Source organism: Ceratotherium simum, chromosome 3 (assembly GCF_057802395.1).
Source record: "Ceratotherium simum simum isolate JZ-2026a chromosome 3, ASM5780239v1, whole genome shotgun sequence".
NCBI lineage: Eukaryota > Metazoa > Chordata > Mammalia > Perissodactyla > Rhinocerotidae > Ceratotherium > Ceratotherium simum.
In genome coordinates this window covers 78,257,428-78,501,220 of record NC_141902.1, presented here as the reverse complement: position 1 = coordinate 78,501,220, position 243,793 = coordinate 78,257,428, and the positions used below count along the sequence as shown (strand labels likewise).

General features: G+C 48.2%; 1 protein-coding gene across 7 annotated transcripts; it reads right to left on the bottom strand.

Annotated features, from left to right (window-relative positions):
• Window positions 1-446: 446 nt before the first annotated feature.
• On the bottom strand, window positions 447-230,744 carry APBA2 (amyloid beta precursor protein binding family A member 2). Of its 7 annotated transcripts, XM_087428829.1 has the most exons (15): window positions 230,144-230,307; window positions 189,942-190,048; window positions 116,978-117,031; window positions 107,831-107,937; window positions 69,146-70,151; window positions 49,260-49,340; window positions 48,140-48,176; window positions 28,499-28,644; window positions 24,548-24,634; window positions 19,931-20,116; window positions 15,895-16,074; window positions 14,386-14,598; window positions 12,650-12,769; window positions 3,775-3,915; window positions 447-1,105 (listed from the first exon to the last, which is right to left on the bottom strand). In XM_087428829.1, the coding sequence occupies exons 5-15, from the start codon at window positions 70,109-70,111 to the stop codon at window positions 1,034-1,036; spliced, it is 2,229 nt and encodes a 742-aa protein (XP_087284955.1). In that variant the 5' UTR covers window positions 70,112-70,151; window positions 107,831-107,937; window positions 116,978-117,031; window positions 189,942-190,048; window positions 230,144-230,307; the 3' UTR covers window positions 447-1,033. The 7 variants fall into 7 exon arrangements, with proteins under 7 accessions (XP_087284955.1, XP_087284954.1, XP_087284953.1 ...); XM_087428828.1 differs by lacking the exons at window positions 107,831-107,937; window positions 230,144-230,307 and adding an exon at window positions 230,701-230,744; XM_087428827.1 differs by lacking the exons at window positions 107,831-107,937; window positions 230,144-230,307 and adding an exon at window positions 230,578-230,704.
• Between the last annotated feature and the right edge of the window lie 13,049 nt (window positions 230,745-243,793).

Genomic DNA, 243,793 nt, shown 5'->3' with positions numbered 1-243,793 from the left:
AACTGAACTAGACTACATTTCATTTCATCTACACACACTCGAATACTGCTCACCGCGATGGCGCTGGCTCCCCAAGTGACCCGCGCCCACGACTGGCTGCCCCAGGAATGGCAGGGGTTGCGCTTTCTGATGTGGGTTTTGTTTTCTTTTGTGGGGGGAGCATGTGTGTGGGTGCATGTGCAGACCGAGGGCAATGCCCCCCTGCTCTCCCTGCCCCTGGGAGGAGGGCGAGCCCGCCCGCCCAGTGGGGAGGCCTTCCGGGATTGGCAGCCGCAGGGAGGGAGGAGTCCAGGGAAGCCCACAGAGACTCGGGAGAGGTGAGGACATGAGCAGCGGGTGTGGTGACTGGTGACAGGTTGTCGGGAAAACCCTAAAGTCTGAAGAACATCTTGTCAAAATAAAAGTCAAAACAGTGGCATTATCTAAATAAATATGGAGTTTCGCTGTTGAGGCCATCATCTTTTATTTAACTCAGGAACGTCGCCTTTCTTGTTAAATACAATCACATGTTCCCAAATTCAATAACAAGTCACATCCTGAGAGCTGGGCTGCCCACACTCCCGCCGAGGAGGCAGCAGCCAAATCAGCCGGTTCGGTGCTGTCGGGGTGCCCTCCCCCCGAAGAACCCCGACCCCCAGCCAAAGGGGCAGGAGGAGCCATCACTGCCACCCCACGAGCTCACTGTCCTCGAGGACTCCCTTCACAGCTGCCTCCAGAGGCACCCACGTCCGCCCTCCACGGCTTCAGGGAGCAAGACACACTCCACACCACAGAGGGACAAACAGACACACTGGGCAGTCGAAACGAGGAAATGCAGGATGCGGCAAAATACTCAACTGTTCTACAAAGACTGGTTCCTGTGACGCTCCTTTGATAAAGACATACCCCTTTTTGTCCAAAAAAGAGTAGGTGTTGAGGGCACGCCCTTTAGGGGAGCCAGTGTCCTTGGTGGGCTGTGGGGTCAGGGGTCAGGTCCTGGGTTGGGCCTCGGCTCCTGCAGGCCCGGGCGGGCTGGGCACTACAGGCTGGCGGCCTAGATGTACAGCGGGGTCTCCTGGCCCGTGAGGAGCCTGAACATGGCGGCGGGCATGGTCTTCATGTGGATCTGTCAACAAAAGCAGGGCTGAACCGGCTCTACCTCCCTCCTCCCCTCTCTCCTCCCCTCCTGCAATCAACTGAACACAAACATCCCTGCCCCACTGGCTGAGAAAATCCCTGGGGTTTTCTGTGTAAAATACCAGCTTTAGAGTGAAGGACGCAGAAGGACCTGCCTGTGGTGATTTGGAAGGCGTCTCCTCACTCTGACCTTTCCCACACGGTCACGTGCTAGTTTTCCCTTCTACTCAAGCCAACACCAGAGGGACGAAACATCAGACTTTTAACTGTGACTACAGTTTGCCCAGCCGGCTGGGGGCAGGCAGGGGGTGCCCAGGCCTCTGCAGAAACTGCCAGGTGTAGGCCTGGTGTCAGTGAGGAGGGGGTGAAGGCCACACAGTCCTTCCCATGGACCTGGAGGAAGCGAGTGTTCTGGGGCTGGGAACCTGCTCTCTGAGGCCCCCATCCTCTGGGGATCAGTTAGCAAATGAGCTTTCAGGGCCTGGCCTCACTCCCTGGCTCCAAGGGGGGCTGTGTACACAAGCAAGACACAAGACCGCTCCCCAGGGAGACTGGCCGTGTGGGGCACGCACCCCAAAATCCCTCAAGGGCACTGGCAGGAAGAAACTAAACCACTGGAGGCAAAGAGAGGGTGGGCTGTGCTTCTGCCGTCCCCTCAGCTCTGCTCTAGTAGGACCGCCAGGCTCAGGACGCTGCAGGTGGGCTGGCTCTGGGAGGTCTGGCTGGCATGGGCGCTGCTGGCCTCACCCTCTCGGTGCCCAGCGAGAGGTGGGCCAGGGGTGCAGCCGCCCCCCAGGTCTGCCCTTCCTCCAGCAAGCAGGTCTCAGGCCCTCGTCTGACCAACCCAGAAAGGCCAGTTTTGCAGACGTGTTTTCTTATTGTCACACATGCTCCCCACCCTCCCCCACCACCAGCATCTGTTCCATCAATTTAGATGCTACCTCCCTCATCCCCCCAGTATGCCTTTTCCCATCAGAAGATTCATTGTCTGCAATTCCTCAGTCTGAAACCCACCCCCAAGGCTCATCAGAACTTCAAGTCTTGTTTATCAGTGACCAGTTTTCCAAAGGTGCTCAGGGATGATGGAAAATGCAGGCAGACACTTGAATCTCCCAGCCCTGGCCAGGCAAGTGTGAGGTCCGGCGGCCGGCCTGAACACAGCCTCGGCCCGCTTTTGCACCTTTTTGAATATCAGTTCATCTCAGGTCTGAAAAGCTGGAAACCTCTCTCATCACCCCAGGCCCGACTCTTCCACCCGACTGATCCACCTGATTGATTTCTTCGTAGGTGTGACGCTGATCGCCCCACTGGGGCAGCCATTTCAAAGCATGTAATTAGGAAAATTGGATTTTCCTTTCTCTGAAGCCATTTGTAAAAGGAGGCTAATGGCGCCTACCTGGCCCCCTCTCCCTCCTGAGAGCCAGCCGTCTGCCACCACCAATCCAGGGGAAAACCGGCCTCCTCCCCAGCCCTGGTAGAGTCACAAAATCCTGAGCATGCTGATGTGACCCCAGGAAAGGATGTGATCTCAAGCCCCCTCGGGAAACACCATCCCACCCAGGGGCCAAGGCAGAGCCTGCCCCACCCCACAGGCTGCCAAGATGGAACCACGCCCTCTTCCCCGGCACTGCCACAGACTCTGAGCATGCTGCTGTCCCGTTCAAAATTCCCCAGGGCTCCCCACAGCCCTCGATCAAACCCAAGCTCCCAAGCCAGCACCTGCACCCTTCACAACTGTCCCCTCTGCCGACCCACCTCTTCAGCTCTGTCTCAGCCTCCCACACTTCTCCCAGGGAGACCCTCACCCCATTCACTCTGGCCCTTTCACACACCCTCACTCACCGTGACACACACTCACACGCACACACACACACTGGGTGTGGTCTCCTTCCCAGGCACACCACAGTGGCACTATAGTGTCACCCACTTAGCATCTTACTTCTCACCCGGAGTCCCCCTGTTCACCGTGAGCTCCCTGAGGAAACCTGTGCCCCTCCCCTCCATACCCTCGTCCATCCTCACGCTGGCATCGCACTGATGCCAGAAAGAACTAGAGAAGGAAGGTTAAAGCCAGCGAAGCAGGAAAGGGACAAGCAGCCACAGCTGGCCGGCTCTGTGGGCAGGAAGAAGCAGGCAGTGGGCAGAGGGACGGCCCCACTTCCGTGGGGGCCAGAGCCTCAGGCCCTGGCAGGGTGGGTCCTGCAGAGGGCGGGGCTCCCAAACTCAGCATGCAACATCCAATTCCAGAAACAGTGTCAGAGGACCTCTGTCCCCTCCCTTTGCCCGCCCGTGTGCTGCACAGTTAAATAGCTAGAACAGGACAGCCAAAAGCACGCCACCTGCCACTCTGCTCACCCTTGTCACGGGCACTCTCTGAGTGAGGGACACAGCCCGGCCAGATCAGCTGATGCCCAGGGCTGCCTGGAAAGGGGGTGGCTCGCAGATGTCAAGATGGGAGGACACCAACCAGCAGAACAAGCTTGAGGTCTGGGCAGGGACAGGCTCTCCTGAGAAGGGCGGGGACCAATGGCTTTCTCAAACACCTCATACACCCCCTCGGGTTAGACATTGGTCACGGAAATGTCTGGGCCCAGATGCCCCTAGACTCGGATGGTGGCTTCAGGAAAATGACAGGGCAGGGGATCAGCGTGGTCTTACCTCCCCGACAGAGTTGGACAGAGCCTGGACTATCTTCTCGTGGGCTGTGGCCACCACGCTCTGCCCGTTGATCTCGATGATGCGGTGGCCCACACGGACACCGCCTCGCTCCGCGATGCCCCCTCGCATGAGGCTGCAGATCTAAGCAGACACGTGTATCAGGTCAGCACGCAAGTTCCCGCCACACCTGCCAGGCACTCACTCCTGTCCCCAAGGATGGGAGAAGGGAAGTTAATCACGTAGAGGGAGAAGCCCCACATGACAAATGCTGCACATGCCATCTGCTGACTCACGAATGGGGAGGTTTATGATTTGGAATATGTTTTTTAAAAATGGCATGTGGGAGAACCATCAGGCTTCCCAGATCCCCCACAGTGCAACCTGCTCCCGCAGCCACCCCAGAGCCTTTGTTTCTGTGTCAGCGGAGTGTGAAGGGCTGGAGGAGTGCACAGGTAAAGCACATTCTGGAAGATTCTCTGCCAGCCACATTCTGCTCCTCTTTCAAGCGAAGACAGTCACCGTTCCCACCTCATGAGGAGGTGAAGATTTCACAAGCCAACAAATGGAAAGAGTTTGGGGAAATGACGATGAAGCCCCTAAGACTGTGAAATTCACTAAAGATCGAGGCATCAGAAATGTGTACCCCCACGCAGACAACAGGAGAACAGAGCTCAGGGCGAGAGCTGTCAGCTCATGGAGAGAAGGTGGGCAATCCGCTCCCCAACGGTTCCCGGGGGGCTCTGCCAGGCCCTGGGGAACCCACGAAAGGTGCAGGAATGAAAGCACCATGGTGGGAGGAATGCTGAAGTCCTGGAGAGGCAGCGGGGGAGGGATCTGAAAGGGCACCAGGCCTCTCCCCACCACGGCTGTGTCCAAGGACCCGGGTTAGTGATCTAGGAACAGCATGGGAGCAGAGGCAGGGGGTCCAACAGCAGCGCCCCTGGGGCTGAGGCTTCCTGAGAGAAAACACAGCCATCACTAGAAGGGTCTCTGTCCGCCCCACCTGTCACCCCAACCCCCGGCACCTCGGCCAGCATCGCCGGGACCCCAGAGCCCCTTCCTCTGCATTATCTCCGTGCCCTGGAAGGCTGCGCCCCACCAGGCCTGCTTGAGGATAAGAAAGATGGAGCCCCGAGCAGGCAGGGAGGCCCAGCTGGAGGGAGCCTGTCCCCCGAGTGCCCAGCGGCCCCCCGTGTCACCTAAAGGCCTCACTGAACTCACAGTGGGCTTCGTCCTTACAGTTTCCTCAGTCTGAAAACACTACCACATGGCTATTGTCTTGTTGAGGTTTTGATGACGTTTTAGGGGTCCTCATACTTGAAAAGGCAGGGAACCTCGACCCAGAGACAGGAAGGGGGATTCTGGTCAGCACTCTGAGAGGTCAAGGGTCGGCCTGCGGGCAGGAAGCACAGCTGCAGGTGGTGGAAGATTCCGGCAGAACAGCAGGCCCTTCTCCCTGACGCGCTGCTCTTTCCGCTCCATGGCAAGGCTCCAGTTATCCAAGAACCTCCTCTGCCCTCACCTCGGGGACTCCCGCCTGTGTCAGGGACACTTCTCATCCGGCCCCCAGCCGGGCCTGCTCGTGAGGCTTGGATCTCACTTCCGGGGCCACTGGGGGCCGACTCTCCCAGCCTCAGACAGGACCGCTCCACCCTGCCTGCCCCCACCTCCCCAGTTCTCTCCCTCAGGACCTGGAGTGGCATCTTGTTAAGGCTGAGATAGGCTTAAACGGCCACTGACCGTAGCCTGACGCTGGCAGCACCACAGGATTCCCACTGCCATTTGTTTTGTAAGATTTGCCTTGTCACAAACGCCACAGGCCTTTCCAGACCATGTGTGTGCGGATCCTGGCATGGTGCCCAGAGCACTCAGAGTCCTTCCCAGCGCTCAGGGTCCCTCTCTTTCTGGAAGGAGACATGCATGCAAACTGATGTCACAGCACAAGGCCACTGCTTCCCAGCACCTGGACTCCTGCAGCAGAGCTGGTCACAGTCCTGGAACCCAGGCACTCGGGCCAGGGTATGGGCAGAGAAACAGGCTGACCTGAGGCCATCTATTTTCCAGAAAGGGGGAGCACCCGTCTGTCAGGTGGAGGCCCTGCTCCCCTGACTGCCCAAACACTCCACACAGCGTTAAGGATGAACTTTTATTCTTTGTTTCCCCCAAATGATTTAAGGGCATTTTGTACCCAGTGTAACTGGCTTTGAAGATCCTGAACAAGGTGCTTCAGGATGGCCTGGCTCACTTCCCAGCCCGACCAAGTGTGAGGCTAGGTCCAGCTTGCTCCCGAAAGAAGCTGGGACACTCTGCAGAAGGTGCCTGACTAAATCGCTGGGGGCAGCTTCCTCCTTAGTCTTGGACATGTCAATGACTAGGTGCCTTGAGAAACTCATAGGTGGGTTTGGAAGCAATTGAGTTTCTCAAGGCACCTTTCCCAGTTGTTTCTTTTCCTTTTGTATGTTAAGGAGATGTAACCACCAGCCATCCTGAAACTGACCAAGTGAGAAACTCAAGGGAAATGTAAGCACCAACCATCCTGAAACTGACCAAACCTCACCACAAGAGCTATGCCCATGACCTTTGCCCTATTTTTAATGCAAAGATCTCTCCAGGAGGAGCTTAGGCCTCATTATGTGGAAGCATGTTCTCCAACTGAGCCTGTGCATCGAATACCCGCCTCTCCCTTTTGAATATTCATTCCCCAAACAAATAAAAGTTCCTGGGCCCGCCCCTTGGCTTAGCGGTTAAATGTGCGCGCTCCGCTACTGGCGGTCCGGGTTCGGATCCCAGGCACGCACCGGCACCGCTTCTCCGGCCATGCTGAGGCCGCGTCCCACATACAGCAACTAGAAAGATGTGCAGCTATGACATACAACTATCTGCTGGGGCTTTGGGGGAAAAATTAAAAAAAAAAAAAAACTTCCTGCTTCCCTTTGTTTGGGGACACCATGACTTTGGAAATGATTCCTCATGGCCACCTATTTGCTACAAATACACTTTACTTTGTGAGACAACTTCCACTGATGTAGAGTCTTATTTAACTCACCAGGAGGTAAGCCCACTTGGTTCAGTAACAGAGACTCGAGGAAAGAAGGTGAAGAGGGGAGAGGGAGAAAATGGCTTTGCATCTTGAGAGAGGGTTGCCAGGAGGATGGACTCAGACCCTGGTGGGTGACCTGGCTGGAATCTGGGGGGGCAGGCTGGCGGAGGGGGCAGAAGGGGAGCAGGAAGAGCTAAGGAGAGGGCCACGTGCACACACACAGGCCGCTGGCCTTCCTAAACGAGGCCCGCCCCACAGGAACCGGGGCCATAGAGTGTTCTAACTTCACAGGGTGCACTTGTCAGGAGGAAGGCTGATGCCTCCCAGCTGGAGACTTCCTGATTTCTTGAATGGTGTTGCGGGAAGAGAGAGGAGAGATCCATTTAGAAACAGTGTTAACTGGGTCATCCAGAGCCTGTCTGCAAACTAATGCATTGTACTTCATTGGGCGTAATGAAGCTGAAAATGGAAAGAGCACTTGTGCAAGACTAACTCAGATGTCGGCAAACTTTTCCAGAAGACTCCGGGGAACTTGGTGCGTGGCACACTGCTGTCAGTGGGCACAGTGGTCCCTGCAGTCTCAGTGAGGAGAGACTGGTTGGCTGGCCATGACGGAAGCTACTACCAGGGCCTCGTATGCACATTGTTGATTGGTTATCAACTCCCCGGGCCCTAGATACAGACACATCAGCCACTGTACTGGTCATAAATGCCACCAAATCCATGCGCACACTCACCCACTGATACCCTGACACTGCACAAGCATCTGATGATGAACAGTGGGCGTGTTCCCCATGATGGCCAGCCTCAGGCCCAATCCCCGCTCGGCCACTTCCCAGCTGGGAGCCTTGGGGCAGGGTACCTCACCTCCCTGTTCCTCAGTCCTCATCTGTGAAACAGGGACAGATAACACTGTTCCCTAACTGAACCAGCCTCACAGACACCAGCTCCACAGGGATGCCCTAGGTTGGTGGGAAGAACTTGCCCATGGGGTGGCCTTCATTTCCTGGTTCCTAGAACTGACCCCAGACAGATGGACTGGGGGTCTAGGAGCACCTGCAACAACGAAACCAGACAGACTGGAAAACAGAGGTCTCGCACACTGATGTTCACAGCAGCCACAAGGGGGAAACAACCCAAGTGTCCATCAATCGATAAATGGATAAACAAAACATGGTACACACCTACAGTGGAATGTTATTCAGCCTTAAAAGGGAAGGAAATCCTGACACCTGCTGCAACATGGATGAACCTTGAGGACATGCTAAGTGAAATAAGCCAGTCACAAAAGGACAAATCCTGTAGGATTCCACTCATATGAGGTCCCTAGAGTCATCAAATTCATAGACACGGAGTGGAATGGTGGTTGCCAGGGGCTGGGGGAGGAGGGAGTGGGGAGTTAGTGTTGAATCAGACAGAGTTTCAGTTTTGCAAGATGAAGAGTTCTTAAGATTGGCTGCACAACAATGTGAATGTATTTAACGCTACTAAACTGTACACTAAACTGTAATTGTATTTTACCACAATTTAAAAAAACAAAAACAAAACAAAATGAAATAGACGTCCTAGGAGTCAGGGCTTAAAGAAGAAGGGGTGGTGGTGGGAGAGGCAGATTCTATAACATAATACAGCTTCTTAGCCACATGGGCCCTCTTGTTCCGGAGAGAGGATGGGACACACTAAACTCCAGGATGAAGCCAGGTGGGGTCCGAGAGGCACAGGTGCACCCGCCCCAAATACATACCCATGCACAGACATACACATGCATGCACGCTCACACACGCACACACATACATGCACACACTGACTGCTGTGCAGAGGGCCCCTCCCTCTCCGTCTCACGTGACAGCACCCAGGTTTACCAAGACACCCCAGTGCTGGGACATATTTCATCTCACTGCTCACCCTGCACAGTAAGGCCTGCCACCTGCCACGGGAAATGTTTGTGCAGTAATCTGGCAGAAAACCACAGTGGGTCTGCGCAGGAGCTGACAAATGCCGTTTCCTAGCCAGGTGTCCTGCCACCACTCACCCATGGACACTATGTGTGCAGGCTGAGGGGTCGCCCCATGGCTGTCCCAGGCCAGCTCAAGCCAGGACTCCAGGCAGGGCCTGGTGAGGGTGGGAGCCTCCTGAGAGACTCACTGGGCACTAGGGACAAGCAGGCCCAGTGGTGATGAGAGAGGTGACACCTAGGGGAGGGCTCCACTGTTGCAGGCAGCAGAAGACCACACCACATGGGAGGGGACAGCTACCAGGCCAGGCCCCTCTGGCGAGGCTGGGCGGGCTGGAAGCCGAGGCCCAGGGCCCCTGGGGCCGCTGGTCCCAACCTGACCACGCTGTGAGGAGTGAGGGATGGCTCTTCTGTGCCCAGAGCAAACCCTTGGACAGGAGTAGCCAGCACCTCAGGCCTCCTGAATGTTCTCCCAAACTCACTCCTCCTGTGAGGCCCCAGCTGAGTGGAGAAGCCTGGGGCACTCATCAGCCACCAGAGACAACTAGACACAGCCCAGGTGGTGGGTGTGCCCTGGCCACAGGTGGTGATGCTGGTAGCTACCTAGTAGAGGTGCCTCTGAATGCCCTGGGGGCCAAGCCTGGACGGCCAGCCCCTACACCCCACACCTGTCTACGGGCATGGGCGTACTCACAAGGCAGGCGAGGACCCGGTCAGCATGGCTGGCCTGAAGGCCACCCATGCAGGGCCAGGTGGAGATGGGATTGATTTGTGCAGCTGCCTGCATCCAATTTCCTAGATCCCTGGGGAGACGTATCATGATAGGATAAAGCCACGCAGATTCACTGCTCTGTCTACAACCCTCCCTGGCACTCAGGGCAAGCTGCGATGTACCTGGGCGGAAGCCCCCGAGAGCCCCCACAGCCCCCAGCTCTCAGCCCCCAGCCACCCGCCTCTGGGCTGTGCTGCTCCTCGTCCACAGCAGTGCCCTGGGCCCCAAGCTTCACCCACACACCCTGGAAGTGGGACTCTGGACCAGTGGCAGAAGCACCAAGAAACGGATGACACTAGCCTCAGGGCCTGTCGGGTCCTGTGGACCCGGGTCCAACTGTGACCTGGCTGGGGGTCGGGGGGGTGGCCCTGGCAATGCTGTCTTCAGAATTGGGTATTATTTTCCCCCAGCTCCAGGCCCCAAAAAGCCTAGATCTGCTGCTACCCTGACCCTGCACCCCCCAAACCTTCTGAAAAGCCCCCCTGCCCTCCTCACTGCCCTCAGCCTCCTGGCCACTCACACGGCCCCAGCACGTCCACCGCCCCCTGCAGAGACCCTCTCCTGTACCTCCTTGGGGGAGCCCCCTTGTCACCCTGCCTTCTCCCCAGCTACCTCCCCTCCCCCGGTCTCTGAGAAGAAAGGCCTATGGCTTCACCTCAGGCTGCCCTGCACCTGTCCTCACTACTGCTTTCCCAGGCCCAGCATCCCCGTCCTTTCCTGCTCACCTTAATTTAGTCCCCACGAAACACAAACCAGAGCCCCTCCCCTTCCTTGTCTCTTCTCCTCCCCCCGCCCCTCCACGGTCCCAGATGGCCTCATTAACTGTGTGACCTGGAGCAAGTCACCAAACCTCTCTGTGCCCCAGCTTCTTCACCAGTCCCTGTGCTCTTCTTCTGGCTGTTGTGAGGATTAAAATGAGCTCACAGAGGAAAGTGTTGGGGATGGGGGGCATCAGGCCTGTCCTGGGCTCACAGGCCCCAAGAACAGGCAGCCCCCTCAGCCCCCACACAGGGGGCCTGGCCACGGCCATTTAGGGAAAGCCAGCCCTGACACAACACGCCGTCCTCCAGCAGGGCTCACTGTGGGATGGGGCTGCACCGAGTAGCATTCTACAGACAAAGACCATGCACCCGGGCTGGGCAGGGTACAGGGAGAGGATGGTGAGCTTGCCGGTGGCACGCAGAAGGTAGAGGCTGGGCCCCACACTCCGATCCAGTGCTGCAGGGCCCCTCATGGGGACTGCCAGGGTTACTGACAGCCCTCGCCCTCATCCACCTGCCCCCATGCCGAGGAGGGAGGCACTGCCGGAGCAGCACAACACCCAGACGAGCCCTGCGTGCTGGTTCAGGATGTCAGGCAGGTCAGAAGCCCCATGCCAGCCCTTTCCAGAGTGTGGATCCCTTGCCCGTCCACACAGCTCAGCAGCTGCAGGCAGGGACCCCAGTCGACTTCCTGCAGAGCTTCTAAATTAGCTGGGGTAGCTGCTTGCGCCCAGGATACATGTGTGTACAGAGTGGCCAGGCGGGGTAGGGCCAGGCCAGACCACCTGCTGGCCAGCTCCAGGGGCAGATGCACTGTCCCCAACAGAAGTCTCAAAGGGGATGCAGACAATCTGGCTGGGCACCTGTGCCTGGGTACAAGTGCCAAGGGGCCTTTCCCCTCTGCAGAAGTGGGCACAGGGTGCCCTCCTTGGACATCTCAGTGTTCTTTATGGATTTTCTCAGTTAATCTTCACAACCACCTTTTAAGGACAATCTAGAGAGATTAAGTGACTTGCCCAAGGTCACACAACTAGGAATGTATGGCCAGCACTGGCTAGATGGCCTCATACCCTTTCCCTCTTCCTCCTGGGGGCCAGCTGGACCACCTTCCCAGCCTGCCCTGTGTTTTATGGGGTGTGTGGCTGAGCTCTGTCCAGCCAGTGGGATGTGGCAGAAATGGCAAGGGCCACATCTATGTCTCTGTCTTCCTTCAGCTGCCAGCCAGACTCAGAGCGGCCAGTGGGGCCTCCAAAACCCAGGTGAGGGTGAGCCTGGACCTCGAGCGGCTCTGTGGAGCATGGCCCCCTCCCACACTGGACTGTGACATGACTGAGAACCCAACTCCTACTATGTCAAGATCTGGGGAATATTTGTCACAGCAGCAGTGTGCTCCAGCAGAAGCAACAAAAACGGGCCTGGAGCCCAAGCCCTGTGGCTCTTCCCAGCTCTCTGCACCTCTCCACGCTTCTGCACCAGACAGCAATGGGGAAGTTTTGTCTCATTTACAGCTGCCTTTCTAGAATGTTCTCACATGTGTTTTCTCTGTGGCTGTGAGTGGGTGCACACACCTTCCCCCTCACCTCACACCACCGCATAATCTCTTCCCTGGTTCTTTAATAACTAGGGCTAGCTTAAGCAATCTGGGAATGACTGGCCTCCCCTCTTCCATCCTCTATCCGTGGTCATGTCCTTGCCCACCAGGACCTTTGCAGGAGGAACAACCAAGGAAATGGAACTCACACGGGCCAAACGTGGGTTGAGGAGAAGGCAGGAACTCTGGGCTGAAGAGCTCTGGCCCAAGGAACAGGCACAGATGTCTGGGCAGACCAACACTCACGCAAGCCCAAAATCACCTCCTCCTGGAAGCCCTCCTCCCTCTCCAGTGCCTGGCACAGCACCTGACACAGGGCAGGTGCCTCACAAATGGCTCTGAATGGGTGAGTAAATGAGTGAATGAATGAACAAATGAGTGGACATCTGCTTGTTGAACATAGTAAGTCTGACACTGCCATTGGCTGTGTGCATCCAGACAGCAGTGGCTGTAAAAGCCTCCTGCCTCCAAAGTAGGTGCCCGCAGAGAACAGCCATCACAGGGACAAGGGTGCCTAGGGCAGGGCTTGAGGGACCCATTCCACGGCCACACTGGCCCTCTCTCCCTGCCCAGGCCTGCCCCAGGTGACGCTAAAAGCTCTGAATTTGGCTGCTGGCTGCTGTGCCCACTGGCTGGGGCTGCCTGACAGACAGAAGCGGTTCCAGCGGCAGGGGCAGAGAGCCGCCAGCCCAGCTCCCTGCACCCAGGCCCTACGCATGCGCAGGGGAGGAGGCGCAGGGCAAGAGAGTGGACTCACGATTCCGTTCTGCACGCTGAAGCCCAGCTGGTACTTGAGGTCAGGCCGCTTGATGAGGACCGTGGTAACCGGCGGACAGCTGACGATGTTGAGCTTCACCTGCGTCTGGTTCTTGAGACCCTGCAGAGTACGGGACGAGAGTCACAGGTGGGCCCAAGATGCCATCTGCATGCACACCCTCACAGGCCTGGGCCCAGAATGAGTTGACTGGCAGGGGGGAGCTCCGAGTGCAGGGGCACGAGCCCAAGGGAGACAGTTCCCTCTCAGCCTCAGTGTCCCCCTGTGAGGGGGTAAAGGCATCACCCTGACCCGTATGCAGGGCTCCTGGGTCTCCCAGGTTGGCGAGTGTGCCCCCGACCCAGGAAAAAACCAGCTGCTCCTGGAGCCAGTGGCCAGGCTCAGAGCACCACTGTGCACGACCCACAGGCTGGCCCCAAGGTCGTCCTCCACGGTGCTTCTCGGGAGGGGCCCTCACCACGCTGACTACAGGAGGAGAACTTTCTGTGTGGAAGGGCTGTGGAGACACCTTCCTCAAAACAAAACACCTTCCAATGACGGGCGCTTGTGCTTATGGCGGGGTGAGGACAGGGAGCAACCAGCTCAGTGAAAGTCTGTGAGCAGGAGGCTCTGGTGTCTGCACCGAGACAGGGCCAGCTGGAGCCAAGGGTGACCTCAGGCCCAAAGAGGACAGCGACGCCCCAGGCCATGGTTCTGGGGTTAGGTGGGGGTGGGGAGATAGGAGGAGGGGCTCAAGCCTCAATTTGGCTGCAGCTCAGCTTGCTCCTCTGGACACACACACACACGCACGCGCACACGCACAAGAACAGCCCAGTCAGAGCCCAGGTGAGGGAGTAGCTGGGAGTGGTAGCCCTCAGAGGGAGGGTCCTGGCCAACCAAGCCTCTGGTGCCGCTGACTGAGGCCTCTCCCATGCCTGTCTGTCTACACCTTCCCGTTACCTATTGGTTTAGCTGGGCCAGCTCCCAGAGCCTGCTCATGGAGCGTTCTGGCCTCGGGAATGCTCTTCATTTCTCAGGCTGACAGGCGCGGAGGGAAGCATGTCCTCCAGCACCAAAACCACAGCTGGGTGGAGAGGGGACAAGCCAGAGGGCTGAGGGCAGACCCTAGGCAGAGGGCCACAGGACTGCCCCCAACAGGCAGAGCCACTGCCTGGAGACCCTGGAGAGAGCAAAGGCCCCTCCTGGGGCAGCCCGTCTGATCTTTCTGCCCAGGGACTCTTACAGACCTGGAGCGGCCAGGTGTGAAGGCCTCTGGTCCCACCTGCTTGTGTCCCCTCTGCAAGACCCCCTCCAGGGACAGTCAGCTCAGCACCTCTCCAAGCTTCCAGCTCACAGGTCAGATGGTCAGAGCGGCCTCTCAGCTCTCAGGTCCATGTCGGCTGACCAACCCTCCCAGTCTTCCCAGGAAGTGGGACTCAGGGCTAACTGTGACAGTCCCAGGCAAACCAGGACAAATTGGTCACCCTACATCTACAGGTCCTCAGCCCTTGCCTGGGGTCAACGTGGCTCAGAACTGGGCTAAGTGAAACGAAAGGTCCCTCCTCACCCCCAGGGGTGGCCCAGGTCCTTCTCTGACTTCAGCATGTGGTAGAGTCTTCAGTTCATGGTCACTAGGTGGGAGTCTCTGACTCAGTTTCCTCGGGGGTCAAGTGGGGACTACAATGTGTGAGGAGAAAGGCAGAGCTGGTGACCACCGGGCAGGGGCCCAGGGCGCCCACCTTGATGATGCCCTGACAGGTGGCGAGGGGCAGCCCCACCAGGCTGGTGCCATTGATGGACATGATCTGGTCTCCGATGCTCAGCTTTCCTGAGCGGGCAGCCGGGCCGCCGTTCATCATGTTCGCCAGGATCACCGTGGGCAGGATGGAGCCCCAGCCTGACTCTACCACCACCACGCCCAGGATCTCGCCCTTGTGCTTCTCCAGCTGCAGCTGCAAGGAAATCAGCAGAATGAGAAGTGCCCCGATGGGTGCCAGGACTGGGGCCTCTGCTCAGCACCCACCGAAGGACCAGCACGCCCCTGAGCACAGTGGTGCCAGCCCTGTCCTTGGAAGCAAGGCCAGCCCGTCTTAGCTTGCTCACCTAGCCCTGGCCTCGTCCGGCTCTGGCTCCCAAGCCCGCCTGGAGCCCCTAACAATCCCAGGAACCAGGAACACAGACTTCCTCCCCTCCCATGCCCAGCATTGATTCCCCCAGCCCCAAGCACAGCCCATGTTCTGGCTCCTGCTTCCCTCACCCTCCCAAGCCAATGGAGGCCAGAGGAATGTTCTCAGACTCCAGGACTCAAACCCTGCCCCTGACCTTTGCTCTTTCTAGAAAAGTCCTTCTATTTTCTCTCTGCCTCGAGAGTTACTCTCAGAAAGCTGCCTATCATTCATTCAGCAAGAAGCCAGGATTGTTCACTCATTCCACAAGCAATCAGATTATTTACTCATTCATTACACAGTCAGGTCATTCATTCCTTCAATCACTCAACCAGCAGTCAGGATCATTCCTTCATTGGACAATCAATCAGAGTCATTCATTTGACAAACAGCCAGGATCATTCATTCATTCACTCATTTAACAGGCAGCCAGGGTCATGCCTTCATTCAACAAACAGTCAGCACCATTCACTCATTCAATTAATCAGGGTCATTCATTCAAAAGCAGCCAGGATCATTCATCCATTCACTCATTCACAAGAATCCAGGAATCATTCATTCATTCAACAAGCAGGGGGGGTACGGCCATCCCCAGGGCCTCTGTCTTAGGAGGACTTTCTGAGTACCCCTGAGCAGATCCAGTGGAACCTGCTAAGGCCCACACTACTGGCAGCTTCAGAAGTCCCCCGGGCCTAGCACACAGGTACCCTGTTTTAAAGCTGCCTCCCCACGCTTTTCAGGAACGTCTCCTGGGTGCTGAGCACCAGTGATGATAACAACAGCATTAAAAGGCACATTTTCAGGGTCATTAAGACGGACTGTAATCAGCTTCTTTGTTACAACACCCACACCTCATTCCACACACAAGTGCTCAGCTCCGAAGCAGGAGCACGACGTCCATCTCGGGCCGCCTTCAGTCTGCTGTGGAGACAGCGGCTGGTGTGAGCGCCCAGAAAGGCTTGTTCTCGCGTTCTCTCCCGTGAGCTGAGCTGGGGGGGGCGCTGGGCAGCTCCTCCCTGAGGCTGCCCGGCTCGGTCGCCCAGAGCGCGGCGTGGAGCGCGGGGCTGGCAGAAGGCGGCTCACCTCCTTGCAGTTCTCTGAGTTGGAGAAGTGGATGAGGTCGTCGTTGTACATCTCCTGGGTGTTGATGATGTCGCTGTACTCCTTCTGGCTCAGGTCTTCGGGGTTGATGCCGTTGGCCCGCAGGAACTCCTGGTAGGCCACGCTGAAGGCCTGGCCGATGGACTGGGCGATGAGCTGGGCCTGTGGGGAGGGAGCAGCCCACTAGAGACCCGCCTGCATGGAAGCATAGGCTCCACACGGCCCAGAGAGGAGGGGCTGCAGCAGGGCTGGGTGCAGGGAGCACACACAAGCCTGCAGGGGGGCCCTTGCTGGGCTTCAAAGAATGCGAGAGAACCTGTGGGCCCTTGTCTCCACCAACACCCCCCTGTGGGTCGCCACGGGGTGAACCTTTCTGCTGCCTTGCACGCGTCAGGGCCTGGTCCTGACTGCCTCCGCCTGAACTGCTTTAAGTCCCAGACGTTCCAGGACAAAGCACAGTTTCACATAAAGCCTGGGAAAATTATGAATTATTTGCTAAATATCGTATTTTTTGTTGTTTCCGTTGGTGACTGTACTGTATTTTCTTTCCACTTATCTTATTCCAAAAATAGACTTGAGGTGTGTCCTCTGGGGAGTGTCACAGAGGCTGGTATTTGTCTACCCGATATTCAGTTCTCCTCAGCAGAGCCCAGTGTCAAGTGGGGAGACAGGTGCCCAGCTGCTCTTGTGGGGAGCTGTGATGGTCCAGGCTGAGGCCAATGAGAAGCTTGAGACCTGGGGACACCAGCGCAGACCCCACAGAGCAAATTACTTCTTTCTACTTCAACGGAACCACTTCTGTGGACGTCACTGAATTTCTGACACTGCAGAGGCCTGGACACTGAAAAGTCACTAGTGGGCCTTGCCTGCCGCCTGCGGTGTGCAGACAGGGGATGGCGGGAGGCAAGCACTAAAGCCCTGAGCTCCTGGAACACGTCAGCCGTGCTCACAGCTGTGCAGAGAGCCCTTGGAGAGCAATGGGACTCGCGGTGATGTCTCAGCCCACAGCAGGGCCTCCTCCCGGAGCCCTGGGCTGCGGGAGCCCCACCTCTGGTCTACCCCTGCTGCCACCCACCTCTCTAACTGCCATCAAGGGGGACTCTGCATGGGCGCCCCCAGGAAACCTCAGGTCAACAAGACCCGAAAACAGGTGAAAATGAGGAATCGGGCCTAAATGCCTCAATCCCTTTCTTGCTCTACACATTGCACGATTTAAGTGCGGCAAATGAATACACCTATGTAAAAAAGGTGGGCTGGGCGAGATAACAGAGGCAGAGAACAGCGGGCTTTCCTTAAATAGGTACTAAGTCGAGATAGAACTGCCCTCTCCAACTGAGCCCTGAACAGTTTCCAGGATGGAGAAGCCGATGTTCACTCGGCAGGAACAAGCCCTGCCCGCTCCCAAGACCAGCATTTTGGGGTGCTGCTCGCAGCAGGCAGACCCAGCCAGAAGCACAGCGCCCAGGGACCGCCGGGTGGCGCCCAGGGACCAGAGGTGATGCCACAAGAGGAGCCCCTCTGCGGTGGGGAGCCCAGCAGTGGCAGTCCCCAGAGCGCTGGCCCAAGCTGGCAGCCAGGCCTCAGGAAAAGGCTGGCCTGAGGGTGGAGGGCAGGATAGGGGGGTGACTGGGAAGCCAGGACCTGCCCTGCCCTACTTGGGTCTTAGGGTCACCAGGATGCCCTCTGGGTCCATGGACACCTGACTGAGGTCCCCTAGCTGGGAAAGGTGGTCTGAGAGCATCATGCCCTTCACCCCTAGGCCGATAGCCTGGTGGGGCTGCCCTCGGCCCTTGGACTTCACCTTGGGTTCTGTCAGGACCCCCCACCCCGTGGGAGCTCCTGGGGATGGTGAGGTCATCCATGCCCGTGCTCCTTGGGGTGCAATCCGGGAGCCCCTGGTGTCTCCCCACATGCTGCAGGCTCCCACTTCCCCTCCCACGCTGCCTTCTGGCATCCCTCCTGCCTGGGCTGGGGGCAGGCTCCTGAGGACCCTCCCAGGGCTGGGGGGTACACCCTTGGAGCCCTGCAGACAAAGGACTCCCCTGCCCCCCAGCTCACAGCCAGGGCCTGTGGGTGTTCACTGCTGTGAGGCCAGGAGCCCCCCCCAGGCAGAGCAGTGGGGAGTATGCACGGGGCCCTCAGTGAGGGGATAGCACTGGCAGCTGGCACTCACAGGCAGCCTCCTGCAGGTGGGCGAAGAAGTGGAGGGAGGCACCGCCATGCCCCCAGCACTGCTTTGCCCCAACACTTTCACCTCTGCGGCTCATCCACCCTGGCCTCAGCCAGAGTGGAATGCGTCCACTTTACAGAGGGAAAACCGAGACTCAGAGAAGGCCACGGGCTCCTTAATGCCACCTTCCATTCTCTCCAGGTGTTGCACTCTGCTCTCACCAGACCCTCGGATCCTTACCCCAGCAGCCTATCTGGATGGAGCCACATCCGGGTCCTGCTCTCTGGGCAGCTGCTCAGTGTCCCTTCACACCCTACTGGGTGGGTCCTTCCTTCACTCCTTCAAGGACCACTAGGAGCCCCAGTGACCACCCCCAAACTTTGCTCACAGCCTTATCTCCCACTGAATTGAGAACTCCGAGGCCACAGCAGCACCCCTGCCCTGAAGACTCTGCCCACAACCATCTGCAAGGCTGGCACCTCGGAGACTCGTCCTCTCCCTGTTCCTTTGTGACTTCTGCACCAGCAGACTGTTCACCCTGTGCCAGCTGGCCCGCTTCTTGCCTCACCCGGCCCATCACTCACAGCCCATCCCCTCATGCCAGGTCTCTAAGACACCCTCAAGCCACACAAAAATGCCCATCCACGAGTCCACGGATATCTGTGAAAAGAATGTGTGTGTGCACTTTTGTTGTCAGTGCTGTCGAGTCAATTCTCACTCCTAGCCACCCTGTGTCCAGCAGAGCGGAACGCTGCCCACTTTGTGCCACCCACTCACCTTCCGGCGCTACATCAGACAATGCTCCACTGCTATTCACAGGGTTTTCATGGCCAATTTTTTCAGAAATGGGTGGCCAGGTCCTTCTTCCTAGTCTCTCTAGCCTGGAAGCTCCACTGAAACCTGTCCACCATGGGTGACCCCGCTGGTATTTGAAATAGCGGTGGCATAGTTTTCAGCATCACAGCAACACACAACCGCCACAGTGTGACAACTGACAGACGGTATATGCACTAGTTGGTCTGTATTTAAATTTCCTCTCTAATAAACATGCCATTGCTTCAGAGCACTTCTGGTTGACTTCATCAACTAGAGAGCCTGCCTTCAAATATGAAAATACTGGGACCATTCCCCACTGCTCCAGGTCCCTGAGACACCCGCAAGGCCATATGTGAATAAGAATGCCCTTTCCCAGTGTCCATGGAGAAGAGATAATTTTTAAAAATTCTACTTGGACAACAGCCACAAGAATGGGTCAGCAGCGGCTTTGCCAGTTGCCCTGAGTAAGATCTGCCTGCAGGGGGCAGCAGAGAGACCTGGGCCCAGCCTCTCTCTCACCAACCTCTTGGCCCTACTGCTCCCTTCTCGGTCCCTTCTTCCCAATTCCAGGATCAGAAAGATGCTCCTCCCATTGAAGGAAGGAGTCAAAGGGGTTACGGTCTCTTAGCGAGCCTGCAGGATTTTTTTCAGAATTATTTTTCAACTTGTGATGACGTGAAATGGCCATGAGCAAACACAAGCCAAACTTCAGGCGAGCTGTGCCTCCCTGGATGCAACCCTGACATTGAAATGTGCATTTTAACAACAGAAAGGTTAGTCAAGGACTATTTTATCTTAGGAGAAAAAAGATTTTGTTAAAGGAGTTCTTCAAATACACAGCTCTCCTCGTATATTTAACCACAGTTCAGTTTATAAAGAGCTCTTGAAGAACTTATTTCATATAGTGAAATAAACCTGGGTTCACTATCTCTGCAAACTCAGAGAGTGTCAGAAAAATCACCGATTCCATGGAAACATCAATGATGGCACCTGGGGCCATCAGGAGGCATGGCATGTCTGCGAGTTACTCACGTCCTCGGACTCGAACACGTGGCAGATCATCTTATACTGCTTCTTCCCCTCCTGGGCCCCGGGGGTGGTCTCGATGCAGTCTTGAGAGGCCGACCGGGGCATGCGGCGCCTGGCCATCAGCACCACGATGTTCCCAATGTCCGCAATGTAGGAGATGGTGCGCAAGGCGTGGTCCATCATGGTTTCCTGTCAGGAGAGCGACGAGGAGGTCCATGTTAGGGAGCATTACAGGGAACGAGCCACTAAAAAAGACTCGAGTTTGGAGTTTCTCAGCCTGACGTTTGGGGTCAGAACATTCTTTATTGTGAATGGCTATCCTATGTACTATAGGATGTTTAGCAGCACCCCTGGCCTCCACTCACTAGATGCCAGTAGCACCTCTCTCTTCCCAAGTCGTGACAACCAAAAATATTTCCAGCCATTGCCATATGTTCCCTGGGGGACAAAATCGCCTGTGGTTGAGAATCACTGCTCTAGTGAACAGAGCATTTTAGGGTGGCGATTCACGGTCAAGGGGAATCTGCCTTCACCTTAGCCCCACAGCTTCCAAAAAGACACTGGGTGGAGGCGTGACGCTGGGGAGGGGCTCTCAGTCCCTGCAGGAGGAGGAGCAGGGAGCCTGGCACATGGTGAAGCCCGTCTCCCCCTGATCAGAGGCCATCGTGGCTCTGGAGAAGGGTCCCCTCCCTGCAAGGTGTGTGCCTGGCCCAGACTTCCTGATGAGCAGAGGAGGATGGCTTCAAGACCAACATTTCCCCCGGATTAGTTCTTCTCAGGGAGCCCAACCAGGCCAGGCCTGGGTCAGGGAACACTGAGGCAACCCGCCCGACTCCAATCGATGGGTCTCCATGGCCATTCAATTCCCTCGGCCCCTGGCAGGCCCATTACTCTTGTCGGCTTTTGTTGTCTGACAGGAATCTCCACTGAGCATCCTGCCCATGACCCCTACCTAACAAGGCTGTGCACAAAGGCTCTGAGAAACTAATCACTTGGTCTTTTATGCCTTTGTCCTTTTTCCACAAAAGAAAATTGGGTGTTTTGTAACCTCTGAAGCACTTTTCTTCCTCACAGAATCCATTTTTGCAGTGGATACTGCTCCACATTTATCTTCCTGGAGCTGATTTGTTTTCTGGCCAAGGTTATAGGGGTGGTTAACTACCATGAGAGTCACCTTTCAGGAAGGGACACTGGAAAGGGAACAATTGGGAGTGGCTCTTCAGCATCTCCTGATTTCTGGCCACTGTTAGAAACACCCAAATCATTCCCCAGGTGTCAAAAATGTGCTTCTCCTCCAGTTCTGGCTCATATCCACAGCAGAGCCATCCTCCTCACAGACAGAGGCTGCCCACCAACATGGCTGCCCACCAACATGCCTGCCATCCTCTCTCCTGTCCCCACTGGCCACTTCAGCCTCCACAGTCTCTCTCATCTGTTCCCATCTCTTTAGCCCCTCTGCCAACATTTTTTATTTTTCAGTCAAACCAATTTCCTGCTGCAACTCTCTCTTTCAGTTTACCCTAAACAGTACCTAGAGCAAGCTTCCAAACTATTGATGGCTGCCCACGACCAGACAAGTCACCCCAAACACGTCAGCTGGGTGGCCAGACCCCAGCTTATAGCACCTTCCTGACCCAACTTCCCAGCACTTGTTCTCTTCACTCCTGCCCTGGCCCACAGAGACTCCCATGGTATCCAAGGCCCACCGGGGCCAGTGCTTGGTTAGTTCACCTTTCGCCATCCCACCCTCTCATCCCTGCTTGACCCTCCCTCTCCCAAGGCCAGCCCCGAGGGTTCCAGGTGGTTTACATGAGGGAAACCTTGCCGGCAGGTGTGGGCCCTGCTCTGGGCTTTCTCATTTCCCCTTCACGGGGTCCGGCAGGGGAGCTCTCCTCAGCCCCATCTGAAAGAGTAAATGGGGCTCAGAGATGTACAGGAACTTGTCTAAGGCCACAAGTTCAGAGGGATGGAGCCCAGTTTCCATCCCCAAGCCCACACTCCTGCCCCTGGGTTGCAGCGCCCTCTCAGGAGCAACAGAAAGAGGGCAGCTGTGCGGAGACGAGCAGAAGCAGCAGGCCTGGGGCCGTCCTCAGAAGGTCTGCCTGCAAGGGTGGCCCTCGGCTGGGGTCTGGGAACCTGGATCTCGGGGGGATTCCTGCCATCCTACCTGATAAGAGTGGCTCACTGTGCCTAAGCTGTTTGTGCAAACAGTGTACTCCAGGCTGAACACCTGTCTGCTTTCCAGGAGTCAGGAACTTTGGTGCCCGGCAGGCAGAGGGTGCCTGCGTGCCAACCCCCAATAAAAACCCTGGGCGCTGCTTCTCCGTGAGCTTCCCTGATGAGCCACATTTCACGTGTGCTGTCACAACTGGCTGCTGGGGGATTCTGCGTGTCCTGTGTGACTCCACTGGAGGCCTTCCTTTGCTGATTTTGCTCTGTATCCTTTCGCCATAATTAATCACAACCCTGAGGACGATGATACGCTGGCTCCTGTGAGGCCTCCTAGTGAATCATCGAACCTGGGGTGGTCTTGGGGACCCTGACATGTGGGCAGATGATGGATGGTAGCTAGAGGGGAGGAAGGGGGGATCCCGTCCAGTTTGCCCACAAAAGATCACGAAACAAAGTACAAGTCTGTGAAGTGTCTACACTAGAGGGGTCATCAGAGGTCAAAGGTGATTCCCTGAGTTCTCACCAGGTGAGAACCAAGTGCGAGGCTCCAAGGGGGGTGGGGCTGCAGGACACAAAGATGAGTGGGACAAGGCCCAGGCCTGGACATGGGGACAGACCGATGAGGAGGAAGGGGAACTGCAGGGCCCACGGTGGGATGTGCTGAGGGCCTGGATGGGGGGCAGGCAGCAGAGCGCTGGGGTCGGGAGTGGCCCACAGCAGAAGCCACATAATGGTACTACCCCAGGTCCAAGACACACCCTACTGCCTCCTCTGTCCCCAAACGTCAGGTCTTCCCGCCCATTGAGCCCTGAGGGGTCCTGACCCCAGTGCATCTGCTACCTGAGAGCTCTCCTTTGTTCCTCCCAGCAGCCCAGCAATATGGGCACTGTCTACATCCGAGGAGAGAGCAAATGAGAAAACATACTGACAGTGCTGGGAGCAGGATGGACACTATGGGACAAGGGTAAGTCTGGAAATGGGGACAGCTGAGGAGGACCCTATGGTGCTGGTCTCGAATAGGAGGTACAAGTATGAACTCATGGCTTTTAAAAACATACTGTCTAGCTCTGGTCATTGCACGGGCCCAGGAGCGATGACACCCTAGCAACAATGACCATAGCCAGCACCCAGATCTTCCTTTCTGTACGTCATTCCCCACTAAAAGGAACCACGCTCCTTAAAGAAACGGCTGAGTCAAGGTCTGGGGTGGGGGACGTACAAGGGGAGCTCAGAACATCTTACTGTCTCAGACAGTAAGGACGCCCTCAAGGCTGAAGGGAAGATGTCAAAACCACACAGGACCCAGTTTGAAGGTCCCTGGCCAAATCTAGGATAATTGGAACACCAAAAAAAATAACGATGGCAATAGACTATAACACAAGTTAAAAAAAAAAAAAAAGAATCCGTGAGTCCATGGTGAAAAGACAGAGACAGAGGTGGAAAGAAACAAAAGCTCTCTTCACAGAAGAACACCAGCTAATAAAAGTAGAAAGCGTGACATAATTAGAAAATCACCATTCTGCATTTCCAACGTTGTAACCAACTCAGGCAAGATGGTCACTGGCTGCCAACACCATCAGGTGACAGGGTGCTGGGGAATAGGGAACCTGCACATCCAGAGTGTCACCGCACAGATTACTTGCCAAAGGCAACGAAGCCAGGGACCGTTACTGGCATCTGGGCCCAGTAATGAGCTCAGTCCCCAGGGTGAGGGGGGCCCTTCCCCCTCTCTTTCCATGGCTGCTTCCTCTCACACAGCAAAGCGCAGGCAGAGAGCACTGCCGGGGCCTCCCCCAGCCCCTCCATCTAACCCCTGCCCCCGGCCTCCGCCCTCTCTCCGTCTCAGCTCACAGTCCTTTATATCTCATTCGGGTCCTTTCTCCTCAGGCAGCTGTTTCCTGTCTCCCCCACCAACAGCAGCCTCATGCAGTGATTCAGGCACAGAAAAGACGAGCAGAATCCCGGTCAGCCACGAGCTGGCCACAGCACATGGTTTACAGGTAGAGAATCTTAAGACACCTCCCCGCTGGAGTGCCACCACGCCAAGGGCCACCACGAGATTTCCGCCCTCCAGCTGGAGTTCCCAGGCCCAGCATATGGAGGTTTCAGGAAGGCTATTCTAGAATCCTGACTGGTGAGCACATAAACTTGCGCCTCCCCTTCCTTGCCCCTCACTTTGTCTCTATTTAATCCCAGCTGCAGCAGCACACGGTCTCACCAGCTCTGATCCTTCCCGGCCTGATGCTCCTCGGCCCCCACCGCCCACTCTGGATTCCACAACCACAACCCACTCAAGACCCAGGGTCCAGAGTAACCGTCCTCGGGGACAACCATTTCACCCCATCCTAGACGGAAAGTTCTACAGCCAGACCTTGTTCTCGAGGACCCTTGCTGTGGGAAGGGAGGAGTTCGTTACATGATTTTAAATAACCATCTTTAAATGCTTACCTGTGTGTCCGCATTTAACACCTTGATCCTCTGAGTGGAGATGAAGAGATCCACTTCGGTCAGAGTCTGGGCGTCCCCCTCAGAATTCTAAGAAAGGACAGTGGATACTGTTATAAATAAAAAAAGACAAACTTGAACAAAGGCCTGACAATTTGGCTAATAACCCTGAGCGTCCCTAGAGGGGAATGCTACTCCCTAAATGCTCCTGCATGGAGCAGCCATTGGAAATCTAAATGCATGCCGCCTTTGAGCGAATCTGTAGCTAAATGAGTTCTAAAGGCAGTTTGCACAGGGAATAGAGCAGGAGGGAGGAGACATTTCTGGAAGTCTGAGCACAGAGGGGGGCCGGATGCCTGGGGTCTTGTGTCACAGCATCCAAACTGCAGCCCCTCTGCTCCCGACAAAGCGGGCCTGCCTGCCAACCCTTATCAAATTCGGCAAAGGCACAGGTCTGTGGACTTGGGCTACATTTCTTGGATTTGGGATTCCAAGTATCCCCAGGAAAGGGGGAAGACATTTTCAAATAAATTGGATTAGAATGTCAGCATTTTCTCCTGATTTAAGAAGTCACAATCATGTCACTACCCCAGCAGCCTTGGTCCCAGTCTCCCAAAAACCCTAAGGGAAAGCAAGACCCCCACGGCACTGAGCGCTGCCCTGATAGTGCCATAGGAGAAGCTGGAAGAAGGCATTATCAATACCCTTGTTTTGTCATCTCCTGGAGTATGTTCAGCATATGGCCATTAGTTATGTGTACCTGGAATGTTCTAGAAGCCGAGTGAACTACTCAGGGTCTGCCCCAAACCAGGACAGTGTTTCATCAGTTTTTACATCTGTGGGAATCCTAATTACTACTACACTACAGTGGCAATGAAATACAAGTTCTTTTGTTTGCCCACTGAGGTAAACAATTCTTGGTGATCACTCAGGAGCCCACGGTGGTTTATCTTCCACTTCAAAAGAGCAGAAACTGGGATTTAATTCCTCACAAGAAAATCCGAAATCAAAAATCTCCCTGCTGATAATTCCTCAAGAATTCTGATTTGCAAAGTGGTCCTGTATTATAATGATAAATTTGTATTTTCACCCAGTTTTCAAGGGAAAAGGGCTTTTGGACCAGGGTGACACTGTTTTTAATTGATTATAAAGAAAAGAGAATCCAAAATAATGCAATTGAAAATAGTCTGCAGAACTGTGGAGGAACTACTTTTTCTCTGTTTTTAAACATCAGGTTATATTCTACATTCACGTGCTTTTAAAGGTTATATTCTAGGACTGTTGCTCAAAAGCCTCTTGCTAAAAAGTAGGTTGGGCCAGAAGTAAAACAGAAAAGTTGCAGGTGGTCCTTGGTTTTAGTGACAATTTTGGAAGGAATTTGAGCACCGTGACACACTTGATGGAGAAGAAGGGCATATGCGGAGCCGACTGGGCTCAAGCTGGGGGGTAAACGGATGAGGCAAAACCTGATCAATAAAATAAAGAGAAATGGGAAAGCTCACCCCATCATGCTTCCTGCTGGAAGGAAGGGGGTCGTCACTAGCATGGACCCTACAGAGGGACCCCTGACAATAGAGTGGGCACATCTGTGGATGGGGGGCCCTGACCCTGTAGTCATTGGTGATTCTCTGGGTGGGGGTGGCTGTCTGCTGGGGACGCCACTCACTCCTGGGCCCAGGCTCATGGAGCACCCTCCCATCATCATTTTCCTCACCAGCTGTGGGCAGACCAGAAAAGGGGTCGTCAGCAATGATCCTGAGCATCTCTCTGCCCAAAAAGAACGATAACCCTTCATGGATGTAATCAGCTGGCTTTGGCAGGCCGCTGAGGCAGTTCTGAGCTGGGTCTGCCTGCGCCCGACCCCTTCAGGCTCTCTGGACTGCAGACTCGAAGAGTAATGACTGCCCTGCTCCAGCTGCTGTGTGTGGGCAGCCCAGGGGTGCACTGGGTGGCTGCGGGCGACAGGCCCCTCTTCTTTGGGGGAAGGACACCCCAACTGCAGGTCTGCAAAGCTAGGCCCATTCTGCTTTGCCTGGAGACACCCAGCGGAAAGGTGGCTTGGGCAAACAGACATGTATAAGTTCCTTCCTCTCCTGAAGCCAAAGGAACCAAAGGAGATGCCACTCAGCAAAGGGCAAAGGTCCCAGCGAGAGAAGTTTCACTGTAAGGGAAGGGAGCCCCCATACAGGTCCTCGGGCCACAACACCACATAATGGTGTTCCAGGCAGGGATGGAGACAAATCTCTTGCTGTTTAAGCAACAAGCCAACGCCAAGCTGGTGCTCTCTGACACTGAGCATTTGATATTTCCTGTATCGGGAAGACAGTTAAAAAATCCCAGTATTTACTAAATGACCAGGTTTACAAACAAATGACTGAAGGTCAATCCGATTTTTAAAAGTCTTCCCAAGCTCCAGAAACTCTTTTCAACAGAGAAAGCATCTCCTAGGCAAAATGAACTTCTCATCAACCAGATTTAGTAGATTAAACTTAATGAGTCTTTAAATATCAGAACAATTTAATTAATTCTGTACAGGAGGCCTAGGCACTAAATGCATCACATGGTCATATCAAATGCCACATTTAAAAACATCTACGTGAACGAGTAACATCATGGCATTAATCAGGCCCTAGCACACAGAAACGCCAAAAAGAAAGATAAAAAAGGGCAGAGATTGAATTCTTCTGTAAGTGGGTAGTAGTTAAAAAAAAAAAGTGTCTGTGCTTTCATTCAAAAGTCTAGTATTTACCTACCAAGAGAAAAAACCATTTGCCACATTATTTGTGTTCCTAACGGAACCCCCTCGCCCCCCCGCACCACACAGGATGAGCCACAGAAATACAAGCAAACCCACAGCCCTACACACCGCTTTTTTCTTGATTTTAGCAGCCTTTTGCATCCTCTGAGCAGCATGTAAGAGAAAAGAAAAACAGATGGGTGCAAAGAGAAGGAAGGTGCGGCGCAGTTATTTCAATCTCGTGGTCGACACCCCCGGACTCAGACCTCGTGCCCAGGGGACAGGCGGGCGGCCACCACCTCAGCGAGCACACACGCTGATCAAGAGAAGCCCACATACGTCCCTGGAGCACTGGAAATTAGTGACAACCACCCAGGTCTATGGGGGCATCACTGAGGACGAGCGAGATGCAATCAGCCGGCAAAAGAGCGCCAGGCTCTAGGGCAGAGGAGCAGGCCTGGGGTCTGGGGCGGGAGAGCCAGGGGCCTTCACTAAGCAGTACCGGCAGGCAGGGCTGCGTGCTGGTCTTAGTTGCTTCCCTTCTCCTGACTACCATGGTGGGCTCCTGCCCAGCGTCCCTCTCCCTTTGTCAAATGGGGTCCGTGTACAGTTGAGGACAAGGAAGGGGGCTCACATCGTTTCTCACCCCGCAAAGGCTGGCAGGACCTGCAGAGCCTGTATTGCCCAGAGGGGCACCCCTCCCTCCTGACCCCATTAGCTTTGCTGACTTAGCCTCATGCTCCAGCCTGGCTGCACCCATTGTTCAAAACCAGGCGATCCAACGTGCACCTAGAGCTGCAAGTACGCCAGTGTTTTTCTTGAGGTCATGAATTTAAATAAAACATATGATTTCTTTTTCTCCCCTTCTGCAAGCACTCTGAACAGCGCTAAAGACACACATACTGTTGAACTGGGATTTAGGGTTTCATGCAAACGTTTCACGACTGGCATGCTTCGGAACCATCCTCTTTACAAAGTCGTGTTTCTGGGTGGCCCAGTGGCGGTTCCTCATTAAGGAGCTGGCTGCTTCTGTGCTGAGCCCAGCACTCTCCCATCCACGGCCAAAGTCTCCCTCCGCCTTGCCGGATGCCTCAGGCACTCCCACCCTCCACGCTGAGGGCTGTGGGGTCAGAGCTGGACACAGACCGCGAGTGCCGTGTCCCCTGCCGTACTCCAATGCTCCCCCAAGTGAACGGGGTGCTCCTCAGCCCACCTACCTTGACCCGGCTGACGGCCTCCTGCGCCTGCATCATTCTGATGTTTTTGGAAGGGTTCCGTTCTGAGAGCAGCTGGGTGGACCCCAGGTAGTTGGCAGCAAAGATGATCCCATCGATGAGGTCTTCTGGTTCACAGGGCCCTGGAACTGAAGGGGGCACAGTTAGAGTCTTCCTAGAGGACAAAGGGCCTGCATGCCTCTCCCAGCACAAGGAACATGGCAAGGAGGACGGGGACCAAGGAGAGGGGCTGAACCATCGCCCACCTGTCTGCAGCCAGCGGGGTGAGGTTGGCCTACTTCCCTCATTACTCCACAGTGCACCATGGAAGTAACTGCACAAAATCAACAGCCAGACCAGAAAACTCTGTAGAAACAGTGTCAGGAGGACAACTCCGGGATCCCAGGCAGCTGTCACTTAAGGTCCCCCCGCCTCTCCAAGGTGCTGTAATTCCAGAAGATGCCCTTTCCCAAACACGGCTGCACCACCACGCACCATGCATGGCCGCACCCCGGAGCCCTCTGGAACTCAGGACAACAATGGGAAACTGCCCACTTAGCCTCCAATTCTTCTCGGGCATTCTCCTCTGCTTCTGCGGCGCAGGGCTCCTGCCTGCCTGTTTGGCTCCTCCCATCCAACACACTTCGGGTCCATGCTGGGTAATGTGGTCGTTGTTCCACCTGCTGCCTCTAGACCAGTGATGCCAACAGAACTCTCTGCCACGGTTTGGAATGTTCTATCTCTGCACTGTCTAATATGGAACCACTAGCCACAGTGGCTTTTGAGCACTTGAACTATGGCTAGTGCAACTGAAGAACAGAATTTTAAAATTTTATGTAATTAATTTATTACAAATAGCCACATGTGGCTACTGGCCCCTGTACAGAACGGGCAGCTCTAGGTAGAAGCCAGCAAACCTTTTCTGTAAGGGGTTGGATGGAAAATATCTTAGGCTGTGTGGTCTCTGTGCCAGCAGTCACCTCTGCATTGGTAGCACAAAAGCAGGCACGGACAATATGTAAATGAGCGGGCATGGCTGCACTCTGGTAAAACTTCATACACACAATTGGGTGGCCGGGAGGATTTGGCCCCAGGTCCACAGTCTGTCAATCTTTAGGCCACCACCAGCCTTCCCCTCAGGCCCTCACCACCTTCTTCTTCAGTTCACTGTCTTCTTCCCCCTCACTGCTGACCTCCCAGCCAGACCCCCTCTTTCTCGGGGACCTTGGCCCTGGCTCTCAGGCTCCCCTTCCCCATTTCACCCTGGAAGACAACAGCCTTCAACCAGACCCTGTGAACTGCAATGGACTGAATTTGTGTGTCCCCAAATTCATATGTTGAAATCCTACTGCCAATGTGATGGTATAAGCAGGTGGGTCTTTTGGGAGGTGATTAGGTCATGAGGGTGGAGCCCTCAGGAATGGGATTAGTGCCTTAGAAAAGGGACCCCAGAGAGCAACCTTGCCCTCTTTCTGCTGTGTTGAGAACACAGAGAGACCATCTGCAACTCGGAAGAGGGCCCAGGCCCTCACCAGAACACGACCATGCTGGCTGGCAGCCTAATCTCAGACTTCCAGCCTCCAGAACTGTGAGAAAGAAATGTCTGTTGTTTATAAGCCACCCAGCCTGTGGTGCTTCCTTATAGCAGCCCAGACGAAGACATGGATCTACTACCCACAGACTATTCTCCACGTGGCCACGGGAGGGTCCTTCTGGACCAGAAACCTGATCATTTTTTCTCTCCTGCTCTAAACCTCTTGGAGCCTTCTACTGCTCTCAGGATGGACGCAGAAGTCACTGAGCCTCAAGACCCATGTTCCCCTCGGGAGGTACGTGAGTGTAGGGAGTAGGGAAAGTCTTACTGGCCTCTGTCATCACAACCACAGCAGACCCCCAGAGACGGGGTCCAGCTCCTGCTCGCGTCCCCACCCCAGGCTGCTCAGGCATTGTGGGCTCAGTGAGTGGCCGTGGTGAGCAGCTGTCACCCTGAGAAGTGAATGTGCAGCTTCCCTGCCAGTAGGCCGATAGTGGACTCAGGGCAAGTTTCCTAAACTACTCTCCTGAACTTGAGTTCTCCTTAAACCACAGGAGAGAATGACACACGGAGCTGAGAGGCTGGGAGGGATCCTGTGTGTTATGTGTTCACTTGAACAAACCTCAGCTCTGTGAACTTTAAGTTAAACCTCCAAAACTGGTCACAGTGTATGTCCAGCAGTCTAAAACTGTCAGCCCGAAGATCCGTCCCGGACTCACACATCACCTACACATGGGGAAACCACAGACACAGAAAAGCCACTAGTCTCCTTCACACCGGCACTTTATAACAAGTCACACAATTTCACAAAGTGCTTGAGAACAAGGTGAAGTATTCTGAAGTTTAAAAGAGACCTAATATTAGCAATAATGGGCCCTGGCAGGTCCCAACCTAGGAATGCCCAGGTCAGCTCCCTTCCTGGTGGCTCAGCTCTAGGGGTGCCCCTCCCATCATGGCACCACTGCACTGGGGGCCCCCTCCCTTTCTCCCCACTGACCCTGACAGCCTCCCCCAGCAGCCCCTAGAGGATACATCCGCTCCTCCTGCACGCTCAGCTGGCTTCCTCCAGTGATCTTTGACAACACTCGTGGAAGCCTCTACCAGACCCTCAGGAAACCAAGCCCAAGGCCCCACCTCCCAGCCTCCAAGTGCCCCCAGCCCTGTTTGCAGAAGCCACTGATGCCGCTGGGCCCTCCCCCACAGATGGACACTCCGGTGGCTCCCACAGCTGACTGGCAGAGACTTCACACATCTGAAGCCCCAGAGCCCTCACCCAGCCCCACCTCTGTCATCCATGTCTGGAGGAAAGAAGTATCTCCCACTACAGAACCAAGTAGGGGGGTCTCTTCTAGAGTCTTGGGTCCTGTGGGGGAGATGTGGGAAAGTGGGGCCGCTTTCCTTCAGTGACCATGTCAGGCCTGGGCCTAGAAGGAGAGAGCTGCCCCCTCAGCGTGGCCTCCCACCACCTCCGGGTCTATGGGAAAGCTCCACCCACACTGCCGAAATCAACATCGACACTGCTAGATGTGGAGGAGGCCTGCCTGGGAGAGCAGCGGTGGAAGTGGTGCTCAAAGTGCTCTGCAGCCTTGGGCGGGGGGATGCAAGGGTGGTGGCGGGGTTAGGGGCCAGGGCCCAGTGGAGGGCCTCAGGGGCACCCTAAGTTCGTGCAGGTCTGTAAGCTCACCCTTTCGGTGTTTAAAAAGGCAACCCAAGGAAAGCCAAGGACCCCTGGTGAATGTCAGATCACGGGTTTCTCATCCTGTTGTTACTGTCATCTTCCCCAAAGGTCAGGGCAAGCCTCTCTCCTCTCTGTTGTGGGACGGTGCCTTCTCATCCACCCCCGTCTTAGCCACATTCCTCCACAACCACCTACTCTGGCCTCCAAGTCGGCGCTGGCTCTGGTGGGAGAGAATAACCCCATCACAGGTACCCAGGTGGCAGGACCGCAGTCCCACAGGACTCTCAGAAAGCCCCTCCCAGCCCCGTGCACCTCACCAAAAGTCCATCACCGGTCAGCGAGCCCCGTCCCTGCCATATGCACACAAACATGTATGCACAAGCACACACATGCACGTACACACGTGCATGTTGGCACAGCCTCTCACGCAGGGGCAGCAGTTGTGGCTCTGGTCCTACAGGGCCACACCTTATAACTGGGCCTGTGCACCTACTGAAGGCTCATGATGAAACGCCTGACAGGGAGCCAGGCCTATGGATACAATGTGGCACTTTCTGGGGACAGAGCAGAAGTAACGATTTCCGTGGGTAGGTACTTTAAATTATCAAAGTCACAAAGCACCCGTATTACCACAAGCCCAAACACAGACTAGAGACAGAGATCAGTTTTGAAGACTGGGTTTCTCAGAGAACCTCCTAAGACAAGAAGAGGAGAGAGGCCCCACTTCTGATCCTGCGACTCCCCAGCCCCCTGACCCGGGGACCCACTTGCCCTGGCACCCAGGACGCAGCCAGGCAGGGGCAAGCCAGGCCCAGAGAAGGGCTCAGCAAATCATGTTATTGTCATGAGTACTGAAGGGAGCACTGGGTGGGCTGGGCAATGGGACTCACCCCCCCTCCCAATTCTGCAGCAGAAGGAAGGCACCCGCCCTCCCTTCCCGCTGGTCAACGTTGGGGGCCAGGCTGTGTCCTGGGGGCTGGGACAGTGAGGGAACCCAAGGCAGGGAGGTGCCCTCTCTCAGGACACCTATAGTCCTGTGAACAAAGCAAACTCAGACGCAAAGTATTTTCAGAGGGTGAGGACTAGTGCAGGAAGCAAACGTGGGGCAGAGTGACAGTGACGCCGTCTGGACTGATGACAGGAAAGGCTGCTCTCAGAGCAACAGGTGAACAGAGACTCTCACGACAGGAAGGGGGACACTTGACAAGGACGGTGTTCTACTACAGTGACACCCTCTCAGGTCTCAGACATCTAAAGGGAGGCGGGGAACTCTCTGGGGTCACAGGGGCCCAACCTGGGGATCCGAGGCCCAGGCTGAGTCTGACTCTTTCATCAACCCTGCCACAAGGCTTCGTGCCCTCGGGAGAGTCACTCAATATATATATTTATATATATATATTATTTTGCCTCAATTTCCTCACCAGCAAAATGAGGGGAAAATTCTTGATTTCTATCTCCACAGGGCTTTTGTAAGATAAGATTAATAGTATGAGGTTTATAAATGCTAAAAGCATATAAAATGCAAGGCATTAACTGATGAATTCTTAGTTTGTATTTGCATCTAGCTCAGAAGACGAGTCACAGCATGTGGATAAGGCAGGGCCTGGGCGCCAGATGAGGAAGCAGCAGTGACGACAGCAGGCGGTGTCCAAGGGCAGTCCATGCGCTCACTCGGCCTCACGGGCAGGCTGCATGAGAGGGCGCTGAGGCTGCGGGGGCAGAGGGACGCCACAGTCATGCTGATATTAAGTGACAGATCAGGGACCAGACCCAAAGTTGGTCACATCCCAGATGGCAGCCTCCACCGTCATCAACACCCGGAACCTCCTGGCTGCAGGTACAAAGTGGTTCAAACGTACCCGACGGGGCAGTGGGAGGGGGCAGGTCATTTAAAACACCTGAAGCTGAAGCCATTTGAGGAGGGAGGGAGGGAAGCAGAGAGGAAGACCCAGAGCGGCCCCAGCTGTGCTCAGAATCACGTGCAGAGCCCGAGGGGCCTGCAGAGTCCCCGACCCCACGAGATTCCCCTTCAGTGACCCCAGAGTGGGGTCCGGGAATCTGTGCTTCACCTACGCACTAGGTCACACTCACATGCCGCCAGTCCGGGAACACCTGATCTCCAGCAGACAAGAACTCTCCCTCCACCGTCACCTCAGGAGCAAAGCCTCTGAGAGACACAGGCCAGCACCTGTTTTCTCAGGCAGGGGCTGGCTCCTCACAAAGCCCCAGCTGACCCCTGCAGGGTTCCACACCGTGGTCAAGTCAGGCTGCTCCTTCCATCTCAGGTGCCTTGGTCCTTGCTCTGGAGATGACAAACCTTCTCCCACCTGGGCAGGGCTGGGGGCACCAAGGGGAGGGAGGGGATGGTGGTGGTGAGGGCTGCGGGGGTTGGGGGACACATGGAGTAGGATGTCCGTCCATCAACTGTCTGTACTGTGGGTGCACCGGGGTCTGTCACCAGCTACAGGAAGGCAGACGCCACTCCCGACAGAGAGAATGGCACCTTCTACTCACAGAGTGGCACCCTCTACCCCGCCCCTCAGGGCTATTGACTAAAGTAGTCTGTTTTCACTGTCTCACAACAGCTTGCCCTTGGGCCTCGTTCTGTCTAGTGAGCGTGCTTCTGAGGGTCCTCATTCACGGATGGTCACCTCACAGCGAGGCCTGAGTCACTCGCCCTCCATGCAGTGACCATTATTGACCAGCAGATGGCGTCACTTTGTTAAGCAGGAAAGTTGCGGGGCGGGGGTGGCTCTCAGCAGCCCTGGGGTAACCCACACCCTCAGCCAGTGCCCAGGGCCTGGTCCATGGCAAGTGTCCTCACGTCCTGCCTGTCAGGTGGCGGTTGCATGGCACCCCATGGGCTCCCATCCCTGGGGTGGCGGAGAGGTCTTCCCTTCTGAATGGACTCCCACCTTCCAATGGAGGCCACTGTCTTTGAACCCTCCCCTTGCCAGCTCCTCAGGATGACCTTGGTCAGTGACCAGACCTTTCTGAGGTTCACATTCCTGTTTCAATCCATGTCCCTGAGGAGATTTATTAAAGGCTGGCCCCATCTCCCCCACAGAGAGCCCCACGAAATCTGGGGTCCATCTGAGGGCACAGACTCCTGTGTGTGAAGAGTGCCCCATCCCAGGCAGTGGGGTCCACCACCCGCACCTGTGGAAGCCAGCTCCCTGGGAAGAGGCCAATGAAGGATCCAGGTCTTTGTTACACAGATGCCCGCCTCGGCCAGGGGGTTCCTGTCATTCTTGCTTTGCTCTTTTTCAAACAGGAAGCAATACCTGCCCGGTGACTCCAGCGTCCTGCCTGCCTGTCAGACCCACTCCCACTGGCACACAGACCAGGGAAGGAAGAAGCAGAGAAGAGTGGCCAATGGCGGGGGTGGGGGTGGGGCGGGGGGAGTGAGTTCAGCTTCACAGACACAGCTCTCAACTCCAAGCACGAAACGCAGAACCAAAAATCAAACAGCTTCATTCCAACACTAAAGCAGCTGGTCCTACACATTTGAATATGAATTGTTCTTATTTGGCTCAACTCTTGAACTAACTCTAAGCTGAGACCACCAGAGGGAGACAGAACAACAAAAGAATAAAGACAGAGGTTTAAAGGAGAGGCTGTCTCCCCAGAGAGTGTTTCTCCTTTTCATTTTCTTTTTATGACATATATTATGCTTACACAAGTGTCCGTGGAATGTGTCGGCACAGCTTGGACAGGAAGAATGAGGCACTCCAGCGTCCTCCCTGCTGGAGGCGGGAAGCTTCCGTTTGAAATACCCATTGGAGAGCCCAAGGCCTGCTGAGCTCTCTGAACAGAGAAGGGGTGGCAGGGCCCGCAGAGCCAGGCCTTGGAGGCCCTGTCCCTGCCACTTTCAGGGAAAATTATCCTGAAGGTGGGTGGTGGACAGAGGCTTCCAACCAGTGGCCCAGCCCCAGGTGGCCTCATTAACCATTGCCTGCTTCTCCCTCGGGTCTCAGAGGGGCGGCTGGGTAGAGCAGGAGCACTGGGTGGATGGGAGTGTGGGTGTGCCTCTGCAAGGCAGCGGAGTGAGGCACCCCCGAGACACCAGACTTCTGTGTAACAGGGTGTAGTTCCACTTGCTCCTCAACAACCCCACAAAGCAGACTTCAGTGTCCTCATTTTACAAGTAAGGACAGTCCACGTGGGCTCAAATGACTTTGCCTGAGATCATCATCACCTATTCAGGTACTAAGCATGTTTGAGCTCTCACGTAAGGAGCTGTGCTATGACAGAAAATACGGAGCTCACAGGCTGACGTCAGTCCCACAGTCACAAAACAAATGCATCAGGATGGCCCATGGTGAATGCCATGAAGCAAGGACACAGTGCTGGGGAAGGAGCAATGGGGGAGCCTGCCCTCGGGAGGAATCTGGGAGTAGCTGCCCTTTGAGCTGAGGTCTGAAGGATGAAAAGGAAACACCAAGCCATAAAGGGAAAGGAAGAGAGAGCTTTCCAGGGTGAGGCAAGAGCAGGTGCAAAGGCCCTGGGGTGGGAGGGAGTAGAGCACCTTAGAAGAGCTACAAAATGTGCCAACTGCCTGGGTGTGGAGCATAGGCCAGCAATTGGAACAAGTCAAGGCTGCAGAGAAAGTGCCAGCCAGATGTGAGGACACTGGGGCCACACCAAGGACCGTTGCTACAGGGCATTGGTCAGGGAAGTCACCTGACCACTCTGCCTTTAGAAACTAACTCTGGCTACAGAGAGGCAAACAGCAGAGAAGAAGAAGGGAGAGCAGCTGGGAAGCTACTGCAGCTGTCCCAGCAAGAGAGCAACGATAATGGTGGGGACCAGGGTGATGATGGGGATGAAGAGACAGCCGCAGCCTGGATTCATTCTGGAGGTTCAATCAACAGGACTGGACGGTGGACTGGAACACGAGGTAAGGGTGAGAAGGTCTGGAAAGCAGGCTGCAGGACTAGATAGACACAGCTGCCGCTCACGGAGGAAGGGACCCTGGGAGAGGCGTGGGCCTGGGGGTAGGGATTCTGGGCAAGTTCAGTTGCAGGAGCCTGGGAGTCTTCCACAAGAAGCTCAGGGGTCAGCTGGACTCAGGAGTCCTAGTAAACTGCGTGTTGTGTTCAGCGAAGCTGCAGACATGGGAGAAACATCAATGGAGAGAGCACCTCCTCCCTCTGGGGCGGGGGGCGCAGGACCCAGCTCTGCCGAGCTCTGACACTATGCCCAGGCAGTGGAAGGTGACCCAGCAACAAGGAGAAGAGGGCAGACACAGAGAGGATGGAAGGAGGCCAGGAAAAGAGGGCCTTCGAAAGGGAGGCGCACCCAGCTGTGCCCATGCTGGCGGGAGGATAAAGGAGCCCTCGTGTTTTTTGGGCACAGTGACAAGGAAGCCAGCAGTGACCTTGGAGAGCCACTTTGGAGGAGACTTGGCAGGAGCCAGCGAGCAGGTTGAGGAGTGTTGGGGAGGGTGGAGAATGAGGCAGCCATTCCCTAATTCTGGTTAAGAAGAAGAGGAAGGCGGAGTAGCAGCTGTGGACAGACGCAGGACAGGAGAGGCATGCTTAGAAGCCAGCGGAGGAGAGAGTGGAAGATCCAGGAGAGAAAAGACATCAGACTGGGTGAGGTTCCAAAGTGCAGAGGGGGACTTGTCCTCAACTGGGAGGAGGGGCCACAGCCCTGATGGGACAGGACAAGGAGGAGAGGCCAGGAGCAGGCAGAGGAGCGGTGAGGCCACACACAAGGCAAGCTGCCCACATCAGCGCAAGAGCTAGCCCCGGGAAGGCAGGTCTGGAATGGGTAGAGGAGGCAGGAGGGGACGTCAGAGTCGTGAAACTGGGCCTCAGGTCAGACCTTCTACCCACAACCCTGGGGCGTGGTCTCCGGGCCCTGGAAGAGCTCTGCCTGCCCCAAATGCCTCCCCTACCGCACCAGCCTGTCCCAGAGCCAGACACCGCAACACCGCCATGAGCTGTGCCTCCAAAGAGCCACTGTTAAAGGTGACCCTTGATATAAAAGAGAAGATGTTGTCTGAAAAACCAGACCCATGGGACATTCACCAGGGAGAGGCCATGCCTGAGTCTGCAGGACAGGCTGGGTAGTCACTGAAGGAAAGGATCGAGAGTCCCACAGTGTGGCACTTCAGACACCCAATGAGCAAGATAAAGTCACTGCTGCAGGGAAGAAGAGAGGTGACAACAGGAGTCAAGGGAGGAAGGTCAAAGCCAAGCTCAACAGGGTGCATAGATCTGCCCAAGACAGATCCTAGGCATAAGCTTGTACTTGGGAGAATCACTTCCCAGAAAAAGCAGAATGAATACAAAAACTGGCAAAAACAGGAAAAGGCATATGCCTGAGGCTGCTCACTGCAGTACTGTTGCTAACAGCAAAAAACTGGAAACCACTCAGATGTTCCTGCACAGGGACACCCAGCCGCATAGTGGGTGTCTCCTGAACAGCCTACAGTGTACCTCCAAACACTTCCCTGCATACGCGGAACTCTGGCATAATCTCCAGGATTCAGTATTACGTGGAAAAAGCAAAATGGAGAAAAAGGTGTCCAACTCATTACCATTTAAGCTTACAGTAAAAATATGTAAAATGTTAAAAATGGTTATCTACAGTGGGGAAAAAAGGACTGGGGGGAGAGGTAATAGGGAAAGAAACTAGATATCTTTGCAGATACCCTGCTTTGTATATTTGACTTCTGAACCATGTAAGTATTTTATATAATTACAAAGCAAAATTAAACAAAAACACAAATTCCTAAGAATTAAAAGAAAAATGAATTTATCCAGTTATGACATAATCACAAAGAGAAGAACTAGTCCGAGGGATTTTAAACCACAGTAATTTGATGGTACATCCTTCGTGGGCTATACTCTAAAGACAAAAGTCAACGCAAATAAATCCTGAACCGTATCTAGTCATATGTCCCTGGCGATGCTTGTCCTGTTATTCTGAGACTACTGTATGATTAGTGCAAAAGACAAATGTGGAATTATGTTCGTGTCCTTGAGAAGGGGGATTTGGGGCATACGAAAAAGAAGGTACAAATGTCAAAACCCTATAGTCCTGATGAAGTATCAGCATGAATCATGGTGCATTTTATCTTAAAAGTATACAGTATACTAGATATCTATATGTGTGCAAAACAACTTATCCCAAAACTTAGAGGCTTAAAACGACAAACATTTACTTTCTCAGTTTCTATGGGTTGGGAATGCAGGAGCGGCTCAGCTGGGAGCCTCTAGCTCAGGTCTCTCACAAGGCTGCAGTCATGGTGGCGATCGGAGCTGCAGCCTTCTTAAGGCCTGAATAGGAGAGGAACCACTTCCAAGTTCACTTATGAGGAACATCAGTTGGTCATCAGTCCTGTGCCATGTGAGCGTCTTGACAGGACCACTCACAACATGGCACCTTACTTCTCTCACAGCAAGCAAGAGAGAGCAAGAAAGAAGCCATAGCCTTTTTGTAACCTAACCTTGGAAGTGACACACCATCCCTTCTGACATATTCTATTCATTAGAAGCAAGTCAATAAGCCCAACCTACTCTGAAGGGAAGGGGATCACCCAAGGCCATGAACACCAAGAGGTGGGGCTCATTGGGGGCCGTCTCCCTACCACTTATATATATTTCCTACCCCTCTGGCCAAATCAGTAGCAATGACCACCACAGTGCCCAGATTATGGTCTCGAAATATGATTTCCCAGGGATCCTTGAAGAAATAACTTGTTCTAGTCCTGAAGCAAGAAATGTTTAAGATGAGCCTGGAATACCTAGTCATACCAGAAAGCAAGGAAGCTATCAGACAACTGGGGTCATACTGACAGGACTCAGGAACCAACCTAAAGAAGCTCCCACTGACCAAAGATGAGAAAACCTAAGCATCAATAAGGATGACATATACAATACACCGAAATACAGCAACTATGTTTCAACTCAAGAGTTCCTGATGGTAGTATATAAAACATCATTTGTTGGGACCAGCTGGTGGCATAGCAGTTAAGTGCGCATGCTCCGCTGAGGCAGCCCAGGGTTTGCAGATTCGGATCCTGGGCGTGCACTGATGCACCGCCTGTCAAAGTATGCGGTGGCGGCATCCCATGTAAAGTAGATGAAGATGGGCATGGATGTTAGCTCAGGGCTAATCTTCCTCACAAAAAAACCCAAAAAGCAAAAAAACCATCATTGGTTATCTCTAGAGGTTGTTAGGGGAACTCATTAATTTTAAAATTTTTAAATAAAGAGAAGGAATCAAGTATTTAACCTGCTTTTCCTATACAAACTGTACTCAAGGTAACCAAATTCATAATGAGGGAAAAATTCTCTGCATAGATTAACTCCAGCTAATCAATGAAGAAGGAATTAGAATACCACCATTTTGCAACCTCTAATCAATTAACGAATAGACAAAGACCATTAATGCCTGCTAATATTACAAAAAGAGAGACAACCAGACAGCATGTGGCTCCTGATGGAAGAACACAATACCTATGAAGATTTTTTTTGCCTGAAACAACCAAACTAAATCTGATCAAGCCTCTATATCTAAACACCCACCATTTTACAGGACTCAGAGGACAGAGGAACGTGTTAAACAACACCATGAGGATGAAACCTGCAAAATCCAGACTGTAGTGAACTCTATAGGCAAACAATGCAGATTCTTCCACAACATTAACAAACAAATTCTGAGAGAGATGGATGGAAAAACTATAAAATAAGAGACATAAGGGAAATCAGGAACTATATCACCCAATCTCAATGCATGGCCCTTATCTGGATCCCCATTCAGATAAGCACACTGTGAACTGGAGAAATGCAAACCCTGACTGGGGATTTCATGATATAAAGACACGACGGTTAATTTTAGTTGTGACAATAGCATTGCAATTACTTCTGAAAATGGAGTTCCTCTCTTTTAGAGATACATAGTTGAAACATTTAAAGATGATATGTGAGGTCTGAGATTTGCTTTAGAATAATCTGGGAGAGGGTAGGGGTGTAGGGGAAGTAACACTGGCCATGAGTGGGTAGACACTGAAGCTAGTGGTGGGCACGTGGAGTTCACTGTAGTACCTCTGTACTTCTGCGTACGTTTGGAATTTCTTATGATAAAATAATTAAACAGATGGATCGTTTAAAAAGGTGTTATTTTAAATAAGTGACTAAGCTATAACATTGCTCCTTGTATTCTTTTGTTGTTAGTGCTGTCAAGTCAGTTCTGACTCCTAGCAACCCTATGGACAGCAGGGCAGAACCCTGCCCGGTCATTTTGCACCATCCTCTCATCTTACAGTGCTATATCAGACAATGCTCCACTGCTATTCATAGAGTTTTCACGGCCAATTTTTTCGGAAGTGGGTGGGCAGATCCTTCTTCGTAGTCTGTGTTGCTCTGGAAGTTCCACTGAAACCTGTCCACCATGGGTGACTCTGCTGTATTTCAAGTACCAGTGGCATAGCTTTCAGCATCACAGCAACACCCAGCCACCACAGTATGACAACTGACACAGTGGTGTGGTTCCCTGGAAATAAACTCGGGCTGTGGTGGTGAGAGCGCTGGATCTTAACCTCTAGACCGCTAGGGCTGGCTTCCTTGTATTCTACCCAATCCAATTAGACAAGAGGAAAAAGTACGAAAAAACAAGAAAGGAAGCAGCAAAAATCATTCTTATTTGCAGATGGTATGACTATGCCAAGAAAAACCTAAGAAAACAACTAAAAATCTATTCAAAAAAATAAGAGAATTCATTAAGGCAGTGGTTTCAAATTTAATATACAAAAAAACCAACAGCTTTTTTTGTAACTATAAATAGCAACAAGTTAGAAAAAATAATGAAACAAAAACAATAAAAGGGACAAAGCATCAAGGAATAAACTAACAATGTGTGTATTCAATTTTTATGAGTAAAATTTTATTGATAAATAAGCTTGAATAAATGGAAAGATAAATCATTTTTTGGCTGGGAAGATTACTGTAAAGCTGACATTTTTCTGCTAAATAGATAAATTTAATGCATGCCAAATAAAAATACCAATAGGAATTTTTATTGTAACTCTAGATAAGCTGATTCTAAAGTTTCTATGGAAAATAAATATGGAAGAGGATCCAGGGAAGTTCTGAACAGGAATGACGGTGACAAGGGCAGGAACTAGCCCCCCAGGGAATAAAACGCCCAGTAAATCCCCAGGAAATGAACCCACCTGGTTCCGAACCTGAACCAACAAACCAGTGTAACAGATCCAGAAACATACCTAGAAGTAATGGCAATTTAGTTATGATAAAGGCAGCACTTCAAATCAGGGACAAAAAGATTCACTGGATAGTTTGGGCACAACTGGTTAGCTATTTGGAATAAAATGCTTAAAATATAACTTTTTCTATCCGCATACCAAAATAAATTCTAGATAAAGCAAATATTTAAATAATTTAAAATAAAATCATAGGGCCAGCCCCAGCAGGCTAGTGGTTAAGTTTGGCACACTCTGCTTGGCAGCCTGGGTTCGGTTCTCAGGCGCAGACCTCCACCACTCATCTGTCAGTGGCCATGCTGTGGTGGCGGCTCACATACAAAAAGAGGAAGATTGACAGCGGATGTTAGCTCAGGGTGAGTCTTCCTCAGCAAAAAAAATAAATAAATAAAAAATAAATCATAAAAGTTCTAGAAGGAAATTATTAAAAAATAATCTCAGGAGCATGAAGGTCATATTAATCTCAAAAACTCAGTAACCTCAAAAGAGAAAGATGAACACATCTGACTACATAAAATGTTCAGCAAAGTAAAAAATGCACAAAAAAGTCAAAAGATGACAGTAATCTGGGGAAAACTTTTACAATATAAACCAAAGGGCTAATTTCCTTTATATGTAAAGAACAGTACAAATCAATAAGAAAACCCAAAAATCCAACAGAGGAATGGGCAGCTTATAAACATATGAAAATGGTGTTTGGCCTCACTTCTGATGGAAGATATGCACGTGAAACCGACAAGACACCACTCTTCACCCAGCTGCCTGGGGCTAAGACCAAATGATTGGACAGCACACAGTGGTGGTAAACCAGCACTCATACAGAACCAAGGGCACTGCAACCCATCCACCTGTGGGAAAAGCAATCTGGCAATCTCTATCCAAGTCAGCCTGCTGCTGGCCAGTCACTCGGCTCTATCTAGGAACTGCTTCTGTAAAAGAACTCACATCTGAACACACAGACATATCCATGAGGCTGCTCTACCAAGAAATGAAAAAGCAAAGTGCAGACCCATACGGCCAATGCAATATCTATTTTAAGAAAAAAGGTCTATATATCACCTTGTATACGTCCAGGAAATTACTGGAAGGATTCACAAGAAACTTAACAGTGGCTTACCCTGCAGAGAGGGATTAGGACATCTCACACAGGCTTTGGCTGTTAGACTAGGAGAACAAAGCATGAGGAACAGAATACGATCTATCAGCATTTGTTATTTTGTACTGAAGCTGCCACTGTTGGTCTCCATTGCACGGAAGCAGCACCAATCTTTTAGATTTAATAAGCACATTTCTGGTTTTATAGAAAAGCTAGACTTTTACATATACTCGTTCAGAGGTGGGCGACCATCTGGCCCATGTGCACTCAGGCTGCTGCCAGCTTCCACGCCCTGCAAGATGGGACATCCTGGGGATGCTCACCATTCCTCACCACTCTAGCATTCCTCACCACTCTAGGATTCCTCACCACTCTAGGATTCCTCCCCACAGGGGAGGCGGTGAGTCCTCTGTGCAATGGGCCCTTCCACAAGGTTTACTCTGCAGTGTCAACCTTCCCAGTCTGAGAGGGTCCAAGAGCGTCAATAGAACCCCGAGCTTTTTCCCACAGCCTGTCATTGGGAGCTCTTCCCTCGGATGCTTCTGATGAGAGAGGGCTGTGACTCTGAGAGGGGCCAGTACTTGAACACCTGGAAGGTTCCCCTTCAGTAGACTCCCTGGAACCTGAACAGTACATCTTCTCTATGTGGAGGCTTTTGCTCCCCTGCTGCATGCTAAGGATTGCTCAGGCAGTACAGCATGGGTGCTATGAGCTCAGACTCCAGCCTGGGTTCCAACATGGTTCTGCCACTTTCCACCTGGTGACCTCGAGCAAATGACTCACGCTCTCTGAGCCTCAGTTTATTCATCTGTAACAGCACCTACCTCTTAGGGTTGTTAGGAGGATTACTGAGTTAGTATATTTAAGACATTAGAACCATGCCTTGCTCAGGGTAAGCAACTGATTAGGATGACCTGGCCTCGTTATCAGTGGTGGTGGTGTGTGAAGGTGTGTTAGGGAGGCAGGAAACCACCACGGCTAAAAGCTCATGCTGCAAAGTACCCAGACATGGGTCCAATTGCCAGCTCTGCCCGTCAGCAGCCATGTGACCTTGGATGAGTTACCTGAACCTCACTTTTCCTGACCTATAAAATGGGGAGAAGTACATGCCCCTCCTGCTGTGTCTGACCGGGTGACCTGAAGCAGATACACAGCGCACAGCACGGGGACTGGCACACACAAGCACCTAATAAATGTGAAGATGATCTGACTTTAATTGTTACTATTATTTTTCATTGTTATTAACAACTATTGGATGTGAAATAAGGCCGGAGCTGGGACTGAAGGCTGCCCCTCATTAAGACTCCCAAACGGGGGCCGGCCCCGTGGCTTAGCGGTTAAGTGCGCACGCTCCGCTACTGGCAGCCCGGGTTCGGATCCCGGGCGCACACCGACGCACCGCTTCTCCAACCATGCTGAGGCAGCGTCCCACGTACCGCAACTAGAAGGATGTGCAACTATGACATACAACTATCTACTGGGGTTTTGGGGGAAAAAAAAGGAGGAGGATTGGCAATGGATGTTAGCTCAGAGCCGGTCTTCCTCAGCAAAAAAGAGGATTAGCAAGGATGTTAGCTCAGGGCTGGTCTTCCTCACACACACACAAAAAAAGACTCCTGAAAGGTTTCCAGCAAGTGCAATTTCTCAGACCTGGACACGGTGGAAGGCCTGCTCCTCCATCACAGTCATACTGGGTCTTCTCAGTTCTTCAGACCTTCAATCACAGGACTGAACAAGCCCTGGGGGCTCCTCTGCACCTGAAATGCTCCACAGTACGGGGCGTATAGCAGACTCAATCCCCATTTCCAGACCTTCTCCCCTGCCTTCCTGGAAAGCCAACTACTGGATGCTACAGCCGACACTGAAGTTCAGGATGCCAGCCATGTGGCACAGCTCTAGCTGATGGGAGATAGGGAGAACTCTGTCGAGGAGGTCTTCAAGGTCTTTTAAAGTTTAACTAAACATTCTGACTCACGAGGTCTCCTAAGTTCAACTAGATACAGGCGGTTTCCTCAGAGGGAATAAGGCAAGAATCATAGTTTGCTGGCTGGATTCTTCTGTGAGAGTCCACACAGAAGTCTGTGCAGCATCCACACAGCATCCAGGAGCTAGCCTCTATTGCGAGGGTACGAAACACCCATCAAGGAGGGTGTGTGGATCCTGGTTTAAGAGCTTCATGTTCCCAGAAGCCAATATCTCTGACAATCACTACACGGGTATGGCTTCCAGGATCCCCTCAAGCGACGTGTCCAGTTACAAGAGTGCCCTCCATGGGAAGCCCAAAGCTCTGGCTCCCTGCAAGGATTATAGTTCTCACATCTAGACGCAGTCTATGATATTTACTATCTTGTGTGGACATCTGCCCTCTTCTCTCTTCCTGCCAGAACGGGAAGTGGTGTCTGGAGCTATACAGACACTGTGTGACGATGAGGTAACATGCCTGAGAAGGCCAAGAGGACGAGAAACGCTGATCATGACATCATGAAGCCACTGCACCAGCAGCCACTCTCCTCTAGACTTCTTTATCCAAGACACACACTTTCCTATTTGTACGAGCTCATGGTAGGTGGTATGGTGTTACTTACATCAAAATGCATTCCTAAATGATAAAGTGTCTAATTTGGGGATAGTTTTCTCACATTCATTACACTCTAGGGTTTTTCATCATTAGGACTATCTCTGCCTGTTGCTGAGTAAGATTCTTGGTCCATAAAGGCTTTGTTGAATATGAATTCTCTAATATTAAGGGAGCTGGCCCTGGTGGTCTAGTGGTTAAGATCCAGAGCTCTCACCACTGCGGAACCACACCACTTGTCTGTCAGCTGTCATTCTGCGGCAGCTGCGTGTTGCTGGGATGCTGAAAGCTGTCACCAGGATTTCAAACACCAGCAGGGTCACCCTTGGTGGACAGGTTTCAGCAGAGCTTCCAGATCCAGACAGACTAAGAAGAAGGACCTGGCCACCCACTTCTGAAAAAATTGGCCATGAGAACCCTATCAATAGCAGCAAAGCATTATCTGATATAGTGCTGGAAGGTGAGAGGACGGCGCAAAAAGACCAGACAGGGCTCTGCTCTGCTGCACACAGGAGTCGCTAGGAGTTAAAATTGACTCAAGGGCACTAACAACAATATTAAGGCATGTGCTTTTGCTTGAAGGTGTCTATATTTTCATAACAATCAAAGGGCTTCTGTCCAATAGGAAACTCTAAATTAAGGCTGTCCACACTGGTGTGAGCTGGTCACAAGCAGCTTTAGCCAGTCTGAATTGGTTTGAGGCCCCCAACATCGTTTTGATTTGATTTGGAACAGTCTGAGCTGGTACAGAGAAGTGAGTCTTCCAGAATGCTAGCAGCTGGAGGGACAGCTCAGGGCACCCAGGCATTAACACTGCCTCCTGATCCCTCTCCACCTGTCTCCCCCGCAGGTATGAGGCTGACTCAAGGGCCAGGGGAGGCTAATGTCCAAATCGCTTCCCTAGACAGTTTGAGGGAGTTCTGTCCAAATGACGCTGTGAAATGTTGACAAGTGAGCTTCTTGGATCCACAGGAGCCTACCTCACTGGAACAGTGTGACAGGCGCAGCCCCATCCTGGCATTCTGACCTCCAAGGAAAATGGTCCTGGATGTGCTGCATCTTCCCCTATTTATGAGATGCTGAGTCCCATAAATCAAGAACCTACTCAAACCCTACAGTGGGGGGATGCAGTGGGGGTACTCTCTTCCTGCCAATTGTTAGGTCCTGAAAAATCACAACTATCATCATAACCTGTTGTGACCTGATGAAAACCAGTTTGATTCAGTTTGAATTAGCTAAAACTTGCCTGAAACCACAGCGAAACTGCTGGGCAAAATCCATTTGAGCCTATTTGAATTGGTCAAATCTATTTGAATTATATAATATTGGTTCTGACAGTTCAAAAGTGGATTTTATCCAGTTTAAGCAATAGAGAGCCAAAATAATGCTGAAACAGTCAAAACTGGGTTGAGCCAGTGAACTCACTGTTAACCAGTTTGAATGGGGTTAGCCTGGTTCAAACTACTCCTTTGAAGGCGAATTTGGGGGCTTCAGCTTCCCAGGCTGGTGGCGTAGCGGTTAAGTTCTTGTGCTCTGCTGCGGCAGCCCAGGGTTCGTGGCTTCGGATCCCGGGCGCGGACAAACACACCGCTTGTCAAGCCGTGCTGTGGCGGCATCCCATATAAAGTAGAGGAAGATGGCCACAGATGTAAGCCCAGGGCCAATCTTCCTCAGCAAAGAGGAAGATTGGCAACGGAGTTAGCTCAGGACTAATCTTCCTCACATACACACACACAAAAAATCAGGGTAGGAAAGGTTTAACGTCTTTTATTTCTGAAGATTAATTTACCTTGCTTCCATAAATATTCATATAAATTAATTACTAGCTTATTGAAAGAATTAATAAAATTTACATGGTGTATTATAACATACTAGCAAGGGCAAGAAACACCCTTCTGCAAAGAGAAAGATCCTACCTAAGAAGCTCTTCACTGTGTTGTTGGAGGACCTCCTACAGGAGCCCCCTGAGGTTACCAGATGCACATAGACAATGCAAAGTTTGCTCCACCAACAGCCAAGCTGGCATGCTCCCCACACCAAAAAGTGATACAGAACAGAGCAATCAGGATTTTTTTACTGAATGTTGAATTGCAATATTAACCCCCTCAAAAAAGACAAGAGAGTGAAGGAAAATGAAGATTCTAAAAAAAGAATAACAGCCTGAATTTGGATGAAATTATATCCATGCTAATCAAAAGTTTTAGATCATAATTAGCTGCTTATACAGACACATTTCAGTCTATTAATTCAATCACCAGTGTCATGTGTGAGGCCGTTACTGAGGGTGTAATTAGATGGGATGGTCTACTGTTCCCTAATCAATTTCCCCCACCTCAGCCCTGAGATAGGCTTATACAGCATCAAATAATCAAATGCCCAAGCACCTCGCCTCGTTACAGCACCATCTTCACCTTGAAGGTGTGCTTTCTAAACACACTTTGCAGGAGGAAATCAAAAGTAAAAGAACCCTTTGCTTTGACATAAAAATGCAACTGCCCCCTGAGAGATAAAATTCAAAGTCACTTACCAGCCACAAAACTTGGAAATGACGCCACCTTCTTTGTCTGTTAGGAAATATGAAAAAATAAAACAATAGTTGTAAGCAGACAGCCCATAAGATCTAGGCTAAAATGAGTACCATAATGTGAAAAGTTCAACCCCATGATTGACTGGCGTTCCCATGAAGTCAGCTCAATGCAGCAATCCAGTCTCATTCAGGCACCATGATGTTTGGGAGGGGCACCTGTAGTCAATTCCCAAGGGAAAACTTGAGACACAAAAGCCCATCATCTAAAACCCAGGGACTCTCATATTAGCACGTCACTGCTAGAGGGAGCCTAGAGACCATACAACCCAGTGTTTCTCCAACGGTGGGCATGAGAATTCCCAGGGTACGTCTTTAAAAGCAAGATAAAGGAGACTGGACACCACTCCATGGATAGCCATAACTTTATTTCATCAAAGTTAGAGAATCTCATCCAGACTATGTTATCCAGAAAAGAGAAATAACTTGCTTATGGCCTCAATTTAATAACCTGCATCGTGGCAATGTTAATTTATATGGGATTGTTTTTTAAAACCATGGTGTTGGTTTAGTACAGTGATTCTAAACCAGGACTTCTGTCCCCAAGGAGACATTTGGCAATGTCTGTAGACATTTTTGGTTGTCACAACTGGGGTAAGGGGGTTGCTGCTGGCATCTAATGGGTAGAGGCCAGGGATGCTTCCAAACATCGAACAGTGCAAAGGACAGCCCTTCACAATAAAGAATTAACTGGCTCCAAATGTCAGTTGCGCCACTGTTGAGAAACCCTAATTTTGAACATGCTTGTGAGATAATGGGGTAGAATGAGTTTCTGTCAAATCAGGAGAGCACCAGTGACCCCCCACGCACCAAGAGCCACACATGAACACACCATGGTGTGGGGCTAAGTCAGCAGAGAAGGGTCTTTCCTGCCTCCTCCAGGACCAGCGGCCCTCATCTCCTCCTCCTACAGGGATACCCAACTTTGCTTGACCAGACTTCCTCCCCACCAGGCACTGGGTGGGAAGAGAACATTATGGAGAGGGTGAGCAAACCACAACAGGGTGGGCAGCTCCAACATTAGGACTCTGGGTCAACAACTCTCATCCTTGGAAAAAATTACCTCCGGGGTGTTGTTATTGTCAACGGGTCCATTGAGATCAGAGCGCTGCTGCTTCCGCGGCTGTTCCAAACCATTGCAAACCTGGAAACCAGAAAGTCAAAGATAAAGACGGTGTTTTCATATGTTAGAAAAATAAACCAAGATAAAAAACTGGAGATACAATACGATATAATTTTGTAAAACGCATGTGTATGCAGGTATGTATGTGTATATACAAATGTGTGTGTGTATATGTGTGTCTGCATATATATGGAATATGTGTGCATACAGATATAATTCAATTAAACTTTTCTGCAATTAACGTGTACTTTTTTTTTTTTTTTTTGTGAGGAGATCAGCCCTGTGCTAACATCCGCCAATCCTCCTCTTTTTTTGCTGAGGAAGACGGCCCTGGGCTAACATCTGTGCCCATCTTCCTCCACTTTATATGGGACGCCGCCACAGCATGGCTTGCTAAGCAGTGCGTCGGTGCGCGCCCGGGATCCGAACCAGCGAACCCCGGGCCGCCGCAGCGGAGCGCGCGCACTTAACCGCTTGCGCCACCGGGCCGGCCTCTAACGTGTACTTTTTATACTTCTAAAAGTTATTTGAATCATATTTTCTAACTTTATTATTTATTACTTTTTAATTGTGGTAAAACACATATAACATAAAATCTGCCATCTTAACCATTTTTATGTGTATAGTTCAATGGCATTAAGTACATTCACAGTGTCATGCAACCATCCGACCATCCATCTCCAGAACATATTTCATCTCGCAAAACTAAAACTTTGTATGCATTAAACAGTAACCCTCTATTCTCTCCTCCCCCTAGCCCCTGGCAACCACCATTCTACTTTCTATCTTTATCAATTTAACTACTCTAGGTATGTCATATAAGTGGAATCATTCAGGATTTGTGTGTGTGTGTGTGTGTATGTGTGTGTGTGTGTGTGTGTGAGACTGGCTTATTTCATTTAGCATAGTGCCCTCAAGGTTCATCCATGCTGTAGCATGCATAAAAATTTCCTTGCTTTTTACAGCTGAATAATATTCCATTGTATGTTTAGACCACATTTTGTTTATCCATTCATTTGTCAACGGACACTTGGGTTCCTTCCTCCTTTTGGCTATTGTCAATCATGCTGCTATGAACATGGGTGTACAAATATCTCTTAGAGACTCTGCTTTCAATTCTTTGGGTATATAACCAGAAGTAGAATTGCTGGATCATATGATAATTTTATTTTTAAATTTTTGAGGAACCATTATATTCTGTTCCACAGCAGCTGCACCATTTTACATTCCCACCAACGGTGTCCGAAGATTAAAATCATATTTATTAAATACATAAATTCTTAGTTGAGAATAAACACAAATCAGTTAATCTACTATTAGAAAAAATAAAATGCCCCAAAGACACATCATAAGTCTTCTCTTAAAGAAGACATGAAACCAAAATTCTTTCACTCCACTTAACAAAATTTAAAGTTTAGGTATATTTTCTCTATTTATTGCCTTGTAACATCCAGAAGAGAGAAGCCAGATCCACAGCACTGAAATCACTGTCCAAATCCCAAAGGGGGTTCTGGTAAACCAGCATGTTAAGTCAAATTCCAGAACCTTCTGGAAGTAAGTTATCAAGCAGTAACAATACAATGATGATGTCAACAATATTGATAAATTACATTTATAAATAAATAAGTTGATATTTATATTATAAAAATAAATATATATTAATTTACAGTATGTTTCCTTTTTTATAAATAAACGTTATATTATTTTACAACACCCTTTCCTGTACAGGATGGCTAGTCCCACTCCTGCTTTACAGCTGAGAGGACCGAGGTTCCAGGCATTGGCGCTAACAGCCAGGTTCCCACAGGCGTCGGTGGCATGGCAAGGTGTTGCTGCCAGTCCTCTTCCCTGTTCTGGACTGTCACTCAGTCTCTCTGGGGGGATTAGAGAAAAATTAGCAGACCTGGGCCCACCCTCCTGGCACTGAGGGGAACAGGAGTGCCACGCACCAAGCAGAACATGGACTCCTAGCTGTATTCCCTCTGTGACTACAAACACCACTGGGTTTCAGAGGCCACGGGGCTGAAAGGGGATGGCTCAGATGGGAGGTGGAAAAGTGGGGCTGGGCTTTAAGGATGGGGAAGATTTGTACACAGAGGAAGAAAGGAAGGCATCGCCACTCCTGAGAGAAATCAGAGCTTAAGCTGCAGAAAGAAATGAGGCCTTCCTGGAGTGGAGGGAGTACAGGGGCACAGCCGGAGCCTAGGTGGGTCAGATGTCTGGTTCGTCCCCACTTCCTTTGCTGGAAGCCGAGGACTATCCCACTCTGAGCCCCGTGAGCTCTCAGACCATGCAGGGGGGCCCTGATCTCACCCTACTGTCCTCCTATGTCTCAGGGTGGGGCTCTGGAGATCCAGCTTGTCTAGGACTGCTGGCTTTCTCCTCCATCCTTTGCAGCCTTCCTTCCCAGGAGCTGAACCCATCCTTCCCCAGACGAGAGGGCTCTGATCCACCCGGGGGCTCTACCCAAGAGGACCCCAAGCTGACCAAGCACAGCTGACAGTGCCCCTTCCTGCAGGGCTGAGACTGGCCTGGGGACCATTCCTGTATGGGTCCCACTCCTACATGGGTCCCACTGGAGCCAGATCTGTTCCCAAACTCCTAGCTAAGTCCTCCCTCTGCCCCACTGGCTCTGCATGTCCCGCTATGGCCGAGGTACCTCATGCAAAATCTCCCAAAGGGTGCAACATGGGATCTCACCTCAAATGCTATTTCCATCTGCCCCACATAAAACTCTAATTCGGGACATCCTCCCAGACAATACAGACCTTGACTATTTCAAGGTCCACTCAGAGTACATCAATCTAACCTGGTGACCTTCCCTCGGCTGAGTTCACAGACTTCATTTCCTGAAGGCCTGCACTGCCTTACTAGGAGCTGGACGGGCACTAGCAATCTCCAAAAACCCCAAAGAAGCAAACCAACCAACCAACAAATGAAAACGGGTCAACCATACCTGCCATAGACTGACGGTGTGTCCCTCCCAAAATTCATATGTTGAAACTTAACCCCCAAGGTGATGGTAACAGGAGATGGGGCCTTTGGCATGTAATCAGGATTAGATGAGGTCCTAACAGTGGAGCCCTCATGAATGGGATTACCCCCCTCATAAAAGAGACCCCAGAGAGCTCCCTCCCTGCTTCTGCCACGTGAGGACATGAAGAAAAGATGGCCATCTAGGAACCAGGAACCAGGAACTGGATCTACCAGCGCCTTGATCTTGGGCTTCTAGCCTGCAGAACTGTGAGAAATAAATTTCTGTTGTTTATAAGTCTATGGTATTTTTGTTATAGCAGCCCGAATGGACTAAGATAACACCTCTTCTACGAATGTTACAGCTTGGGGTGGAATTTAATTTTTCTGGCAGAGAGAGGACCATAGATACTGGGCAACAGACTCTCACCAGGGCGCCAGATATACCATGGGAAAAGGCAGCACCAGGCCTGCTGCTCGCCTTGTGCTGGGTGCCTTTGGCAAATCGAAGAGGTGTCCCCTCTGGGGGACGCAGCCCATGGGGTTAGGGCTTGACCAGCCAGGGCCTGTGACTCAGCTAGGCCGATGTCAGCACCCCCATGCCAGTCCATTGGGCACCCCGGGTGGGGCCACAGTATGTAGTGACCATGGACAACGAAAGGTCTCAGGTCCATTTAGGATGGCAACTTCTCCCCAAATCATCTACAGGCTTGACATCTGCATTTTCTCTAACTCCCCCCAATCACTCGTCACCATGACAACTGCATCTCACAATAAACAGCCAGGGTTGTTTTCAGAGGCAGGGGGTGGGTTGTGTGGCTTCTCCTCGGGAGAGCCCATCTGCTGCTCTAATTTTCATCTCGGGGGGTGGTGTGGGGACTTGGCAGCTCAGGACTCAGCATCTGAAATAACATGGTTAGAGGCCTGTGTGGATTTGGGGCTCCTGGCATCTTACATGAAGATGCTATTTAAATCCTCTGTGCCCTCCCCAAGGGACAGCAGCCAGGCACACCTCAAAGTAAGATGCTGGCCAGGGCTACCTCGGTCCTTCACAGCCGACAGGGAAGGCAGGGCCGTGTTCCTCACCAGGGAACTGTAGTGGGGCATTCTCGATGTCATCGGCTGGAACCTGCGTCAGCCATCCACCCGTAGAAGGTGGCGAGTGAAACGGGAAGTGAAATATGCTAATGTGGTGGGGAAACACCGCCCATCCCCCCAGCCCCTGCCCCCGCCCTGAGGACAGAACATGAACATGTGGCACAGACTGGTCATAACACGCCAGGACCAGGGACAGCTGTTCAGGGCAGAGATGACTGGCCTGTAACGAAGATATATTAATTTGAATCAATTGCTCTAATCAATATCTTGGCTCCAGTGGTAAAACTAAAGCTAGGATTTTTTAAAGTGTCAATTCTGATTTTGTCTGCTAGATGATACTGAAAATACAGCAATAATACCCACGTTACTTCAGATGAAATAACAGCAAAAACAAGGGCACACCCCACACACTCATGTCATCTGTAATAAAAGCCGAGTGTTTCCAAGCATTCTTCTGAATGACAAGTATGTTAGTGACACAAGGAGGAGCTCAAGTCGGGGACAGAGCATCAGCTGAAAGCCAGGCAAGCGACGATCTTCCCACTGGACTGTCCCAGCTCCCCTCACGTGTCATTCCGTGTCAGAGAAATCTCGGGGCCGAGGAAAGACTCAGTGAGGTGACAGCCTTCCCCGGGAACTGTTTCATCTTCCCAGTTTTCAAAGGCGTCTGTCATCCCTACTCATTGCCTATTCTAACACAGAGGGCGTCCTCCGTCCAACTCAGGAGGGGGCAGCCGGACGGCTACACAACAGGGTGCTCCACGTGGGGCCAAGCCGAGATCAGAAAGCAGCAGTGAGACCGAAGGTCAGACTCAGCCCCCGGACGTCTTCTTTCACAAACCCTTCAATCCGTCCCCTGACATATAGGTGGTGCATAAAAATGACCACATCGTTCTTTTTCTTCTGTTCCTCTTATGAGTCATGTCATTCCCATGATATTTACCTGGAGGAGCTTGGATAAAGTACTTATTCTCATAATAGTTACCCCCATGGGGGTGACCGGACCTAATCAAAGCCGATCTGTGGTCTAAAAGAATCCTGACAAGATCCGCTGGGGAAACCAGCCCATCAGCCTGTCTTTTAAAATCTCCAGGCGCGCCCGTGAACAGGAGCGGGCAGGAGAGTCCCTCCTGCGCTCCCCCTCCCCCATGTCCAGATACGTCATGAAACACACCTATACTAAAAACTTATTCCTGGTCTCTCTGAAATTCAAGTTTAACTGGGCCTCCTGTACCGTTATTTGCTAAATTTCGCAGCCCTATGGGGGGCTGGCAGGCTGCTCCCTCCACTGAAGCCCCACGTGGCACACTCTGGGCCTGGCTTTGTCCTCTGCATCTGGTCTGCTGAAATCTCCTCCACCATTAACCACTGGGACCTCTACCTTACCATCCACTCTTTTCACAGAGCCCTATAAAGGGCAGGCGGTGCCCGGGGTGCTCAGCCTAGCATTTCAGAGCAGAAGCATATGTTTCTCAACCGGCCTTTGTGTTTCAGCCCTTCAGTGAAGCACTGTCCACAGGCTGTGTCTACACAGCCAGTCCTGACCGAGTACCTGCTGTGTGTCCCGCATTGCACTGGACGGGAAGATGCAAGCAACAAAGGTCTCGACCCAGGACAGCTCCACGTCCGGTGCGGAGGCAGAACTCAGCAGTGCTGCTGGCCTCAGACCCTCTGTGGGGCGAGCCAGGGCATGAACAAATACGTGTGTGAGCAAAGGTGGTCCCTGCGCAATCAGGCCTGAGGGGCTGGAGAGGTGAGCCCAAAGGCCAAACCATCAAGGTTTCGGCACTGTTAAATCTTTTTAATCTAAGTGCAACCAGACTCTTGTGCACTGCTGGTGGAAATGTAAACTGTTCAACTGCTCTGGAAAACAGTCTGCAGTTCCTCAAAAAATTACACATTTGACCCACAATTCCACTCCTAGGTACAGACCCAAAGGAGTTGAAAACAGATGTTTACACAAAAACTTGTACACAAGGTTCATAGCAGCTTATTCACAATAGTCAAAAGGTAGAAACAACCCAAATGTCTGTCAACAGATAAATGGATAAACAACATGTGGTATATCCATTCAATGGAATATTATCCAGCCATAAAAAGGAATGAAGTCCTGATGCCTGCTATAACATAGGTGAACCCTGAAAACATTAGGCTAAGTGAAAGAAGCCAGACACAAAAGGTCACATAGTGTATGATTCCATTTAGATGAAACGTACAGAAACAAGCAAATCTATAAAGAGAAAGAGCAGATTTGCCATTGCCAGGGGCTGGCGGGGAGGGGAGAACAGGGACTGACTGCTTAATAAGTATGGGGTCTCCTTTTGGGGTGATGAAAATGTTCTGGAATGAAATAGTGGTGGTTCCACAAGTACTAAATGCCACTGAACTGTACACTCTAAAATGGTCAAAATGGTAAACTTTATGTTATGTGTATATCACTATAATTTAAAAATAATGGGAAAAAAATGACCAGAGCCCTCTAAGGTCTAAAATATGTTACCTCCGCCTATGACATGACTTAGCACTGGACACCTGCATGAAAGTCAGCCACCAGCTTGTGCAGGACTAACCCTCCCTCGACGGACATAAAGACCAGGGGAGACGGCAGCGGCATGACCACAGAGTCTTCTCTCCCCGTCACCTGCCTCACACCCCGGGATGTCACACACGGATTCATTTGTGGGAGAGGAGGAAGTTCCACCCTTAAAGCAAAGCATGCTTCACAACTGGGGAGTGCTCTGTCTGGTTTTGCTCAATTCTCAAAGAAGAAAAATCTACACTACCCCTTTCTAACACAAACCATGGCTGGTGGCCAGCCTGGCTGCTTCTCCCATAGGTTCTACAAACTTGCTGCACACACCTGCACATTTTCCACCCCGCTAATTTAGAGGTGAGCAGCCCTGTGTGAGCAGAGTTTAATGACAGCGACCCTCCAAGGCAGAAGAGCAGCCTCTGGGCGTTCTCCCGTGAGACCCTGACTGCTGCACACTCAGCCTAGCACCCCGCACACACCTTCTGAGAAAACTAGCTTGACGTCTGAAAAATGAATGAAACAAGGGCAAGTGAGGCAAGAGAAAACCAACGACCAATACTAAGCTAATATGAGAATTCTATTTCAATGGTTATTTCTATATTTAACTTCCACGCATCTATATAGGCCACCGTTTCCAGCACGGAGCTGCTATGGCCAGCTCGCAGCTCTCCCACTGAGAAGGAGTTCTGCGATTCACTCAATAGTATTCATTCTTTTTTTTTTTTTTGTGAGGAAGATCAGCCCTGAGCTAACATCCCTGCTAATCCTCCTCTTTTTGCTGAGGAAGACTGGCTCTGAGCTAACATCTATTGCCCCAAAGCCCCAGTAGGTAGTTGTACGTCATAGTTGCACATCCTTCTAGTTGCTGTATGTGGGACACGGCCTCAGCATGGCCGGAGAAGCAGTGCGTCGGTGCGCGCCCGGGATCTGAACCTGGGCCGCCAGTAGCGGAGCGCGCGCACTTAACCGCTAAGCCACGGGGCCGGCCCAATATTATTCATTCTAAATAATAACAAGTTTAGACTCAATGGAACTGTCTAAGGATGCAAACACTAAGTCCTATGATTCATAAATTGAAAAACAAGTTTAACCAGCTAATATGTAAAGAAGAGTCCAAGGATCCAGTTAGCTTCTTTAAATCTACCTCTTCAACTTTTGTGAATATACAAAATAGAATATATTTGGGTTTCCTAAACTAAGGATAAGGACAGAGAGCAGAATTAGCCGTTATTTCAATGGTATATGTGACAATACATTTTTATTTAAATATCAACAAAGTATGACCTCATCCATTTTACTATAAACCAGTAGCATGATCTATGTAAAGAGCCCAACAGTTTTAATAAGATGGTGTCCATGCCCTCTTTGGCCCCTTCCACTCCTGCCAAGGTGGGATCACGTCTGTTACTGGAAAGACCTAGAAGGAGAAAAGGGAAGATACTCTCTTCTCACTCAGGTCGTGGCTGTCCTACTCACGGCTCGTTTTAGTCCTGAATATCCTCCTGGAACCGCCTAGAGATGTGCAGACCTGCCACCTTGTGACCACACACCAGTGTCCACAGCCTCAGGTAGGTGTGGTCATCTCATGCCTACTGTGGCTACACCAAACTAGTTTTGATTAGCCCAAAACAATTTTGTTTGTTTGACACCGGTTACTCGGGTTCAAACTAGCTCAACTTGGTTTTAGATGGTTCCTATTGGCTCAGGGCAGTGAATGAGACAACAGCATTTTTTTAATTGTGGTAAATATACATAAAATAAAATTTGTCATTTTAACCATTTTTAAGTGGACAGTTAAATGGCATTAAGTGCATTCACAATGTTGCACAACCATCACCAGCATCTATCCAGAGATCTTTTCATCTTCCCCAATAGAAACTCTGTCCCCATTAAACACTAACTCCCCATTCCCCCTCCCCCTAGCCTTGGCAACCACCATCATCCTTTCTGCCTCTAAGAATCTGAGTGCCCTAGGTCCCTCATATAAATGGAATCATACAGGATTTGTCCTTTTGTGTCTAGCTTATTTCACTCAGCATAATGTCCTCAAGGTTCATCCATGTTATAGCATCTCTCAGACTGTCCCTCCTTTTTAAGGCCAAATAAAATTTCATTGTATGTAAAAGCCTTTCCTTTTGTACTTTATTACTATAACTGTGGCACAGAAATCAATCCTCTCACAAATACCAAAAATTTACCAGGCCATAATCCCTGAATATGGGCCAAACTGCCCATATTTTAGGTGACTTGGAATCCTTTGGGTTAATTCATTGTTTCATTCTTCTTGGGGTTGGAGATTAAATATTAATGAGATATTAGTCAAGAAAAACCTTGGGCAGTAATTCCTCTCCATGACATCTCCCATAATTTGCAAATTCAATGCAGCAAGAGGAGCCCTGACCCACCACTGTTCTTGTTTCTAGAGTGGATTTTGAGGACTGGTGAACGGCTGGATTATCCCTCTTTTCTGGAAGATCAACACTCATATTTCTAAAAGTGGCTATTGTGCTATCACTTACGTACTTGCCCATTGAATGAATGAATGAACGAACAACTGAATAAAGCAGGGAATAGATCACAGCAAGGAAGAGCTTCTATTTTCAATGACTAGAAAAGAAAGAAGAAGAAGGAGTGGCCAAAGGAACCCAGAATCACCCGAGAGACCCGGCTTGGGTGTGGGGTGGTCTGGGTCTGAGCCCGCCTGAGGAAGACACTTGGGTGGGCCAGTCTGCATCAGTGTGCATAAGAGTCAACAGCAAGCAGACCCAGAGGCACTGGGAGTGAAGGTCGGGAACAGAGGTCTCCCACCTGGCATCAGGGGTTGCTTTGAGGGGAAGCAGGAGACCCAAAGCCTGGGTGGGAAGTGTCAAGGCAGGGGTAGGGCTGCATCAGAAATGAGAGTGGGCAGGTCCTAGAGACAGAATCAGAGGCCCCTTTCATGTGTTTGGGCCAATTAAGAGGGCTGACCGAGGAGGGTGAATGGGCAGCCCCCTCAAACAGTAACATCCCTCCAACCTGACACTGTGCCCCAGCTGCTCTCCTGAGCAGCATCCCCACGTCCAAAGTCTAGCTCAAGATCACTGACCGGCATGGCCTGACTGCACCCAGAGCAGGACTGGGTGGCCAACCACGGGGCAGATTCAGCAGTGCATCAGCACCAGGACAGCATATGGCCATCTCAGTAGATGTCTCTTAAATGGGCGGGGACCAGACACAGGCCTGGACCTTGTGCTCGCTACTGAAACCGGAGGAGATGGGCAATGAGATTCTGTAAGGCCAGATCTAGACATCCTTCAGCTCCAACAGTTTGGGCCTTGGCTTGGTCTCAGGTAAAGAGAGACCAGCTTCTTTTCTGTGAAGGTTGAGGATAATCAGCTAACAGACCCGGGCTTGGTAAGTTCTGGAGCCCACCATCTATCCTGGGGACACCATTCTGTCCCATACCTCCTTTCTCAAGGTTTTCTGAGTTGTGCTTAGTTTTCCTGAGCCATCCATGGTAATAACTGTTGCAGGATTGGGAATTATTCTTCGTTAGCCTCCTATTACCATAGTCCCTTGTCTTTTTTACTAACTGATTAGCATTGGCCGTGATCTGAACACTTTGGGGTGAAAACCCCGTGACCGCCATCGCCACGCTGTCACGTCTCAGGCGAGTGCACCATCTGTGACATTACGCATCTCTGAGTCTCGTGTTCAGCAACGTGGCCTTTTTTCCTGAACAGAAGATGTTTCTAAAAATTCTTCCACGGAGCCCTGCACTTCCTAGGTAATGTCATGTGACTAACCAATTTTGTCAGCTAGATGTGTCTCGAGCCCCTGGAACATGTGAGGGACTAGTGGGAGGTGCTGCAGGATCCCGAGGACGGGAAATGCACATAGACCCACTCCCTGACTCAGTCCTGTACCCACCTCGCTCATTCATGGAAATCTGCCAGAGATGCACATCACTGGCAAATCAGTGCAATTCAGTTCAAGCTCCACACGTGGTGGGCATCCTCTCCCTGCTGGCACCTCCTCACACCCCTCCCTGCCTGTCCTTATAGACGCTGCCCATTGACCCCCTTCCATCCTCATACATGAACTTCTGCCCTTGCAACCCACCAGATCTGCTCAGGCGCCTCCCAGCAAGATCACCCCAACTGCCCTGCTGCATTTGGCCTTCCTGACATCCCTGCCCCTCAGCTCTCTCCTGGCTCCCCCTCCCTAGGGATGGCCCTTCTCTGTCCCTCTCTTATCACCATCCTCCCCAGGTCCTTTGCCTTCCACTTGTCCTCTTTCAGGGCTCTCGGTCCCATCACAATCCCAGCCCCCCGCTCCATGCTGAGGATGCACACGCACCTCCACATTCAGCCCCACCTGGTCGGCTGCCTTCCCAGGCCTCCCTCAAAGTCCCTGAGCTTCTCTGCCTATCACCCATGCTGGAGCCCATTCCAGGGATCCTGCGGAACTCGGAGGCTGGGCGGGTGCCTCTCCTGAGTGCCCACCCCACCTGCATGGTGGAGTTGCTGCGTGTCTGTCTCCCTCCAGAATGAGGTTCGCAATGCAGGCCTATGTCATTCTCATCTTTGCACCCCCAATGCCTGGCACATCGCAGGTGCCAGTTTGCATGGGTCCTGTGGCAGGAATGCAGACACCAGCCAGCCCAGCCCAGGAAACCAGGAGCTTCCCGGCAGGGGAGAGTGAGCTTTGAAGGAGAGTGGGAGTTATGTGCCGAAACCACAGGTGAAGGAGAGAGCTTTGGTCAACATTTGGAACTAGCGAGAGAGCAGGGGTCTGAAGCCCAGCTCATGTGCCCGGAAGCAGGGTTCTCAGTTAATTTCCCATTAGAAATTGGCTGTGAGAAAATCAGGACAGCCCTTGGAGATGTGTGGGTGTCACCCTGTCCCCCAAAATCAGGGACTCCAGAGGAGAAAGGGACTGAGGATGCCCTTAAGAGGGCATGTGAGAACCACCCCCCAAGGAATCCCTGCAGGGGAGAGGGCACATCTGAGGGAGGCCTGCAGAGAGAGATGAGCTTGAGGACCCCTCGGGAGCTGCCCCTACCCCACCTGTCACCTCCGCCCCACCAAGCCTCGCTCAGGCTGCACACATCTCACCCGGCTTCAGTGTGTCCCTGGCCAGTCCTGGTCCTTCTCTCATCCTGCCTCACAGTGTTGGCTTCGTCCCTCCCTTGATGTCACTTCAGAGGGCAGGGATGCCATATTGCTCCACTGGTGTCCCCAGTCCTGCCCAGCATGGCCCTGGACCCAAACTGTGTGCAGGGCCTCGCCCAACTGCCTGCCCTCAGTCCTGAAAGAGATTCCCACAGACTTAAAATCATCATCATCAGGGCATGTTCCATGTCCCTTACCATGGTCACAGGCAGTGATCCATATCAACCCTGCTCTCCACAGCCCCAGGAGATGGATGTTTGTCAGTGCAGGTAACACGTCCAGAATGTTCCAGAGCCAGGAGCTGCTGCAGCAGGCTGGGGTCCAGGCTTCCTGGCTCTGGTGTCTGTGCTCTCAACCACCGCACTCACTCTTTCTCCAAGGGCTGGGGTGGGGAAGGAACTTTCTATGTTACTATCAGTGGAAGGGCTTTACATGATTTTCCTGGACAATAAAAACAGTCTTTCAGAAACCCTGGCTTTAACTAGATTTTAAAAGCACTGAAGCTATCCCGGATTCCTGCTAAAGAAACTGCTCTGTGACAATAACAGCCACCTCTGGTCATACGTTGCCAAGAGGCTTCAAAAAAAATCAAACAAGGCAGTTGCGCTGACTCGGCAAATGGGCCCAGAGAAATCAAGTTTGGAAGCTCTGGCAGATCAAGTGAGGGGCTGACAATCCCAAGGCCATACCAGCCTGGATTTCGTTTTTCAGAGTGGTCCCAGGAATTAGTAACAGGTGCAGCGGTCACCTGTCATAGCACTGGGAGTGGAGGAGGCTGGGGAGGCTACACAGGAGCCCCCAGGAACCCTTCTGTGCAGCCTCCCCTTGTGCAAAGGGCAGGCGGGTCTGATGCCACAGGTGGGCGGGCAGAGGAGTGGGGGCCGCTGCAGCATCCAGGGCAGGGCTGCAGGAAGAGCCCAGCTGCACTCCACGGGAGCCCAGGGGTGGGTGACGACGTTCCCGACTGGGCCATTCCCCTGTGCCCCCTGCAAACCCCTGTCCTCAGCGCCTGCCTGCAGGCTCCTTCTCAGGCTCCATCCCACCTGTGGGCCATGTTCGGACAGGCTTCTCCCTCCCATGCACAGTGCAAGCGCAGTACCCTGTGCCCCTGCTGCCCTATGGCACACTGATGCTGGGCACCGGGGCACCAACAACCCCAGGACACTCCTCTCTCAGGGCCTCTCGGGGCCTCTCAGGGCCTGGTACCCTCTATGTAGAGCAGGGGCTCATACTCACCTCTGCCGACGCACGGGGCACCTGAGGAGGCACTAGGCGAGAGCCAGTGCTCACAAGTGCCACTGCTCCCTCCCATCAGGGCTGGCTGAGGTCACCCGAGCCCTTAGCATCCTCTCTCCCAATTTGGTGCCAGCATTCCTACTGCAATCTCGAAAGGTCCTTCACAAAGCAAGCCTAATTGAATGCCAAATCACAGCAGAGCATCTCTACAGGAGCAAAGGTGAACACCAGAACACCTGATGTGGCCTTGGGCCCTGCATCCTGCCTCACTTTAACTGTCGCGTTAAGTTGGCTATGATGCACTGACTTTTCTTTTTTTCTATCGTCAGTGGGCTCTCTCTAGAAAGCACTGGCTGGGCCAATGATAAACAGAAATCATGAAAACCCCAAATAATCAAAACATGCATTTGGTTTGCCATCCCAACGTGTGGAGCTGTTTGCATGGCTGTCACGTAAATCGGACGCCTTCAACCTGACAATCACCGAAGTCCTGATGTGCGCCCATCCACAGGGGGCACGGAGCAGGACTGGGAACGCCTGCAGCCCTAGAAATCTCCAACGTCTAAAGGAAGACATCTCTTAGAGGACAATTTCAGATACAGAACAGATATTTTTAGAGTACCTTGTCTCATGATAGATGTCACAAGATAGCACATAAAAATGGGGATGGGGGGCTCCAAAAGAATCAGTCCAGCCCTTGCCAAACCCAGGTGCACAACAGACCACCCAGAGACCACAAGCACCTGCCACCCCTGCCACCCCACAGACCTATGGAACCATGATCTTTGGTGCTAGACAAACATGCCCTTCCGGTGCCCCCCGGAGCGCGGAGGAGCAGCCCCCGGGAGAGCACTGACCAGCACACCTCTCTCCAAGGGAGGGCACTGATGACGCGCCAGGTCTCCAAAGCTCAACCCTGGCGCTGGGAGACCAGCCCAGCTCGGGTCTGCCCTCCACACTCACTGCCTCACTGCCAAATGGCAGAGGGCCACAAAGGTAGGTGTGGAAATGCCAGTTGAATCTGGATATTCAATATGAACCTGGCTGGATGCAACTCATGTGCTCTTCAAGCACTGCATGTAAAAATCCAATATTTCATGTCAACAAAGCTCAGCAGAATTAAGAAAAATGCCCCAGGAATAATCTCTACTTGACTTCTTTGATGTGTGGCCTGAGCCCTCATGAAGTCAGGACATTGGGATGATTTTACAGTGGAAGCCTCCTGTCCCCTGGTCACCTCACTGGTGCTGAGACACATGCACTGTGAACAACAGAGCACAAGCCCTTGAAATACCAAGTAAACAGATGACAGAGTAGAAGAGACCGTCACTATCTAGTAGGAATACTACCCAATTCACCCACGTTAACTCGTCCACCAGCAGGCAGATTCAAACACACCCGGCCACAGAACTCAGCATTACCTCCTCTAGGGGCCCTCTGAGGGGTGGTTAGTGCAGTGGTTAGAGGCATGAGTTTGGTGCACCACAGACTGTTTACCCTCTAAGCTGTGTAACCATGGGTGCAGTACTTATCCAGGGAAAGTCTCAACTGCTGCGTATGTAAATGAGAATAACCGAGTCTGCACCTCTTCGGATTGCTCTAGGATGCACCAAGATCATGCACACAGCACCGTGCTGGCAGCCACCACCACCACCACCGTCATCTCCCCCTTCACCCAGGGACTTTCCACAAGTGGCAAAACAAGAAACGTTAAATCCTCAGAAGTCAAGGGTCTCAAAGGTGACAACTTTCCCATCGTCATCATTTGAGGTTGATGTTCAATCATCCTGGGATTGAGCCATAAAAGGAGAGGCCACGGGAAGTCATGCGTTAGCTCTCCACCCCCCAGGATGTTTGGTATTTTCCTGATAGGCCTTGCATGGAGAGGAAAGGGCTTGAGGATCGAGACTGTCTGGGAAACACTGGCCAAGCAGGGCTGGACGTGTCTAGGGCAGCGAGTCTGAGGCTTCATGCGGCACACATGTGTGAATCTCCAAGCAGGGGAAAGCCTGGCAGCAAAGTTTCTCAAACTCATCCGCCAATCAACTACAGTCAACTCTCGTTGTTTGCAGTAGTTACATTCTATAAAGTTCCCATGAACACCGAGTGAGGGAATACTGAGCCACTGCTCCTAGGAGAAACACAGGGCGAGGATCCTCGCAGAATGAGCCTCTGGTCACGACGTTTTTGTCAACCGATCAATACATAACCTAGTTTTATGTGTGTTTCTATTTAAATGCACTTTATTTAATATGTACTGCTTACCAATAATTAATTATATACAGTATTTCTTTATAATAAAACCCTGCCTGAGAAGAGTTTAACATTTTCCTGACCACAGATAACAAGACTGTAATTTCTTTGGCTTTCAGCCTCGTAACAAGACCATCCACTACACTTTTTTATTGGTGGTCATCTCATGAATCCACAAATTTAGCTACTATTCCATCGCTTCATCACACATTATAGATATTCCTTTCCAGAGCAGCCTCATGTACAGACTGGCGAATTCTCTCTTCCTTTTTCTGGATGTATCCTACTGCTGACTCATTAACACTGAACTCATGGCCAACAGACTATAACTCTGTCTGAACGAAGCTTATCTAACACAACGTCTTTTCTCCATAAGGCCCATCGCAGCCTTCTTGCACTTGGAAATACCAGACAGTACTCTAGCACTGCACCTGGGGGTCATTTTATCACCAAGAGAAAGCACAAAAATGTGGCACTAAATAGACCATGAAAAGGACACTTGTTGACAATATGAGAGCTGAAACAAGAAGGCAGTGTGTCTCTGGCAAACTCAGCTGGGAACGAGCACATGGGTGACTCAAATTTTTCGGCTCTCTGCACATGTCCTCAAATAACTGCAAAGTGCCCTGAGTACTGATTTTAGGGTCACAAATAAATGTTAGCAAGTAGGAAAATACACAAATACAGAATTCATGAATAATGAGGAACAACTGTTTACAGAACATCTCTAAGAGGATGCTTTGGGAAATCCTGACAGGTAGTTTGTCTCTGATTTGAAAACTCTCAACGATGGAATTCTACAATGCCACATGGCAAAATATTTTTGCCTATATTTTCAAAATTTTCCTCAATAAACATGCATTGCTTTGAAATAACTTTCTTTTTTCTTTTCTTTTTTTTTTTTTTTACTAAAAATCACTCACACACAGATCTCTTCTGTTCCCCATGATCACATCCTGCAATCTGAGTCCATCTCCTTTGGGTTCTCTCACATCCTCCCCTCCCCCCCCATGCAGACCCCTTGCTCTCATCAAAGTGGCACAGATGGCAGGTCTACCTGCAAACTGGAGCCTTTTCAAAATACATGGCATCCTACAGCACTGGGGAGCTCCAAAGGGCACACATTCCATTTCCCATCGCACACAGCTATTCACCTTTCCTATCGGCCAGACTAAAGCAAAGCCCTCTGTGATATTCATCCACCCCAGTCTGGGAAGAAGGAACCATCCAATTAAATCTCTCTGTACCCAAAGGAGGTGGAAAGGTGACAGATTGGTCATCAATATCTTAAAAACACTGCAGAGACAATGGAAATGATACGAGCAAAATTCAAAAGAAAACATTGCAGCAAAAAGTAACATCTGTAGTATACAAAGTGCGCCTAGGAAATGCAAAAGCATCAAGACTCGGAAAGATAAAAGACATGAATCTAACATTAACAGAAGAGAAACAGTTAGACAAGATAATCATAGAGAGATGGTCAATATTCACGCCCAGCATGGGGATTTACCCTCTGGTAATAAACCGAGAGAAGGGAAACACAACTTATACAAAGACGTCTGGGCCAGTCTATGTATAAGAGAAAATGCCATCCACAACTGCATGCTCAATGGCAGGGTCTGTACAGACAAATAACAAATAAATTATGTGGCACATCACCTGAATGGAACATTCAAAGGCCAGCAAAAATAATCATGAAAATTTTATGGCAACACAGAGAAACATTTATAATACGTCAGATTGTAAAAGCTGGATCACAATATCACACCCAGATTACAATGACAGCTACATACCTTGTTTATGCTCAGTGCTAGAGTCTGAAAAGGAACACGGAAAAACAGAAAGAGCTCACCCACGAGGATGGCGGGGACCCTGGAGAATATTTTTTCCATATTCCTACTTCTAATTCTATTGTAATACTGTGATCCACACAACGACTAAATAAAATGCTATTAGGGCTTGCCTGGTGGTGCAGTGGTTAAGTTTGTGCCCTCCGCTTCGGTGGCCTGGGGTTCGTGGGATTGGATCCGGAGTGCAGACCTACACATCACTCATCAAGCCATACTGTGGAGGCATCCCACATACAAAATAGAGGATGACTAGCACAGATGTTAGCTCAGGGTCAATCTTCCTCAAACAAAAAGAGGAAGATCGGTAACGGATGTTAGCTCAGAGCCAATCTTTCCCATCAAAAAAAAAAAAACCCTATCTAGTACTCCTAAAAGTACCCACGACATAACTTTCTGAGCTTTAAAATGAGAAGAGAGGAAAGGGATGCCGTGCAATTTCTCCTCCAACAGAAGTCTTCCACAGCACGGCTTCTCAAACTTGAATGTGGCATCTTGTTGACATGCAAACTTGGATTCTGCGGTTCTGAGGGAGGCTTCCCAGTGGTACTGATGCTGCTGGGCCACAGACCACACTTTAGAAGGCAGGAGTCTAAAGCATCTAGGTGGCCAATATTGCCCATCTCTCCTTTATATTTTCTGATTTTTACTGCAGCCTTAACTCTAGGCTGTGCTACACTGACTGTGCGGACACACTGGGAACAGAAAGGCCAGCGTGGGACTCACAGGCACCCTCTGTACCCGTTTGAGGCCAGGCCTTTGTTGGTTCCTGCTGTCTGGCAGTCCCCGGGGTGGTTAGGGATTCCTTTGAGGAAGGCAGCTTGTGACTAGAAGCAAGGAATCATCAAATTTCCTAGTGTACGACCTTCTTTACACAATCTTGCTTTCAAGATGAGTCCTATCACTCGTGGCTCATTTTGGTTAAATTTCAAAGAGTTCCCCATCTAGAATGGGCCACTCGGGTCTACACGATGTGAGGACTCTGGCCATGTTCACCCAGACCTGGTAGAATCCTCAGGAGGAGCACCCAGATCCCATTTTCATCAGGGGCCCTCCTAGGCCCTGAGCTGAGAACTGCCAGGCTCTCCCCTTGATGGAATTAATTTGCAAATGAATGAGTGAATAATACCAAAAAAGCTATGCAATAATTAACCAGCTTAAATGAGCTTTTCCAGTGTTTTAGATAAAAGCATATGCTTCAAAGAGACACTCTGTTTAGGGAGAGAAGTGACCTGCTCTTGCATTCAATGCCACTTCTCTGAAGAACAGACCTCCTCCTAGGTCCTCAACAATGGCTCAGGATGTCCCTGACCTCCATCTGCCCTTTGAAACCACCACCCATTCATTCATCCCCACTCATTTATCCCCAGCCCTCCAACCCAAAGGTCTGCGGTTTTCACTCAAATTCGCAACTGGTTCAAGTGAAGCACAAAAACAGTAACACATCAGGTCTCACCCACTCCCCACCATGCTCTAACGATAATTTTCTCTTGACAAGAACTTTGTCAGGGAAGTCGTCTGTTACAACAGACGCAGTATGTCACCCGCCCTGTGCAGCCCACATCAATCCCAGCGGCGCCAGCGCCACTGTCGGGGGATGGGGTCCAGCTCTGCCAAGACTGCAGAGGGATAGTGGTGCGTTGGCCCAAAGCCCAGACCTTGGGTCCAGAACAGCCTGCCCCTGGGGGAAGCTCCTGTACATCCACTAGTGCAACAACAGTTTCTTTATATCCCAAAGGCCCCCGTGCACGCACAATTGCCATAAATGACAGGGACACCCTGAAAGTGAAGTCAACTTATGCTTAATAATCTTCAAAAAGAACAAAAGGCATCAAACGTCAGTTCCGGAACTCTAACTGCGAGTCAATATGACTTATTTCCCGAACACAAGCTCTTACTATATATGTATTTTTTAAACACAGAACTCTTCTGGAAAAAGAAATAATAATTACGGCTTTAAAAAACATCAAAGCAGTTCATTCTCATTTGTCCACAGAACTGGCCAAATAGAAGTTTCTTTATACAAGTCTCATAATCACATCTTTATATACTCACAGTGATTCTTTTCTGAAACGCTGCTTTTCAAATGTGTTTATTAGAATACACACTTACTTTGCTATAATTAAAAGAAAATATAATTATGCTTAAATCCACTGGCCTCATTAGCAGGCATTTCTTCTCCAAGACTTTGTCAAACCTTCAAATAATTATTTTCAAAATGGTTATTTACAGCTCATTGCCCATCATGCCAAGACTCCCGAGCTTCCAGAGAAGTGTCACCCGGATACAGTAGCCCCTGTGAATGCACTCGGGTCGCTGCCCCTCACCACCAGGCTGCCCCAACTACTGACCACAGCAGTACGCACCTGCCAGCACACCCATATCCTTACTGATGTCCTGCTGGCCTGAAGAAACCACCTGGGCGTAGGGGGCAACAGTCACATGGCCCACCCTGACCATGAGCAGATCCAGAGCACGCAGGGTAGGGACCCAACCTCTTCTGGGTGGGCGGTAGGGTCTTCTGGGAGCACTACTCGGCCATCAGCCCTCAACGAGACTTTCCTGGCATTTACTAATGCATGTGAGGGGTGAACTTGAGTGGCCAGAATGTCCACACGTGCCAGGTAACTGAACAGATGAAGCACTAAGCACGCATTTTGAACTGTGGGCTACTCCAGAACATCGTTTGCTCTCTGGGCCCCTCCACCCCCTTCCCTGGGGATGGAGTCCTACCTGCTCTTGGGGCCACTTTGGCCTCTCCTCTGGAGTCCTAGTCTTGGTCTTGAAGCCTCTTTGGGGGTCTCCGGGGTGCTTGGCCTCAGGAGGGAGGTTCAGCGACTTGGGCCTTCCCTCGTGTCTGCTGGGGCCGTGGCTGGCCTCGCCGGGTGGGCAGGCCTCTGTGGAGTCCCCAGGCCCCGGCTCAGGCCCCCGCACCAGTGCGTGCTCGGGGCTGGCCTCGCCCGCACTGGTGATGCTGGTCATACTCAAGCTCATCTTGATTTCAGCCACGATCTGGTCGATGTCCTCCTCCTGGTCCTCCAGGTCCCCATCCCCACGCCTCGGGCGATAGGGGGAAGTAGTGCCTGCGTTCCCGTTGGCCTCTGTGGGGTAGTAATCCTGGTAGCCCTCTTCACTGGGACAGTAGTGGATGCCTTCTTCCTGGTCCTGGGCCTCCAGGACGGAAGCCTCATCCTCCGGGATGGGGAGGTGGCCATCCTGGTAGTCCGGGCTGCCTTCGTCCCCATGGCCGTGCGGGTGCGGGCCTGCCGAGTCCGTCCACTCCTCCACCGCCTCCTGGCACTCGTCTGTCTCCAGGTGGCGCGTGCCATGGGCCGAGTACCCCTCCCCATTGCAGTCCATGCCCTCCAGGTAGCTGTCATCCTCGGGGCAGTAGCGGATGTAGTAAGTGATGCCCTCCTCCTCCTCAGGGAGGCCCTCATCGTAGTCCTCCTCCTCAGAGGTGTTGTTCACATAGTCGGAGCTGGAGTCCCCATCGGGGCTGTGATCGTGGCACCCCTGCTCTGCAGGCGTGGGGCTCTCCGGCCGCAGGGCAGCCAGCTCCAGGCCCTTGGGCATGTACTCCTCCAGGGGCAGCTCCACATCCTCACTTTCGGGCCCCTGGCCATGGGGGACAGGGCCCGGCCTCGCCCTGTGGTCCAGCATGCTGCTCACGGTACTCTGATGCTTCCGGTTGGCCATGGTGGATGCTCATGCGGCCATCATCACCAGGAGGCAGCCACTGTGGGGAAGAATGGTGGAGAGAACAGAGTCAGGACCCCACAAAGCACAGCCAACCAGAGAATCAGGCCACTGCAGGCTGTTGGTGGCGGGACTCGCTGGAGTGTTTCACCACCATGTTTTTTCAGAGCAATGTTAACGCACATCTGTTCAAATACTGTGACATCCCCACTCCAGCTGACTCATTTGTCAGGAACAATGGGCGCCCATGCCAAAGAGAATGGAGGACACGCCGGACCAGAGAAAAAGGAAGCAGAGGGGAGACACCAACAATTCACAGGATGCCTGCTTCTTTCCCCGAAACTCATGGGCTCATTCATGACTTCTTGAAAATGCTCACTCAGTTTAGGTAGCCTAGGTGAGCAAGACAAATGGTCATAAGATCAGGTTACTTGCTCTCAAAAAGAAAAAGAGAAGCTTTCATTCAGAAGACATAATGAAGACCAATGAGGAGGAATACTACATCTTCCAGGTCTCAATCCACTGATCCTCAAAAGCCATCTCAAGGCCCCCTCCCCTACGAGATAGTCCCACCCTCCCCAGCGCACAGAAGCCTCTCCTTCCTTCTCACTCCAAACCAAACAGCATTCACCGAGTGACCAAATTTGCCAGGAAAAGTCTAGGTCGAGCACCATACAGAGAAGCAGAATACGATCCCTAGTCTCACAGGCTCAAGGGGGTGAGGGCTCAGGAGGGGGCAGACCAGAGGGAGGACGGCACTGTCTGGCCATGGAGAGAAGACGCACACACAGGAGGGTGCAAAGGATGGGGCTGTCACTTGTGGGATGGTACCAGGGGTACTGCAAAGATCCTGCGTGTCAAAGGGGAGGTCCTGTATCCCACTGCCCAGGACTCTGCATTTTATCCCACAAACCATGCAGAGTCACTGGGCAATTTTCAGCAGGCACGTGACACACAGGATCTCTCTTTTAGCCCCATCTCTCTGGGCCCAGCATGGAGGAGATCCTGGGAGACAGAGGCTGGAGGAGGGGAGACCAGTGAAAAGACTATCCCAGTCCCCCAGGGGAAAGCGAGGGATAAAACCAGGAAAAGTGCATACGAGGTGTTCAAAGTTTGGTTAATGTTCTATTTCTTAAGCCAAGTGGTTACCCAAATGTTTGGTTTATTCTTTAAATTATACTTTTACATGACATATGCCTATTTTTCAGTTTGCATCATAGTTCATTTATTTTAAAACACTTAGTCTAGTAGTCCAGTTAAGATATGAGAGCCTGTACACTTAAAAATGGTTAAAATGGTAAATTTTATGTCATGTATATTTTACCACAATTTTAAAAAGAAGAAGAAAAAGAACAAGAGCTTAAACTAAAACAGTGGAAATGAGAGCGAAGCAACTCAGTGAGTATTTAGGTGGTAGAAGCAATGGGATCTGGAGTCAAATGGGAGTGGAGAGTGGAGATGGTCCCTGCCCAGGCTGTGAGCTTGCCTCGCTGTACCTTCTCTTTCCTCCACCTTGTCTCCCCAGGAATGTCATAAACTAAAGACCTTTGTATTCTGTATCCCCAGGAGCACCCAGCACAGCATTTTGCTTGCAGTGATACCTAAAACACATCCGGTTATGAGACTGGGTTTACCAGATGGCCACAGTCACAGCATTAGGAATATTCCCAAAAGAATGGAGGAGATAATTATTTCATCCAGTCCAGACACTCAGAGTGTGAGCACAATTACTGATTGAGCCACACGCTTCTGACATGTGAATTCACTCCAAGGAAGTTTCCCCTTGCAAGGGGCTGATGAATGACCATGTTTTGGAAGCACTGCTAGATGTTGAAAGATTCCTAACGCCTCCCCAGAGCGGCCCACACACTAGAAAGATGTCCCACACCAGGAATATCATCACTGAGATGGACCCTGTAGAGTGTGAATGTCCTCACAGTCACTCCATCCCCAGACCCTGAAACTGACGGGACAATTCCAGACATTTGTTCTCAGGTAGAGAGCAAGGTGTTCAGTGTGTACTAAAATACAGGTGACCAGAGGACGCATCAAGAGCACTGAGCTGCCTCACAGCCATTTGTCATTTTACAACAGATTTCTTACATTCACGGAATAGCCAACCACAAGGGTCATGCTACATGTTGTAAGACAGAGAGAAGGAAATTGGCAACCATATTCTTTTGGAGACAATTTCCAGTAACAGCATTTCCCAAAATGGTCCCTCAAAAGCATGTACTGAATGCAAGGGCTAACACGTGACCAGATACCTACGCCTTGAGAGTCAGGATGGTAGAAGGCAAATGGGGCTGGCAGTACTCACACATGAGCACACAGCTTCCATTCCTTGGGGAGTGGCACCATCTGTACAGCATCTCTGTATCTCCCCAGGCCTGACACTCGGCCGTGGACATGCTGGTACTCACATCTTTGTCAAAGAACAAACCCAGGTACCTAGTACCTCTTAACTTCAAATTCTACGTCATTTGGGAGATAAAATCTGTAGGCACACAGAAACATATGCACGCCCAGACCTACATAAAACACTCTCTAAGACAATATAAGACTCAAGGACTAAAGTATATACCAAGTTACAGTAACAGGAAACCATCCTGATCCTATTGATAAGTTATCTAAGTAATCTATAATTTAAGGCTATCCCAGGAAAAATCTCGGTGGAATATTAGGGAAACTGACCCAGTAATTCTTAAGAATCATTTGCAAGAACAAACATGAAAATGGAAGAACAAACATCTGAAAAGAGCTGGGAAGATCTAAAAATGAGAATAATGTGGGGGAACTTGCCTTACCAAGTATTTAAATATACTCTAAAGCCATAGTAATAAAAATGGCGTGGTACTGTCGCTGGGCAGATAGAAATGGTATAGACTAGAAAGTCAAGAAACAGATCTACATTTACGTAAGAATTTAGTCTATAACACGTAGAGTGACCAGCTATCCCAGTTTACTGGGACTGAGGAGTTTCCCAGGACACAGAACTTGAAGTGCTAAATCTGGGACGGTTGGTCACCGCATGTGCAAAAGAATATTCTATTCAGTGAGGGGCATTGGGATAGTTGGGTGAACGAGCGGTTCTCAAACTCTGCTGCATGCTGGAGTCACCTGGGGAATCTTTACAAGTACTGATGCCTGGCATTCCAAGTCCGTTGATATGAGGTATGACCTGGCATCAAGATTTTTAATGTGTAGCAAAGTTTGAAAACCACTGGACTAGCCTTTTGGGAGACACTAAGCTACTCCCTGCCTTATATATGTATACTTTTCAGAAGGGCTAAACCATTAAATGTAGAGAGTAAAACGTCCCAGATGGTGGCCAGACTTGCTTGCTTCAAGGGGAAATGTTTGACCCCTCCCATGGCAAATCTGGAACCCATGGAGCTGGGCGTGGGGTGCAGCTTACAGACCCAGGGAATGTCAGGGGGAGCACTTATTTCCTGTGACACCAGGAGGAATGGACATTTTCCCTTGAAGCAAGCAGATCTGGTTGAGGACAGTCCATCTCTGTCCATACTCCAAAGACAGAGGAGCCTCCCACATCTTGTCTCAACCATGAAGGCCAGATGGCCAACCCAACTGCTGCCAGCTCACTGGAAAGTCATCTCCCACTGTACCTTCTACTGCCCAGCAAAGAGAAATGTTTACACTCACAACATTGGGTCTTTTCACCCAAGCAATATCTCCCTATTTATTCAAGTCTTAGATAGTTCTCAACTGCATTATGGGTTTCTTTGTAGCTGTAGACATCTCCTATTAAGTTTATTCTTAAATATATTATTTTTTGTGACTGTTATGAGTGGACTTTCTCTCCCATTATATATTTACCTGACTACTGCTGGTACATAGAAAAAAATCTATACTGATCTTGTACCATTTCATTTTTAAATTCTAATAGTTTTTGGTTCGTAATTTTGTTCTTCTCTTTTCCAGCATTTTGTCATCTTGTCTGGCTTCCACTACAAAGTTACAGGACAGTGGCGCTAAGAGGCATCCTTGACTTATTCCCACTTGGAATGAAAACGCCTTTACTCTTGACCAAGGCTGGCCCCAGGGTGAGGCAGGTGCGGCACTCACCTTGGTTGCAAAGTTTAACAGTGCGCCAAAAGACACAGGAATCAAAACAGATGATATTTTAATATAACACAAAAAATTCAAAATTAATGCAAAAAATCCATCATGAACAAAATATCAAAATTTTAAATAAAGACAGGATCAGTCTTATGGAATTTTCCTTTTGCCTCGGGCTCCAATATGGCTTGGCTGGACACTGTGAATGATAATTTTTAAAAGTTTTCACCGTTAAATACAATGCTAGTTGTCAGTTTTTCTAGAATTTGCTAGTGCAGACCTTCTGATCTGGTTCCCTTTTCCATGGACACAAATGGAAAGGGACCTACAGCGGCCACCCAGGAAGGCAGCTGCATCTTTGAAGCGTCTGCAGAAATACATTTAACCCAAGAGGACACTTCTGGTATAAGAGAAAGAGCCCTCCTATTAAAGATGAAGACAGAAGGTCCTTGTTTAAACTCAGACCTCCATTTACTGTTAGGCCCTGGGCAAGATATTTAATGGAGGGATGGCCTTTCCCCCTTGGGAAATTAGAAATGACAGCAGCTGCCTGCAGGGCTTCAAGTGGGTTAAAGAGGAGAGTAACCCATGCAGGCCTCAACTCCATGAACATTTGTTTTTTCTACTACACAGAGGGAGTTGAAGAAAGGCTTAAATGAAATTTGAAAGGAGAGAATGCCTGATTAGGCGTATGTCTTAGATGAGGAACAGGAACTTGCCAATACAGGTGGAAGGGAGTGGCTGCTGTCAGGTGACAGAGACCCTGGCCGTGGACATAATGTGCACCTCTGCAATGGGACATGGGTGCATCTAGCTGGGACTGCAGAAAGCGGGGAGGTCTTGGGGAAAGCCAAGAGTTGCTCCCTCAACGCAGTGGTTCACTCACTTCAGAAGGCACAAGGCCTCCTGGGGAGTATGCAAGTTCAAAGGCCCAAGATTCCGGGTAGGTAGGCCAAAAGGAGGGCCTAGAGCTGCAAGTGATTGTGATGCCAGACGCCTTAGGATTGCATTTGAAACTCTGCTCTAAATAGACGCTTGGGGGTCCCCGGGGAGGTTTCACTCCCTATGGAATGGATTCAACCTCCTTGCCAAGAAATACAAGGCCCTTGCCTAGAAGCCTAGGCCCACCATTTTCCATGTCTTCCCCCCTATTCCGGTGGGTGGAGGGAGGGAGGACTCTCAGCCCTTTTTCAAGATCCAGCTCCTGGGTCACCTCTACTCCCTGCCAGCAGGACAAAGGTGGGCCATCTGGGCACACAAGGGCTGTTCAGAGAACAGCAGACACTTCCCAGACCAGGAGGGTGTGGTGAGGTCAAAGGGGAGCTGAGAAGGAAAGGTGGCAAAAATGTAGATGGAATGAAGCGGTTCTTTAAAAGAAACAGTTCTCCTGAGTTTATAACATCCACTTGAGTTCAATAAAGGTGCATCTGAAAGCACAAGGCACTAACACATTGCCTTTGCATCAAAGGAGTTTGCAGCGTGATGATGAAGGATTCCAGTTACAACACTTCAATTTACAAGTAGCTTTTTCAGGAAGCCCCTCAGCGCTTGAAAGGAGGTCCCACACAGCCACCGGATCCCACCTTCCCAGGCTGCAAGGCTCTGCCAGCTTGGGGGCAACCTCTCATGGATGATCTGCAATTACTTCAGTGCACACTCCTTCTGGGAATACAACTGTTATGTGGGACAGCTGTGCTGTAGGAGGGTGTGAGAGCTTCACTCCCAGCCTTGGGAGGGAGCCAGACACATGAATAATCTGGCACATCATTTGCTACACTGATGGGGGCAGATTTTTATACTCAGGGGGTAACTGCTATGGAGGGCACATTACTTCCAGGGCATAACGATTACAATCCGTTTTGCCATGTATTTTAATAGATAATATAGAGAAGAATGGACACCTGCTCATAGCTGTTCCACCCACAGACAGCCACTGTTAATTCGTGGTATATTTCTTTCCATTCCCTTTTCTATACATCTCCTTCACATGGCTGACATCTCACTATAAACACAGCACCATAAGCAGTAGAAACTCTCCATAAGTATTGTTTTAATGACTACATAATATTCCCTGGCCCAATAGACATAATCTAACTCTTCCCCTTTGGAAAACAGGGATTGTGTCATATTTTTGTATAATGAATAAAGTCCTGACGTTTCCCTAAGGATATGCTCTAGGGCTTTTTCCCCTTCCACGGCTTTTATCCAGGACCCTTTAAAATTTTCTTTCCACCTGAGGCCCACGTCCTCAGATGAGCCCCAAGAAGAGCGTGAACAGCAGAGAATTAACCACCCCTACAGTGAGGGCTGGGGGGCTTTGCATGCAAGCCTTCGAGCAAACATACAGAGGTCCTCTGCTTCTGATTAATCATATTAAAGATAAACCCTTCACAACACACCATCTGGAAAGCAATTCAAATGTACACAAGAAGCACAATTACCTGACAGGCATCCAAGAAAATGAGGCCCTGCATACAGACTCAATTAATTCTAGAACAGCACATAAATCAGGAGAAAATGCAGCCCCTGACTCGGTGCTCACCACCCTCCTCCTGAAACATGCTAATGAGATGCAGGAAATAAAGGCTTATTGTCAACAATAAAGAGCTCCAGTGTCCTCATTCCAAACCTCGTTTTTCTTCTGTATGAGAAAATAGCATTAGCCGGCTCTTAGAAGAGCTGATAATATAGCAGACCAAGATGAAACACAGCGATTCAATGGCCACCACAATGTAGGCTGGGTGAAAATGTTATCATGCAAATGAGATATGGGCTCAGCCAAATTGTCACTGTCCCCAATCTTGTTCCCCAGTGTGGTCTCACATGTCATGAAGATAATATTCTCTTGTTCCTTTCAAATATAATTTGGATGCTTTGACTACACACAATTTGGGTTTAAACAGTCCTGGAGTACACCTGTATAATGAGCTCACACATTCCAGACAAAAGTCAGTGAGTAAGTATCTCGCTACAAGATCACAGACAACCACGAGCACTGAAGGGAAGTTAAATTAATTTTCTGAAAACCAGGCTGATGTCGAACATTGCCACACAAGATCCTGCAACCCAGCTTAGGGTCACAGATGGATGTGCTTCTCTTTAAAAAGTGGCAGTAGGGGGCCGGCCTGGTGGTGTAGTGGTAAAGTTCACGTGCTCTGCTTTGGTGGCCCCGGGTTCACAGGTTTAGATCCCAGGCGCAGACATACGCACCGCTCATCAAGCCATGCTGTGGCAGGCAGCCCACATATAAAGTAGAGGAAGATGGGCACAGATGTCAGCCCAGGGCCAATATTCCTCAGCAAAAAGAGGAGGATTGGCAGCAGATGTTAGCTCAGGTCTAGTCTTCTTCACCAAAAAAAAAGAAAAAGAAAAAGAAAGAAATGGCAGTAAAAAGGGCAAAAATGTTGAGCACGCACCAAAACTTCAATAGCAGGATCCTAGTTAAGCCAATGTTAGCACATTCACAAGATAATTATGCAGCAATTAAAATATTTACAAAGAGTTTATCACATAACATGCGCTGGTATAATTTATTCACAACCAAATAAACAGAGAATAAACTGTGAAGAAATACATTAAAAATTCAGCAAGGGCTGCCTTTGAGTGATGGGACAATGGTATTTATTTCCCTTCTTTCTTCGTTTCTGAGTATGGTACTTCTCCAGATAAATACAGTCGGCCCTCCGTATCCGCGGGTTCCGCATCCGGGGATTCAACCAATCATATGATCCGCGCGGTTCCTTGAATCCGCAGATGTGGAACCCGCGGATACGGAGGGCTGACTAAAGGAGTTGAGCATCGGTATCAGTTTTGGTATCTGAAGGGGGTCCTGGCCCCAATTCTCTGCAGATACCGAGGGACACCTGCAATATATAAAAAGACAAGTGCCATGGAATGGAAGGCCTCTGCAGGTGACATTTCTATATAAAAAGGATGTAGATCTCAGCATCCCTTACAAGAGGCCTGGGATGGGAGCAGTGGCTGATTTGTTCCATCTGGCCTTTCAATATACCAGGATATCTGCCCCAGCAAATCCTCATCTCAAAATGAGCAAAAGGGTATGATCTGGCCCTTAAATACAATTTTTAAATGCTGTCAGTCCTTCAACAGCAAGTCTCCAGGAGCTGGTATTTTCAATATCCCACAATATAATCTACACCTGCTTCAGGGTTCATGCTGTAATGGACGGCAATACAGCAGCCTCATTTTGTTCTTATTAGTCACTCCTAACAACAGGAAGTTAATTCCCTCCAACAAGAACTGCTGGAAACTCTGGTGGCTTACCAAAGTCAGCCCCTGTTCCTACCTGCCTTCAGGGGGAAAGCAAGGGTCCAGATAAGAAGGCAATTAAACACAAAATGTTACTAGCACTGACCTTTTTCTCACCGCGCTTGAGAAAGAGGCACCACTTCTGCACTTGCCAAGGCCTTGTGCTAGAGGGACATTGCTAAACACCTCCTGTACCAGATCCAACCACAGAAACAAGAGACCGGTTGCCCTCAGAGAACAGCCACAAGACTAGAGGAACAAACGGATTCGTTACTGCTGGCTGTTTCACTATTTTCACATTTTTCTCGTCATTTCCAAGTGCATGCATCACTGTGGAGATTTAAAATAAACTATGTCCGTGTTATGGGCTGATTTGCGTGTCCCTCCAAACTTACAGGTTGAAGTCCTAACCCCCAGCACCTCAGAATGTGACCTTGTTTGGAAACAGGGTTGTTGCAGATGTAATTGGTTAAGATAAGGTCATTAGGGTGGGCCCTAATCCAATATGTCTTTCCATATAAATTTTAGAATCATCTTGTCAATATCTATTTTAAAAAATCCTGCTGGGAATTTGATTGGGAGTGCATCGAATCTATAAATCAATTTGGGGAGAATTAACATCTTAACTATACTGAATCTTCCAGTGCATAAATGTGATATATCTTTCCATTTACTTAGGTCTTCTCTGATTTCTCTTATCAGCATTCGTAGTTTCCAGCGTACAGATCTTGCATGTTTTGTTAGAATTATATATATTTCTTTTATTTTTTTGGTGCATTGTAAATGTTACTTTTTCCCTTACAATTGCTTTACTGATATAGCATAAAAATATAACTGATTATTGTACAGTGACCTTGCTAAATTCATTTATTAGTTCTAGGACCTTTTTATAGAGGCCATTGCGATTTTGCAGACAATGATGTAGTCTGCAAATAAGAGTTGGTTTCATGTATTCCTCTGTAATCTATACGCCTTTTATTTCTTTTCTTTGCATTACCACACTGGCTAGGACGTCCTGTATGATGCTGAATGGGAACGACAAGAGCCACAAGCCCTGGCCTTGTTCCCAATCTTAGGTGGAAAACATTCAGTCCTTCATCACCAGTATGATGTTAGCTGTAAATTTTTTTGTGATGAAAAAAAATTCTTCAGGTTGAAGATATTTCCATTCTTGTGTGCTAAGAGCTGCTTTTTCTTTTGGAATCATGAATGGATATTGAATTTTGTCAAATGCTTTTTCCACCCCTTTTGAGAGACTCGTGTGGTTTTTCTTCTTTATCTGTTAACATGGTGGAATGCACTGACTAATGTTTGAATTTTGAAGCAGCCTTACATTCCTAGGATAACCCTACTTGGTCACTATGTCCTTAGGTGCTACTGCTGGACTCACTTTGCTAACATATTGTTGAGGATTTTTTACTTCTAGGTTCAAGGGATATCGGTCTGTAATTTTACTGTTGTAATATCTTTATCTGCTTCTCATAGGAGAGTAATGCTGGTCTCATTAAGTCAATTTGGTAGTCGAGTATTCTTGCCTCTTCTATTTTCTGAAAAAGATTGTGCAGAATTGATATTATTTCTCTCTTACATGAATTCAGCAATGAAACCATCGGGACCTGGAATTTTCTTTTTTGGAAGGTTTTTAACCACAAATTTGACATCTTTAATAGATGAAGGAAAATTCTAGTTCTCTGTTTCTTTCTGAATGAGTTTTGGTAGTGATTTCTCTAAAGGAACTGGTCCATTGATTTGAGACCTTTCTTCTTTCCTAATATAAGCCTTTAATGCTATACGCTTCTCCTCAGCAATGTTTTGGCTGCATCTCACAAATTTTAATATACAGGCCTAGCTCAGAAATATTACAGGTTTGGTTGCAGACCACCGAAATAAAGCGTCACATGAATTTTTTGGTTTCCCAGTGCATATAAAAGTTATGTTTACACTATACTATAGTCTACTAAGTGTGTAATAGCATTATGTCTTAAAAATGTACATTCTTTAATTAAAAGATACTTTATTACTAAAAAATGCAAACTATCATCTGAGCCTTCAGCGAGTCATCATCTTTTTTCTGGGGAGGGTGTTGTAAAAAATGCAGTTATCTGTGAAGCACAATAAAGCAAAGCACAGTACAACAAGGTATGCCCGTATTACATTTTCATTTTCATTCAGTTAAAAATATTTAATTTCCCTTGAGACATCTTCTTTGACCCATGGGTTATTCAGAAGTATGTTGTTTAATTTCTAAATATTTGGGCATTTTTCCCAATATCTTTCTACCAGCAATTTCGATTAGCAATCTACAGTTTAAGTATATTATGGTCAAAGAACATAATTTGCAGGATTTCAATTCTTTTAAATTTGTTAAGGTTTGTTTTATGGCCTAGAATATGGCCTGTCTTTGGTGAAGTCTCCATGTGGACTTGAAAAACAAATGTGTATTTTGCTGTTATGGGTACAGTGTTCTATAAATGTCCACTAGGACATGCTAGCTGGTAGCGCTGATCAAGTTTTCCATATCTTTGTTGATTTTTGATCTACCTGTTCCATTAATTACTAAGAGGGTAGTGTCGAAGTCTCTAATTATGGATTGATCTATTCTTCTCTTTTCAGTTCTAGCAGTAATTGCTTTGTGTATCTAGGAGCTCTGTTGTTAGGAGCATATACATTTAGCATTCGTATGTCTTCTTGGTGAACCAAACCTTTTATCATGTGTAGTATCCCTCTTTATCCCTGGTAATTTTCTTTGTTCTAAGGTATAATTTCTCTGGTGTTAAAATAACTACTCCAGCTTTCTTTAATGTTTGAATGGTATATCTTTTCCATCCTTTTACTTTTAATCTCTCTGGGTCATTACATCTAAAGTAGATTCCTTGTAGAAAGCATATAGTTATGTCTTGTTTGTTCATCTAATCTGTTAATGTGTATTGTTTAATGGTGTGTTTAGGCCACTTACATTTAATGTATTTATGGATATGGTTGGATTTAGTCCACCCTTTTATTATTTTTCTGTTCATTTCCTTTGTTCCTTGTCCTGTTTCCCATTTCCTGCCTACTTTTGGATTGTTTGAATATTTATTTTAGTATTTCACTTATCTATTGTCCTTTTGGCTATATTTCATAGTATCATTTTTTTTAATGCTTGCTCTATGGATTATATTATGTATACCTAACTTTTCATGGTCTACTTTGAGTCAACACTTTACCACTTCAAGTAAAATGTAAGAAGCCTTACAACCATATAGGTCCCTTTATCCACACCATTTATAATTGTCTTGTGTATTACATCTACATACATTAACACACACACACACCTCTAGTCAACATCATAATGTTTGCTTGAAACACTAATATGTATATTGAAGAACTCAACAGGTAAAAAACAGTCTATTGACTCAGATATTTTATCATTTTGGTTGCTCTTCTCTCATTCCTGAAGTCCAAAGTCCCTTTGGTATCATTTCCCTTCATCCTGAAGAAATTCTTTAGCAATTCTTTTTTTTTTTTTTTTTTTTTTTTTTTAAATATTTTATTTATTTATTTTTTCCCTCCAAAGCCCCAGTAGATTGTTGTATGTCATAGCTGCACATCCTTCTAGTTCCTGCATGTGGGACGCGGCCTCAGCATGGCCGGAGAAGCGGTGCGTCCGTGCACGCCCGGGATCCGAACCCGGGCCGCCAGCAGCGGAGCCCGCGCACTTAACCGCTAAGCCATGGGGCCGGCCCTTTTAGCAATTCTTTTAAAGGAGATTGGCTGGCAACAAATCCTTTTTGTCTTCCTTCATCTGAGAGTGTCTTTATTTCACTTTCATTCCTAAAGGATTTATTTACTGAATACAGAATTCTGGGTTGATAGTGGTTTTTTTGTTTTGTTTTGCTATTTGGGTTTGTTTTTTAGAATGTTAAAGATGTTTCACTGTCTCTGGCCTCCATGGTTTCTGATGGGAAATCTACAGTCATTTGAATCATCATTCCTCTACACACAATGTGCCGTTTTTAATTTGGCTGCTTTCAAGACTTTTTCTTTATCTTCAGTTTTCAGCAGCTTGATTATGATATACTTGTGACTTTCTTTTGATTTATCCTGTTGAGATTTTTGAGCTTCTTAAATACATAAATTTATGTTTTTCACAAAAATGGGATGTTTTCAGGCATTATTTCGTCAAATATTTTTTGTGCAACAAGCTCTTTCTCCTCTCATTCAGAGATTCCAAAGATATAAATGTTAGAGCCTTTGATGTTGTTCTAAAAGTCACCAAGGCTTTGCTCATTTCCTAAAGTCGTTTTTCTCTTTGTTCTTCGGGATAATCTCTATTGATCTACTTAAAGTTCATGGATTCTTTCCTGTGTCATAGTCATTTTGCTTTTGAGCACATGCAGTGAAATTTTTATTTTGGAAATTATATTTTTCAGTTCTAAAATTTCTATTTTATTCTTTTTTATAGTTTATATTTCTCTTCTGAGAATTTATACCTTTCCACTCATTTCAAAAGTGTCCACCTTTACCTCCTCACCTTCTTTAGGAGGTGGTTTAATGCCAATTCAGTTTCAAAAGCCTCTGCTACGCTGTTGGGGTCTGCCCCCTCCCATGAGCCATTCAGGGATTGATCTGGGACCTGGGCTGTGATATATACTGTAGTTTAGTTCTAAAGCCTTTGCTATGGTTCTTTGGGTGTATCCAATGCACACAGTTGGTTCAGACACATAAATGGGGATCGCCTTTTCCAGCTCTCTCCCCTCCAAGGGTTCTTCTATACTCTCCTACTACCAGAGATCCCTTTTCCTGGTTCCTCTGGCCATAAAGTTGGGCTCTCTCAGAGTTTTAACCTACTACATTGTTTCATAGTTTCATGCAACTGTGACCCTTGCCAGGGGGAAAGCAGCAAGAGAAAGAAAAAGAGACAGAAAAAAAAGAGGGTTTCTCTCCATAATCTTCAGACAATAACTTATTCCTCTCTCCAGAGAGTGGGATTTTCTCTCAGGATTTTAGGTGCATGCCCCACTGCTGTCGCTCCGGGTCTGGCCTTGAGGCAGGGGAGCAGAGAAGAAAAGACAAAAACAAAACAAAACAAAACAGGGATTCCTCCTACTCTTCAGCAGGGAGGGTCCCTTTTCCTCATCCTTTGGCCAGAAAGACAGGTTTCTCACAGAATTTTTGCTGTCCCTGCCCACTGTGCCATCTCCCGAATCAGTTGGCACCCAGGTCAAAGGAGGAAAAAAAGCCCAACAAGAAACTCAACACCAATGTCATGGGCATTCAAGCTCTGCCCTCTCTCCCAATGGTGTTCCTTTTTATTCTGTCCTGAGGTTTTAGTCTGATCAGTGAAGGAGATGGGCTATAGTGGGATGACTCCATCTTGCCCAGCACCATATGTTCTCCACTGATCTGTTTATAGATTTTGAAAAATACATTAAGTAAAAACCTGCTTATTTTTATTTTGTTCAATTCATCAAACACATACTACTGGCAATCGACGTTCGGCTCAGCCTGCTACCATCAGCACTCTCAGCAGCAGAAGAGGCCATGCTACAGGCAACCTGACAACTTCTACCAGGCCCAGGGTCCTCGACCCCTGCTGCACGTTAGAATCAACCTGGGAAGCTTTCAAAAAATACCAATCCTGGGCCTCGTCCAACCCCATGAAGTCAGAATGTCTGGGTGGACCCTGACGTTAGTATTTGGAACTCCTTCGTGACTCTGATATACAGCCACGGCTGAGAACCACCGAATTGGACGTAATGAAAATATGGTCTATCGTTCTTCAGAGTAGACCCTATAAACCCTCAGGTTCACAGTCCCCAGACAGGAACCTCTGAGCTAGGAGAAGAAGGAGGAACTGAGAAGGAATGGGAGCTGCATGTTGCTGAAGGGTTGGCCATGCAGCCTCTCCTCCACCACTTGCCCCGGTAGGTATCTGAGGTTTTGCTGTGTGTAATAAGATGCCACCTTCTCTAATAACACATAAAACCTCCAGGGTCCTCTTGACCCTGGTCCCTCATAGCAATCTTCCCCTTGGGCCTCAGGGAAGCAATGCTGCCCCTAAGCACCGGCACAGACACACACAAACGGCTTCCCTTCCCTTAATACCCTGACACGCAGCTGAAATATGGCTATATGTTCAAAGGACACTTAAGGCAGGGATCTCCCACCTCCACTCCTGTCTTGATCAATAACAGTACAGTCATCTCCAAGTCCTTCTAGGAAATGCACGCAGAGAAGAAAGGGGCCCAGAAGGAAGTGAATGTGTGTCCCCCGAGGCCCCTATTCCAGATGGGGGACCCGGGCTTCCTTCCCCACACTGAACATAACACTTCAGCACTGTCTTGAGGGCTCTAATCTCGGCACTGGCATGTTCAACTGTCAAATTTCCAAAGTACATCTTGGCTGATTTGGTTCAGCATTGTATAAACAGGACCTAAAACCAACCCCTATCATGGAAAGATGAAAAGTCCTTTTCCAAAGCTAACCATCCAAGGGTGACCCATGGCTTAGATTCTCTCACCTCTGTACTCCTCCACAGCCGGCCCGTTAGTTCTCAGGCATCCCTCTGAGGCTTAGGCCACTTGGGGCCAGAAGGGAGTTTCCCAGGGGTGCTGGGAAGGGAAGGACCCAGAGAGGAGCTCTGTGGGGAGCTACAGCTCACCAACACCAAACGAAGAGGGGGATCCTCGAGTTCACAAAGTGGTAGCGGAGGTTGTTGTCAAAGCACCAAGCCAGCGATCACAGTCTCGGCAGCTCGCCTAGAGATGGCAGCTGCAGAATGGACCCAGCCCAGAACATAGGGAGCCAGGGTCCACAGGGAAGGACAGCCCCTCTCACAAGGAGAGTCAAGGGTCTCACCTGCTCTGGCACTGATTCCTCCACAGTCTCATCTAACTCTAGCAGGAAAGAACCAGGCCAAAGAGCTGCCTCTCCTGCCTGCCTCGGGCCCTCACCCACAAGGGACACCTGTAGACCCTCCTCTCCTACGAGGCCCCCACCCCAGTCCCAACAAACCCCCTGGAGGCACCGGTCCATGGTGATGGCCAACCTGTGATCGCACACAATCATTCATTCACATCATCCTCCCACCAACTCACCCCAGGCTGTCCGCCCAGCCCCTGGAACATTCCTTATCTTTCTGCAGATGGTGCCTACACACCACCGGGTGCATAAGCCAGGGGAGGCAGGGGCTGGGTTTCATGTCTAGGTGTCCCCAGTGCCGAGTCAGAGGGGCTCAGTGACAGCTCCTGAGAGGGTGTAAATGAAACCCAAAAGGCTGAACGGAAACTCCCAGAATGGATCAATCATAAGATACTCAATCACTGTCAAATGATTATCTTCTGAATAAAAGATCTCCCACGGGATTTCTTTAAGTAGGCAGCTTCTCTTGGCTTATTTTAAATGACTTGACTTTATTTATGTATAATTTGTTTTACAAATGTTTCCGCTGTGAGAAGTAGGGAACTCTGGGGTGTTTAGCAGGGGGTAAGGGGGTGCAAAAGAGAAGATGCAGGGTCACTTGCTGGGCCTGTGGCCACCCCTCCTCCTGAGGCACCTGTGGTCTCCACACCCTCAATCCCCCCACAGGTTCCTTAGCCCTGAGTGGGGAGGCCTCCTCATCCCTTGCTGGAGAAGAGTCGGCTCCATCCTATACCCCAGTTTTTGGGGTCCGGTGACAGGCAACTCACCAAATTTCTCCTGAGCTGCTGCCCACCAACCCTCGGCTCAGCTGGGTTGTTCTCCCTCCTGGCTGACGTCTGCAGGATGAGTCTGATCCTCCCTGCAGGATACTGGGCTGCCTTGTCTCCTAAGTACCATTTTCTTCCCCTAGAAAAGTCTGGCAAGGGGAGAAACTGTGGGTACTTGCAAATTAGGACCCTGACTGTGGCTTTTCCAGACAAAAACAAAAAAACAATGTCCAGACTGTGTGCAGGGCAGTCACGAGGCTGAAGCAAAGCAGGAATGTGTGGCTGGCAGGTGATGAGGAAATCTGAGGATGGGGGCTCCCCCTGCTGGGACTCAGAAGCGAGGAACCGGGTGGCCGCTGGCAATGACCTGGTACTTCTCCAGACTCAGGGAGTCCTCGCCTGCCCCAGAGGGTGCAGCCAGGGCCAGTGTCCGGTCACCAGCAGCCCTTGGCCTTCACCTCCAACTGGAGACAAAGACCCCTGGGTTGGGGAGCTCCAGGGCCGCGCTCAGCACCCTTGGTTGTCCATATTCAGTCCCAAGGCACTGGTCTTTCTGTCCCCTTAGGCCATCTCTGGCCTGCTTCGCATCCCAACAGCTCCTTTACACAATGGTCCTCACACTTCAGGGCATCAGGGTCACCCTGGAGGGCTTGTTAAAACTCAGAGTGCGGGGCCCCACCCCAGAGCTTCTAATTCAGGAGATCTGGCGTGGGGCTGAGAATGTGCATTTCTAGCAGGTACCTAGGTGAGGCTGATGCTGCTGGTCCGGGACCAAACGTGAAGCACCAAATTTGATGAGACACCAGAACCCCTGCCTACCCTCCAGCAGCCACGTCTTTGGAATTAATAACAAAAATCCCAGGATTAATTCCCCCGGAAAAGCAGATTAGCAGGTTCCAGATTTGAGAGAGACTAAAATGTAGTCATCACAGTATGCCCCCGAAGCCTCTCAAGACACTCCCCATTTCCACCACTCTCACTGAACATGGAAGAGAAAACAGGATTTCAAGGCCACACTCATTCCTTTCACTTACTTGGGCAGAGTCCTGAGTTCATAGGAACCCCTGCCTGAGATAATAGTTGACTTACCCTTTCCTGCCCAAACCTGGGCAAATACACCTGACTCTCTCCCAGGCTGCCGGTCAATCTATTTTTCAATACCTGATGGCTATTTACTAATTTATTCTAATGAGCCCTCAATTGCAACCCATTCACTGTTTACTGCTCTGCTGGCAAGCCCTCACAACTCTGCCTGTCTGGTTCAGGGGCTCCCACCAGTGTGGTAAGGACAGTGTCCCCATGTGATGAGGCCCAGCAATCCGAGCTGAGTCTGTCTGAGGCCCCATAATAGGCTGCGAGAGCACGATGGATGTCAGACACCGTCCTGGAAGTCAGGGTCTCCAGGACCAAGGTTTGCTGACCCCCCTCTCCAGAGCTGAATGCCCACTGCGACCCCCAGCAATCTGAGGCAGCAGACCACATGGGAACTTCTACATGTGTCCAGCAATTTCCATTAAAGTCCAATCCAGTCGTAAGGTCCAGTGTCCAAATGCAGCTGGCAGCTGGGCAGAGGCACCAGGGCAGGAAGGACCTCCTTGGGAGCCTGTGTGACACAAAGTGATCTTTATTCTGGCCAAACTTTCTATTCCATCACTGCAGTTTAAAAACGATGGCCAAGAATCCAAAGTTAAAACAGACCAAATGGTCCATTTCAGTGGTTCTCACAGCGTGGCCCCTGGGCCAGCAGCAACAGCATCACCTGGAAACTTGTCAGAGATGAAAACTCTTGAGCTCACCCCAGATGGACTGAAATTCGACGGGACCCAGCAATCTGTGATTTCACAAGCCCTCCAGGGTATTCTGATGCACACTCAAGTCTGAGAACCACCTCCCCTCATTATTATGAATTTGGACTTAACACTTCTATGCCCCAAGATGTCATAGGGAAGCCTGTAAAACTGGCGTTGGTTTTAAGCTTCATTCTTCAAGGTAAACAAATGACACGCACACATCCGTCTTAACACTTATTTTCATATAGTCTTCACTGGAGTGGTTGTGTCTGGCCTGAAATCTAAAGGAACTTCAAGGGCACTCTGTTAACTGCAACCTGTGGGCATGTAAGAAAGAATCTGGAAGATCCATGTCCCTGGTTCCTGGGAAGGAGCCTCTAAACACTTGGGATTTCTCTAGTGATAGGGGTGTCTTTGTCATGCAAGGAAGAAAGAGGGCGGGGAGAATGGATGTTAAGAGACGAGCCAGTGGTTCTGCTGCACACATCATGGTGAACTTGCAGGACAGCAAGGATGAGAGAAAATCCTAAAGCTTCAAAAGTCGGGGGTGCGGACTACATACAAAGAAGCAAGAACCAGATTATCAGACTTTTCTTCAGCAACACTGAATGCAAGAAGACAATGCGAGAATATCTCCAAAGTTCTGAAGAAAAGACATTTATAGCCAGCCAAACTATCATTCTCACGAGAGGTCAAGGTGTAGACATTTTCAGCCATGCAAACAAAAAAAGGATTCATGATTAAGGTACTGTTACCAAGAGGAAACACAAATACAAGAGGAGCAGTAATGACGGGGAGAGGAAAAGTGAAACTTATCTATAATCACCAATAACTGATGATGTAAAATATGTCAATAAGCTGGCATTCTAGAACTAAAATCAGAAATTACATCAGCACGGGAGGAGAGGGTGGGGAGCAAGCAGAGGGAAGTAAGACTACTCCAGTATTTTTGTTTTGTAAGAAAGGAGGACGTATTCATTAAATCTAGATGTCAACAGAAAAATATGTTTATCTTTGACTTATCTCTATAAAGGAACAGAATGAATAATTTCTAAACCATTAGAGGAAAACAAATGGAACGCAGAAAACTCAGTCCACTCAACAAAAGGTAGAAAAGAGGCAAAACAGAAGCAACAATAAAATATTAACAAACTCAAATGTCAAAAATAGTCTGAACATATCAGTGTTGCTGGATTAAACTCACCTTATTAAAGAGATTTTCAGATCAGACCACAAAAACAAAACCAAATTCAGTATGTGCTTGTTATGAGCTGGACTATGTGCCCCCAAAATTCGTATGTTGAGGTCTTAACCCCCAGCACCTCAGAATGTGACCTTATTTGGAGATAAGGCCTTTAAAGAGATGATGAAATCAAAATGAGGCCCTTAGGGTGGGTCTTAATCCAACTGACTGATGTCCTCATAAGAAGGTAAATTTGGACACACAGAGAGACACCAGGGGCGCACATGCACACAGGGATGAGCATGTGAAGAGACAGCAAGAGAACGGCCATGTGCAAGCCAAGGAGAGAGACCTCAGAAGAAAGCAACCCTGCTGGCTCCTTGACCTTGGACTTCCATCCTCCAGAATTGTGAGAAAACAAATGTCTATTGTTTAAGCCACCTATTCTGTGGTATTTTGTTATAGCAGCCCAAGGAAACTAATAGAACGCTCTTTATACTCTCTTCTAGTCCATCTGTTTGAAAAAGATGCATTTTCAGATTATTTTAGAAAATTCAACCATGATGTCTTAGTCCATTTGGGCTGCTATAATAAAAACACAATAGCCTGGGTGGCTTAGAAACAACAAACATTTATTTCTCACAGTTCTGGAGGCTGGGAAGTCCATGATCAAGGTACCCGCAGATTTGGTGTGTCGTGAGAACCCGCTTCCTGGTTCATGGACAGCTGTGTCCTCACATGGGGGAAGGACTGAGGGAGCTCACCGGGGTTTCTTTTATAAGGGCACTGATCCCATCATGGGGGCTCCACCCTCATGACCTAATCACTCCCCAAGGCCCCATCTCCTAATACTATCACATTGGGGGTCAGGATTTCAACACATGAATTTGAGGGGGACACATTCAGTCTATAGCATTGAGTTGTTTACAGTCTCTTGCATCACTACACCTAAAACAAAATGATACAAGACTGCTAAAAATAAAAGTGTACAAAAAGATATCCCAGACAAATGCTATCAAGAAGAAAGTAGGCATGACAATATTAATCAGACAAAATGACTGTAAACAGCAAAGTATGGGAAGCAACAAAAAAGAAAAATTCCTATTAATAAAAGAAACAATCCACCAAGAGCATCAAGTACCTTTATCAACATAACAACATTCCTTCAAAATATAAACACAGCAAATAATGAGAATAAAAGGTGAAATTAGTAGTCATGATCATATTGGGAGACTTTAATAGAAACCAAAATAACTAGACAAAAATAAGTAAGGATATAAAGATTTAAATAAAATCAACAAGCTTGAACAAAGAGACTTATTTATTTATTTATTATTTGTGTGTGTGTGTGAGGAAGATCAGCCCTAAGCTAACATGCACGCCAATCCTCCTCTTTTTGCTGAGGAAGACTGGCCCTGAGCTAACATCCACGCTGATCTTCCTCCACTTTATATGGGACGCCGCCACAGCATGGCCTGACAAGCGGTGCATCGGTGCGCGCAAGGGATCCGAACCCAGGCCACCAGCAGTGGAGCGCACGCACTTAACCACTACGCCACGGGGCCGGTCCCCAAAAGAGACTTATTTAGAACTTCGTACCCAACAAATAGAGAAAGCAGAGTTAAAACAAATAGAGAAAGCAGAGTTAAAACAAACAAACAAAAAATATACCGTGCTTTAATAAAAACTGACTATGTAGTATTAGGCCACAAAAGAAATCTTACATTCTATAGAGGAGAATTTGTAACGACTCCACTCACTGAATACAATGTGATAAAACTAGAAATTAATAACAAAAAGATTGTGTCAGTTACCAATTTACTGCCTCTTAACTCTGAACCTGTCCTTCAATGTGTGCTCTGTGATGGACAACAGAATCCCTTCAAGCATTTCTCCTGTAAAGTGAGCCCAGTGCTAAGCTTTCTCTGTAGAGGGCAGTGGAGGGAGGGACACTGCAGGAGGAAGAGGCTTCCTGCCATTTCCATCATGGTCCACAGGCCCAGAACAGGTTCCTTGGTGACCCTGTAGTCTTGGTCTACACAGAAACCAGAACCCCACAGAGCCAGCCACCTGCCGGACTCCCCAGCAGGCCAGGTGCAGCCTGGTCTCCCTCGGCAAGCACCTCGCACAGCCTGCCTGCAGCCACCTGTAGTCAGGAGGGTCACACACCAAGCAGTCACTATTCTGCAGGCTCTGCAGGCCTCCTGCCCTTGCTAGCATCTGAGCTACCACTGGACGCCCACACCTACCTGCTGGTCACCTGATCCCCGCCTGCGCTCTGGAGGGTGGCCTACGGTTACAACACAAGCCTCCCTGCTCTCTGGTGGCCTATCTACACCGTCTCCAACGTGGGTCCTTCCCTGGCTCCTCTCCCTCAGCGCTTGGGTGCCAGAGAGAGTTTCCTGGGTCTCACAGTTACTCTCTTATTGCACTTAACAATTCTTTATATAAGGCCTCCTTATTCAACCTACGGTATGGTTTCTATCTCCTGATTGGACCTAGACTGCTATAAAGATAGTTAAACAAACAACAACTCTACGCCTTAGGTTTGAAAAGTATTCAAAATGTAAATTATAAATGTTTAGAAATGAACAAAAAACTGGATATCATGACTATGGGATATGGCCAAATTAGTACTCATTAGAAAATATACACATTTACTAGAGAGTTGTTTTTTTTTTCTAAGTAGAAAAGAGGGTCAAAGTATGAAAAAAGCCTAAAGAAAGGAAAATTGAAATTTAAGATAAGAAGCTGAAATTAGTAAAATATAAGGTAAAAAATTTTAAACAATAAAGTTCATTAAAAGTTGGCTTAGTATAATAAGAATATACACAAAGGCAAACATGATCAAGAAAAAGAGAGAATGCACAAATAAACATTACAATTGAAAAGGGGTGCCATAATTACAGATGCAAAGAAGTTTTAAAATTATAAGGAAATACTTTCTAGAAATTTTTACTAATACATTTACAAATCTAACTGAATAAAAAGGAAGATTTTCTTAAAAATATAAATTACCACAACTGGCTCCATAAGTAGAAAACCTGAATAGCCATAGAAGATATTTTAAAATAAATAACAGGTGTAATTTAATAAAGGCACCAGCTCCAAATAAATTTATAAAGCAAGTTTTATTAAATTTTCAAGGAACAGATCCTTGTGATGTCAGATCCCAGAAAAAGATGGAAAGCTAAAGCAACTCATTTTATGAAAACAAAAACAATCCAATCTCCAATATGAACAGAGATGCAAAAACCCTAAATAAAACTTTAATGAATAGGTTCAGTATGAGTATCAAAAGACTAATACATTATGACCAACAATGGTTTATATCATAAAAGGGAAGATGGTTCAACCTCAGAAAACCTATCAAACCACTGAAATTGGCTATTACACCACCCTCTTATTCTGAAAATTACTAATTGAAGGGGAACAGTCAAGCATTTATCCTGTTTTAATAACAGAAATTATATTTCAGGGTGGTTTAATAGCTCCAGTTGATGGGAGAAATTTCTTCTTTACAGAAGAACGCCAGCTAATAAATGTAAATGGTATGAGAGAATTATGAAATCACCAATTTGTAACAATTAATGAATTAATGGATTCAGGCCAGGATCATCAATGGATAATGCAAGGTTCACTGAGTACCCAATACACATGGTACCAAGAGCTATTCATAGATCACTTGTAAGTCTCAAGAGGAATAAACCAGTTTACAATAGAGGGCTCAAGTGTCAGCATTTTAACCCAGTGATTAATCATAACTAGTCAGATCAACTACCAATAGTAATCGTATACTATGTACTATGTGCGAACTGTGAGATGTTGCAGGATGAAACATACAGGATCACTTATGAAGAATTCTTGCCACGAAATTTTAGTCTGAATATAAACATGCTTTGTAGATTGGATTTATCACTGAGCAAATACCCCTTCCTCCATGGGAGAAGCACACTCCCCCACTCCATTGATATTGGGCTTGGCAGTGTGACTTGCCAGTGGAATGTGGGTGAAGTGACAATGTGCAAGATCCAAGACCATGCCTTGAGGGCCATCTCATATTTCCACTCACTCCTCTCGAGTTCCTATGATCCACCACGAGCCATGCATGCCTTAGGCAGCCCCTGGGGCTGGGGCTGGTCTCAGAATAACCAGGCTGTCTGAGACTAGCCTGGGTCTCAGAATAAATACAGGCAAGGGAGAACCATCCCAGCAGACCTGCAAGGTGAATAAACTTGTGCTAGCTGCCCCACGGCCTGTTAATATGAAAAAAAATGCTCATTGTTATATGTCAGTGAGATTCTTTTGTTGTTGTTATGCAGCACAAACTGACTAATACACAAGTCTTTGGACCTAAACTCCACTTTACAAGAACCACAAGAGATGGAGGCAAAAGTTAAATGACATCACGAGAAAGCAATCAGACAAAGGCTGAAGTTGGGACTTGACACAGGACAACTGGTCCAGTTCAGTCTCTGCAATGGGTAAATGTAATGAAACAAAAGCATGGCGGAGTTAAAAGAGAAGACTTCAGAGACTTGACAAAGTGCTTTCTGGTCCTTGACTGGTTCCTGATACAGAGACCAGCTGTAGAAGGCATTTTGAGGATGACTGAAGAATGTTTAATATAGACTAGATATTAGATGATACTAAGGAATTAGTGTTGATTTTGTTGGTATGATAATGATATTGTGGAAATGCAGGAAGATGTGCTTAAAGTCATCTGAATTTTTATGAGCAAATAATGATGGCTATAATTTACTTTAAAATTTTCAGCAAAAAAGGAGGAGGGAGCAAATATGACAAAATGTCAACAGTAACAACTGAGCGAAGATAGCACTGGATATGTCTGTTCATTATACTTTTTCTCTTTTCCTCAGAATTACAAAATTTTTAGTTCAGTGAAAGGAGCATTGTGACAGTCAGCTAAAACTTACCACCACTACCATCACCTACTCCACAAATCGATCAATGCCAGACACCAAAATAACAGCTAAAGTGAAATTCCATATGATCATGCCAAAAAAAGAGCGTGATGAAATCCAATGACTCGTTCTTGACTAAAAGTCAACCTGAAAAAGTAGATCAAGAGGCAAACTTCCTTAACTTGATAAAGGATATCTATCAGCAAAATTCAGCAAACCTTTTATGGCAAAAGAACAAAAGCATTCCCTTTAAATTGAGGCACAAGATTAGGATATCTGCCATCACTGTCACTACTCAGTCTTGTCCTGGTAATCCTAGCTAGAGCTATTAACACCAGGAAAAGTCTTAAAGGTGTAAAGTTGAGAAGAAAGAATGCAAGAAGGAAGCATTTTTGCAAACGGTATGGCTATCTTTGTAGAAAACCAAGAGAAATCACCTGACAGATTATTAGAACTAAGAAGACAGTTTAGCAAGGTGATTAGGTCCAAGTTCAACATATAAAAATCAATGGCTTTCTTAAACATCAGCAATAAGCACTTAGAACTGTAATAGTGAAAAATGTTTCATATACAAAATAGCAACAAAACTATAAAACATCTAGGAAAAGCATATAACAAAAATGTACAAAACTTTGATTAAAAAACATGCTATATTCCTGGATGGAAACAAGCAATATTGTAAATATTTTAATTTGGTCCAAATCAATTTATAAAGTCAATGCAATTCCAACAGAACCTCCAAAAAGAATAATAAAATTCAGATGGCAGAGGAGACAATTGTAGAAGCATTACAGAAGAACAGTAAAGCATATAAAAATAAAACTATAGAAAATTTTTATTGGCATAGGAATACACAAATGAACCAAGAGGAGAGAACAGAGTCCAGAACAGCCCATGTATATGATAATTTAGTATACAATAAAGGTAACATTTCAAATCAGTGGAGGGGAAAATGGGCTATAATCATTGCAACCCATTTAGGAAAAGAGTTATATCCCTGCCTCACACCACTCACAAAAACAAATTCCAGATGGACTAACGATCTCAGGATAAAGGAGATGACTCTAAAATATTAGATGCTCAGTGTAGGGAAGGCCTTCTTAAATAAGACATAATGAAAAACCAGCAAGAAAAAGAGTAATAAATTTCCTACATCAAAATTTTAAAACAAAGAAGACAAATTAACAGACTGGAAGAAAATAGTGGAAGTATCTGAAATAAAGGATTAGTATCCAGGATGTATTAAAACCTTTTTTGATTGTACACCACACAACACCCAAACACTCACGCAAACACATTATCAGTATGAAAAGACAAATAACCCAATGGAAAACCAGAAGCAAAATAACAAAGGTGAATTGACCCAAGAGAAAATACAAATATTCTTGACCTCACACCTCATCAGGGAAATGACAAAATAATACCATGATCTTCCTCCCACCACATCAGCAAAATGATAATATCAGGAGCTAATGACACTATAGGGACAAAGTCACTCTGTAGCCACTTTGGAAGGGAGCCTGATGGTATCTATTACCTGCAAAATGCAGATGATACCAGCAATCCCACTTGCCATCCACTCTAGAGAAACATGAACCCACGAGCTTCACTGTTTGTAACAGCAAACATCAGAAAACAACCTAACGGTTCATCATAGAAGTGTATTCATTCAACAGTATCCAGAACACGCAGTCACTGGAAAAATGTAGCAGTCAAAACAAATGAGGTAGATTTCTTACGTAGTCCTGTTTGTATAGTCATGTACGTTCTCCAAAACACCATGCAGGGAAAAACTCACTGGTGGAACAATGCACACTCTGAGATAACTTCCATTTGTGTAAAAACCAAATACAGCCACAGACTTGCACAAATACACATATGCTTATGGAAGTGTGTAATGGCAGATCTGGAAGGAGACACACTATGCCCCTAAGAGTGGTTCTCTCTGGGGAGAGGAAGAGGGTTGCAGTTGCTGGTCAAGGGAACACTCAGCTTTATCTGTGATACCTGAATCCTGTTCAGGAATGGACATCAGTGTTGCATGGATCTTCAAAGGCTTTACAAAGAAAATACAAATAATTTCTGTCCATCTATAATACCCTTAGTCAAAAATACATCATCCCAAGCCAAAAGGAGATATAGAAGGCCACCTTCCTCCTTACAGAACTGGCAGTGTTAGACACAGCCCCTGCTCCCAGGGGAATGGGGAGGTAAAGGGAGAGAGGAGCATAAGGCAAGTAGAACCCCCAGGCCCTCCCACCAAGAGCCCAGCACCACTGTGAGTGACAGGCCAGCCTACAGAGTGCCCTGGTCTTCACTTTTTCATTTTCCCTTCCATCTTCATGCCTCATCCAGTCTCCAGACTCAAGAGCAAGCCTGAGCTCTCCTGCATGGGGGAAGTTACACCATAAACAGAGAGCAATATAATACACCAGACTGGCCTCCTGTGCTCCAGCCTAGGTAGTCCCAGCCCCCAACATGCATCACACGTTTACTCTCCTGCTAGGTGGGTACCATCTTGATCCCCTTTCCCAGTTGAAGAAGCCAAGGCTCCAAGAGGAGGCATGGCTGAGGCAAGTTCACAGGCCGTGAATGGTGGTGGTCCAGGCTCTGGCTACCTGTCTCGGGGAGCAGGGCTCAGATGGGGCACCGTTCCTCTACTGCTGGCCCCGTGTTTCCTATTCTCTCCTCCCTCTCAAACCGCAGCTTCTTCCTACTTATTGATATAGATATATTGATATTGATATACCATACCCTGCCACTCCTGGACTCTACTGTTCTCCCAGCGGTTGGGAGAGGGAAGGTGGCCTCACCAGAACCCAAGGGCCAAACTCTCTTGGCCTCAGTCAAGGCTTCCCTCACAGGTCCTGCTCCATCCCCCAGCTAGGGCCAGCTCATTGGCCACATCTACCTCCAGATCAACCCTCCTGGTTCCCACTCTTCATAGCTGAGCTTACCTGCTTCCTTCCCACATTTCCTGTCAGAGCTGTAAAGAGCCTCTGGCAGAAAAACTGCCTGTGCCCCCCTGGGATGTGAGCTTATCTTTCCTGCCCATAGGTCCCTGAAACTTAATTCGCTCAACTGTCGCTATAGGTATATACAATTCCTCCCACTCTGCAATTTTCCAAAGGTGCAGAAAGACAGAAAATCATATGGATGCAATCAGAGTCTCCCAGGCACCCAGTGCAGGTAACAGCACTAGAGTGGTTTCAGTGCGTGGTAATTACACCAACTCTCGAAAGAACCAGCACCGTCACCCAGGAGGTATCCTGAGCAGTGGTTCTCAGCTCTGGTTGCATATTAGAATTGTTGGGGACTTAAAATCAATGTCTCGATCTATATCTGTCTATCAATATCTCTGGATGTCAATTTATCAATACCTAGACCCCACTCCACGAGATCTTGACCCAACTGGCCTGGGACAGACCTCCCCAGACTTGTAGTTTTTAATGCCCCCCAGGTGATGCTAAGTGCAGCCACGTTGCAAACAGAGATTCCAACCCACTTCCAGTGCTTCACTCCTCGATGTAAATGAACAACCAAGGATCAGAGATTCCGGAGGAAGGCCTCACAGAGGAAGAAGAAAATCCAGATAAATGAGTGCAAGGAAATCAAAGGAAACAAAGAGAATGCAGGAAACAGGAGAAATTGTCTAAAATAAACAAAATAGTAATTAATATCTTCAAACAAATGTAAGACATTGCTTCCAAAACACAAGAACAGAGTGCTACCAAAAAGAAATGATGAAAGAATAGAAAGAGCTCTTAGAAATTAAAAGATACTCTAAAAATTTCATTATAGGAATTTAAAGATACAGTTAGAAAGATCTGAAGGAAGAACAGAAAGAAAATGAGATGAAGACAATGAAAGAAAAGAAGAGAGACTTACAGGATTAATTCAAGAGGTCCAACATCAGATAAGCGGTAATTCCGGAAAGAGAAAATAGAGAGAAGGAAATTATCAAAGAGAACACAAAAGGAAGTTTCTCAGAAGGGAACAGAGCTCTAGATGAACCTGGTCTAGTGTTCTGATTCTCTTCCCAGCACAGCCATTGAGACATGCCCGGTCAGGGAGCAAGAGCGTCAGACCCTCAGGTTTCCCTTTAGCATGCAGGCAAGGCACCATTTTGTGCAAACACACCCACTGAAATAATCCACCTCCAGGACCCAACCCTCCTTCCTCAAAAGCTCTGCTTGGCTGCCATCATTATTGTCTTCTCATAGTCTAAATTTACAAAGTCATTTACATTGGCTTTCTTGGAAAGACACATAAACATATTAATTGCCAGATTTATTTAATAAGCATAACATAATGAAAGGAACCTGTTAAAGTTTAAAGGAGGAAGGAGAAGGAATAGGAGATAAACTGCAGGGAGAGAGAAACAGAGACAGAAGAACAAGAGAAACAGGAGAAGAAGGAAGGGAGGAAAGAGAAAAGCCAGAGAGGTTAAGAGGAGACCCCAAACCCAACAGCACATCAACAGGGGGTACCTCCTGGACAGAAGACGGAAGAGCCACTTCTCTCTTCCCACCAAGCCAACTACCTGAGCTTCTGGGTGCACAATATAGTCATTGCCCTCTGAAAAGCAGTTCAGCTCTTCCCAGTTTTCCACTGGCCCTTTCTCTTTACCTTCCACCATCATAATACAACCATACATCAGCACAGCACACTGCCCTGGAAACACGTTTTCACACACTCTACCTTCAAGTCAGAGGCCAGTATTGTCATCTCCACATCACACAGGAGGTGCTAAAGGCTGAGAGACCTTCCCCACCTCATCTAAGCTCCCACAGAGAGGAAGTCTGGACCCAGGAATCAAGGGATCTTCCCATAAAAATAATAACAGCCAGCACTAACTTTACTGAGTGTTTACTCTGACAGGCGTGCTCTTCAAGTTCCAGGAGCCTCATCTATAAGAGGTGATAATACAAGCTTATCTTGTTACTCTGATGACCAGAGACACATATGCAAAACATCTAACACAGCTCCTGGCACATAAATGCCTCTGGTCGCCACAATAATTCTGTGAAGCAGGATGGGCCGGGGAAGAAACCAAGACTCAGGACTGCAGTGACCTGCCTGAGGTCACACAGCTGGTGACCTGCTGCCTGCCTCTGGGTCCAGAGCTCTTCCTCCAGTTTTCTTCCTCCAGTTCTCCCTTCACCCTTGTCCCCCCCAGCCCCCACGTACCTGACTCATGATCTGCTACTTGGGTGCAAATACCACTGAGCAAGCATTTGAAACAGGGGACGGAGCTTCAAATCCCATTAGCATAATATCCCAAGTGTCTGGTGAGTCTTTGTTTTTTAAATGTACTCACTCAACTAAGAAAGGTTTTCCTTCTTTCTGACATGATAATAAGCTCTTCCACTAACAATGCTATTCAGGATCTGGGTCCTAAAATATTTCCATCTGCCCCCTCCCCCTTATCATCCACCAGCAAACCTAACTGGTAAGTGTGGGTCCTGGGGTGGCAGCCAGGCACATGCCAGGAGAGGCGCTACCCACCAGCAGTTGAGGTTGTCACCCCCGGGAGGGCTGGGGGCATTTTCTTTTGTCTTTTAAAACAGGAAATTTTCTTCTACTAAAGAAGCTGTAAAAGACACAAACGTAGGACCCCAGACACTCATTTTACAGGGTCCTCACTCACTGTAATTGCACTTGATGGCATCCACTTAGGGAATAAGACAACCTGACAGCTGATTCTCCAAGAGCTTCCTCTCATCTCTCTCTAATCATGCTCAGAAACAGACATCCTGGGCCAAGCAATATAGATCACATTCTTTTTCCCTTAACAACAATAACACTCGCGAAAACATCAGCCAGCTAGACGGCGCTGCTCGTCAGGCATGGATCCTATTTTACCAAACGTAGCTTAGTTTCATTTTTAATGCAACCTCCTCAGAAGCCAAGCAGGTAGTCCATATCCAATACCTGCATTTCAGACTGGTTTGGGCAATAGAGAAGTAGAGTCATCTGAAGGTCATTTTGGAGGAAATGTGAAAAAGAGGAGAGGTGACAGAACACTGACTACAGGAAAACACCATGTAAATGTCTGTCAACGAGACAAATGATGAACAGGCAGACTGGGGAGCTCAAATCTGATTCTAGAATCAAGATTTTAGAACCGCTCTGTTCAAGAGAACTTTCTGCAATGACAGAAGTGTTCTATCTGTGCTGCCCAATACGGCAGATTTTGAACACTTGATACACGGCCAGTTCAAGTGAGGAACTGAATTCTTAATTTGCTTAATTTTAATTGACTTAAATTAAATTTAAATAGCCACATGTAGCTAGTGGCTGTCATATTGGACAGAGAAGTTCTAAAAAGCACTTATTAAAGCATTGGTTTGTGATCACCTTTAAGAAAAGTGGCAGTTAGGAGAGCTAAAAATGAGTTCAGTAAGAGTAAGTTTGTGAAATCAGTCCCATTTCCTTCTCTGATCGGATATGTACAGAGGTAGGCAAGGGAGACCCAGAAGAGAGAACACACTTGGATTTTAACAAGATACACAACATGTCCTTCCCAACATTCTTGTGACTCAAACTGAAATGTGTGAGTTGGATGTGGCAAAACGAGATGGATTAGTGGCCAGCTGAACGATCATACTAAAAAGGCATCAGTTCATGGACACCTGTCAATCTGTGGGGACTTTTCCTATGATTTGGTTCTGTTCAACCTTGGATGATGATAAAGAAGACAGCAGTTCTTTGCAACTACAGATGACACAAAACTGAAAGAGGTGGAAAAATATCAAGCCAAGTACAGGGATGGCAGAGACAAGGTTTAGCAAGAGCATGCATGGAAGACCTTACATATTCTACCTTATCTAGTTAAAGGTATGCTTTCACCGCCAGATATGCCAATGTGAACCTCAAACTTAATCTCTGAAGCAGTGTACTTATGCAAGTCCATTCTTAACCATATAGAGAGGTTTAATTTTTTTAAGGTCTAAACAAAAATTTGCACCAGCAATTACACTGTCCCATGACTCTCCAAGACTGAAAAGCCCATTTAACATAGCTCTCCCCATCTGTTCCTTTATTCAAAAGCTTTTATGTTGAAGCCTACCTTATTCCAAGATCATTCTTTTTTTCCTTACATTAAAGAGAACGTGGAAGGCAATCCTTTTTTATAGTCCTTGTGACAAAGGGTATAAACGAAGGAAAGGCAAAGAAGGACTCATTTTCCTACACAACATATAAAATCTGCATTACTTAGGGTATCTGATGTATGGATGCAAGGCACCAGGTCTTAAAATACTATGCGGCACCATCAACCATGATATAGTGGGGCAAGTAAAAAATGTTATGCCTGAGGAATTCGACTTCTGGCTATGATGCACCAGCTTGTGCCAGACTAATCCTCCCACCAAGAACAACTAGAAACTCTCAATGAAATTAAAAAATAAAACAATCTCTGTGGAAGCATTGGTGAGCTGCCAAGGCAGCTAGGACTTGAGGGGCTGAGATCCTGACAAGCAAGAAAATACACTGAAATATGCTCAGCATTCTGTGCTGTTTTTCTCTCCAAGGCATTTGTGGATTTACAACTGGTGGGTGCCAAGAGGTTATGACAAAAACCAAGCAGAGAGTGGTGGTTAGGAGGACAACAGGACTAAGCAGAACTTTTGGCAGTCTCATGGGGCTGGGAAAACAAGAAACTATAATTTAGGGCTACTAAAGCAGTGAGAATTTGAGGGGCCAAATTCCTAGAGAGAAGGGAAACAGAAGTTAGTCTGATATTTGGATATATCAGAAAAGGGTGAAGTCTGGAACAATCTGAGGAACAAAATAAATAACACAGTACCGGATTATAACCCAAAGTGTAAAATAAATATCCATGGGTCCATATGGATGTAAATAAATGAACAAATAAACAAATAAATGGGGGAGAACAGACAAATCTCCTGTGCAGAAGAATTCCAAATAATTTGTTAGAGACTGCCCCCTCATGGAGAGGGAGCATATCTCCCAGGTGATCAAGGATAATATCGACAGTGAGAAGTTATGTAACCTTGATTTGATATGATGAGAATGGTGCTTTTCCCTACGCAGTCTTCTGACCAAAAGCCCATAACCCCTGTCCTAAGCATGAGAAAAATATCAGACAAATCAAATTCGAGGATAGTCTATAAAATACCCGACTAGTGCTCCTCAACACGGTCAAGGTCAAAGACATGGAAAGTCCACAACCTAAAAGCACCTAAAGAGACGAGAAGATTAAATTTAATGTGGCATCCTACCTGGAATCATGGAACAGAAAAGGGGCGTTAGGTAAAACGTAAGAAAATCCAAATGAAGTATGGACTGTAGTTAATAACAATGTATTGATACCGGTTCATTACTTGCAACAAATGTACCATGGTACATAGGAGTATAAGATGTTATCAATAGGAAAAGCAGGTGTAGGATATATGGAAACTCTCTCTACTATCTTTTCAACTTCTCCGTAAATCTAAAACTATTCTAATGTAAAAAATTTATTTTAAAAAAGGAAGTTGGTATAGTTATATTGATAATTGGACAAAGCAGATTTTAGGAAAGAGGCATTTCTAAAGGAAAAGAGAAAGAATTCATGATTTTTAAAAAAGGGCAACCTGCTGGGAATAAATTTAAATTCCAAATTTATAGTATTTAGTTATATACTCTCAAAATTTATAACAAGAGAAGTGACAGAAATATAAAAATACAAACGTACAATCACAGTGGAATACTTTAACACACTTCTCTCAGTAAATAATATAAGCAGACAAAAGTACGAATGAATAGAAGATGTGAACACCATAGTTACCAAATTTTCCTCACTAATATATATACATAAATTACTACACTGAGGAACTATACACAAGGGCACATAGAAAATTTTGTCAAAATGAATCATATGGTGGGCAAGTCTAAAATGAGTCTAAGTAAATTTTAAAATGTTAAAATCATAAAGGATATGTTTCTGACTACAGTGTAATTAAGCTAGAAATAAATAACAACATTATAACTAGAAAATATGCAGACATTTGGAAATTAACCTTTAAAATACCCATAGATCAGGGGGGCTGGCCCTGTGGCTTAGTAGTTAAGTGCACATGGTCCGCTACTGGTGGCCCGGGGTTCGGATCCCAGGCGCGCATTGACACACTGCTTGTCCGGCCATGCTGAGGCAGTGTCCCATATACAGCAACTAGAAGGATGTGCAACCATGACATACAACTATCTACTAGGGCTTTGGGGAGAAAAAGGGGAAAAAAGGCAATAGATGTTAGCTCAGGGCCAGTCTTCCTCAGCAAAAAGAGGAGGATTGGCATGGATGTTAACAGAGGGCTGATCTTCCTCACAAAAAAAAAAAGTGATAAAATACCCATAAATCAAAGAAAATAATTATAAAAATTAAAAACATTTTGAACTGATTAATAATGAAAATACAACATATAAAAACAGTATTGCATACCGATCTTCATAGCCGCACTGTTCACAATAGCCAAAAGGTAGAAGCAACCCAAATGTCCATCAATGGATGAATGGATTTAAAACAAGGGTCATAGCCATACAATGGAATATTATTCAGCCTTAAAAAGGAAGGAAATTCTGACACATGCTACATGGATGAATCTTGAGGACATTATGCTAAGAGAAATAAGCTTGTCACAAAAAGATAAATACTGTATGATTCCACTTATATGGGGTGTCTAAAGTAGTCAAATTCATAGAGACAGAAAGTAGAATGGTGGCTGCCAGGGGCTGGGGGGAAGGGAAAAAGGGGAGCTATTGTTTAATGGGTATAAGGTTACAGATTTGCAGGATGAAAAAGTCCTGGAGATAAACTTCACAACAATGTGAATATAATTAACACTATTGACTGTACACTTAAAAATCATTAAGGTGGTAAATTTTATGTTATGTGTTTTTTACTGCAATCAAAAACAGTAGTAGATTACAGCTAAAGCAGGCTTACAGGGAAATTTATAATCTTAAATTCCTGTATTAGAAAACAAGAAAGGCTGGAAAAACAAATAAACTAGATACCCATTTACTTTCAAGTATTTTGAAAAGAATAGCAATTTAAACCCCAAATAAAGCTGAAGGAGGGAAATGAATATAAAGGCAGGAAAAAATGAAACAGAAAACAAACATATAATACAGAAAAATCAATAAACTCAAATATTGATTCTTGGGGGAAAAATTAAATTTATACATCCCTAGCAAGACTATAGCCAGCCCTGGTGGTCTAGCGATTAAGATTCAATGCTCTCACCATGGCCTGGGTTTGTTTCCTGGTCAGGGAACCACACCACCCGTCTGTTGGGTGTCATACTGTGGTGGCTGGTGTTGCCATGATACTGAAAGCTATGCAACCATATTTCAAATACCAGCAGGGTCACCCATAGTAGACAGGTTTTGGCGGAGCTTCCAGAGTAAGACAGACTAAGAAGAAGAACCTGGCCACCCACTCCTGAAAAAATTTGGCCATGAAAACTCCATGAAAAGCAGTGGAGCACTGCCTGATGTAGCACCAGAAGGTGAATGGATGGTGCAAAAAGACCAGGCAGTTCTGCTCTGCTGTCCACAGGGTCACTAGGAGTCGAAATCAACTTGACAGCACTAACAACAACAGCAAGACTGATAAAAGTGGAGGTGGGAGGTGAGGAAGAGGAATAGTGCACATATTACAATAGCAGAAATGAAAAGACGGATATTACTTGTAAAAGACAATAATGGACATTATAAACTTAACACTACTAATTGTGACAATTTTTAAGAAATGAAGAGATTACTGAAACACAACTTAGCAAAACTGACACCAGAAGAAACAAAAACCCAAATAGTCCTGTATCTACTAAAGAAATTGAATCTGTAATTAAAAATCTTCTTCTCAAATAACTTCTGACCTCAATGGCTTCCCCACTGAATTCTTCCAAACATTTAAGGAAAAAAACAAACCCACCAATATTGCCCAAAATCTTCCAAGGAACATAAAAAGAGAAAACAGTGCCCAGCTCACTTTATAAGGACACTATTACCTGGATACCAAAACCTGACCTTGACATCACATACAAATAAAATTACAGGCAAATCACCGTTAAACACAGTTGCAAAGAAACTATTAAAAATTATTAAATGAAAAGGAGTTATATATAAAAATTATATCACATCAGAACTTGGTTATATTTAGTCCAGGAATGCAAGGTTGGTTTAATATTCAAAAATCAATGATATAATTCACATTAACGAAATAAAGGAAAAATATTCTATGATTATTTCATTAGATGTAGAAAAAGCATTTGATAAAATTCAATACCCACTCATGATAAAAATTTGTAGCAAACTAGAAACGAAAGAGAACTTTCTGACTTTTACAGAGAGTGTTCACCAAAAAATTGAGAGCAATCAACATAATTAAAAGTGAAATACCAAAAGATTTTCCCCTAAGAGAGGAATCATTGAACTGGGGTTTGCAATCAGTGCAAAAAGGAAAAAAAAAAACACTCATTATTCATAGATAACATGATTATGCATCTAGAAAATCTAAAACAACCCACAAATAAACTATTGGAATTAATAACTGAATTTAACAAAGTTGCTAGATACAAGGGAAATATATTTAAAAAATCATGTTTATACATACCCATGAAAAGCAATTATAACACAGAATTAAAAAAAAAAAAACCACTTACAATAGCAACAATAGCAAACAAAAACAATACCCAAATACCTTAAAAGAAATCTAATAAAAGATGTTGTGTATACAAAACTACAAAACGTACGAAGAGAAATTAAAGTAGGCCCAAAGAGAGGGAAATTACACGTTTATGGATTTGAAGACAATTTAAAGATATCAGCTCCCTCTTAATGGATCTATAATTCAAAGGACCCTCATCAAAATCTCAGTAGGGTTTTATGCACAAGTGTCTGTATGGAAAATGACAGAATGATTCTAAATTTTATATGGAAATGCAAAGGGTCACACACAGCAAGACAATCTTGAAGAAGAACAAAATTGAAGGACTTAAAACTAGCAGAAGTAAATACTTATTCTAAAATCACAGTAATTAATATATCGTGGTACTGGTACAAGGACAGACAAACAGACCAGTGGAATTGAATAGCGACTCATATACATACAGTAATTTCATTTATGAAAAAGTGACACTGCAGAGTATTGTGATCTTGTCATGGAGGGTGGGATCTACCTGGTGATGCCACAGATGTATCAAGAGGGTATGAAGAGATTAAGTACTCACATGTTGTTCTTCCTGGGGAGAACATGGCAGGCATGAAAGCCAGTCCAAAAGTGGCTTGCGTGGCTTAAGACAAAGTGGGAGTGACTGGCCCTGGTGGTTAGGGGGTGAGGCCATGGAAGCACTTGCATGCAGTGGCTGGGGCTTGTGTGGTTTGAACTTCCCACCAGCACCACACAAGGTTGTGTGCAAGCTTTCTTATCAGCTTGTCCAGAGGTGGGGCAGAAGGAAAAGCAGAAGGCGGGGTTTGAAAACTGTCAGCAAACACCAAAAATAGAATCAGACCTTTATTATAGAGAGCACTGGGGTAATAAATGGTGCTGGGTCAACTGGACACCCACTGGAAGAAAAATGAATCTTGACATCTACCTCACACCATACATAAAAGAATAGACACTAGGTAGACTGCAGACCTAACAGTGCAAGTCCAAACAATAAAGCTTCTAGAAGCCAACATAGGAGAATGTTTTCATGTTCTTGGGGTATGCATAGATTTCCTAAACAGGGCACAAAAAGCACTTATCTTAAAGGAAAAGATTCATAAGCTAGGCTTCTCTTCATCAAAAGATACTACTGAAAGTGAGAAAGAAAGAGTGAGAAAATATATGCAATGTGTACATCTAACAAAGCTCTAAGGTAGCAAATATAAAAAGAAATCCTACAAAGCACAAAGAGAAAGAAAACTCAACAGAAAAATGAACAAAAAACTTACACAGGAGCTTTACAAAAGAATATATCCAAAAGGACAATAAAAATATTCAAAAAAAGATACTCAACACCTTTAGTCTTTGGTGAGATGCAAATGAAAAGCCACAGGATTCCACAATACATTCCCCAGAATTAACAATAAAATGACTGGAAAGATCAATTACTAGCAAGGATGTGGAACAAATGAAACTCTTATATTTGCAAGTGGGAGTGTAATTTGTTACAACCACTTCAGAAAACTGATTAATAATGTTCACTAAAATATAAACATACTCATACCCTATGATCTACCAGTTCCATCGCTAGGTATACATTCAATAGAAATGCAATCATGTGTGCACCAAATGTGTAAGAGTGTTCCCAGCAGCAATCATGACCAAAAACTGGAAAAGATCCAAGTGCCCATCAAAAGTAGAATGGGGGGCCAGCCTGGTGGCGCAAGCGGTTAAGTGCACGTGCTCCGCTGCGGCGGCCCGGGGTTCGCTGGTTCGGATCCCGGGCGCACACCGACGCACTGCTTGGCAAGCCATGCTGTGGCGGCGTCCCATATAAAGTGGAGGAAGATGGGCACAGATGTTAGCCCAGGGCCGTCTTCCTCAGCAAAAAAAGAGGAGGATTGGCGGATGTTAGCACAGGGCTGATCTCCTCACAAAAAAAAAAAAAAAAAAAGTAGAATGGATAAATTCTTGTATATTTATATAACATAAAACTATATGACAGTAAAAATCCATGAACTACTGCCACACTCAACACCCATGAACGATTCTCATTGAGTGAAAGAAGTTATCACAAAAGAGTACATATTATAGAAATTCAGAAATTAGCAAAAATAGTATTTGGTGGCAGGATTCTGGTTACCTTTGGGTATGCGGGATTGTGGCTGGGAGGGGACACCGGGGGGGATTCTTGGGTTCTGGTGATGCTTTATTTCTTCATGTGGGTGGTAGTTACATGGATGTGTTCACCTTGAGAAAATTCATGGCAATACACATTTAGGATTTTTATACTTTTCTGTTTATGCTATACTTCAAATTAAAAAAAGCTTATTTTTAAAACGAAAGTTATGGTCTATACTGCTGGTCTTGCACACTAATTCCAAATAAAGGCTTTGAAAGGGTGACTCTCCAGAGCCTCCTCCCACTTTTAGTCACTTTTGTTAATAACTCTAGTTGGTCTTTATGGGGTGGACTGTTATAGGGAAGGGTAGTGCAATCGGGATGAGACTAGAGAAGGCGCATATTACGGGCAGGGGCTCATCTTTTCAAGGTTTCCTTCAGATTCCATCTTGAGCCGGGGCTCTGCCTGCTGTTGTGGCACCATAAACACTGCCCTAACTTCTGTGAGTCAGGCTTCCTGGTGCCTCCCCACGATGCCCAGGTGTACTACATGGGTGAGGGCACTCGGGGAGGATCCTCAGATGAGGATCACTTTTGACAGTTCAGCATCTAGAAAGAGGATCCAGCCAGCTTCCCCTACAAACACACACTCCATCCTGGTCAAACCACCCTAGAGAACAGCTTCCCACCTGGAAGAAGGACAGAGACACAGTTACAATGACACGTGGAGGAGAGAACAGGAGAGAGGAGAGACTGGAAACAAGTTGCAGAATGGTGGGAAGGCAGAAACTCAGGGCTATGAAGAATAACTGTAGGTAGAATTTATATGTATTGAGTGTCTCTGTGACTGGCCCTGTGCTTTCAATAATAACATTCAGTGAGTGTTTATGGGGACACAGTGCTGTGTTCTTCCTTTTGTTTTTTAAGTTATGGTAAAATAAACATAAAATTTATCATCTAGACTCTTTTTCAGTGTACAGTTCAGTGGCATTAAGTACATACACACTGTTGTGCAACCATCACCACATCCATCCCCAGAACTCTTCATCTTGCAAAACTGAACTCTACTCATTAAACAACAACTCCCCATTGCCCCCTCCCCAAGTCCTTTGTTGGATGACAAAACAAAGAGGCATCAGGTCACAATGCAACTTTCTGGTCAAAGCAGGGCGGGGCCCCAGGGGCTGTCCGGTGTCCTTGCCTGCCTGGGGACCTTGGGCAACAACAGCTGCAGGAGATGGGGTGCCTCTGAGTCTGCAGGGGAGGGCGAGGAGAGGCCTGCTGCACGGCAGAGCCCAGCTCAGCTACGTGCGGGCTGGTACTGCCTAAGACGTCAGGTCCATGAGCATGTCTTTGTGAAGCAGAAGTCATGACATCCACTTCCAGAGTTTAAGGAGCACTGATTAAGCGTGATTCTACATATGCCTGGCGCACGGCTGTGCTCAGTAAAGCAACAGTACCGCTGCCTGTGGATCAGCCAAGGTGTAGGGGAAAGAACGAGCCAGTAGAGAGAAGCGAAGTCACATGCCTCCAGGGGGCTGCCCCATGCAAACCCAGGACCTCACAGATAAATGGAGGCAAGCAATCGCTTTCAGAGCCTAAAAGAATCCTTGGTTCCATTAAGCCGCACACAGAGCAATGAACGTGGGCACAGCTGGGATGCTGCGAACTCCAGCCAGGCTTGCACCCTACCCCCACCCCCAGAGGCTTGTAGGAAGGGGAGGAAGTCATGATTTACCTCTAAGCTAATCACTCCCCAAAGCTGATGGATTTTTTGATGTGAAATCTCACGTTTTGAGCTCATCTTTTTTGGCAACTGACAGGTCCCCTAGCCTGGAACACCCTCCCAGCTCTCCTACCATGCGATGCCCCTCCTCTGCCGCAGGACCCACAGCGGGACTGCTAAGACTGAGCATTGACAAAAAGACAAAAAACAGACAAACATCCCCAGGAGAGTCATCTTCCTCAGCCAGGATTTGGGGAGGCCACACAGATATTCCCGTGTTCTCATGGCTGAAAATAATGTTGGAGGTCATCTTTGGGAAATACTTTCAGAATCGACTTAAGATGAGTCAAATTCGGGCCCCCAAAGTACCTTTGCGACAAAAGACGAAGCAAGTGCTGAATGTTCCATCATGGTGGTTCCTTTCCGCTTGTCACGGACTCGACTCCTACCTCCCAAAGAGAGGTCACGGTTGGAAACGCCTCGGACTCTGCTCCCCCATCACTCCCTCCAGAGAACAAGAAGCTCTCTCCACTGGCACCCAGGCTCTGCGCCACTTTCCCTCCTCGGTGCATCTGTTACATGCACTGCTTCTCTCCTCATCCCAGAACGACACTGCACAATCAATTTTCCATCTTCACAGGAAAATACCTTGTTCCCTTCTGTTCTCACCCTTTCTCTTCTCCCCTTCTTGGACAGTTTTCATGAAAAATAAAAAGCTCACATTTACTTTCTCTGCCTTTTAAAATCCAACTTAGTCTTCCAGCGACCACCACTCGGCCACTGAAAATCGCCAACCCCCCTCCCTCCTGGTTTTCACCCACTTTCTGGTCGCTTTCCTCAGGCTCCTCATTCCCCTATTCCATGCTCCACTCCTCATGGAGTTCTCCCGGATCTGCGGCCTCAGCCAGCAAGGCTAAGGGCCTGACTCTCGAGTTCCTACCCACCCCCTCCCACGCCCCATACCCACTCCCTCAAAAGCTCCTTGGTCCTTCATGAAGTAGGAATTCAACAATTCTTTTCCCATCTCGAAGACGATCTTCTCTCCCTCTGAGTTCCTGCCTCCTGCTCCCACTGACCACTCCCTTTCCTGGGCCCTCCGCACAGCTCTGCCAGCTCTTCCTGCTCAGGGTCTCTCACCTCCGGCCCCTCTTCCACACCCTACCAGCCTTTACTCAGGCCATATCATCTCTCCCCAGAGACTACAGGATGAGCCCCCAGCCCACAGGCCTCCGCCCCCTCTCCCTGCCCTCCACAGTCATCTGTGGTGTCAGCCCTCTGGTGAGACCCTCTCAGGGGTTCTCTGTGGCCGTCTAAACAGGACAATCTGGCCTCTGCCACCTCAGCCTCTGGCTACTCTGTTAAGCCAGTTCAAACCAATCGCATTCCCTAAGACCTGCCACGCTGCCTCACGTCTCCATGCTTCAGTCATACATGTGCTTCTGTTTGCCTGGAAAGCCCCACCTTCCTCCCTCTCCCTCCCAGAAATTTATACTCACCCTTTGAGATGAAAGGTCAAACCTCACTTCCTCCTGCCTAACCTACTAGACTGATGGTCATCTCTCCCCAGGGTCCACTCTTTATCTCCCTTGACACCCAAGGTGTAGGGCCACCAAAACACTCTACACTGTCCTGCAGTGGCTGATAATCAAAGCGGAGGTCAGATGTTTCCTTTCAAACCTATAAAGACCTCACCAGGAGGTTAGTGGTGCTCTCTCCTTGTAGTCCCAGATCTCTGACCTCTGAGGCCAGGACACAGTCAATTACACAGCCTTCCTTGTAAACGAGGGTCTCTGCCAAGGCTGGTAACAACCACAGCTTCTCGGAGCCCTCCCACAGGCCAGGAGTGGAGGGAGGCACTTCCATGTTCTAACTTTCACCTTGACAGCCACCCTGAAGGACCAGCATGCCATCACCATATTTCCCCTGCAGATGTGTAAATGGACTGAAGGAGATTAAGTGACTTGTCTGAGAAAGGAGGTTAGTCTAGTGCAGTCCTGGACCCTATGAAAACAATACTCTTTGCAGTACCCTCTGCCACAACAGAGACCCCAGCAGTGTTGCTCTGGAAGACTTAAGGAATGTCTCCATAAACATACATGTTGCTTATCAACCAGTCCAAGCACAAGCTATGGTATAAGAATTGTTCTGACTTCAATCAGCATTTCCTTGTGCATCTAGAAGCACATGTGATAAAAATAAGTTTAGAAAATGATGAGTTAAACAGAATTAAAGAAGTTACTTTTTTGCAGGACTTTCCATGGCCTTTAATACGGCACTCTGGGGCTCTCCAAGAGGGGGCAGTACAGACAGTGTGTCCCAGCCTGATTTGAATGTGGATTACTATTTTCAGGAACATCCCATGGGATTCCACAGAACGCACTTTGAGAACGCCAGGTTGCACATTCATGTAATTAATTAGAACTGGCTATAATTAATTAGATCTGAATATCATTAATAAAAAATTACATACAGAAATGACTAACTTCCTTCAATTTAATCACATTAGTTATGTTGGGCTCAACCTAGTAGCAGCTCATACTGCTATTTTCTTAACACAATTTTCATCTTTTAAAAAAAGGTGTTGATGAATTTTTTCTCTCCTAACATGCAAGTTAAAAAAAAAAAAAAAAAGTTAGGTGTTGGAGCAGGCATTTTCCAGCCTTTGAAAACACACACACCAAGTCTGAAAGCAAATCATAATGGCCAGCGCCATGTCCTCTCTTTGCCTCTTCCAGGGAAGGAAACTAAGAATATTGGAGAGCTCTGTACTCCTCATCCATGATGTAGTTCATTCTCACAATGACTCCCCAGATCCTGAGTCCTCACTTTACAGATGAGGAAGACGAGCTTCTGAAGGCTTAAGAAACTAGAGCTAAACGGTGATGACAGACTTCCTGAGCATCTACTACACACGAGGCACTGGCCTGCACACTGTGAAGGATGTGGAACAAGCAGGCGTCCAAGTCCACAGAGAGACAGAACAGGCTTAAACGTCCAACGAAGGCCCCAAAAATGGTGGCCCATGAGCCTTGTCTGTCAAGATGGGGAGAAGCACATGGAGGAGGGATCAGCCACACAGAGCCAAAAAGAATAGCCGTGTGAACGCTGCTTGAAAGAACAGGTCCAGGCCAATGTGCAAAGCCCAGCTCGTTCAGCCAAGATATGGAAACAACCCAAATGTCCATGGACGGATGAATGGATAAAGGAAATGTGGTATATACACACAATGGAATATTCATCAGGCTTTAAAAAGAAGAAAATCCACTATTTGCGACAACATGGAAGGACCAGGAAGACAATATGCTAGGTGAAACAAGTCAGTTACAAAGGGCAAATACTGCAATGACTCCTGTTATATAAAATAGTCAAAGGTATAGAAGTAGATGATAGAATGGTGGCTGCCAGGGCTGGAGGAGGGGAAAATGGGGGGGTTGCTGTTCAAAGGGAATAAAGTTTCAGTTGTGCAAGATGAATAAGCTCTAGAGATCTGCCGTACAACATAGTGCCTATGGTTGACAATAAGGTATTACGTATTTAAAAATTTTTAAGAAGGTAGATTTCATGTTGTGTTCTTATTATAAAACAAACAAACAAAAAACAAAGGGACACAGGAACTTTTGGAGGTTAGGGGTATGTTTATTACCTGGATTGTGGTGATGGTAACACGAGTGTTTACCTATGTCCAAACTCACCAAACTGTACACACTAATTACACGCAGTTTTTTTGTATACCAGATACACCTCAATAAAGCTGAGGGAAAAATAAGAAATCCTAACCACTTCAATGAAGAGAGGAATGCAGAACCACCTGTAAAAAGGTGAGCCCAGGAAACCAGCACTTATAGTGGAGTTAGAGGATAAGCTGGTAAACAGAAGCAAGACAGCCCTGCCAGAGGGACACACAACATAAGAGCGGTGAGGTTTGTGTGTGCATATATTGAGATGTTTAACAGAACCTCTTCTTTCATTAACTCTTTCAAATACACAGAAGGACGTGCAGAGAGCAATGTAACAAACGTCCATGAACACACTGTTCAGGCTTAGCCAACATCATCATCCCCGGCTCCTTCTTCTTCATATGATTTGCCCGTTTTCTTTCAATTATGTCGTCTTTTTCTTATTGCTCTGAAAGAGTTCTTTAACCAGACAGAATACTAATCCCTTACAGTAAATGCATCACAGATATTTATTCCAGGTGGTAGTTTGCTTTAAACTTTATCTAGTGTCTCTCCTCTTAAAGAAGTTGCTAATACTGATGTTAAATTAATCAATCTTTTCTTTTATGATTTGTCTGTGTGCGCATGTGTGTGTCTTACCTTTTCCTACCTTAAGAGCATACAGAAAATCTCTTCTATGCATTTTAACATCTTGCTCTTCGTTTTGGTCTTTAATTCTATTAGCATTTACTTATGTGTATGCTGTGAGGTAGGGATCTCATTTTGTCTCCCATGTGGTCAACCAGTTGTCCCGCATCATTTCCCAACTGGTCAATAACACATCTCTGCCACCACCCAGGTTCCCGTACATGTGCAAGTTTGACACTAGGCTCACTACCCTGTCCCACCTGTCCCTGTCTCTCCCTACACACATATCACAAATCTTAATCATAGCTTCCCATCAGTAACCTCACTGCCTTGCCCTTATGCCAGCTTCCTCTTAATGCTCTGGCTTTGTTTTTTCTTTTACTGTCTGGTAGCTGGGAACTTCTTTGCTTTTCTTAGGATCTTAGACTTTAGGAACATTCTTGGCCAGATTTTACACAGCATTTTTATATGTTTGTAATTGGGCAAGGGCGTGCTGGCATCCTAGCAGCCAGCCATTTTCACAAATGCAACCTCTTCTAACTTAACATATTTTCTACAACTTGCCCATGATTTAAACACAGCTTATTAATCTTCTCAACATTCCTTCAGGAGAATCACTGAATTTATATAATTATGATTCACACATTTTATAGATCGAGGGCCTGCAGGATAGATATCATAGGAATAGTGAGGCCTAGATTTTAATTCTCTCAGGGAAAAAAAAATAGAACACAGTCCCAAACTTTTACTGCAAGTGGAAGCATAGTCACCAAGTTATCCTATGAAAAGATGTCAGGCACACACTCTGGGCTCTAGCATTCTGAAGTTACAGAACGGTTCGTTTGCAGCAGAAAAATAAACAATCCCAGGTCTCCTCTCTATGCAGATGGCCTCAGAGAGATCCACTCTGGCATAACTGACATTTTAAAATATCCATCTCATTGCCACTTTTCTCTCACAGAAGAAATATGCTTTTCTGCAGGGAAGCTGTAGAGGATTGTAATGAGTATATTCACTTAAATGAAGGTCCCATTACATTGCAGACAGGTGAGTGCAATCAGGAAGAGAGTATGGCTTCCTGTCTACTGCAACTGATTTTGATACTAATAGTATTTCAGGATATATAAAAATCCCACTAGGTCTTTTTTGGGCTCAGACAGAAATAAAAAATCTTATACCTTAGAGACACAAACAGAACTGCCCCATGGCTCCATCAGAATGCAATGACAACCCCGATTTCATTAAGGAAAACTTCAAGAAGCCAATGTCATGGTGGACAGCTCCTAGAGGGCAGAAGGATTGGGGTGGCTGCTGGACCCTGGGCTCCCAGAAAATGGGAATTTCACTGTAATTTGTGAGACCGCTTCCCCACAAGTAACATCTCCCTTCACAAGCTATCCTTACTGCCAGTTACAAAAAAAATCTCCTCCCTTTCTAGAATTTCCCCAAATTCTTTAGCATCTTCACAGCTGAGGGTGGCTGATGCATGTACTGCGTTTAAGGCTGAAAGATGTTTACCACTCTAAATAGAAAATCAAATGGGATGGAAACGGCCTTGTTAAGAGCAGAAAAGTCAATTCACAAACTTTAAAAACTGACGACTGAGGAAAAGTTCAGAAAAATACTCATTTATTCTTATGCTTAAACCCATTAAAAATCATGCAGCTCCTGTGAAGTGTCACCCTCTGTTTCTGTGGATGGAGGCTGATTGTTCAACATCTCTTAAATGCCCTTTGCCACCACGGTGGCCCAAAGCCACCACGGAATCCATCCAGGATATTCATGACAAGAACAACCCCCAATATGACGCCAGGGAATTTCTGCCTAAGCATAGCACGGTGATTATGGGCGACTATGGAAATGTAGGATAGATGCTAGGTTAATGAAGTTGCCTTGCTTTAGAAAACAATGCTCTTTCAGCAGCTCCAAATAGCAAGGACTGTGTCCTTCTGCAGCCCCAGAAGCAAAACAAAGGTTTTAAACCTGGGTCTTGACACTCCAGTATCCCATCTCCGTCCCCTTTGGTCTTTATCTTTATCCTCAGGGTTGGCACAGAGCTTCCTCATTGGGGAACATAGTATTCCTCTCTTTTGGGAGTCCCAAAGCCACCCTACATATGACACTCTGGTCTGCTGCCCAGCGCTGCCCCATCCAACCAGCAGATGCTCCTTCCCATGAACGCCTAAGAACCCATGGAATCCATCAGAAGCTCAGATCTAATCTGGACATCAGTGCTTAGAGACCATGCCTGGCTCGGCCTCCTCACCTCTAACAATATTCTCTTCTTCAAACATACCCCAAGCTATACACCAGCTTCCCTTACAACCAAGCCACTGGGGTGTCTTTGACCCAAGAAAAAGAGCTCCCACTCATCTTCAGTCCAGAATCCACCTCCTGAAAATCTCCCCTGTACCAGGCACTCAGCTGGAACCTAAAAAGACCTGCGCAAATCTGCTCCTACAGGTCCTATGGAGCAAGAGCCAGCCAAATACCCACCAGGGATCACCAGCACCAGAGCCACAACACAGTTTCATTCACAGGGCAACAGCAATAGGGGCCATCCCTCATCTCTGGTAAGCTTAGGAAGGCTCTATTGAACCAAAGTTAGAGTCTTCCACTCAGCATCCTGGTATTTCACAATGGTGGACTTCCAGTAGACTAGTAATGTTGTCCAAGATTGAGAATGAAAGGTTTCAAATTGTATCTATTGTTGGTAATATGTATCTACTTTCGATATAAATACAAATCTAGGTAGGGGTTATACAAATTGACAACTAAACTGGATGAGGACTATGGTTTACAGAAGCACTAGTATAATGAGGAGGGGACAGGGTTGCGGGGGAGGGCTGAGTTGCTGTTCTTTTGGGGGTAGTGGGGAGAGGCATGGCTTCTGGCAACATTAGTGCCCAGCAGTGAGCCCAGTGTTCATCGGCTCCTTGGCTGTGAATCAAACCCAGCTTCAGACTCCCTGTGCTCAGACTAGTCCTGAATTATACAGACACAGCTTCCCAGGAAATACAGAACTATGGCAACTTCCCAGTTCCACCTGAAGGGCAGCATCCCTCTAGCAAAATGATCCCATTTCACACACATCAGAAGCAAAACCTCACTCCATGCAAGGCTACCTCATATTTCTTACCGAAAATGAGTGGTTTGATAACGTCCCGAAAAACCTCCTGGTGATGAAATCTTTCTGGAATAAAACAGAAGGAAAGAGAGGAAATTACATTGGTTTCAGAAATGATATGGGTGCCCCTATAGAGCTCCTTCAAGTATAGAAATTTAAATGAGTGAAAGGCTCTGAATTACCTGTAAAAGTGAACTGATTATAATTCTAATGAGATGATCACAAATCACCCAAAACAAATAATTAAAAGGTTTTTTTTAGCCATTCATCACATAATTATTGCCTTAAGAACATCATGTTGGGCGAATAAAGCCATGGCTTCTGTATCACTCCAAAAGGAGAGACTACTCACATTTCAATGAAGCTCCTCAAAGCCCTCATAAATATGTATTTTCCCACAACAAAGCCTGACCCCACTAGTTGGCAGAACGGGTATTTTGGGACACTTTCAGACTGAGGTGGGTGTGCCTGGGGGAGTTGCAGGGGGATGAAGGGAGATGAAAGGAAAGGGAAAGGAAGACAGTCCACCTCTCATTTCCTCTGCCTGGCCTCACAGCCCACCCTCCTCTTGGGCAGAGTGATTTTACAAAGAGAACAGAAAAGAGGCCATCAGGTTTCACACTCTCTTGAACAGAGAAAGCTTGGCAAATGCAAGCTAAAGAGGAAGGCCAACAGACTCAAGGGCTTCAAGACAAGGCCCTGGGTGGGATCAGGAATTCATGGTGGGGGCAGTGATGACCAGGGAGCGAGAAGCCTGGGGGGGTGCGAGAGGATGGGGATGTATTGGTCTTAAACATCACATCCAAATTCCTCTTCTCCCTCCAATTTGGCTGAAGACAGAGAAAGTTATAAAGGAATTTCTTGGATCCTTTCAAAACCATAGCAACAGGAGTCTCCTCCCCTGGGCCTCATCTGCTGGGAATGGAAGGGCCGAGAGCATTTATTTCCCAAACAGCTGTGCCGGTTGGACAGTTTACCTTCACTCTGGTCCCGGGGTCTGAAGTCACAAGGGACAGCGTTATTCTTTGGGGGAAGGCAACAGGGTCTTGCTACTAGCGCAGGAAGACACTGGCCCCTACTTGATCACAAAGTTCTAATCTGGACTCAGGGCTCTCACTTTTCTAACGAAGCCCGACAGTGGCTCTCATTTCCCCGGACAGACATTTCTAGCACTGGGTTTTAATTAGGGAATTTGGATGAGTTCCCTGCCACCCCAAACTGGCCCAGTGTAGATACCTCTGGTCCAGATATAAAGGAAAATGATCAGCTATTGCTAAGAAGGCTGAAGATGCTTCCATTTTGACCAAGCCACAAAACTATCATCTGCTTGCTCTCCTCAGGGGGAACTTGACATCTGCATAGTTGTTCCATTTCTTTCAAGGGTAATGGCGCTTCTGTGGCCTTTCAAATCCCTTCACATCGTCAGCCTCCGTTTTATCATGTGTAAAATGTGGACAGTAAGAACGACCTCCAAGGTGGTTGGGAAAGTAAAATCCAACACAGCCTCCGGAATTGCCAGGACCACATTAGCATTAAATAGTATTCCTTTCCTCACCCCCACACCCTGCCACCCGAGGACCTCCCAAAGGAAGTGATCTGGGGGTTAGTACACATACTAAATGTTATGTCCAGTGTTAAAAGAACCCTTCCCTAGGAGTCAGGAGATGAGGCCTCAATTCCTCACTCTGTTACAAATTAGCTCTGTGACCTCAAGCAGATCAGTCAGAAAGACCACTGTCTGCTCTGGGCATGCCCCACCCCAGCTCTGGGCACTTGTGACCAAGAAGGGAGGTAGGGAAGAACCCAGAAGCCTCAGTCTCCTGGCACAGGCTGGAATTCTGCCCACACGTCCACTGTGTCCTCCCCTCCCGTCCTGGGCCTACAGACACCCACATCACTCCGAGAACCACAGGCCTGCAGAGGTGCCCACCTGCCCAGGAGTCCAGCTTCTGCCACTTCCTCCCGGCCCGGAAGCACCTTGGGGAAACTCGGAGCCTGTCTGCGGGCTCAGCCAGGCCTCCCTTCCCTGGTGAGGGCTGCCCACTGCCACCTGGGGCTGCCCATATGTAGCTATCCCTCTGCCTGCCCTCAGTCTGCAAGTCTCTTGAAAGGACAGAGTCTCATTCATCTGGACCCTGAGCATCCCCCGCAAGCTTCACATGGATTCCCAACAAAGGCACGGAATCGTCGCACCACTGTGGAAGAATGGCAGGGCACTGCACCTTACATAACGCTTTTCCGTAAGTGGAAACAGGCCCACATCTTAACTGAATTTAGAATTGGTTTTTAAGTGTCTATTTATAGGCACCACACAAGCACCCCTTGTGGATGGTGGAGGAACCAGGGCTCCGGGCTCCCATCCACCACTATTCATTAGCATTCTTTTCATGTTTGTCTTCTCTAATTTCCTCAGCAGCATTTTAACTCAATAGCAAGGTCACCCGCCACTTGGACCCAGCACCACTTTTCATTTTCTCTAAAGAAAAATATGAATTTTCTTTTCCCTACAGCAGTGCCCTCTCCCCGCCCTCTGGGGGCTCCTCGCTTGCGCTGGCTAAAGCAGGGCTGTGTTATTTTGATGACCTGCGTCTCTGGACAGATGGTACACCTTAAAGACACGCCCAACAGAGTCATGAGCGTGGAGACCTGGGACGGCCCTTGGGGGTCAGCTGTCTGCCCAGCTGGCTCTGAGTCCACCACCTGGCCAGGCACATCTGGGAAGGGCCCGCTCCGTCCCAGCCCCGACAACGAACACGAAGAATCAAGTATGGTTCAGAACACCCAGGCTTTTCTTCTCAGCCACATATGACCTGGCCATTCCTACTTTTGCCAAACACATGCCCCGTTCTCTTTCTACCCCCTTGGAGGCAGCGAGGGCCAGATCACGTCCCTTGTTTCTCTTGGCCATTTGTGATTAGACAGAAGTCCAAGAGCCTGCTCTTCTTCTGGCAATTCACAGCCATTTTTGGAATAATCTCCTAATCCTTATCAATCTCCAGGCTGGAAATTAAGTACACAGGTCTCCCCACAGGATTAAAACACTCTACTTTCCAAATTGTTGGCCCATCCATGGGTTGGTTTGTGTGTGTATGTGTCTGTATGTGGGGGGGGGGGTTATCCTGTAGCCCAGTTTCCCAGGGGAGACATGAAATACAAAGCCACAGGAGCCCAGGAGTTTCCGTGGAGGCTCTCTCTGTCCACGTGCTGACAACTGGACTCTCCAGGGTCCGGAGCCCCCAGCCCTGGGAACCAGCACAGAAGGAAAGGCAGACCCTCGCCCAGGGCGCTGAATCCACAGCAGATTCAGATTTGGTTCTCAGGCTCAGAAAACACCTCCAGTATACAGCCCTTCAGCTGCCTGACTTGAAATACCATGAAGTTCGGTTCTTTTACGAACATTGTTGCTGAGCAGTTGGCATCTGCTTCCAGGATTAAATAATCTTCTCACAGGATGCCACTTCAACACCATAGTAGGGTCTCTATTATTCTACATGCACATTTCTGGCAATAAATTGGATCTATGATCAAATAGAGCCTTTGAAATGATACATTTCCAGACACTCGGGAGGTAAACAGAAATTCTAACTATGACTTAGAGTGGATGGTTCATACATTTGCTGATTATTTTTGATGCTATGTTTGGGGAGTCAGCAGGGGTCCCAGATCCAGAAACGATCCTCAGAGCCCAACGGTGGCCCAGGTGCCTGGGGAGGAGGCCCGAGAAAGGAAGCCACTTAGGCTAAGAGAGCTGCAATGGCCCCCGACAGGCCAGCTCATGTCCGCCTCCACCCAAAGCAGGAGACGCCAGCCATGGAGCACAGGAAGGCGTAGTGCTGGGGGAGCAGTGTCAGCACCGATCTTGTAAGCATTTTCTTGGCAAAGTTAAAGCAATACTCACAGTTTCATGGACTCCCAGACCTGAAAGCTGTCCTGGGAGGGCAGCTGGGAGTGAGCAGCAGGGGGTCAGAGGTGGACATGTCAGGGCAGAGGCAGGAAGGCTGCTCTTACAGAGTGGCCGGGGGCCTGCACAGCAGAATCAGTACCCTGCTGTCATAATGGCATTTCTTCCTCCAGCTGACCTGAGAGCCACAGCTAAATTTCCTTGTGCTAAATGAGCAACCCTGCGCTTTGTAAGGGGCTGGGCCCTGGGCACCTAGGCTTGGGGGTATCTGGTACGTTGTGGCTGTTGTAGAACGAGCGGAATTTGATGAGCAATAATAATCCAGACTCAGTGAAGTATTTGCTGTTGGAAGACTCTGGCCACACTGAGCAGAGGGATTGGGGCTGGGAGGGGTCTGTGCAGAGCACGGTGTCCAGAATGATGGGGGAAGGGTCAGAGTGCATCAAAGGCAGAGCATCAGCCGCACACTGCAGCCAGCTTGGGCGTGGCTCCTCCCGGTACCAGCCTGGTGGCTGCAGTCAGCACCGAAAGCCAGCTGTTCATGAGACTGTCAGCACCTCTGCATGAGGGAAAGCTTGGAATGGGGGTTTGACAGCCACGTAGCCTTCGTGGGCCAGCCCAGGTGGCGATGGAGCTTACCTGCACTGGGCTGCCCCATGGATGGGGCGGGCGGGCAGCTGGCAGGTAAGCTGCTGCACAAGGAGGCCTCCTGGGACCTGGCACTACAGCTTGGCCAAGCTGCTCCTGGGGGATGCAGCAAGAGATGGCCCCGGGTCCCCACAGGATGGGATATCAGGGGCGTGGGTGGATGCTCCCCCAGGTCGGGACATATGTTGTTTATGGTGAAGAGTCTGTGCTTCCTGATGGGACACACAGGGACAATGCTCAGACAGGCACAGCAGGGTTGTTCCAGGGCAGGGAAAGAAAGGAGGCCCCAAGGAACCACTCCAAGAACTGCCACAGAGCCGTTACAGTGAGGAAATGGGCTGGGCTCAGAGAGAGGCTCCAGGTCCTCAGAGCCAAATAAACAGGAGCCCAGGTTACGGTGGGAAGGGGACCAGTGACGGTAAAGTTGAGGGATGCGCCAGCTTGAGCGGAGGCCAATGGCACGTTTACCAGTAAAAATCTTAAGTTCTGAATAACTGAGGCCTCTAGCTAGCTGCAAGCTAAAGTCTTCAAATGCTAATAACTCTATTTATAAACACCAGCAGGTATTACCTCACCTTCTGGGCAAGAAGCAGCATCTTTAGAAGAAAAAGCTCAAACCTCCAGACTCTCATTTGTGCAAATGTTTTGGGAACGGGATTTAAAATTCATCTTCAAAGGTCTCAAAGTTTCAAAAACAATTATTTTTTTTTCTTGAGAAGGTGGCTTCTAAATACTCTATTAAAAATACTTAATAATAATGTGCAAATTGCTATAATTAAAATGGTCAAAAACCTCCATTCTTGGAGGCTTATCTTTCAAAGTCTGGAGGTGATGGGCCACGGAGGATTCTCCCACCAGATTCCTGGATTTAGGCCCATCTTCACTTCCTGCTTCCGACTCCACCACGGAGACTGTTTAAAGGCGAAGAGTTTGCTGAGTGGGGCTGTTCTTTCAATGCGACTATTTGCTTCCTCTCCGTGGGGCCTGTGCAGCCACCCTGAAGGCAGAGCTGGAGGTAGAGATGCAGAGTATTTCAATCCATTTCAAAACCCAGAAATTTGCTCTAAATCCAAACTGGCTATAACGTTCAATATCTCTAACTTAACTTTTTCCGTGTGTGCTTTCATGTAAAATCCTCTGAGGCTCTAGCAAATAAGCCTGCGAGTCCCTTAGGAGGAGTGATGAGCTAGTTTATTAACATGGGGGTTGAAACTAAAGGTGCTCTGATCAAACTGTGCTTTAACCTTCAATAAATATGTCCTTGAGCAGCTGACGGCGTTCCGTGGAGACAACACAGTTCCCTGGGCTCTTCTTAGCAGCAGCGTTTACACTGCAATATCTGACATATTTCTCCAATGATTCTTGATATTAAACCAGTCTTATGTTTTGGAGTTCTTGCCTGGCTTTGTTTGGGGAATGGGAGGACAGCGCAGCCCTGAGGTATGAAAAACCAGAACCATGTCTATGTCACAGGACCAAACGGATGGGTGAAGGGAAAGGAGGGCCTTGCAGGCGGCACAGCCAGGCTGCACCGACCCCAGGGAATGGAGCAGAGCGTTGAGACAAGCCCTCCAAGGCTGCGTTGGCCTGGCTCTCCTCATTATGATTCTCTCCTAGGCAAATGAGGCTTCTATTTTTACTGCAAGGAGCCTGACGCCTTCCAATTCCCCGCGTCCCCTGGAGGGAGGCTGGGATTTTGTTCTCTCTTCAGGCAGCTCAGGGGTGCAGAAGGGCAGGTCATCCAGATGGCTGGGAGCCAGAGAGAAGCAGTGCCTGCCAATCTCATCCAATGAGGACACAGTGCTCGCGAAAGCTCTGGGCGAGCTGACGATGCGCTTACGTGGTCAGATATGACCATGCAGGGCCAAGCACACAAGGGTTTATTTAGTCCATACCACGCTCACTATGACAGACACTAACTGCTCCACAGATGCAAACCATTAATCCTCCCAGCACCGCTGTGAGGTAGTGAGATTGTCGTCATCCCCATTTTACAGACAAGGAAACTGAGGCACATGAAAGTTATCAAGTGGTGTATCTAAGGCCACACAAGAAGTGCTGGAGATGGGATTTAATCCTGGCAGTGTGGCCCCAGAATCCACACTCTTAGCTCCGACATTATGTTGGTAAGAAGAAACGGGAAAAGATATTTATAATACATAAACCAAATGAAGGATTAGACTGGTCAATAAGAAAATCCACAAAAGGAGTGAAAGGTATGAACCAGCGATTCACAGAATAATAAATATATATAAATATATGAAAATAAATACAGGAAAAGATGTTCAACCTCACTGGCAGGCAGAGAAATGTAAATTAAGACCCCCATTTAGATACCACCTTCACCCATCAGACTGACAAAAATTAGAAACATTTGAGGGGACCGGCCTGGTGGTGCAAGCAGTTAAGTGCATGCGCTCTGCTGCAGCGGCCCGGGGTTCGCTGGTTCAGATCCCGGGGGTGCATCGACTCACTGCTTGTCAAACCATGCTGTGGCGGTGTCCCATATAAAGTGGAGTAAGATGGGCATGGATGTTAGCCCAGGGCCAGTCTTCTTCAGCAAAAAAAGAAGAGGATTGGCAGATGTTAGCTCAGGGCCGATCTTCCTCACAAAAAAAAATAAAAAAAAAAAAATGAAACATTTGACAACACTGAGTGTTGTCAAGGAAAAGGAGAAGGGGAACCCACTCACTGCTGGTCAGAATGTGCATTAGGAGACCCACTTGGAAAAACAATTTGGTCATTTCTAGTAAATCTGAACCATGTACTCTATCCCACAGCAATTCCAATCCTTGCTAAATATTCTAGACAAATATAGCTCATGGCCACACAGAGACACACACACGAATATTCCTAATAGCCTTGTTTGTAGCAGCAAGAAACCGGAAACCATCTAAACATCTACCAATGGAGAATGGACAGATAGTGTTATGTTCCTACAATGAAATACTACACAGCAGTGAACACGTATGAACTATAGCTGCACGTTTTCACATGGATGAATCGCTCACACACACAGTCATGTGTTGTTTAATGACGAGGATATGTTCTGAGAAATGCGTCCTAGGTGATTTTGTCTTCTCATCATGTGAACATGATAGAGTGTACTTACACAAGCCTAGATGTGACAGCCTGCTACACACCTAGGCTACATGATACTAATCTTATGGGACCACCATCCTATATGACCAAAACATCATTACATGGCTCATGACTGTAATGTGAGGCAACAAAGACAAGCTATGAAAAAAAAAAGCAATTTGATATCATTTACATAATGCTTAAAGACATGCAAAAACAACAGGCGTAGGTATACTTACAAACGTAGTAAGTGATAATCACACACCAAACTCTAACAATAGTTACCTCTGTGTGGAAGACAAGGAGATGCAACCAGGGAGGGGCTCCAGCTATACTGGTAATTGTGATGGTTTGAAATAAGTCCACAAATTCTTGGACACTCCCTTCAAAAGGTAGAGCCTAATTCCCCTCTCCTTGAGTGGGCTGGGCTTAGCAACTTGCTTGTAGTGAACAGAGGAAGGCAGAAGGGACGATGAGCGACTGACGAGACTAGGTCATAAAAGGCATCACAGGATCCTTGCAGCTCTCTCTCGGATCACTCCCTCTGGGGGAAGCTGGCTGCCACGTTGTGAGGACACTCAAGCAGCACTATGGAGAGGTCCATGTGCTGAAGAACTAAGGCCTCCTGCCAACCGCCACGTGAAGCACATCTCAGAAGTGGATCCTCCAGCCCAGTCAAGCCTTCAGATGACTGCAGGCCTGGCCCACATCTTGACCCTAAGCCAGAATCATCCAGCCGAGCTGCTCCCAGATTCCTGACCCACAAACTCTATGTATGAGATGATAAATGTTCATCGTTTTACACCACTAAGTTTTGGTATAATTGGTTACACAGAAATAGATAGATAACCGATATGGTAAATTTTCTACCTTAGGCAGATTCTGGGGACATAGGTGTTCATCCCATTATTCTTTTTACCTTTTTGTATGCCAAATATTTTACAATAAAAATTTAATCCAAAAGACTTGAATTAGGTTAACAGTTGCAAATGGTGGATAGTAAAAGACAGGGACACACAACAGGCAAGCACTTCATCCTTTTGGGTGATCTGGGAATGGCTTCTCTCCTCAGAGACATAAGGAACTCAGGAAAGCTCCATCTAAGGGGTGGAGAGTCATGGCAAGTTGTGATTGGGCAGGGGAGGAGGGGGCAGAAGGATATGCTCTATTAACATATTAAAATAGGGAGACGTTTTTAGGCTAAGAGAGTGTGTGCCTGAGCCCGAGAGGCAGGCTAGCACATTCCCCTGGTGGGCCCTGCAGGGAGCGGGGTGTCTGACAACACCCTGGGTGGTCCACCTCCTTAACTGCTCTTGAGAGAGAAGAGTGGGGCTACCCAGAAACCAGGATCTGGTCAATATCATGTCTCTCTCTCTGTGTGTGTGTGTGTGTGTGTGTGTGTTTGTCCATCTGTCTCTCTCCTTCAGGCTCCAGAGGAAGCAGAAGTGCATTTCATTCCTTAGAAGCGTTGAGCTGGTCAGAGTCAACTGATTCAGTAAAAGCAGTCAGAACCAGTTAAGTCTGGCAGACCCAGTCCGTATCAGTCCTGAAGAACTACCACAGAACTACTCAAGACCACTTATTTTAAATCCTCTTTAAGAGCCTAAATCCAAAATCTCACAACATGTGCTATTTCCCTCAATTTACTCATTCAAAGGAGAACTATGTCCAAAATCCATTTTAATTCAAACATCCACTTTTCTCACCATGAAGTGACACCTGAAGCAACAATAATGCCTAATATATTCGGAACTGGCTTTCTTTTTTTAAAAAAACACTCAGTTGAGGTGACAGGGAGTTTAAGCCACCCTTTTAGTGCTCTGCTTCTGACTCTGACTTGCTGGGAGAAGGACCACTGAGAATCTGGATGCGCCTGTGTTTGATCTCATCACTCACTGCTCTCCGGCTGGTCCTTGTGGACAAAGAGAGGCAGAGGATGTGGTGAGAAATGCAAATGGTGAAGGGAACGTGTGCAATGTTGGAGACACCCATGGAAGCACCAAAGACGGTGCAGGGGAGGCAGAAGCCCCCATGCCCGGCAATGCTGGACTGTCACCTTGCAGGGCGGGGTACGGGCTGGACAGGCCACACTCGGCCACTCAGGACCAGGGAGCCCAAGGGCCTCCCTCTGCCTCCTTCTCCTTCTCTTTTCCCAGCCAGTCAAGGCCCGGCTCCGACACGAGCCCAAAGGGCGTGATGCCCCCAAACTTCCCTGCCATCGCCACCTCAAGCTTGGCCTTCAAGCATGTCCTGGAGAGCTGGGGCAGCCCTGCAATGGAGGCGTCAGAGCACGGAGCTGCACTGCATCCCAGGCTGCTCTCCCCCTTCTCCCCTTAAGATGGCAGGAGGCAGTAAGACAGCCGGGCTTCTAAGGCCAAGACCCAACTTCAGCTCCTGCCTCTCTGCTTATGAGCTGGGACCACAGGGCGTCCCTCCACCACTCTGAACCCCAGGCTCTGCATCAGAAACAGAGGAGCCCCCAGAGGACCCTGGAGCTCCCGTAGTCCCTCCTCGGCTCTCAGGACAATAGTGGACCCTCCCGGGGAGGAAACCAAGTCAGGGGGCCTGCGGGTGGATGCTGGCTCAGGACTCAGGAGCTCCATGACCTTGAGCCTCAGTTTCCTCAGCTGTGAAATGAGGAGAATAGTCTCCTGTGAACCTCCGTCATGGGGTTGCTGTGACGCTTAAATGAGGGGCCAGCAGGAGCTAAGTGGGAAATGCATGCTGGCTCTTCTTGTAAAGCCATCAGACCCCTGCTGCCCACCCGCTCTCTCTCCCACCCCATCCCTCAGCACTCATCGCCCCAGGTATTCGTTTACCACCCACCATGAGCCCCTCAGAGGGCAGCCCCCAGACCCAGGTCTGCATCCACAGCCCCCAGCACAGCACCTGGCACACAGGGGGCTCCACTACCCAATTCCAGGATCCCCCACCTTGCACCTTTGCACCCCACAGCAGCCAAACTCCAAGCAGCTGAGAGCACACCTCATACCAAAGCATGGGAGTACAGATGCCTTCCTAGGATGCTGCATTTTCAGAAAGGAAGCTCATTAACCAGGCAGAGGCAGGTTCCCAGGGCAGATCAGGGGCCTCCTAGCACCACACATACAGGACCCTCCTAACACCACCCTAGCAAGACCCTGGCCAAGGGCGGGAGCCGCAGAATGGCCTGGGTGCTTAGATTACAAACTCCCGTTAAACTACTCTGAAAGCCCTTCCTACACATTCCCTGGGCCACACCCTCCCCAGTCATGGGTTTCCCAGGAGAAGACAGGATTCTGTCTTGGGGGTATTGGAGGGGGGTCCCCACCTGGTGAAGGAAGGAGCTCAGATGCCACAGAGCTGTCCCCAGGCTGGGCTCCTCTGACCCATCCTGAGAGTGATGCGGTAGCTCCCTCGCATGCTGCGGGGGGGGGGGGGGGGGTGGTCCATGAGGTCACATCCCCCCAGAGGCCACCTGTTCACTGCACCACATACCCCGGGCCTTCCGCATCTCACATCAGCCTCTACGAGAAAAGTCAAAGTCGCCTTTGGGTTTTTTAAGTTAGCTAGAAGAGACTCTAGAAAATAAAGAGTTGGCAAAAGCTGAAAAGAAACAAAATTGCCATGGTGGCCCCAAAACTGAATATTAGAACAGGATCCTAGCAGTGTCATCCATATCAACACTAAAACCAGTTACTCACCACACACACACCCACTAATACACAGCCTCTCATCTGGAAAATAAAGGCAAGGAAATGAATTTCACTTTCCAAATAGGGCTCTACTCAAGCAAGGATCATCTCGCATATCCCTCCCCACACAACGGCCGGGCGAAACACACAGGGAGACGGTGGCTAGGCTGGAAGTGTCTACGGAAATGTTTACACCTGCCAAACCTCAGACTTCTGGCAGGTAATCCAAGCCCATTAAAAGAGAGACACAGTGTTGTCACTCCAGGATCTGCACCAGGGAATGCCACAGCCCACTTGCAGTGGGGACAGGGGTGGACAGCATGCAATGAACTTCCTGTTTCACCAAGTTGACCCCCACTCTGATACACCTATGACCTCGTAGGTGCCAGGACCTTAACCCACATGCAAGGCGGCCATTGGTTTTAATGATGTATTTCATTATGGTTTTCATTTTTACATACAGATCACTACAACTTGGAGTCATCACAACCTGGCCAATTACTGAGGTCTCTAATTCTGCTCCTACAGAGCAGGCTAGATGCCAGACCCACAGGCAGGCATGCAATGATCCCATGGAGCTTGGGAAGGAAGTGTACTCTCAATACATCATCAGCATGTCCTTGAGGTGATCGTGGTTGTCAAATGCCTTTTTCCAGTCTTGTTTTATCATAATTTACTGTTTTGTTTTGGTCCATCCTTATCAATTTATTTTCCCATAACTGGACTTTAAATAAAACATGAGTACTTTGAGGACCAAATATAAACCCTCTAATGCCAAAGCAGAAATATGCACAATCAGAATATGCTTACTAAACCAGCCTTAGGATGAAGCTAATAGAATAGAAGAGAGAGCTGAGAGAAAGAAACTGGACCCATGATAAAAAGGGCAAGCTGCTAGATCAAGCCTTGCCTGAAGCTATCCATCTGGACTTTTCCATTACATGAGAAAAAGTTTATGTCACTGTGGGATGGGTTTTCTGTTACTCACATCAAGTGTCTTAACAGATGAGGAAACTGAGGCCCAGGGAGGTAACGTGACTTTGTCAGCCCAGAAAGCAGGAGAATGAAAGCTCAGTTATGTTGCATTAAATCTCACCTTGTGCCAAAATCCTGGGCTGTGTTCACTGTGGTTTACACAAAATCCTTAATTCTTTACAAATTTGGAGGCAGATCCACTATTCAAGCCTTACACAATCAAAATCTAGCAGAAATTAGATTTAATTCAATCAGATATATTTTACTTCTCCAAAACCAACAGGACAAGCCTAAATGGTCAGTGGGGATTCTACCAAATGTGTAGACTAAACAGCACAACTTACACCAAACATTTCTGCACCATCTCCCTCTTTCTGAGAGACAGCTCTGACCCTGGCTTACATTTTTGTGCTTACAGAAAATCTCAAGGCAGCTTTCAGACAGAAATGGGCTCTTAATTAGCCTCATAAATATGCACTGCCCTGGTGGTTGTGATGGCTTGCTTTTCCTCCCTTCCTCCCTCTCCCTCTCTTTCCCTCTCCCTCTCTCTCTCTCTCACTCTCTTTCTCTCTTTCTTTCTGAATGATTGACACAAAGACCCAAGGAAGGATCAACAAAATCATGTCTTGACCCCAATGCCTGCTTTAGATCTGAGGATCGAGAGGTAGGTGACTTGCCCAGAGTCACAGCTGGGGCCAAATCTACAGGGTCAGAGAGCCCTGGGTTCACTTCACCCTGCACTGAGCCTCCCTCCCGAGAAACTGTGCCACGCGGAACACCATCTGCTCACACAGGCCTGGTGACGTGCGGCAAGTCCAGGCTCTCCCCGGGACCCAGGTGATGTCAGGAAAGCAGGAGCTTCGAGCTGCCCAAGGCCCTGCAGGCCTCCGCAGAGCAGCCATCCGCACGGAGAGGAGCCCACACTTGGGACTCACACAGTGCCGGGCTTTACGACAGCCCAACAGGAAGAGCCCACTGGCAGCAAAGCTGAAGGTTCCGGAAACCCACAGGAGTCACATGCAACCTTGAGGAGCTGTGCTCCGATGTCTCTTTAGTCAGCCTCTCCTCCATCATAGAGCATCCCACCTGCTCTCTGCCCTCAGACCTCCCCCCTACCCGGTCCACCCCCACCCCCCCACAACTCACCAGCCCTTCCACGTGTCCAAACTGGCAGGTGGGGCCGACCCCCCTCTGGCAGCATCACTGCCCACCCCACCACCTTAGACTAGCCCCTCCCCTGCCTGGATGCCAATGCACCCTCCCAGGTCACCCAGAACAGTCCCCGCCTCCTCCCATGGCTCTGCAGCGCATACTGGTGCCATGTGTCGTTCCTCCAAACCCTGAGGCGGGTGGCAGAAGGACAGGATGTGTCTCCCACTTTCCTGTCCCAGCTTCTCCCTGGTGAGGCCTCAGAGAGACACTCACCCTGTTTCTGATACGAAAAGGGCACTGGCTTTCTATCTTGGCCACATCAGAAGGCGGGGCTGGCTGCTGGGGGTAGAAGGTGTTCAAGCAGAATGGAGAGCACACATCTCACCACACCAATGAGCAAAGGTGAGCCCTACCAGGACCTCCCCTGCCTGTGCCAGCACCTGAGCCTGGCCCGGGGCCGTCCAGACACGGAGGCTGTGCCGCAGCAGCTTCTGTTCAACTGTGGCCCAGTGGCCCTCAGGTGGCACAGCTGTGGGAGCTGGGGGTCTGGGGGTGAGGGTGGGATGGGTTGGGCCACCCTGATACACAAAGCATATGTCTGCCCACTAGTGTTTGATGGACAAATGGATAGACCAATGAACACAGGACCTGCTCCAAGACCTGACATCCAGGGAGGGGCTCAGGGTGGTGAGGCAGGATTGTACACTTGAGACTGCCCAGTGAGGACTGACAGCCACCTGCCAAGAGAGATGGCGAGGGGGGTCTCGGGAAGATTTGAGAAGAAGAAACACAGGGCTCCCCCTCAGGACCTTCCCCACCCGGTGCCCCCAGAGAAGCCATGCTGCCCTGAGAACGGCCGATGGTCCTGCAAAGCTGACGAGGCCCTGTAACCCCCGAATGGAGCGAGCAACAGAGCACTGTGGAGGACGAATTAAATGACGTTAGAAAGAACACACACCTGGCCAGGTAGGGGCTGACTGGCTCAAAACAGAACAAAGTGGGGCTGGCCTGGTGGCATAACGGTTAAGTTCCTGCACTTCGCTTCAGCGGCCCGGGGTTCGCAGGTTCAGATCCCAGGCACAGACCAATGCACCGCTTATCAAGCCATGCTATGGCAGGCGTCCCATATAAATTAGAGGAAGATGGGCACAGATGTTAGCCCAGAGCCAATTTGCCTCAGCAAAAAGAGGATTGGCAACGGATGTTAGCTCGGGGCTAATCTCCCTCATACACACACAAAAAAGAACAGAACAAAGGCCCAAAGGAGATTCCCTCAGACACTGTTTGCTCTCCATGTTGACAGGAGGGGACCAGGGACCAGGAGGGGATATGGGCTGGGATATGAAGTGGGGGACAGGGCAGAAGGGCCAATGACAGGAGAGGACTGGTAAGAGGAAAACCAGGGCAAAGGCAGGCCCCATAGAGGAGGAGCCACGGAGAGACCAGGACAGGGGAGAGAGGGGTGAGAAGAGCCAGAGGGGATCCTGAGCCAGGCAGGAGGCGTGGATGGGGAGATACAGGCAGTGCAGCCAGGCAGGTGCTCAGAACTCACCTTTCGAACTTCTGGGAAGAGGAGCAGGTCACAGCTATTGCTGCAACTGCGGGCTCACTGAAGCCACAGTGAGCAGCGGTGTCAGACCCATCAGATTTTAAGATCTTAATGTTCCCTGATCTGCCAGGCACAGAGCCCTTTGCACTAATCAAACGCTTTGGCCCATTAGGCAGTTCTGGCCCAAGTCTCAATGTGTTTGGGAAAATGCAGTGCAACTCCTGGTGCGAGCAGAATCTTCTCTATTGCCTACTGCATTTCACATTGCAGAGAAGGAAACTGGGTGTTCTTCCATTCCACAATGGACCTGCCAATTACCGTGAAGGGGCACGGATCTCAAATCAAGACCACAAAGTTCCTCATGGTTGATGCTGTTACAGCTCACAAGCTGCCAAACCAGCTCTTTTATGGTATAAAGGAAGGTGAGAAAAAAATCCCCTTTCTAGAACATTAGCAATCTCGGCTCCCTTGTGTGCGCTCCAAATGGGCTTCACCACCCAACAGCTGGACCTGAGAGCCCCATCATTAAAATACTCCAACCCCACTCCTGAGGTGTGCCCCAGGAAGACTCACAGCTGCCCTGGCCCCTGGCCCCATTAACTTTGGGTGGCATCCCCTTCCCCACACTTCAGAACACTCGGCCATGCTTCAAAGAACACCAGAGCTCAGAACACTGGGCCACCCAAGCAAAGATGACCACAGGTGGCTCCTTGTTATCTGACAATGAAGGCGAAGCTGCTTACAACTCCTGGACTACAGCATGGTAAAGATAAGCTGGGTAAGTGACATGAACAAGCTGGTGCATATCCAAGCCTTCTTTGGGCAAAGGCCCAAGAGAGACCGGGCCCTCACCTTTGAGTCAGAGGGAAGCAGGGAGCAGAGGGAGGGAGAACAGACAGCAACCCCGCAGACCACACCAGCCTTTCACAACAGCCTTCACAGCTTGTTCTCACCACATCCTTTTGAAACAGATTTGTTTTCTTTTCTTTTCCTCGTGTATCAGCTTCGGACGATGGGGCTCAGAGCGGTCGAGTCCTGTCTGCACAGTCACGCAGCTCCTGGGTGTCAGAGCTGGGATTTGAACTGTGGTCTGCCAAGTCCACAGCCCGAGCTGTTCTTCCTGCCTCTGGACTGCAGATGGGACAGACAGGTAAGTGGGTCCAACTGCCCCAACTTTCCACTGTTTGAGAGAGAGGTGGCAGCCAGTCAGTAAAGTTCTCCTTTCTGTGTGCTGCTCAGCATTTCTAAGCTAGGCAACAAGGCATCTTCTAGAAAGGTCGTGTGCTTGAAGCATACAGGACCAGGAAAGAGCCGAAACACGCACACATCCTGAAAGTGCCTTACTTTCCCCAACTCCAGAATGTTCCAGGGGGCTGATGTGCTGGACAGAAGTCACCTAGAGAACGTGGAAGCAGCCCCCAGCACCCCGGCAGCTGAGCGCACTCTACACTTTTTTTCTTAATGAACCAGTGTCTCTCACATCCAGCACTCATCTCCTTCACAGGACAGCAGGAGGCTGACTTCCAGCCGATGGAATCAGGAAACTCCCACTTCGAGCATCCCAGGCAGGGAGCAAGGCCCTATTCAGGACTATTCACTTGGTTAGGAGAATCGGGGGGAAAGGGGGGCTCTCACACTCACAAACAGGAAGAAAAATAGTAATGTTGAAGAAAACCAACCAGTGAGGTGAGGTTTGTTTCTGCATTCTGAATAGACTTTAACTTTTAAGGTTAGAACCCTGCCCACTAGTAATCCACCAGGACTGGAAGGTGCTCCAGGTGAGCTTCAACAAGACCATTAAGCAACAGATCACCTGTCTCCTGTGAATCGCTCTCCAGAAAAGGGTGATGCTGAATGTTATGTGTCCAAAATAACCTCTGTACCAAAGCCAAAGAAAGACAGAATGAGAAATGTAAATTACAGGGCAAACTCACTTATAAACATAGATGCAAATATACAAAACATTAGCCAAGTGAACCCAGCAATTTCTAAGCACACACATCACGATGAAGTATGGGTTTATCCCGGAAATGTCAAGTTGGTGTAATATTAGAAAAGCTATTAATGCAATCACATAAGTCATCACATTAACAGATCATCTCAATCGAGGCAGAAAAACCATTTCATAAAATCCAACATGCATTCATAATAAAAGAGGGAAAAAACTCTCAGCAAATGAGGACCAGAGGGGTCTTCCTTAGCATAAAGTGAGCATCTCCCATAAGCCCACAACAAACACCCTACTTCATGGTGGACCATTAGATACGGCCCCGCAGGAAGGAGTAAGACAAGAACTCGCAGCATCACTGCTTCTGCTTAACGTTCTCCCGTCACTCCTGACCAAACTAACAAGAAAACAAAACGAAATCAAAGGACGAGGATTGAAATGGATGAAATCTAACTGGTATTATTTGCAGAGGACACACTGGCCCCAGAGAAAATCCAAGAGACTCTACAAACTACTCAGCAAGGCTCCTGGACAGCGGTCAACACACAAACCCAACAACGATCATAAAAGGTCATTTCCAAAGAGACGCCACCTGGACAGTAGCCCAAAATAGATACCTAGGAATCAATCTAAGGTAAAAAAATACAAGACCTTTACAGAAAAATACCTATTACTTTATGCAAAAACATAAAAGAAGACCTACTAAAATAAGGTCTCCATATGCTATGAGCATGTTGTTATTTGGGGTGTTGTCTTCCAAGTAAATTCATGGAGGTGTGATGGCTGAGTCTGGGTCACTGCAGATCTGTTGGGGTGCATGTGTCCAGGGGCTGGAGCACTTTGTACTTCTCTACAACCTGAACAACAGAGAGTGCTGTCAAACTTGGATTTTTGCCAACCTAACCAGTGAGAAGCGGAATCTTGGCAAAATTTTAATTTCTATTTCTCTGACATGAGAGGTTGAACGTCTTTTCATACACTTAAATAACCATTTGATTTTATTTATCTGTAAACTACCCACATCTTGTTATCCATTTTCTATTGGGTTTTTGGTCTGGTCTTGGTAATTTTTCTTAACCCTTTATATTTTAGGGAAATGAACTCTGTGACTTAAGTTGCAATTACTTTTTTCCTGGTTTATTATTTGGTTTTTCACTTTGCTTAAGGTGTTGACCCCGTCATGTGAAAGTTTTTTTTTCCCCTAATGCAGTCAGAAGCACAGGTGACAACCTGGACTTGCAGCTGACATCTGAAGCGGGCTAGGAGCAATTTCGTAGGACTAAGCCCTTAACCTGTACGATCTGACACTATCTTCAGGTAGATAGTGTTAGAATTGAGTTAAATTGCAGCTGAGTGCAGCTGGTGTTGCAAAGAATTGCTTGGTGTGGGAAAAACCCCACACATCTGGTGTCAGAGGTATTGCGAGTGTGGTAGCTGTACAGCTGAGAGTAAAGGAGACAGACACACGGGAGGAAAGACTGAGTTTCCCCAATTCAGCTATCCAGTTATCCCAAACCATTTTTTAAAAGGTTCTCCCTACCAACATTTTATTGAGGAATTTTACATTAATATTGCTAAGAGAGACTGGGGTGTAGGTTTCTTTTATCAAATAATCTTAAGATTTCCATATTTTTCTATGCTGCAGAATAACTTAAGCAGCACTGAGATTACCCGTTCTTTGAAGATTTAATAGAATTTTCCTGTGAAGCTATATAGGTTTGGAGATCTTTCCGTTTTTTTCAGTGGACATTGGTTTGTTTAAACTTTACAGGTCTACTGGAGTCAGTCTGGATAATTACATTTTTCTAGAGAAGTACCCTTTTTATCCAGGTCTTCACATTTATTTGCACGGCATTGTAAAAAGTAGCTTCTAATGTTTTGTTTTGTCGTGCTCTATTTTGTTGATGATTTCCCTATTGTCATTTCTTATTTTGCATATTTGTGCATGCTCTCTCGCGCGCTCATAATTAAGTCACATAGTGGTTTGTCCACTTGATTTTTTTTCTAAGAATCAACATTTTGTGTTTATTAGTTCTATTGTTTTTCTCTGTTCTAACTCCTTAATTTCCAACTTTACTCATTTCTGTCATTCTGCTCTCATTCAGTTTATTCAGTTGTTTTACCTAACATTTTGAGTTGGATGTTCAACACATTAATTTGTTTATTTTTTATTTTAAGGCTGTAACCACAGCTTTATGTGTATCTCATAGATTGATGTATTTATAGAGTTTAATCTTGTAATTTTCCAAGCTGAAGGGCCTTTTTGTTTTTTATCTTATGATTAGCTTCTAGTTTTATTGCATTGTGATGACAGAATGTTGTCTGTATCATTTCTACGTTACAGAATTTACTGAGGTTTTCTTTGTAACCTAATATATGTCAACTTTCATAAATGTTCCATGCATTCTTGAAACAAAGTTGTATTCTCTAGTATCACGGTACAAAGTCTGGTATGCTGGGGGCATACTCCTTTGTCCCCTTCACATAGAGTCTCTGGAATTAGAGTGTTTCTCTCCATGCCTCCTGCCTCATGTGTGGTCTCTGCTTCATGGAGGTTCTTTGATGTTCCGCGCGGCATTCATAACCACAATTATTACATCTGCTCTGCAAACTGCAGCCTTTAGCATTACACAGCGGCCTTCTTTGCTTCATTTCATGTTTTTGGCCTGAATTCTACCTTGATTGAAATCTGGATCGAAACCCCTGATTTCTTTTTCTTTCTGTTGACTTCATTTTCATACGCCCTCCTGTCACTTCCGGCCTTTCTCAAGCACTCTGTTTTAGGTGTGACTCTTACACAGCACAGAGTTGAGTGCCACTGCGTGAGCTAGTCTGAGGTCTTTTCTTTTCATAGGTGGATTAAATCCACTTAAATTCATAGATGTGGCTGGTACATTTGATCTCAGCTCTGTCCTTCTGTGTTACAGTCACTGTGTGTATTTCACTATGCGGTCTGCTGTCTTTACTCCTTTAAGACTTTATTTTGTTTTGTTTTGTTATTTCTTTGGGTATTTAGGAAGGTCTACATTTTTGTTTCGGGGCTTATCCTTTTACCAACACCTCTTACATCCAATCTGTCAGCTCTCAACGTTATCCTTGACCTCACTTTCCTACCTGCAGGACAATCATGAACCTCCTCTACTCTCCTCTTTCTCACTACTATTTCTATTGATTGTCTCTATTTTGTCAGTATACATAGTATTTATATCTTTTCTTCCACATTTATCCCTACCTTGTTTTAGTGTTAAATATACAATTAAAAAACATATTTAATACTCACTACCAGTGCTGTTGCCAACGTTTCCCCAATCATCTTTTAACGGAATGAAATTTGTCTTCTACTATGTGGCATATATAATATATTGGACACCCAGAGTGGATCATTTTTAATACCTCCATCCTCTCTATGATAAAAATATTTTCAGTAATTATCATATGATAACCAGTATAATCATTATTTCCTTGATTTGCTCTGTAATTTTAAAAAAATTTATTTTCAAAAATGAATGTTTTAAAGATATAATTCAAATTCAGTAAAACATTTCCTGCATCCACTATTTTATCAAACCAAAATATTACACCTCACTGTCTGTACTCTGTTTTACTGTTTTAATTTTAAACACAAATAAAAACTCCAAGCAGTCACACAGAATGACAGAATTGAAGAAACGCAAGTTCTGTTTCTTTGTCTTTACAATTATTGTGCTATCATTGCTTATTTCTAAATCCACTAATTAAACACAGGAATGTGTAATCCCACAGAAAGAGCCTGTACATGAAGGGAGCTTGAATGATTCTGAACTGTTATGAACTTACTCTCAAAATATACTTGTGTACCTGAGTCTACGCATCTCAGAGGATGACTACATATAAATTGGGAGTTATGCAAAGTAACTGCCATGTACAATGCCATGTTTATTATAGCATAAGTAATACAAATGTGCTGATTTGAAGCTTATACATATTACTAAAATGCAACAGTAATAGGAAAAATTGCTTAGAAATTAGACCAACAGAAGGTTTTTTTCCAGGAGTGGCATTTTTCGACTAACATTCTTTAACAGTGCTGGAGCATAGTAATAACAGAAAGCAGACGGACTTTTAGAGTGTTTTGTTATTGTTTTTAAATTACCTGCTGATGATGCAACTCCTTATGGTCTGTGTCCAGAGCAGATTACTCTGCCACCCCTGACATACCACTGATTCTAGCAGATTCTTTAATAGGGCTGGTGGGTACAATATTCTTTTAGCTCTTGCCTCTTTAAACTGTTTTTCTAAAATCTTGATACATAAAGGACAGTTGGCTGGATATAAAATCCTTAGCTCACACTTTCTCTTCTTGAGTTTCTTGAACAGCTTGCGCCACTGCTGTCTTCCTTTGGATGCTGCCGTCACAAAGTCAGCTGCCAACCTGATTTTCTTTCCTTTGAAGGTAACTTGGTCATGTGGCCTGGAGGCCCAGCTGATGTTATCTTCATCTTCGGAGTCTAATAGCTTTAGAGCACAAGTTCCAGTTGACCAATCCCAGAATGATCGTGGACTATTTCCATGTAGATTTAGATCTTATTTTATTTCAGCGAAGTTTTCTTGAATTACAGTTCTAGATTTTAGTGCTATTCCATTGCTTTGCTTTGCTTCTTCAGGGTCTCCCATAGAGGGACACTGGCTATTTTTCCCACTGCCACTTTGTTTTTGGCTTTTCCATCTCTTTCTTTATTTCTGTTTTATTTTCTCGAGTCCTTTTGTTTCTAACCTTACTGTACTTTCCGCTGCAACTACTGTCCCCTTGGGCACCCTATCATTTACTATGAATTTCAGAGATGATTTTCTTTTTTTCTTTCTTTCCGGAGTTTAATAAGCTCCCATTTCATACCCCCTGTTGTTTATCCATTTCTAGTCTAATATTTTGAATTCCTGAGTCGTGGTGGTTTTTGTCACATTCGCCACTGCTTGTTAATTATATTTCATGTATGTCCCTCCATTTCTTGACTGTTTTCATATGCCTAAATGTTTTGTGACTCGTTTCTATTCTTTTTTCTTATGGTAATGTTGTATGGATGCTAGGTTTGTTTAAATTTATATTTATCTTAGTTACACCCTCCAGTTTGCCCGTAGCAGGAGATCGTGGGGTGCAGGAAGTGGGAAGGGATTTGTGCACTTGCTTAGAAACTCAGTTCAGTCATGTCCTCTTCTCTAAGGACTCTGAAGTATAATTTCTTTATTAAGTGGCAGACATTTTCCTCCCCTCCATCCCCTTTCCCCTCTTCTTCCTCCTTCTCTTCGCTCGCCTCTCCCTTTTTTGGTCTCTCTCATTCTTGTTCCTTGATGCTTAGTTGTTTCACTAAGTTCCTCACCCCCAGCTGACTCCTTCCTCCCTTTCACATCATGCCTCCAGGGGACACTCCACTTTCCAAGGAACCTTCCTCTCCCAGAAGCAGAACCTCTGATCCCACACACTTTCCAAGCCCCTCTTTTTGGGGCTTTTGCCTCTCACCATTACACTCAACAGCCAATATTTGAGTTACCACATGTCAGACCTGTTCTTGGCACTTCCCCACTGAGGGTGGGGCTCTCTCTCTCCCTCCCTCATCTTGTATGAAGTCTTCTGAAAGTAGCCTTCCTGATGACTTAGAATTATAAGACATTAGGATGGATTTTGCAGGATACTTTAAATGTGACAAGAGGTAGACCTGGTCTTTACTACATAGAAAAAGTGAAGCGTGCTTCCAAAATGTTCCTTTAAAAATAGTGGAAGTAATAATAATAATAGAGATCAGAAAACATGTGTCTCTGTGTATTACTTTCAAAATCCCGGGCATGTGCACCTGCGGTTGTTTCACGCCAGGCTGTGTGGTGTGCGTTGTATTATTTGGGTTTTGCAGGATAATGGGAAGGGTTTAATATTATTCTGCTACATAAAGGAGAACATGAGAAGAAACAGGACGTAAAGTCGCCCAGTCTGAAAATCACATTTCAACTGGAATAAGCAGTAAAAGCTCTCCTGCGCTTCTGAGACTTAAGAATTTACACAGCCAGGCAGGCCATCAGGAGGTTCCTCCCATCTTGCCTCACTTGAGAGATGTTGGCACTTCCTTGGCAGACGCAACGCCTCAGACAGGCTTCACGAGGAAGCACTGCACTCTCTCCGATTCTGGCTGAGACACCTAAGTGGGAACATTCCAAGAACTACACAATGACTCAGACCCTAGTTCGTCATCCTGCCGCCACCTGGAATTCTGTAAGCTTTTGGCCCCTTCAATCCTTAACCATTTTCAGTCTTTTCATTTCAGTCACATGGAAAATCTACCCACAGCGTGATGTGTAAACTAGAGGTCACCTCCCTTCTCTGGACTCCTCCCCCAAAGTCCTTTCTGGAGAGCCCAGGGGTCAGGAAGCTAATGACAAGACCAGAACTCAGGTTGATCTGTGAGGTAAATGTTTAAAATCATACTCCGTGCTTCCTTTGATCTCTACATTCAGGGCCCACACAGAATATTAAGTTATTTCATTTTTATTTTTTAAATGAAGTCACAGTTGCTTTACTGCCTAAAAATCTGCTTCAATTCTGTCTGGTCCAGCTTGACTAGTCAGGACTGGCTTAGCATAATCAGAACCATCTAAGGGGTAGCATGGGGCCATCCATCCAGTCGGGCCTCATCAGAACGAATCAGAACATGAGCAGATTCAATGTGAACACCCAGCTCTCCAGATATCTTCCTAAAATCAGTCTTACCATACTAGGCCACGTGCGCAAACCTTCCGAGTTCCCCCTTCCCTAGAGGACAAAATCCAAACTCTAATGAACTTTTCCCTCCTTCCATTTGCCTCTCACCATTACACACGTGTGTTTGTGAGTGTGCATGCACACACACACCCTTGGTTACTGCCACACTAGGCTATCAGTGTTCCACAGCCCAGGTCACCAACAGCTGGCTGAGCCCCACAGGTGAAAGCTGCCTGCCTCTTTGGCTGGCAGACACTCCCTGTGAGGACTCTCCATTCAGGCATAAGATTCTGTCTAACTTGGGGCTCATGATGGACTCTATCTGCCCCTTGGTCTGTGAAGAAGTGCCAGGAGTTCACCCTACAGGACCCACGCTGACCCAACTCCATCCTGGGTGGACCTCCACCACACTCTGCTCTTTTCCTGTGTGAAGCTCCCTTGGAAAGTGGTGACTTCTAAGAATACCCACATACACTGGGCACCTCCCACGTGTCAGTACTTTTACATACCACGTCTGTATCCTCACAACAACTCTGTCAGGGGGCCAATACTATCCCCATTTTACAGATGAGAAACCTGAGGCACAGAGAGAGCTTAGTGCTCTGGCCCAGCTCAACAGCGGTGGGGCCAGAACAGAAGCTCAGAACCACATGATGCACACACTAGGGTGCCCGGGATCCTCTGATCACACAGATGGCAACCCCACCCTCCCATCTGCCTGACTGCTCTCTCTCTCATACCCACATCCAATCCTCAGGAAACCCAGAATCCAGCAGTGCCATCCCTGTCACCACCCTGGCCCGAGACCCCTTCATCCCTCTCCTGGTGCCGACCCCACCTTGGCCCTCCCACAGCAGCCTGAGCGATCCTCCTAAAACTGAAGCCTTTCCTCTGCTCACACCCTGCCACGGCCTTCCATTTCACTTAGGGTGTGGTTTAACTCCTGACCTTGGCTCTCAAGGCCCTTCATGACCTGGCTCGTCCCCGTCCCCTCGCTCGTCCCTCCGGCCCCCTGCTCTGGCCACCCACTTCCTTCCCTTGTGCATGTAAGCACACTGCCATCTGTAGGCTTTCACGCTGGGCGCTCTCTCTGCCTGGAACGCCCTCCTCTCCTCTCTCAGGTCTCTTCCCAGAGGCCAGCTACTCATCGAGACCTCTATAAACAGCAACACCCACCCTAACCACCACACTCCCCGACCCCCTCCTATGGTGTATTTCTCAACACAGCACCTACCAGCACTTCACGTCATACATTTGCTTTTTGTTTTTTATTATCTGCCCTGAGTCACAAAAATCTGTTTCATGAGAGAAGAGATCTCCTTCCTTTCAGTTTTCTTCTTTATCCCAGTGCCTGGAAAAGTCTCTGGAACATCATAGCCCTTCAATAAACAGTGTTGAATGAATGAATGAATGAAGGCACAAGCCTCTGACTGGCTTATGCTCTCCCTTTCTCTGTGAGCACTTGTTTTCTGACTCTCCCCTTCTCTCACCCCCTCCCTGAAAAAGATGCTATTGGGCAACCCTCTGATGTCACATGGTCCCAAGCAATTCTGTCCTTACTTCAGCAGCTGGTGGAGACCACGGGCCCCTCATGATACCAGGCAGGGGAGAGGACACATGTGTGAACTGTCAGCAAGGCAGTCACTCAACAAACAGCCGTGGAGCCCCTGCTCTGGGCTCGGTGCTCTCAGCTCCGAGCTCTGGGCCTCCTCACCACTGTTTCAGACCTTTCATGACTCCTCACTGCTTTCCAGAGAGGAACATCCACAGCAGGTAAGCCTCCCTGCCCCAAACCATCCTTCCGGCCTTATCTTCCTACCTCCCTTCCAGACACCGTGTGCTCCAGTCCTCCCTGACTGCTGGTCGCTGCCTGGATCCACCAGGCTCTTCTAGCCACGAGGTCCCAGTGCGTCTGCTCCCTCTCTCAGAGGCCTATCTGACTCTGTCCACCTAGAAATATCCTGCTCCTGCCCTCAAGCTCCCTGTCCCCAGGCACCTTCTCCAGCCATGGAAAGTTAAAGGTGCTCCATTATGTTCTTACTGCCTTCCACTCATCTTTCCCAAAGCACACTTTGTGCCTGCTATGTGTTGAATTGTGCCCCCTTTTAAATTCCTATGTTGATGTCCCAACCCCTAGTACCTCAGAATGTGACCGTATTTGGAAATACGGTTGTTGCAGATGTAACTAGTTAAGATGACGCCTTTAGGGTGGGCCCTCATCCAGTATGATTGGTGTCCTTATAAAAAGGGGAAATTTGGACCCAGACACAAGAAGAATGCCACATGAACATGAAGGCAGAGATCTACAAGCCAGGGTATAGAACAGACTCTCCCTCACAGCCCTCGAAAGGAACAAACCCTGCTGACACCTTGATCTCGCACTTCCAGCCTCCAGAGCCATCAGACAATACATTTCTGTTGTTTAAGCCCCCAGTGTGTGATACTAAAGCAGCCCTAGTAAACTAATACGGCGTCATTCTCTTTGTGTCTGCTTCTGGCCCATATGTGAAAGAAGGTCTGTTGGAGATAAAGGCCTAATAAAAAAGGCAAACCAGAAAATAACAGCCATCCAGAAGGCCACCATCAGGAGAGGGAGCGAGGACTTGGGTGAGAAGGAACCCCCTTCAGCCACCCTGACAACCTGCTGAAGAAGACATTCAGCATCGTCCAGAGCCATGTGGCACCACCTGGTGACAGGGGCGTCCAGTTAGCTCTAGGAACTCACAGAGTTGGCTGGAATGAGGGTGGACAGATTCCCAGGGCCCATGCCTCCCAGGGTCCAACATAGCCTCTCCTTCGCTATATGTCTAAATGGGCCTCTTGGCATCTGAACAGTACACTCCACATAGATACACACTGCTTCCTTCTTCTCCCTTTTTTTGCCCAAACCATACTGCTCTGTGATGCAAGGAAGGGAATGTTATAGGATCTTGCCCCTTGAGGAGCTCCGCCACCAGGAGCTAAGAGGTGGCATCTCTTCCCTTTCAAATCCACGTCCTGGTGCCTGTTTGCATCTGAACTAGCAATTTGGCAGAACTACAAAAAAGAACAGATGTGCTCCAAAGGGTCAGGCATTCAGTGGCACCGTACCAAGAAGCACAGGCAGCAAGCAGAGCCTCAAGGCAGGGCATGGGGAGATGGCAGCATTGTCAGCAGCACGGTTTTTAAATATCCTGAAATGTCCACATAAAACAAGCATAACAACTATAGATGAAAACCCAAAACCCATGGACAACATTTACAACAAAACTAGGTGACAACCTAGAGACCCGAAAGAGACAACCTATTTTCCCCAGAGACCCGAAAATACGTGCAGGTGGGAACAGACTACTAACAGCTTCAAGACCTGTGTGGTCTCAACATCTGCAGAAGAAATGGGGGAAGCAGCAGGGTGTCTAGGAAACCTGACAACAGGGCCAGAACTGCCAACAGACATTTGTGGGAAAGCCAGGCAGGGAGACTGGGAGGGGTTTTGTCCACAGCAGTAGTGGGATAGAGTCCACAGCAGGGACCAAAGGTGCTGTGAACTTTCTGAAATGAAACCAGAGATCCCCTCTAACTCAGGACCCACACTGAGGAAACCCACTGGGAGTGGCATCAAAATGAAGCAGGAGAGAGGCTACAGAGATGAAGGAAAGAGAAGATCCAGGTACAAATGGAGAAGGGAAATAGGGCTCAGGAAATCTCAGGAAGTCACACTTTTTTATAACACTACATATAAAGAACAGAAAAGAAAGATCTATGAGTGTAGAAAAGCTCTCCTGAACCATGCCTCCTGCTAAAGGTTCAGGAAAACTAATTTCACATTAAAAAGAACAACAGGAAAGCGCCAAGATCAAATACCATTATACAAGACCATTATAGGGAAAAGAAAAAAAAAGATAAAAAGGGGCAAAATAACATCCCTCCAGACAATGAAAGCATGCCAAATAAAATATATAAAATATATGCCCCTGTAAATGTAAAATGTAAACTTTGTTCCAAATTGAACTAAAGGAAGTTAATTCAAGACATGAAAGAATAATAAGAATCAAAATTAGAAACATTCAGCAATTAGATGATAGAACTCAGGAAAGAATTAAAAATGTTTTCCATTAGAAATGGAAACAATTATCTCAGAAATTAAGACTAAATTATAAGGAATGCAAGAACAAATAAACAGAACAGATTATGCCATAAAAAAATAGAAGATGAAGAGAAGGAAAGTGTTGAAAGCCAAAAATAAGGTAAAAAGGAATTCTAGGAAAAGTGACAACTATTGAAAGCGAGCAAAGAAGATCCAGCACATCAAGAACTGTGAGTTCACAGAGAAGAAAACTGAAGCAAGGGAAAAAAAAAATACTAAAAACTTTAATTCAAGAAACTTTCTTGAAATTTAAACCAAAAAAATGAAATTACATATTGAAAGAAGCCACCATGTACTTGAGAATATTGACCCAGAATGACCAACAATAAGACATGTTCTAGTAAAATAACTACACGTACACAAAAAAAAAAAACAGAAAGAAAAGAAAAAAAAAAGGAAAGGTAAATATTGAGCATCTAGGAATAAAAGAGCACACCACACAGAAGAGAAAGAAAATTAGATTGTCATCAGACTTTTTGACAAGAATGATTACCTCTAGAACAAAATGGAGCAGCATATTTAAGACACTCAAGAATTTATCCAGCAGAACTGCCTTTCTAGAGTAAAGGGCATGAGCAAACTGCTACCAAAATGCAAGAACTTGCGGATTTTGGCCCCAGGAGATCTTCCTGAGGAAACACCATTTTAGGTCATTTAGGTCATTAGAGCAAGCATCTGAGAACCAAATGACCAGCGAGGCACTGACGTCAGAATTGGTGGCTTATTAGTTGACTAGAGCTGCCATAACAAAGTACCACAAAGTGGGTGGCTTAATCAGCAGAAATTTATTGTCTCACAGTTCTGGAGGGTGGAAGTCTGAGAGCAAGTATCGGCAGGTTCCTTCTGAGGGCTATGAAGGAAGGATCTGTTTCAGGCCCCTCTCCTTGGCTTGTAGGTGACTATCTTCATCTTCATATGGCATTCCTGTATCTTCACATCATCTTCCCTCTGTACGTGTCTGTGTCCAATTTCCTCTTCTTACGAGGACACCCATCATATTGGATTAGGGCCCACACTACTGAACTCATTTTACCTTGAGTACCTCTGTAGAGACTGCTTCTCCAAATAAGGCCACATTCTGAGATACCAGGGATTAGGACTTCAACACATGAATTTGGGGAGGGACATAAATGAACCCATAACTGTGGCACTGAGCATCAACAGCTCCTAACTCAGAAAGAGAAACAAACAGATATTATGCGCTTCCTCTAATCTCGCCAAAGAGATGAAACCTAAGTCTGATGAAGGCACTGGATCCAGCTGCCAATGCACAGGAGAGAGGACAAAAGGACATATTGAATGGCATCCATTAGTGTAACCATCCAAAATAAGATTGAGGACATTCTACAGGTCAAATATCCCAGAATCTTCAACAGATATTTTGTAAGGAAAAGGAAGGACTAGATGGCATGGCAATACCTCAAAAAATTAAAAATAGAATTACCATATAATCTAGCAATTCCACCTCCAAGTATATACCCAAAAGAAATGAAAGCAGGGTCTCAAAGAGATATTTGTACACCCATGTTCATAACAGCATTATTCACAATAGCCAAAAGGTGGAAACAGCCCAAGTGTCCATTAATAGATGACTGAATAAACAAAATGTGGAATACACATATATTTGAAATATTATTCAGCTTTAAAAAGGAAGGAAATTCTGACATATGCTGCAACATCATGAAGACACTAAGCTAAGTGAAATGAGCCCATCACCAAAGGACAAACAGCATATGATTCCACTTATGTGAGGTACCTGGAGTAGTCAAATTCATAGTCATCAAGTAGAATGGTGGTTGCCAGGGGCTGGGGGGAGGGGGAATGGGGAGTTGTTGTTTAATGGGTACGGAGCTTTCATTTTGCAAGAGAAAAAGAGTTCTGGAGGTTGGTTGCCAAAAATGTGAATGAATTTAATACCACTGGATTATACATTTAAAAATGGTTAAGACGGTAAATTTTATGTTATCTATATGCTACCACAATTAAAAATTTTTTAATTAAGATAAAAAAGTAAAGAAAAGGATAGAGAGAGGAACATGCAAGTTACAAAAGACTTTAAAAGTCAACCTCTGGTTCCAGAACAATATTTCATACACTATTTTTCCTTCTTCTCCTCACTATGATATGCAAAAATCCAAACATAAAAACTGAATTGTACACTTTAAAGGGTGAATTATATGGTACGTGAATTACATCTCCATAAAGCCATTCCCCAAAAAAAGAATGAAGGGGAAATAAAGACATTCTCAAAAGAATAAAAACTAAGAAAATTTATTACTAGCAGACCTACCTTTACTGGACGGCTTAAGAAATCTCTTCAAACAGAAAGAAAATGATAACAGAAGACTAGGACTATCCTTACCCCTCATGAGTTTCTTTAATCCCATTTTAAGGTTGGAGCAAAAGTTATAGCTTCATCTGATGTGGGGAATGTTGAGGAAATACTTAAGACAATTATTTTAAAAAGTTGTGAGGGTAAAGAGACCTAAACGGAAGTAAGAAGTAAGGACCTACTTTCCTCTAAAAACGGTAAAACTTTGAAACCAGTAGGCTGAAAATACATACAGCAACCACAAAAAAAAATCATACAAAGCGATATACTCAATTGTATTATAAACAGGGAAAATGGGACTCTAAAAAATGTTTAAGCAACCCACAGGAAGGTAAGGGAAAAGAAATAAAGGAATGGGAAACAGAGGGAGCAAACAGAAAACAAATCATAAAATGCAGACTTATGCTCTAATATATTGATAGTTACTTTAAATACAAATGGTTTAAATACACAAAGTAAAAGAAAGAAATCGGCAGAATGGACTACAAAAACATAACCCAACTATATGCTATCTACAAAAACTCACTTCAAACATAACAACATCGGTAGACTGAAAGTAAAAGGATGGAAAAAGATACATCATACAAACATTAGTTATGAGAAAGCAAAAGGGGCTATATGAATATCAGCTAAAATAGCTAAAATTGCCTTCAGAGTAAATGCATATTAATAAGGACAAAGAGAGATATTAGGTAATGATAAAATGACCAGCATATCAAGAACATATAACAATTTTAAATGTACACTCAAACAACATACCCTCAAAATACATGAAGCAAAAACTGATCTAGCTGAAAGGAGAAACGCACAAATCCATAATGATATGTGGGGACTTCAATACACCATTCTAAAGAAGTACTAGACAGAAAATCTGCAAGGATACAGAAGAACTGGACAATACCATCAATCAACAGGATCTAAGAGACATGTATCTAAGAGACATGTACAGAACACTCCACCCAACAGCAGAAGACACATTCTTTTCAAGTGCCCATGGAACATGCACTAAGATAGACATATCCTAGGTCACAAAATAAACTTTAATAAATTCAAAAGAATTTAAATTAAGCAGAATATGTTCTCTGACCAAAACAGAATCAAACTAGAAATAACAGAAAGACTACTTAAAAATTTCCAAATACTTAGAAATTCAACAACACACTTCTAAATAATCCATAGGTCAAAGAGGAAATCACAAAGGAAACTTTCAAATACATAGAAATGTATTAAAATTTAAAAAAACACACCAAGTTTCTGGGATGCAGCTCAAACAGTGCTGAGAGGAAAATACACAGTTCAGTAAGGTTGCAGGATACAAGATCAACACACGAAAATCAATTGCATTTCTATATACTGACAACAAACAAGCGGAAACCAAAATTTAAAAATGCAATACCATTTACAATTGCTCCAAAGATAATGAGATACTTATGAATAAACCTAAAAAAAACATGTACAGGGCCGGCCCTGTGGCTTAGCGGTTAAGTGTGCGCGCTGTGCTGCTGGCGGCCCAGGTTTGGATCCTGGGCGCGCACCAACGCACCACTTCTCCATGGCCGCATCCCACATACAGCAACTAGAAGGATGTGCAGCTATGACATACAACTATCTACTGGGGCTTTGGGGGAATAAATAAATAAAATTATAAAAAAAAAAAACATGTACAGGATCTGGATGATGAAAATTAAAAAATGCTGATGAAAGACATCAAAGAAGACCTAAATACTTGGAGAGATATACCATATTAATGGATTGGAATACTCAACATGGCAAAAATGTCAATTCTGCCAAAATTGGTCTATAGATTTGACAAAAGTCCTACCAAAAACGCAGCAAAGTTTTGTTTTGTTTTGGCTTATAAACAACAAACATTTATTTCTCACAGTTCTGGCGGCTGGGAAGTCCAAGATCATGGTGCTGGCAGATTCAGTGTCTGCTGAGAGCCTGCTTCCTAGAAGCTGTCTTTTCACTATATCCTCACATGGCAGAAGGGGTGAGGGACCTCTTTGGGGCCTCTTTTATAAGGATACTAATTCCACTCAAGAGGGCTCTGCCTTCACTAAGTAATCAACACCCAAAGACCTCACCCCCTAATACCATCAGCTTGGGGGTTAGGATTTCAACAAACAAATTTGGGAGAAGGGGCACAAACATTCAATCTATAGCATGTGCTATGAGTTATATTTTCAGGTCTGTTCTAACAGAAGGATACTGGGGCCCTGAGGGTAAGAGAGTGGCATAGTTCAACACAGTTAATAACAGAAATCTAGGATATTTCTGAATGTGAAGACAGTGATCTGAGTTAGATAATCTTTAAATACTTTCCAGTCCAGTTAATCAGTTAGAAGTTTTTTCCAGCAGCAAGGTTTTTTGTAGATATAGACAAACTTATTTTAAAATTTATTTGGAAAGATAAAAGCCCTAGAATAGCCAAATATTTTTCAAAAAGAAGAATAAAGTGGGAGGAATCACTCCACCCAATACTAAAGCTCACTGCAGAGCCACAGCAATCAAGACAGTGTGGTATTGGCAGAGAGACAGACACATGGATCAAAGCAACAGAATAAACAACACAAAAAAATGATCTACTCAAATATGCCCAACCAATTTTTGACAAAAGAGCTAAAGCAAATCAATGGACGAGAGAGAATCTCTTCAGTAAATGGTGCTGGAATATTTGGCCATCTATAGGCAAAAAAATAAAAATAAACTTTGACCTAAGTCTCACCCTGTACACAAAAATTAACTCAAAAATGTATTGTGGACTTAAATGTAAAACATAAAACTATAAAACTTCTAGAAAAAAAATCATAGAAGAGAACTTTGAGACCTAGGTTTTGGCAAAGAGTTCCTAGACTTGACACCAAAACTGGTATCCATAAAATGAAAAAATTGATAAGTTGGACCCCATCAAAATTAAACACTTTTGCCTGCCAAAGATGATGTTAAGAGAATGAAAATACAAATTACAGACTGGGAGAAAATATTTGCAAATCATATATCCACAAAGGACTTGAATCTAGAATATAAGAAGAACCCAAAAAACTCAATAGAAAAAAAATCTAGTTAGAAAATGCACAAAAGACATTTCACCTAAGAAGATAGACAGATGGCAAATAATCACACGAAAAGATATCCAGCATTATTAGCCACTAGAAAAATGTAAAGTAAAACAATGTGGTATCACTACACATCCATCAGAATGGCTAAAATAAAAAACAGTGACAACACCAAATGCTGGAAAGGATGTAGAGAAATGCTATCATTCATACATTAGTGTTGGGAATATAAAATGGTACAGCCATTCTGGAAAATAGTTTGGCAGTTCGTTTAAAACTAAAAATAGATTTACCCTATGACCTAGCAATTGCAGATAACTGAGCATTTATCCCAGATAAATAACAACTTATTTTCATACAGGAACTTATACATGAATGTCGATAACAGCTTTATTCATAATAGCCCCAAACTAGAAACCACCCAAACGTCCTTCAATGGGTGAACAGTTAAACTGTGGTATATCCACACCACAGAATACTACTTAGCAATAATAAGGAATGAACTATTGATGCATGAAACAACTTGCATAAACCTTAAGGAAATTAGGCTGAGTGATAAAAACCAATCTCAGAAGGATACATACTGCAAGATTTGTCAGGGGTTAGGAATGATGGAAGAGGGTGTGTGTGTGTGTGTGTGACAGTGTGTGTGGCTACAAAGGGGTAGCAGGACAGAGTCTTGTGGTGATGATATAGTTAAATATCTTGATTCTTGTGGTGGTTACAGAAAGCTACACATATGACTGCATAGAACTAACACATGTACAGTTGTGTGTACAGTGCATGTACAATTGGCAAAACCTGAATAAGTTCTATTGACTATACCAATGTCAATTTCCTGGTTCTACTATGGCGCTGTGGTTATGCAAGATGTTAACACTGGGGGAGACTAGATAAAGGGTGTATGGGATCTTCTGAACATTTCTTTGCACCTTCCTCTAAATCTAAAATTATTTCAAATTAAAAACAGGACATCAACTCATCCTAAAAATATGATATCAGTGAAAACAATGCTTCCTTTAGATTTATATTCTAGAACAAACCTATTTGGTCAGACAATATTGTCAAGGAGCACTTGGTCAAAGCCAGACTCTGTGAAGTGGACTGTGGCAGGATTTCTTACCCCTTTCTGTTGGAAACAGAAGTCAGATAGACCTGAGTTCAAATCCTGGCTCTGCCACCTACTGGCTGTGTGGCTTTGAGAAATGTCTGGAAGGCTCGCAGCAAGCCCTACGTCCTGATCTGTCACATGATACTGGGAGAATTAAATGACCCCTCACAGGTGAGGCCCTTAGCAAGTGCCAGGCACAGGGGAAGGCCCCTCATGTGGGGAAGAGTCAGTGCCTGTGAGCATTCAAGCTCTTATGCTGAGATTCGTAAACACATGCCCCTGCCAGTCCTGGGCCATATAATTTTAATTCCTATAGCATCTAAATGACAGGAGCATTTCTGACAAAAGGGCATCCCTCTTTTCCAACTCTAAAGGGACCTATAAATTGGAAATGCCACATCACTATATCAAGCCCAAACAAACAAATGAAAACAAAATTAGAAAAATTTTTCTTAAAATATGAACCCGATAACCACTAAGAAACTCCCACTGGTCCTCACTCACTAAAGAATTTTGTTTTCTTCTCCCCTCCCCCCAACACCCTGTCACCTTCCTCAATACACCCACCCCCCATCCAACGCCCCACTCACAGTTTTTAACCTTGGACGCTACAAAGATGTCCTGGGAAGCTCTCAAAAAATACAGATGTCTGTATGTACAGTCCTTGAATTGTCCAGGAAGTGGTTAAAGTACTGATTTAAAGAAGACTCGACATGGGCCAGCTCCGTGGCTTAGCGGTTAAGTGCGCGCGCTCTGATGCTGGCGGCCCGGGTTCGGATCCCGGGCGCGCCCCAAGGCACCGCTTCTCCATCCAGCGCGAGGCTGAGTCCCACGTACAGCAACTAGAAGGATGTGAACCTATGACATACAACTATCTGCTGGGGCTTTGGGGGGAAAAAAGTGAATAAATAAAATCTTTAAAAAAAAAAAAAAAAAAGAAGACTCGACAGTCACTAGTCTAATGAGTCAAGGCTGCATGTCCCAACCTCCAGGACGACCATGAAAAGAATGATACAGGAATGCATACCTAACAAGCTAGTGGGAGAGGGATGGAAAAATGAAACTATTTCCTTTTAAAAAGGCAAGGAAGCTATCAAAGACGACACAACTGTGTTGAGAAGACTCAGGGGCCAAGTTGAAGACACTCCCACTGGCCAAAGGCACAACAATTTGGGCTTCAACAAGGCTAATGACTGCAATGGTTTGAAACCTATCAAATACACTCAAGCCCATGAGTTCACAAAGATAGTTTGGAAAAAAAAAACAAATAACTGGTCACCTTTGGAAGATCGTGGGAAACACACTGTCATCTTCGAAACTGGTAAATGAAAGGAAAGAATCACGTGTTCACCCTGCCTTTTCTCTATGAACTGTCCCCCGGGGTAACCACATAACAGACGAGGGAGGTGTCTCTTCACAGAAGCATTCCAGCCAATGAGTGAAAAAGACATGATAGAATTAGATTATCATTTCATTTTAAAATATTTAAAAAAAAATACTAATGTCCGGGATCTACCCCAGAACAATTCAATCCAAACCCCCAGGAAGAGGGCCCAGGCATCTGTGCTTTAAAAACACTCTCCAGGTGGCTGGAATGTGCAACCAGAGTTGAGAATTGCTGAGAAGCCCTTCAATTCCCTGACAAGCTCACCTGCAGCAAGCTTCTCCTTTCCTTCACCTCAGTCACCCGCCAGTCCTCTCCCCAGGAGGGCGTTCCCCCATCTGGAACCCCCTCCAGCCCTCTCTCCTTACCCAATGGCACTCTCTCCTTTACATCCAGCTCAGAGTCTACTTCTTCCAAGAAGACTCCCTTGATTTTCCACAGAGCTGAGTGTTTTTTACAGCTTCACTGAGGTATAATTTACATACCACACAATTCACCGATGGTGATGATTTTCAGTAAAGGTATTCAGTTGCTCAACCATTGCCACAATGCAGTTCTAGAACATTCCCACCACCCCCAACACTCCCTCATGTCTGTTTGCAGCCAACCCCACTTATACTCCCAGACCTAGGCAACCACTAATCTGCTTTCTCTCTATATAATTAGGCCTTTTGTAGAAGCATCATATAAATGGAACTGTACAACATGTAGTCTTTTGTGTCTGGCATCTTTCACTCAGCATAATGTTTTTGAGTGAACTGGGTATTTTTAAACATACATGGGAATTTGGTATTTAAAGGAATGCTGGGTGAATCCATCCATAAGCAAATGAATCATTTCTCAATGTGACTCCTCGTCCCCTCATTTCTTTATTGTGTAAGAATGGTGTTTGCACCTTGGCTCCTCTTGGGGCCATCTTGCTCCCAGGGGGGGCCTGTGTCCTGGTCCACGTGACAATTTGGCTTGACTAGGGCAAAGCTCCCTGGGCCATACTCCTCATTCCATTTTCATCCATTTACACTACAAACTCATCTAATGCCTGAAGCCTTGGTCCCTAACATTGAGCCCAGAAGCACACAATGATCTAACGGCTCCGAGAATTCATCTGCATGCCCAGCACTGCTGGAAGACCAACTGCATTATGTGTTCTGGCGATGGTTTCTAAGGTATACAGATGTGTAATTATGAAATTTCAAAGTGCTCTTCTTTTTTGGTGTTTTTTGCTAAGGAAGATTAGCCCTGAGCTAACATCTGTGCCAATCTTCCTCCACTTTATATGTGGGTCACAGCCACAGCATGGCTGATGAGGGGTGTAGGTCCATGCCCAGGATCTGAATCCGGGCCACCGAAGCAGAGCATGCCGAACTTAACCACTACACTATGGGGCCAGCTCTCAAAGTGCTCTTAATTATAGCTTTTCCTTACGAATTTTTCTGGTTTCCACAGACTATAAGCTTCACGAGGGCAGGCATTGTCTCTAATTCTCCACTGTCTGCCCCACGCTCCTGGCACATCAGAGGCAGTCCATGAGGATTGTTTAAACACTGAAAACGCTGTAGCTGGAGGAGAGGACACAGGGACTGTAGTAGTTTGCTAGGGCTGCCATAACAAAGTACCGCAGCCTTGGAAATTTCTTTTCTCACAGTTCTGGAGGCTAGAAGTCAGAGATCAAGGTGTCGGCAATCTTTGTTTCTTCTGAGGCTGCTCTCCTTGGCTTGTAGATGGCTGTCTTTTCCCTGGGTCTTCATATCATCTTCCTTCTACGCATGTCTGTGTCCTGATCCCCTCTTCTTATAAGGACACCAGTCATAATGGATTGGGACCCACTCTAATGACCTCATTTTAACTTAATTATCTCTGTAAAGACCCTGTCTCCAAATACAGCCACATTTGGAGGTAGTGCGGGGTTAGAACTTCAACATATGAATTTCAGGGGGACACAATTCATCCTATAAAAGAGACTGATGGTACAATTCTCTCTGCTTTTGCAGATATTTGAAAAGTTCTATCATGGAAAGTTAAACTCAAAGCAAAAAGATTTGTTTAACGAATAGTAACCAAATGACCAAAGCAGCACTAAGAACACAACTTCAGCCAAGTAGGGAAGGTCTTGGAAATTTTTTGATATTAAAAAGGCATTTCTGCTTTCAAAAATAGTTGGGAATAACTACTAAAAACAATGACCCTCCTGTGCTTTGGAAGTGTAATGGGCTCAGGGTCATCTCCTAAAATCTAAATTGGCTCTGGGTTTGGTCAGCACTGGAAAACACCAAGGTCCTTACCTGCAGGCAGAGCGCACTGGGCATGAGATCTGATCAGCTCCCGGCCCCCAGGGGCGGACTGCACACAATTACAAGCCAGAGCTACGCCCTGCCGCGGAAATGAAACCATTCACTCCGATAATTAACTCTTCAGCAAAAGACTTACCTACAGGAAAACGCAGCCAATTAGCTGCTCAAAACACTTCTGCTACATCTGAGGGGTCCATTTCCTCAAGGTATTAGGAAGCATATGGAATTATCCCCAAAATACATTTTCATCTCAACCTATCTTTGCATTTAAAACACTTCTCAGGTTCCTCCTAGATGAGATCGGGCTAGGTTGTGCTGCAGTATCATACAATTCCTAAATCACAGTGCTGCAGCCTAATAATAGTTTCTATCCTGCTCATTCAAAGTCCACTGTGGGTCCGGTTTACTCTCCAGAGCAGAGGTCAGCCAGATTGATATTATGGCACCACCTTCTCAACATGTGCTTCCAGGACTGATGTGACTGGGGAAGAGAGAGCATGGAAAGCCTCTCAAAGCTTCTACCCACATGTCACTTTTGCTCACATTTCATTGGCCAAAGCAAGTCACGGTGTCATCGCTAACTTTGAGGAAATGGAGAAGCACAATCCTCCCATGTGCCCAGGAGGAGCGGAAAAATACTAGTGGGCAGCACTAATGCCAGCTGAGACACCCACAGCAACGACACAGCCTTCAAATGCTCCCCAACTTGTCCCGGCTGGTCTGACTTCAACCCAGTACACAGTGGGAACCCAGGCATAGGGCAAACGTGGTGGGACTGGTGCAGACAGGCCACATGTCAAACCAATCAGTGCCCTCTCCAGGCTTGAGGGCAGCATCCTGGACACACCCATATGTATGTCCCCATACAAGCCACCAAAGCAACCTGTAGGATGCATGATCTGCAGGTCAAGGGCGCAGCATCAGCACCACCCTAAACCTCCCCACCACAGAACCTCTGCCCAAAGGGCACAATGCTCCCACACAGTGCTCCATCACTGATCATCAGGGAAACGCAAATCGAAGCCACACTGAGATATCACCTCACTCCCACTAGGATGGCTACTATCAAAAAAAATAATGATAATAACAAGTGTTGGTGAGGATGTGGATAAATCAGAACCCTTGTGCACTGCTGGTGGGAATGTAAAATGGGGCAGCCACTGTGGAAAACAGCATGGAGGTTCCTCAAAATATTAAACCTAGAATTACCATATGATCTAGAAATTCCACTTCTGGGTATATATCCAAAAGAACTGAAAGCAGGGTCTTGAAGAGATATTTGTATACCCATGTTCATAGCAGCATTATTCACAATAGCTAAAAAGTAGAAACAATCCAAGTGTTCATTGACAGGTGAAGGGATAAACAAAATGTGGTATATATATATATATATGAAGTGGAATATTATTCACCCTTAAAAAGGAGGGACATCCTGACACATGTTACAACATAGATGAACCCTGATAATAATACGTTAAGTGAAAAAAAGATCCTATATGATCTCATTTATATGAGGTGCCTAAATTAGTCAAATTCATACAGACAGAAAGTAGAGTGGTGGCTGCCAGGGACTGAGGGGAGCAGGGAATTAGGAGTTAGTGTTTACTGGGGACAGAATTTCAGCTGTGCAAGATGAAGAGTTCTAGAGATGGGTAGATAATAGCACAACAATGTGAACGTATTCACTGTTGCTGAACTGTACACTTGAAAATGGTTAAAATGGTAAATTTGGTGGTTTGTGTATTTTCCCACGCTATGGTCTAAATGTTTACGTCCCCCCAAAATTCATATTTTGAAAACCTAATGCCCAAGGTGACACTATTAGGAAGTGGGGCCTTTAGGAGGTAACTAGGTCATTAGGGTAGAGCTCTCATGAATGGGATCAGTGCCCTTAAAAAAGAGGCCCCAGAGAGCTGGCTCATCTCTTCCACCATGTGAGGCACCCGCTATGAAGCAGGAAGCCCTCACTAAACACTGAATCTGCTGGCGCCATGATCCTGTACTTTCCAGCCTCCAGAAGTGTGAGAAATAAATGTTTGTTGTTTATAAGTCACCCAGTCTACAGTATTTTGTTATTGCAGCCTTAAAAGACTAAAATTTACTGCAATTTATAAAAATTAAAAAATTTTTTTTAATTAAAAAAAAGTTTACAGTGGCTCCCATGATCCACTGAATAAACTTCAAATATCTTAAATTGTGATTTAAGGCCTTCCAAAGTCTGGCCATCGCCTGCGTCATTCAGACATAAGATGTCCCCTACTACCTACCCCCAGAGTAGTCCTGCCTCTGTACCTTTCTTCATGCAGTTTCTTCTCCTTGGGAGGCCCTCTCCTCCTGTTCTCCCTTCATGCATCTAAATCCTGCCTGCCTCTGGGCGCCCTCAGCACTCCCACTTTCTAAAACACCATGATTTATGGCCATGTGCATCACCCCTCCTTCCCACTAGACAGCAAATCCCCGGAGGGCAGGGAGAGCTCCGCCATAGCTCTGTTATCCTAGCACCCAGCATGGTGCCCTGAGCAGGTAACAAAACCACATTAACCCTTGGTTGCTGAGGATGACCATCTTGATGCCAACAATCTATACACCAAAAACCCATTATCCTCAGACCAGAGCTGCTCCAATCATGACATGCATACAAACCCTGGGCCTTGTTAACATGCAGGCTCTGGATCAGCAGAGCTGGGGTGGGGACCAACACTCTGCATTTCTCACAGCTCCTTGGTGGTTGTCAGGCTACCGGTCCACAGCCGTGCTCAGAGTAGCAACCAAAAGGCAGAGCCAACACCCATGCCCAGGCACGAGGTTCCGTCCCCAGCACATCTAGTGGAATGGGACTGTGGCCCCTACCCAACAGCACAGCCTTGCCCTTGTGGCACCACATGGGAGCTGGTCCAGAGTCCCACAAGGGCCGCATGCCTCCCTAGGCACCGGGGTAGTGCTCTGGTGAATAATCTTTCTAATTCAAATCACTCACGTGCTCCTGCACATGGAACTGGCTTTTTAATTTAACTTCATTGTTATCTACAGTTAAATCAATGACTATAAATCTGGCTTCTTAGACCCTCTTAATTACCCAGAATAAATCCCACAAAAGATGCATTTCCCTGAATAGAGCAGGTGGGCAGCTACAATAAAATTTCTTTAATAGAACCGATGTTCCTCCTGGGGTAATTTAAATAAGCCACAATGACACAATCATTAAAATTAATTATAAGAGTCTAAAAAAAGCCACAGGACGGGAATCAGAGGACGGGGTTCTAGTCTTGGCTCTTTGGGGAATTAACCGATGTGTCCTTAGCTAGACTCGGAGCTCTCTAGGGCTCAGGTTTCTCCTCTATAAGATGATGAGTATGGCGGAGAGCGCCATAGCTTACAGACTGTGGGGGACCCAAAGGCAGAGCACCAAGTCCATTTATTGGGCAGCAATCAGAATTTTTAAAATGAAGTAAAATACTATACAGAATGCATCACCTCTAATGAGTGTAAAAATTGTTTCCCAAAACTTGTGTTTGAGATCTGTAACGTATACATGTCCTAGTTGGTGAAGTAAAATGTATTTTTTTACTGTGGTTTAAAATCAAAATGTCTGAAAAAGACCTATGATTCTAGTTCTTCAGAGTCTGATTCAGGGACTGAGTCAACTGTGGGTGATGGGTGGGGTGGCTGTGCCTCTGGCCTGGTTCTCTCTGGAGGAAACCAAGCCCACCAGTCAGTGTCCACATGCACCCACCCTGGCGGCCAGGGTGAGGGACCCTTCCTGGATGGAAACCCGCTGAGGCCAAACAGCCAAGTCTTAGAAAGGTTCTAAGGTTCTGAAAATATCAGGGCCGATGGGGCAAGAAGTTACTTGACTTTGCTCCGTGTATGGCCAGGACAAGGAGGGGCAAGCGAGGGGCCCACACTGCAAAATTTAAGGAGGCCCTTGCTCTCAAGTACAGACTGTCACTGCGCCAGCCTCCAGTGAGCACCTCCTTATACTGTGCGCCCGGCCCTGGGAACCCAGGGCTAAATGAGGCTGACTGAGACCCTGAGGTACCAGGCTTCCACTCTGAAGGAGGCGCAGGCAAGAATCAATAAGTAATTGAGTAATAATTGTTATAGAGTTAATGTGCAAGGTGCTTGTGCATGGCGAGGGGGTTACCAGTATAAATGAGGCAGTCTTCAGAGGCCTCACAGGGAAGGGAACATCTGAGCCAATATGTGAAGAAGGTGATAAAGTTAACCAGGTAGGTGTTTGCAGGAAAGAGTTTTGGGAAATAAAGTCAGAGAGCAAACAGTTGAGGCGGGGCTTCTGGCTTTTACTCTGAGTGAGAGCGGGCGCTGGAAGGTTCTGGACCAAGGAGTGACGTGATCTGATTTAAGTTTTAAAGTTGCTATATGGAGATAGATGTGGGGGGGAAGGTGTGGGGTCAGGGTAGAAACAGGAAGCCTGGAAGCTGGTGCAACAGTCCAGAGGGGAGATGACAGGGGCAGTGAAAGTGGTGACCAAGGAGGGGATTCTGGAACAGATCTCATGTAGGAATTGAGAGGAAAACAGAAGTCAAGGTTGACTCCTAGTCTATGGTCCAGGCATCTGGAAGGACAGAGCTGCCATTTACTGAGATGGCAAAGTAGGGTTGGGAGGGACGGTGGGGGACAGCTTGGCATCTGTTGTGTTGGGATCTCCATGAGACCCCCACGGGGAGGCGTTGCATGGGCAGTTGGATACATGAGTCTGGCACTCAGAAGAGAAGTCAAACCTAAGATATAAATATGGGACTCTTCAGCATGTGATGGATTTAATGTGACAAAACTGGATGAGGTCAACAAGGGTGCAAGTGTGGACCGAGCAGAGAAGAGGTCCATAGATTGATCCTGGGGACTCTCCAACACTCAGAGGTTGCAAGGAGACTGAGCATAGTGGGAAGGAAATCCAAGGCATGTGGTGCCCTGTAGGCAAGGGAAGAAGCATTTCCTGGGGGAGGGAGACTATAAATGCTGTGACAAGTCAAGTGAGAAGAGGACTGAGAAGTGACCACTGGATCCCGTGACTTAGAGGTCTTAGTGACCTTGATGGGCACAGTTTTGGTAAAGTTGGTAGAAGTATCAGTAGAAAGAGTGAAAGTCTAACTGGAGCAGGTTCAAGAGAGAACACTGGAGAAAGCCAGTAGAGGCAACTCCTCTACTGGCTTTCCAGAAGTCCTACAGCAAAACAAAGCAGAAAAATAGGACAGTAGCAGGAGGAGGAAGGGGGAGCAGGAGACCTTTTTCTCTTTTCTCAGATGGGATTGAAAAACAGCACGTGTGCATGCTCAGAAAAGGATCCAACAGAAAGCAGGAAACGGTGCTGGGAGGCAGAGAGAAGTTCCAGGGTTGGCATCTGGTGCTAAAATAAGGAGGGGGTGGCTTTGAGCCGGATACGTTATCTCCAGTCTCAGGAAGAGCGCAAAGGATACGGGCACAGATGCTGGCAGGGAGTGGTGTGATGAGGGGGTGGGGGTCTAAACCAACCATATGAGTCCTCATTTCAGCAAAAATTCTAGAGCCTGCAAAACCCAGATGGAGGCTGGGATTCCAGGCTGAGGGAGATGTTAGGTCCCCCTGGCCAAAGGAGCAACAGGGTCATGAAGTGACCAAGGAGACCAGTTTCGTCTTCCCTTCCCTGATGAATCTCAACATCTACAGAGAACAAAGACCGTGGACTTGGGCTCTAATGATACAAATTTGAGCCCATTTTTATTGGTTGCTTGAAGTTGGCAAAAAATCATGTCATTGCTGTAAGTTCAGTTTCTTTCCGAACAATGGAGATAGTTACTCTTGCTTCTCTCAGGATTGCCAGGAAGGTAAATACATGTAAAAGTTCTCAGTTAATGAAAATTCCAGTTGCAGGAACATAGTAAAATATCATTTTTAAAGACTCTGACAACACGTAAAACAATAAGATATAGGCATATACACACAATAAAAATATAAAAACATGCCCCAAAATAATAAACGGTAACTTCAATTTAGTAAGTTTCACAGGGATGACTGAGGAGGTACATTCACAGTGGCTTGAATTGTATACGTCTTATTCCTTAAACTTGGTGGTAAGTACCCAGATGTTCCCCTCATTATTCTCTGCATTTTTTGTAATCCTTGAAAATATTCTTTCAGCCTTCCAATTCTTTTGTTTGTTCCTGCTCTATACAGTCAGTTGTCCAATTTTTCCTTTCCACTCTGGGAATGTAGGCATGTCTCCCATGAGTGATCAGAAGGCTGGGTCCAGGGCTTGGCTGTCAGATGGGGCCATGCTTTCAAAAAGCAAGTGGAGATACACAGGTGTGCGTGCGTTAGTATATACACTCTATTTCCTACCTCTGTCTGCTGAGAGGGCCTAGGAGCAATGGCACTTCCGCAGCAACAAGCACTCTCAACACCCAGACCCTGGTTTCTAAACACCATTGTCCAATAAAAGGAACCAGGGACCCTTCGAGAAACAGCTGATTCTAGGGCTGGGGCAGGGAAAATGCAAGATGAGCCTGGAGCATCTTGTTGTGACAGAAAGTAAGGAAGTACTCAAAAAATGAAAGGATAGAGGTGTGTCAAAGAGGCACAGGAGCCAACCTGAAAGAGCTTCCCATGGTCAAAGCTGGAACAATTTGAGCAACAAAATAAATAAGTTAGGACTGGATTATAAACCAAAGTATAAAATAAATGTCCATGACTCCATACCGATATAAATAAATATTTGAATAAATAAATAGAGGAGGGAGAAGAGACAAGTCTCTGATACAGAAAAATTCCAAATAATTTATGTAGATACTCTCCCATCAAGGAGGGGGAGCACAATTCCCTGCTCCCTAAATGTGGACTATGCATGGTGACTTCCTTCCAAAGAGGAGTACAGAAAGGAGCTGGGGCAACTTGACAGCAGAGAAACTGGCAAAGACTCCAGCAGCTAGGTGACCAAGGTCAACATCAACGGTGATAAATCATGTTGACAGATGTACCTATGAGATGATATGTGGAGAATGGCACTTCAACTCGGTGGTCTTCCTCCCAAAACCTATAACCCAGTCTAACCATGAGAAAACCATCAGATAAACCCAACTTGAGGGACATTCTACAAAATACCAGACCAGTACTCCTCAAAACCATCAAAGTCATCATGAACAGGGAAAGTCAAAAAACTGTCATAGGCCAGAGGAGGCTAAGGAGTCATGATGACTAAATGTAATGTGGTATCCTGCATGGGATCCTGGAATACAAAGAGGACATTAGGTAAAAACTAAGGACATCAGAATAAATTATGTTTAATTAGTAGTAAGGCACCATCATTGGTTCCTTAGTTAAGCCAAATATACCATGTTGATGTAAGATGTTGACAGGAGGGGAAACTGGGTGAGGGGTTCACGGAAGCTCTCTGAACTATCTTTGCAACTTTTCTATAAATCTAAAACTGTTCTAAAATTTGAAGTTTATTAACAACAAGAAGAAAGCAACAGAAGAAAGGCATAGCTCCGATGAGGGCAGGCACCTCTCCTCTGCACTCCAGACAGACTGGCTGGTCACACACCCTTCTGTGTGCTGTGGAAACCCCCCAAGACGCCTGCTGATCCTCAGAAGGCTTCCATCCCTGAAGCCGCTCTAGCTCGAACCTGTTGCCTCCACTGAATTCTGGTTTTCTAGAAGCTCTACTCCTTGCAAGCATTCCTTCCTCTCTTTTCTCACCTGATGCACACATGTGCACACGTGCATAGACACACACACACACACTTTGCCAACACCACTTTGTGGGTGTGGCAGAATTTTCTGAAAGTTTCAGAGCACGACAGCCTGTACCACAGCCATGCAAACAACGGCATCTTTACCAGCCTGCATGTTGCTCAGCCTCCCCTCTCTCTCTTCCCTTCTCAGTCTGTTCTCCTCACTTGAAAAAGAAACACAATAAACAAAATCAAAGCCGTTTCTCAGGCAGAGCCTTTGGGCTGCAGTGTGTGCTCAAGAGCTAGACTTGCCAGCCAACCCAGGTGATGGCCACTCTCTGCGGCCTCAGGCCCCCCCATGCCAACCTCACAGACCTCCTCACCTCTCATTCAGAGTATTGACAAGCACCTACTGTGTACCTGGCACTGCACATGACAAGGGGGACTCAAAACGTTCCCCATAATTTGGCTCATTCCCATCCTGCTCCATCCTCTACCAGTGTGAAGCGAATATTATCACACATGCTGTGAGCCCCTGGGAACCAAGACCACATGGCACAGCCTGTATCCGCGTTCGTAACGTCCCATCTCTAATAAGAGAACAGGCACAATGAGACCATAAAATATTGACACACAGAGGACAAAAAGAGAAAAAAAAGAAATGGTTATTAACTTTTACTGGGCATGGGCGTAGGCAGAGGCTGCTGCTGGAATGCAGAACCAGCAGAGCTGTTGACGGTTGTGAGGTTGGAGGGACAGAAGTGGGCACCCCAGCACCTCACACAGCGGGTTTCCCCTTCACCTGCCCACGTCTGAAGCTACGCAAGGCAGGAAGCTCAAAGCTTAAGCCAAAACTCCCTAAAAAGAAGAGTGGACTTCTCTTCAGCCTGAAGCTCCAAGAACTGTAATGCTTCTTTCAAAAATAACCAGAAGCCTCGCTGGTCAAGGGAACACCGCTACTAGGAAGGTGGAGGAGGGGGAAGAGCCATGATGGCAAAGAAATGCAACGCAGGTACTGAAAGAACTGACAACACAGACAGAGCGCCAGTCATGCAGCAAACACGAACTGCCCCTCTTAGCAGTGGGGTCCCTAGGCAAAACCCGGAGCCTCTGGGAGCCTCTGGCTCCTCCTCTGTACTAACCAACCCATCATGGCCGTTCTGAAAATCAAATGAATCCACATATGCAAATGCCCCTGAACGGTAAAACTCTCCGCGTGGAAATAACCTCGCTATCACCTCTCTGGACGGTGCAGCACCCAGATTTCCACACTCCCGAGTGGAGAACTGTGTTCCCCAGCACCCTGATTTGGCTCTGGGTCTCCTTATGCTTGTTAATCTTTAAATTTGCTGGTGTTCCTTGAAAAGCTGCTTTATTTATAAATAAGTTGCCTGAAAGCAAATCTTGAAGCAGAAGCATAAGTCAGCATCGAAAGTTTCCTCTTCAAACATTAGCAGTTTGGAGGAAAAACCCATAGATGGACTGGAGCAAAGTCCCAGTACTGAATAATAAATCCATCATTAGCTCTGAGCGATAGTGACAAGTGAGCTTTCTTAATCTCTGGAGGTGCATTTTTGAGGCTAAAGCAACTCTGATGTAAAGGCTCATTTGACGATGACGCGGGGCCTGGGGGTCTGGTCCCAAGGTGGCTGTGCAGCCGAGCCTGTCCACCCTTGATGACGGGGAGCAGGCTACTGGGCCTCTTGCTCCCCAGCATGGTGGTGGAGCTGGTCAGAAGAAATGAAGAAGCCTGCAGAGCCCAGGCTGAGGGCAGCGACCACATCTCCAAGGCTGAGAGGCAGATCAAGAGACCCAGGGCTGGTGGCAGGACAGGACAGGCAGGTGACTGCTCCCTGACAGCTCTGGCTCCGGAAGAAGCAGGAGAAGGCACTGCCACTCAAGGACAACTCGGTCCTCTTTGTCCACCTGCACACACCTCTGGCCATGCCCACAGGGATGGGCAGGTGACATGGCCGGCATGCAACCGATACACAAGCCTCAAACACCGAGAGAGGCAAGCACCCCTTGGTGCTGGCTCCGAGGGACCCACCGCAGGTCCTGGTTCATCCCCCAGGGAGCTGCCTGTCATTTCGCCAGGTGTTTTCCACTAATGACCCAGCATCTATCATTCCAGAAGAGCAGCAGGCAGAACCCTCACCTCCTAAAAGGTACAAATGCACCGTGGCATGAAAGAGAAGATCTGGCTCCCGAAATAAGCACCCATTATTCATGAAAGGCAGGATGATGCTACAAGGACTGTAGCGAAATGAGAGCTTAGTGGTGGGGACTGAACAACTGGTCAACAGTGATGCCCCTTTAAAGCTCAGCATTGGGTCTCTGTCTTAGTTTTCTATGGCTGCTGTAACAAATTACCGTAAATTTAGTGACTTACAAATTTTCTATCTTGCATGGGTCTCATTTGGCTAAAGTTGAGGTGTCAACTGGACTGGTTCGCTCTGGAGGCTCTAGGGGAGAATCTGTTTCCTTGTCTTTTCCAGCCTCTAGAAGCCACCCACATTCCTTGGCTTGTGGCCCCTTCCTCCATCTTCAAGGCACATCACTATAATCTCTGCTTCCATAATCACACATCACATCACCTTCTCCTCTGACTCGGACTCTTCCTGCCTTCCTCGTAAAAGGACCCTGTGATTACACTGGTCCCACCTGGATAATCCAGGCTATCTCCCCATCTCAATTCCTGTAACCTAATCACATCCGCCAAGTCCCTTTTGCCATGCAAAGTAACAGATTCACAGGCTCTGGGGATCAGGGTGTTTAAAAAAAAAAACAAAAAAAACAAAACTCATGAGGCAGAAACATATGCTTGGAGAGTGTGCCTTTGTGTCTCTATTTGCATAACAGTAATAAGCTTGTTATCCATCTACTTCAACCAGTCACACCAAGTGTAGACAGAAACAGCCAAACAGTCTTGTTAGGTGAAAACCCCCTAAACCGGGGACCAGAGTCTTTCTCTTCATCACGACTCTATTTAAGACGGCCTGTAAATAAAGAGCCACTCTTTTGAGCACACTCTCTTCCTTCATCAATCTTCTTAGAGAAGCAAAACAACAAAAATCAATGAGTGCAGATCACTACTTTAAGATTTCTAGCCACTGGCTACCCTAAACACACACTGAAAACCTCACTCCTCCCTTTTTCACGCTGTGAAATTTTTATCTCAAACCCCCAAAGCCTAATGCTGACAAAACAATCCTGACAACATCAACCAGCGTGGATATTTCAGGTGCCTTGGAAAGCGGCAAGAATCGCTGGGATTATAAACATTAACAACCATCAGTGACCAAGATCACCCCAAGATGTTCCAAGTTATTACTTATATTGCTTCCTGCTTTAAATTTTTAATTATTCAGATAAATACTTATGCTCTACTAGTCTCTTTCCCTCAGAGGGAAATGCCCTTGAAATGCCCTCTCCATTTCAAACAAAACTTCATTTTTAATATAGTCCCGACAATCACACCATGGCGTGGTTACAAGGTACCACCTGGATCCATATGTTCCCTCCTGAGCCTGCTGCATGGCTTTGGGGTGTTTGGAAAGCACAGTGCTCCCCAAGACGCCTCTAAGAACAAGGCTCCATTCTTCAGGGCACATTTTGAATGAAGCAGGAAGCCTACTGCTTTCCTAGGAGAGGTGAGGAGGGTCCCACACCCCAGCCCAGGGGACTGGCACTCCAACCTTCCTGCCGGCCTCCCTTCCACATGCTCTTCCAAGCTCCACAAAACTCCAGAACCTACATGAGGCAAGCAACATGGCAGGGCTGCAGCCGCTGCCTAGATCTTTCTCCACGGGACCATCCCAAACCAGGAAGAGGCTTCTGATGACCACCTCTTATGTTCTTCTCCAGCATCTTTTTTTCACAACTGAAGCTGAAACAGAGGCTTTTTCCTGCACCCATCTCTGCTCATGTCTACACACATTAGTGCTTTTCTGTTCATTCCTCAAATATCAACCTAGCTGCTTCCACACGCCAAGTGCTATGTCAGGTTACAAAAGGCACAGGGAGCTTACACCCTAGGGGATATCAAATCCAAGAACAGATGGGCTGGAAGGGGTAAGACCAGTACTGTGAGGGGGGGTACACAGGGTGGCCCTAACCCAGCCTGGGAAGGCCTCCTGGGGAGGAGATAAGTAGAGACCACATGCAGAACAGAAGGAAGAGTTAATCAAGTGGTGGAGACATGGTGTGGCATCCCAGGCAGAAGGCACAGTGTGGGCAACAGCTTGAAGATAAATTCAAGGACCAGAGAAAAAGTTCCAGATGACTGAAGCCTAGAGGGTAGAGGGTGACAAGAGGTAGAGTGAGAGGTGAGCCAGGCTCTTGCACACTGTGACAAAAGGTTTGCACTTGATCCTGAGAACAGTGGTTGCCACTATCAACACCCGGTCAAATGTGGCTCTTGAAAATACCACTTGGCTGCAGGGTGGAGACGGGGTTGGAGGTGGCGGGATGCAATGGGTAGGTTAGGAGGCTGTTCCAGACGTCCAGGAGAAGCAGTGGGGATGGAGGGGGGCTCCTGAGGGGGGAGCCTTGGCTGCAGGCTGAGGCAGCGGAGGGGGTGTGCAGTGGGGCCACCCCAGGCCCCCAGGCAGGTGTGTGAGGTTGGTCAAAAGGGGCCATCTGGGATCTATACAGAGCCTGTGGGCTCATCAAGCAGGGCCTTTGGATCTAGAGTGGGAAGCAAGGGGTGGGTGGAGCTCAGGGTGCAGCCACAACCCAAGGAGGGGGTGAAGGAGCCAGGCAGCAGATGAGCCCCCTGAAGAGAAGGGGCCCCAGACACGGGATGGAGGAGGCCTTACCCGAGTGCTGAGTGACAAGCGTCCCTCCACCCGGGATGGGCACTCTCGGGTCAGACCATCATGGGATGTCACAGCTCTGAACGCCCCCCTCCTGGCCATGGCACCAAACGCCCCGCCTCTCAGCGTTGGTTTCCTGACCCACCAAACAGGATCAACTGCACCTGCTGAACAGGGCACCGAGCGAGGGTCTGCAAGACAATGCAGGCGATGCCCTCTGAAGTCCAAAGGCACCGTGTACACACAGGGGCGGGCACAGGCAGCCGCTGCTCATCAAACAGCTTGTGTGTCCCCATTTCCCAGTCTCCCTAGGTTAGGCCATGTGGCCAGTTGTGACCAGTGTGAGAAGGGCCCATGTCACCCCCCAGACTGAGGCAGGTAAGCTCCATGAGCCTCCTGCATGTCCCCGACCAGACACTAGGGCCACCTAGATGGAGCCGCTGCCTGAGCTGGAACCCGAGACACAGCGGCAGGGCGTAAGACTGTAGTGTGTAAAGCCCCCAGGAGTTCACCGAGCCTGACTGGGCAGGAATCAGCACGGCCTCACACACCCCTGGGGCCCAGGTTACAGAACCGTCTCATTCTAAACTGAAATTCTCAAAAACTCAAGGAACTGTGTGAGGGAAGAGGGAATTTATAAATTCTTGATTCCATTAGCTTTGCTCTATAATTTTGGGTGAGTCACGGTATTTACAAATTAGAGAGATGAACACACCATGGAGATGCTCCGGCAGAAGCCCCGCTCAGGAGTGAGGGGGGTTAGGGGCTGCTCCACGGCCCCCGCCCCAGATGACGAGGCCTGCCGAGCGGGGACCCAAGCAGAAGGGAAATCCCAGCGGAAGAGGGAGCAGCCACACATCTGGACATGTCCTTCTTGTCTGCACCCCTGGGTCTCTCCAGCAGAAGGTCCCTCTCTGGTCCTGGGGTAAGGACGCTTCACAAGTCACTTATTGGAGAAGGAGCCGCACATTTGTCACTGGGTCCAACTAGGTGCAGGAAGGAGAGAGACAGAGACAATGGGGAAAGCCTTGAGCAGCTCCAGTGTGTCCAATAAGTGACCCCAGGGTGGGGTCGGCTGGCAATACACGGGAGCGAGTACCTCCCCAGGAAATACCAAAAATGACAGCAACAAGTTTACATGTGCTCCTCCCATGTAACCCCTCCCAAGAAAAGCGTAACCCCTCACAAGAAAGGCGAAAAGGCGTTACAACCAAACCATGGGACAAACTTTTCCTGAGTTCCGCTGGGGTGCCGGCTGGCTGGGCCCAGCTCCGTGCAATCAGACATGATACCTCCCTATCCTATGGGGCAGGTCCCATCACCACCCCTCTTCTACAGGTAAGGAAACTGAGGCACAGCACGGCCATGTAACTTGCCCAGGGTCACACAACCAGTAGGCGGCACTGCCAGAATTCGAACTCCAGCCCTGTGGCTTCAGAGGCCTGCTCCTAACCACTGCACAACACTGCCTCTCACAGCAAGCACTCGAAAAACCTGACTGCAAAGCAAAACGCTAATCAAAATCAGTGATTCACTCTGCAACTTTGAGATGCCACAGCAGTGTCTGCATGGGCCCCGCCTCTCAGGGACTGAGCACACAGGGGTTGACATGAAGGCAGACGCCACCCTGGGAGACATGGGCCTCTCGCGTGGGTGCAAAGGACATCCAGATAGTTCTGCTTTACTTGGATTGCAGCCTGGAAGCTTCCACCCACCGTCCTCTCCTTCGTGTCTGATGGCTCCCTCTTCCCTTCCTGGCTCCCTCACAGGCATTTCCCCCAATAGAATCCACATGTATTTAATCCTGCCTTGGCGTCTGCTTCTCAGACGGCCTGACCTAACACAGTTCTTTACAGGAAAGAAAATGGAATAAAAATCACAAGGCAAAAAAACAACTCCAAAACACCCTTTGTAAAGCACAGAACCAAAGACAACAAATATATTTATGGGTAAGTTTACAATAAAAGATCTAAGATAGAAAATACTAGAAAGGACGTTAGTCAGCTGAGTATGTTGCAGGAAGGGGCAAAGGGGATAAAGCGACGGGGCATTTCCCACTCCCAGATCGAGGCTGGCTTTTCCCCCTCTCAACACTGCTCAGAAATGCCCACTTGACAGCTTCACGACCTGCCTTCCTAAACTTCTCCTTTTAATTTTTTTATTGTCAAAATAACCCAAATTAAAAAAAATAGCATAAAGTAAATTTTTAGCCTAATAAATGATTACTAACCAGCCTTGTAACGCTAGCCAGGTAGGGAGACAGACCGTGCCGGCTGACAGTGTGGTCATCACCACCTCACCTTTCCCTACCTATAAACCCAAACAGAGAGAACGTCTCCTTTCATCTATCAGCTCTATTTCTACTTCTCTCTCTTTTGTTTTTTTCCTGAAGAAGATAGGCTCTGGGCTAACATCCGTGCCCATCTTCCTCTACTGTATATGTTGGACGCCTGCCACAGCATGGCTTGACAAGCGGTGCGTGGGTCTGTGCCCAGGATCCAAACCCACAAACCCCGGGGATGCCAAAGCAGAACACGCAAACTTAACCACTATGCCACCGGGCTGGCCCCTCTACTTTTTTTTTTCCCCTTGCAATTTATTCATTGAAGAAACGGAATCATTTGTCCTATAGAGTTTCCCTCGGCTGGGATTTTGATGGCTGTGTCTCTGCAGCTTAGCTGAACATCTGTCCTCTGTGTTGCTGCAAATTGGTGGCTAGATCTGGAGGCTGAATCTGATTCAGATAGAATTTGAACACAGGTAGTGTGGGGTTCTTCCTCAAGAAGCTGTGAGCTCTGGGCACCTGCCTGTCTGTGATGTCAGCTGGCACCAGCAACCACCACCAGTGTGTCAGTTCATGCATTCGTGTGCCAGACTCCTATAAACAGAAACCCCCTCATTGCCACTTGGTCGCCCAGGGGTGCAGCTTGCATAGGAAAAGCAGCATAAACAATTCAGTCTTTCCCTTTATTTACCAATGTACAAAATAAATCACTGGTTCCCTTGCATTCTCCAAGGTGACTGTCTAGGATTTTTGTTCTTCTTGGTATCATTAAGAACTCATGGATTTGATGCATTTCAACCCATTGTGGTCTTTTACTCTTACTGATGTTCAAATTGTCCCATCTTCGGCCTCTTCAAGTCCCAGGTCCTTTTAACACCATCCTAGTAGTCTTTGATGGCTCCTCTGCTACATGCTACAACAAAATGTTTCAGGTACAACTTGGACATTTCCTTTCCCCAACCTGGAATGCACCATTTATCCAAGTAGTCCTGGTTTCTTTTAGTAGAAAATTGATTTTCCAGACTACCGTTGAGGGCCTGGGCATCTCCTTGCTATTGGCGTGGCCACTGTTTCCAGGCCTCTCCAGGCAACACAGCTGGTGGGAATAAGTTCATAGTGACCCTTGTCGTTCAAGTTCAGGATTACCAAGGTTTACTTAACCTCACGTATCTTTCCTCTGTATCTCCTTTCTCCTCCCCACTGAAAACCCTGGTCCTCAAAGTCCTCAGAATTAGAAGATCATATAATTATGCATATGCTTCATCTCACATTACACACAAGACATGCTCAGAATAGCAATGCTAATACTACCACCGATACGATTCCAGAAAACCATGTAAACTTTTTTACCCATGCTCTCTCGCATTCTCTGCCCATTCTTTGTAGCTGTAAGTACAGGGACAGAGCACGCGGCCATTTACGCCACACTCACTCCTGCAATCCCCTCAGATCATCTCGATCCCACACGTAACTATGTATTTCATGATTCCCTTATGTCACTCTCTCTCCAGTGCTTCACTTGTTTGCAGCTCATTTTCTAGTACAGTGGTTCCCAAACTGTGCACTGAGGCACCCTAGGAGCCTTGCTGCACCTGCAGGGGCATCGCAGGATAGTCCAGATTTCCTAGGGAGACGCAGCAAAGCTCAGCGTCTGCCGGTACTGTGTGCACCACTGCCATGAGCTAACTCATGGGTTCAACGTTGGATCATACGACAGTCCTCTCGAAGACATCTTGTGAAGCTAGTGGTTGCCATAATAAAAAGCAAGTACCCACCACCTCATACCCATTAGCACGGCTACTGTCAAAAAAAAACAGAACATAACAAGCGTTGGCGAAGACATGGAGAAATTGGAACCCTTGTGCACTATTTGTGGGAATGTAAAATGGTGCAGCCACTGTGGAAAACAACATGGAGGTTCCTCAAAATATTAAACATAGAATTACTGTAACATCCAGCAATTCCACTTATGGGTATATACCCAAAAGGACTAGAAGCAGGGACTCAAAGAGACATCTTCACTCCCAGGTTTACAGCAGCACCATTCACAATAGTCGAAAAGCAGAAACAACTCAAGTGTCCATCAACAGATGAATGGATAAACAAAATGTGGTCTGTACCTATGATGGAATATTATTCAACCTTAAAAAGGAAGGGAATTCTGACACTTGTTGTAACATGGATGAACCTTGAGGACGTTATGTTAAGTGAAATAAGCCAGTAACAAAAGGACAAACACTGTATAATTGCACTTACATGAGGTACCCAGAGTAGTCAAATTCACAGAGACAGAAAGTAGAATGGTGGTTGCCAGGAGCTGGGGGAATGCGGAGTTAGTGTTTAAAGGGTACACAGTTTTAGTTTTGCAAGATGAAAAGAGTTCTGGAGATGGATGGTGGTGATGGCACAACCATGGGAATGTACTTAATTCTGCAGTACTGTACATTTAAAAATAGTTAGGACAGTAAACTTTATCTTATATGTATTTTACCACAATTAAAAATTTTAAAAAAACATTTAAAACAATTGCTTAAAAAGCAATTTTAAGGAGAGTCAACATTGAACAGGAAATGAGGGTGTTGCTGCCCAATCGCATCCAGCAGGCTCACACCCATAGTAAGTAATTATGGTTAAGGATTAAATAAATTTGTTTCAATTTATGTGTATTACTTTTCAATCAGCCTCTAAGTTTCTAGGACATAAATGCTAAGTTGCTTGGACCTAACTACTTAACAATCAGAGCTGTTAGATATTTCTTTTGGCCTAGAGAAACCGTGAAATTGCAGAGACAACAAGGGTGGCGTGATCTGAGAAGGTTTGGGAACCTCTGCACTGGTAGGTCCTAAGGAAGGGTTCCGGTTGCTTTTAATAATAACTAGCTCCGTATCCTCGGTGGCTTCAGGACACCTGCTCAGTTCTACTGAGATTTAGGGATCGGACCCATGATGGGTGTAGCCCCAGGACCAGGTGCAGTGTCCTCCGTCCACAGTGGGTTATCTGGACCCCCAAGAAGGTAAGTGGCTGGCCCCTGAGGACCCGGCATTTAACGGCGGGGTCAGAGAGTAAGCAGCCACCAGGAGGCCCTTTCGTCCCCAACCTCCAACCTTTGGGAACAGAGGGAACCTGGGCTGGCCCTCCCAGAGCAGCCACGCTCCATCTTACCCTGCCAACAGTGGTCAGAGCCACACACCAAATACATTCTGCAATGTGTGCATTCAGCCGCGGCAAAATCGCCAGGAGGGGTTGCTGTCACGCAGAGGATGGCGCACCTAAGCATGACCATCTCAACACTTCCTTAGACACTGCCCTTCCTCCCCGAGCCCAGGCAGATGGGGAAAGAGACAGGAAGTGCCTCGCATTCTAGCCCAGCCCCCGTACTGTGACAACGCCTCTTCTGATGCCCCTCTGGGCAGTACACTGCACACTGGACGCTGGCTCAGGTAACCTCTAGACCAGGCACACGGCAGGCCAGGGTCTTAAGCAATAACAGGAGAATACTATTCCGGAGATAGAGCCAGGAAGATCTAAAGAGTGCTTTGCCATTTGTGAACTGCTTTCTCTCTCTGCATGAACAGATTCGTGAGATCACATTTCTATTTGCCCATTTCAGAGGGAAGGGGCACCGAGGCTCAGAGAGGCGTGCCACTCCTGGCGGTTGCAACTGTCAGTGAGAGAAAAGGTCCATTGGTCCTCTTGTCCTCTCTCTGCTCTCACAGGGCCCTGCTCCTGGCCCCCACCCGCTCTCACCCAGCATCACCAGAGCCCCAACCTGCACCCTGTCCAGGCCCTGTCTGCTTCCCTCTTACTTTCTCAGAGTCCATCTGTCTGCCCCGGGCTGGCACAGCCCATTACGAGCCCACTCCCTGAGCCCTTGCTCTCCTCTATGGGGAGCTGGGCCGTGGAGAGGAACTAAGGAGAAATCAGGCACCTCGCTCGTGCCTAATGCACCAGCACTATTACCTTGCAATCAGAGCTGTCAGTGACTTCCGGGGGATAAGCTGACCTTCTGCACCGAGCTGGCCACTCACCATGTCCACACATGGTCTGGGACAGGCTGGGGAGCTGTGTTCCCAGCTATGCAAGGATGCTTTTCCTGCCAACCACTGTGCACTCTGGGGCGAAAAGGGGGTCCACAACTCCCAGCTGATCTGGAAGGTCACAGAAGGGCGAGGGGCTGGGGCCTGAGCGCCTGCAGCTTCTATTCGAAACGTCTTGCTTGAGAACTAAAATGTGCAAGAGGGCTGGCAGAAAGAGAGCCGTGTGGCAAAGCTGGAGGAGAAATGCAAAATGATCAAGGCTTCCACATCACATACACACGGAGGCTCCTTCCTAACGCCTCCAACAGACCCACCACTATAGTTATTGGAGACGCCAGGACTTCAATTTCCTTTCCCAGGACTGCTGCAAAACCAAATTCTGTATCTATTTGCATCTAGATTGGAATACCTCTCAGGAGAAAAAAATTTCAGACGGGCCAAAACATTTCATTCCTCTACACGCAATCAAATAAACAGGCAATAAAACAAAATCAAGACCACAAAACTGATCTGGACGCACACTCTCCATTTCACATTCTGGTTTGGGAACAGGGGTTTCTGCCTAGTCACATATTCTGGTTAACAGAGACAGCTCTGCATGAATAACTGATGGTTAAAGAATGTGAACTAACATAGTACAAAACCAAACAGAATTAACCTTTTTCTTCTCCTGGACAAGTAGGGGCCCTAATTAGGAACAAGCTCACTGGCTCTGACCCCAAACCCCTTCCCATAACCTCAGCTGAGACCAGTTGAGTCTCCCCATTCAGGCCTGGCCTTGTTCACACTCCGGATCTATCCCGAGCCGGACATACTCCGGAGGCCGAGGGGAAAGCCCGGCCGACTCCTCCACGTCTGCGCTCCCATCCTCCCGCTGGAGCTCCACCCTGCTAGGATCTGCACTGCAACCGTGAACTTCAGTCCCCACTGGCGTCCGCTCCCCCTGCTGACCCCTCTGCTACTAACCCCCTGGACAGTCTTTGCCCATGCCCAGAGGAGCTTATGCAGTAGCCTCCAGCTCTGCTGGCCCTAGAATACCCCAGGGACGATTTAGAAGCCACTTGCCTGGACCCCAAGCCGCAGGTTCCAATTCCCCATTCCCAATCTGACTGCACATGTTAGACGTTACAAAACCTAAGGGCAAAGGTATGCATCATCCACGTGCCAGAGCAGACAGGTAAAGGAAGGCAGGGCTGGGAGGGCAGTAGGGCCACAAGGCATATCGGATGGCAGGGGGCCCTGAGGGTCCAAGGCTCTCGTTCTCCTTAAGGAGACTTGGGGCCATGGGGTCATCTAAGTAGCTTTTGGCCAAAAAGATATAAACAAATGTGACAGGGACTCCCACGAAGGATTCTTAAAGACAGCTTACTCAGTTTGGAGGCAAGCCCCTTTTGCTCAGCCTTCCTCCTTCTGCTGCTGGGAACACAAGCCTGATAGCTGGAGCTCCGGCAGCCATCTTGGACCATAAGATGCTTTGCAATGAAAGCCATGTGTTAAGATAGTGGGAGGAAAAAGATACAAGAGGTTCATGTCCCTGATGAGTCCATGAAGCTGCCCACCTCTGGGCTTCTTTTAAGTGAGAGAAACATTACCTTTTTTCATGTTAAAGATATTGTTACTTTGCATTTTCTGCTCTATGCAGCCAGCCTTAGTCCTAAAAAATGTAATAGGACAAGGCTTCTATTTCATGGAGCAGGTCCCACAGGTCAGTGCACTCTGCTTGAACATTTTTTTTCCTTTTTTTTCTGGCCTCACTCTCTGACAGCAAAGCTGTGACCAGACAGCCCGGGGTGGCCAAGCTGCCAGGTGCAGCATGGGGCTGTCCTTCAGGTGTGACCATCTTCTACAGCTCTGGAGATGCCTCTGGGGATAAAGCACTGAGGCTGACAAGTGACAGCCCTGAGCCGCCACCAGCCCCAGCAACAAAAAGACCCACAGCAGAGGCAGAGCCCACACAGGTGCCTGAGAGACCATGCCCGTGACCACCTGGACCCAGAGGACCTCACTGGTCACTGCACAGCCTTCGCTCTACCTCCAAAGTTCTTCCCTCTTCAGTATCTCACAAACACCAGCATTTCAGCTGCCAGCCCTCGAGAAAAGGGTCTACAGGACAGATGAGGATGGCTGGACCCCAAGCAGGTGGGCACCTGCCTCGCACAATCAGAGCCGCTCACTGACCCCTGTCCTCCCCCATGGGAAGGTGTGCACAGCCTCTCATGCCACCTCCCACTTCCACATCCATGCCTACACTCAGAGTCACAAAGCACAAGCTCTGCTCAGTCTCTCCCCTGCTCAAGACCCTGCAGTGGCCCCAGTGCCCAGGACACAGTCCAAGCTCCTTAGCTTTGTTCCTGAGGCCCTGAAGGGCCAGCTGCCTGCCCGTCCCACTCACCTCTGCCCTGGTCTCTTCCACTCAGCACTTTCTCTCCCCAAGCCTACAGACCACCAGTAAACAGCCATGCTCTCCCTGCCTTGTCCCTGCACGTGGGCAGCTCCCTCCGCCTGGAAGCCACCCCCACGCTCCCTTTCTCCTGGGCTGATCTTCTCCTGCAGGCCTCAGCTCATGACCACTTCTTCCTGGAACCTTCCCTAGTGCCCTCGGCTCCAGGCCAAACGGGCAGCCCCTCCTTGGGCTCCAGCATCAAACCCCAGACTGTGGGCTCCTTGGGGCCAGAACTGTGTGTGTCATTAGCCCCCTCTTTACACCAAGCAGGGCTGGCACACAGCAGGGAGGAGGGGGCACGCTTAGAAAACGGCTCCACAGGTTGACTGCACAAGGCCCCCTGTGCAGGGGGCCCCAGGGCCCCCAGCCAGCCCTAACTTCAGACCAGTAAGCTGTGGGATCGCAGACTTTGCTTCCAACTCAACGGTAAGGGCTTAACATCTGAGGCTGCAATCAGGGCTTGTCCTTGCTTCTGTGACTGTGTTTACCAGCAGACAGCGCCTCACCTGGCATTCCCCACGTCTCTTTCAAAGTGTAAGACATTGGTTTGAAGGGCCTTCACTTTCATTCCCACTGCCAGCAGGGAGAGACCTGGCTTTAATCTGTCCGATACTGAAATGCGTAGCACCGGCAACTGAGGCCGCCGTCATTTCTGCCGGCAAGACAGGACCAACCCTCTTCAGGGCGTCCACTGTCTCCGCCATCAGGGAACTCTGGCCATCTTGCCAAAGGCCCCTGCAAAAAGCTGAGGCATTTCTTTTACTGCTGAAGGATAAAGAGTATGTCACAGAGCCCACGTGCAGCTCTGTGGCCTCAGTGGCAGGTCAACCGTGAAGAATGCGCCACAGCCAGCAGACCCTCAACAGGGCAAGCAGGCGCCTTTCCCTCGTGCTGGCCCACACTACACAGTCCAGCCCTGGTCTCTGCCGCTTGGGGAGGTGGAAGGGTTGGGAGCATGGTTTCTTGCTCTCACCACTGCCCAGTGCCCTCTCCCCACGGGCACGGGCACTTGCACTTTTAAACCATCCTTGGCGGAATGCTGATCTCAGCCTGAGTTGGGGAGGCAGGGTCTCCCCACACCCACCCCTCCATGAAACGTGGCCTCCTGCCCAAGTGCAGACTCACCGCTCGTCCCCACACCCTGCCAGGCTCGCCGGGCTCCACATACAGGACAGCACCTCTGCACCAGGGCCCAGGCCAGCCCGGGGCCTGGAAGTCCCGGTGGGGCTAGAGAGAGCTGTGTGCCCCAAGTGGCAGTGCTCTGACTGGGACGTCAGGGATGCTGCTGAGTAAAATACTCTGTGCCAGGAAGTGCCACAAACAAGCATTTGCAAGTGCCACCATGAATCGTGCCAGAAGCTCTTGTGGAAGATACCCCTGGGGCTTGGAAGATGGAAGCACCCAGCAGGTCCTGCCTGGAGAATGTGGTGAGGGGCGCCCCTCTCCCTGAGCTGCCCCCACCCAGCTCCTCTGCAAGATGGGAGGCGGTAACGGGACACGCGAGACAGCCCCAGGACTGACAGCTGGAAGTCCACAAGGACAAAGGGAAGAGGCCCGCTGGGCGGCTGCAAAGGGCCCTTGAGATACTCCCTCTAGGCCAGCAGGCCCCAGCGCACTCTGGTCAACGGAGCAGCTCTCCCTCGTGGCCACTCAGTAACTGGCAAGCACCCACGTCCTGTGCATAAGCAGGGGAGAGGCCCCCTGAGCTCCTCCAGGATGTCCTCCAGGGAGGGCTGCACTCAGATTTTAAACCCCTCTGCAACGGGTCAGCCCCTCACCACACCCACAAATCCTGGGCTCAGAGCCTGCCCTCACACGGGGGCGCAGAAGACAGCAACCCCACACCACGGGCTGCACGGGCCCACCAGGCCCACCCGGGAGCTCCACGGTTTGGAAAAGCTCCCAGTGAATCTGATGCCTCCGTGTGCCAGCTCTGAAGCCTGCCCACACGTGTGGCTGCAGAGCCTTAAAGGGTCTGCCTCACCCTTTCACCCCTCTTGCTCTCCCGACCTCAGTCGCTCCCCTCCCTTCCCACGGATGCCTCACCAGAGGCAGACAGACGGACTTACACCAGCTCAGGCTGTGCCACTGTGACCACGGGGCCTTTGTTTCCTGGGACCTGGCAGCGCCAGATTCGGAAAGGAGGGCCACATTCGGCTGATGCTGTGTCTAAAGGGGCTTCACCTGCAGCCTTGCCCGGAGCCAGGCTGGGGGCGGGGCGGGAGCACTGGCTGCGGAGCCCGTCCTGGACACCCCTCCCCCAGGGCTGGGGCCCACCCACAGGGACCTTTCTCCACTCGAACATCTGTGCACTTTAATATAACTTCCCAAAATATTACTCTGCAATTATTTCCCGAGACTTAAATGGGATCCCCAAATACATACCATTAAGACTAAAATTATAATTTTAAATTACTGCTAATTTGAATAAACATAAAGCTTTCCCATCTCCAAGCCAAGTGTAGACAACAACATCCCAGCTAACCCTTAGCTGCCACCGAACTCCTGAAAACGACCACTCTGGACGCTCACAGGGAGAAACAGCTCCTGAAATGTGTGGAGTCCCTTCAACAAACTAGAAACAGTCATTATTTTTCCAGCTTTACAAAATGAGAGTGTTTCTCCTGCAACCTCCTGAAGGAGCTGCACTGCCTTGTTGGAAGTGTGGCGATGACTTGAACCCACCAGCACAGGTCCTGGGGGACAAGGTCGCAAGGTCATCCCCGCCAGCGCTGCTTTACTGGCGGAGGCATGAGATGCCCTCTGATTCACCATGGCCTTTAGCCAGCTGTCCCCCTTGTAACCTCCCATTCTCAGACCTCTTCGAAAGTCCGGGATCTTCAGAATGACCGACTCGGGGCTGTCTCTCCTGGGAGGCCACCGGCTGGGGACAGGATGTTCAACAAGACCCGTCCTGCTGCCCTGAGCACTGGCAGAGGTGGCAAGCCCCCCACCCACCCCCAAGCTGGTTTTCCCAATGTTCTGGCCCATAAGAGACCACTTTGGAGGGCTGTGCCACCAGGAAGGACAGGTGGCTCCATCCTACCTCTGGAGCAGGGCTCCTAGACCCCTGGGACGGCTGCCCTGGGCCCCCAGCATCTAGGGGGCTGGCACCGGGTCTCATGAGCATCAACAGGCAGGAGGCCATGCCACAGAGGGAGAGGAGGAGCTGCCTGCTGCCCGTGGTGGGGGGCACGGCCTGCCCAGAAGGACTGCCCGAGGGGCCTGGGGGGACACCATGTGAGGGGTGGATGGAGGAGCCACCAGCCCAGCAAGGCTCCCCTTGGGTCGTGGGGATGAGCTGCTAGTCCAGCAGGAGCACCTCTGAGAAAGCGCCCCTCGAGAGGACAATTCAGAGTTACACATCTGCTGGACTCTCAAAGTCCAACCAGCCCCTAAGTGGTAAGACTGCCCTTTCCCCAGATAATCCTCCCTCGGGGCCCAACCCTGGCCAGCAGGGACAGAGAAGAGAGAAGAGGACACACACACAGCCCTCCCTCCACTGCCCGCTTCCAAGGCGGGTCAGGCTCCAGCTAGGCGGGAGAAGCTCCAGAGACTCTAGGATTACTCACTTTTATTACTGAAATGAGACTGCTCCTGGGACTGAAAGCAACCAGAGAACATTTTATTGCTTTAAAAACAAAGAAAGCTCCAGGACCTCCCAGAATGTTCATTTAGGCAGGGAAAGAACTAGCCATTCAGAGGGACGGTGCAGGTAAAGATAAAGCTGTTTCTCCCTTGTTTCTTACACAGCCCAGGTGATTCAAGGTAGTGGGTATAGTGGCATCAGGCTCTAATGTCACAGGGGACACCAGCATTGGCCACACACTGGCTATGAGACACGACATCCCCTTCTCCAACAGGGTGTCACCAGCCACAAAACCTCCTACGTGCCGTGCACATGTGCATTCTGTTTGAAGTGTTTGGCCCAAATCCAGTTTAGAACCACAGATATTGTTGCCCACGTCCATCTGCTGGGCGGGATGTATGGGTCTGTCATGGGCACAGGAGCTGCCCACTCAGTCCCACAGCTTGATGGTCAGCACTACCAGCTCAGCACCAGCCCCGACCAACCTCACAAACTTCTGAGGGCAGAAAACAGTCTCGAAACTTGGCCTACTTCTGGAAATGCCCCCAGCAGCAGCAGGCCCATGATGTACCCCTGCCAGCCCACCTCCACCCTGTAATGGCAGGGCCGGGGGGCTGGGGCCTCAGAGAGGTGCAGGGGACACAGTCTTTGAGCCTCTGCACCAACTCGGCTCTTCAACCTTTTTCCTCACTTCTTTTTATATAGATGTAATGGGCCAATATTATTACCCTTTAAGGAAAATAACTGCTATGATGCTTCCATCTGGGGCAGAAGCAACTTTATCCTTAGTGAGTGGGTGGCAGATCCACGCTTCCTCCTACAAGAACTGTGGTCTTTAGGAATACATATTTCCCCTTTCCCCTGGTGGAATTAGGAAAATAATATTTCTTACACTTGTAATTAAGAGCAGAACAGATGGTGACAGTTTAAAAATCTGTTCATGAGGATGGATGTTGGCAGTGGGATCGTCAACAAGATGTAGAGAACGGGGGCGATTCTGTTTTGCTCGATGTGCAGAAGGCCCAGTATTGCAATCCCAAAAACAAAGTATTGGGAATGTGGGAAAAGGAGTGGATGGAAGGTTCATCCACAGTAAGAGGGCAAAACAGCTGGCAATTTAGAAATGCCCATAGAAAAGCCCACCTGCTTCTGTGCAGGCCAGGACAACCCTGCTGCCCTGTGAGACCCTGGCGCCCAGCACCATTTTAAAGACAGACCATCAGCACCTGTGGGAGGCAAGCAACATCGTAATCCTGCATTTCAAATGGTAACGGTGGGCATTTCCTCTATCCAGCGAGGACATGTGGAAACCTCCCATTTGCAGTCTCACTCATGAACACTTTAGATTCACCAAAATCACAACACACAGGAGAACACCTACAAGTTAGCAGCCACCCACGCATGACCAGATGGCTTGGCCTCATTATTTATCACTTTGGGTTTATTCACTCAGAACGTGCTAGGCACTTTTCTGGGTGTGGGGACGAGAGGAAACAGACAGACGAAGTTCCAGTGCCCCACAGTTTATGTTCTAATTGAGAAGACAGGCAAAAAATGAGTGAACCATCAGATAAGGAACATAATTTAAGTGGTGATAACAGCCACGAGGAACATCAAAGCAGGGGAAGGACTGGCGTTCAGCTCCAACATCTAAAGAGCTTGGAAGTCATCACTCATGTCCTAACAATAAGAAAAAGCTGGACAAACGGAAAATCAATGACTTTTCTAGGACCCATCAGTGAACTAAATTTGCAGACTGCCCCCTGAAACCTGAAGGGCCAAGAAACATCTCCTCTTGGCTCTGGCAGAGGGAGGAGAAAGCAACCACTGTGAAACACACCTAGAGCCTTCCTCATAACAAAGGCTGCTGTCCAAGGGAAGACACCTGGCCAGAACCTGGTCTCAGAGCCATGGGGGTACAGCCTTCCTCTCACTGCAGCCCCTCTAGCCTTCCTGTCTCACCTAACAGAGTTAGAAAAGCTGTACAAGAAGAAACACCTGTAAAGGTCACAGCCTGGGAACACAGGTGCACCTGGAGACAGAGAAATAATCATAAGATTATAGAATGCTTCCCCTCCCCCACACCTTCCCAGCACACCAACAGGGCTCCAGCGTGACATCAGGTGACAACACTGGATTACAGCCGAAAGAGCTGCAAAATGCAGACTCTCTCTGAGGAGGAGTGCTGAGGGAAGCCCCAAGTCGAGAGAGCAGGCAAAACCAAGGCCACTGGAGGAGTCTGAAGCCTCTGGCTCCTCTGGCTACAACCAACATGACACATGGCCCCACTCCTAATGAGGTTGACATAAACCCTTACACTAAAGGCCTATTACCTCAGTTCCTATTTTACAATATAATATGCCTGGCTTTCAACAACAAATTCTAAAGCATGTGAAAGGCAAAAAATAAATTAAATTTTTTAAAAACCCATATTCTAAAGAAATAAAGCAAGCATCATAACCAGACTCAGAGATGACAGATGATGGAATTATCAGACTGGGAATTTAAAATAACTACAATCAATATGTTAATGGTTCTAATAAGAAAAATAGACAACATGGAAGAACACACAGGTAATGTAAATAGAGAGATGGAAAGTCTAAGAAAGAATCAAAAAGAAATGCTAGAGGGTTGGCCCCGTGGCCTAGTGGTTAAGTTTGACACACTCCACTTCAGTGGCCCAGGTTCAGTTCAAGGTGTGGACCTACACCACCCATTGGTGGCCATGCTGTGGTGGCGACCCACATACAAAATAGAGGAAGATTGGCACAGATGTTAGCTCAGGGCAAATTTTCCTCCACAACAACCACAAAAAAATTTTTAAAAAGAGATGCTAGAAAGCTAAAAAAAAAAAAACTGTAATAGAAATGAAGAATGTCTTTGATGGGCTCATCAGGAGACTCAACATGGCTGAGGATAAACATCAGCAAGCTTGAAGAGAGGTCAATAGAAACTTCCCCAACTGAAATGCAAAGAAAAAAAAAAACGGGGGCGGAGGGAGACAGAACAAGCTTGCAAAAACTGTGGGACAATATCAAAAGATACAACATACATGTAATTGGACTACCAAAAGGAGACAAAAGAAAAAATGGAAAAGAAAAAATATGTGAGGTAATAATGGCCAAAACTTTTCCAAAATTAATGATGGGCACCAAACCACAGATCCAAGAAGCTCAAAGAACACCAAGCAGAATAAATACTAAAAAAACCCCAAAAAACCTACACGTAAGCATATCATACTCAAACTACAGAAATCCAAAGACAAAGAGAAATCATGAAAGAAGCCAGGAGGTAGGGAAACATTTTATCTACAAAAGAACAAAGCAAAGAATGACAGCAGACTTCTCCTCAGAAACCATGCAAGCAACAAGAAAGTAAAGGAGAATCTTTAAAGTTTTAAGAGAAAAAAATTAACCTAGAATTCTATATCCAACAAAATTATCCTTCAAAAGTGAAGGAGAAATAAATACTTCCTCAGCCAAACAAAAACTGAGGGAATTCATCACCAGCAGACATACCCTGATAGAAATGTTAAAAGATTTTTCTTCATGCAGAAGGAAAATTATATAGGTTGGAAACCTGAATCTACATAAAGAAAGGAAGAGTGCCTGAGAAAAAATAAATGAAGGTAAAATAAAATCTTATCTATTTCCTACTCGAATTTGATCTAAAAAACAATGGTTTATTTAAGGCAATAATATTAACAATGTATTGTGTGATTATAGCTTATGGATAAGTAGAATGAATGACAGCCATGTCACAAGGGATGGGAAGGAGGATCTGGGAACACTCTGTTTTAAGGTACTTGCACTAAATGTGAAGAAGTATATTTAGTGTTATTTGAAGGTGGACTTAGATTATTTAAAAATGTAAATTGTAAATTCAGGTGAACACTAAAAAATTTTAAAAAGTATAAATGATAAGCTAAGAGAAGAAATATAATGGAATCACATATAACGGTCAATGAAAACCACAGAACTCAGAAAAAGAAGCATGTGGTAAGAATAAAAGACAGTTATTCAAAAGTTCGATATTAACCTAAATACATCAATAATCATTTTAAATGTGAATGGGCCAAATACACCAATTAAAAGATAGAGATTGTCAGAGTAAATAAAAACACAAGACCCAACTATATGCTGTCCACAAGAAACTCCTTTTAAATATAAAGACTATGATATGTTAAAAGTAAAGGGATGGAGAAAGATACACCATACTAAGTCTAACCAAAAGAAAACTGGACTACCAATACTAATTTCAGACAAAGCAGACATTAGAACAAGGAAATTATCATGGATAATGAGGGGGCATTACATAATGATATGTAATTCAATTCAATTCTCCAAGAAGAGATCACAATCCTGAAGAGCTATGCACCTAACAAAAGAGCATCAAAATATATGAGGCAAAAACTGATAGAATTAAACGGAGAAACAGACAAATCCACTATTATAATTGGAGCCTTCAACACTCCCTGTCAGTAACAAGCAGGCAAAAAATCAACAAGGATAGTTCACTTTAACAGCACTATCAATCAACTGGACCTAATTGACATTTATAGAATATTCCATCCAACAACAGCAAAATATATATTCTTCTCAAGCTTGTATGGAACATTCACCAAGTGTTTTAATCCATTTGAGCTACTCTAACAAAATACCATAGACTGAGTGGCTTATAAACAACAAACATTTATCTTTCAAGTTCTAGATGCTGGAAGTTCAAGATCAGGGTGCCAGCACTGTCAGGTGAGGGTCCTCTTCCAGGTCTCAAACTTCTCATTGTGTCCTCATATGGCAGAAGGGACGAGGGGGCCTCTTTCATAAGGCCACTAATCCCATCATGAGGACTCTGCCTAATCACCTAATCACCTCCCAAAGGCCAAATCACTTCCTAATACCATCACCTGCGGGTTATGATTTCAACATAAGAATTTGGGGGGGACACAAACATTCAGACCACAGCACCAAGATAGGCCACTTTTGGGGCCAAAAAGCACACCTTAACAAGCTTTTAAAAAATAGATATTGCACAAAGTATTTTCTCAGACCAGACTGGAATTAAACTAAAAATCAGTAACAGGAATATATGTGAAATCCCCAAATATCTGGAAATTAACACAATTCTAAATAACATATGGGTCAATGAGGAAAGATGGGGGCAAATTTTTAAAAATTTTTTTGAACTAAATGAAAATGAAAATACCACTTGTCAAAATTTGTAGAATGTAGCAAAAGCACTGCTTAGAGAGAAATTTATGGCATTAAATGTAAATTTAGAAAAGAAGAAAGATCTAAAATCAATAACCTAAGCTTCTACCTTAGGAAACAAAATGAAGAACAATTTAAGCCTAAAGCAAGCAGAAGAAATATAATAAAAATTAAAGCATAAATCAACGAAATTGAAAACAGGCAAATCATAGAGAAAATCAACAAATCCAAATCTGTGTTTTTGACCAAGCTAACCAAGAAAAAGGAGCAAAGACACAAATTACTAACATCAGAAAGCAAAGAGAGGTCATCAATACTGATACCATAGACATTAAAAAGATACTAAAGGAACAGTACAAAGAACTCTATGCCCCAAAATTTGAAAATTTAGATAAAACAGACCAATTCCTTAAAAGATATACACTACCAAACACATACAAGAAGAAATAGACAAACTGAATAGCTATATGTATTAAAGAAATTGAATCAATAATTAATAACCTTCCAAAAAGAAATCGCCAGGCCCAGATGGTTTCTCACATGAATTTTACCATTTAAAGAAGAAATGATACCAATTCTCTATGATCAATTTCAGAAATTAGAAGAGGAAGGAACACTTCCTAACTCATTTTATGAAGCCAGTACTACCCTAATATCAAAACCAGACAAAGACATTACAAGAAAAGAAAACTCTAGACCAATACCCTTCATGAACATACACTTAAAAATCCTCAACAAAGTATTAGCAAATAGAAGCCAAGAATGTATAAGAAGAATTATATACCATGACCAAGTGGGATTTATTCCAGGATGCAATATGAGAACATGAGAAAATCAATCTGTGTAATCCACCACACAACAGACTAAAGAAGAAAAATCATATGATCATATCAATTGATACAGAAAAAGCATTTGATAAAATCTAATACCCATTCTTGATTTAAAATAAAATATGAATTGGGCCGGCCTGGTGGCACAGCGGTTAAGTGCGCACGCTCTGCTGCAGCTGCCTGGGGTTCTGATCCCAGGCGCGCACCAATGCACCGCTTGTCAAGCCATGCTGTGGCAGAGTCCCATATAAAGCAGAGGAAGATGGGCACGGATGTTAGCCCACGGCCAGTCTTCCTCAGCAAAAAGAGGAGGATTGGCAAATGTTAGCTGAGGGCTGATCTTCCTCACCAAAAAAAAAATATACATATATATGAATAGAGAACACCCTTAGCTTGATAAAGAGCTTCTACAAAAACACCTACAACTATTAGGGAAATGCAAATCAAAACCACAATAAGATACCACTTCACACTGATATGGTTGGCCATAATTTTTTAAAAAAAGAAAAGAACAAGTGTTGGTGAGGATGAGAAAAAACTGAACTCTTGTATAATGCTGGTGAGAATGTAAAATGGTACAGCAGTTGTGGAAAACAGTTTGGTAGGTCCTCAAAAATTACCATATAACCCAGAAATTCCACTCCCAGGTATATACACAAAATAATTGAAAACAGGTATTCGAACAAATACTTGTACACACATGTTCAAAACAGCATTATTCACAATAGCCAAAAGGTAGAAACAACCCAAATGTCCATCAATGGCTGAATGGATAACCAAAAGCGGTATATCCACACAATGAAATAGTATTCAGTCATAAAAAGGAATGACGTGCTGATACATGCTACAACACGGACGAAACTCATAAACATTATGCTAAGTCAAAGGAGCCAAATACAAAAGGTCTCACATTGTATGATTTCTAATTTATAGGAAACATCCAGAATAGGTAAATCCATAGAGACGAAAGCAGAGAGATGGCTGCCAAGCAACTGGGTCGGGGGAGAATGGGGAGTGACCGCTTAATGGTTATGAGTGTTTCCTTCTGGGATGATGAAAATGTCTTGGAACTCAATAGTGGTGATAGATGTACAACACTTGGAAATGCACTAAATGTTACTAAATTACACACTTTAAGATGGCTAATGGTTAATTTCATGTTATGTGAATTTTACCTCAATTTTAAAAAAATCAACTATAGGTAACATATTTAACAGTGATAAACTGGAGACTTTCCCCCTAAGATTGAGAATAAGGCAAAGAGACTGAGAAAAATGACATCCAACACAGTGCGATATTCGGGATGACGAGGACAGAAAATCGTGAGTTGATTTGTCAACACTGAGTGTTGGTGACTGGATGACAATTCTCAGTGAGAGGAGAGGGTGGGAAGCCGACCAGAGTGAGCTGAAGAGTGACCGGGCCAACTTCTGGTTTTTAAGAAGTGGGTCACAACCTTTCTGTGTCTTCTCTTTTGTGTGTGTGTGTGGGTGTGGTGTGTGTGTGTGTGTGAGGAAGAGTAGCCCTGAGCTAACATCTTTTTGCTTGTGGAATCTTCCTCTTTTTGCTTGAGGAAGACTGTTGCTGACCTAACATCTGTGCCCATCTTCCTGTATTTTGTATATGCGACACCGCCACAGCATGGCGTGATGAGCAGTGTGCAGGTCTGTGTCCAGGATCCGAACCCGCAGAGCAGAGTGCATGTACGGGCCAGCTGGGCCAGCCCTTGCGTCTTCTCTTGAAATCACTCAAAAACAAGAACAAGAAATGGAAATAAACACTCATCAGAAATTGAACTGTCTTAGATCTGGAGGATGTTTGTTACTGTCTCATGATCTAACCTATCCTGACTGATACATATTTTATAAGGATTTATCCCAAAATTATGATAATAACTATACGGGTTAGATAGAGCAGCTCTACCAAGGGAAAACTATGAGTTAAAATCATCTTTATCACAATAGGAAGTCCAGAAATAACAGATCATACATATTCTTTACCAATATGGAGATAAATCCCAGAAGAAATGGCTGAAAGCAAGAAGCAGTGGTCCATGGGGAGTGGGATAGGGCAAGAACTGCACAGAGACAGTGGGGGTGGCAGCCAGGCGTCTGCTATTTTTTTCATAAAACTTTTAGAACTCTTGGACTTCTTAAAATATGCATACGTATTATGTTGATAAAAATAATATTTGAAAAAGTCAATCAAGGGCTTGAGGGGGCCAAGGGTGGGTGGTACATGTCATGTCCCAGCAAGAGATGACCTGGCCAAGAAGGCTGTGTAAGCACGCCCATGCATAGGGCTGAGTCCTAGCTGCCTCAGTTTCCCCAGCACCCGGGACAGGGCCCCACACAGTGACGGAGGTGGCTGAGGCCTTGGAGCCACACGTGGTGGGTCTGAATTCTGGTTCTACCACTTTCGGATTCTGTGCACATGGGCAAGAACTCAGTTTTCTCACTGGCCTTCGGTAGCGAGCATTCAAGGAGTCTCTATGTAGCGCCCTCAGCACAGTGCTCGGCCCACACGTGGCAAATCAATGGTGTTACCGCTGCTTATAAGGTCTCAACAAATAGTTGAAGGAGCTGCAGGGTTGAGAGGCACAAGGAGGATAGAATGGGGTGTATCAGGAAGTTTCCTGAAAGAGGGTGTGAAGTGGGGTTGGCACTGAGCTAGCGCAGTGGGAACAGGGTCTGGATCAGGGACTGGACAATGGAGACATCAACAGGAGCAAAGCCATCAGGGAGGGCACTGTGGGAGCCAAGCAGGGGCTGTATAAGAACAGGGACCTAGAAGGCGAGGGCAGACCACCCACTGAGGGACAGAACGTGGGCTGGGAACTCAGCTGTGGCCCGCTGTGTGCTGCACTCAGATACTCCGCTGGGGAATGGGCTTGTGAGTGCTGGATGACGATGCTCCCCCCCACTGCATAGGCTGCTCCAATGACCAAACCCAGCAGGCAGCTGGAGGATGGGCCCCACTCCGGGAGGGGACTTGTTATGCATTGAATTATGGCTGTGGAAACAATGTTCAAGCCTTAATCCCCAATACCTGTGCATGTGACCCTATTTGGAAATAAGGTCTTTGCAGATGATCAAGGTAAGCTGAGGTCATCAGGGTGGGTCCTAATTCAATATGGCTGGTGCCTTATGAAAAGGAGAAATTTGGATTCACACACAGACACCCAAAGAGAAGGCCATGTGAAGATTAGAATTATGCTGCCACAGCCAAGGAACGCCAAGGATTGCTGGCAGACCACCAGAAGCTGGGAGAGAGGCCTGGAACATACTCTCCCTCACAGCCCTCCGGAGGAACCATCCCTGCTGACACCTTGATCTTAGACGTCCAGCCTCCAGAACTGAGAGAGAATAAATTGCTGTGGTTTAAACCACCCAGACTGTAGTACATTGTTTCAGCAGCCCTAGAAAACTAATAAGGCCTGGTAGCTCTCATTTCCAGCAGGTGACACCCCTGAGCGGGGGACACCCTCACACCTGACCTCATCTGATGCCTCAGACACAGCCCTAGTTCTTGCACAATCCACCTGTGGGGACTTTCTGCAGTGGTCCCACCCCACCTGCTGCCCCTGGGGAGGGCCCTGCCCACACCAGCAGCGCCTCAGGCCAGCCACCTGGGTCAACAGTGAGCAGCCTGAGGTGCAGAACAATTTAGGAACTGTTATGGCCGGGGGGGCCCACATCCTGCAGGCCCTGCCTCCTGGGCTCCCAGGGAGACCCACTCACCCAGATGCCCGGGGTCCATCAGCACCCTAACAGGAAGGGGGGTACCCAAGGAGGCAACACGGCACCGCTGGGAGAACCAGAGCCACTCAGGACAGCAGAGAGGGGTCCAGAGGGTCTGAAAGGAGAGACGGACAGGTCACAGGAAACACACAGTCTACTGCGTGGCCTTTCATCCTCTAGGAACGCCCTGTACTCCTTCCTTTCTCCCCAGAATAAAAGTAAACTGATCAAAACAGAAAACAATGTAAAACTTTAGTGTGGCTGCATTTAAGCTTTTGTCAGAGGCAAGGGCAGTGCCACCATCACTACTCTCCCAGCTCCCATTTAGCACATGAGCCCCAACACAAACACGAATGTCACGTCAGGCAGAGCACGGCGCTGACGGCCACAGGCCCACTCACTTGGAATCTCCAGGCCCGAGAGGACTCTCAGCCATCCGCAAGACAGTCCTGGCCTCGGCGGCTGGCTTGTCCACACGAGATTCAGCAACGCTCAGATCTTCTGGAGACTGAAAGGAAAGAGCACAAACAGAGCATCAGCGGGCTGAGCACACAAGCCACCCGTTTATGAACAGAGGGGCGGTCACCCACCCACGGGACGGATCGCTCACTCACATAAGGGGCCATCAGCTCCCTGCGCCATAACCTCGAAAGCAGCTCAGAACCCGGGATCAGAACTTGAGGGTTCTGCAGTGTGGCCGGACATTTTGAAAATCAGAGTCCCAAGGGGATCATAAGTCTCCCCAGGTTTTCAAGTGAGCCCTCTTGTTTCTACCCGGGGTTCAGCAAGCACAGACAACTGACGATTTGAGGTGGGGAGCAGCTGGGCCTCAGTCCCAGAGCAAGGGGAATGCATTTCTCAAACCCTTTTGGAGGAAGATACGGGAAATCCCGCGGCATTAATATTTCAGGTCTCATTTGCTCTGACAGGAAATGAAGCACATTCTTCAAAGTTCTGTTCCCCACTTGGTTTTCCAAAGAAGCAAAATGCTACACAAGATACAGAGCTTGGTGTCCTTTGGGTTGTTTATCTTAAAATCATGTGTGCTGCACATGGTGGTGGAAGAATTCTACAAAATACACTAAACAAAGCCTTTTCAAAGAAAGGGTGACCATGTGCACATGTGGGTGCACAGTACAAGCCATCCCATGTGCAAATGACATCGTTTCCCCTGACACATGGGGGCACCAGCACTCAGCCCGCGGCCTGCAGAGCAGCACCCACCTCGCGTGGGCCATCGCCTGGATGTCTGCGTGGAGCTGGACCGCAGAGACACCTGGCTCACACCCTCACTCTGCCACCTGCAGCCTGAAGACTAAGGAACCCACCCATGCCTCAGTCTCTTCACCTCAGAGGATGATGGCAGCACTGAGATATCGGGGTTCAGGCCCCACCTCCCACACCTGCACAAGGGTCTCCCTATCATGTCAAATGAGGACACTGACGCCCATGACTTATGAGGTTCCTTGAGCTTTAACATTGATGGCTGCCGCCATGTTTCCTGCCCAGAGCGGGCCACCCAGTGGAGGCCTCCAAACACAGGCCTGCTCCACCCACTGTGGGCCCACTCAGAAACCGATGGAGCAGGGCGTCATGGTCCATGCGGATAACACCCAGGCCAAACCACACCTGTGCCTGCCCTCACCTACAGCCAGGGACTCTAATGGGGCACATGGAAGCACGGTGCTACATGACAGGGTCATCAACTCTGGACCACAGTGTGGGAGGCGAGCAAGCTCCCAGTCCCGGGCCCTGCCCTTTGCTGCAGCCTCACCTCTATCACACCCCAAGACCCCACGCTGTCAGTGCCTCATCCCCTCCATGCCAATGTTTGAGTCCTTCTCTTTTTTGTTCCTCCAGAATCTTACTGATAAACTCCTATTCATTCTTCAAAACCCAACTGGGAGAGACATCCCTGAACTCCGAGTAACCACACTCTTCTCAGTTTGTCTTGTTTCTGCAGTTTTCACAATCATTCCCTCCTGCCCCCTCTAGAAGCCTGCCTGGCCCCACGAAGGCATACCATTCCAGAGACTGGAAATGGCACTGCGGCCAGGAAACCAAGGACATGGGCCTCAAACACAGCCTTAAAGAAAGGGGAGGATAAATACAAGGAGCTTTAAAGACTGAGAAAGGACTCTGTGGGGGGGGAGCACTGGGATGGGGTCAAAGACACCAGCTACGGCAGAAGGGAAGCAGCGGAACATGCAGAACATGCCGCTGAAACCATGCTGAGCATCAAACACCAACCTCGGAGGCCAGTTCTCATCTCACAGGCAAATGGGTCCCCCAGAAGTTCCGGACTGTAGAGAGGGGTTATCGTGTCAATACGGTGCAGGATGACCCGGGAGGGGCAGGGGTCATCCAAGAGCCCCCAGAAAAGAAATGCAGAGATCACCCTGGGGGCCAAACTCGCAGAGCCCCTCGGGGAGAAGACAGAGGCATGACACTCACTGAGCCCCCCACAGGGTATGTTGATGATGAAGCCACTCAGGAGAGGCCTGCAGAGAAAAGCTCCCCCGTGACCCCCGCCTGCTCCCCATGACCCCGGGCCCTGCGTCGTGTGCGGAAGCTGCCTGCCAGTCCCCAAAGCTGCGTAATCACCACAATGCAAAACGCCTTTAGCCAACCTGCCCGTTAACTGCCACGGGCCACAGGCTGCCACATGCCGCATGGCTCTGAGGCTAAAAAAACAGCCAGCTTCTTGGCGACACTCCTCCCCCAGAGGCCATCTGCAGAGTCAGAGGCGCGCTGCCTGGAACTGGGGTGTCTTCAGTCTGTCATCCACCCTCCACTCAACAGCCAGCTGTAGGGCCAACCTGCTGTGCGCAGGCCGAGGCCCTGGGCTCTCTGCTGCCATGCCTGGCAGATGACCCTCCTGGCAGGGTGCCGGTGACATCATGCCTTCCTCCCTGTGCTTAGCCTCACATGGCCCACCCAGAGAAAGGGTTTGCAGGGAAATGCAAAACATTCCAGCAACTCATAAATCCCCAGTCGTGAACTGACCGGGGATAAAGCAGGGTTCCCAGGGGCCAGCTGCTGCCCTCCACCACGGCTTCCCAACCCCAGAAAAAACATGGGAAGGCCAACGCCAGCACTCTGCTCCTGGTAACTAACCGCCCTAGCCCACCTCACAATGAATAGTGACCCAGCGTTGAAGTGACCCAGCTGGGAACAGCCGAGCCGGGGCTGGGCTAGCACGGGGACACTGCCAGAGGACAGCCTGGCCTGTTGGGAGAGACATGGTGCTGGCAGCATCACGCCCACCTCCACCAGACCCACACTGGCCCTGGGCCCCTGGACAGCAGGAAAATGGTCGAGCTCTGGAGGGCAGGGCTCGCAGGGTCAGGCCTATCCCCAGGGTCGAGGGCAGCTCCAACCTTTGTAACCTGCTGGAGTCAGCCCTGTGTGTGCTGTGGCCAGGCTACCCAGCCCTGCCCCAACCCCTGCTCACACCCACAGGCCACCACGCACACAGTCCACCATCATTTAGTCTTCTCTCAGCCAAGAGAAGGTCCCAGTGTGTCCCCTCCCCAGGCTCACCCACCCAAGGAGGCTCAGTGAGGCCTTTCTCCACCAGGCCCCTAGAGAATCAGAGACAGAAGACATACAGCTGGCCAACAGGCACATGAAAAGGGGCTCAACAGCACTAACCTTCAGGGAAATGCAAATCAAAACCGCCATGAGACATCACCTCACATCTCTTAGAACGGCTATTATCAAAAACACAAGAAATCTCATTCGCTGCTGGTGGGAATGCAAACTGGTGCAGCCTCTATGGAAAACAGTATGGAGATTCCTCAAAAAACTAAAAATAGAAATATCTTATGATCCAGCCATCCCACTTCTGCGTATTTATCCAAAGAACTTGAAATCAACAATCCAAAGAGGCATATGCACCCCTATGTTCATTGCAGCATTATTCACTATAGCCAAGATGTGGAAGCAACCCAAGTGTCCACCGACAGATGATTGGATAAAGAAGATGTGGTATACATATATATATATATATATATATATATATATATATATATATATATATATACAATGGAATACTACTCAGCCATAAAAAAAAGACAAAATCATCCCATTTGCAACAACATGGATGGACCTGGAGGGTACTATGTTAAGTGAAATAAGCCAGACAGAGAAAGACAAACACTGTATGACTTCACTTGTGTGGAATACAAACTAACACATGGACAGAGAGAACAGTTTGGTGGTTACCAGGGGGAACCTGGGCACAGGTTGTGGGCACAAGGGGTGAAGGGCACATTTATATGGTGACTGACAAATAACAATGTACAACCGGAATCTCACAATGTTATAAACTATTATGACATCAATTAAAAAAACACAAGAAATATCAAGTGTCAGTGAAGATGTGGAGAAAAGGGATCCCTTGTGCACTGCTGATGGGAATGTAAATTGGTGCAGCCACTACGGAAAACAGTATCAAAGTTCCTCAAAAAATTCAAAATAGAACTACCATATGATCTAGCAATTCCACTTCTGGATATATATCTGAAGAAAATGAAAACACTAACTTAAAGAGATATCTGCGCTCTCATGTCCATTGCAGCATTATTTACAATTGATAAGACATGGAAACAACCTAAGTGTCCATCCATGGATGAATGGATAAAGAAGATGTGGTATATATATGCACCTACATATACATATACACACAGTGGAATATTATTCAGCCATAAAAATGAAGGAAATCTTACCATCTGCAACAACATGGATGGACTCTGAGGGTATTATGCTAAGTGAAATAAGTCAGAAGGGAAAGACAAATAAGCTATGATCTCACTTATATGTGGAATCTAAAACAAACAAACAAAAAAAAACGAGCTCATAGATACAGACAACAGATTGGTGGTTGCCAGAAGTGGGAGGTGGGAGGTGGGCAAAATGGGTGAAGGGGGTCAAAAGGTTCATATCTCCAGCTATAAAATAAATAAGTCCTGGGGATGGGATGTGAAGCATGCTGACTATAGTTAATAACACTATATTGCATATTTGAACATTGCTAAGAGAGTAGATCTTAAAGTTCACATCACGAGAAAAAGAAAATTTGTAACTACGTATGGTAACGGATCTTAACTAAGTGTGGTAATCATTTCACAATATAACCAAACACCCAATCATTACACTGTACACCTGAAACTAACATAACGTTATTTGTTAATTATACCTCAATTTGAAAAAAAGAATCTGAGAAGGCAAAAACATAAAACCCAGGTCTGGGAAGATAGAAACGAGAATGTGTGGACCAGGGGCAGGGGCCCAGATGTTAGGGTCAAAAGGCCCTGCCCTGAGGCTCTGCCCAGTGCAGATACAGCCCGGCCTCCAGGTGGTGAATGGCAGCCGGGGCAGGCACATCCTCCTTGCAGCCCTCAAGCAAACAGCACACGGCCCTGGCGGGCATCCTGGCACAGTTAAGTCAGTCTCCGTGAAGCCCTTCATGTTTCCTCCACCTCCAAGAGCCGAAGAATCAGAGGAAGCCAAACGTGGGTCCCCAAACGTGAAGCATGAATGTGGAGAACCTGCTCGCATCTTCCCCCAAAGCCTTCTCATCTCAGTTGACGGCTACTGTCCTTCAAGTTGCTTAGGCTGAAGCCTTGGCGCCAACCTGAGCCTTCTCCTTCCCTTACCCCCATACCCATCAGGAAACCATGCTGGCTCCACCTTTGAAATCAACAGACTCCCAGTACTGTTCCCCCATGACCACCAATGCCCTGGGCTGAGCAGCCATCTCCTAACAACTCTCTGCCTCCTTGCTGGCCCCCTTCCAACCAGCCTTGGTGCATCAGTCCAAATGATCCTTCCCAACGTTAAGTCCTCACCATGGTCTCCGGGGCCCTACACAATCTGGCACCCGCCCCTTCCACCTCCCCTCATGACCTCTCCTGCTATCCCTCTGCCCTCACTCCCTCAGCACCAGCCACCTGGCCTCCTTGCTCTTCCTCAAACACAGCAGACAGGTGCTACCCCAGGGCCTTTGCATGGGCCATTCCCCTAGTTGTCCATATGGCTCCCTCCCTCCTCTCCTCCATGCTGCTGCTGCTCATACCTCACCCTCCCCGACCACCCTACTTAAAACCAGACCACCACCCACCCAGCCTTTCCCGGCCTCCTTCCCTGCTTTATGCTTCCAGCACCTAAAACAGGACATATTTCTTTTATTTATCTTGGTTATCGTCTGCCTTCCCTGGCTGAAAAGTGGGCTCTCTGAGGGCTGGGATTTTCCATCGACACTCAGTAAACACTTGTGGAATGAATGAATGCGTCCGTCCTCACTTGGAGGGAAGCAGGACACGTGTATGCCACAGCCGGCAGCTGGTGACCCAGGAAGCTGACGGGCACACGGCACTGCTCTCCACCTCACACGGTGATGCTGACGAGACTGGCTCTCCAAACCGCCCAGCAGGAAGAACAGGGTCCAACTGTCCCCTCAAAATAAGCCCTGAAAGAGTGCTACCAGGAGCCCAGAGCTAGAAGCACCCCAGGCCAACCCTTCCTTTCGCAGGGGAGGCAGCGGGCTCAGAGGGCAGCGTGGACTCTCGGCGTGCAGCTGGGCCCCACGTCCAGGGCCCTCCAACCATACAACAAGCCTCGCCGTGGTCTGCAGCTCTGACTGCTTCTCAAGAACACCCCTGGCAGCAGGGGGCACAGGCCCTGGACCAGAGCCGGGCACGAGCACCCCCAGAGGCGGCCGGGCAGTGGGGAGGAGCGGGCTGGGCCAGACCACCTGGGCGTGCTTCCTGAGAACCCTGCAAACTAAACTCCCCCGGCTTCTTGCGTCCCCTCTAGAGCACGGGGCCTCTCAGAGACCTCAGTGTGCTGGGGGAGGCGGGGGGCATCAACAGGTGCCCACATGCAGGGGGCAGTGCCCGCCAGGGCTGAGTCCGCCCGCCATGCTTCCAAGCAACACCCAGACTCCAGGCTGCGCCGGGACACACAGAGACAGAAAAGGAGAAAAACACCTCTGCAAAGACGGACAGGAACCAGCATTTTAAGCAAAATAATGAGAGGAAATAGACTCCAACAGCCCCTTTCCTCAATACTGTTCCAGAGTTCTCCTTACTAACCTAATGTGGGCGCGCTCTACAAGGCCTTCTGAACCATGCTACGCAGACAGGCAACAGTAAGGTTCACCACGATTTTCCTGAAAAATAAAACACTCTCCCATGATGGAAGGAAATAATCACATCGTGGCGTGGTGGCGGATCTGGAACAACCGTCACGGCTCGTGTCCACAGCTGGATGACAAGCGCCCTCCCCATCAGCCAGGCTCCCTGACGGAACCCACGACACACAAACCTGGCGAGGACGGCGCCTTGTTCTCCAGCTTTTCCTGGCGGGGGGGGGGGGGGGCGGGGGGGGATGAACAGGGGTCTGCATGGTCATCCCCCCTGATCCTCTGCAGGTGGAGGAGGCACAGATGAGGAAGCAGGTCCTGGGGGAAGGAGCCCACCTCGGCTGACGCTGGTGGGTAGAGGGGCGCTCCCTAACTTCGGGTGACCATGCAGGCACAGGCGTCTGGCCTGAGGGAAAGTCTAGGACGGCCAGTTCCCCGCGATGGCCCCGCGGGACCGGCTCAGGGCTGTGCTCACAGCACAGCCCTGAGCCCCTGGCCAGGACAAAGGCAGGAGGAGGATCCACTCTCCTTCACAAAAACTCAAATCCACAGGCACACCCCACCTCAGAGTTCCTTGTCCCTTTCAAAGGGTCCTGGGAGCCGAGGCATGTTCTGAGAACATCTGTCCTGGGAAGGCGCTCTGGTCCAGGTCCACGGCAGCCCCCAGCACGGTGCCTGTGACAATGGCCATATCAGGCACCTGCGCAGGCTCCGAAGGCAGCAGGGCCACCCAGTCAAGTGTGTGGGGTAAGAGAATCAGGATCAACTGTCAATGGCAGCAAAATGGTGACTCTAGAATGCACTGACCACAGGCTCCTGTGCCTCAGAGAGCAGCACTGCAGGGAGGAGAACGGAGCAAGACCCAGGCCCCAGTGGAGAGCACAGAGGGGCCACAACGGTTTAGGGCAGAGGGATCAGGACAAGTCCACCCCCAGGCCCAGGGCAGAGGGTCCTCCCCAGATGGGAGCCCCTTGTCCTGCAACTATAACTTGGAGGGCTCTCCCTCCAAGAATCCCTCCAGGCCCATCTGCCCAGAGGGAGAAAAACCAGCGGGCACTGAGCCTCACCCTGGTGAGTGAGCGGCAGCCTGAGGGAATTCCACTCTTACCCTGTCCTACCAGGCCAGCAGAGGCTCAGGAAGGGCAAGGCACTTGCTCAAGGTCACAGAGCTAAGTCCCAGGTGCAGCCAGGGCCCAAACACCTGGTGACCACATTCCAAAACTCTGTGTCCTTGTGCCCACTGTTCCGTCCCCCGTCTGGGCTTCAGACATGGGTAGCATTCAAGGCAGGATGTGATGATGTGGCCACATCTTTTTAAGCAATTAAGCATTTTTAGGTATATCTTTCTACTTTGCCAACTTTTGAGAATGTTACAATTTTGTCTTACGCCAAAAGGAGACTTCCCTTTGACCATCCTAAGTGTCCTCAATATGATCAAAGAGAGGTAAAATGATGGAAATGCCACTAATTGTGCAAAAATTCTCCAAATGGACTACAATTTTTGCTTACTACATGAAATAGTAAAGATTTGATGGATATGAATTTGGAGGAAATTTGAGGGGACTCTGGCACCTGGCTGGCTCCCCAGACAGGTGAAGACTAGAAATAGGTGCTGAGCCCCAAACTGCTCCCTTCTGGCCAGGCAGCCACGCCCACTGCACCCCAGTTCTGTCAGGATTTCGATCGTTTTCAACTGTCGATTTTGGGCTGTCCTTTGACGTGCACAATGCCTGGCACAGGACCATGGACTGGGGACCCATCCCAAGCTGACAGCTCCCCAGTGTGTAACTCCATCAGAGCTTTCTGGAAGTCCATGCTCAGCATCCACCTCTCCACACCTCCAATGCTTGTCTAACAGGCAACCTGGAGCTCAGCACGTCCAGGCTGGGCCAAGCTTTCCCCCCACGAGATCCAGTTCTACTCACGGCCTTCCTCCTCCCAACTGATGACAACTCGTTGCCCACTTGGGGTCACCCTTGACTCCTCTCTTGCTCTCCCACCTCACCTCCGATCCACCAGGACATTATGCTGGCTCAAGCTTCAGAGGCCTCCAGAACCCACCTCCTTTCATCCTCCCCACCAATCCCACCCAGTCTCGGCCTCCATGCTCTCATGCCTCCTAATAGGGCTTCCTGCTTCAACCCTCACCCAACACAGCACCCTACACAGTGGCCAGGGTGGTCCTTCACCACAAAGCAGAGCACTCAGCTCAGGCTGCTATAACAAAGTACCATGGACCGGGTGGCTCATCAACGAAAATGTATTTCTCACAGGTTTGGAGGCTGGAAGTCCGAGACCATGGTGCCAGCATGGTGGGGTTCTAGTGAGAGCCCCTCTCTGGGTTGCAGACTGCTGACCTTTTGCTGTGTCCTCACATAATGGAAAATGAAGGAGATAGTTCTCTGGCCTCTTCTTGTAAGGGCACTAATCTCGTCATGAGCGCTCTACCTCCATGACATAATCACCCCCAAAGGCCCCACCTCTCAACACCATCACACTGGGGATTAGGTTTCAACATACAAATCTGAGGGGACACATTCAGTCCAGGGTGCGTGCACACGCCTGTACGATGGTCACACTTCAACAAAACGTTCACGTAAAGAACCAAAGCTGGGGCTGAGGCAGGGAGGGAGAATGGGAACGTCTGCTAATGGGTACGAGTGACTGGAAATGTTCTGGAATTAGATGGTGGTGATGGTTGCACAATACTGCAAGTATATTAAAAACCACTGGACTGTATACTTTAAAGGGGTGAATTTAATGATATATGAATTATATCTCAATAAAGCTGTAAAATTTTTTAAATCGTAACTCAGATTGTGTCCTCTTCTCCTCAACCTCCTCCCCGAGCGGCCCCCTGTCACTCAGAATAAAAGTTCTCAGGATGGCGGGAAAGGCCTCCACGCCCTCTGACCTTCCTCCTGGTCACTCACTCTGCCATTCCTCAGACACGCCATGCCTGCCCCTGGTAAGCACCTGGTAACTGCTGACCTCCTCAGCATCCCTGCACACACACCATGTCACACTCACCCACTAAGGCTGCATCCCTTGTCCTGCCCTGTGCTCACAGTGATCCACCTCATCTGCTGGGATTCCCACCTGTATTTCCTACCCGCTGTGTTCTGTGACGTATCCCCACACTTACAACAGTGCTCAGTGGCAATCCACTGAATGTTGACTCAATGACAGGACTGTCCCCAAGACACAGAGACTGATGCTCAGGGAGGCAGAGCGGCCACTTCAACAAGGGTCTGAGGGCTTCCAGCTATAGCTCCCCCACCAGCCCCACACTGTGTTCGGGACCAGCTCATTCATTAATACCTGCTACATGCCAGGCACGGGCGGGTGTGAGCTAAGGCCCCTTCAGTATGACCCAGAAACCCAGCTCCCATCTGTAACTCAAGGGGAAACCGCCTCCCCCACCCAGACCTCCAGCTATAGGCTTGTGGGGCCTGCGGGCCCAGCCCACTGGGGAGGAGGGCCACACCCTTGCTGGGCACGGAGGAGGACACAAGCTCTGCTTTCTGAATGGCCGCAGCTGGAAGGATGCCATTCGGGAAGGCTTCCCTGTAGGACCTTGGGAGAACAGCCTGTTCCAACTAAGATACCCACATCCAGGCTACTTACTGTTCCAACAAAAGGAGGTGCCTGTTCTCATAGTGAAAACACCTCAAATCCCTTCCAACCTCCCTCTCTATTCACATCCTCACTGTGAGTGAGCAGAGACGGAAACGCACACCTGAGGCCATAGCAGCAGCAGGACAGCCGGTGTGCACACAGAACACCATGCTGCCACCCACTCTCAGTCCATCACAGGGACAGCAGGGCTGGGTGGCAGCCACCCTGAGTCCTGCTTTCAAGGCCTGGCTCCTGCACAGGCCCCCACAGCCTCTGCCCCACCCCACCACCCATACCCACTCAGGTATTCCTATAAAATACTACCTCTTGCCAGAACATTTCGAGACAAACGACACAGATTCCAAGGAGGGACAACTGGTGAAGAGGAGCATGGGCGCTTCCTTTCAGCTGGAGGAGGCCAGCTGCTTCACCGCGCTGCCTTTCAGAGTCTCACAGAGACTCGCTGTGATCACCATTTGGGCTGAGCAGTTAGAGGACCAATTGGGACAGCTAAGTCTGCTGGCCCCTCTTTGCCACACGGTGGCCCCTAAGCAGTGGGCAGCTGTGCTGGGATAGGCAGACGAAAGCGGCAAGGGAGGGTGCTGAGACCAGAGTGGGGTCTGAATTAGGGGGAGGACCAGGACACCACAGGAGCACCAGCCCCAGAGACGCCCGCACCTCAGCACCCCGGCTGTTCCCCACGCCACAGGAAACAAAGACTCAAAAGGCTCAAGACAAAAGGACTGTCTTAAAACAGGAGGACGCTAACAAGACAAGGACACAGCTAAGATCTAGTAAAACAAAAAGAGGGCAGGCAAGTCGTTATACATTTGTCAAAACCCATAGAATGTACAACACAGGGTGAACCTAACCCTAATTTAGTTAAAAATAATTTATCAATATTGAATCAATTGTAACTAATGTACCACACTAATGCAAGATGTTAATAATAGGAGAAACTATGGGGTTTGGGGGTGAGGGGACATATGGAAATTCTCTGAACTTTCTGCTCGATTTTTCTGTAAACCTAAAACTGCTGAAAAAAATTAAGCCTATTAATTTAAAAAATATGGTAGCTGATATTCAGAGAGCTGAATGTAAGCATGGATACAACTGAGGAGCTGATGGGTAAACTGGAAGATGGAGTCAAGGGATTCTCCCAGAATGCAGTGCAAACAGACCCTGGGCAGCAGGTGTGAAGGAGGACAGGTTTCTCTTGACTTTGGCGAGAGCCATCAGGCTCCAGGAGCATCCTTCCTAAACCCCACCATCACAGTCTCCGTCTCTCCAAACTGAGGAACATTAGTAAATTCTCAGGATTTGCGTCGTTCACCTTCTTTCCCCAGGACTGCTTTTTTGGAGGGGAAGAGGGGGACAAGGAGGATGGGGACAGCAAAGGAAACCTTAGAAACCATGTCAACCTTTGCCTGGGTCCTTGGTCTATTCCAGGCTGCAGCATTTCCTTGTTCATGGCCAGAGAGAACATCACTCTCTCTTTGGCTGTTGGTGGTGAACTACTTTTTTGCTGCTTTTCTCTTTTTTAAAAAATTTATTTCTTTAGGAGGCGTCCCAATGAAGCCTTTCAGAAAAGCAATTCAGCATTCTCTATCAAAATTTAAATATGCATATCCTTTTACCCAACAACTCCATTTCCAGGACTCACACATATATGAAATGAAGTCTATATGAGCATTTTCATTGCAGCAATCTTTTTAAAAACTGAAAGCAACCTAAGTGCCCATATATAGGAGAATGGTTAAATAAATTCTGGCAGAGTCCACATGCTGGAATTCTCGGAGGCTTTTTTTTTTTAAAGAGGTAGACCAACAGGTACTGATGGAGAGAAATCGTAAAGGCCTGTTGTTGAGTGAAAATGGCAAGTTAGCCAGGGCATGTGTGTATGCGTACAGATCCCAGGTATAGACACATCAGGCTAGCTGGAAATGTATACATATCTGCAAGTCCATGTATGGATGCAAAGGCATACAGAACGGGCCAGGAGGGCCCCCCACAAATGCTTGTCAGTAGTTTCCCCTGGGGAGGGGAGTAGATATAGGGGACGGAGGCTGAGGGGGTGTTCACTTTTACTTTACTAAATATGTGTGTTCTGGTTGAGTCTTTTACCAGAATGCATTTATTATTCACCAGCATTGTAATGAAACCCAGAGTCTGCGCCTTCCAGGATTTCATATTCTAGTTGGGAGATGTCAGCACTCAGAAAAACGACCCCTGAGGAAGAGGAGAGAGGGAGGAAGTGGAACTTCCTGTAGAAGCCAGGAGAGAGAGGAAGAGAGGCAGAGTCTCTTCAGGAAGGTAACCACTGGAGCAGAGATGCAAACCGCCCATATCATCACAACGTCCGCACACCTCATGGTGCAAGCTGAGAGAAAACAAACACAAAGGGAGGTGGTGACCAAGGAGAGGAAGGAGACAAGGAATAGGGGATCTTGGGGACCAAGATGTGTGAGGCCAGGACAGTGGGAGACACTGGGGTACTAATGTGGGGGGAAATTAAAGAATTCAGTTTCATTCACTGAGTACTTCACATGCAAGTGTATGTGGCTGGTGTGTGTGTGGTGTGTGTGGCATGTGTTTGCGGTGTGTGCGTATATCTGGTATGTGTGTGGTGTGTGTGTGTGCAGTATGTGACGTCGGTGTTTGTGCGGTGTGTGTGCATGCTGTATGTATATATGCACCTGCACACACGTGCACTGGGGACAACAGGCGGGCCGGCAGCCTGGGACATGCAGCAGTGACCAGCTCAGCGCATCACAGGGCTCAGGGCCAGGGTGCAGAGAGGCAGCTGCTGGTGACACGGCAGCTCAGCCCAGGAGCGCTAAGTCTCCAAGTGGAAAGAATGAGGAGCACCTCCTCCACCCACAGCTGCACTCACGGAGGGGCTGACCAGGGTCTGGGCAGACCCAGAATCCTCTGGATATTCTTTCCTTAACCTTCTCTGGGGCAGGGGAGGTCAGGGATAAGCTCAAGGGAAGAGTCCACAGTGGAACTGTGCTGTGAGGTGGGCAGGAGGGAGCCGAGGGCACAGCGCCCCTGAGCGACGGGGCCCCGGGAACAGCAGCAGCTTGTTAAAACAGCCGCCTTTCCAAAATCTGGGCACAGTATCTAACTCCACAGTGCAGGGCTCGGCGGCGTCCGCAGAAGAACAAAGGCACTCCAAAGGGAGACCCCAAAACCCCACCTAGCTTAAAACTTCTGCTGCAATTTCAAATCCTTCATAGAAGAAAAAGCACACACACACTATTTTCATACATACAGATCTCCTTCTAAAGCCCGCTTCCCTTTTAAAGTCACCTAATAAAAATTCAATTCTCATATAACCCATGCTTGGAAGTGAGCTGCTTTCAAGAGGTGGCTGAAACAAGGGCGGGTGCGAAGGCCGCAGACGCAGCAGGAGACCACCAGCGCCTGCCCTCTCTCAACTGCCCCATGCCAGGCACTGCTGACCCACAGGGCACGGAGAAAACTATTGTCCCCCCATCCCTCTGCTAGGAAGCACTTGAGCGTAATTCAAAAGCCTGTAAGTAATTCGCCGACCAGACACAATGGAAACCTAAATTATTTTCTAAAAAAATGTTTCTTCTCAAGTTTCTCTCCTCAAGGACTTCCACATGGAGGAATACTCTGCCCCGAGGTTGAAGACCCTCCGTGTCCTAGAGCATTCTAAGGGTCCCCCACCATTCCACAGTCTGTCATCGAAGCCCAGAAGGGTAGGCTCCCGGCAGAAGCCAGAGCTGATGAGCACGGCTACTCATTTACCCAGATGCCAGACCCACAGAGAAGAGTCTGCCAACATGGCTTCAAAGCCTCAGAACACACTGAAAGAAGCTAAGTGGTTTTATGCTAGCAGAATTTTTTCCAAAATTTTGGTAACTGTTAAAGTTCTGAAGACTGTAAGCCCCACACAGTGGGGATGGCCCCATCTTATCTGCTTCTGTAACTCCATCACCTGACCCCAGCACCCAGCACACACTGGGCGGGGGCCCCCAGCCTCAACCTGCTGCCCTGCCCACCCCTTGGGCTACTGTGAGGACAAAACAGCTGACAGATGCAAAAGCCTTGGTGTCACACACAATGGCAGAGATGGCAGTATTAGGAGGGGTGACCCACATGCTTTAAACTCTGCTCCTGAGCAGGCTGACCCAGGCCCGCCCCGTCTGTCCAGAAGTTCTTGCACTCAGTCCTCGCCCATCATACATGCAAACTGCGGTGCAGAGGCATTCCACTCTTTACACAACAAACTCAACTATCCCCAAGAGCGCTGATGTGCTAAATACGAGAATGCAAGCTCCAAGCAGCAAGGGAGCGCTCGGCTCGCCCACCACGGTGCTTGGCACACAGTAGGTGTTCAATAAGTATCTGCTGAATGATGAATGAATGCATAAATGGACGGATGTTATGTGTCTTTGAAATCTTCTCCTTACACATTTTTAAATGTGTATTTTTAAAGTAAATAGACACACAGAGTATCTTCAAGTACAAGGCCCAGAGAACAAAGGATCTCATGGGGAGGCATTAGGGCCAGGGGCTTGTCCTCTGACGTCCCTGCAGCCTGGGATGATTGCCCAATAAGCACATGAGCGTGCAGAAGAAAGGAGGCTGGCTCTCCTCCCATTTCCAGGGAATGGGAAGAGTCAAGAGGCACAGCCTCTGGAGAATGCCGGCTGCAGCATCCCCCCAACGAGGCATCCAGCCTCCTCACCCGCTCCTGCCCCAGGTAAGTGGACAGCAGCTTGGAACCTGGGGCTTTTTACGAGGTCTTCATCCTAACGATGCTGACTAGGGCTGCACGCGGGTCCCACATGAAAATAGCCAGTTCCAAATGAAGACAGGAGCCTAATCGGCCCTCTCACAGATTCTTAAATCCACGTCGCTGAGGCCACAGCTTCTCCGTTTCAGATTTCAAAGCACAAAAGGACAAATCTCTGAATAGCCCATGCTTCATAATCCCATGCTTCCTAAATAGAAAGTCTCTTCTCTGGCCCTTCCTTGAAATAGCCTGGATCTTACATGTGACAAAATGATGCAAAGTGGCATCTCCATGACCCAAATACGAACACTGGAAATACTTCCAGGTCTTCCAAGAGACAATAAAAAGTATTTAAAATAATTTAATATCAAGCCCATTTAATAGAATTCAAAATAGCTCAGGCAAATACACCATTAGAAGGAATGGATATGAAAAGAAAAACTCAAACAGCTCTATAAGCAAGATTGGAAAGAGAAAACAAATCACTTCATAGCTATATAGGATTTCCAAAGATGATACTCTTGAAATCCCTTTTAAAACAATATGTTCCAATTTCCCACTAATCCAAATTACTCTAGTGACGTCTGGCTTCAGGAGCTCACTGCAAATATGCAGCCTCATTATTTTCCTTGGAATGGCAATAACAAGGAAGCGTCTATTTCCATCCTTCCGTCACTAAAGCTACCGTGGATCTATGATCTGCACCATTACAGCTCCCTTTCTGATGAGAATCGGAGACACTTCCAGACGGGCTCGGGACAGTCAAGGGGACTGTCCACAAGGCCATGGCATGGGGGTGGGCGAGAGGATCATCGCAGCAGCTACCTTTTGTTTTTTTAAGTGTGAAACATTTCTGAACGGCTTGAACAAGATGTATTTCGATTTAAAAGCTCTATTAAACTGAAGAGAAAGAACCCATACACAGCCCCAGACAGAACAAGTGAATATCATTAGCGCTAAAACTGTAAATGAGGTGAGGGGAAGTGCACTGAATTAAACTCCCCTCTCCGACCCTTGCATAAAGGCTGCAGGTCTGGGCATCTTATCTGCCAAGCAGGCCAGCAGGCAAGCCGCTGTGCAAGCGGTCCTGTGCAAACCCCAAATGCCAGCATCGCACTATCTTACTTGTTCGGGGGATGCAAAATGGTCCAGCACTGGGGGCTGTGCTCTTTCTTCCCAACGAGACCTAATAGCTGTTGTCCTTCTCTGGGATCCAGTCTCCCTGGATGAAGAGCGGGAAGGCAGCCAGCTGAACCCAAACTGTGCTCATGGGCTCCTTCCTCGTGGATCAGACCTCAGTGCACCATAACTTCCAAACCAAAAATGCAGAACTCAGGAACAGAGAATCTTCTGTTCCAGAAGGTCTTTATATGAAGTCAAAATTAAAATCATATCTTCTTATGGTTCTTTTTTTAACACAATTAATCAATGTTTCTTATGGCAAAACCTAGAAGACATTTAACATTTATAACCAGAAACATTGTTTCCTATCGAAAAACCAGAAAATGTAAGTTATTCATTTAGGGACTCTCCTTTTTGGAAAAGAATTACATTTCTGAAATTGGGACATTCCTCAAAACTCAATACTTATGATCCTTGAAACTCTAAATATTTGAATTTTTAAATAATTTCATATCAAGCCCACTTAATGGAATGCAAACTATCTCAAGCGGATACACGATTAGACAGAACTCATATGAAGCTAAAATTTCAAATAGATGCAGCTATATGAGAAAAATGAAAAGAGAAAAATCGCTCCATTGTTATATAGCATTTCCAAGATGATGCTCTTGAAACCAGCCATGGTTTTGACACCTAAGAGGGCAAATCATTGTGTTGCAATGGGACAAGTATTACATGAGAAGAACGATGGGAACACACAATAATGAAGGAGAAGAACAAAGTTGGACAACTGACACTACCTGACTTGAAGACTTACTAGAAAGCCACAGTAATCAAGACAGTGTGGTAATGGCAAAAGAACAGACAAATAGACCAATGGAATAGAATAGAGAGCCCAGAAATAGACCAACATAATAATAATCAACTGATCTTTGATAAAAAAGTGAAAGAAATACAATGGAGAAAAGATAGAGTCTCTTCAACAAATGGTGCCAGAACAACTGGACATCCACATGCAAAAGAACGAATCTAGACACAGACTTCACATCCTTCACAAAATTCAACTCAAAATGGATCACAGATCTAAATGTCAAACACAAACCTATAAAACTCCTAGAAGATAACACAGGAGAAAATCTAGATGACCTTATGTTTGGCAATGACTTTTTTAGACACAACACCAAAGGCACAATCCATGAAAGAAAGAATTAATAGGCTGGACTTGATTAAAATTAAAAGTTTCTGCTCTGTGAAAGACACTGTCAAGAGAATGAAAAGACAAGCCCCAGACAGGGAGAAAATATTTGCAAAAGACATATCTGATAAAAGACTGTTATCCAAAATATACAAAGAACTCTTAAAATGCAACAATAAGAAAACAAATCTGATTATAAAATGGGCCAAAGACCTGAACAGGAACAGACACCTCACCAAAAAAGATACACAGATGGCCAATCAGCATATGAAAAGACGCTCCACATCAAATGTCATCAGGGCAATGCAAATTAAAACAACAGCGAGATACCACTACATACCTATCAGAATGGCCAGAATCTAGAACACTGACAACACCAGATGCTGACGAGGATGTGGAGTAACAGGAACTCTCATTCATTGCTGGTGGGAATGCAAAATGGTACAGCCACTCTGGAAGACAGTTTGGCGGTTTCTTACAAAACTAAACATACTACTCTTACCAGCAATCACACTCCTTGGTATTTTACCTAAAGGAGTTGAAAACTTAGGTCCACACAAAAAGATGTTTGCAGCAGCTTTATTCATAACTGCCAAACTTGGAAGTGCCCAAGATGTCCTTCAGCAGGTGAATGGATAAATAAACAGTGGTACACCCAGACAATGGAATATTATTCAGTGCTAAAAAGAAATGAGCCATCAAGCCATGCAAAGTACATGGAGGAACCTTAAACACATGTTACTAAGTGCAAGATTCCAATTATATGTATGATTCCAATTATATGACATTCTGGAAAAGACAAAGTTATGCAGACAGGAAAAAGGTAAGTGGTTGCCAGGAGTGATTGGGTGTGTGTGTGGAGCTGGGGGAGATGAATGAACAGGTGGAACATAGCTTTTTAAGGGGGTAAACTACTCTGTATGACTGTGTGATACTATGATGGTGGATACATGTCATTACACTTTTGTTCAAACCCATAGAATATACACCACCAAGAGTGAACCCTAAGGTAAACTATGGACTTTGGTTGATTATGACGTGTCAATGGAGGTTCATCAATTGTAACAAATGTACCACGCTGGTGGGGGATGTTGATAATGCGGGAGGCTGTGCATGTGTGGATGCAGGGGGTATATGGGAAATCTCTGTACCTTCTGCTCAATTTTGCTGTGAACCTAAAACAGCTCAAAAATAGTCTATTAAAAGAAAAAGACAGTGGGAACTCTCTTTCCCAACTAACCGAGGTAGTGTGATGTGGAGGCTTGAAGCACCGTCCATGTGCCCAGATCAAAACTCCCTCATCAGCCCCCTCCATGGACGAGAAAGGCACCAAACCTCACTCTTTTGATACAAGACATGGAAGGCTGCTGTTAAGATGGAAGTCACATCTGGCTGGGGCTGTACTTTCATTTATCGCCCCTCATTAAGGTTTTAGCAGGAATTACTGTGCTAGATACTATTATCCCACTAATCGCTGAGCAATTCTCATTTCCTGCCTGGTGCTGCTGGACACCTTGCGCTGTGGCTGCCATCACTGCCCCACCCACCTGAGGACAGACACCTCCGACTCGGCCTTACCAGGTAACGGACAGATCAGTCAGTCATCAGCTGTTGCAAGGCCCTAAACAAATGAGACGATTCTTGCACTCAGCCTAAATCATCAAATGCCAAAAGGGCTTATAATGAAAAGCCACATCCCTGATCCAGACTTCGCCAGGCCTCTGGCAATCCTTTTCATCATTTCTGATTTTAATTCTTCTACTGGCTATTTCCACCTCTCTAAACAATGTTTTTTCAACTCTATTTCTGGATATATTATTGAATCTAGATAATATTTATCGACATCTTCCTATAAGAGGTGACATTTGCAGGACCTCCCAGGCTCTTCTGCAACTGACTGTGATCTCAACAGCTACTGCAGCACACACAGTGAGAGTTGCCAGCCCTACGAAGAGCTCCTGGGGAAACACAGCCTTCTCAGAAGCTCCCACCCAATTCTTGGAACAGAGATGCATCCTTCGGATGGCCTGTGACCACGAAGCCTTCCGGATGATCACAGGCTCTTTTCTCCAAGGAAAAAAACGTACTTTTTTTAAAGCCCTGGATATGAGCTGACATTAACTTCTTATGTCCTTGCTGCTGTTTGAGGGCACGAACTGGCTCCTGTTCTCGTTTGCTTTCTCTGCACTCAGCCCCTGGCTCGGATGCCTGTGGGGATTCTCACTCACGTAGGAGTGAGCGAGCCCCACTTCAGCCAGCCCACTCCCACTGATGCTCTGTTAGAGGCTGCAGAGGACACGAGAAGCCGAGACCAAGTTCTCGCTTGTTGCTTTGGTTTTTTCTACTACATGATATATTCGTGATGTTCGATGGATGCATGGATAAACAAAATGTGGTATATACATATAAATGAATATTACTCAGCCTTAAAAAGGAAGGAAATCGTAAATATATAAGGAACTCATACAACTAAGCAAAAAAAAGTAATAATAACCCAACGTAAAAATGGGCAAAGGACTTGAATAGACTTTTTCCACATGGGGAGCCTCAGATGCTCATTCACTCCAGAACATTTCGTGAGCCTGCTGCAGGGAGAGGTGGTAAGCAGTCATGCCAGTGGTGAGACAGAAGCACTGCTCTATTGAGCACTGATCCCAGAGCTCCAACGTCTACAAAAGCAAGCAGTTTTGATGCACAGAATGGCAGGCCCCGCTAGGGTCTTGGGGACCTGAGCTTCCATCCTGCCTGGGCTCCCGCCTGCTCCTCATCCCAGTCTACATCGCCGGCCATCACGGAACCCCGTGAACTACTGCTCTGCCTTGCTCCTGCTGAAGATTGAAAGCAAAACAACTTTGCCCTGAATACAAAATGTTTCTGGACAAAATGCAGCAAAATAAAAGCCACATGGGACCTTGAGTGGGACTGAGGGTCCCTCGTTTGCCCTCCCCTCCTGAGCTGTGGCTACCCGGTCAGACCGTGCACACAGGTGGCCTGGCATGTGAGCCAGGATCCACCCAGGCCACTGTGGGGGCAGAACTATGAAGCAGCCTTCAGCTACACATTTTCCATTAAACGAAAGAAAAATGGGCTATTGTGAGCAGTCATACGAATATAGTGAAATGCTGTCACAGTCCACTCATTCGAAATAAAACCCATCCCATTAGGAACACCGTAATTGCAGCCCATTTCCAACATTCCGCTTTGTATAAGGCCGACTGTCAGAAGATAAGGGTTTAAAATTGAAAATCAAAGAGCTGTTCCTCAACGATTCCCAGGAAATGAGGCACACAAGAGCAGATATTAAGCCCACCCACATAAAGAGTTGTCCCCAGCCCGCACCAAGAATCCTAAAAGTTACCTTACAGATTTCACATGTTCAAGCAAGACACAATTATGTAAGTCCTTAATAATGCTGCACTGGTTGAGTTACTGGATTTTAACAACACCATCTCCCCGCTCCAGAGGGGCCTGACAAAGCTAATCCACCACTATGAAGAGCCACCTGTCCCTTTTTCATCATTTAGAATACAAATTCCAGAACCCGTCCCAAACTGGAAGGAAGGACTCGAATGAAACAGAACCCATGCCCAGCTCAGCAGGGAAATATGCCCGTCTCAGATAACGGAGACTCACCAACCCTGGGGTCAGACATCACACACCTGTTCTCCCACCCAGGGACCTTGGACTTGCCATCTCTCTTTCTATCTCCCACGTCCTGAGAGCCACCTCCTGTCCTTGGTGGACTTCCTGTTCCTACTCCTGGCCATTCCTCTAACCAGAGTTTCTAGGTACCACAGGGAAGAGTGGATTTTCTTGCTACGTGCTCTACCACTAGGTTACGACACGGCTGGCCTAGTTCTCCCTCCATCAGCTCTGAAGACTGCACAGAAAACCATGCAGTCTCCTCCCGCTGGGCACCATCCTGTGAGCGGAGTAAACGGGCCTGAACGAGGCCAGAAATGGGGTGTCTAGGGACCAGAACGTGGAATGGTTTCCTGGTAGACGGGATAATAAAAAACAAAAACACCACGTCTCAAGCCCACAGATCCAGGCAGGATGCCTCTCCTCCATCAGACTTCTGGCCTCCTCGGCCTGGATTACCCATCTGGAAAGTCTCAGACCCCAGTCCTGGCCACCACCAGAGAGCAGCACAGGGTCACACCAAATCACCTAACAGTGCCATCCCCATCATAGAGGCTTAACCAGTCACAGCACCCCTCAGGCCCCAAAGTGCCAAGCACTGGCATGACCATCCTAAAGGTGCTAGGTGGCCAGTTTTACCTCATAAAAGGAGAAAATAATGTCCATCATCCCAAACACGTTATTACCAAGTATTGATAGCTATAATACCCAAAACAAAGATTCTACGTGAAAATGATGAAAAATAATGCAAAAACTCAACGACACGCAGAATAACTTAAGAAACTAAACTCACAGAACAACTGCCTACCACTTGCCTGGAGGAAGCACCAAGAACTCACAGGACTGGCAGCCTCTGGAGGGTGTCATGCATCAAGGCCAAGGCTGGAGCACAAATGAGAAGAAACAATGTTTCTGTTTAAGGACTCCATCGAGATTCAGTGGGGCGAGGGGACCCTGTGTTCCTGCGTTCACCTCATTCCCTCCTCTCCCCACCTGACTCACTTCCTAAGGGCGACCCTGGGTGACCACCATCACACCCCAGGGTCTGCCCTGGGGCCATGGGGTCCTGGTGGGAATTTGGTGGCACAGACAGCATCTCTTGGCACAGTCAGAATGGGGTCTTACTTCAGGTGGGCTGGCCAAGCCCCACACTCCCCTGCTGGGGGCCACCTCACTGGGCCCCCCAAGCCTCTGACTTGCCTGTGTGGCCCAAACGGCCTGCAGAGGGAAGCTTCAAGAACCAGGGCTACATCCTATGCTCCCCTCTCCCATCTCCCCCTGCCCCTCGACCCATGTCCCCACAGGGCCACCACTATTGCCTGGGGAACCCGCCAGCTGTGGGGAGGAACAGACACCAGGCTGGCATGAGAGTCCCTGACATCCTCACTCCCACATCTGCCATCACATAAGGAGACCTGTCCCTGAGGAGGAAAGGCTCTGAGCCCCTGCTGGAGGGCCAAGCAGCGGAACAGCCCCACACGCAGACTGCCTGCGGGAGCACCCGCCGCACACTGTCCTCGCCTGAAGAAGCCGCTCCACCAGGCCCCTCTCCTCCAGCCCTCCCACCACACGGGGGAAAACCCACTTCTTCTGGCCGCTAGCCTGCCCTCACTGCAGGGTGGAGCAACTGGCCTGAGGGGCTGTGAGCCACCTGACCCCTGTGAAAGGGCCGACCCACTGACGTGAAGCAGAGGGGCCATCCTGAGGGGGCCACGAGACCCTGGGGGCTCACATCTGAGTAACCAAGACCCCCCACAACAATGAGCCAGTAACAGAAAGGCATGTATCAGGAAGGAAAAGTCGGTTGGCAAATGATCCCCCAATTAGAAAATCCAAGAGAAAGAAGTAACAAACCATTTATACCAACAGAAAGATTTAAGCAAGGCAGGCAGACAGGCTAGATATTGAGAAGTCCACAGCTTTTCTGTATCCCAGCCACAATCAGCTAGGAAACAAGGCCAGAGGAGGGGATAACCCCAATGACAACAGTAACAGGAGCCACGAAATACCTGGGAATAAATCCAACAGGAAATGTACCAAATATATATGAACAAAGCAATAAAACACTGGTGAAGGATGTAAAAGGCCTTCTAAAGGAATCAAAATATCCAGATGAGAAGAAAATATAAAGGTGTCTCTTCTCTCCCAAATAAGCCTCTAGAGCAATCCCAATCAAAACCCCCATCAGACTATGGGGTGAATTTAGCTCATTCTAAAGTGTATCTAGTCAAAGAATTATATGAAAACGGTTAGAAAAAAATGGAAAAGGAGAATAATGAAGAGGTAATGGCCCTTTAAGATAACAAAATATAACAAAAAGCCAGAGTAATTTAAGCAGTAGATGGTGCCACAAGAATACACCAATAAATTAGAACACACAGTCCAGAAACATGGGAGAAACAACCCAGGACAGAGCTGCAACTTCATAAATGACAAACACGTCTCAAAACAGAGATAAAGATGGGTTATTAATAAATAATGTTGGAAAAGTGAAATTTCATGTAAAAAAACTTTCATCTCCAGCTCACATCATATCTAAAAATAAATTTCAGATGAATAAAAGATGTAAATGCAAAAAATTCCAAACTATCAATATTAGAAGAAAATATATAGAGAGAGGAAGGTGTTTCTATACACTTAGGGTAGGGAAGTCCTCTCTCTAAGTAGCATACAAAAGTCAGGACCTATAAAAGAAAAGCTTGATAGATTTGACAACATAAAAATTCCACATTTTTGCACCCTCAAAGATGCCTTAAAACGAGGTCGAAGGATGAAAGACATTGGGAAAAAATGTCTGCAATTTACACAGCAAATGAGAAACAACCCTCCTGTTCTAAGAACACCTATAAATCAATACGGAAAAGATGGACAAGTCAACAGAAAAGCAGGCAAAGGTACAAAAAGAAGACGAGAAGAAATTCAAATTATTATTAAGCACATGAGAAGAAGCTTGTTCTCATTCATAATTTTAAATGTGTTAACTTTGTACCCATATGACTGAGTGGAACTACAGACAGATAACGTCCAGAGAGTGTCCGTAGGTGAGGATATGGGAAAGCAGCTGTCTCCCACAACCAGCATCATTTAAAATGGTCTCAGCCTCTCCAGAGAGCAACTATTCCCGCTAGAAATGCTCAAACCACGCGGCCCTGCAAGTCTGCCTCTGGAACCTATGCTACACAGACATCCCAGGCACACGCAAGGATTTACGTGTGTGAGACTCTACATTCCAGCATTATCATGAGTGTAGACAATGAGAGCAACCCAAAAACTCATCAGTAAGCAAACAGTCAAATATAACACAAATGTCAGAGAGAACCATGTTACTATGCACAACTGACAAGAAACGATGTCTAAGAAACTTTGCTGGGGGGAGATCTAATTACAAACCAAATTGATAATGTGATCCCATTTTGTTGAAAAAGTATTTAAAATAACAAATATGTCTGTATTTATGTAAAATATTTCTATAAGCAAGAAAAAAAATGGGAAGGATCTGCACCAAACTGTTAACATGGTTGTCTGCAGGGGTTTAATGGGCGCAGGAGGTGAAGTGCGGGCTTTCATTTTCTACATTGTGTATTTATATCTGTAAAGTTTGAATCTTTATAATGAATGCATATTAACTTTATTACCAGGAAAAAAAATTTTAAGTAAAAAAAAAAAATCTGCTCATGCAAAACCAACGCCCAAGGAATTCTGGATCTAAGTATGTCAGATGCCTGCCTCCATCGATGAGGCCAGGGTCCTTCTCAAGCCTAAACTCTGCTGCCAGAAAAATGGCTCTCTCCTCCTCGAGAGATACAACATAATTGTTAGAAAGCAATACTTTAAAAACAGAGATATCATATCATTTATTTTAATTATTAGCTCTTTTACCGTTAGATAATGAACCACTACATGCAAACTCTGTCCCAGCAGACAGAATATACCCAAAAAAAGGTTCAAAAGCACTCGTATTTCATCCCATTCTTCTGATGTCTTTCGGAATCTTCAGGTGAAGGTGAAAGGGATGTTTACCCTTGTTTACAAACAATGCTGCTGACCTGAGAGAGGGGTACTGTGGCAGAGAACGGTGGGCCCCCCAGCTGTCTCCCATTGCGGGGGGGGAGTACTGCCCCAGAGACCTTGATCGGGCAGCTTCTGGTTTGTAAGACTCTCAGTATTTATTAAGAATGAGACTAAACAGCACTTCAAAATCCATTACCAGAAGGTTCCTACAGAATTTGCTTCCACGCATAGAAAATAGTCCATTTTTCTAAGAACTTGCTTAAAAGTCCAGTTTTGGGGAATTGATGTAGATTGTTCCATTTTAGGTTCTTCAACCAGAGAAAATTTACAAATTCTTCCTTCCAGCTCAACAGAGCAAATCCATGAATCTATCTCTTCTGTAAAAGGAGGACAAGATCCTTCTGGGGCCGCAGAATTGGGCAGCTTCTCCTTGGATTCTCAGGGCAGCCAACAGCTTCAGGAGGACAGGACACCAGGCCAAGCGTCCCACGGTGGCAACCAGCCATCTGACTCACATGCACTGGAGCAGCCCCAGGCAGCTCAGGAAGAGAAGGCTTGGCGTCAATCCATTTGCCAAATCACCAGAAAAAATAAGATATTTTTAAAATAAATAATGGCTCATGAGCCCAGGGTTCAGGTCCCAGGCCCATGAGGTCAGCGCCCCAGCACCCCCAGCATGGGTGGGGGGCAACCGGGAAAGGATGGCTCCCTGGAAGAAATGTTATCACACCTGAATCATCAGCCCCACTCTGACTGGCCTGTGTGTCCCTGGGAAGTCTCAGAAACTCTCCACAGGCTCCCCCACAAGTTCTTGGTGTCCTGGCAAAACACCACAAGCAAACCCTGGAAGATGGGCTGTAGGGAGCCTGTGAGCTGCGAGGCACCAGAGGGGTAGCTGCAATGCTATTTGCTGGACTGCTGCTCAATGGTGTACCATCAAACAAGAGAGGGGGAGGGGGAGGGGTGGGGGAGGGGAGGGGGAAGAAGAGGGAGGGAAAGGGCGACAGAGGGAAAGGGAGAGAGGATGGAGGAAGGGAAGGAGGATGGAGGGAGGGAGGGAGGCGGGATGGAGGGAAGGAAGGAAGTCCCCTCCCTCTCACACTGTCAATGGGCAATGACATTTTTCTGGAGGTCAATCTGAAGCCTTCACATTTGGCCCAGCAACTCTACTTCTGGAAATTCGTGGTAGGGAAAGAATCATGGGTACTCCAAAAAAAAGAACAAAAGAGCTACAAGGACATTTATTATAGCATCGCTCACAGCAGAAAAACATTCTAAACAACTCCAGTGTCCACACATGGGGCCTGGGTCAATGAATGATGTGCAAACTCCTATTGCTGGTGTGGAAGGAAACTCTGATGACCACGCAAAGAGGTTCCCGACACATAGCCGAGGAGAAAGCGTGTGGCAGCCACACATGCGCCCCATGCGTTTCTTCCCAAGCCCCCAGGAAGAAACCGTGTGGACAACAGTCCCTGGCAGGAAGAGTCAGGTATTTCAAAGCTTCTTTTTGCTGATCTCTATTTTCTAATACAATGAATTTCTAGGTATGGACTAACTAAAAATAAAGTTTTTAAAATAAAGTGTTCTCTCTTGCCAAAAACTGCTTTAACGCTAAACTATTGAGTTGAACCATATGAAATTGCTTATATTTGACCACGTCTGACTTAACAAAAATAGCAGTTTCATATAGTTCAACTTGATTTTGTCATAAAATGCAGATGAGTTGTACGACCCATAAGTAGGAACCATTTCCTCTAACTCGCTTGGGGATATGTGAGGGGCCGTGACTTGTACAGGGTACCCCGCCGTGTAGGTCTTCCATCTTCCAAGGAGGCACCCTTTCCACCGCCAGCCCCACCACATGGGCACTGCCTGTCCCACACCAGGCGCCTCCCACGTGCCAGATCCCGAGGTTACGCGGTGAAGGCGTCGTCTCATCCATGACTCACGCCCTCTTGAAAAGCGAGTGTCATCACCAGCTGCACACGGAAGAGCTGGAAGATGTGCCTGCCACTGCCCAGCCCAGCTTCGGGGGGCGGGCTGGGCCCCAGGAAGGGCCGTCTAACTCCATAAACCACCGCAGTCCTCCTGACTGGGCTTCTCCCAGCCCCGTGTGGGGCTTTTTCTCCTCACTCCTTTTCACTGCATCCTGTGCCTCCTCCGAAAATACAGGAGGTAACGCTTATGTAAAGTAAAGAAGATGAAATTACCCAAAATCAGGGTTCAGCTGCCAGGCGGGCCTGCCCTTCCCGTGGGCACAAAGCAGTTCCCACCATCTCCTAGCGTTGGCCCTGGCCATAAACCCTCAGTGCCAGCCCAGCCCACACAGATGCCGGGCTCTCTTCTGCCTCCTCGCTGAACCGTCGACCACATACATGCCAGCTTTGGTCCACAGTGCCTATTCGGGCCAAGGTTACCTTCCTAAAAAATGGCCACTGGTCACTAACTGTGAGTGACCCAGGGGCTGATCAGGGGAGGTGGCACCTGAGGACACCAACGCTTGGCAGGCTTTCCTTTCCCAGTGCACATAAGGAGTGAGCAGAGGCCCAGGGCACTGCTGTACGGGGTCGTCAGACCAAGAAAACCTGGCCAGCACGCCCGCAAGTTTACTAGCTGGGCTCATCTCACCTGGGGACAGCCCCCAGCACCCGGGCAGACTGTGTCTGAGAAACTGGTTATTTTCAAGCACTCAGAAGTTTGGGGCATAAAAAAATACATCCCAAACCCTAAACTGAACTTCCCCCCGGTTTTTAGGTAGACAGTAAAGAAGGGGGACCAAGAGGGACGACGAAGGCAAGGGTCTGGAGCTGGATGAGGGGGGACAGTGAGGCTCAGAGGGCAGGTCCCTCCGCCAGGAGGCCCAGGGTGACAGGACTCAAACTGCTCTCTGATTTTTCACTAGACTTTACTTTTTAGAACAGTTTTAGACATACAGAAAAACTGTGCAGATAGTACAGAGTTCCCATACACCCCTACATGCGGTTTCCCCTATTGTTACCATCTTACCCTAATGTCGTACATTTGTTAAGTTAATGAACCAATATCCACACGTTACTGTTAACTAAAGTCCACACTTTATTGCTACTTCCTAGTTTTTACCCAGTGTCCTTTTTCTGTTCCAGGATCCCGTCCGGGACATCATAATACAGTTAGTCATCCTGTCTCCTCAGGCTCCTCTTGGCTGTGGCAGATTTTTAGCTTTTGATGAAACTATTGATTCATCAGTTTTAAGGAGTATCGGTCAGGTAATTTATAGCATGTCCCTCTATTGGAATTGAACTTCTGTTTTCCTTATGATTGGATTGAAGTGATGGGTTTTGGGCAGAAAGTCCACAGAGGTGAAGCACCATTTCCATCACGTTGTATCGGGGTCCATACCATCAACGTGACTTGTCACTGCTGGTGCCGACCTTGATCCCTGGCCAAGGCAGTGTCTGTCAGGTCTCTCTGTCAAGTTCCTGTTTCCCCTTTCCATACTGTGCCCTTTGGAAGTATGGCACCAGGTACAGCCCACACCTAAGAAGCGGAGAGTTATGCCCCCCTTACCGCCCTCCAATTTTTATTAGTCACCATCTGCAGTGACCACTTCATTCAGGCCTGAATCTCCCCTGGGCTGCCACACATTGCAGGAGTGTCATTTGCCCCTTTATTCTTATCTCCATTGACAATGAAGCCCCCCAACAGACATGCAAACCCAAAGCTCCCTGAGGGCAGGGTCCAGTCTCCACGCTGTTTCCTGTGTGTGTACCAGAACCCAGCAGGATGCTTTGCACAGTGCACACACTGAGATGCTTGCTCCTGAGCTGTCCCAGTGTCCCCAGGGTGGCCAGGCCGCTGGGAGCACCCCCACCACAGACCCCAGCCTCCACCTGTGCAGGCACCCCCCTCGGATCCTCGTACATATATGTACATATATGTATTGAAAAGTTTCATATCATAAATTGGAACCCCCCTCCTCGCAAATCGACACCCAGATCAAGAAATGGGACATTGTCAGCACCTCCAGAAGCCCTGTCCCCGCATCCCGCTGTGCCTCCTCTAATCACCTTCTCCCAAGGGCAACCTGACTTCCAACCCCACAGAGGAGAGTTGCCTGTTGCCCTGTCTGTCAATCATGCATCAATCCTATCAATGGAGTCATGCAGTAGGGACTCTAGTCCCTGGGTTTTATGTGGCAAGATTCATCCATACTATTGCTCACACTGTAGAGTGTCCATTCTCAGCTTGCTGTATTGTAATCCACGAGTGAGTAAACCTCAGTACATTGGGCCAGTCTGCTGCTGAGAGACATCAGGTGTTTGCAATCTGGCAATGACAACCACACCGCTATGGACACTCTCGTGCATGTCTCTTGATGGCCACATTAGTTTCCTGTGGCCACTGTAACAAATCACCACAAAACTGGGTGGTGGCTTAAAACAACACACATTTATTCTCGCACAGTTCTGGAGGCTAAAAGTTAGAAACCAGTATCACTGGGCTGAAATCGAGGAGATGGCAGGGCCACGCTCCCTCTGGAGGCTCTAGGGGAGAAACATTCCTCATCTCTTCCAGTTCCTGGCGGCTGTCAGCATTCCTTGACTTGTGGTCACGCTGCTTTCTCCTCTGTGTCAACTCTCCCTCAGCTTCTATCTTAGAAGGACATTTGTGATGGCATTTAGGGCCCGCCCAGATAATCCAGGATAATCTCCTCACCTCAATACTCTTAATCACAGCTACAAAAACTTTACCATATAAGGTACCATTCACAGGTTCCAGGAACCAGGATCTGACATGTTTAGGGGCCACCATTCAGCCTACTACAGTGGCCATATACACACTTACACTCAGTTTCATTCAGAATGGGATTGCTGGTCAGTGAGCATGCGTATTTTTAACTTTAGTTGATACTGCAAAACAGCTTCCAGAAGCAGCTGTACAAATTTATACCCCAACCAACAATGAGAATTCTAGTTGCTCCACATCCTTACCAATAATTGCTATTTTCTGCTCTTTTTAATGTTAGCCATTCTGGTGAGTGTGCAATGGTATCAAATTGTGATGGTTAGTTTTATGTGTCAGTGACTGACCACGGGGTGCCCAGATAAAATATTATTTTTGGGTGTGTCTATAATTCTGGATGAGATTAGCATTTGAATCAGTGCAGTCAGTGAAGTGGACTGCCCTCCCCACGTGGGTGGCATCTTCCAATCCATTGAGGGCCTGAATAGAGCAAAAAGCAGAAGGAGGAGGAATTCACCCCCTATTCCTACCTCACTGTTGAGCTGTGACATCTCTTCTTATCTTCTCCTGCCCTCGGACTGGGATTTACACCATCAGCTCCCCTGGTTCTCGGGCCTTCAGACTCCCGATTGAATTACACCACCAGCTTTCCTGGGCCTCCAGCTTTCAGACAGCAGATCATGGGACTTCTCAGCCTCCATAATTGTGTGAGCCAATTCCTCATAATAAATCTCCAAATGTATATAATACACACACGCACGCGTGCATACACACATATCCTGTTGGTTCTGTTTCCAAGCAGAACTCTGACTAATACACACATTTACAATTTATTTTGCATCTCCCTGCTGACTAATGGAGTTGAGCACCTTTTCATATATTTTTGGGACCTTTTCTTGATGAAGCGTCATTTTCCTCTTTTTCTATTCAACTGTCTGCCTTTTTCTTGTTAATTACATAGTACATTATTTTAAGATGAGTAATTTCTTAGAATATATTCCACTAAACACATATGTGGAGAGAAAAAAAGTTTTTGGCGTCAGGGCCTGAGATGTAAGGTCCAGTTGTGTCCAAGTGATCAGCCGACAGTAATTCCGGACAACAAACACCCGTAAGGGACGCCAGGCCTGTTAGCTTGGACAGTTTCCGTGAGGAATGTGCGTGAGAGCTTGAGGACTGCTGTCAGGAACAGGAATGGATGGGACAAAAATCAGTCCCAAATTAATGTGTCTCAGTTCACTCCCTTGAAATCAAAGCTAATTTCACCTCAAGGGTGGCCACTGGGACAGTAAACTCTATTTGTCTTTCTACAAATATGTGTGGGTTTTACGGAACTCTTCTGACTCAGTAGGTGGCCACTGCTGACCAAATCAGACCGGTGATGGCCCGTCCCCAGACTAAGGCATTCCTTCCCTGCCGTGGATATCACGCGTGAGCACAGAGAGGCAGCCATGCCACCAACACACCCCCTGGATTTCTGCTGTGAATACTGTCTATTAAACACACCAGAGTTTGGTTTCTCTAGATCACTATAAAGGAAGAAGGCAGATTTGGGACATCAGTCAAAGTGAATCTCAGCATAATATTAGGTGTTTGGTGAAAACCATCAGGAGAGCAAGCCCCAGGACCTCCTCTCCCGGCAGCACACAATGCTCAGCGCTGCACCCCGCTCCTCCCTGCCTACAGCAGCCATGCAGCCAATGGCGCCAGAAAGGTGCACACACAGTGATCGCCCCCATCAAACACAGCTTTCTCCCAACAAATAAGGATTTCCAATTAGCCCAACAATTAGCAGCCGTTTCCAGTTACGACACATGGAATAAGCAACGAAGGTAGCATTAGCCAGCGTCCAAGCTGCGTCCCTCTAGGCAGTGACAGGGGCCAAGCACGGGCTTCACAGGAGGGAACGGTGCCCACCCCCACCCTGTGCCAGAGCAAAGAACAGGCTGACCACATCTCCAAAAAGGAGAGCAACATAAGCAATGTTTTCTGACCCATCATTACCCAGAGGATGAACAGCCACCACAGCCCAGCTGGGCCTGAAAAGGGATGAAAGAGCAGGAGCTGTGGATGTCCTGGGGTATCCAGGCCACAGAGAAGAGGTGTCTGAAGGTCTCTGCAGAGCCACCAGCCCGCAGAGACCTCTGGAACCAGCTTCCTGGCCACGGTGTGCCTCAGTGCATCTGACCAGCAGCTGCGGGTCTCGCCTCTCCTCTTCCATGCCCTCTGCACGGCCAGTAGAGGAGTCAGTCCCATTCCCTACAGAGGGCCAGAGAGCCACCAGCAGCCCTTGTAATGACGGCCCAGATGAGCCGAGGATGGCCACTTGGTGGGCAGGGCGGCCACAGTGGTCTCACGGAGGCAGCACCGACCACCTCGACCCGTGTCCCTCTCGTCTTTCACACTCGCTGACAGCTGGAAACTAGGCCCCCCAGCCTCCACGGCCGTCCTTCGGAGTAAGTCGGTGGCGCCGCAGAGGTTAACTCCACGTGAGCAAATTAATAATGTGATTTATGGTTTGTCATGGATTTTGTCGTTCTTGTAGAAGAACAGTGGCAATTTAATCTAGAAAGCCTGTAAATCTCTAAAGGGTAAAATTAAACATCCGTGCTAGCTAGCGAGGCTGGGACTTGGCAGCAGCAGCCTTCTCCTACATAAGGCAGTGGGAAGCCCCGGCCCTGGAACCCCATCCTTCGTCAGCTGGGCACAGGCTCCCTGCGCCCTCCCCGCACCTCCAGGCACCCCTCGACTCACCTCTTCATGTGCCCCTCCCCGCACTTCCCTCCCATGTTCCAACTGGTTGTGAAGCTTGGTGATGGAAACATCACCTAGAGATCGCTGGGCAAAGTGCGTGTGTCATCAACCCACCTGCTCTACTCCCAACGCACAGCAAGGACTCCCCCAGGGCCACCAACGGCAGCTCAAACCCCTATGGCCAGGACCCCTCCCATCTCCAGGTCTGACCTGCACAAACCACACAATTCTGCTGCCAAATACTTGGCCCTCCCTGCACCCCCGGCCCCCGCTCCAGGCTGGCCCTTCTGCCTAGAGGGCTCTTCTGGCCTGGGCTCTGGAGAGGCCAGCCCACTCTCTTCCAGGATTGGGGTCCATGACCTGCCCCCACCCACGCTGGGGCTCTCACACCTTCCAGCCTGTGCTTCTCCAGAGGGATTTGGACCAAGAGCCAGAATCGCGTTCTGATGCCATCCCACATTCTCCAGGAGCCCCTCTCCACTCCCTCTGTCCTGACTTCACCCAGCTCTACACAGGGATCAGGAAAGATGGAACAGAGTAGGCACTCAGAAAATACCTGCTGAGTGGATGGGTAGATGGGTGGATGGAGAAACTCCCAGCAAAGGGGCTCAGGGCTAACGAGAGTGGGGGGCCCCTGCCCCCAGTGCAAGCACTGCAGAGGCCCCGCATAGCAAAGGACTGAGAGGTGAACAACAGAGTGGGGCAGGGACTGCCATTTAAGTGCCTGGCAACCCTTTGCTTCCATTAGATAAACCATCCTACATGACGGATAAAAGGAGCAACACATACAGAGAGTTAAGGCAGGGGTCCCCAAAGCGAACAGGGGGAAGAATGCTGCCAGATCCAGGGGTCCCCCAAGCAGCTCCCCACATGAAGTTGATGCGAGTCAGAGATGCCTCTGCTTCTAGGGGTGTCACATCAGCTGTAGTGGCACCAGTCATCACTGCTGATTAAGCACAGACCAGCCTGTGATGAAGAAGAAAACCATTACTTAATGAAATGCAATTAATTTAAAAGCTGAAATCCGTTAAAGCCCAAAGGAGAGACACCATCAGGAGTTCTTGGTCAGGTAGGGCTTCTGCTTTCAGAGTTTCCAACCCAAGAAACAGCACAGAGACATCCCCCCAAGAACAAAAAGCAGACCGCACGTCCAACCTGCCACACATTGGCATGCTCCTCCCCAGCACGTGAAGGGCAGAGAAAGGCTACGAGCAGAATCTTCACGGTACATGGACACAAAGAAGGGCATGTGGGTCAGGCTCAGGCCACAGCTGTTTCCCGGAGGAAAAGCCATCAACACGACCGAGTCCGGCCTGCCTCAAGGGCTCACGATCTAGCAGTCAGGCCGGGCAGGCCGCACCGGGCCCCGCGGCCAGGATCGGTTATCCGAGAGTCAGCCGCCAGCTTTCACTGCCACCAGCCAGGACCAGCTAGCGAGCCCAAGCTAGTGCCCGATGTCTGCAGCCTGGCAGGCACGTTAGGGAGAACCACATACATACATACACACACACACACACACACACACACCCCTAACCCCAGTGACTGGCACTGACCACACTGACTGAGCGCTATATCATAACAAAATGCTCGCACACATCTCATCTCCTTCCATCCTCACAGTAACTCCATGGCTGGGGAGGGAGGAAGCACAGACCTACTTGTGCCCTTCTGAAGAGTCAACTCGGAGCAGTGGCGCTGGCTGGCTGGTGGAGGCAGGGCCTGGTTTTCCAGAGCTTCCGATTCCTAACACAGGCCCCGCTCCACTCCACCCCACCCATGACAGCTGTCAGCAGCTCTGGATAATAGGGACAGATGTTAGAGCACATGGCTCACTTATTACACCAAAAGACCGGGACACGGAAACTGTTTTACTTGAACAGCACACACACTTGCTGCCAGAGGGACCTGTGAAATGCATCTTCCCTAAATGCATGCGCTCACTCAATGAATGGGGCTCCGACTTTTGAAACCATGGATTTTTCCGAGACAAGTGATAATCAAACCAACCGGGGGAAACTATACACTACTTTGTTTATTAAATTAACGATGCATACAACACTTCAGAGAAATTCATATTTAGAGCTGCCTTGCTGGGGAATCAATTCCAGGAATGTAAAACCAATCAAAGGAAGGGAAAAATATATATATATATATGTGTATATATATATATACACACACATATATGTCTATGTAAGTATATATCCCAACTGAAAATTCTAAATGCCAATACTGTTCTCCTACTTATGGACTATTTACTAATTAGAATTTGTTCAGAACACAGGCCTGAGCACTTCAGAGCTGAGCATCTCTTTGCATAGTTGATTCTAGGGACAGGAAGTGCAAAGAATCCGTGTTAGCTCCCAGTGCAAAACGGAAAACACCTAACAGACTCAATAACAATGTTAGCTGTCTTCCTGGATGGCAAGCCCCCAAGCCCCCTTGCCGTCCCCAAGAGGGGCCCTGGGTCATCTATGACATATCCATTACTCTCCAACCCCCACCCAGCACTCACATCCACTGGTCACTAGCTATCAGATTCTCTAGGCACATGTGGAAAATTACCCCCTGTACGTGTCACATGAGTGGTCATAAGTCCTAATCAAGCCCACCCAGTTTAAAAACACATCTGATGCAAACTGGGCCCAGTGGGATCCAGGAGGAGAGAACGTGGGCCCTGCATTCTCTCCCACGCAGGCCTGCAGCCCAGCACTTCCTGTAACAGCAGCGTGCTCCGGCTCAGGCAGGTCACAGCTGCCTGGTCCTCAGCCTCCTGGCTGCCAAGTTAAGACAACAGACCTGCCTCTCGGGCTTGGTGGGAAATGATTTAAAACAGCAAACACAGAGGAACAGAACTCAACATGCGGAAGTGCCCCACAATGTGTGTTTAATTCCGGCTGGTTCCTCCATCAAAAGCCATCTTCGAATGCTGGAGTGCTTGTTTTCAGAAAACCACACGATGCAAATATTTCTGCAGCCAGTAGACGCAGGAATCTCAACCACATATTTTTTCCTTCTTAATTTTGATCCTTCAGACATAAAACAACAGATGCAGCACCTTACACCAGTACAGCACTTCAGAGTCTATGAAGCACCTACACTACATTCTCTTCTAGGTTGTAGTTGAAACTAGCAAACCTGACCCTTCAAACCCCCGTAAATCAAGAGAAACCACAACAGGCCTGAGACCACACAGGCACCCCAGCCTGGCCATCATAACAATATCTCACATCAGTTCAATATCGCACACCTCTCATTTGTGCCCCACAAGGACCGTGGCAAGACCCATAATGTGCATATTACAGATGCTGAGGAGGACTCCCAGGACCAGTGACTTGCCCAAGGCCCCAGGGATTAAAGCCAGCTCTCGTTCAAACCCAGTTGTCGTTACTCCAAATCCCATCCTCCTTCCCTACCTCGAGCTGCCTTTCTCCTTATAAAACCAGAGCGCCTCGCCTGGCAAGGCCAGAACACGGGCAGGGAGAATCCAGCGGGGGAAGGCTTGGGGGAGGCTGGCAAATAGGGACAGGCACAGCGACTGGGAGCCTTGAGATGCCGGGTCTGACATAAGGTACAAGACAAGTTTAGAAACATCCAGATGGAGAAGGAAAGGAACCTGGGCAAAGTGTGTCTCATTCCCGGCGCATCCGTATCCCAGGTGACGGCATGGATAACGCAGAGCTGGCTCTGGCAGCAGGGACGGCCTGACTACAGACCATCCAAACAACCAAAAGTCCACAAGGGAATTTCTGTGAAGAATCAGGATGCCTGCTCCTTGGGCCAGACTGCCTTCCCAACAGCGTTGTCTTCTGGCCTTCGTGAAAACTGACCTGCACTGTATAACCGCACAGCCCTCTCCCACCTGTCCACTGAGCGCAAGCTTCTGTGCTAGGTTCTGGGAGGGATTCCAAATGTGAACACAGCTCAGTCCAGCCCCGGGGCTCGCGGAAAGGAGGAGCAGGGCGCCAGGCTTATGCTGAACGGAAGAAAGACACTCCTGGGGAGTCATTCATTCATTCATCTGACAACTAGCACCGAGGGTCTATGAGGAGCCAGGCACTGTTCTAGCTGCCAGGGATACAGAGGTGAACATAGTCTTTACACTAGAGTGGTAAGAGACAGACAATAAACAAGCAAATATATAAATAATTGAATGTTAAGTACTAAGAAGAAACACAAAGCAGGGTTAACAAGAAAGAGGGAAGTGTAACTAATTTACGTAGCGTGGCCAGGGAGCTGGTATATAAACAGAGAACCAAAGTAAGTGAGGGAGCGAGCCAGGTAGACATCTGGAGGAGGCTCATGCCAGGGAGGGGGAATGGCAGGTACAAAGGCCCTGAGGCAGGTGTGAGATTGGCAACTTTGAGGATTAGTGGATAAAAAAGAAAGAACCTACATTCTGATAGGATCATCAACAATGGACATGAGGGCCCTGGGCCAAGGTGGCAGGTGGGGACCAAGTGGGGACAACCCAGAGCAAACTTGGGTAGTGAGCCTGTCTGCCTGGAGCCTAGAGAAACCATGGTTGGGAGCAAGGGAGGGAACTTGAGAACATCAGGCTGGGGAATGTGGGTGTGGAGTGGGCACGGGGGAGTCACTGAGGGCTTGCACCAGACATGGCCTGGGCCCAACCCGCCAAGGGGTAACCCCGCCACCCAACCTGGGAAACCTCACAGCTGGCAGAGAAATCCTAATTCACAGCAATGGCACCTCACCAGTATGTAGGGTTCCCAAGCAGAAGCGGGAATCTCGAGCCCCACAGAGAGAGCCTGGCTGCATGACCTTGAGGTCACCATCCTCCCCGAGCTCCCTCGAGGGTCCGAGAGAGGACAGGGAGAGAACAGAGGGCTGGCTGCAGGAGGGGCGAGAGAAGACAGCGCCCACAACAGCTGACTCAGCCTGTGCCAGCAGGCTGCTCTGAGACATGGGCTGGACCCCACCCAGGTAGTGGGCGGGGGACTCGGGGAGGGGAAGGAGCCAGAGACTCCTCCTCGTGGGCACACGGCCCGACCACCAACCTGGCACCTGGGCCACCTCTTGGTGAGCAGTCATCTCAAACGTGACCTAGGTCGAGGATCAAGCTGCACGACAGTCAGTGCCGACACATCCCCAGTCCTCACGGCCACACGGGCAAGGACGGGACTACTGCGGCCCAAGGCTCTTTCCCACCCTGTCCATGTCTCTAAGGCCACGCTGCAGGGCAGGGATGCTGGGTTCCGCCACTTGTTCCAGAAGGCCTTTGAGAGCAGCCAGTGATGTGTTCAGGACCTCTGTGCCCACCCGCGCCTGGCCCTCTCGGACTCCCCCCGACTATAAAGGTTTCTCCAAGACCTCAGACCGTGGGGTCACCAGGGGCCCGCACCCGTTGAGTGGCTGGGTCAGGAATGCAGGGCCAAGGAAAGGGATGAGCGCCAGGGAGGAGCTGGGGCGTGTGCATCCAGGCTTTGCCCCCCTGGCCCCCAGACAGGCCTCACAGCCACCCAATCCAGACAAAGCCCAGCTGATGCCAACCTCCCCATCCGATGTGTTTTTCCTCTGAGTTCCTCAGTTGTGTCTAGGAAAAATCAAGGTGTTAGCGCTCCCTCTCAGCTTCCAGGGGTGTGACCGGTGTCTTTTACAATTATCTTTTATTTTTATCTAGCATCTCTTAGCTCAGTTGGCAAACTGGTTTATTTATGCACCTCCATTTCGCAATCCATCCCCACCAATGATTCCTGTGAAACTAATATTTTATTTAAAAAAAAAGGGTTAGAAGTACTCAAGGGACAGTTATGCAAACAAGTTAACAAGCCACAACTCAGGCATGCGGAGCCTAAGAAAGCAAGCAAGGCAGGAGAGACAAAGAGGCTGACCTATGGGCTTCATCCTCCTGCCAGCAGCCACCCCACCTCTCACACTCACGTGCACACACACACACATACACACACCCATCTGGTCCAGCCGCACTTCTCCCAGCTGCAGAAGCGCAGTACCAAGGAGATGAAAGGCAGACAGTGGGGGAGGGGCATGACCATGCTCCCTAACAAATGAAGAGAGGTCTGGAGACACAGGCTCCCACAGAAGACCTTCAGGGAGAGCCATCACCCAGATCTGTCCCAGCTCTGGAGACCACTGCAAAGGTCACTCTGTCCGTGCTGGTGGTGCCCGCTGGGGGAGGCTGCCTGCTCAGCAAGCTGACCACCAGCAAGCTCCAACTCAACCACTATTGACACTCTGGACGCTGCCCAGGGTCCCAGCAGGTTCCACGTCTGTGCCATCCTCTGCTCAGGAGACCCTCTCCAGCCAAGGCTGCAGATGGAGGCAGCACGGACAGCCACCCAGGAGTGAGGGCACAGCGCTGGGCATCCTGGCAGCTCTAGACTGGGAAACCAGACCGTGTCCCCTGCAGGGTGGACACTGCCCACGAGAAGGGGAGAAGCCCCCCACCTCACCTCAACAGAGAGACCGCTTACCCACAGGCTTGAGAAAGGGGCCCCCCACAGGCTCTGGGCACCTGCAGAGCACCTCAAATGCGTTTCTCAGGAAAAGTTGTCCCGCTGCCACCCTTGAAGCTTTCAGGTCATTATTTCTAAAACCACTGTTCTTTCTCAAAGAAAGAGAGAGGGGGAAAAATTCCCAGGAAGGGGGACAGAAGTTGAAGAGGCCAGGGACAGCTCAGCGCACAGGATGAAGTGCCCAAGAAATGTCCCATTTGGGGTACTTCACCATCCTCTTGGCCATCTGTGAGTTCGCTTAACCACAGATTGGAGTCTGGCCCCTGTCAGGCCATATCGGAACAGATCTGAAAAAATTAAGTCTTTCTTCTGCAAGTCAATAGTAAGTTAAGCAGGCTCAATCTCAGCCTCCGCTCTCAGTGAGGCGCGGGCAGGGCAGGCCCCTCCCTCGGCGCCAGGGCCCAGGGCAAGTTCGCCCCCAGCCGTGGCACACCCAGGCCCGCCGCCCACCGCCCGGCCCGCCGGCGCAAAGCCCAGCTGGGGGGGCTGGCGGCTCGAGGTTCGCCTTGATCATCTGTGGCCCAATCCCGACAGCAGCCTTGCCAGGCTGTGCCCGCCGTGGCGAAGGGGCCAGGACGAGGGGCAGGTCTGCGCCGCATCCCAAGCCCCGCGCCGGCGGCCCAGGGGAACCGGGACATGGAATTTTTAATTGAAGAGTTTCTCCCTGTGGGCCTCATTATAAAGGGAAAGGGAGGAGGCGAAGATCGGGGCTCGGCTTGCCCGGAGGCAGGGAAGCCAGAAGCGACCCCAAACTCGGGAGTTGCCGCCCGGCACCAGGACTTGGTGCCAGCGCCGAGCGGGGCGGCGAAAAGCACTAGCGGCCCCACCAGCCCGGCGGGACCGGAGCGCGCAGCCACCGCCGGCCAGCGCCCCTTGTCCGCGTGGGGTCGCCCCTCGCCACTGCGCCCCCCGCCCGAGATGCGCGTGCCGCCGGCTCGGCCTCGCCGCACCCGCCTGCCGGTTGAGGGGGGCGCCGGTCCGCACCCCCAGACCCCAGCGGCGCCCGGCCGCCCTGCAGACCCGCTGGGTCCGGGGGGCAGCGCTCCGGCCGCAGCATCCGCGCCCCCCGCGCCCCGGCCCCCCGCGCCGGCCCGCGCGCCCCCAGGCTGCGGCCAGGGCCCCCGGCTTACCTGGCCTGGGCACGGGGCTGCGCGGGAGACGGGCGCCCCCGCTCCGCCGCCGCCAGCTCGGTCCGCGAGGCCGCGCGCGGGGCCGCCGCCGCAGCTCTTTGTGAGCCCGCGCCGAGCCGCACACCGAGACTGCTAATGAGCCCGGGAAGCTGAATAGCGGCGGGCGCGCCCCGGACGCGGCGTACGGCACGCAAGGCCGCCTCTGCCCGGCGCACGCGGCGCAGCGGGGGGCGCACCCCGCACCGGCCTGCTGCCGGCCGCCCCCTGCCCCCGCCCACCCCGGCCTTTACTGCTGCCCCTGCCCGGGAAGACGGGGTCCGAAAACGCTTGCCGCCAAGACCGCGCGGCGGGAAGAAAGGGAGGACAAAGATGCGTCCGTGCCCGCCCCCTCCCCCGCCCCGCGCCCGGACGGTCGGCGCGGCGGACGGGCACACCTGGGGACCGGGTCCTGGGGGGCCGGTCTCGGGGACAGGGGCCGGAGCCCAGGCTCTGGAAGCCGCGGCGCCCCAACCGCCCGGGCCCTGGGGAGCACACAGATTCCCGGGCGCGCCCCGGACCTGCCAGAGCCGAGCTGTAGGGGTCTGGTCCTCCGGCAGGTAGAACAGGTGACGGCGAGGCTCCACTACGCGCACACCCTGCCCCGGGCGCCGCGCTGCCCCCTGGTGGGCCCGGGAGTATATGTGGCGCGGAGGGACCGCGGCGACCGCGCCCTGCTTGGCCCGGCGCGGTGGTGTGCGGGGCCCCAGGCGAGGAGCCTTCGGGGATCGCAGCCTCAGAAAGCCTCATCTGGGAGGGGAAGCCCCCTGCTGCCTCCTCCACCGCAGATCTCCCAGTCGCGGGCTGCATTCCAGGTCCTCTGTCCCGGTTTCTGGTAACCACCCCATCATCCGCATTTCTAATACCCTGTGCACCTTAGCCCTCGACTGCTGGCCTCCCCTACCTCAGGGACTTGCCCAGCCCTCTCTCCTTGCTGTCCTGAATGGAGAGAACCCTAACCTGTCCACTTCCAGATACCCACGCACATCTTAGGGAGAGTGGGCGATCCACCCCGATCACAATGGGGAAAATCCCCCTTGAAGCCCTGGAAGGTTGTGCTGGAGACGCTGGTGTCACCCCTGATCCCTCTGGACCTTTGATTCCGTCCCAGGGCAGATGCCATCCCCTGTGGGTTCTGCCTGGAGAAGTGCACAGAGTTCCTTGTCTGCTCAGAGCAGGGGCTCAGGTGCCTCCTCCCCCAAATCCTGACGATTTCCCCTCTGTTTTCTTTTCATCTTTTGGCTGGATTAGGGTGACACTGTGGTCGGGGAAGTTGTGAAGAGGGGGCCTGGGTGGGGTGAGGGGAGCCCCTCCTCCTGCTGCCCTAACAGCCAGAGCTGAGACCCTAAGGAGAAGGGACTGGGGGAGGCCGAATTCTGAGCCGGACTAGGGCAGACTCAGTGTGGACTTTCTGTGGCCATGGACACTGGCAGGCCTGTCTCCCTCCCCCACCCCCTCCCCCACCCCCCAAACAAAGTGACCCAGAGGGTCAGAGCCTACAGTTGAGGGGGCTGGGCCTGGTAGGCAGAGCCCAGAAGCAGGCCAGGGGCAGGTTCCTGACCCACTCCCCCTGGCCTCTGAGGTGAGCTTGTCTTTGCTGTTTGTGTTCCGCTCTTCCCGTGGGCAAGCTCTGGGCCAGTCCCTGGGGTTAGACCCCATCCCTTCACACAGGAGCACTCATGGCTGATGTCCCTAGTCCACAGGGTCAAAGGCACAGGGCTGCCCCAGCCTCACTCAGGACTCCTAAATCTGGTGGGCTCCAGTCACCATCCAGAGAATTTTTAAAGAATCTTGGAGCAGGGAAAGCCTTTCTGAGCATTCCACAAAACCAAAAAGCCACAACATAAAAGATTGCTAAATTTGACTTCAGAAAAATTCCTGCCTGGCAATCACCACCATAAGCAAAGTCAACAACAAACCAGCAACAAAATATTTGCAACTCAGATCACCAACAGCTAATTTCCCTAATATAGAGATAGCATCTAGAAATAGATGAGGAAAAAGAACAACTCAATAGAAAAAACAGGCACCACTGAGGAGCAGACAGTTCACAGGAAAGGAAATACAATTGACTTTTAAACATCTGAAAAGATGTCCTCCTTATTCATAATAAGAAATGCAAATTAAAACTACACCCAGACGCCATGGTTTTCTCCTGTCAGGAGACACAGGAGTGCGGTAACACAATATGTCCCAAGGGTGAGGGGGAATGGGCAGACTCCTGCGCTGCCCGTGGAAGTGTAAATTGGTACAGCTTCTATGGAGGAAAGTCAGATCACCTCTATGAGAATTACAAATGCACAAGCCCTTTGACTAAGAATTCGATTTCTGGGAATTTTGATTGTACTACACATGTGCAAAATAGCCATGAGCAGAGTTATTCATTGTGTTGTCATTTGTGTAGTAAATGACTGCAAACCAAGGATAGGAAGTGTTAAAAATGTGAGGGCACAACCAAGCACGGAAATAGTATGCAGCCATAAAAGGAGGAAACAGGAACCATGTGATGAATTAACGTGGAAAGTTCTCCAAGATACATTGTTAAATGAAAGAACAAAGAGCAGAAGATGTGTGTAGATGTACATGTGTGTGAAAACAGAAAGGAAAAAGGAGTGAGCATTCACATGCTTGTGTGAGCCCAGAAAGCCTCTCTGGAAAGATCATGAGAAATTAATAAATGTTGGTCACCTGTGGGAAGGAAACTGATGTCTAGGGTAGGAGTGATAGGAAGACCCGTCACTGATGATCTTTTTTGTTTTTGAAGTATATAATATTGTCTATCTCAAAGCAAAGTTTTTAAATTATCATTCATAACCCTGGTTCTTTACTCTTTGGAGAGTAATAGAAATCTGAAATCTCTGGTCCCATTTCCCACGAGGAAAAAATAGACCTTTTGATCCAGAAACTCAAGTAGATAACTGAACCACATGGCCCTGCTACCTACTGCCACTTAGTGGCAGTATTCATGAATTGCAGGCTTGGTGCCAATACTGTTCAGCCCAGAGTTGCTCCCAAGCCAGGCCAGAGTTTCCAGAAGACGTTTGTAAAGTGGAGCCAAAAACTTGTCAATTCCTCAGCACTTGGCATAACTTAGTTTCTAAAAATAATGGCCTTCCCTATATAGGACAGAAGATTAATGCTCTGACTTATAGGCTGGGGAGGACATTCTCTTATAAAACTCCCAAATGACAGAATATTAATTTTTCTTTCATTCCTAGGCTGAGTGTATAAGTGGGTTTGATTTACAAATACATGTCCTCTCTCCGTGGGGATTGAAAAACAACTCCCCTCCCATAAAGTTACCGCTTAGCACAAGCCTTGTTGGGTCTCACCTCTCTTGTTAATTCCTAGCACGTGAGCTCTTCCTTACCCCTCATCCTTGTGCAGTCAGCAGTGCCCTGAATGAGGAGCTAGGGTCCTGCCTTCCGGTCTCTGCTAAGGCAGCAGCCAGGGTGTGACCTCAGGTAGATCAGCTGGGGCCTCCGTGGTATAGTTTCCTCCTCTGCTCAGGTGAGAAGTTAGCCTCGAAAGTCCCCAAGGTCTGGGATGTATGAGAAGAAATATGGTCTGAACAACCCATGGTAGTCTTTGATTCTCTTACCTTTGGGATTTAAGTCAATGGGAAAATTCAGCAACCAGATCACACTCTGGGAGGCTTTTCCAAGACCCAATGCTTTACGTTAGAAGACACAGAGAGCGTAGTATGGAAATGCCTTTCACAACCACAGAAGCAAAGTACCTTGCTGAAAAGTAAATACCATTGAATTTTTGATTGATTTCAGGATGCAGATTCTGCAGCAAGATCCAGGCTTTATAGCAATAAATGGATTATTACAAACAATGAAACCTTTGGCTCCTGACCCTCCAGATCCTGGCCTGCAGTAGTCGCCCAGAACAGGCTGCAGGACACGGATGTCTGTGGAGGAGCATGGGCCTGGCCCTTACCCTCGGGCAGGGCCTCTGAGAGGGACCCACCCACAGGTCTGTTGTTTTCAGGAGAGAAGTTACCCACTGCATTTTGGTAAAGGTGGAGGCGAAAAATCACCACAGTGCAGACCTTCTTTATTCTAGAGACTCTCTAGTGTAGATTACAGAGGGGAGGTAGTAGAGATCCTAAGGGATGGATATAGCTACCATGAAGGGTATGGATGGTATGTAGATAATAGAGTAGAGAGAGCTGAGTTGATATAGTGTGACACTGTGTAGACAGTCCTTTGAGCATGTCTAGCTACAAGGAATGGAACTTGTTGGCACCAGCAATCTCAGTGGTGGGGAGAGAGGGTGGGCCAGACTGTGGCAGGTACAAGACTACTCTCTGACACCCTTTATTATGAGATTTTGGTTAAGGGGGAAGGGCATTGGAAGTGGGTCAGTCTTCACAAGATGAGACCTCTTGGGAGGAAAGGGCTAAGACTACAACTGCTGTTCCCCAAGATGCAACATGGAGGAAGCCTCCTGGGGGGCCAGGATCCCCCATATCAAATCCTGAAGGGGCAGAAGGGCAAAGGGGCTGGTGACATACAATTCCCCACAGGAAGGGGGCATCCAGGCAGGACTCCAGGACCTAACCTGGGAGGTCCAGAGGGGTCTGCTTTGGGTACTGCCGGAGGGGCTGTGTTTGGGAACCGGTGGCCAGGAGTGGGGCAGACCAGGGGCAGAGCCCACTGTGGAACTTCATCACAGCAGGGACCAAGCGGGGCCAGGGGGCTGGCAGGACCAATCTTGAAGGCTCACTGTGAGCAACAAGGAGCTTCTGCAGTCAAGGCCTAAGAGCACCTGTCCTGTCGTAGCGGAGCATTTAGAAGGGATCAGAACCCCTCAGCAAGGAGCAGTTTCAGCAACTTGTAACGGCTTCCTGCCAATAGGTAGGTGGAGCTTCAGCGGCTAACAAGAGAAGTCAGCAGGGCCCTGATTTGTAGCCGGTATGTGTGAGGTGGGTGGCAAGGTGACACACTCTAGACTCCGAGCTGTGGAGCTCACCCTTCTGCCGTGAGCCTAGAGGCCGTTGGGTGTTTTTGCACAGCAACAAGTTGCCCTTCTGGTGACAGCCAGAACTCAGGGGTTCCTCTGAGGAACGACTCTTCCTTATCCTCAGTCCCTGTGGTTTAGGAGAAGAGGCCCCTCTGACCCACTCACCCCTCCCGTGCCACCCGGGGTGGGCGCATGAATTGGGCCAAGCCAATCTGTGTATTCCACCCCCCTGCCTCTAGGGCTCAGCTCAGGGGAGGGTGTGTGACCCAAGTAAGTCCCTTAAGATTCAATCCCAGGACTTTTGCTAGAAGTACTGCGAAGCTGACGCTCTTTTCACTGAGATTGTAAGCAGTAAGAATAATGCAAGCCTAGAGCTGCCAGGGCCCCCCTGTGAAGGGGCCTGCTGGAGAGTGAGGCTAAGACAGAGGAAAGCAGGGCTAAATGATGGAGGCAATAGGCCACCATCACATCATTTGAAGCTCTGTTTTCAGCCGTGCCTGATCTCCCTGCACTAGACTTTCAGTTATATAAGTCAATTTGACTTGAGTTCCTGTCTGCTGTAACCCTTAGAGTCTTGTCCGATCCAATGAGAATCATGGTAGTTATTTGTTGTAGCTAGGACCAGTAAGTACTAGGAAGAAACAAAGCCGTGAGATGCCAGAAAGAGCAGCCGCATTTATTTCAGTTCCAGAAACAATCTCACTTGAGCACCCCTGAAACCTTGGAATTGCATCTAAGCAGGAACTTAAAGAACTGAGTACATAAAGCTTGTGAAAGTAGAGGCTCAGGGAGGTTTTCAGAGAGCTGCTTTCCGAAGCTGCACTGGCCGTCCTGTGGGGAGGCATAGACCCACGCTGGGTCTGACTCATAATGGGCTCAACAGCGTGGGGTGTTGCAGCTTTGCAATGGTTAGCGCTGGGCTCTGCAGTGACCTTCAGCATTGCATGGGCTCACCTGATGGCCCGGGTGAGCTGCATATGGGGGTTCCAAGGACAATTGCACAATGTGGCTTTTCTAGGGCAGGACCTCGAGCTGAATGACCTCACCCCAGGCTCTAAGTTCATCTCTCCTTTTCTTCGGGCCTGCTGTACTTGTTTACACAAGATTCACCACATTGCCCAGTTCCACATCAGAACTTGGGCCTGACCCAGGCGATTTTGCAATGATCCGGCCCGGACCTTTTTGGTTGTCACAGATGGGCCGATGCTACTGGCATCTAATGGATAGAGACCAGGGATGCCGCTCAACATCCTACAATACACAGGACAGCTCCCCACACAAAAAATGATCTGGTCCAAGCTAAGATGTCCATAGTGCCGAGACTGAGAAACCCTGCTGTATTGTCTTCTAATGTGTTCACTTATTTACGTGAAAAAAATCTTATGAATATATAAAAGTTAATCACAGAGAATGACTTAAAATAAGGAAAAAACATTGCTATATTTCTATGGTATGAGAGGACAGGGAACCAGACAGTGACGGTGCCGTGACCTCAGCCTTTCGGCTCAGCCTGAGACCCTGAAGGATACTCGCCTCCAGGTGAGGCAGGGCCCTCCTCACAGCCTGCCCAGTCGTCCTGCCTGGCTGCTCCTGAGCAGCCACACCCATGCCCTGCCCCTCCACCCCCAGACCCAGACCTAGAGCTGACCGTCCCACACCTGAGTGCACATGCTGGCCCAGCACAAGAGGAAGGAGCCGAATCAAGGCACGTTCATTTGTTGGCTCCTCCTCTGCAAGCATGTTTGAGCTCCTGCTCTCCTGGGTGAGGCCTGACGAACTGCAGTGCTGAGTGACAAGGAAACCCCGACACCTGCGTTGGGGCAAGGTGACAGAGAGATGATTCCCTGGTGAGGGGAAGGGCTGCAGGGAGGGCTTCCTGGAAGGAGTGCAGAAGCCCAACCTCCTGCTCCTCGGGGTGGCCCTGCATCCTGGTTCCCTCCCCCTCCATTCTCCCCCACGCCCATCTCCCCACTCTGCCCTGCACCAATCACTGCCCTGGATCTCAGCTCCTTTCCTCAAGTCTGGCTGCCTGTCTTGGAAACGTTCCTAGAACCCTTTACACAGAATGTAGTGACCCCGGGAGCCCCCTTCTGTCTCCAGAGAGAGGACTGGGAGTTATTGTTCCTTTGCAGCAGGGTGCTTTCTCTCTGGTGTGGACTCTTTGATGCTTTCTCACCAATACTCTTGTTAAAGCCACTCCTGACAGGAAGCCTGGCCTTCGCCAAGGCGCAGGGCTCCTGCATGGGCCTGGCCACTTTGCTTCCCACTGCCCTGAGCCTCCGTAGGTGGGAGAGGCATGCCGACCCCACAGGGCCGACACCCCTGCTTGACATCGGTTTTCATTCTCAGCTCCCTCCCACTCTCCCGCCAGGGGCCTTCCAATGCCGCTGCCCTCCTGGAGGGCTCCTCCTTCAGGGCCCCTTCAGCTCTCCAGGAAAGCCTCCTCTGACTGCCCACCCCGCCAGTGCTGATTTCTGAGGGCCACGCACTCGTTCCAGCCTGCGTTTTCCTTCTTGAATTTTATTGTGGCTTGCAATTCTTTCTTTATTCTCATGATCATTTGATTAACGATTCTCTCTCTCTGCCTGTACCTGCTTTGGCACAACTCATGGCACATTCTCACCTCATGGCACAGTGCCTGCCACAGAGTAGTCTCTCAGTAAACGTTTGTTGACCGAACAAATAAACACATGAAAGAAAAATATTTAAGAAGCGTTTTAAGGTATTCCTATCCTATCTTATCAGCCTTGGATGGTGCTTAGGTCCTCACCACTGACTACCTATTTCAAGTGTTGTCTCTAGCGAGGCCACGTCATCACTTGGCTAAGTTTATCCATGGGGTACACCGGGGCTTAAGCAAAGATTGGTAGAGAGGACAGAAAGTGGGGCAGGGGCTGGGGACAGGTGAGGGGTCCAGACCCAGGCTGTGCTCCACGGGTTCACCCAACTCCGAGCTGGTCAGCCCACCCCTCCTCATGAAGAGGGGGTGGTGGGTGGGGACTGACTCCAGACTGGGGTCCCACAGAGTTTCCAGGCAGCAGTAATACTCGAAGAGGACTAGGGCCTCATTTATTTTGGTGTGAAGGCCTTCGCTTCATAGGTTTGACTTTGAAATCAGCGCTCCAAACTGTGTTTGTGGGTCTGGTGGGATCAAGGGAGAGGACATGAGAAGAACTGGCCTCCTCTTGCCAGTCCATCACGGGGCCCTCAGCCTACAGAAACAGCCTGGTCAGGAGGGAGGAGGGCGCTTCCTCTGGCTAGGGGCACTCAGTGGGGTGTGGAGTCCTCTGAGCTGGCTGAAGCGCATTCCAATGCTTGGGGGCCCCTCTCTTCTGAATGAATGCCCTTCACACGATACTGGAGGCTGGACATTCAACTGATGCAGTGAGGCCGCTCAGGATCAACTTTTGCATTTGAACCGTTGCTGTTTCAATCCCATTGCAACCACAGGGTTATATCATGTTTGGGAATATTTTGCGGGTTTAGGAGACCACATCCTGGTCAGCAAGTATGTAAAGATACATGCGCACAGCTACTCAGCTCAGGAGAGCCCAGGTCATGCCATATTGCATCAATTTTAAGATACTTTATGTTTTACATTTTAGCATCTATTACGGGCTGAATTGTGCCCCCCAAAAAGATGTTGAAGTCCTAACCCCCAGTACCTGCGAATGTAACCTTATTTGGAATAGGGTCTTTGCAGATGATCAAGTTAAATTGAGGTCATTAGGGTGGCCCTAATCCCATATGACTGGTGTCCTTATAAAAAGGGGAAATTTGGACACAGAGACAAAGAGAAGACAATGTGAAGACAGAGGGAGAAGGCCATCTACAAACCAAGGAATGCCTGAAGCTACCAGAACCTGAGAGAAAGGCCTCCTTCACAACCTACAGAAAGAACCAACCCTGCCAATACCGTGATCTCAGACTTGTAGCCTCCAGAACTGTGAGACAATAAGTTTCTGTTGTTCAAGCCCCCCAGGTTGTGATACTTTGTTACAGCAGCCCCAGGAAATGAACACAATATCTCTGAAATTGAGACGCATCAGTGGCAAGTTGCAGCCCACACCACACCCGTGTGCACCCCTCCACTAGCTTCAGTGGGCTTTTCTTCTAGGCTGGTACCTCCACTCTCCTTGGAGAGTCACCCTTCACACCACGGGAGCAGAGCGCTGGAGTGGCCTGGGAGTGTACGTCCCCGGGGCAAGCACAGGTGCCGAAATGTGGCAGCTCTCTTACCTTCAGGTGGGACAAACCCTGAGGTTGGCCCTCCAGAGCTCCCCATGGGATCAAGCTGATCCGGGAATTCACCTGAAATTGCACCTTCCTCAGCCCCTTCCATGGCCTCGGCCTGCTCCCCCACCCTCACCCCTCACTGGTCTCTCCTGGGAGCACTTTCCTACCAAGTCACTTCCACAGGCATCTTCATCTCAGGCTCTGCTTCTAGGGCTCCAGACCTAAGAACATAGTATGGAAGTGGCCCCAGGTAGCCGACCGTGAGGCTGGGATTCTGGAGACAGATGCCTCGCCAGGCCCAGGGGAGTGGGGTGCTGAGAGCCGCAGCATGCTCCCCTTTCTGGAGCATGGCAGGTCTGAGATTCCCACTCGTGTTGAACACAGCCAGCAGCCAGGTGGAAGGAGATGCACGGGACTGGGCAGTACTTCTGGTGATTGAAGGCGGGAGGGAAACAAGAGGAAATGATTGGCTCAGGTTGATCAATTACCAATTTAAGGCACATGGCAGCATTTTGAGCAAACCCTCATGTCTTATCAGAGGAGGAGACTTGGCCCAGGTCATTTTAAGAGAAGCAGAACTTCAGAACTGGCTGGATTCACAGCCTCAGCAACTCTCTGGGCCAGCAACTCTCTGGCCCTGATAGGGAAGGATTGGGGACCCACTCAGGCGGCTCCCTGAAAGACAATGGTGAGGGAAAATGCTCCATGGAGAGACTTCAGGCCATGGACCTGGTCACCCACTTTGAATGGAGAGAGAAACTGCCCAAGGTTAGACATATTTGTTTGTTTATTTATTTATTTATTTATTTATTTATTTATTTATTTATTGTGAGGAAGATCGACCCTGAGCTAACATCCATGCTAATCCTCCTCTTTTTGCTGAGGAAGACCGGCTCTGAGCTACCATCCATTGCCAATCCTCCTCCTTTTTTTTTCCCCAAAGCCCCAGTAGATAATTGTATGTCTTAGTTGCACATCCTTCTAGTTGCTGTATGTGGGATGCAGCCTCAGCATGGCCAGAGAAGCGGTGCGTCGGTGTGCGCCCAGGATCCGAACCCAGGCCGCCAGTAGCAGAGTGCGCGCACTTAACCGCTAAGCCATGGGGCCAGCCCTAGACATATTTATGGGCAGTAGTAAAAGGCTTGGCCAGTTGGTCAGCACCTAAGGGCAAAACTGGAAGCTCTGCATCATGGTGGCCACATGTGGATGGACTGATGGGAGTAGACCCCTGTGGAAGGTTGGTGTTGCACATTAACGTCCACCAGACAGCACCCAGTGCAGAGAAGCACAACACAACCAGGTGGACGGGGGGATTCATCCGAGAGATATCCACCAACGTCTGTCTTCAGCCAGCCCAGGACCTGCACAAGGGGCCTATGAAGAATAGCCATGGTGGCAAAGAAGGAGGCCCTGGCATGGACTTCCTCTCACCAAGGCTGATCTAGCTACTGCCACTGCTGAATGTCCCACCTGTCAGCAACAGAGGCCATGCTGAGCCTCTAATGTGCCACCACCCTTCACAGAGACCAACCAGCCACTCAGTCGCTGCAAATTATAATTCATCCTAATTGGAATTGTCACATATTCCAGGATTGGATTGGCATTTCCTACCATAATCACTATTCAAGGACTCACAGTCTGGTTAATCAACATGGGCTCCCACACAACATTACCTTGGACCAAGGGACACACTCTGTTGCAAAGGAAATGTCAGTAACAATGGGCATGGTACTAAGATCCATATTCCTACCAGATTCTACACCAACCAGAAGCTTTTGGCCTGATGGAGCATGGAACAGCCTCCTGAACTTGCAGCTAAGTTGCCAACTTGGGGATATGCCCTGCAAGGTTGGGCACTGCTCTTCAGGGTGGCACATGCCTTCAACCAAAGGTTTATAATGACATGATGTATGAGTCTAGGAACCGGCAGCAGTCCCTTGTAGGGATGACGCTCTCATTATCATTCCTAGTGACCCACATAGGGGATTGGTGCTTCCCACCACCACAATTTTAGGATCTGTGGGTCTACTGAGGGTCTAGAGGTCCTCGTTGCCAGAGGGAAGACTCTTCCATTAGGAGACCTGGTCAGAGTCACACTGGACTTAAAGCTATGGTTGCTACCTGGTAATGTGGGGGTCCTTGTGCCAGGAGACCAGCAGGTAAAGAAAAGTCCTTTCCTTGGTAGGGGAGTTGAACCTAATTGTCATATAGAGAAAGGACAGGAGAACTGGACTTGGATCAGGGGTCCATTGTGGCATCTCTTTAAAAAGTTCCAGTTTTACTGGATCAAGAAGAAGCAGAGAATTTGAATAGACCAATGACCAGTAAGGAGATTGAAACAGTAATCAAAAACCTCCCCAAAAATAAAAGTCCAGGACCAGATGGCTTCCCTGGTGAATTCTACCAAACATTCAAAGAAGACTTAATACCTATCCTTCTCAAACTCTTCCAAAAAATTGAGGAGGGGGGGAAGCTCCCTAACTCATTCTACGAAGCCGACATTACCCTGATACCAAAACCAGACAAGGACAACACAAAAAAAGAAAACTACAGGCCAATATCACTGATGAACATCGATGCAAAAATCCTCAACAAAATGCTAGCAAATCTCATACAACAATACGTTAAAAAGATTATACACCATGATCAAGTGGGATTTATTCCAGGTATGCAGGGATGGTTTAACATTCGCAAATCAATCAACGTGATACACCACATTAATAAAATGAAGAATAAAAATCACATGATCATCTCAATAGATGCAGAGAAAGCATTTGACAAGATACAGCATCCATTTATGATAAAAACTCTGAATAAAATGGGTATAGAAGGAAAGTACCTCAACATAATAAAGACCATATATGAGAAACCCACAGCTAATATCATCCTCAATGGTGAAAAACTGAAAGCTATCCCTCTAAGAACAGGAACCAGACAAGGATGCCCACTGTCACCACTCCTATTTAACATAGTACTGGAAGTCCTAGCCAGAGCAATCAGGCAGGAGAAAGAAATAAAAGGGATCCAAATTGGAAAGGAAGAAGTGAAACTGTCACTATTTGCAGATGACATGATTTCATATATAGAAAACCCTAAAGAATCCACCAGAAAACTTTTAGAAGTAATAAATGAATATGGTAAAGTTGCAGGATACAAAATCAATATACAAAAATCAGTTGCATTTCTATACACTAACAACGAAGTAGCAGAAAGAGAAATTAAGAATACAATCCCATTTACAATTGCAACAAAAAGAATAAAATACCTAGGAACAAACTTAACCAAAGAGGTGAAAGAGCTGTACACGGAAAACTATAAAACATTTCTGAAAGAAATTGAAGAAGACACAAAGAAATGGAAAGATATTCCATGCTCTTGGATTGGAAGAATTAACATAGTTAAGATGTCCATACTTCCTAAAGCAATCTATAGATTCAGTGCAATCCCTATCAAAGTTCCAAGAACATTTTTCACAGAAATAGAACAAAGAATCCTAAAATTTATTTGGAACAACAAAAGACCCCGAATAAGTAAAGGAATCCTGAGAAAAAAGAACAAAGCTGGAGGTATCACACTCCCTGATTTCAAAATATACTACAAAGCTATAGTAACCAAAACAGCATGGTACTGGCACAAAAACAGACACCAGAACAATGGAATAGAATCAAAAGCCCAGAAATAAACCCACACATCTATGGACAGCTAATCTTTGACAAAGGAGCCAAGAACATACAATGGAGAAAAGAAAGTCTCTTCAACAAATGGTGTTGGGAAAACTGGACAGCCACATGCAAAAAAATGAAAGTAGACCCTTACCTAACACCATACACAAAAATTAACTCCAAATGGATTAAAGACTTGAATGTAAGACCTGAAACTATGAAACTTCTAGAAGAAAACATAGGCAGTACACTCTTCGACATCGGTCTTAGCAACATATTTTCAAGCACCATATCTGACCGGGCAAGAGAAACAATAGAAAAAATAAACAAATGGGACTACATCAAACTAAAAAGCTTCTGCACAGCAAAGGAAACCATCAACAAAACGAAAAGACAACCTAACAATTGGCAGAAGATATTTGCAAACCATACATCTGATAAGGGCTTAATCTCCAAAATATATAAAGAACTCATGCATCTCAACAACAAAAAAACTAACAACCCAATTAAAAAATGGGCAAAAGACCTGAACAGACATTTCTCCAAAGAAGATATACAGATGGCCAACAGGCACATGAAAAGATGTTCAAAATCATTAACTATCAGGGAAATGCAAATCAAAACTACAATGAGATATCACCTCACACCCATCAGAATGGCTATAATTAACAAGACAGGAAACAACATGTGTTGGAGAGGATGTGGAGAGAAGGGAACTCTCATACACTGCTGGTGGGAGTGCAAA

What these genes read in the sequence shown, in the direction of transcription:
- APBA2 (XM_087428828.1), bottom strand. Translation starts at nt 70,111, where the DNA reads ATGGCCAACCGGAAGCATCAGAGTACCGTGAGCAGCATGCTGGACCAC. An exon ending in ACGTGTTCGAGTCCGAGGAC is followed by an intron (nt 16,075 to 19,930) that starts GTGAGTAACTCG and finishes CCCTCCCCACAG; the next exon opens with GCCCAGCTCATCGCCCAGTC. An exon ending in ACTCAGAGAACTGCAAGGAG is followed by an intron (nt 14,599 to 15,894) that starts GTGAGCCGCCTT and finishes ATTTCCTTGCAG; the next exon opens with CTGCAGCTGGAGAAGCACAA.